Genomic DNA, 288,358 nt, shown 5'->3' with positions numbered 1-288,358 from the left:
CGAGGCTAACGTCAATTTCCGGAGCGTTGCACTATGGGTAGCTATTCCATAGCTATCCCATAGTTCCCGCAGTCTCCCCCGTCCCTTAGAATTCTGGGTTGAGAGCCCATTGGCTGATGGGGCAAAAATCATTGTCACGGGTGGTTCTGGGTAAATGTCATCAGTCATTCCTTCCTCCGGGAAAGCAACAGCAGACAATCATTTCATGCCCTTTTTCCCTGGATTGCCCTGGCAGACGCCATAGCACGGCAGCCATGGAGCCCGTTCAGCTTTTTTTTTTTACAGTCACCTTATGTGTACTGGATGCCACGGACAGAGGCGATACTCCAGCGCTACACAGCAGCATTCATTTGCTTTTGCATGATAGCAGAGATGGTTACCATTCATTCTGTACCGTCTGCTGCCAGTGTAAATTGGCAATGAGATGATGGTTATCTGTCTTTCTGTACTGTCCGCTGCTATCATGGGTGCCCCTGACTGAGATCGGCCGGGGGCGCAAAAGCAAAACTGGGAATGACTCCCCGAGTCAATCCCTCCTTATGTTTTCTAAAAATAGAGTCAGTCCTGCCTAGAATATGGGGCAAGTGTACTAGAGAACCAGTGTATCAGAGAGCACAGCTGCTCCGTGTCAGATCCCGCAGAAATGATGAGCTACTTGCCATTCATGGGGGGGTGCTCCTGCAACAACCCCACCCGTTGCTTCTCTTCTCCTCCAACCTTCCTGGGCTACCATGGCAGTGTCCCCCCCATTTGTGTCAAGAAGTTATAAAGAATGCAGGAATAAGAAACAGTGACTTGTTAGTGAGATAAAATGGGGAGGAGGCAGCCTCCAGGTGCTATGACAGTCCAGGCAGGACATTAAGCGGTGCGGGGGAGAGGAGCCCAGCATGCCGCTGCTGTGATAGTCCAGGCAGTACAGAATCTTTTCTTTACACAGGAAAGGGAGGGGGCTGATGGAGCTCAGCCCCCAGTTGCTATGATGAGGACGGTTACCAGCCGTTCTGTCCCATGTACTGAGAATGACCAGGAATCATTCCTATTTTTACCCAGGCGCCCCCAGCCAACCTCACCTGAGGCCAGCCAGGAGCACTCACAGGCTGATGGTGATAATGGATATCATTCATATTGTACCATCTGCCACCAGGGAGGGGAGAGGAGCAGATAATGCTCTTCACTGCTGCAGCATCGCGTCTACCAGCAGCATTCGGTAGACATAGGGTGACATTGAAAGAAGTCAAGAAACGCTTTCTTTCCCTTTTCTTTCATGTGTGGGGGGGAGTAAATTGACGATCTATTCCCTGAACCACGCCAGACAATGTGTTTGAACCTACAGGCATTGGGAGCTCAGCCAAGAATGCAAATATTTTTCGGAAACTGCTGGGGACTGTGGGATAGCTGGAGTCCTCAGTACCCTCTCCCTCCCTCCATGAGCATCCATTTGAGTCTCTGGCTTCCTGTTACGCTTGTCACGCAGCACTGTGTAGCCTGTAGATTTTTTTTTCGAACGCTTTGGCATTTCGTCTTCTGTAACGGAGCTCTTGTAGAACAGATTTGTTTCCCCATACAGCGATCAGATCCAGTATCTCCCGTACGGTCCATGCTGGAGCTCTTTTTGGATTTGGGACTGCATCGCCACCCGTGCTGATCAGAGCTCCATGCTGGGCAAACAGGAAATGAAAATCAAAATTTCGTAGGGCTTTTCCTGTTTACCTGGCCACTGCATCCGAGTTCAGATTGCTGTCCAGAGCAGTCACAGTGGTGCACTGTGGGATACCGTCCGGAGGCCAATACCGTCGATTTGCGGCCACACTAACCCTAATCCGATATGGTAATACCGATTTTAGCGCTACTCCTCTCGTTGGGGAGGAGTACAGAAACCGATTTAAAGAGCCCTTTATATCGATATAAAGGGCCTCGTAGTGTGGACGGGTACAGCGTTAAATCAGTTTAATGCTGCTAAAATCGGTTTAAACGTGTAGTATAGACCAGGCCATAGTGCCACACCTCCAGTCTCGTGAGCTAAGAATCCACTCCCAAGTATGATTACAACTGTGACAGGTTGCCCCCCTTAGGATGCCACCTGATGTGCTGAGATACCACTGACCCTGCCTGTTATGCCAACCTGGGCACCCTTTTTACCTGTCTTGCAGAGCCAAGCTATTAAGCTTCCTCCAGCACACACATAGGCAGTGCCACACCAAACTGCAGAACGAAACAGACAGTGAGATCAGTTCTGGGAAGGCCCAGCCTGAGGACTTGCCCCAGCACTCAGGTGTCCACCTCCCTTGGAGTGCAGACCCAAAGATATATTATGAAATCCACCTCCTCTCTCAGTGTGGAGGAGGGTATGCACAGCCTCCCCCCACCTTTTAAATTATGAATTGTACACACAGGATTATGTTATACATAAGAAATAAGTTTATTAACTACAAAAGGTGAGTTTTAAGTGAATATAAGAAATAACAGACAGAACAAAGTAGATTACTGAGCAAATAAATCAAAGTACACAAACTAAATTCAATATACTTAAGAAGCAGGTTACAAAATGTAATTTCTTACCCTAAAGAAATTTTAGGGAGGTTGCAAAGTTTTTGTGGTTCAGAGTTCCAGTTATATTTCTTTTCAGACTGGCCTCCTGTCTCAGTCTGGCCCCCGCCCCCTGCCTTCCCTTCAGGTCGCCTCAGCAGTCTTTCTTCTTGGGCTGCAGGTCATGGAGAGGAAGAATCCTGTTTGCCTACCTCCCTGCCCTGAAATAGGATTTACATAAGGAAGGAATCCTTTCTTTCCCAAACTTGACCCCCCTTCCCTTCCAGTGGAAAGTTACAAGAAGTCCCAGGTAATGTTTAGTATCAGGAGACAAGACCACCTGTCTGTAGTATCACAGCATCCATGAGTCAGTGGCAGTATGTAGCATTGGCAGGAAGGCCAAGCCTTTTCACAGTCCATTGTCCTCTCTGATGGGCCATCAACCCTGTCTGGCTTTTCCATTGTTGTACCTGAAGTGTTAGCAGTGACTGTCACCCAAAGTTGCATAGTTGAAATTCAGATACATAATTAATATTCCTAACTTCAGATACAGAAATGATACAGGCTTACAAACCGGATAATCACATTCAGTAAATTATAACCTTTCCAATGATATCTTACAAGACCCATCTTGCATAAAGTACACCTTGGTTATGTCATATTCATATCATAAGCATGCAGTAACTCCTCACTTAATGTTGTAGTTATGTTCCTGAAAAATGCAACTTTAAGTGAAACGATGTTAAGCGAATCCAATTTCCCCAAAAGAATTAATGTAAATAGGGGGGATTAGGTTCCAGGGAAATTTTTTTTTTTTTGCTAGACAAAAGACATTATATACATTTTAAACAAGCAATTTAATACAGGTACTGTACTATAGTTGGGAGGTGCCCCTGCCTTACCCTGCACAGGCACAGCCCACTGGCACTGGAGATGATGCAGGCAAGGAGGCTGAAGGTGCTGTAGGCTAGGAGAAGCATGTTGCGCAGCAGCAGCAGCTTCCCCTACTCTGCAAGCACCAGGGGCAGGGGGTTCAACCTTAGCCCACCCACTCCCCCCCTTCCCCCAAGCCCCCATCCTTGATCTGCCTCCTCCTCCCCCTTTACTTGCCACGCTGTGTCCTTGCTCCTCCCCCCTCCCTCCCCTCCCTTCTAAACGCTGCAAGCCAGCTGATTGCCCTGGGCAGGAGGCAGGGGAGGGAGGGAGAGCCTGCACGCTGAGTCCTCGCTCCTCCCCCCTCTCTCCTACCCGGGGCAATCAGCTGGCTTGCAGTGTTTGGAAGGGAGGAAAGGGAGGGGGAGCCTGTGCACTGAGTCCTCGCTCCTCCCCGCTCCCTCCTGCCCCCCAGACGCCCCAAGCCAGCTGATTGCTGTGGGCAGGAGGCGGGAGAGGAGGGGAAAGGCGCTGATCCGTGGGGTCTGCCAGCAGGCAGGAGGCGTTGTGGGGAGGGTGAGCATAGGGAGGCTGCCAGCTGTGGAAAAAGCAGGCAGCCAAACAACGTAAGAGTGGAGCTTTGCACAACTTTAAATGAGCATGTTCCCTAATTGATCAGCAATGTAACAACAAAACAACGTTAACCAAAATGACTTAAAGTGAGGAGTTACTGTATTTTCATAAATAATATGGAGTGAAACATCACAACAACCCCTCAGTACAGAAAGTGTAGTAGTGGGCAATGTGCCCATACAAACATGAAAGCAGCTAAGCCCGGAAGCTCTTAATAAAGCAATGATTCATGGTTTGATATCCTTGCTGTTGTCTTTTCTCAGTTACAGCAATGATGGTGGCATGTCCCAAAGGCCAGGCCTGTATGCTGTCCTAGCTGGGAGTAATGCATGCGGTCAGATAGCAGGCCCAATGGATTGAAATATGGTGACCAAAATGAGAGAAGAAGAAAGCAGTGAAATTCTTTCATGTCTTTATGTAATATTCTGAAGGGACAGTTCTGTGGACTGTACCATATATGTCACTGGAGCAGGGAAGCTGGAGAAAAACATTTCAGAAGTCTGGTGGGCAGTGCTTAATTTGTAATGAAAGAAGTATTGGGGCTCAAGCTATTTTTTGCCTTTACTTTCAAAACTGAGGCAGCAAGTCCAGAGGTGCCAGGGCTGTGAACTGCCAAGCCAAGAAGTGCTGTGGCTCAGCCTTGGCACTCCCTGGCACAAATTAAGCACTGCTGGTGGAGGACAGGAAAGAAGCAGAATCAGACGAGATCTTTGTAACAGAAGAGAAATTCTGGCTATCCTCATTGCACAAGCATTGATATCTTTCATTCATTCACAGAAAGGATGTCAAGGAAACCTTTTGAGACTCTTTTCAAAACACTGCCAGGACCTTGAGTAAATCAGATTTTATTGTTCATTCACAGGGTAAAATTTACTGCCACTGACATTACAGTGAAAATTGCAGTAACTTCCATGAGTGGTTGTGCCTTACCCAAATAATGGGGTCCACTGTGCTTGGCATAATTTAACCTACACAGTAATGTCAATCTAATGAGTTACTTGTTTGCTTTTATAAAGCAAGAGCTTCACATAGATGGTTCAATAATCGATTTGGCCTTTTGCTAAAATGAAGCAAATAAAACCCACTTTAAAAGCAAAATCTTTGTTAGCAGCAGGAAGCCCGAGAGTCTTTTAACTTTAATATGTTTGCTAGCCAACTTTTGGAGTTAAAAATAAAGTTAAGAAATTGGAGGACTGGATTGTCTAAAGCTAACAGCTGTTGTTCTCCCAACAAAATCCATTCTCTTTCCCCCGTGCATGTCTCTCAAATTCCTCAGAGAGCCCTAAGGGTTCATCCACTACCAGCAGTTTTTCACACTTTAACTTAAGGTGATTAGAGGTACTATTTTGGTCAAGAAGGACTGGATGGGATTCCCTTGGGACCTGGGTAATAGCTGCCTTTAGTCATCAGCTATGGTGGCTGTGGGCCCTGCCTCCATCTATGGGCATGGATTGGATGAAACAGTGAATCTAGGAGAGCAGGAGGAAGAAGCACAGCTCACAGCTGAGGGCAGCCAACTCGCTTCCCTTATGGAGAAGGAAGCACAGCCCTCAGGAGTGATGGGAGGCAGACAAAAGACCAGCTGGAGGCTGGGAGGAAGAATCTATCTGAAGTTGTTCTACAAGCATATGCCATTCTGGTAGATCCAGTCCATAGCCTTATATACCCTCAATTCACTCTTGTCCATTCAAGGTCTGCTGTGGTGCTACCTTAGCTCAGAGCATGCCAGTTCTGTCCACTCAACAAGGGAAGCTCACCACTTGGAGGGGAATCCTTGCTGAGTCCCACACAGCCAACCCAGAAGGTTGACTTTCATCTATTGTGGGACAGTGCGCATGCTTACGGAGGCTCAGTGATACAGTGGCCTCACTTGCTAGCTTTCCATTTATGGAGACAGAGACTCAAATCCTGTTTAGGTTGCATCTAGATATTGCCAGCCATTTATCCAGATGCACCCCTACTGTCTACTCAAGAGAAGCCCAGAAATAAAGCAGCTGACGTTTCTGCACATTATGATTGAGGAGTTATGGCAGAGCAGCATTAGGAGAAGCCCTTCTCTTCTCATTCTCCAGCTTGTGTGATCAATCTCTCTTTTATTAGCCTTAAATCCACTTTGAACATTTTAAAGAAAAAAAGACACTTTTTGCTAGTTATGACTTGAGCAAATTAATTTCTTTGGGGCTGTGGGGGGGAAGGTTCATTGCCGGTAAATGTAAGCTTTTAGCTCATGCTAGTAATAGTGTCTGGTTAAGCAGCAACTTCACTATATGGGCTGGTTTGCTGTGTTCTCTTCCCTCGAGAAGAACTCCATAATATCTAGAGCTGTAGGAGGGGTTGGAAAGACCACCTCCTGGTGAACAAGTGCTCTTTTTGAAAAAAAATAATAATAATAAATAGCTCTCCAAGCTCATAAACCCAAGCAACAGCCTAATTACAGTTACATGTGTTTGCTGCAAGGCACGCCTGTGCCCGTTTGGATGCTGCAGTCTGTGATGACTTAAGAGATGGGGAGGGGTGTTAAAGGACAGCAAAGGGCTGTCTATCAGAGCATCTATTTAATTTCAAATGACCTTTTCAACACCTCAAAGATTTACCAAAGAGGCTTTTGAGTAGCATCAGGATAAGCCAGCCTAAGCTTCACCAACTTCTTTATCCACTGGGGACTGAAAACATCCCATCCTAATACCCAGTTAAGAAATCAGTTCATTTAAGATAAAGGTAACAATCCTTTCTTCTTTAAGATAAAGATAAACAATCCTTCCGCCCCCTTCCTCTAATGCCCATGACTGCAGATTCCTCTTCCCGTCTCTCTTTCTACATCTATCATAGGAACATCTCCAACCCCTTCCAGGGTTTCACATCACACTTCATGATGATTTCAAAGTCACCCTCTTCCATACTGAAGGGAAGGATGGTCTAGTGCCGTGGTTCTCAGGATATGCAGAGGTCTTCCAGAGGGTACATCAACTCATTTAGATATTTGCCTAGTTTTACAACAGCCTACATAAAAAGCACTAGCGAAGTCAGTGAAAACTAAAATTTCATGCAGACCATGACTTGTTTTTATTGCTCTATATACTATACACTGAAATGTAAGTACAATATTTATATTCAATTTGATATTTTGTTATAATTATATGGTAAAAATAAGAAAGTGAGCAATTTTTCAGTAATAGTGTGCTGTGGGACTTGTATTTTTATGACTGATTTTGTAAGCAAGTAGTTTTTAAGTGAAGTGTAACTTGAGGGTATGCAAGACAAATTGGACTCCTGAAACGAGCACAGTAGTTTGGAAGGGTTGAGAACCATTGGTCTAGTGTTTGAAGTGCAGGACTGGAAGTCTGGAGGTCTGGATTCTTTTCTTGGCTCATTGTGGGCAAGTCACTTGTCTCTGTGTCTCAGCTTTCTTATCTATAATAATATTTCATGAGGAGGATAGTGGGGCTGTGGGGAGGCTGAATACGTTAATGCTCAAAGCTGGTGATAAGCATCATAGAAAACACAGTAGGTATATCAGATAAATAGCAGTGCTAGAGGCCTGAAATGAAGATAGTGTTGTCACTAGGACTAATTAAAGCATATGCCCATGGCAGAGCTGTTGCTTTGATATCTGAGGGACCCTGATTCAAGGCCCTGAGGGTCTGAAGAGTGGAAGATTGACACCCAGCAGGGCTGGCAGCAGTGATGTCTTCTGATAAACTAAGTCAGGACTTGAACTTTTCCCTTATTCAGAGCTATTCGTTCTATTGTTTATGCCAACACATTCCGGCCTCGGGGTTGCTCTCAAACTGTTGAACACAGCTACTGCTTTGGATATTTGCTGTTCATCATCCATTATTCATGGATTTATTCCACTACTTGGAGTGTATATTCTTTGGGGTAGGAATCATCGTTTGGTAACATATTTGTACAGTTCCTGGTACAACAGGGCTGGGGCCTCCAGGAGCTCCAAGGGATTTCATGATGGCCATGAATACTCATGCAAATACATTTGTATGTATGCACACATGCAAATCCATATTGGCACAACTACATGTGATACTGTCCCATTCTGTGAACATTCTTGGGAACATAATTTCACTTCCATGAATGTTTGTGCAAGCTAATAGAAGTGGGGTGAATTTGCAGTTTCTGTTTGAACAAATGTTTTTGCAAATACTTTTTGGCAGGATTCACTTAAGTACCAATTTCAGTGATACTACCTTTTTCCTCAGAATAATATTATTATTGATTATTTTTACGACAGTACTAGCTGGAGGCCAACTGGACACTGTACAAATGTAGAATTAGAAACAGTCCTTGTCCTGTAGAGTTTACAATCTAAGTAGACAAGACGGACAAAGGACAGGAGAAAGGGATATAATGTATGAGCATAGTGATGGTTTGCAAACATGCTCTGCATCTCCCCCTGGTTTGTATTGAAGAAGTTTCTTGATGCTTATGCTTCTAAAATTGAAACAGTGACTAACAACACCAGAGAGATTTGAGGTGCGTAAGTAAATCAAATCTAACAATGCCCAGCAATTGACTGTGCTCTTTGCACACATCATTCCAGCAGGGCTGTGATGTATGGTGCAATCTGATACTAGGGACAGATGGCACATAAGTCTAACCCTGAAGCATAAATCTATTGTCCGTCATACTCATTACCGACTTGCAAAAGTGACCCTTCTTCTTTTCCCCATGTTAATTAGTTCATCCTAATTAATGCCAATTTCTTGCTAACCTTCCCCTAGGGGGTTCAGAAATAGCAAAGCCACAGACTCTGTATGGCATACAAAAATAGGACACCGAACCATACAACAATATCACTAAAGCATTATTCTGTAGTGCAATTAATGTCAACTCAGGGCCTTCATTTATTTTGAGGAAATCTCTAAAGCTATAACAGTTATTGTCGAGGCTAAATCCCCACTCTGGCACTTCAAGTGCAGAAGGTGGGGGCCCACAAGGATTCTAAAAATTAATACTGGCCACTCCAGGCTTGTATTAAACTCCCAAGGTTACAGCTTTCCTCTGACCTTGGCTGGATAGATGCTGCCACCACCCAAGTGCAAAACCCCTTTGAGAACCCAGGAAGGTGCACTAGGGAATTCCTTCCTGTGGGGTATCTCAGGCCCTTTCCCCATCACCCTCCAGGGAAGAGCTGCAAAAGAAAAAACAAAGAAAAACAGCTGCTGCCACCAGCTAATTAAAAAAAAATCCATATGCACATGCCTCTTAAGACAACAGAACTCCAATCCTGTTCTTAAAAAAGGTAAATTTTTTTAAGAAAGAAAGAAAGAGAAAATACATCTGAAAACTCAGGCTATTGCTAGATTTAAAAAGAGCAAATACAAGAATTAAGCATCAAGAATAGCTTTCTTGAGGTCCAGCTTAAAGGTTTCAAGCAAAACAAAAGCACCTGGGGTTAGCACAGAGAAATCCACAAGCCGTAAAAAAATATAAGAGCTAAACCTAATCACATCTTCCTAGACAATTCCTGATCTACTTACATATCGGGGGTTTCAAAAGAGCAATTTCTAGGTATGATACAGATGATTTTTCATACCTGGCCCAAAGCTTCTTACAGCATAACTGCTCTGCCCCCCTCTTCCCAGAGAACAACCACAGACAAAGGGGAAGTTTTTTCTCAATTTTAAAAAGTTCTAGCCTTCCCATTGGCTCTTTTGGTCAGGTGCCCACTCACTTCCTTTTACCTATCCATAGCAGTGAGACTTCTTTACCTGTAAAGGGTTAAACAAGTAGAGAACAGCTACTAAGAGGGATTTTATAGCTAACTATCTGGCTAGGTGTCCATAACAGGGAGCTACCCCTCCCCGCCTTCATTTATCACAGTTGTACTTTACTCCAGCAGAAGAAGTAAAGTTTTCTGGAACATGCCAATATGAGATTACCTGTAGGTTTGAGATGGGTTTTTTTAAATAAAAGTTGAAGCTGGGCAGCTACCACAGCATCACTTGGAGATTTAAAAACAAAAAACTCAGAAAAGAGAGAACCCAACAATAAACCAGTCCGAGAATCACCTGGAATCTGCCACAGTCTCTCTCACAAGCAACGTAATTTCAGCCCCCTTCAGATTTCCAACCATCTCTTAACCTGTTTCCACTACAGCAGTGGAGTGATGTTTAAAGAAGACACACATGAGATTAATGGAGGTACTACAGATTTTGTACTAAATCCATTCCTGTGGTAACTCCATGGGCTTCAGCAGTCTTACACCAGGAATGCTCACTCTAGACAATGGGACTCTGTGCAAGAGGAAGGGTCCACAAAGGTGGATCCCATTGAGGAATTGGAGCCTAATTCTAACAAGGAGGTCTTTGTCAGGAAGGATACCAAAGATTGCCTCCCTCTCTATTGCACCTGCAACCTGGTACATCATTCCTTGGTATGCAAGGCTTATCACCAACTAATGGAGGTAAAAGATTTGTGGAAGCCCTTTCATACAGGTTGGGTAGCCCAGGATATCTGTCTCAACATGAATATTACAAAGACTGAATGAATATTACTAATAGTCTGAAGTAGTTTTGAACTGTTTCTCTGTCAGTCATGATCTTATTTTTTACCCATGCTGATCCCACAGGGTCTCCGTTTAAAGATATGCTTGGAGGAATTTGATTTTTTGGGGCAAAAGTTGGTAAATGCCGATTTCACCATACACACACAAACTGATGAAAAATATTTCTATTGATAATTAAAATGTATAGATTGGAAAAGAAGAAAAATACTGCTTGATAATTTATTAGCATTTGATTTAAGGCAGTGGTGGGCAACCGGCTCATCAGGATAATCTGATTGCGAGATGCAAGACATTTTGCTGACATTGACCATCCGCAGGCATGGCCCTCCACAGCTCCCAGTGGCCACGGTTCGCCATTCCCAGCCACTGGGAGCTGCAGCAAGCAGCGGCCAGCACAACCCTGCAGCCTGCCACTTCCCGCAGTTCTCATTGGCCGGGAACAGCCAACCGCAGCCACTCGGAGCTGTGGACTGTCAACATCAGTAACATGTCTCACAGCCCACAATCTGATTACCTTAATGGGCCGCATGCAGCTCTTAAGCCGCAGGTTGCCCACCACTGATTTAAGGATATTTACTTTGTATATTTTGATGTGATGTTGCCAGTTTGTGTTTTAATAGTTATAAAGCTTTAACTTTTTGAATCTCAGTGTCTACGGTTATTAAATAATTACTGTCTCACCCCCAGTAGTTCTTGCAATTGTGAAAATTTAAATAAATCAAAATTAAAAAATGTTCAAACCCATAATTTTGAGCAACTATGAAAATTCATAGATAAAAATTTAAAAATGCTTTAAAATGAACTATATTATATCTGTCAATTATAAAAGAATAAAAATAGAATTCTGACAATAAGTAATAGAAACAAAATCCTCCCTCTTAATTTGTGTTTGAATTTCCACATCTCAATCAGCTGATTACACCGGGCAGTCATACAGCACAAGATTTTCCTCTAGGTCCATATCTGAATTTTGTTACTGAGTCTTCTGTACAGAATCAGTTTGACACCCCTACTGTGGTGGGACCAGTTCAGCAAAGGCTGTGGATGCTGCAGCACTTAGAGGGTCAGAAAGAGTCGGCATCAGGGCTAAGAGCAGGGAAAGACTGAACTCAACATGCCATAAACCTGTTTTTTCCCCACTCTTAGCTCCTGGAAGCTACTAGTTTGCTGCTAGATCATTTGGAAAATGACCTTTCTGCACTGAAACTTAAAACAGTCTAAAGGTGGGGGATGCAGCTGGAGTGGGTTATTTGAGAGAGGGTTCATTATAATTAGCACTTAAGGAGGAGATTGACTGGAGCCCACCTGGTTGCCAAGTGTCTTGTGGGTCTTCGTTGATGAGGAAGTAGTATTCCGCTTGTTCCCCATAGGCAGGTATATGTGCACGTGAAATATTTATGATTCCTCCTGTCCTTCCTCTTAGTTAGGAGCAAAACATTCCCATGGCAACAGGCCATGTTTATTGCACTGAGAAGGCTGTGCCCCAGCTTGATGCAAGTTTCCATCCAATTTCCTTTATTTCACCTGGATCTTCACCTAATGGGTCATTAAGCTCATTTGTAAGAGGTTCCTTGGAGGGAGCAGTAAGTAGCAGCACAATATCCATAGAGGGATTTGATTATAGGTATAGCATCTAGTTAGAAACACCTAGCTCCCTGCAAGCCTGCAGATTTTAATACTGGCTAGGTTGACTTGGCTCTGTACCCTGCGTGTACAATCTGTGGTGTTTTTCATCTATATACCAGTTAAGTATTATTATTTATTACATCCTGCCAAGATTAACCATTTCACTGCTAGACTAACAGGTGTATTGGAGCATAAGCTTTCATGGGTGAATACCCCTTCGTCAGACGCATGAGTCTGACGAAGTGGGTATTCACCCACGAAAGCTTATGCTCCAATACGTCTGTTAGTCTATAAGGTGCCACAGGACTCTTTATTGCTTTTTACAGATCCAGACTAACATGGCTAACCCTCTGATACATTTCACTGCTGAATTTCTTATTTGAGTTTTCAAGTAAGGATTTGCAAGGGGCAGAAATTAGTGGCAGTTTGGATGATTCAGAGAAGCACTTAAGCATGTGTATATGTCCTTCTGTATTTAGAGCAGCACTTATACACATGGTTAACTTTAAGCATGTGCTTAAATCCCATTGATTTAAAGATAATCACATGCTTATGTGCCTTCCTGAATAAGATTGCTTTTCTTAACTGAGATCTGAGTGGGTCAAGTGAGTAATGAAATGGGAGGGGAGGCACTGGAGCAGTGGGCAAAGAAAACCTGAGCAATCGGTGGCAGAGGTAGCAGCTATGCCAGGTGGCAGAGGAAGGGAGCCGCAGCTACTTTCTAGCTGCCCGACACAGGCAAAGAGCTGCCTGTTGGCTGTGGTAGCAGGGCTGTGGCGTGTGCTGGTGAGAGCTAGCTTTGTGTTAAGAAAGAATTGTGCATATGGGAGTTGCTAAATTCTAATTATTTTCTCAGGTGGGTTCGGGGTAATTTTGAGTGACACCTCAGAAGCCCTATCTGCTCTGGGACAACACCTAGCATATATAAAATGCCTTTCAAGCTGAATAATTCCAAATGGAATTATAAACTGGAGGTACAGGGATCAGTTGCTTTAAAATGCAGCCATCTCTTGGGGGCAAAAAATGCTGTAATAATTCTGTGTTGGCTACACCCCTTCCTCTAGGAGGAGAAGTAAAGAACTTCTCCACTGGACCCACAGCTAGTCATTTGGGATGTAATGAACCTAACTGGAATTGCCCCAGGATACCCTTGTTCTTGCAAAAATAAATAAATAAATCAGGTTTACATTTCATCCAAAAGAAGACCCAAGTATCGGCCCCTGACATCATGCTGGGGCGCCTTTTTTGTTTGTTTGTTTGTTTGTTTGTTTTTGTAGTGACAAGTAGGGGAGGGATCCCCCATGTAGTGAATCACCCGTATCACTTCTTACAATAGTAGGTTTTCCTGATAAATCTCCCCTTCAGGTACTGATCAGGGCTGCTACTACTTAGCTCATGAGATTTGACAAGCTCCCTGCCTAAAGTGCAGTAGAATGGAAAAGTAAACAAAGACAGACAAAAGTATTGATCTAGAGACATACCAGCATTTCCTCTTTGTTTTTCGTTCATAGTGATCAGTTTTCATTCACCCCACAAAAGTAATGTATTGGGAACCCCAAAGAGAGAAAAATATGCAGCTGTGTTCAAGCCTCTTTGCTTTGCAGAGATGTTTCCCTCATGCTGTCTGAGATATCTAGCCCCAGCCTTTGATGTTCTGTGGTGTACTTAGAATGACATTGTCTAAAACCGGCAAGCGATGTATTTTCCTTTCAACTCTTTTCTATGAAACTATTCATTCTGAAGTTGTCCCCGAAGCACCCTCTTTTTCATCAGACCCCGGTGACCAAGTTGTCATATATGCATCTTGATTATGCAGCACACCAAAGAAGCATGGCAAGGTGTTGAATCATCTAAATACAGGAGAACTAAAGGACAGAAAACTTACTTACAGAGTTCATTTTCTCCAGTCAGTCAGGCTTTCAGTTAATGCCTGAAATCATACCATAGGAACTGGTTCAGATGAAGATGTGCATTCATGACTGGAAAGGCAGTGTGTGCATGTGGCACGGAAAGGGAGAAGAGAGGAAAAGAGCAATCATTGAAGCTTCTCTCTGGAAACTTAAGCCAGCCCTGGAAAGGCATAGCCTGATGTTACCTGAGAGTGTGGCGTCAGCTCACTAACATAGAACTCTACACATTGCAAGTTCAAAGCACTATGGACATTAGATAACTAAGTCAAACAACAGCCCTGTGATACTGTCCCCACTTTAAAGATAATTCTATGATTCTGATTTAGCTCCAGTCTAATTCATTTGGGTGCCTTTATATTTTATTTTTATTTTATTATTTGTTTTGCATCTAAGTAGCATCTCAATCAAGTTTCTTAACTCCTATCCATGTGGACTGGTGTTCGGTTGCATCACAGCAGATCCACAGTATTTCAAGTCCCAAAACACTTTTTATTCCCATTTAGGCCAATTTAAATAAAACAGTAATGACATTTATTCTAAAAAAAGAAGAGGTATTTGTCAGTAAATCAGGTTCTCTGTTTCTTGCTGAACTCTAATGTTTTGCCTGTATGTGCTTACCACACCCCTTCTGGACTTTGAAACATGCATTTTAGCTGTAAAATTTATGACTATGTAATGTGCCTATGTCACAACTGCCCTCTGCTGGACAGAATGATAGATCTGCTCAAGTGCGTGTTGTGTCCATAAGCTGTAATGTTGCTGAAGTTGAAGAGGGCTGTGCTTCTGAAGTAGGAAAATGTGAACTCTGTTCCTCCCTATCAGTGAGAAGTTCTTGATGGTGTGCTCCCTTGCTTACCTACTGCCCAAAAAATACACCTACATTCTGCCTCCAAATTTCAGGTAATGCCTCTATCTTTAAACTAGCTCCATACTCAGTTTGACCGAGCAGCGGCACATCCACAGTGGACAATACAGTTTGGCTGGTGGGTGGAGCCCAGTTCTCAAAATAACAGCCAAGGACTTATTAGCCCAGTAAGAAGACCTTGGTTGATATTGTAACCTTTGCAACATGGCATGATGGAACTACTGTGTGCAGAGCATCCCGTTGAAGCTGAAGTCCCCTTATTCTGTCATTGATCATCTGAGAATAATGCCAAAGCATATCAGCCCACTGAAGCTAAAAAGTAGTTCTTACTAGGTTGTGGGTCCGGGAAACATCTGTGAGCAGTCATGGTGGAGGAATATTTCTAAATCCGAGTGCAATGTCATGGGAAATCCTCTCCAGCTATGTGATCGAGGATTCAAACAATCAAAGAAGAGATTGGACTTGAAGAATCCAAACAAGATTTACCCCAGATTCATCCCAACAGGAATTTGAGAGCTTAGTGCTGGGTAGATGACTGCATGGTTATGGACTCATTCAATAGACGGGATAGTCATTTTCATACCAAGTCTGGGAGATGCTTGCTTGTTGAGGATTACTGTGAAAATCGGGTGGGGGTGAGAGTGTCTTCCTATGTGTTTATATTTAATTTCAGAATCCAGTTCAGAAAGCAAAACAAAGCTCTCTTCTGTATGTGAATTGCATATATTTTTGGGTAGATCAGACCTTCCTTCTTCACACCCTAAGACTTCTGGCTCCCTCTTACTAGAATTTCTGACATTTTCCCACTGCTGTAAATTAATCCATTAACAGCACAAACTACCCCAAATCCTGGTTTGTTTTTATAAAAGCCCTGCACTTCTGTTTCTGACATAAATGACAGATATATTTCCTATCATTTCCAATTTTAAGTTGTAGTTTTAGAAGCTGAAATAATCAGGCACAAGAAACCATTTCACTGTGTATCTCAAAATATCTCAGGAGAATTCTCCTTTGGCAGTGAGCAGTAACACTTTACCCATTAACAAGATTTTACTAGATCTTCAGGAGAACCACAGAACTGCTTCGTGAGAAAACGGAGCATCTAGAGATCAGTGACATTTTCAACCAAGCTGAGAATTGATGTCTAGTTCTGAAGAGCCAAGCTTTTTGTTTACCTGGTGCAGAAGTAGAGATAAAAAGATGAAGCTTGGGGAAACTTTATAGCCTCCATTTACAATCGTCACTTTCAGGCAACAAACTGATCCTAAGACAAACTCCTCGTGTCGCAATCTTGTGATGCTGCATCATCAAGTCAACTCACCTTCTCATCACAGCACAATGTGATGGTTTTGTGCTACAGCATAACATCATTATGGAATAAGATTTTGCCAGTCTAAAAATACTTTGCAAGGCATTTAAGTAATTGTACAAGGCTAGAGGATCTAAAACTGCCCTTGGAGAGCCTAACCAACAGAAGAATTTTGAGTGGACTCCAAGGGGAGAAATTAAAATCACCTGTGTGTCACCTGTGATTGCACATGAAGAGACTGAAAAAGACCCAAACAAGGGAGATTTTGTTTTAAAAAATCATTGAAAGCTATATTTGCATCAGACCTGGGCTTTCAGGCCACTGACCAGATGAACCATTGAACGGTGAACCACACTGAAGTCAGCCAATAGGTAAATTGTGTGTGCATTTTCTCCTTTGTGCCCATGCATTGAGGCACTTCAAACCCTAATTGCATAATTGCAGGGGTCTGTTTTGTTTTTTAATGAGAAAATGTAGACAAACCTCGTTTCCCTGTAAAACACATATTCCAGTATGTGTATGATTGATCAGAGCAGAGACATTATAGTGTCTGGGGTAAACATGCTCTTTGATGGGCAGGCAGGATCAGTCTGCAAAATCATGTGAATGGCATGCTACAGTCTCTTGTGTAAATCTGTCTTAGTTGTTTATAGGTTATTAATCCCAATACACCATAACAGCAGCAATATACCAGCAGAGCTTTTCCAGTCTCCCTTGTCAATCTACCTGCCAAGTATATGGTTGGAGGGATACCCTCGTTTTTTACTAGTGGGATTTTTTAACCTTTTAGCTGCTGCCTTCCCTGTGTTCCACTGGAATGCTGGCAGTAGCATCTCAAAGGGATGCCCAATATCTTGGATCGTTGATAAGCAGTAAGTGACAGGCTCTGCATTCAGCTTCTGGAAACTCTGGCTGGTAAGCATTCTTTGTTAATTAAGCATCACAGGGTACCTCTACCAAGGGTCTTTACAGTGCTATTGTTTGTGCTCCAGGTACATCACAGCATAGCAGCAGTTATGTGGAGCTCCGTTCCTGCTCTCTGGCTCAGCCTTTTAAAATGCTTGCTTTCTTCTCAGAGCTATCCCTCTGGTGAGCTGATTACCTCATTAGCTCATGGGTGCAAGTGATCCCTCCTTCCCTTCCAAACCCAAACTACCTAAGTCCCTCCTACTTTAAATACACCCAGTGCCCTGGGTATTCTAAGGGTACACAGCAACTAAACACACATGGCTGGCCTGGGCTCTTGGGCTCCTGAGGCTCGGGCTGCGGGGCTAAAAACTGCTAGGTAGATATTCAGGCTCAGGTTGGAGCCCGAGCTCTGGGACCCTGCGAGGGGGCAGGGGCCCAGTGACCAGGCTCCAGCATGAACCTGAACATCTACATAGCAATTTTTAGACCCACAGCCCAAGCCCCAGTTAACAAACCCAGGTGAGCTGTTCCTGTGCCTGTGCTGCAAATCTTGTATTGCAGTGTAGACATACCCTCTGTGATCAGGATGCTGGCGTCCAAAGCTCTCAATTTATAGCTGCTAACAGCACCCTGTCACAGTCCTCTGGTACACCAGAAATGTTATGCAGAAGTCTAGCAAATTGAGTTCTGGACTGACAGCTCTAGCAACTGAAGACCTCCACAAAACAGGGATACTGCTACATGTGGCAATGCATCCAGCACAGCTCAGATTCAAAGTCAGTACAAGTCTTGTATTATTGCAGTTCACCAAGTTAAGGCCTGAACTCAGCATTATGTGAAAACTCTTCCACTCAGTTTCTGATGTTGTCATATTAACCACATATGACAATCCTTGTCCATGTTATCAGTATGTCATCATTAATCTATCTTATTATGAGCTGTGTTTATATCAGCCTCTCATAAACTGCTACGTGGGGAAGTAAAGTGATCTCTTTTTGTGGATGATCAAATGTTTTTTATGAACACATTAAAATTACAGATTGTTACAAAGACTGATAGGAGGGGCCAGTGTTGACAATGTCAGTTAGACTACCATCTCAATAGACAATTTAAAAAAAAAGGACTTCCCTGTGTTGTTGCTTGGTTGGTTAGTTAGTTTTTGTTATTTGTGTGCTGATTATGTACTTGGCATTGTACAGAAATATTTGGAGAAGAAAAATAATACTGTGCTTCCATACTAGGGGGAAGAAAAAATCTGTGTTTTTAAAATTAGTCTAATTTAATCTGATACTACGAACACTAAAATGCCTTAATCATATGGTTATTGTATGGTGTCACTACAGGGCAGAGATAAAAGTTTTTTGGGTGCCCAAATTGTGCATTTCCTTACTTTAATTTGTGTGTTTGTTTTCAATGTGTAACCTGAACTCTTATTTTCCTGGTTTTGTAATGCTTGGTTTTGGGATTACATTTCGGGGAAGCTGTAGTTTATTACCCTAAATTACTGATATACACTCTCAACCTTAATTCCGTTTTACTGTAGTTTTTGCCTGGGATTTATATAGTACCTATCACTATGGTATGTAAGTGCCTGCATTACTGCAGTGTTACATGGTAAAAATGGATTGCTCTGGAAAAGGCTCACTCGAGTTTATTATGAAGAACTCTCATGACAGCTTCAGCAATAATGCTAGCAAATATAATACAGAAGTATTATTACATATGAACCTTTCATGTCAGTTCCTTTAGTTGACGAGAACTCCAACAGAGAGCAAAGACAAGATAACTTTAGTACTTAGCAACCCTGAGTCTCCCCTATTCTGAACAACTGTAAAATCAAATGCAAACAATGAGAGCATTGGACTGAGACTAGGTGATGATGGCCTTTCCTTCCATTACCTCTCCTACAGCAATCATCTATTTGATAGTCACTTGTTTATAGTCATGCACCTCGCCCTCCAATTCCTAAAGGTGATGCATAGCATGGCCTAGCATCAGGAGATAGAAGGCTTGAAAAAACTATATAGATCTGCCTGCTGCAAGAGACAGAATCAAATGCTTTCTTTTTTTAATCTGATATCTTTTGGTGTGTGGGTGTGTGTGGAATCTTATGTCACTATATCTTTCTCACTCTTAGCTCCATCTGTATCTGGAATAAAGTGCCATAACTGTCCAAAACACCAACAAAGCATTACAAATAGATTTTTAGTCCACTGTGTTCTCTGGGAAAAAATGATTTCTCTAGCTTGTCTTCACCACTCACTGCTGTTCTGTCTGCTGAATGGTGGCCAGACTCAGGGACAGACTTGTGTGATTAGCGGAGGATGTCCCATCTGGCAGCCAGACTCCTTATACGTGTGTCTCCTGCATATTAATGTAGTTCCACATTCAAATCAAGGACCTTCTTGATCTATGGGCTGCAGCTGTGCTGGGTGAGTCCAAAAGCCAAAATGGGCTCAGCTGGGAGTTGTTCTTGCATATCTGACAGCTTTCTGCACTGTGGCTTTAAGGCCAGTCTACCAAGGCAATTCTGTTATAAAATGGTTTGGTACTGCCTATATCAGAGGTAGGCAACGTATGGCACGTGTGCAGAAAGTGGCATGTGAGCTGATTTTCAGTGGCACTCACACTGCCCGGGTCCTGGCCACCAGTCCGGTGGGCTCTGAATTTTAATTTATTTTTAAATGAAGCTTCTTAAACATTTTAAAAACCTTATTTACTTTACATACAACAATAGTTTAGTTATATATTATAGACTTATAGAAAGAGACCTTCTAAAAATGTTAAAATGTGTTACTGGCACGTGAAACCTTAGATTAGAGTGAATAAATGAAGACTCGGTACACCACTTCTGAAAGGTTGCCAACCCCTGGCCTATATAGATAGAATCTGACTGTCCCCATAACTGAACTAAGTGTTGGACTGCCCAGGGTTTAACTTCATTACAGGGACACAGGTCCCATCTGTAATAAAAATTTTACCAGTAGAATCAGGTTAGGGGACAACTATAAGCCTGAAAGGGGGTCAGTTTTATGAATTAACCAAGGTGCCAGTTAGATTTTAAAGCTGAGATCTGACAAACTAGATTTGCCAATTGTATATGTGTTATAGCAAATATTAGAATGGATTATAATAGGATAACCCCTTTATACTGAGACATGGATGTGTTGGCCTACTAATTTAACTCCAGGTTCTTTTCAGGTCATCTTTTGCCTTGAACGGTATCTCTCAAATCGGTTACTTGGGTGCTTTCAACCAATGAACACTTTGTTAATTCACTCAGTCAGAACAACATAAGCATACAAGCAATAGTGCACCAATCAAGTGGAGACACAACCAGTATTCTACTGAATACCGATACAGTCTCGCAAACATTTGTCAAACACTAGAGTTGAGGCTCAACAGTTACATCAAGGAACAATGTACATAACCACAATTTCTTATAATGTTTATGATTATCAATTCTTTATTACTTAACACATTTGTCACACTGCCAGTGTTTCTCCAAGGAGTAAGGATGCACTTGTCTCTAAGGCATTTTTAAGAATGTGGTCCCTGCTATTGGAATAGGTTGGCCTGAAAGCGACAAGTTCAGAATATCAAAAACAGTTGCTTAAAGTTATGGTTCAGTACTCTTTTTGACCAATTTACTTGGACTTGCAAATCTAAAATATCATTACATTAGATCTTACTAAAGAGTGTAAACTCAGCAAGATGACCTACAGTTATTGATGTTAAAGATAAATATGTCAAAGAATGGAATGGATAGTACAATCTTTGATATGAAATCTCACCACACCATCTTATCCTGTTAACCTGAGATGAGGGGAAGAGTCCTTTTCACATCATTGTATGTGAAACCATCAGCAGAGAACCCCTGAAAAATGTGGATCATTTTCCATACCTTGGCAGCCACCTCTCCCAAACAATCAGCATTGACACAGAAATTGAATACAAGATCCGCTGTGCCAGCCCATCCTTTAGAAGACTATTCAAATGAGTCTTCAATGATAGGGATCTGCAAACAGGCACCAAGATCTTGGTTTATAAGGCAGTTCTCATCCCCACCCTTCTCTATGTGTGAGAGATCCAAGTAACCTACAAACATCTCAAGCGGCTGGAGTGGTTCCAACAGCACTGCCTCGGGAGGATTCTCAGGATCAGCTGGGAAGACCAATGCACTAAAATCAGCGCTCTTTCTGCAGCCAACATCAGTAATATAGAAGCGCAGGTCATGAAACAACAACTCTGCTGAGCTGGCCCATGTATACAGATGCCTGACACTCACCTCCCGAAGCAAATACTCTTCTCTCAGTTAAGTTAAGTTAAGTTAAGTTAAGGGGAGAAGGACTCGCAGACGGCAGCAGAAACACTTCAAAGACATACTGAAAGTACATCTTAAAAAGGGAAGCATCAACTCAACAAACTAGGAAGACTCAGCACTGAACAGACCACAGTGACACCACACCATACACTAAGCCACTGCTCACTGTGAGGAGAACAGACATGCTCATGAGACAGAGAAGCAACAAAGGAGGAAAGAAAGGGCACAACAGTCCAGCCAACAACTATGTCTCCTCCAAGACTACACCTGTCACTTCTGTGGTAAAATCTGCAGGGCATGAATTGGGCTCCTCAGCCACCTAAAAATTCACCACCCTTACATAGAGGGATAGCCGAAGAAGAGGAAGGCCCCACCCAGATCAACCATGGGATAGGCAGGAGCGCAGTAACTCTCAACAGGGCTCCAAGTATGTAACACTCTGTCATATGGAGCTGAGCTTAGTGGCAAGCTGGCTCTACACTACGAAATTAGGTCCATTTTATAGAAGTCTATCTTTAGAAAGTGATTTTATACAGTCGATTGTGTATGTCCCCGCTCAGCGCAGTAGCTCAGCAGAGTGCGTCCTCAATACCATGGTTAACTTTGACTCACAGAGTGGTGCACTGTGGGAAGCTATCCCACAGTCCCTGCTTCCCATTGGAATTCTGGGTTAAGCTCCCAATGCCTGATGAGGCAAAAACATTGTCATGGGTGGTTTTGGGTACATGTCATCAGTCTCCCCTCCCTCTCTCACTCCCTCCTTGAAAGCAACAGCAAACAATCCTTTTGCGCCTTTTTTCCTGGGTTACCCATGCAGTGTTATTTTCTGCATGGGTAATCAGTGTGGGTGGACTGCATGAGCTTGGAAAACATGTCATCACGAGTGCATTTTTTTCGCCTTCTAATCTGCAATAACCTCAGGGACGGAGATGATGCGGGGAGCATAGAAACATTCGCACCTGCAGCGGGAGGATAAAAAGGGAGAGTAAAATTTAAGAAGATACATTTCTGAGAACAAAAAGGAGACTCTTTCACAGTGAATCACGCCATTCACAGCAGACAGCACATGTGCTTTAGGTACAAGGTTGCATTTTTCCTTTTATATTGAGCCCCTGCCAGTATGGTGACACATCACACACGGCTGGGCAACAGAATTCGGTTTCCAGGCAGCCATAGTAAGCCAAAGGGTACACAGGGTTGGCTTCTTCCACCTTCATAACATGTGGGAATGGTTTCAAACTGCAGCACCCTCCTTTCCCATAGCAAAGAATGACGGTTGGGTTTGCTGTTTAAAAGTCGGGGGCTGGGGTTTTGGGTTGGATGTGCAGCACACCTCTCCCCCCATTGCATGGCTATTCTCCAGGGCGATCCCTTTTAGCCAAGCGCAAACAGCCCAGCACGAACGGGGTCCTTTTACTGTTCCCTTACAAAAATTCCCCTATTTCAACCAAGGGACCATGAATGATATCACTCTCCTGAGGCTGACACAGAAAGATGAAGACTAAATGTTGCATGAATATGACCAAAACCTAGGACTATTTGCTGCCATGCTTTGTGCTGCAATAATTCCAGACTACTTGCTACTGGCTTGGCGTAGTAAAGTGTCCTACTGTGGAAGACGAAATAAGGCAGCCCTCCCCAGAAACCTTCTGGAAAGGCTTTCAGAGTACCTCCAGAAGAGCTTCATGAAGATTTCCCTGGAGGATTCCCGCTCCATCCCCAAAAATGTTAACAGACTTATCCAGTAGCTGTACTGGCCACAAATGCATCCCAATTCTTCAGGGCAAATCAAACATTAAACACAATTGATTTTAACCCATATAGTGTAGTTACAAATGTGCACTCACCAGAGGTGCCTTCTCCACCTTCAGGGTCCGGGAACCCGCCTTGGGAGGGTATTGGCTCCAGGGTGGTGAAAAGGTTGTAGCTGCCAGGGAGAACGGATTCTCCGCTTGCCTGCTGCACTTTCTCCTCCTCCTCTTCCTCATCCACAAAATCCTCCTCCATGTTGTGTGAGACTCCCCCCTTGCAGGTGTCCACAGACAGTGGTGGGGTACTAGTAGGGTCCCCCCCTAGAATGGCATGCAGCTGATCATAGAAGCGGCATGTATGGGGCTCTGACCCGGAGCGACTGTTTTCTCCTTTGTCTTTTGGTAGGCTTGCCTGAGCTCCTTAAGTTTCACGCGGGACTGCTGTGTGTCCCTAGTGTAGCCTCTCTGCACCATGCCTTGTGTTATTTTGGCATATATATTAGCATTTCTTCTTTTTGATCAGAGTTCCACCTGCACAGATTCTTCTCCCCATACAGCAATCAGATCCAGTGTCTCCCGTTCACTCCAAGCTAGAGCTCATTTGTGATTCTGGGGGGACTGCATGGTCACCTGTGCTGCTGAGCTCGCCACGCTGACCAAACAGGAAATGAAATTCAAAGTTCCCAGGGCTTTTCCTGTGTACAGGGCCGGCGCTTCCATTTAGGCGGCCTAGGCAATAGCCTAGGGCACCAGGATTATTGGTGGGTGACATTTTGCCGGAGGGGGCGGCAGGCGGCTCTGGTGGAGCTGCCGCAGTTGTGCCTGCGGAGGGTCCACAGCTCCAGTGGAGCTGCCGCAGACATGCCTGCGGATGGTCGGCTGCTCCCATGGCTCCGGTGGACCTCTGGCAGGCACCACTGCGGCAGGTCCACCGGAGCCACGGACCAGCGGACCCTCCGCAGGCACGACTGTGGCAGCTCCACCGGAGCCGCGGTACCAGGGCACGGGGTGGTGAAATTGCCATTCGCCTAGGGTGCTAAAATCCCTAGCGCCGGTCCTGCCTGTGTACCTGGCTAGTTCATCAGAGTTGAAAGCGCTGTCCAGAGCGGTCACATTGGAGCACTCTGGGATAGCTCCTGGAGGCCAGTACTGTCAAATTGCACTACGTTGCATCTGCACTACCCCAGATTCGACCCAAGAAGGGTGATTTTAGTCCTACTCTCTTCATCGGGGAGGAATACAGCAGTTGATTTGAAGAGACCTTTAGGTCGACGGAATGGGGTTAGTTGTGTAGCTGCATTGCTTATAAAATTGACCAAACGCAGCTAAATTAATAGATTCATAGACTCTAGGACTGGAAGGGACCTCGAAAGGTCATCGAGTCCAGTCCCCTGCCCTCATGGCAGGACCAAATACTGTCTAGACCATCCCTGATAGACATTTATCTAACCTACTCTTAAATATCTCCAGAGATGGAGATTCCACAACCTCCCTAGGCAATTTATTCCAGTGTTTAACTACCCTGACAGTTAGGAACTTTTTCCTAATGTCCAACCTAAATCTCTCTTGCTGCAGTTTAAGCCCATTGCTTCTTGTTCTATCATTAGAGGCTAAGGTGAAAAAGTTTTCCCCCTCCTCCTGATGACACCCTTTTAGATACCTGTAAACTGTTATCATGTCCCCTCTTAGTCTTCTCTTTTCCAAACTCAGTAAACCCAATTCTTTCAGCCTTCCTTTATAGGTCATGTTCTCAAGACCTTTAATCATTCTTGTTGCTCTTCTCTGGACCCTCTCCAATTTCTCCACATCTTTCTTGAAATGCAGTGCCCAGAACTGGACACAATACTCCAGTTGAGGCCTAACTAGTGCAGAGTACAGCAGAAGAATGACTTCTCGTGTCTTATTTACAACACACCTGTTAATGCATCCCAGAATCGCGTTTGCTTTTTTTGCAACAGTATCACACTGTTGACTCATATTTAGCTTGTGGTCCACTATGACCCTTAGATCTCTTTCTGCCATACTCCTTCCTAGACAGTCTCTTCCTATTCTGTATGTGTGAAACTGATTGTTCCTTCCTACGTGGAGCACTTTGCAATTGTCTTTATTGAACTTCGTCTGGTTTATCTCAGACCATTTCTCCAATTTGTCCAGATCATTTTGAATTTTGACCCTGTCCTCCAAAGCAGTTGCAATCCCTCCCAGTTTGGTATCATCTGCAAACTTAATAAGCGTACTTTCTATGCCAACATCTAAGTCGTTGATGAAGATATTGAACAGAGCTGGTCCCAAAACAGACCCCTGTGGAACCCCACTTGTTATATCTTTCCAGCAGGATTGGGAGCCATTAATAACTACTCTCTGAGTACGGTTATCCAGCTAGTTATGCACCCACCTTATAGTAGTCCCATCTAAATTGTATTTGCCTAGTTTATCGATAAGGATATCATGCGAGACCGTATCAAATGCCTTACTAAAGTCTAGGTATACCACATCCACCGCTTCTCCCTTATCCACAAGACTCATTATCCTATCAAAGAAAGCTATCAGATTGGTTTGACACGATTTGTTCTTTACAAATCCATGTTGGCTATTCCCTATCACCTTACCACCTTCCAAGTGTTTGCAGATGATTTCTTTAATTACTTGCTCCATTATCTTCCTTGGCACATTATCTTACTTGCCCTTTTCCAGTCTTCTGGAATCTCTCCCGTCTCCCATGACTTTCTAAAGATAATAGCTAGAGGCTCAGATACCTCCTCTATTAACTCCTTGAGTATTCTAGGATGCATTTCATCAGGCCCTGGTGACTTGCAGGCATCTAACTTTTCTAAGTGATTTTTAACTTGCTTTTTTTTATTTTATCTTCTAAACCTACCCCCTTCCCATAAGCATTCACTATGTTAGACATTCCTTCACACTTCTCAGTGAAGACCGAAACAAAGAAGTCATTAAGCGTCTCTGCCATTTCCAAGTTTCCTGTTACTGTTTCTCCCTCCTCACTGAGCAGTGGGCCTACCCTGTCCTTGGTCTTCCTCTTGCTTCTAATGTATTGATAAAAAGTCATCTTGTTTCCCTTTATTCCCATAGCTAGTTTGAGCTCATTTTGTGCCTTTGCCTTTCTAATCTTGCCCCTGCATTCCTGTGTTGTTTGCCTATATTCATCCTTTGTAATCTGTCCTAGTTTCCATTTTTTATATGACTCCTTTTTATTTTGTAGGTCATGCAAGATCTCATGGTTAAGCCAAGGTGGTCTTTTGCCACACTTTCTATCTTTCCTACCCATTGGAATAGCTTGTTTTTGGGCCCTTAATAGTGTTCCTTTGAAAAACTGCCAACTCCCCTCAGTTGTTTTTCCCCTCAGTCTTGATTCCCATGGGACTTTACCTATCATCTTTCTGAGCTTACCAAAATCCACCTTCCTGAAATCCATTGTCTCTATTTTGCTGTACTCCCTTCTACCCTTCCTTAGAATTGCAAACTCTATGATTTCATGATCACTTTCACCCAAGCTTCCTTCTACTTTCAAATTCTCAACGAGTTCCTCCCTATATGTTAAAATCAAGTCTAGAACAGCTTCCCCCCAGTAGCTTTCTCAACCTTCTGAAATAAAAAGTTGTCTGCAATGCAGTCCAGGAACTTGTTGGATAGTCTGTGCCCCGCGATGTTATTTTCCCAACATATATCTGGATAGTTGAAGTCCCCCATCACCACCAAATCTTGGGCTTTGGATGATTTTGTTAGTTGTTTAAAAAAAGCCTCATCTGCCTCTTCCACTTGGTTAGGTGGCCTGTAATAGACTCCTAGCACGACATCACCCTTGTTTTTTACCCCTTTTATCATAACCCAGAGACTCTCAACACTTCCGTCTCCTATGTCCATCTCCACCTCAGTCCAAGTGTGTACATTTTTAATATATAAGGCAACACCTCCTCCCTTTTTCCCCTGTCTATCCTTCCTGAGCAAACTATACCCATCCACACCAACATTCCAATCATGTGTATTATCCCACCAAGTTTCAGTTATGCCAAGAATGTCATAGTTGTATTTATTTATCAGCACTTCCAGTTCTTCCTGCTTATTACCCATACTTCTCACATTTGTATATAGGCATCTAAGATACTGGTTTGATCTTGCCTCCCAGTTTTGCCCTGATCCTCCTTTCTCTCTGCCATTATAGCCCACGCTCCCTCTTGTTTCCGACCCATCTCCCAGGTCTTCATGTTCCCCACTTACCTGTGGGCTTTTCTCACCTGTCCCCGTTGAACCTAGTTTAAAGCTCTAACCTCGTAGTGTAGACCAGGGCTGACTGATGGTCAGAAAGTGGATACAGGCTCTGCCAGACCAAGGAGGGGAGTGAGTGCATCTCAAGGACCACTCAGTCAGAATGTTCCACTGCCTTTTAAATTAGAACTAGAGGACTTGTAGCATGAGTGCCCCTGGTGGTGGCAGCTACACTACATCACACGGTGAGAGAGACAGTTTACTAATTGAAGGTCTGACTCTCATCTCCCCATTGAGTAAATGGGAATCTACCCATTTACATCAGTGGACATTGACTCAGGCCCTAAACATGCAAGGGCCAAGCAAGGGATAGTAAATAAGTCATGGAGAGCCTCCCATTTACAAAGCAGAGTTATTTAGTGCCAAGCTTGCAGGGGAATGAGGATCATTACAAATGAGTGCAAATCTGACTCTGTAGATTTTCCTTATTTATTGGCTATAATGTGCCTGAATCACAGCACATAGCTAAACTGCATGCTATAATTCCTGTCACTAGTAACACATACAGGCCATCCATCTCCAACATGAAAAATACATGAGGTTGGGGACCTGTTTGGGTAAGCAGGGGTTTTGTGTGGTTTGTTTTTCTCCTCCTGAATTTATGCTGTTAGAAATTTCCTTCACTGATTTATTGCATCTGCTTTTGTTCTAGCACAACCCTGATTGTAGAATGACAAGCTTCACATGTAGCAGATTCTAAAGCCTTTTTATTTCACATGGCTTTTAGTTTTATTTTTCAGAGAGAATAACATGGCCTAGTGTTCAGATCAAAGAACAGGGAGCCTGGAACTTCTTAGCTTTGATGCTTTTGACACTGTTTGTTTGCCATTGGGCAACTCAACATCTCTTTTTCAGTTTCCCCCACTGTAGCATGGTTACCTATTCACCTGTTTACTTAACTGAACCACCAAACTCTACCACAAACTGGGTAACTACTTGATCTGATTGTCTTCACTCTTCTTACATCCCTCCTCACTATTATTACTCTCATTCTTCCTGTCATGTCAATATAAAAGCATTTTGAGACAGAGACCATATCTTTCTATTTGTCTTGTAAAGCACTGAGCATACCCCTGGGCACTGTAAAAATAATAACAATGGGAAGATGTGAAACTTAATATTTGCAGTGTTTTGATGCTAAAAATTGCTTATAATATTTTATGACTTTATCCACTTTTCAACTGTTGTGACAACTTCGAATGTTTTAGCTTTTAGGGCCTAATCTTATTGAAGTCAACAGCAAAACTCATAATAATGTCAGTGAGAACAAGATCAGGCACTTAGTGCCTTATCCTGTAATCCTTACATGTTCAGGAAGGACTGTGTGTGCAGGAGGACTACCCCAAAATCTGCTTTGTTTGATTGTAAAGCATCAAGGCTATTTTAGGATAAATTCCATATAAAGAATCATTTTATTATAAATGATTTAGCACCTAGATTTTAGTCCTTGCTTTGTGTTCTCGATTTAGTCAATAAAAAGTTGCTAGATTGTATGTGAACAAAAAAGACTGAAGCTGTTATCCACTGGGGAGAGTTTGTTTAGGAGAGAGGATGCCGCACAATATCATACGCAAGTAACTTACCGATGTGGCAGATGCAAAATTATCTGCCAGATTTGTGCATTATTTTTCATTAGCAAATTTCAGTGCAGGGCAGGTAGTTGCTTTACTCCACAGAGAAAAAGGTTCAGGATTCACTGTGAAGAATTATCACAAGTGAACTGAAATTGGAGCAAGACAAAGAATTTAAAGCAGAGTGTTTGCTTGAAGAAAGCCACTGCTGTTGTAGGAATATTTCTTCAAACTAACGTTTGATCACCACCTTGTGCTTAAGAGAGTGAATTACAGCTCACTGCATTTCATTATTGTTTGTACACTACTGAAAGTTGCCAAATATGTTACCTTTCTTTTTGGTCTGAAATTTTTCATATGTTCTCATATTTTCCCTGCAAAAGTAATACTATTCGTTCAAGCAAATACTGTAGTCTAGTGGAGTCAAAAGACCTGGGCATCAATACCGATTCTGACGCTGCCTCACTGTGTGATCTTGTGAAAATCACTACTCAGAGAGTCTCAGTTTTCACATCGGTAAACTGAGGGCAATGTTACTTCTTAGAGGCAATCAGCACACCTGCCTCTCCACTTGAAATCCCTATTGTCTTCAGAGCTTCAGGCCCCACTTTCTTTGGTAACAGTGTTACGTTTTGACACTTGTTGAACTTCTCTGCACACGTTGCCATAATAAACACTTCCCCAGCATCTGCTGCATCCCTGCAACTCTGACGCTGGCCTTGCCTTCATCCTTATCACCAATACTCCCTTCCCTGTCACCGTTTCTATCCTCATGGACTCTCCCTCTGAACCTCACAATATTCCCCACTCTTCTCTCGTCACATTTCCCCTTTTCCTGATCTTTTTCCTGCTCTAGTGATTAAATCAAGAGCCTGAGAATCAAGACTTCTGCCCATTGGTCTCAAACATATTATATAGAACAAAGTGTGGAGTGGCAAGCACTTCTTGCAGTAAGTTATGTAGATTTCAAGAAGGCTTTTGACAGCCTACATGGAGACAGTCTTTGGAAAATTATGGCATGCTACAGAATACCAGCAAAAATAATTAGAATCATCAAGGATCTGTATGATAATGCTGACTATGTAGTTAGAGATGGTGACACCATGAGGCAATGATTTGCAGTGACAACTAGAGTAAGGCAAGAGTGTTTTATTTCCCCACTATTGTTCTCATTGATCATTGACTATAAGAAAAGTGACCGGGGCAACCAAGGAATTTTATGGACAAATGAGAAAGTGCAATTTGATTACCTCATTTTTGCTGATGACATTGTCCTGCTTAGTTCAACACATCCCTTAATGAAAGAAAAGACCCAGCTTTTGACAAATACATGCTGGTTTATTCATAAACAAGGGAGAGACAAAATATCGGTGGAGCTTCACCTCTGTAAACTCTCTGGTGTAGCTATGCTCTTAGTTTCAGACAGGTGAAATCTTTGGCACATTGTGAAAATGCTTATTTATGTTTTTATGTGAATGGCTGATGCAGGAGCTTTTTCTGATACAGTTTTGACAAACATGGTGTATCAGAAGTTCTTTCTGGAAGTGATGTGACTGAGATCAACCGATTCTGAACTCCAGATCTAATTAATGAATGGTCATTTACCTCATACTAGCTGCATTGTATTATGAGCAAAACGTTTTGCCTCCTTATTTCCAAAGACAGCCCTTTGTCTGGTTTGATTCTATGTATTATTATATGTGCCTCTGGCACATGTTACCATATGCCATTAGGGATTCCTTCAAATTACCAGTTCAAAGAGCTGTATGTGTTGTTAGGATGTTTTTGCATAATCAGAAATTGGAACACCTCACATAAACCCAAAAGAACAAACAATGCCTACCAGCTTTAAATTTGCCCTCTAAAATTTGCACTAACATTTGTTTACATCAAAATAAGAAAATATTATTAATTTGTAAAATTAGCATTTGAAATTAGGGCAGATTTTCACTTCTCAGTGTCCCTTTTAAAATTATATATGCAGCTCCCAGCCAGCCGAAATGAACTCTCCTCTAAGCCTGCGATTCCTCAGGTGAATGTAGATGGGCAGAAGTACCATCAATCAGTTAAAAATAACATTAAAATTACAGGAAAAAAAAGCACAAAGAAGTAGAAGCTGTTCAGATGTTTTATCTTCAAATGTAAAGTTCAGAGTGGATAAAATTGAGCAATGGTACAATTCAAACAGCTCATTTGCTGCAGTAAAACTTCTAATCTGATCTCCCACTAGCCAGGATCTTTAATTGAAAGGAATGTATGCAGCACTTTAAAAGGAATCAGTCCCTCCTCTTTATGTTCCCTTTAGGTGTTCCTGGCCAGTGATAGCTCTAACTCTTTCTTTATTCTCATCCTCAGTTTCCCACTTGGTGCCATTTTGTCAGAATTAGGTACCATAAGAGAACAAAGGTAAAGAGAGACACAATCCAATGACTGAAGTATATTGTATAATGTGTTTTAATTCAAATACTTCCTTTGATCAGCTTCATAGCTCACTTCCCAACCCAAAATCTCCCCTCAGTTGCTAAACCTAACTGCTCACTTTTTCTTGCAGGAATCCTCTGGAGATGTTGGGGAAAGGAGATTGAACTGGGAAAAGGAGGGGTGGGGAGAAATAAAAAGTCTGTTAAAGGTGTGGAATGTGGTTTAGTCAACGTGTGGTGGGCAGGTAGAAGCCAGAATAGGGTTTTCAGCAGGGGCGGCACGTTATACGGGCTCAAGGTGCTCAAGCACCAGGAATATTCAAGGCTGAGGGCTGTGCTCCACCAATATTTGGAGCTGTGTTTCTCCCTTGGCCCTGCCTGGAGCTGGCCCTGCCCCCGCCTCGAAGCTTCCCTGCCTGAAAGAGAACAGCCAGTGCCTCCCTCCCTTGTTTATGCTGCTTTTGCCTAAGGCTATAGAGATCAGCGGCAGGCAGCCTCTTGGAGCACTGGGGGAGGGGAGGAGGGGGAAGGAGGCACACACGTGCTTGGGAGCTCTCTCCCCTGCCCCCTCCCCCCCGCACCCACGGGCAGCAGCAGGGGAGGCCACACGTGATGGCAACCCCCCACCATGGTATCCAACGTAGGGGAGGCGAGTGGGCTTTCTGGACCTGAGAGAGTCTCTAGGAGCATGTGCAGTGACTGTGGTGCAGAGTGAGTGTGCTGCTGGGAGAGGGGGGAGAGGAGGGATCCCTCCCCCGGAGTTTGCTGCTGCCAGTAAGGGGAGGGAGTCCTCTCTGACCCTAGCCCTGAGGCAGTCTGTCTGCATCCCAAGTTCCTTATTCACAGCCCTGCCCCACCCCAGAGCCTGCACCCCCAGCACCCCAACCCTGAGCACTCTTCTGTGCACTGTGAACCCCTCATCCTCAGCCCCACCCCAGAGCCCTCACTTGAGGGGAAAAATGTGCAACTTAAATTTGGTGGTCAGTCTGGAGTATCATTGTGTTTAGCACAATACTTGATTATTTTACACCCTTTAAAGTATACAGGTGTTACAAAGTGAGAATGTTCTTAATGTTTTCTCTGAATACTTTGTGAGTGCCTCAGTTTCCCCTATGCATTTCTCAAGGATCTAGATGGTGGAATAAGGGTGTGTGATTGTTGTAGAGCCCTAGAGTGCCAGTGTGATGCCGTCTGCCCAGAGAATGGGCGAAACCCTGTGTCCGGGCAACTGATGGCCTGGACCGCTCTCCTGCAAGTTGCCAACTGAAGGCGTTGGAGAACAAAGAGATCAAGTGGCCTCCTAATTCCTGGAAGAGAGACAAAGGCCAGAGGAGAGAGTGTCAGTGCCTGTGCAGACTTCCGGGAAGCGCATGGTGTGGTAGGGGATGCTGGGATGTTTTGGAACTACTCCATACAAAGCCAGTCAGAACTCTGGGGGAGCCTCCTCTCTCTGAGCATATTGTCTGCAGGGCAAGAAGCTTACACCTTCCTGGGTCTGACCTCGGAGCATTCAGTATGCCCTTCCACACTGTGTGCTTTCCTCAGCGAGTGTGCCCAGGCAGGTCCTGGGGCAACCAGAGGTCCCTGCACCCCAACTCTGCAGTCAGACATGACTCTCAGCCAGCCAGCAAAACAGAAGGTTTATTAGACGACAGGATCACAGTCTAAAATAGAGCTTGTAGGTACAGAAAACAGGACCCCCTCAGTCAGTTCCATCTTGGAGAGTGGAAGTTCTGGGCCTCTCCCCATTTCCCCAGCCAGCTCCAAACTGACACTCCCTCCTCTAGCCTTTGTGTCTCTTCTGGACAATAGGGCCACTTGATCTTTTGGCCCCAACACCTTAAGTTGGCACCTTGCAGGGAAAACTGAGGCACCCACACAGTATTCAAAGAAAACATTAAGAACATTCCCACTTTGTCACAACAGGTGCAACAAAATATAATACCATATATTGAAGCAGGCAAGTGCTGCTTCTGACTTTCCACTTTTAATTGACCCTTGTAATCTTGTGGTGCCGACGCGTTGTAGCTTCATTTTATATCGGTTTACAGGGCGGGAACCACCATTTTGGGCACCACCAAAAATTATACAAACCTTCCGCCTATGGTTGTGAGTTAGGGGTGTGGACGCCAGCATGGCAGGAAAAAGGTGGAAGGTGTGTTGGACTTGGAGCCAACTTTATGTGTGCAGGAGTAGGGTTTTCTTGGGCAGAGGGATGCTGGCTTGGCAGAGTTGTATGGGAAAGAGGAAGGCTGAAGTAGGGCTTTTGTGATGGATAAGGGCTTTTGTTTTGGGGGAAGTGTTGTGGTGAATTGTGGTCTGGAATGGAGTTGTGGGGCGGGGAGGGATGCTGGAGTGGGATCGTGTGTGGGAGATGGAAGGCTGGAGGGGGATTTGTGTTGGGGGAAGCATGGTGGGGGATGTTGGAGGCTGTCGTGGGGTTATGCAGGAGGTGGCTGTGTGCTGCAGAAATATGTTTATGTGGGAGCAGATGAGTAGGCATATGTAGGCAGACGAGGTGGAGAGAAAAGGTTGTGTGCTCTGTACACAAAGTTAGGCTTGTGTGGTCATGTGGGTGCGGGAGGCTGGAGTGGTGGGGGGAGAGGCTGGTGTTTGCTGTATGTCTGAAGAGGGGAGGCAAGTGCGGCACAGTGACATGGGGAACACCAGGGCTGGCTCCAGGCACCAGCGTAGCAAACAGGTGCTTGGGGTGGCCAAGGGAAAGGGGCAGCATGTCCAGCTCTTTCGTGGCAGGTCCCTCTCGGAGGGAAGGACCTGCTGCCGAAGTGCTGCTGAAGAAGCAGGCAGCGTGTTGGAGCTGCCACCATAGTGCTGCTGATCGCGGCCCCCACCGCTTGGGGCAGCAAAAGCCCTGGAGAGCACAGGCCAGGAAAGGAATTGGGGCACAATGAAAGATACAGCAAGATCTGTCTGGCATAGCTCTTGGAGTGCCTGGGGATGGGGGGACACTCTGCTACACGTGTCCCTCTGTATATTCCCTTTGACCTGCATTAACAATGTCCGCTTTAGAAGCCTCTCTTATCCTCTCATTGACGGAGAGGGTTGTCACTCTGCCCTTATGCCCACCTTTCGTGCATTCTGCGCTGGGCCAGAGGAGAGCCTGGGACCAGTGAGTGGGTGTGTCCCCGTATGGACTGTGTGAGATTGGCCAGCAGTGGTTCTCACTCAGCCACAGTTGTGGATTGTTACAGTGCCCTGCCCCAGCTGTTCCTCTCTCCCCTGCACAGTGAGTTCAGTTCTCAGGTGGCAAAGATGATGGCCTTGGTTGTGTAGGGTCCATCGGTCTGGTGGGGACAATGGGCCACAGGGCTCCTGGTCTGGATCTAGAATGGTGACCATACCCTGAAAGCTGGGGGCCCTAGTTGTCGAACCTTCCCCCAGTGGGTGAAGGTGGTGCTAACTAGGTATTCGCCCCCTCGCTTTTCAGGCTGCTGTGAGTGGTAGCAGGGCTGTCCGTGTTGGTTCGCTTCCTGCTCAGTGATGCCCCCATCTATAGGCAACACAGCTCCTCCTGTTTGCCATGGCAGGTGCAGGCCCCTCATGGATTGCCCAGTATGGCCCCCCAGCCTCCTGAGATCCCTGCTGCTCTGGACCACCCCTGAGGGGATACAGTGGTCAGTTGGCAGCTCCTGTAATGGGGCACTCACAGACCCCAGCCTGCTTTACAGGAATAACTGGTGGAGAGGTCATTTGGCTCCTATGTGGAACAAGTCATCCCCCTGCCCACAAGATTGCATGTCTGTCCTTCCCTAGCTGAGGAGCTGAATCTGTAAGACTGTCAAGTGGGCCCCTTTCTTATTTGGAGAGTTGGGGTAGGAAGATGGAGTGGCTTCAGACTACTTACACAGGGCAAGAAGCTACTGTGTAAATACAGCTGCTATTTTTCAAATTCTGTATAAATATGATTTAAATAAAAGCTCCGATTTGTCACAGGATCATGTACTGGGAATTAATCATTGTATGTATTCTGTTCAAAGCTAAGAGTACTAGCAAACCCCATGGAAATCTTATTTGTAATGGCTCCCTCAAAGATCTCCAAAGAAAGATAGGCATAGCCCACTCTGTGAGAAATATGTAAAAGGTAAGGAGTTGAAGGCCCAATCCTGGAAATACAGCTGGTCTCTGCTTTGAAATCAATGAGACTACACATGGTAGTAATGGAAATACATTCATGTACTTTGGGGTGTGTGTGTGTGTGTCTGTATCTGCACGCGCATGCGCATCTGAATGTATTCAAAGTCAGAACAATACTGTAGCTCCTGGCCTCCTGTGAACAAAAGCCCGACATTGAGTACCAAAGAGGTTAACTTGTGAGTCTTCAACGTTTATAGAAGTTTTACTAATATACATAGTGTGCGTATAAGTGACCAATAATTAAGACTCCATGTTTTGTGCAGCAAATATCTGTAAATACCGCAGCACTATCCTCCTCCATTTTAGTACCGTGCAATCAAAACAGTAGCTGTTACTATTAATTTTGCTATTAAATTCAGCTTATTCTGAGTAGTGTTCAGTATTCTGCAGATCTTTGTAATGGAAAAACATAGAAGCATATAGGAATCTAGTTATTAAGCTAATTGATTGTTAAATAGTTGACAGTGTTGACTCTTAACTCTACAACCTAATGAGGACATTAACACTCTATTGCCCTGAATGGGTCAATTAACACCTTTCATTGTGTTAGGTTTTCTATAGACTGGTGATATAAAGGAGTCCCCAACTTAAAAAAAAAATTCTTCACAAGCATAAGAGCTAGAGCTTTTCAAATGGAAAGATTGGATTAGGAAGTGCAATTATATAGAAATGGGGGAGAGGAAGGGAAGAAGGGAGTAGCTATGTAAGTGACTGTATACCCAGACACTACATAGAGCCCTGCTGATAACAAACCTCAGTAGAAAATGTGCTGACATATGTGAAGAGAGAACCCTTACTGGAATCTGGAAAGTTGATTGATTGATTTCTTTGATGAATTTATCAGTACTGGAATCACATATCCTTTGCTTTTGTTGCAATTATGGCTGCAATTTCAACTGCTAGTAGAGTGAAAAATTCTTAGACCTATAAAGGCTGGACAAAGTGGTTATGAATGATATGGGGCTAAATCTTCATGATGTGCCTTCTTGAGGGCAGTCCTTAGTCCTCAGTCCTCAAGCCAAGCTATCATTGCACATTGGGGCCGTTTGCAAGTGGTGAAGAGAGAATTGAACACAAGAGCTAAACGGGAAACTCCAAATAGGAAGAGTTGGATCTGAATCAAAAAGGCAGAAAGAGGGCTGAGGATGAGCTGTACACGAAGACTGGTTGGATAGGAGGGAGGGAACTAAGCTACACATTAGAATAGCTTCACTTGATTATGGAGGCACTAAAGATTACATATGAAATTTTGCTGGTTTAAAATTCTTTTGCTCTCACTATACAATAACTGGCTATAATACTGCAATTGGTACAGGCTTGGCTAAATTCTGTATTTATATGGAACTAGGGCTCATTCCCTCTGAAGCATCTGGCACCAGCCACTGTTGGAAGACACAATACTCAGCTAGATGGACCATAGGTCTGGTCCAGTATGGCCATTCTTATGTTCTTATAAAGAGACTAATAGTGTGAGTAAAGTTAATCATATGGTTAAGTGTTCAAGGTTCCATCCCTTAGCTTGTACCATTGTGACCTTTTAATCTAATCTTCAATGACAGAGTACAATTTTTAGCTTTATAATCCACTAGGTTAATTGGTTTCTATTTGTTTTATAGCTTTGTTGACTTGATTATTTTAAGCTTGTTATCTGCTCATAAAACTACATGCTAAAATAGTGAAATTGTGCTGTTCAGGTGAAAAAAATTACATGGCTTGGTTTGCTTCGTGTAGATGCACTTATGGTATGAAGTGCTTGCCAGGTGAACAAAAAAAATGTCAGTTTGTAATTTGTGGAAATATTTTTTAAAAGCTTGGGATGCCAAAGGAGGAGTCTTTATTTTTGGATAAATTTGTCTGCTTGTGGATGCTAACCTCTGAAGTTTGTGCTCATAAAATATGTATTTAAGTAAACGGCTTCTAGATTATCAGTTCCTCAGGACAGAGACTGAGGTGTTTTTTATGCCAAAGCATCTCATTGGTGTTTTATGCCAGAGCATCTCATTAGTACTTTTATTAAAATTTGTGATGATCAGAAATAGATCAGCTATATTTATGAAAATGCCTCCTTGTGGTAAATAATGAATACTGCATCACACTGTTGTACCACAGTCTCTTGTCATTACCAATGATAATATATGCAATACATAGATATAATGTGTCTATTTCAGTACAGTGAGAGTGATTTTAAAACTGTTTGAAAATATTGTTTCAAAACAACATTTGTTTTCCATCATTTGTATAAAGCAAAACCTTATTGAAGGATGCGCGTTTTCATTAATGTCCTTCTAGTTGTATTAATATACCAACACAGAAGGAATTACAGCCATAAGTCTTGTCTGTTCATGGAGTTATTATTAACTCTTCCTGATTAACTCTCTATATAGAGACAGTTAGATATAAGAGTGAGTAGCTTAACCCTCATGGTTTAAGGTAATTAGGGATAGTTCATCAGGAATTACTCCATGTGTATACAAATCCATAATTGGTAAACTTCAGGTTTCTAATTTCTGTTCAGATGTCTGTAGCTTGCAGACAGAAGTGATGATCTTTGAAACTAATGGGTAAAAGGTTTTCAAAATTTTGTCTTCTTGCAGAGGTCCGATTGTGTTGACAAGATGACTTGCTGATTTTATTTTTTTTTAAGCAAAACTCTATTTTCTGGGGCAAAAAAAAAAGTTTGACGATGTTATTTGCACAGGTTTAGTCACAGTCAGTGATATTACTAGCTATCTAGATGCTAATTCTAGATGCTACATTGGATTATCTGACAGACATAACAGAAAACACTTATTAAAGCTAAACTTTATAACTTAATTTCCTTATTGTTCTTTCCTTTTTTTAGAAGCTGTGACAACTACTAATGATGGTGGCACTATTTTAAAGCTGCTGGAAGTGGAACATTCAGCGCCCACATGGTTGTGTGAATTGGCAGAACTACAAGATAAGGAGTCTGAATATGGAACAATGTAATTGGTACATATAGCATGAATGAGTTTGATAATAGGGGAATAATTTATGCTGTCTTCGCCTAGCCAAAATAAAAATAGAAGCCATAGAAGTTACCATACAGGATTGGATCCAGTGCTCACCCAGTCCAGTATCTTGTCTCTAACAATGGTCAGCACCAGCCTTTATAAAAGTTCTCACAGCTATCCCATTTGGGAAAGATGGTTACACACCTGCTGCTAGATAGCTGTAAATCTGATTTTTATGCATGGAACTAACTACAGACAGTAGTTGCTCACAGTGGTAGAGACTTTACTCAAATGAGTTTTTGTCACATTCAAGACTGACAAAGTCTAACCTGTTCCTAATTCTCCCTTTCAAAAAGCTGAAATAATCCAGCACTAGGCTGTACCTAGTCACAGAACTCTGATAGCTAGCTAGCTCTTCTTTTACTAGAAAAAACAGGGAGATCATTTTTAAAATAAAATGATTTTCTGACTAATCTGGAAGGTGAATGATATCACTTGTGTATGCATTGAGAATGTTAGTGGTAGCCACAGCACTTTGTACCTGTGTTTGTAAATAGAGAGGAGAGCACTAACCTAAACCAAACCATACGTTCACTGTTTTGAACAGGGCATCTCTCTCTCATCGTATTTCCCTTTATTCTCAGTTAAGCACATTTCCTTCTGTACTCTTCTCAAGCTCCCACCTATCTTTGTTTTTCACCTTCCTCTGCATAGGAGAAGTCTAATTGTGTTTAAGGTGCAGAATGAGGAGTTCAGAAGATCTGGAATCTGTTCCCAGCTTTGCTGCAGACTGACTGACTAGCCCTAAGCAAGTCCTTTAGCCTCTGTGCACAAGAGTAAAACAAGAATAGTCTCAAGATACCTTTGAGAGATGGAAAAAAAATATTGGAGTTGCTCTGATATTAGGGGGATGAGCGTCAAATGCGTATAAGGAGAAATTTAACTAAGGGTCACATTCTTTGGTGTTTTGAAAGTGCCAGTGACCTTGATATCTAAGCACTGATTTCTCTCCATGACTAGTTCTTATCTGAACAATCTTAGCTAGAGCCGTTCATCTCTACCTTCTTCTAAAAGAGTGCTCTCTCTGCCCAAAACATCCATGCTTACATGCGTGCATGCAGGCCATATGTACTTTTCTAGATATGTTTGCTTCAGTTCTAAGAGTTCTTCAGAATGTAATAAAAAACCGGAGTTACACTAACAGCAACCACTGCTGACACTTCGATAGATTCCATGTGTAGTACAATACATACATCCCTACTTTTCTCACAATCACTACATACTAGTTCACTGATTTGAATAAGAAAGTAAGATACTCATCTCTTCAAACTAATTTGTTTGGGTAAGTCTGATGTCCACAATTTGATCTCCAGTAAAGTATGGCAGACCTCCTTCTTTAGAACATTCCAGGTAAAGATATTAACCTGCCAATTTATATCTTCAAAATGTTGTACAAATATTACTGAATGTACTGTACTCCATTAGAATTCAATTTCTTAGCTTTACTGTGCCAAGGTCTGCCAAATGTAGTTGTCGGTTCCTGGTGTGGATGCTGAGTCAGCTACAGTCTGAGTCTTAAAAACATGACTATTTGGAATGTGTTTTCTAACTTGTCCAGTGAACCATAGCATTCAGCTTTTCATGTGTTTTCCCCATAGGTAACCCATTTTACCCAATCCAGGAGCCCTCTTATCTTGTGATTCTGATAACACCTAACACTCTGTGCATGTGAATGAAGGTGTCAATCCTCTTTTTTCCCTTATCTGTATTGCACCACCCAAGAATATTGGAGTACCCCATTTTTCATAGGTTGTTTGTAGTTCCTTTTATTATCCAGATTCTTACAAACTGGTTGTTTAATAGTTAGTTCCAGTATCTTTCCAGGTTATCAAAATTAGGCTGACTGGCCTATGATTGCCCAGGTCCTCTTTGTTCCCCCTTTTAAATATAAGTAATATATTTGTTCTTCTCCAGTCTTCTGTCCTCCAGAAGTTTTCAAAGATAATTGCCAATGGTTCTGAGATTGCTTCAGCTAATTCCTTAAGTATCCTAGAATGAAGTTATTTCCCTATTTTGGCTTGCATTAATTCCTCCTTGTTGTTAACATTACTTGTGTTGAGTATCTGATCACCATTAACCTCTTCAGTGAAGGGTGAAGCGAAATAGGTATTAAACACCTCATTTTTCTTGATGTCATCCATTATTAGCTCTCCTCCCCCTCTAAGTAGAGGACCTATACTTTCCTTCATCTTAGTCTTGCTCCTAATTGCCTTTTATGTCCCTTGCTAGGTGTAAATCATTTTGTGCCTTAGCCTTTCTGATTTTGTCCCTACATGCTCAAGCTAGTTTTTTGTACTCCTCTTTAGCCATTTGTCCATGTTTCCTTTTTGATTTTCAGGTAGTTAATGAGCTCCTGATGGAACCATATTGGCTTCTTACTGTTCTTCCTATCTTTCCTTTGCATCAGGATAATTTGCAGTTAGTTGTGCTTTTAATATTGTCTCCTGGAGAAATTGCCAGCTCTCCTCAACTCCTTTTTCGCCTCAAGTTTTCTTTGACAAGAACTGCAAGCTCTTGCTTGGTAAGAATGCATTGGTATTATCTTTATCACCACTAGCCTGTATTTATGTATAAAATTCTACATGGTGAGTGGCACATGGAATGGATAAAATTGATTATTTCCCATTTGCTCTTTGCTGGTGGGAAAAAACTTTCTCCCTTTTGCTACTTGTAATAATTTTCTTGTATCTAGACAGCATAATTTCTTTCTTTTCCATTTCCCTTGCAGCAATGTGGGACTCACCCCTGAAGCACCTCCTTCTGGTTGTCTCTGGAAATTAGCTCATCCAGCCCTTGGAGCGCCCTCTGTAGACTGGTGTCCCACTGCCACTTGGCCCCCCATGTCCCTCCCAGACCCAGTGCCCTGCTATCTGGGATGTTGCCCCCTGGCTGTATACCCCTCAGTCTCAGGGTCTTCCTTCTCCAGGGAACCCCACCCACTATCCTCCCCTCACCTCAATATAAGGCTACTGCCAGTCATCATCTAGCCCCAGCACCCTGGGATAGACTGCAGTTCAGCCTACTCATCACTGGCAAGGTGGGGTTTGGACCTGCTGCCTTTGCCTACCCCTGGGCTGCCCTCTGCAATGCCCAGTACCTATTTGCCTTATGCTAGGCTACAGTCTGGAGTTTTCCAGGCTGGAGCTCTCCAGCTCCTCTGCCTTTCCCCAGCCCTGCTCCACTCAGGTACTCTGTCTCTAGCTCCCTGCAGCCAGCCTATCTCCCTCTACAGCTGGAGAGAGACTATCTGTGCTCCTAGCTCAAAGCCTTTTTATAGATGCTAGCTGTGGTCTGTTTGGGGCATGGCTCCCAGCTGTGCCTACTTTCTCAATCAGCCTGGGAGCTGCTTGCCCCAGCCGCAGCTCTCTGCTGGGCTGTTCTAAGCCTGTCAGGGCAGAAGCGGGCGACTACCCCGCTACATCCCCTACTCAGGGGGACGGGTGGCAGGCAGGCTCCCTCCCACCCGCGCTTCAGGCCATCCGGTGGAGCGCGGGTCCGCTGCTCTATCTCGGCGTTTACCTTTCCGCCACGCATCCGTCTCCGCCGGAGAACTGGCACAGTTTGCAGGTCAGGGTGACGGAGCGGCTCCGGAAATGGACAGGACTCCTCCGGTGCCTTTCCCTTCGAGGGAGGGCACTGGTGCTCAACCAACTGGTCCTGTCCATGCTCTGGTACCGGCTCAACACCCTGGTCCCGGCCCCGGGTCTCCTGGCCGACCTCCGGAGGGTGGTTCTGGAGTTCTTTTGGCCAGGACTGCACTGGGTCCCTGCAGGGGTACTCCACCTGCCCCTGGAGGAGGGAGGGCAGGGCCTGAAGTGCCTGCGCACTCAGGTCCACGTCTTCCGCCTCCAGGCACTGCAGAGGCTCCTTGATGGTGCGGGTAGTCCAGCGTGGAGAGCCCTGGCACACGCCTTCCTGCGCCGCTTCCGAGGGCTCCGATACGACCGGCAGCTCCTTTATCTCGAACCAAGGGGTCTTCCGCGAGACCTCTCCGGGCTGCCGGTCTTCTACCAGGACCTCCTCCGGACCTGGAAGCTGTTCTCTGCGACCAGGTCCGTGGCGGCCACCGAGGGGGCCGACCTCCTCGCGGAGCCCCTGCTACACAATCCCCAGCTTCGTGTGCAGGTGGCGGAGTCCCCCGCGGTGCGCCAGAGGCTGGTCCTGGCGGGAGCCACCAGGGTCGGAGACCTCCTGGACTACGACCGGGGAGGCTGGCTGGATCCCCTGACGCTCACTCACCACATGGGGCTCTCCAGACCTTGCACTCCCCGGCGCGTACTCCAGGAGGTGGAGGCCACTTTGCCGCCCGCTGCTCGGGCCTATCTCGACCGGGTCCTGCAGGAGGGCACGCCCCGCCCACCTCCCACCCCAAGCCCTCCGGACCTTTTCATCGGGCCCCTGCCCCATAGGCCCGACCGGCCCCCCCGCCCTTTCTCCGCAAGCCGGCTGCACGACCTGCAGCCGGTCCGTTTCCAAACCGCGCCGAGGAAACAGCTCTACACGCTCGTGCTCCACACCCTTCACTTCCTCACCCTCGTGTCCCGCCCTGATACGAAGTGGCGGGACCTCCTGCCACCTCTGGAGGGTGAGGAGCCCCGGTGGGCCAGCCTCTACTCCACCCTGGTCCCAAGGCCCACTGGGGATATCAGTTGGCGGCTCCTCCATGGGGCCGTGAGCACGGGCGTGTACTTGGCGCGGTTTACCTCTGTCCCGGATACCTGCCCCTTCTGCGGCGTGAGGGAGACCCTGGCGCACGTGTACTTAGAGTGCGCCAGGTTGCAGCCCCTACACCGGCTCCTCACAGCCATCCTCTTACGTTTTTGGTTACACTTTTCCCCTCACCTCCTTTTGTATGCACTCCCTATCCGTGGCCCCACGAAGTCCCGGGACCTCCTGGTCAACCTCCTCCTCGCCCTGGCGAAAAAGGCCACCCACGCGACCAGGGAGGGGAGGTTGGCCGATGGAGACTCCAGTGACTGTGGGGCTTGCTTCCGCTCCATGGTCCGATCACGCATCCGGGCGGAGTTCCTCTGGGCGGCGTCCACTGGCTCCCTTGACGCCTTTGAGGAGCAGTGGGCGCTGTCCGGGGTTCTCTGCTCGGTGTCCCCGTTAGGTTCCCTCCTTCTGACCCTTTGACCTCACTCCTGTCCCTGTTCTTTTATTAGTTGTCCCCCGAACTCAGTGGGTTCTGTGGCCCTGTGGTTCCTCCCCTTAGGCTGGGGGAGGATCCTTTAGCAGTGGGCGGGCTTTGCCCGCCCACTTCCCAGACACCTAATAGGTACATCCCTTACTCAGGACACGTGGAACTTTAAAGTTGATTAACCTAAACACATTTTGAGTGCTAGCTAGTTTACTTTATAACAAATCATTTACCACTGCTAGATAATCTAAGAAACTTTTTTCCGTTCCCATTTCTTACCTGGATGTTTTCCTACACCATTAGCACTTGTCTACACTTTTGATCACCCCTCCTTTCTCATAAACTTGTGCTGGCCTCTTCGCCTGTTTTGTCACTGGTCCCTGCACAGACTGAGCTTCCCTGCAATAAAACGGAATAGATATAGATATAAATATTGGTAACTATCTTTTTTTCAAAATGTTTTGTATGCAAAGGATTCAAATAAATATTTAGGCTTTCTTAAACTAGCCTTGGCCTGGATCTCTTCAGTGGCAAAGCCAGAGACGACAAACAAGCTCTGTCGTAGACAAAGAGCATAAATTTTTCTACAGAGGCAGCTATTGCCATTTTGTGCATTGGTAATCTATCTCATCCAAATTGATACCAGATGAGGCGAAGGTGGGAAGTTTCTCTGCAAAGGAGCAGAAGCAGCAAGCTAGAGAATACCCCCTGCAAAGTCAACTGAAGATCACATGCTACTAGCATTTCAGGAAAGCACTTTGTTCTGAAAAATTAATGATTCAAAAATACGTGTCTGGCCAATGCAAGGGAAACCCACACGTAATATCCCATTGCCCCCATTGCACAAAATTAGGAGTTAGGAGGAACTGTTGGCATTTTGATACTGAGATCAAGAACTCCTCCAGTGTGTGACTAACATAAATCCTCCACATTCTTTCCTTAATGTGAATTCTCAGCATGCTTTTATGCTTCCTGAATGTTGCAGTTCTTAAACTTGCAGTGATCAACTCATGAAAGGGCTGATTTAAAACTGCTGCTTTCATTTAGTATAAAAATTTAAAATTGCTTCATGTCTTTGGAACTGTTTGTTCAGGGACAGTGCTATGGGGTAGTCTATGCTACTGCTATTTTTGGTGCATAATATTTCTGCCTTTGCAGCACTGGATCAGCGGATTGTGGTGTTCTGGCAATAAGATAGTTAGTGTGCTGCGGGGAGAAATTGACAATGAAACAGTAATTAATGCAGTCTTCCTGTGTAAACTTGACTAAGACAGAACATCAATAGAAATTAATATAATTGTAGTTGACTGAATTAAATGTGGCTTATGTTGGTGATGAGACTTTCTGTTTGATAATGCTTATGTTAAGTGGAATAAAGTTGAGGCTGAATTAATCCATTGGAAGTGTGACTTCAAACTCTTTGTATTTGACTCAGAACAGTAAGTCTAAATCTGGTTTCTAAGAGAGTAAGCAGATGGTCTGGCACTCTTTGTCTGTCAAATTTCTTATTTCTGTGCCAGTAACGATTATGAACCAGGAGGTCTATCCTCTTCCCACTATGTATATGTAATCTCTTGACACTAACGGGAGGTGTATGGAAAAGGGAGGGGACTCCTGTTAGGACCCTATTTACATTCAGAAAATGACCTTGTGGAAATGGTTGTAAGTTATTTCCCTTCTCACAATAACTGAGGCTCCTGTGCTAGAGTCGACAGGATAAAACAGTTTCCCCACCATCAGATGTACGGTCAGCCACTCAATCTCAGTCACGGTAAAAACGGTGATCATTCTTGTCTTATCTTTGCTAGCAACTAACCTTATATACCCCAACTGAGGAAGGGCAAAGGGGATAGGTTGCTGACAATCACTGTTGGCAGTGGGTTACTTTCTCAACACTGCCTGTCTGTGAAGAATATTTTTAAAACCAGCCCAGCAAAGCACGCGTTTACACATGGAGGTTAAACTTGCACTGTAACTTGCCTATTGAATCCCCTCTCTTGGTTTCTTGTAGCTCTGACAGTACTGGCATGTGAAAGATGCAGGTGCCAGGCAATAAGGAGCACGAAAGGGGCAGCATTCCAAACAACACAGAAGTAACTTGCCCAGAAAGCTACTTCTGGCTATGGCTGGCTCTGACTCGGGGAACATGTCCTTGCAGTGCCTGTGCCTTCCTTCCTCTACTTGCCACCACCCTCCACAGAAACCCACTTTATAAACCAACCTGAACATATTTTTAATAAAAATCCTCTTCACAGAAGCATCTGAACTCACAGCAAGCATTCAGACAAATGTCTTATGAAGTTAGGACCAAAACAGTTTGTTTGAGGTAGCTGAAATATTTCTTTAGCAGTTGAATGTGCAGAGGCTGGAGCTTAGCTCTAGATGGTGTTTAATACCTCACAGACTTCGGGCTCTGTGATCTCATTATGTGCCCAGTGAAGGTTTATGGGAGTTTTGCTGCTGATTCGTATGGAAGCAGAATCTGGAACGGAGGAGGAGAATCAAAATGAAGCTGAACCAAATGGTAATTAACAAAGTGAATATCCCAGGGGGATTTTTGGTGTTGCTTAGATAAGTGGCTCTCAACCTTTCCAGACTACTGTACCCGATTTGTCTTGTGTACCCCCAAAGTTTCACCTCACTTAAAAACTATTTGCTTAGAAAATCACACATAAAAATACAAAAGTGTCACAACTCACTATTACTGAAAAATTGCTTAGTTTCTTATTTTTGCTATATAATTATAAAACAAATCAATTGGAATATAAATATTATCCTTAGATTTCAATGTATAGTATATAGAGCAGGATAAACAAGTCATTGTCTGTATGAAATTTTAATTTGTACTGACTTTGCTAGTGCTTTTTATATAGCCTGTTGTTAAACTAGGCAAATATCTAGATGAGTTGATGTATCCCCTGAAAGACCTCTGCGTACCCCCAGCAGTATGCATACCCCTACTTGAGAACCACTGACTCAGATAATGGGAAGAGAGTTCATAGACTCAACCAAGGAGGACAGCAGAATAGCGGAGGAAGGAAAATTCCAAAATGGTCTAGAACTATTTCCAGATTGAGTCCAATCCTATTTCATCTTTCTAAATGGGCGACGCTTTCCAAAAGTTCCATTTTGGGTATCAGTTTAATAGCTTAAACATTATTTGATCATTTAAGGAAAAACCTCCCACTACTGTTCACAGTGAAAACCCTCTCTTCAGGGTATATAAAGATCTAACTTGGGAAAGAAAGAGCTCTATCCAAACCCCATTTTTAAAGACGCTTTTGCCATGTCTTTATCTTAAATGGTTGGCAGATTCTTCAAGGATCCCCGTGTCCCACATCTCATCAGCTTCTCCGTGGCTCACTGAACCAGTGGTTCCTGTTGACATATTTTTAAGGGCTAAAATCTGAGTCCCTAAAATTAGACTCCTGAATCCATGTATAGCTGCTTACGTACAAGTGGTCTAACATCCCCCATCCCACCCGGTATTGAGCACCCACAAATTCCACTCAAGTGATTTAACAGACTAGTTAACTAGTGCAAGAGGTTGTGGACATTTATGTCAGTTCAAGAGTGGCTTGTTTTCTATTAGCTGAAGTCAAGAACCAGTTCAAGCTAAACTGTACTAAAGCCATTAGTAAGCTGAAAAGGGAAGTCTGCTCAGCAGTTTCCTCTGGGTTAACTAAACTGCTGCAAACTTGTGTGTAGATAGTTTTTTAAACTGGATCACAGTAAAAAGGGGTTTCTTTGTCCTCTTGAGGGTCTGATGTTCACAACTGAACTCGTCCAAGTGTACGGTAATTGCACAGGCAAAATAGGCATTCAGGTGCATCTAAACAGGATCTTTGTGTAAATCATCAGCTGGAGCTGTGAATACTTCCATGTGAAAATACCTGCCTGTGAAAGTCAAGACTCTGTTTCTTGGCATCATTCTATCTGGATTCAGAAATCTTTTGAATGCAAGCAGAATAGATAGTGTTCCAGGAATGTGACTGGGAAGCTTGGATAGTGCCAAGCACTGTTCAGGCCTGACCTTGTCTTATCTTCCTTTCCACTCCTCACTCCTTCCAAACAAAAGCTCATTGCACATGGACCTTTATTTCCTTCAATCTGTAGCACCTTCAACTCCATCAGCTTGCTCTAAGAGGGGTATTTCTAACTGTATTCTAAACTAAGAAACTGAGCTTTTAGCTTGCAAAACATTGGCTAATCATGACTAATGCAATCAAATATATATGAAAATACTTCACAAAAGGAAATGTGGCATGAAACAATGTTTATTAAAAAGGACTGTATAGACACGCTGAACATTTAGCACATTACTCCAACTGGGCACAGGAGTATAATATTTAAAACACAGAACCCATTGAAACTCAAGGCTATCACTAATGAGTATAACTAATGAGGGAAAGGCAGAAGGCTCTCAAATAAGGATGAACAGTGTCTTTTGTATTTTACTTACTAAGGATGTTAGTTAGCTCCTACCTGAATCCTGCTGGAGCAGTCTGATCTTAGAAGCAAAACAGCTGGGGCTATACTTGCAGAAATGACCTCTAATTTTGTAACTTGCAGTTGAGGGCAGGTTCACTTAATTGCAAGCATGCCTGATGGTAGGGTTGCCAACTTTCTAATTGCAGAAAACTGAACATCACTGCCCGTTCCCTGAGGCCCCGCCCCCGCTCACTCCATCCATCACTTGCTCTCCACCACCTTCCTTCACTGTCACCAGGCTGGGGCAGGGGGTTGGGGTGTGGGAGGAGGTCAGGGCTCTGGCTGGGGGTATGGTCTCTGGGGTGGGGCTGCAGCTGAGGGGTTTGGAGTGTGGGAGGAGGCTCTGGATTGAGGCAGGGGGTTGGGGTGTGGGATGGGGTACAGGCTCTGGACTGGGGGCAAAAATGAGGGGTTCAGGATGTGGGAGGGGGCTCCGGGCTGAGGCAGGGGTACAGGAGGGGGTGAGGGCTCTGGCTGGGGTTATGGGCTCTGGGGTGGGGCCAGGGATGAAGGGTTCAGGGTGTGGGAGGGGGCTTAGGGCTGGGGTATGGGGTTGGGGAACAGGAAAGGGTTCGGGGTGCGGACTCTGGGTGGCACTTATCTCAGGCAGCTCCAGCAGCCAGGGGGTTCTGCGTGCCTGCAGGGGCTGCCTCCACAGCTCCCATTGGCTGTGGTTCCCAGCCAATGGGACCCATGGAGCTGACACTCGGGGTGGGGGCAGAGTGCAGAGCCTCCTGGGCAGAGGGACATGCCAGCCACTTCGTGGGAGCTGGGCATGGAACCTGCCTACACCGCCAACTGGACTTTTAACGGCCCGGTCAGCAGTGCTGACCAGAACCGCCAGGGTCCCTTTTCGACTGGGTGTTCCGGTCAAAAACTCAACACCTGGCAACCATCAGTTAACTCCTGAGTGCACATATTAAAATATGGATTGTCAAAGTTATTCATAGGTGCAAAATTAGAGGCCATTGTTGATCTGTAGAGGCTTTTACTTTACTAGAAAATACAGAGATTATATAATAAGAACTATGGTGCAGATAGTTTGCTCATATGCCTAAAAAAAGCAAGAAATCAATAAGTGGTGTCATTTCTGAAAAATTCTGGATGGGGGAGGCGGTGGCAAAATTGTGTCATCATATAGAAAATTATATGTGATTATATTATAATCCTGCAAAGTGTGTGGGGGGGAGGGGAATTGCAAAAAATGGAAGACATAATAGAGCATACAGACTTATGAGAAGTCTTGGGGGACCACTGCTCCCCTTTCCCCATAGCAAATGAGGCCCCTAAAATCAATATTTCATAATATAGGTTTGTATAGTCTCTTAACAAGAAAAAAGAGGAGTGGAAAAGACAGGGCCCAGTGCTGTCATGTCAGAAGCCATCCAGTAATCTTCCTGCAATCTGCAATGGGAGTAACAGGGGAATACTGTTTTCCCTATGAAAGAACCCCTCTCCCTTAAATAAACATACAACTTTTGACTCCTTGGTGTCATAATTTGACTTACTACTAGAAATGCACATTATTCATATGGCACAATTTTGTAAAAAAGAAAAAAAATACAAAACCAACAAAGCACGCTATTGATATGGCACAGCTTTGTAAAGAATATGAAAACAGCCATGTAAATACTAATACATGATTGGTATAAACTAGATATGCTACATGCACATATTATAAAAATGTGTTTTTCCTTATTTAAAAAAAAAAAGTTAGTTTGTTGAACACAAAAAGTGCCAGAGACTAGATTAAAAAAAAAAAAAAAAAGTGCAGCGCAGACAGTGCATCTCCAAGCCCTCTTCAGTTCAGTCAGAGCTCTGCTCTAGAAATCCCCAAAGAGGAAGTAACTCTGGAATGTAACAGTGAGGTTAGAGTAGTCAGGACAGAGTCTATCCCTTCAGCTATCCACAGGACAGGATGTCACAAGGACTTTACAAATCTACTTTTCTGAGCAAACTACTTCATTGCAGAACCATTTGCCCAATGTCCATTGTCACTACTTTTTGAAGTTATGTATATATGCTATTAACAGGATGATGCTCCCTCTCATGAATTCAGATTAAGGGCCCTTATGCTGCCTTCTAACTATACACATTTTCCATTAACCCCAGCAGGAGTCGCACTATTGAGGGAAGGTAGCATATGGCCTTTGAACATTTAAAAGTAGAAAACAGCGTTTATTTTTAACGAACAGGAATCAGGACATAAGACTGTCAGTCAATGTCACCACTGCCCTCTACTGAATGGAATGTCAGATCTGATCAAGAATGTGTCTGATCAGATTACCTTCTAGTGGCTATATCCCACAGAGGCTCTTAGTCCTAATACTAAATCTAACAGAAAAATGCCCATTTATACTGAGTGGCAGAGGCCTGTATTTTCAGAAGCAGAAGGGTCCGAGTGCTCTCGCTGCTGATAGATGTTTATATGGTTATGAAACTATTACAACACTACAAGATTAACTAAGCTTGCAGTAAGTGGCTCACTTCAATAAAATCCCGTTGGGACAATTGGGCCTATAACATTTTGCCTTGGGAATTAATCATGAAAAGTAGGTCAAGTTATTTTTTATTCACAATGGTATAAACAGGAGCAAGAAAACCAGACAGAAAAACTGAATTCGTCCAAACGCAAAGGTGTACTGGTAAAACTCTAGGATGGTGTTGAGAAGTGAACAAGAAGGAAAATGTGAGTGTGGAAATTAAATTAACTAAAATTGGTATGTTAGAAACCTGGCCTACCTGGTGGACAAATTAGAGAAGGGAAGAGCTATTTCACCCACCGTTCCCGTTGTGGGTCCTTAAAGAGAGAGACTTTGTGAGGAAAATACAGTATAACAGACAGACAACTGAAGCAAGCTTCACCATCCTGACTGCCACTCCCACCATTTCCTGGGACCCCAAGCCTTTGCCTTCCTCATCCTGAGAGATGTCCTGACCAGACCGGGCCAGAGAGAGGGACCTAGGTGACATCACCACCCCTACTGGCTCCAGCTGACTCCCAGCCACCACCTGGGAGGAAATGGTATCAGACTTTAACAAGAACAACAACAGCTCCAGCCCAGCTCAACTAACTTCTTCACTTTTCCCCAGTAGGAGCGTTATTACCATCTTTGATACTACCTAAGAGACTGTCCAGCAAGGGATTTTTCCTTCTAAGACTCTTTCCAGCTAAAGGGAAAAAGGGATGTTGTTAAAATTAAAGCCATATTTAATACTGCCCATTTCAAATGCTTTAACTGTTTTTCCCTTCTTTTCTGTATCTTTAATAAAAGGTTAATAAGTTTTTGAATGGTGTGTTTGCCATGGTACTAAGCAGGCTGATGTCTCTGTACAGCAAACTCTGGACAGAGACTGGGTTATGTTAAGATCTTTGGCACATTTATTCCATCTGAGGGCTTGGCTACACTGGAGAGTTGCAGCACTGGTGAGGGGGTTACAGCGCTGCAACTCAGGATGTGGCCACACTTGCAAAGCACAGCCAGCGCTGCAACTCCCTGGTTGCAGCGCTGGCTGTACACCCGGTAGTGCCTCGGGTGTAGCGATTCCAGCGCTGGTGATGCAGCTCTGGTCAGCAAGTGTGGACCCCACCAGAGCTTTTATTGACCTCCGGGGTATAAGGAGGTATCCCAGAATTCCTGTCCACAACAAACCGGAAGAAAGGGGGAGCTCGGAGTTCAGCCAAACTGCTTATTTAAAAAACAAACACAGCTCCTGTTTGCTGAGCGAGCGGAGGCAAGCAGGGGAATTACTTTGGAATGTTCACAGCTGTTTGCTTGAAGAGAGAAACAGCATGCTCACACGGCAGAGGGGGAGGGGGAAGTCCGTGTTGAGCAGATGCTTATCTGGTCTGACAGCTATTTAGGAGTACATAATTTGCATTTAGTGAATAAGAGGGGGGGGAGGGGTCAGAACTTTTAAAATGATTGAAGGTAGGCACTGTGTATCTTCCAGTCCTTAGAACTTGCAAGGCAGGGAGCTGAGAACAGTGTCAGCTCCAAAAATCCACTGTCTCTGTCTCCCCCACGCTCCTTGTCACATTCCACCCCACCCCCCTCTTTTGAAAAGCACGTTGCAGCCACTTGACTGCTGGGATAGCTGCCCACAATGCACCACTCCCAACAGCGCTGCAAATGCTGCAAATGTGGCCACACCGCAGCACTGGTAGCTGTCAGTGTGGCCACACTGCAGCGCTGGCCCTACACAGCTGTACGAACACAGCTGTAATTACCAGCGCTGCAGAACTGTAAGTGTAGCCATGGCCTAAATAATATAACCCCACAGTCACCCTGTGGCAAGCAGCGGTGGACTTAGGGCAATTCATGTGCTTTGGCCAGCAAAAGGTTTTTATGTGGGCTTGTAAAGTCCCCAGTAGTCGGTAAAGTCTCATCACCAGAGGCCAGGGTGTGGCTTATTCTGTGTTTAAATAACAAACAAAAATCCTTAATACAGTGGTCCCCCAACTTTTTCTGTCACACCTCTCCTTACCAGTAATGGAACCTATTCTTCTCCCACCCCCGAGGAGCTGTGGTCAGGAGACGGGTCAGGCCCGGGGCTGGGAGTGGAGCTGTGTTCAGGATCAGGAGCCCAGACTGGGGCTGGAGCAGAACTGGAGGCAGAGTCGGGCTGGGTGTCCCTCCCTCTCCAAGGGGGCTGGCCTGCCCCCCCCAAACCTGAACATTCCTCCATGCCCTCCTGGGATTGGGAGGGAATGTCCCACAGTTTGGGGACCTCTGCCTTAATACAACCACTCCAGCACAACTATGGATGAAGGATTGGGGCAATGGAGAGGGGAGGATAAAAACCTAGGGAAGTGGCTCGCTCTTTCTGTAATCCCAAGTGTTATTGAAAAGAATATTTAGTACTTTAGAAATATTCTTAATATTCAAGGCTCTTTAATTTGCATAATCCCCCTGTGAGACAGGTCAGTATTATCAGCCCTACTGAAGAGTGTCAATCGCAAAGCAGTCAGTTATGTTCTCAAGGCACCAGGAGTAAGTGGTATAGTTGGGATTAGAAACCAGGAAGTTCTAGGTCCCTGTTCTTGTCCTTCCTCAGAGAAGCTACTCTTACTTTGGCTAAAATAAGGAAAGGCGCTCACCCTATATCGGGGATTCTGATAGATACTTCAGCCGGAGCTCTGTTGGCACATGTGTAGAGTAAGAAGTCAAAGTCAGCTCTGGAGTAGAGCTGGTTGGAAAATGGCTTTTTTCTGTGGAAAATTTAGATGGTTTTTGTTGAAAAACAAGAATTTTGTATAGGAAAGTGCACTCATCTGGTGAAAACTTCCTTTTGTCAAAAACTCAGTTTTCACCATAAAATTTTCAACAAGTGCTACTGAGAAGTACACAAGTGAAATTCTTTGTGACTTCAATGGGCATTGTACCTGCTTGTGCTAAAGCTGTTTTTGACCCATAGTTGTAAGGGGGAGAAGAGGTTTAGAATGGCTAATATTGCAGTCAATGATCACTAACATCCAGGGTATTTTATGATTTCCCCTGAAGAACTAAAATTAGCTCTTTGGCTCAGAGCCCAGGAAGTCTACAAATGCTCTTGAGGCCTTAGTTAGTTCTTAATTGAATTGAAGTCTGTTTTACGATTGCTGAAAATGGCCTAATTAAGATGCTAAACATAATTTTATATTAATATGGATGCAATGGCTTGATCCCCTTCCCAAATTTTAATCCAGTTCTGTAGGAACCATATAATCAAACCCCATAAAACTGAACTATATGTTGATCTCCCGTGTGCCCATATCCCTATTTTTTCTGGTCATGTCAGATACACCCCCAAATCCTTGGATATGCTGAGTTTTACTCTCTATCTAGCCCATGTAATCTTGCTGGTTAGGTCAAGGCATGGGTCTCTAGCATAGCAAATGGATATTCAGCAACTTCTGTGCCTCAAGTGGGTTTCTGTTAGGAGAAAATTAGAGTAATCTTTTAGCAACAACTCTCTCTCAAAAAAAACCCAAACCATGAACTTGCTATAGTAACACTTGATCATTAAGAATATTATAGTTGTATAGACAGTGCCTGCTTTTTAGCAAAAGATACTGTGTGGCAAACAGTGTAGGGCTGGAAAAACTGGGTCATTTTGGCAAGTACAGTAGAGGTACCTTAGGTCTAATGTATTTAACTATGAAACATGTATCCTCAAATATATCTTCACAGGAGGGATCATCTGCAAAATGCTCATCAGCACTGAGACTACTTACATTAGAGGTTCCACTTGGCTTAGGAGTCAGAAAGATGGAATGACTAAAATGTAAAAGTGTAACACCATCAGCACTTCTCCTAAAACCAGAATGTGAGGACTGGATGGAAATTAAGACGGAACAGAAACATTGTGCTTACGTCACATTAACTAGAAAACAATGGGTAAGTCATACTTAAGTCTGCACTTCAATAAACTGGCCACGTTTACAGTTCTACTGGAAAGGGATTAGGATGGGTCACATGTTTTTTTCCATGGATTTTCTGTGTTTCACTCATCCTGTTTCCTCTTGGGTTTTTTGGGATTCCGAGACCGGCTCTTTGCTTTGCAGAGTGGACATATTGGTGCGTTCCGATGAATTTGCTGGTGACATGATAAACAGGCCTGCAATGCAATGTTACCATTTTATTAATTTATTTGTACTGAAATCGTGCCTAGGAGTTCCAGTCATGGACCAGGACCCTGTTAGCAACCTATTTCTCTGTGAAGTAATAAACCCATGAAGTTCTGTTGAGACACACTGCTTATTGAGCATGTTACCTGCTCTAATAAGTTAACTTACTATACAGGAAAAATAAGTAAGGCCTTGCATACTTAGTGGCGAACTGGATCTAAATCCTGCGGCAAGGTTCCTAGATCCTACAACAACTTCAGGTCAGTTGAAAACTAAAGGATTTATTGAATTAAATTTTCAAATGAATAAAACTGCCAGTGCAGCCCCACTTTATCATTTATTTTGATATTAAATTCAAATTTATTTTGGGCTTTCCCCTCACATTTTCAAGATTTTTGTACTGACAATGTCTGACTATATCAGAAAAATTGTTTAGGAGGCCAGCTGTGATTTCATAGATTTTAAGTCAGAAGGCACCTCTATTTAGCTTATCTAGTTTGACCCCCTGTATACAACAGGTCATAGAATTCTACTCACTTATCCCTGTATTGAGCCCAATAACTTGTGCTTGACTAAACTGTATCTTTCACGATATGTCTGCAGTGGAGCTGGAGATGTAAACTTCCAGCTCCGGTAGACATGCCCGTGCTAGCTCTGACTGAACTAGTGCCCTAACAAGAAGCAATGTAGCCATGGCTACATGGGTGGTGGGACAGGCTGGCCACCCAAAATACATACGTAGGATACTTGGAGTGGCTAGTCCATCCCAGGCACCCATGTAGCTGCAGATTCAAGTCTAGTTTTAAGCATGCTAGTTCAGTCAAAGCTAGCACAGGTACGCCTCTCCAACCTGGAAGTGACACCTCCACATCCAGTAGGCATACCCTCAGAAAGGCATCTAGTTTTAATCTGAAGACATCAAGAGATGGAGACTCAACTACTTTCCTTAGCCATGTCTATACGTACAGCGCTCACAGCGGCATAGTTGTACCAATCTAGCTGCGCCGCTGCAGCACATCTGGTGAAGACATTATGCTGACAGGAGAGAGCTCTGCCGTCGGCATAATAAAACCACCTCCGCAAACGGCAGACACTACGCTGGCGGGAGACACTCTCCTGCTGATATAGCGCTGTGCACATAATGCTGGTGTAACTTATGTTGTTCAGGAGAGTGGTTTATTCACACCCCTGAGTGATATAAGTTATGCTGACATAAGCTGTAGTGTAGACATAGACTTAGGCCTTGGCTACACTGGCACTTGACTGCGCTGCAACTTTCTCGCTCAGAGGTTTGAAAAAACACCCCCGAGTGCAGTAAGTTACAGCGCTGTAAAGCGCCAGTATAAACACTGCCCCAGCGCTGTAAAGCGCCAGTATAAACACTGCCCCAGCGCTGTAAGCTAATCCCCACGGGGAGGTGGAGTACGTGCAGTGCTGGGAGAGCTCTCTCCCAGCGCTGGCGCCATGACCACACTCGCACTTCAAAGCGCTGCCGCGGGAGCGCTCCCGCAGCAACGCTTTGGAGTTTCGAGTGTAGCCATACCCTTAGTAGTTTCTTCCAATGGTTAATCATCTTCTCTGTTAAAAATGTGCAACATAAGTCTAATTTGAAACTGGCTTCAACTTCCAGCCACTAGTTCTTGTCATGCCTTTCTCTGTTGGGCTGAAGAACCCATTAGTACCTGATATTTTCTCCCTGTGACAATGTTTCTCAAGCTCAGGAAGCACAGAGAGTAGAAACTGGCAGTACCTGTCCTATGACTGAAGAGTCACTACAGGGGGAATCATACAAGATACAGAGCCTGATTCTGAACTCTCACTGACTGGTGCAGCTCTATTAACTTCAGTGGAGTTGCCCTTTGTTTACCCTAAAGCAGGCAAAATAAGAATTGGGCACATCATTATTTTCAGTGCTAATTCCTTTATGAACATGATATGTTCCAATCACCCAAGAGAAAAGCCTGTATATTTGACCCCCAAGAGACAACGCCTCACCTTCATTGGAGGTGGCTGTTGTCTGAAAGTTGCTGTCTGTCTGGTGTCCTGTTTCCTAGCCACTTGTAGCTGCTGGGCAGCAGCTGCAGCTGCAGCCAGAGATTCTGGAATGGGAGGTTCCTGTGGTTCTGTCTGCCATTCAGCTTTCTGCTTTTCAAAGTAACTATACAAAAACAAACAAATTATAATCAACTGCTGGCCTGTCATTTATTTATTTAACAAGCATTGATTTGTAATGACTCTTCTGTGCTAAAACATCATGGGCCAAACTCAACTCTGGTTTTCTTCTTCTAGAATCAAATGACTTGCACCAAGGACTCATTTGGACCAAAATTTTTAAAATGAGGTAATGACAATAGTTAAAATACTACATGCGGCCAAAACCACAAGCCCACTGACAATCATTAATTAAGGATCATCCTAATATAGATGGAGACTTGTCAAATAATGAATTCCATCCACTCTCAATATCTAGGTTTTTACAAATTTTTTAAAGTTAATGAGCCAGATTTGATCATGTAACTAGTTAGTGGAATAATTATAGCAAAGTTGATATATTATGTTTCAGGTTCTTGTTTTCAAAGTTTTATCTGCAACAACAAGCCCTAAGAAATGTTTTTTATTCTTCATTTTTAATATCAACTGAGATTTTGGAGCACAATTCTGCAGCAAGGGATGAACTGCATAGTTATTAATTTAATATGTTCCAGGGGTAAGAGTTGATTTTATATATTTAAGACCACAGGAGGATCAGGTTATTCATAGTGAATCATGAAGAAATCTCCATGTCCCCACCCAACAAGATCACATGAACCAAAGCAGAGAATTTGTTCCCTTCCCTTCAAGCACGAGGGGTTGGTCTCTGCTAGATACAAGGCTAGATGTGTCATTCTCGAAAGAAACATTAACGTCCTCCCTGGTTTTCAAAAAGAAGAGCATATCCTTTATATTTTTTCCATAGATCCAAACATTTGGATTCAGCCACAGCTTACCAGATTAGATTCTGTGATTTTTTTTTTTTTAAACAGCTGCAGCACAAATTTGAACTCTGACCAAGACTCACTAAAGCCACCCTTAGTAGAAGACATACTGTGGGTGATAGTTTTGAGTTCCTCTCCTCTCTTGCATCATATCCATACCTGCTACTCAAATGGAAGGAATGGATCCTTTGGAAAAAGTATCATGTAATGTAAAAAAAAAAAAAAGAACCAAAACCTTAGATTCAAACACCGTTTAACTTGCAGGTCAGAGCTGAGGTTTGCAGCTTTGGCTGATCTAAATGTAACTTCGATCTTTGCCCCATATTCAGACAGAACCCTGGAGGCTTGTAAAAGGCTGGCTAATTTCTGTGGCACACACATGCTTCCTCCGCTTTCAATCAATTTTGTTTTTCATGATTGCCTCTGAGTTCCTACCTTCCAGCTGGGCCCAGAAACAAAAATGACAAAATGCCAACAGAATCATAACTGGTTACAAGACAAAGTAATATTTGATCTGGAGACTTACTCAAGAGAGAGTTTCTCTTCCTCCTCACACAGATCTGGCAGCCTCTGCAAGCCCAGAGTCATCCGTAGGGCATCTACGTGCTCCTTAAGGGGCTTGTACTCTTCATGCAGGCGCCGAGTGGACTCCAAGAGCTTGTTGAGGTCATTCTCAGACTGCTTGATGGTGTTCTCCATCTGAAACAGGAGACGACATTTGCTTAACAGATTGCTCCATTCACAGCTCTCTGATTCACCAGCCAGAGGTGGCAGAATGCAAAGATGATGGTGCCCTTTAGAAAGTGGAGCTTTTCACATTCAGATGGGTGCAGAATAGTCAGACAATGAAATGGCCAAATAAGGAGTTAACATTCTGTGGGGTGGAATATGGGCAGGGAAAAAGCAGCTGGAAGCAATTAGGCCAGGCAATGTTTTTGTGTTAAACATGTGAGAGGTAGTGTCAAGAAGGATTCAGCTTGCACCTCCTTCCTCTGCACAGCAGCCCAGGAAGGCAAATGTGGTAACCGCTTAGCTGGATCACCAAATGCAGGCACTTTGGAAAGATTCTCAAGGAAGGTTATAAAAATAACCCTTAAAAAAAATCTCCACTGGGGCAGGCCCAACTTATTTGCATTATTTCAAGCCTTTCCAAATACACCATGGTTTCAGAAGTTTAACTCTGATGATGTTGAGTACATGTTCCACTTGGGAAAGAGAGTGAGAGAAGCAGCAGAGCGAAAGATAATCTGATGAAATCATCGAGTGCAAGTAGGACAGCGTGAAAGAGAAGCAGGGAGTAGAGGGGGTGAGAACATTCTAATGACAAATGAAGGTGGTGTATGTGCCATATATTCAAGGCACCCACTTGTGCCTTCCCACAGTTTGGGAGCTTTTCCATCCCTAATACAGAGCCCAGGCTTCCCTTTAGCTCAACATTTTAAAAATATTTACTCACCCTTAAGAAAAGGGAAAAGTGTGGGTCTAAAACTGCAGGTGAATGGAGTTGCTAATTCAGAATGGTTTTGCAAACCTAGCAGTTCCCAAATCCTCAGCACTCTCTAGTGTACCCCTCTAATAATTAGTCTCCCTATTTTGTATTACTATCCTTCACTCTCCTGCTTGTTTTACTATTTGTATTGCAGCAGTGTTTAGTTGTCTCAGGGAGAAATCGAGGCTCCCTGATTCTAGGCACTATGCAAACATAACAAACCATCCCTGCTTCCCAAAAAGAAAACAATCCAAACCCCTGACAGCTGCCAAAGCCTTCCAGGTTCTAGGTGTTAAATTAGGCAGCACTAAGAGGGTTATATGCTAGGAAGAGTCAGAATAATGTTACTATGGCTGCTGGTACCATTGCAGCAGCAATGGGTTTGGTTGTTCATTCACTTTGACCTAAATCCCTCCCATGTCTATTATTGAAAATCATCTCGCCTGATACAGACAAGCACTAACAGTGACTAACTTTAACTCGTTTGATACCATCCATATAATCCTTTCATGCTGTCAGGAAAGCTCAGGTTGCATATCTCTAATCTGTCAACTGAATATCCTTAGGACAATGCATATGGAACTATATATAAAGTATATCCTGCCCACAATCCCCCTGCTACATACCACATTTATGTCAGCATGGATCAGCCGCAGCTCCTCCACATGGGCCATCTTTTCCTGCAGCAGAAGGTCCATCTCCTGCTTGTATTCCTTCAAGTGCCTCTCCTCCGATTCCAGGGCTTCGAACTCTGCCTTCAGGCGTGCCTTGATCTTTTCCATCTGCAAAGTCTTATTCCTACAACCCGCCAGAAATTACAAATATAAAAGGACAACTGCCGTAATGTCAATGTAAATTCTGTTTGCTCAGAGACATCACTGTACATCACTGTGTTCACATCGATAGCAAGAGGTTGGCAAAAGTTGACAAGGTCAGAACTAAAGTATATCTGTGATCTGCATTGTGCAGGAGGTCAGACTAGATGATCATAATGGTCCCTTCTGACCTTAAAGTCTATGAAAGACTGGGGTGGTCTGTGCAGAATCCTGGAATCAGGGAACTCCTGGGTTCTAATTCCAACTCTGTCACTGGTCTTGTCTCCACTACAACTTTTTTATTGTATTGGACAATAGAGTTAGATTACATGAAATTTACCGCGATTTAGCAGTTACTGTAGACCAGGACAATTGTGTTCAGCATTGTATCAGTCATAATTAAACCTTAATCACGAGAGAGGAAATTCTAGAGAAATGTTCATTCCTGCTGGGCTTTAAAGGAGCTTCTGAGAAATGGGAGTATAGGATGCAGATGCCAACTATCTTCAACAGTAGACTGAGACACTAAAATACAGACTTATGCTTTATACAAAGGATGCTCCAAGATATCAAAAGTTCTGATGGCATTACGAAGCATCTAAAAATTCCACCTGCAGTCCACAGGGTAGTCTCAGTTTTCTGCTGACCTCCATCCCGTTTAATGCTATTTGTAACTGCAGCTCCCTTTGTTCTACATTCCAGTTTTTGTTTCTTCTTTTTAAAATGGTGCAAGCTCATATTTCTACACATAAAAGCTATGGAGTCTGGAGCAATGTCTTTCCCTCCAAAGCTAGGAGAGAGGAACTGGCTGTTTAAGCAACATAGCAGAGCTATGCTTACTATTAGCTGAATCGACACAGCTTCATGACCATCTCCATTTTAAAACAGTTGCCCAGTCAAGAACCTGTTCTAGTTCCCAATCCAGTTTAGCCAGGCCATGATTCAATTGTATTCCAACCTTCACTTTTCAAAGACATGATCTTGGAGATGCAGCCCCTGCTTTCACCAGAACTGTGCCCACCAGCTCTGCTATTGTGAAGGCTTTGGAGTTGCTTCTGTTACCGCTCCTCTTACATCCCTTGTGTCCAATTCCAAGAACAAATACAATACCTGTCTAAGCCTCCAGTACTTCTGATCCCTCCCCTGTGCATTTTTAAAGTAGTCTATAGCTTCAAAAGATCAAAAATGAAAACCAGAGGAACTGTGATCATTCTGTTGAGAAATCAAAATCTGACCAAAGAACTTCAAAGGGACCAGGATCAAGTCTTTGGGTAACAAATTCTGGCTCCGATCATGAGTTTTATGGGTGGGACTGAGATAACTGCAGGAGATCCAAAATATAGCATCATGGGTTATTTTTCTAGGGTGTAACATATCCATAGCAGAAATGTCCAACACTGATATCAATAAAAGAATTTAAAAAAAATCCTGAGTGAAATTTTACATGCTTCGTTGGAACAAAATACAACAAAGTCCTTCATCACATGAGACATTTTAAAAACAGCCTTAAAAATAAAAAAACCTCCCTCTAGACATTGGATTAATGTTGCTTCTGATCAGCACCATTACACTGGGGAGTAGAAAAGCTGGAAGCAGAGGTGTGCACAGTAAAAAGCCAGACATGGAATTGGATTGACTCAGAGGTCACCCAGAGACATTTACAAAGATATTCACCTAGATGAATATTTTACAGTTACAGTAGGGTTGCCACCTTTCTAAATGCTGGTAACCAGACCCCTAAGGACCTGCGCCATATCCTGCCTATTCCACCAAGACCCTGCTCTGCCCCCACCCCCATCACTAGCTCCTCTCTCCCCCCACCCGCACCGCTTGCAGAATTGTTTCCACATACCCCACCCCCGCACACACCCCTGCCACCGAGCTGGGCTCCCTCTGCTCCACAGCTGGAATGGGAGCTGCTGCAGCATGACTAGGGGTATGGCTACACTTGCACTTCAAAGCGCTGCCGTGGCAGCACTGCCATGGCAGCGCTTTGAAGTTTCGAGTGTGGTCGCAGCGCCAGCGCTGGGAGAGAGCTCTCCCAGCGCTGCATGTACTCCACATCCTCTGCGGGTGTAGCTTGCAGCACTGGGAGCCGCGCTCCTAGCGCTGCGGCACTGTTTACACTGAGGCTTTACAGCGCTGTATCTTGCAGCGCTCAGGGGGGTGTTTTTTTCACACCCGAGCGCGAAAGTTGCAGCGCTGTAAAGCACCAGTGCAGCCATGGCCTAGGAGCCTGCATGCAGGCAGGAGGTAGCTCTAGCTGAACAGGGGCTGGTGTGGGTTAATGACTTAGCGCCTCCCCCTACCCCACACAGACCAGACTTTTGATGTCCATCAGTACATCTGACCAGACACTGCCAGGTCCCCTTTTTGACCAGACCAGCTGGTCAAAAACCAGGCTCTTGGCAACCCTAAATGGCACCCAGACACAGAAGCCAAAAACCGGACTGTGTGGGTAAAACCTGGATGAGTGGCAACCCTAAGCTATAGGCATGTATATTTCATATGGTATATGCCATGTATTATTAAAGAGAATATTATATATTTTATATAGATACAAACATTTTCTTAAAAGGAAGCCAACAGACTCAGTTTTAAAGAATCAGAATCAGCCCATGAAAGTAAAAATGGCTGGAAAAAAAACAAACAGTCAGCTATAAAAGCATTATATCGATAAAAGTCATCCCTAATCAAGCCAGAGATCATTTTGTCAAAACAAATGGCTACCTGAATGCATTGATTTCTGCAGCCAGAGTTTCAACAAGAAAGTAGTTGCTGACTAGACTTCAGTTCCAGTGGCCCAAATCAAAGTATATTAGTCTCTGTGAAGAATTAGTGGTCACTTAAGAGTTTTTAAAATGACCGCAGTAAACTCTGGGGAGTTATTTAGTAACAATAAAAAAAGTTGTCATACTTTTTACTTTCAGGATTAATAGTGCCATTTTCTCTATATGAAGCAAACATTCATAACGGATAATCTGATGAAAATTAAGAAGAAAAACGTATTATACAACTCTCTATAACTTGCAAATTTACTAGACTTTGGAAAGAAGTCTTTCATCCACTGAGGAGACAGGATGTGCATGATGTCTTAACAGTTTTAGAAAATGAATGCATATTTATTTTATATTAAGATTTATTACTTTTGAGTGGGAGGATGAAGAGAATTAGAGCAACTGGTATTAAAACTGGTTATTCTTACAGTGTTAGGGCCCAATCTTACAGAGATTTACACAAGTGCTTAACTTTACGTACTGTGAATAATGTGAATTTTTCAGTGCACTGTTATTAATTATGTGCTTTCCAGGAGCATCCATAATATGCTAGACATTCTCACTAAGACAGAAGACAGTCAATGCCCAGAAGAGTTTACAGTCTAAGGCCCCAGTCCTGCATCCAGATCTGTTAGCACTGAACTCTGACGCCATGTGCCGTGCCATTGACCTCAATAGGACTTTGCAAAGGAAGAGGGGGTTGCACCAATACATTTGGAAGCAAGAGTAGGGTGGGACAGAGGGATTCAATCAAAATATATGCACTTTTAAATACACATTATGTAATTTTCAAAAGTAAATATATTAACTATACTGTCCCTTATACTTGGTCAATTTCTTGTAGCCATCACAAAAGAAGTAGAGCCGTCAATTAATCACAGTTAACTCACGTGATTAACTCAAAAAAATTAATTGTGATTAAAAAAATTAATCGTAATTAAACAATACCAATTGAAATTAAATATTTTTGGAAGTTTTTCTACATTTTCAAATATATTGATTTCTATTACAACACAATACAAAGTGCACAGTGCTCACTTTATATTATTTTGATTACAAATATTTGCACTGTAAAAATGATAAACAAAAGAAATAGTATTTTCCAATTCACCTAATACAAGTATTGTAGTGCAATCCCATGCATCCGACGAAGTGGGTATTCACCCACGAAAGCTCATGCTCCAAAACATCTGTTAGTCTATAAGGTGCCACAGGACTCTTTGCTCTCTTTATTGTGAAAGTGTAACTTACAAATGTAGATTTTTTTTTTGTCACATAACTGCACTCAAAAACTAAACAATGTAAACATTAGAGCCTACAACTCCACTCAGTCCTACTTCTTGTTCAGCCAATCACTAAAACAAACACGTTTGTTTATATTTGCGGGAGATACTGCAGCCTGCTTCTTACTTACAGTGTCACCTGAAAGTGAGAACAGGTGTTCGCATGGCACTTTTGTTGCTGGTGTTGCAAGGTATTTCTTTGCTGTTACTAGTCAGTTTCATTTTCTAGTTCCAGCGTGCTGCCAGAATGCAACAACACTAGAGTTTCAGGGGACTGTTCCAACTCAGACAATTAACTTTTAATATTAAAAAACAAAGTACACCTGAATTATGAAGACATTTCCATTAATATTAGGGCATTTAAAATATTTATTTTTGAAAACAAAAACCTAAATTTAGGACCTATCCTAAATAGTTGATTTTGCTCTCATTTCTATTCTTTTCCATTCTAAGTTCCTATACTGCCCTCCTCAGCATACTGTCTGAGGGCTTGTCTACACTACAGAAATCAAGTTGACCTCGAGCCCCTGAATTAAGGTGATAGTACATGGCCACACCATGCTCATTGTCTCGATGGAGTGCGTCCTCGCTAGCAGTGCCTGCATCGATGCACAAAGCAGTGCATTGTGAGTAGCTATCCCCAAGTGCAACTTGCTGCAGTGTGTGTTGGGAAGTTTGTGCAATGCCTCATGGGACCAAAACATTGTCACATGGGAGAATGGGAACATTGCATCGGCATCCCATGATGCACTGTGCTCAATGGCAAACAACCCAGTGGTTTTGACACCTTAAAACCACTGCGCATGCGCCATAACCCCAGCCTGCTCAGTTGTGCACTCTTGCTGTGAGCGTCTCAAATACCTCGCACCTTCTCCTGGGGTATTTCCAGAGCCAAAGTAGGGTCTTCTGCTCGGAACATAGCGATGTCCTGCAAGCAGCCCTGCTGCAAGCCATTGAAGAAAACAATTCACAATTGCTGCTGGCAGTCACAGAGCAGCTGAACTCTGTTAAGCACTGTTTCTGGTCCTGTGGAACAAGCACTGATTGGTGGGACTGCATCATTTTGCAGATATGGGATGATGAGCAGTGGCTGCAGAACTTTCAAATGCAGAAGGTCACCTTCCAGGAACTTTGTGCAGCCCTTTCCCCTGCCCTGCAGTTCAACAATGCAAAAATGAGAGCTGCTCTGACAGTGAAGAAGCGCCTGGTGATCACTATTTGGAGGCTTACAACACTAGACAGTTACTGGTCAGAGTAGGTAAATCAACCGTGGGAGCTGCTGTGCTCCAATTATGCGGGGCCATTAACCAGCTTCTGCTACGAAGGGTAGTGAGTCTGAGAAATGTGCAGGAAATAGTGGATAGTTTTTCTGTGATGGGGTTTCCTAATTGTGGTGGGGCAAAAGATGGCACACATATCCCCATTTTGGCACCAGACCACGTTGCCAAAGAGTACATAAACCGAAAGGGATACTTTTCAATGGTGTTGCAAGGGCTGGTGGATCACAGGCAGTGTTTCACCAACATCAACGTAGAACGGTCAGGAAAGGTTCATGACGTGAGCATTTTTAGGAACTCGGGTCTGTTCAAAAAGCTGCAATCCGGGACTTTCTTTCCATATCACAAAATGAACACTGATGACGTTGAGATGCTTATAGTTATCCTGGGGGACCCAGCCTATCCCTTGCTCCCATAGCTCATGAAGCCATACACTGGCCATCTGGACAGCAGTAAGAAACGGTTCAACTATAGCTTCAGCAAGTGCAGAATGGTGGTTGAATGTGCCTTTGGTTGTTTGAAAGGGCGCTAGAGAAGTTTCTTAACAAGGTTGGACCTTGGCCCTCGGGCCCGTGCCGCTTCCAGCAGCTCCCATTGGCCTATAGCAGCGAACCACAGCCAGTGGGAGCCGCGATCAGCCAAACCTGCGGACATGGCAGGTAAACAAACCGGCCCAGCCCGCCAGGGGATTTCTCTGCACAAGCGGCGAAACAAGTTTGGGAACCACTGAATTAGAGTATGGTGGAGCCTTTTAAGCACATCAAATTTGTCTATGTACTTTAAAATAAATCAGGCATAAAAGTACAAATATCCAGAGCTTGTGATTTCTTATCTGGCCTATTTTGGGCCAAAACCAACATGCCTTATTCACCTGATCTGTCCCAGTTAAATGCGGCTGTCTATTTAGGTCAATATGGTAATCAGGATTTAGTTCTTTGATGCAGAACGATTCTTAGATTTCACAGATCTTCATTTCACTTTCATAATTTACAAGGCCAATAACTACAACAGCAAAGTGTGTCAAATTAAATAATTAGAGCTAAATTCACCTTTGAATCAAAAAACTTAATGTGCTTGATGTTCCCAAATACAAAGTATTGTAAGAACCAAGCAGAAAATAAATCATATATTTAAATCCAATTTTACAACAATCAAGTCTCAACAGAACTTCTAACTGGCTGATGATCTGTTTTAAAAGACGACAATTATGGCAGTTGAACACAGAAGTTTCAAAGCCTCAGTATTAATCCGGAACATGTTCACTGTCCTGTCTCTCATTGTATATATTTTGGTACGCTATATACAAAAATAATTTGGGGCCTGGTCTTGCCACCATTATTGATGTGAGCAGTCTTTGCGTGAGGAAGGTCTTGGCCCTTGCATGGTAGAATAATTTGCTTCTACATACTCAGACAGTATTCCAACTAAGAGATTTTGTTAAAGGTGTAATGACTATAAAAACTATAGTAATTGAATTGTTGCTTATTCTGTGGTTTGATTTCAGTTTCTTTTCTCAATCGATTAATACAGGTTTAAAACTGACCATGCTACAGTGACTTTTTTATTCTTTGTTTTATTGATTTCCCCTTCCCCACCCGCACTCCACAGATAACTTGTCTCTTACATTTTCCTGATACAAAAATATAAAAACACAACTCACCATGCTGATAAGCATGGTATAAATACTACATATATATCCCAGTCCCACTATTTGTTCTTCCTCCCAGCTACTTTCAAAATTATTGCACTTTCTTTATTACATGCTTTTGCTATTAAATGCACAAATTAATGTTAAATGCACGCAACTTGGGCAGTAACCGGAACATCATGTTCATAAACTAATAGACGCAAACTGAGCATTTAAAGCCAGATAAAACAATCCACCCTGGTGCCATACATTGTTGCTTATGATTGACTCTTCCTGCAACATGTCCTGTGATTCACTCTATGAAGGCCACTATATAAAAATTAGTGGTATATTGGATTGCACTGAAGAGTGGAGAGACTCAGCTTCCTGCCTTGCTGGTAAACCTCTTTAAGGGAAAGCAATAGTAGCCTGAGTGCCATTGTGTCCCTGCTTCATCATCATCATTCCACCCTATGCCCCCAATAACTCCTTCAGAGGAGAGGACCACAATAAACAAAAGGGAGGGAACAGGGAAAAGAACATTCACCAGTCTGACTTCACACAACATCCTTAACCCTAACTCCTTCCTCCAAATGGGGGTGAGAGAGAGAAAGAGAGAGGTGTCAGCTGGCTAAACAGATCTCCCAAGATTCAGTTTTCTTTCCTTTCAATCCTTCCCTACAAGAACTCCCCAAATTCCTCTGCAAGCCACAACACTGTTGCAATGCATAGTACCCAAAGCATTAGCTATACAGACACTTTTGCAGGGCATTATAAGTGATTCCAGCCAAATCAATAAATTTTATTTAAAAAAACAAACAAACAAAAAACACTTCCCAACCCCACCTCCCTAATTTCAAAGCAGCTTCTGTGCTCTGGATGCATATTTGGCTCATGTACATACATTATATTCTGTAATTTTCTCCCCCACCTCCCTTCAAATTTCTTAGATGCAGCCACCCAGAAGAATGCAGGGAATGAATGAGTAAAAAAAAAAAATCCTAACAGTTTACTGGAATAAATAATAATTAAAAAACCACAACCGCTTTAAAACAGATCTCCAGTTGTCCATTCATAGCTGCCACCTTTCTCCCCCACCCCTCCCCTTTTTATTACTTAAGGCTAATTCTCTGGAAATACATGACAATCACCACCCCGTAATGCATGTTTCACGGCACCCACTCTCAGCAGATGCTTCTTTTCCTACTTTCAAAAATTATCTCCAGCTTTCATCCCAGGGTTTTTCGTTGTGGTGTTTTATTTTATTTTATTTTGTAACATAACAGTAGATTCTTCAAATCGGTGTAACTCATTCACTCCTTCAAGGAGAGGGAAAATAGCTTAGTGTTACTGATGCTGCACAAAAGAAAACATACCTGATCTCTTTGATGCTTTCCAGTTTGCACATGATTTCTTGCTCATCAGCCATGCTTTTCACTCCAATTTAAGCCTCCCGTGATGTACAAAATGCCAGCCCCCCCCAAAACAAAACAAAACAAAACAAAACAAAAATCAACCCATACAATAGACACAATGTAGCCACCCACTCCGGGCATATGGACTCCGAGCCTGTGCGGTATAAGCTAATGGGAACTATGGGAGTTGGAGTCCAGTTCCTTATTGCGGCCCAGGCATGTGCAAGAGGAAAGACTACAACGCCCACAAGGCAGAGCAGAGTTTTCGTACTCCTCTTCCTGCAGCCACACTTTAAATCAATTTGTCACAGCTAATTATGTCAAAGGTTGCTAGTAGTGTAAGGGAGCCGAGTTCCTCCCCCTGAGGGTTGTGGGTTATTGCTCTTTTAACTGAAACGATACATTGACATATAAATGACTACTGAGAATCGCTTGGAAACATTCATGATTTTGAGGAAAAGGTAAATTAAATCACACAGAAAAAAGGCTCCAACAGTTTTGAGAGACATGCAGTTTCATGTTTGACATTTTAATTGATGCTTAGTTGTCCAAAGATATGCAGAGACACAGGGGTTGCTTTGGGATTTTGTTTTTGCTCTCAGTCAATACAACGGACAATATAAGTGATACAAAAGAAGAAATAAAGCACAAATGTAACCTTTGTTATTAAAAATTACTATTTAGAGTGATCCTCAAGACACCTTTCATCTGAGGATCTCAAAGAGATATACGTAGATTGATGAATTAGTCTCACGGTCCCCTATGAGACTGTTAATTATTTTTGTCTGGCTTCCACAATGTGTTATCTGCAATGTAGACAGTTACAAAGACAAGGGGTGAGATTTTCCAAACATAAATTACTTAGGTTCTCTCCCTTTGTCCTGAAGAATTCAAGAGCAATAAACTCTGCACTAGTGGACCAATATGTGAGCATGGAATCCTACTGGCTCCAATGGGGCTCTCCATTGATGTGGGGGGGGTCACTCCAAGCAGAGCTCATTACAGGTTCAGAGCCTAAATAGGCAACAGAGGGCCTGATCCTGCAAACACCTACTAATGAATGTAAATGAATGAAACACCTACTAATGAATGGGTACTATCAGTGAGACTACTCACAGGAGTAGTATTTGCAGGATAAACCCAAAGAATGAGGAGGAAAATTCCAAAGGCCTTGATTTAAACATAGGGAAACTGAGTCACAGAGAGGTGAAGGGATTTGCCCAACATCCCGTAGCAATCCAGAGGCAGAGGTTAGAACAGAATCAAGATCTTGCTGCCAGGCCATTCCCTGAATGACAAGCCCAGTCTTCCTCTCCTTTTTTGCTGCACAAAGCCTCAGCATTAAAACTGCTTTTCATCACTGACCCCCCATCCAAACATAATTGAGTAAAAGCAGGTTGTCCACAATGCATCCTGCATAGAATACTGGTTTCCATCTATGGTGCATGACTGAGCATCTTGAAAATCTGTCCTGGAAGATTTTGTTTGCATGCTTTTGCTTGTTTTTATGAGGTATGTGAGTGGTTAGGTTTGCTTCTAGAAAGAGGGGGAAAGAGTTATAATGATTACCCTTGGTTTCTATTGTATTAATAATAATTAGTAATTAAAATAATTTTCTTGGCATCTTCACAAATATTAATTAATTGAGTCTCACAGCATTCCATTAGGCAGTAGCGGTGTAAGTATTTTCCTCATTTTTGGTAATGAAAATTAACTTCACACCCAAATCCCCTTGAATGCTGTAGATATTCAGACCTGTACCCAAACTTTGCCTGAGTTGCTATCACTCACTTTACAGATGAGGAGATGGAGGCACAGTGAAGTTAAGGGACTTACCCAAGTCCATGCTGTGAGTCAGTAGCAGGGCTGGGAGTAGAGCCTTAAACTTCTGATGTCTGGTCCCCTAATCCAATCACTAATCAAACTACCTTTTGATGAATAATGTATCTAAACATGATTATACACACACACATATATACACACTGTAAATCATTTAACTGTGATACTAAATTGCTTTTAGAAATGGAGTCCTATTACTGAATAATTCTACTTTGCACTTTTCTTCTGAAGTTCTTGCAGTGCTTTGCAAAGATGGGTAAGAAAGAGAGCCACAGAGGGTATGTCTACATTGCAAAGACCCATAGCAACAAGTCTCTGAGCCCGGGTCAACTGACTGGTGCTTATGCTACTGGGCTAAAAATAGCAGCATAGACATTTGGACTCAGGCTGGAGCTTGGGCTCAGAAACCTTGGGCAGGGAGGGGAGCATCTTGGAGTCAGGGCTCCAGCCACTAATTTTGATACTTGACTATGGATTTAAGTGTCTAACTTTTAGGCAACCAGATGTCCATCAAATCTGGAAACTGTTGTCTATCTGTAGTATCATAATGGGTAGCTGTGGGCATTTGTGCTGCTGCTGGTCTCCTCTGAAGAGACTGATTTGTGTTCTCATGGAGTCCCTGATGTACTTGTGTCAAACAGTGCTAGTTGTGAGGAATATTGCCATTTATAAACTGGCATGATAAGGAAGGCCACAAATCTCCTGGGTACTCAGCTAAGCTGGAATTAAACCACAAAAGAAATTTCACCTGATGTCTCTGTGCAAACAACACACATGGTCTGAAATAAATGGGCAACAGCCAACAGCAAATAAATATATTGGAAAATTGGGCACAGGAAGGTGTAAATTATACTTCCTTTCACTAGCAAAGCAACCTGAATGGTGAGGCAGATTCACCCTTATTGAAGAGATGGTAGCATCTATCTCAGCCCTCTTATGGGTCCCTCACCAGGAAGCAGGTGGTACGTTTAACTTCCACTGGGGCTTTCTATGAGCTCTGCCAATAGGTGAGTCTCCAAAGAGCCTATGAATACATGCTGACTGCCCTGGATACACACCTTTTCTGCCCAGCACCGTCTTATTTTGATGCTGAACCCCTTGGTAACTGGAGTTGAAAGTATTTGGACCACTATCCGCTGGATTTTTTGTACCTTCTACCCAAATTAAATATGGAATGTCAACGTGTGTGATGCAGGACCAATCTATCAATACCTGTACCCCAAGAGAGGTGTGAATTTTGAATGGTGAGAATAATTAACCTTTGAAACAATTTACCAAGAGTTGCAGTGGATTCTCCATTGCTGACCATTTTAAAATCAAGATTGGATGTTTTTTCTAAAAGCTCTGCTCCAGGAATTATTTTGGGGTGCTTCTATGGCCTGTGTCATATAGGAGGTCAGACTAGATGATTACAATGATCCCTTCAGGCTTTGGAATCTATGAATTCCATGAAAAATTTGACAAATGGCAACTCTAGTCCCCAGAACTCCAGCTTGTCACCTCCTAAGTTCAGCCTGAGTTCCACTGATCCAGGAAGCATAAGAAATTAGTTCAGTTGTGAAATTTCTCGAGCACACAAGGCTGATATCAAATCCTGCCCCCCACCACATTGTAGCTTTTTATTAACCTCTTTCTTAAAAGAAGTAACTTGGAGCTTAATCCTGAATTCTTTGTATACTCTCAAATCCCTATGAAGTCAGTGGGAGTTTGGGATGAGCAAGGAATGCAAGAACAGACCCCTGGATAGTTTTAGAAGTGGATTTTTTTAATGGCAAAAACTATTAATCTTCATCATGCACAAATGGGCTGAATGATTTCCCCTCTATTTTGTTTGCTGTCTTCTTCAATCAGCTGTTACCTCTCAATTGTTCTCTGCAGAAAATTGCTCTTTTCCAAGCATGGTTCACCCACTTCTATTTGCCACTGTTTTTCCCACATGGGGGCCTGCCTTGGCTCTTTGGAGCAGGGATCCTATTTTTATCTTTGCCGTTGAAATGTCATGCACTCCTATAGTGCCATAAAGCAAACACAAATCTTAGAATGTAACCAGTTAGTGATATTTTAATTGTCTAAATAACGGTTGTCAGGGTAAAGAACTTGGGACTGATTTTGAAAACTCTCCATGCATTGAAGTCAGTCGGAGTTGCCATGTGAGATTTGTGTAGTGAACAGAAGGCTTGAAAATCAGACCCCTTTCATGCCAGTTTTCTACTCAGAGTCCAGTTTGTAGGAAAGTTATAAACTGAAGCTATGAATGGGAGGAGGATGGGGCTCTCCAGCAGGAGGTAATAAAAAGCCAGGCTTCAAAGGTGAGGTGCCCTGACACAGATCCTGGGTCTGAGGAAGAATGGTCCTGGGGAATAGACTGAACAGCCCTGAGCTAGGAATTCTAAGAGCAGCCAGCCTAGGGAAAAGATTTGGATTGAACTTCATGGTCTTATTTTTCATTTGTTTGTTAATAAAGTCAAGCACCAGCAAGGAGGTGAGTTTTGAGTCTATATGGAGCAGGCAGACTGGCTTAGAACAGCTAGGAAAACCACCTGCTCCCGGGGTATAGTGGTGGAAACATTGATGCACTCGCTGCATTGAATCTTGGAAGGCTTTGATTTTATTATAATAATAATTAATTAATTAATAATAATTAATAATGTGTTGCTCTTATATAGTAATTTTCATCTTTAGATCTCAAAATACTTTACAATGGAAATCAGTATCAGTACCCTCCTTTTATAGATAGGGAAACTGAGGCACAGAGCAGTGACATGCCCAAAATCAACTAGCAGGAGGAGCGGCAGAGCTGGGAATTGAATTTTTATCAGCAAGGGCCTGTTTTTTTTAGAAATGCTGAGCACTTACAACTGCCACAAAATAAATAGAAGTGGCAGTACCTCTGAAAATTCAGGCCTAAGTTATTATTATTTGTATTGCATTAGCATCTAAGAGCCGCCTTTGGACCAGCACCCCATTGTGCTAAGCACTGTACAAACACAGAACAAAGAGATGGCCCTTGCCCCTAAGAGTTCTAAGTTCGAGTATAAGACAGGTGAATACAGGAGACACGAAAGCACAAGGGAACTAGGATACAATACTGGTCAGCATGATAGGTGGTGGTTTCAGCGTACCCAGCAGATAACTAACTAAAAGGCAGTAACTGTCCATTTTTCCCTTCTCACAAAGACAAAATATGATTATTATTATTATTATTAATAATCTTATTGTTATTCATTATTGTTAATACTCTACATTTACAGGAAAGGAAAGATAAAAACCCATGTTGCACTTGTAGATAATGACTGCCCTCTCTTTCTATCAGTTCGGACTGGCAGTCAATTAAGATATTAATATGGGAAGTTACAATTATTATTAAATATGATTTTATTTCCAAGTCTGCTATGAATCTTCAAGGTAATAATGTTGAGGATTTATCGTAATATGCAAATATAATTTATGTAAATTCACTCCTTGTGGGCATTGCAGAAAAAGAAGAATTTCTCAAATAGAAAAATGAATATATAGCATTTGTGAATGGTGGCGATGCTTTGGTGATTTTCATCAATATTTCAGGACTTTCCCCTGTGAAGCTGCCATGCCATTTTCTTACACACACACACACAAAAAGGGCGGGGGTCCACAACCATCTTCTTTATCATTATACATCTTTTATACTAAGCTGGGATATTCAAGGCCTGATCCTCCTTCTACTGAAGTCAATTGGCTTAAATTGAAGTCAATTGTCCATGGGCTTAAATAGTGTAGGATTGGGCCCTTTGTGAGCTGTGTGTTCAAAAGAGGCAGGCTTCTTTGATGCATGATTTAAATGGATGAACTATTTGATTTGAGGAGGTAGAAAGAAAGTTAGCTGCAGTGGGCCAGCCAGTCTCTTGTTGCTAAGACACTGAGGGAGCGAGAGCAGTTGGGGTGATGAAATGACAGCATGAGAAGGGATGATGCCATATAAAATATGAGACATGAGTGATGAGAACCCCATTCTCTCAGCATGAAGGATAATTATTCAGATTTTTATTTATTTTCAGTTATGAGCTAAAATTTTCAGGTTGAAAAATTAAAACACTGACCTTGTAGCTTCATAGTTCACCAGTGATTTCAAAGAGATTTTAAAAGACATTCACAAATTGTGACAAAATATTCAGATTCTCGGAAGAGCAAGGCGTCTTCTCATTAGCTACAGCAACAGTCTACCTATTTCAAGTGATGTTCAGGTGCTAATGGACTCTGAATTGACTGTAATGTTTCCTTCATTTATTCTTGCAGACTTGCACCTATTGACTCTTGTGCCGACGCTTGGCTGGACAACATCAGATGTACTTCTTGTGCTCTATAAATAATAACAAAGGGATAAGTCCTGTAGCTATATTCAGGCAAATGAACTTATGTCTTTTAAAACCAACTGATGTTAATTTTAATGCACTCCTTTTGTTGTTTGTTGTTTTATTCAGATTCATATACTGCACTCAACCCTGTGGTATTGCAGCTTTTTCCAAAAATGTAGTAAGGATCATGACTAGCATCTGTTGTGTAGTGATTCTTTTTCTCTCTCTTCCTCTCCCCAGAGGGGGAAAGCCATGTGAGAATTTAACATTTTTATTTTATTTTATTTTATTAATACTTCCTTATATATGTGCTGTGCTCTGTGTTTATATTGGCAAAAGCAAAGTCTAAGACATGTGGCTTTTGCTGGGAATGGAAAATGGTAAGGTTTCAGGGTTTTTAGATTCTGCAGGAGTTCATTATCCTGTCAGAGTCCATTCTGCCATCTTGGACAACCCCCTGAGAAAGCTCTGTCTTCTGCACAGACAAGCTTTATCTTCAGCTCTGTTAGAGGCTGAAAGTCTTGTCCTTATTAGGGAGGAATTTAAAGAGAACACTGCTGCTTCTCTGAAGGAGCAATTATTAGAATTGTCAGACATGACAGGGTCAATATAAAGTTTGTCAACACATCATCTGAAATCACCAAAATTCTCAGCTAAAGAAACAGCTGAATTGATTTCACCCACAAAATTAGTAAAGTTAGAAATAAAAACACCAAAGTGGGCTATCACTTTGCAAATGCAGGATTGTTCCCTAATATATATTATCTATTTCTGTATCCAGTCCAATTGTTGCCAAGTGATGAGTTTCCATCATTCCGCATGGAAAATTCCTCCCCACTCGAGTTGATTTCACTGTTAGGCTGCAAATCTGCACAGGGTTTCTTAAAAAGGTGGTGTATTTTAAATATTTTAAAGTGTGTCCCTAGCCTCTATTTGCAAGAAGCTGGGAATGGGTGACGGGGGATGGATCACTTGAGGATTACCTGTTCTATTCATTCCCTCTGAAGCACCTGGCATTGGCCACTATCGGAAGACAGGATACTGGGCTAGATGGACCTTTGGTCTGACCCAGTATGACCATTCTTATGTTCTTAAATATTTAATATATGAAAAGTACAAAATGTAAAAAGTGCTGTATAGTGTGGATGTGGAATGTAAGGTTTTTGTTTTTGTTACTGTTGATAAATTGTATAGTCAATTGCTTGACCACACTTTGGCTCATTATGAATAAGGCTACGATTTAGTCATGGAGGTTACGGCAGTCACGGATTCCATGACTTTACCGGATCTCCGTGACTTCTTCGGCTTCAGCTGTCCAAAGCTGAAGCCAGGGCTGGAGCGGTGGCTGCGGCAGGGCCATGCACCTCTGCCCCACGATGGGGGCTGCAACCGCAGCTGTGCCTCCTGCCCTGCGGCTTCTGCCAGGGGCTGCAGCCAGGGCCATGCACCCCTACCCCACAGCTTTCGGCAGGGTCTGCAACCAAGGCCATGTGCCCCTGCCCCACAGCTTGTCTGGTTATTTTTAGTAATAAGTCACGGATAGGTCAGGAGCTCCGTGAATTTTCGTTTATTGCCTGTGACCTGTCCCTGACTTTTACTAAAAATAACTGACAAAATCTTAGACTTAGTCATTAAATATATTCAAGAGACCAAATAACTAATGTCTGTTGGGTTTATTAATATGGTACAGGAAAAAGGTTGCATATGATACCAGTCTCTGAAGAGCAGTCCCATGCAACGATGTTACATTCACCTGATGAAGAATGTGTGCTTCCCAAGTTACACATTTCAGCTGGTATTATTGTGTGATTTTACAAGAAACACATTTCTTTACATGTCACTAAAGTGCAACCCATCAGTTTGTTCCAGTTCTCTAACTTGTTTTTCTGTTCCTTCCTTATCTTTGTTTTGGTTATAAGCATCCCAGGTACTGATCCATGAAGATACTTCCCTAATTTGTATTAAGACACAGAATGAATGTATCTTGATTTTGACAAAAGTTTCCTATCTGCTTATGTCAATGCTTACTTCAGCGAATTCAAGGAGATATGGGATGCTTAACATAAATTAACAGGATAATGGTATAGGCCATACACACACACACACATATATAGTAATAAATATTATTACCACTATATATTTATATGCTAGCCAGTAAATATTAGTCAACATTAATTTAATCATTATTTGTACAAGAATTTTCATAATTAATTACATAGCATAGGTAAGGGAGAAACAGGGTATGCAAAAGTATTAATATTAGGGCTTGATCCAAACCACATTGAAGTCAGTGGGTAGACACCCACTGGCTTCAGTGGGTTTTGGAGCAGGCTCTAAATCAGTGGTTCTCAACCTATCTACCATTGTGGGCCACATATACAGCTCTCTATGTGTTGTGTGCTGCATCCACACAATATATAACCTGTATGGCCCTGAGGAAGTCACATGGGCCACAGCTGTGTGGTGATTGGGCCTCAAGCAGCTCGCAGGTTGAGAACCACTGCTCTAAATGAATACTAATCCTCTGAAATGTGTACCTACCTCAGGCCCAACTTGAGTTCACCAGCCACCATAGGCAATATCTGTTGTTTTAACCAATTTCCTGCTCACTAGCGTGTAGAGATCTGTTATCAAATTATGGATAAGAGTGCCATCTCCTTATGTCCTTTACCTTTACTGCCTCAGGGGTACTGTAATCTTCATTGCTGTAATCCTTTGAACTTTCTCCATGTTTGATAGCCCAGAGGCTTTTTTCCCCAACCATAAAAGAGTCCATTTATTTTTGTACAGCTCTTGCTACTAAACTTCTAAATTAATATTTTTTCCAGCAAACACAGAAGCACAAAAACAGGTGGGGAGTAACTAGGTTCTCCAGTGCAATCATATGCAGCTAATTGTGTGGGGAAGGCACAGCTGATCCTGGAGGCTGACATCTCTCAGTATTCCAGTGAAGATGAAATGTCTCAAGATTCATGCCAATTTGCACAGAGAAAAACCTCTTTCCAAATCTAAATCTAATGATCAGTATAATCATGAGGGAGCGGTGTCTAAAGCAGAGGTGGGCAAATTACGGCCCGGTGGCTGCAACTGGCCCTCCAGACGTTTTAATCTGGCCCTCAAACTCCTGCTGGGGAGCGGGGTCTGGGGCTTGCCTCGCTCTGGTGCTCCAGATGGGGAACGGGGTAGGGGGGAACCAAAGCCAATGGGAGCTGGAGGGGTACTGCCTGCAGACAGGGCAGCACACAGATCCACCTGGCCATGCCTCCACATAGGATCTGGAGAGGGGACATGCCACTGCTTCTGGGAGCTGCTTGAAGTAAGCGTCGCCCAGAGCCTGCACCCCTGACCTCCTCCTGCACCCCAACCCCTGCCCCAGCATTGATTCACCTCCTGCCTTCCAAACCCCTTGGTCCCAGCCCAGAGCACCCTCCTGCACCCCACACCTCTCATCCCAGCCCCATCCCAGAGCCTGCACCCCCAGCCAGTGCCCTCCCCCTCTGCATCCCAGCCCCCTTCCCCAGACTGGAAACCCCTCCCGCACTCTGAACTCCTAATTTCTAATTTCTTGTCCCACACCAGAGCCCGCACCCCCAGCCTAAGCCCTCACCCCCTCCCGTACCCCAACCCCCAATTTCATGAGCATTCATGGCCTGCCATACAATTTCCATACCCAGATGTGAAGCCTCAGGCCAAAAAATGTGCCCACCCGTAGTCTAATGGGTAGAACATGAGTTTAGTAACTCAGGCATCTGGGTTTATTCACATACTGATGCTTATTTCCAAACCTATTCACACTGAACGTGAACGATAGCTTTCCACCCTGGCTTAGTGATCTTGGGCAAGTCACTTAACCTCTCTGTGCCTTAGTTTCCTTGCACATAAAATAGGAATGATACTTACCTACTTCACAGGGGTGATATGAGAGGTGTTTGTAAAGCACTTTGGAATTGTTGGTTAAAAGGCAGTCTTCAATGGAATGTCTACACTGCAATGTAAGCCTGGGGTCAGGCTCAAGACCAAACACCACTTCTGTTTACACACAATTTTGTCTTACTTGAGCCAGTAAGCCCTCTGGGCCCAGGCCCTAGGTCCCAACGTCCCGACAAGGGGCACTCAAGTCCAAACTCCATGGTTTTGCCATGTGGACACAGCTCGGGCCCAGGTCCCCCAGACTTGTCCTGAGAGTACCCCAATGCTATCTACAATCCCATCAACCATTGTTTCCTGTCCCTTCTATCCCAAGACTAACCAATCAGCTCCTAGAAAATGGAAGCAACCCCCTTGGTTCAAGTACAGCAGCTCAGGCACTAACTCTGCCATTTTATTCTGACTGCTAAGTAGGAAACAGAGTGACCAGTCTCATGTTTGCAATGGCTACCAACAAGAAGTCTTTTGCCATGGGATCACAGCTAGATTGTAGTAAAATCTCTAATGCAAGGCAAACAAAACATCCAACTTCATGAATGACCATGTGTACCAGGAAATAGCAAAGAAGCCTGGCAGCATTGTGGATTCATTGCATGGGTGACCAGTGCATGGAACAATTAAGCCACTAAAGATTGATTATCATAAAGTCAGGAATGAGAACCACACCTCTGGCAACTCCCTGTCATCCTGCCTCTTTTACAAGGAGTTTGACCAGGTGCTGGGTACTGCGTGAAGCATGAGCCCACAGCAATTCAAAGTAGCCTGATCAGCTGAGCTGGTGATCTTCTGACCCCAGAAACTAATATAGAACCAGAGGGGGCCTGGTAGGTGCTAAATCAGGCTAATGAAGTCACTCTGGTGCTCACATCAATCCCCAAGGAGGCTTTGCCACTGGAACAGCTGCAGCGTGTCCTGGGTCCATACTCAGAGAAGCTGTTTGATAACCTCCAGGAGGAACAGCCTGCCATGGAGTCAGTAGCAGAAGCAGAAGAGGCAGAAATAGCCTTGGAGCTTGTTGAGTTTCTGGCCCTGTATTTATTGTTATTAGCATAAGAATGGGAAGGATTTACGGTTTATGACCCAGTGCAAAATTTAGTACAAGACACAGGTCACAATGTGTTTCCGTTAATGGCGAAATGCATGCCAGCACCTTGGTGTCATCTTACCACCACCATGTAGAATTCAGAATGGATCCCAGGATGTGCAAACAACAGTTAAATAAGCATTTACATTTTATTTTGTACTGGATACTCATGTGTGCTAGGGTGTTAAAAGTAAGACCCTTATATTGCCTCATTTTTAGTATGCTGCTCCATAGGAATCTGCCATACCAGAGTAACAAGCCACCTGTAAACAGTAAACTGTTCTGGGGGGAGGAGAGGAAAATGTAGGCCATGGGTGACAAAATCAATATGTGAAATACGGCTGTGGGTTTGCATGCAGTCCAGAAACATGTGGCGGGGGGAGAGGAGGGGAAGAGCGGAAGGGGAGGAGTAGGGAGGATGGCTGTGTAGTTCTCTGAGAATCTGTATTATTGTATGTGTCTGCATGTAGTCTATAGGTAGATAAAGTCAAAGCAGTCTGTATTGGAAGTCATTGCTAGGATCACCACATTTATGTACAGTATCTAGTCTAGTCCTGTTTACGGTGTCAGATACTTCTTGGATCCAACTAATTGCCCATTTTCTTCCCCGAATCTTACCATAGGACACAGGTTGAGCTTTTCGAAGCTGATTAGGGGACTTTGCCACACAATTCTCAGTGGAATTAATGGAAGTTGTGTGGCTAAATCCTTTAGTTGACTCTGAAAAACTCAACTCTAACGATTATCATATTTAATCCAGTTTAAAACCAAGATTGACAGACAAATTTTTTAAAAAGTTTCAGCATTAAGCAGATTGAAGTCAATGACAAATCCCCCACTTACTTCAATGAGTGCAGAATCAGTTCCATTACAGTTGACCTAAGAAATGTGTTATTTACATTTTATTTTATATGATCCAACAAATTCTATAGCGAAAATTTCCCAATGTAGTAATATTTTAAATACTTGTCGTCTGGTATATTTTGCTGCTCCCTTTGTCAGAGCATCTCAAAGAGCTTTACAAACAAATAATGAATTAAGTCTCATAACCTCCACTGATATGGGCAGAGGCAATACTAGCCCGTTGGAGCCCTAAGCAAGAATATTTTGGGGTCCCCCATATCCCTTACCTACCCCCTAAAAATCTAATTGCATTATTTCCACAAACCAAAAAACATACCATCACAACACATGCTAATACATTTGTTAAGAAGTCCAAGTTAAATAAGATGAATAGTATTTTGGGAGAAATACTAAATCGGGGCTCCTTGGAGCTGTTAGGGGCCCTAACAGTTGCTTAGTCTGCTTATGCCTAGATCCAGCACTGGAGGCAGGCATTATCTCCACTTTACAAATGTGGAAGATGAGGTGAGTTGTTCAGAGATTTTCCTAACTGACATGGCAAGTTTGTGACATAGCCAGGAATAGACCCAGGATCTCCTGACTCACAGTCATAAGCTATACTCACAGAACTTATTGAACCGAGTTAATTCATGGGGTGTAAATCTAATTGGAGAATGAATCAGGTTCATAAGGCTTTGGTCCCTACTTTGACACTGAAAATGTGTGTGTGTAGCGAAGTCAAGACTCACTGGTGTGGCACCTCCTGTTGGTTGTCTTGGGAATTAGCTCTTCACCAGTTTAAGGAGCTGCTGTCTGGTGTCTCACCTGCTGCTGGTCCCATGTCCCTCCCAGATCCCAGTGCCCTTTACCTCGGGGTTCTGCCCCAGCAGTACCTCCATTCTCTGGGTCTCCCCTCCCAGGGGAACCCCCAACTCTCTAAACCCACCTTGCCTCAGTGGCTACTGCCAGTCATCATCTAGCCCCCACTCATTGGGGCAGACTGCAGTCTGTTGTGGCCACTCATCATTGGCAAGGGGTTAGGACCAGCTGCCTCTGCCTATTTCCATGTACCTCTGTAGCCCCAGTACCTCTGTAGGCCTTCACCAAGGCCTGCAGCCTGGGGGTTAACCAGGCTGGAGCTCCCCAGCTCCCTTGCCCTATTCTCCAGCGTTGCTCCAGTTCAGGTACCTTTCTCTTAGGCAGCCAGCCCTTCTCCCTCCAGGGCTGGAGAGAGGCTCTTCACAGCTCCTGGCTCACAGTCCTCTTATCAGCCTAGCTTGGCTGCTTTTAACTCCTGCCTATTGGAGTGGGGCAGCTGCCCCACTACAGTGTGCAACATATTTTATTAATATATTAAGAAAATTTAGACATTTTAGTTACATTTTTCACATTGGCCTGGGGACCACAACGTAGCTACTTTGCTTTTCTCCTTCAGTGAACCAAGTTGTAAAATTGCCTTAGCAAGGGCAGATCAATACAGGATAGGAGAAATACAATATGACTCACCATAGAATTTCTCTAATAAATTATTGAAGTGTGCTCTATAGCCATGTCAATGAACTCATCTCACTTCACACACTGTTGTAAATAAACTTCAATTTGTGATGCTGTTTTGTACATCACAATACAGGGGAAAAAAATGTTAGAAAAGCCACATCATCCTACGGATGGAAAAGGGATGCCTGATGCTTAAAATGGGTGATAGCATTATTCAGTAGATAGGGCACTGGACTGGGAGTCAGACCTGGATTGTGTTCCCAGCTGTGTAGGTGACCTGCCTTTTGAGACTTTGGGTAAGTGACTTTACCTCTCTGTGGTGCCATTTCCCCATCTGTAAAACTGGGATAATGATCACCTTCCTTTGTAAACCACACTGAGATCTGAGATGACTGAGATGAAATAAATAATCAGAGTTGGATTAACCCTTTTGTGGGCCTGGCGCCAAACATTTTTGTGCGCCCCCACTGAGGCAATGGAGCATGGTGTGGGGAGGTCAGTCCTCAGACCAAAGGGCTAGCTAGGGGCACGGCATGGCAGGGGCAGCCCTGCTCCACCTAGCTCAGTGCGAGGGCACTATTTACAAACTAGCAGTTGTCGGACACACAGTGACCCTGTGATACCAGCATGCCCCTTCCCCTTGGGGGGGTGGGCCCATGCCACAGAGCCCCCCACCCAACACCTCCCTGACTCCCTATAATCAGAGCCCCCCTGGACCCACTATGCCCAGCGCCCCCCCCCCGATCTCCTCCAGAAATGCACAGCACCCTGCACAACACCACCCATGTCCAGCACTCCCCTGCCCACAGCCCCACCACAACCACCCAGCACCCCCTACAGAACTCCCACTCCCTAGTGCCACAATACACAGATCTTCCCTGCCACCTCACAGTCCAGCACCTCTCCCCTCTGACTCCCCAGAGACCCACTCCCCCACGCCCTGCCTTCTGGCTGCACTCACCGACCCTGCTGGGAGGTGACTGTGTCTGTTGGGCTGAACCGGCAGTGCAACCAGGGCTGGTCCTGGAGCCAGGATTTGCTCTGTCCCTTCAGGAGTGGTGCTATCAGCCAGGTCAAGGCCTGCCCTGGCCAGGCTCCCTCAAAATGCACTTGCCTGGAGGGGCCCAACCAAGCCCCCCACACTGTCCGTCCCCCCAGGCTGAGACTGGACAAGTTTCTGCACCCAGGTGACTCAGCTCTGGGGAGACAGGCGGAGCACCATAGGCCTGGAGCCAGGGGTGCACTGGGGTCCTGCCAGAGGGCAGAAAAGAGCAGGGGGGTGGGGCCAGGGAGCATAGAGGAGCCATCGGCCAGCCGTCAGGCAGGCCGAGAGGAGCAAGTGGTGGGTGGGGGGAGGAGCGGGGTCTTTAGGCACAGTGCGAGTAGGCCAGGGCCCCTTCTGAGCATGGGCCCAGCTCCATGAAGCCACTGGCGCCATTGTAACCCTAGCACTGTAATAATATCAATATTATTTAATTGGCATGGAGATTACAATAAGTGATGAAATCAAGAGGAAATGTACCCCAGTATTTGGAGCTCTGGAGACCTCTGTCCCATATGAACCCTCCAAAGGAATAGAAATTAAAACAAATAAACATAGCCTTTTGTTTGGATTTCAACCTTCCGCTGCAGTACTGGAAAGTTTGGAGACTCAGAAACAAAAGCCTCATGCTGGTGCAGGAGAGCCTGAAAGTGAAACTGACCAGTCTGATGTCCCTGTCCAAGCAGAATGAAATGAAAAAAAAAAAAACATTTTTTTATTTTTTTAAATAATTGTGTTGAAATGTCTCCAAACCTCTCTCTGGCCTTGGTACGTGAATACTCTTCATGCTTATGTCCTAAGCATTTCTGGGACCCCTCATCTTGCCTCTCCCAGTGTGATGAATCTGCTGGAAGTCATGAGTCAGTAGAGGACAGCATGAGTTTACTAAGGAGTGAATCTACTGTTCTTTCTCTCTGCATTGGTCAGCAGGAGGAGGAGCATTCTGGGGAGTTGCAAGGCGTTTGGCAGAGTGCCAGGAGTTTTAGGGCATCTGCCATATCTGGGTGGAAGAACAATGAAGAAGGGTTCCCAATGAGACATACAGCAAGACTGAACCCTGGCCAGGGGACTGCAGCAAATGTAAATACTTCAAGCAGAGGACTGCAGTATTGCCAACTCTAACATTCAAGAATCATGTCAGGCCCCCCACAGAAATAATGAGATTACAAAAATAAAATATGGTTATTTTTATGTCGTGATTTTTGAACCTTTAGAATACACTTGGATCAAATTTTCAAACTTTTCTTCACAGTAAGTCTGAAGACTTACTTTTTTTAAGGAAAGCTGAGACTCTCATGAAATAACATAACCCTTGGAGCTGGGGCATTAAGAAAGACACTCAATTGCATGAGACTCGTGATAAAACCACAGGAGTTGGCAACATTGGTGCATCCAGGTACTGGGCCTGCAGAGCCCTATCTTTTGGATATTTAATCGTAACTTATTAATCTTGTAAACCTGGGGTATTTGCAACATTTTCTGCCAGCCCTAGTAAATCATCCCTTTGAGTAATCTGTGTGTAGGAGTGATTATTACCCACCAGATACCTGACTACAGGGTCTAGCAGCTGACATGCCTTGAATGCTTGTACATGTGCATTGGACTCTTAGCACACTATGATGTACTGTATCAGAAAAAAGCTGATGCACAATAGTGACCCCAAGGGTGACCTCCAGTGTTCCTGACTTGAACATTTCAGATGCCCTTCACAGTGAATCAAGAGTTGCCTTGCTTGCAGTGTCCTGTATAGGTTGTTGACAGTTCCATGGAAACCTGTATAGATAATGCAGGTGAGAGAGATGTGTGTCTGATTTGATAGATCCCATACTGATGGCCTAAGGCAGGTTAATAGAGCTATGAAAGTGCAGCAGAAAAAACAATGACAGCATCAATTTCCCATGTGTGCTCCACAGTGTATGTATACTTCATGATTCATGCCTACTTCGTACTGTTTAGCACAACCTGATGCATTTATGCTGAAGACAGACTATAGGGGGCACATAGCATAATGTATCTTTCGCAGTATAAGCTCTGCTATCTACAAGAGATAAATTACGTACACCTAATTTTGTTAAAACAGCAAAGACTCCTGTGGCACCTTGTAGACTAACAGACGTTTTGGAGCATGAGCTTTCATGGGTATTTTTGCTGCTTTTACAGATCCAGACTAACACGGCTACCCCCTGACACTAATTTTGTTAGGTGCTCATCTACCAAGGTGAAGAGGAGAGGGCTCACTGTAGCATGCTGCACAAATGTGTGCGCTGCATACCTATGGCGCACATTTTGCACACTAATGATAAATGGATGGAGACGGCAGTGAACATATTGCTGTCACAGAGCGGGCACATGCGTTCCATGCAGCCTTCAGGCATGCTGCGTGCTCCCTGGATACAAGCTGCACTGCCGCTGCACGCATGCAGCCCTCCAATGCCCGAAGCACTATGAAGTGGATCGCGCGCAGGCTTCGGTGAGTGGCGGGAGCGCGCGGGCCTCGCTCGGAGACTCGGGCCGGCAGCAGTGGGCAGAGTGGGCGCGAGCTCAGCGGGGCCGGGCGCCGTTGCTAGGAGACGGCGCTCGGGCAGGCCGGTTGAGGCAAAAGCAGGATGAGGCGAAAGCAGCGGTCCCCGGGTCCCCCTTGGCGCTGAGTCCGCGGGAGGAGCCCATCTCCCGCCACTCCCAGAGCCCCCGGGTTCCCCAGCCCCCGATGCGGCGGGAGCTGGGGAAACGGCCGCAGCGGGGCCCCTGAAGCGGCGGCGCCAGCCCCCGCCAGCATCCGTCGCCAGTTCGGGGCGCGGCTGTGCCACCAGCCCCCGAAGGGAGCCGCCAGCAGCGTCTCGGAGAGCGGGTGAGGCAGCGGCCGGGACCGGGCCGGGGAGGGCAGGGGGTCTCCGTGCCTGCACGGAACGGGGAAGGCCCCGTCCAAGCAGCCTCTCTGCCTCCGCCCTCCTCCGTCGGCTTCGGGAGCCGGTGCTGGTCCTCCCCGCGCAGGAGAGCGGCCTCCAGCAGGCCTAGCGGGTGATGGCGCCTGCCCTGGGGCGGTCCTCCCTTCAGCACAGCTGGCCTCGTCCTCCTGGGCCGATCCCAGGCCACCCCCGCCGGGCACGGGTTGGGCACCCGGGGTAGCCCTGCAGGGCACGGTGTGGGCGTTGTCATCCCCCTGGGCAGGATGGGCCATAACCCCTGGTGATGCTGTTCTGGGCCCCCGGCTCTCAGTGCGAAGTGTACTTTGCAAAACGCTTGTTGGGTGAAAGAGGCTGTTGTGTCAGGGTCATTGCAGTGGCCAAGTCAATTGGGTACAGGGCTGGAAGTCAGGTATTCTCTCCCACTTTCCTTGTATGACTGGTGGAAAGGGGGTTGCATTTGAATCCTGCCTAAGAGCTGTCCTCAGTTTAGAGAAGGGACTCCAGGGAAATAAAAACTGTCACAGTGACAAAAGAAGGTGATTTTATTGTGACATTGAAGGGGTACCTGCTGACCACCATTTACGTTTCCATTAGTTTCTCATATAAAGTAACTGTGGTTAATAAAGAAGTCACTTATTACAATTAAAACTAGAGAAAGGTTTCAGGAGCTAATTGTTTATTTTAATCTTATGGTTTAAAATTAAATTCTCATTTAAAAAAGTTAATGTTGCACATTTGTCCATTTTGCTAATTGTCAACTAGTTCTGTTGCATATTGTATTTAACTGCTGTGAGTTTCCTTCACAAGTTAGTCAGTATACAATAAAAGTTGGTTGCCTGCCAACCTGAAACATATTCTCACAGGTAACTGCACACCGCACCATAGTAACTCTAGCTCAGGAACCAATCCATGCAACAAACCTCGATGCCAACTCTGCCCACATATCTACACCAGCGACACCATCACAGGACCTAACCAGATCAGCCACACCATCACCGGTTCATTCACCTGCACGTCCACCAACGTAATATACGCCATCATATGCCAGCAATGCCCCTCTGCTGTGTACATCGGCCAAACTGGACAGTCACTACGGAAAAGGATAAACGGACACAAATCAGATATTAGGAATGGCAATATGCAAAAACCTGTAGGAGAACACTTCAACCTCCCTGGCCACACTGTTGCAGACATTAAGGTGGCCATGCTGCAGCAAAAAAACTTTAGGACCAGACTTCAAAGAGAAACTGCTGAGCTTCAGTTCATCTGCAAATTTGACACCATCAGCTCAGGATTAAACAAAGACTGTGAATGGCTTGCCAATTACAAAACCAGTTTCTCCTCCCTTGGTTTTCACACCTCAACTGCTAGAACAGGGCCTCATCCTCCCTGATTGAATTACCTCATTATCTCTAGGTTGCTTGCATATATATACCTGCCCCTGGAAATTTCCACTACATGCATCTGACGAAGTGGGTATTCACCCACGAAAGCTCATGCTCCAAAACGTCTGTTAGTCTATAAGATGCCACAGGATTCTTTGCTGAGTGTACAATAAAGTGTAATGGAAAGGTCATACTGTGTCTTGATTTGGTAAATTGTGCAATAATTCTAGAGCCAAGTGAATATTTGTTTGTATCTACTGATGTATTAGTTTGGTCTTAGTATCTTGGAATTGTCTTCAGTGACATGTATGTCCGGTTGTTAGGGTGAGCAGACAGCAAATGTGAAAAATCAGGATGGGGGTTGGGGGTAATAGGAGCCTATATAAGAAAAAGACCCAAAAATCGGGACTGTCCCTATAAAATCGGGACATCTGGCAACCCTACCTGTTGTAAACAAGAAGTTCTGAGTAGAGGAAAAATATGAAATATAACAGTCTTAAAAATTGGTGCTGCTTATGTCACTGATGCTTTATATCAGGGACCATGCAGTATTTCAGATCCATGTTCTTACAATCAACACTTTTAGTCTTTTAAATTGATGTGGCTATAAAATTGTTTTTTATGCAGAAAATATCTTGTATTAAGATGGTACATTTTTTAATTATGGACAGAGTATAGGACATGGTACTGGAAAGATCAGTGTGTAATTTGTAATGAAAGAGGTGCCAGGGCTCAAGCAATTTTTTTACATTCATAACTGATGCAGCAAGCCCAGAGGTGCTGGGGCTATGAACTGCAAAGCCAAGAGGTGCTGGGGCTCAACACTTGCAAGCCCTAGCACAAATTAAGCACTGTGAAAGGTATATTTTGAAGGTGTGATCAGTGCACCCAACTTTAAAATGAGCTTTGTTTCTGGCTGGAAAATGGGATAGTGGAGAGGCTGGAGTCAGTCCCAAATATAGGAAAGGTGATCTTTGTGCAGAATACTCTTCTCATAACAGCAAGTGTAGAATGACTCTGAATGACTCCTGTTTTGCTCTTCTGGATCTCTCTTTGCTTTGTCTTTTAAAGCGAGTCAACATTGAGCTACTTTTGGAAAAATCTGTTGGGAAGCTTTCTATATAAATTAAATTGATTTTTTCCATGTCCGTCTTGAAGGATTCACTTGCTAATAAAAAAAGATATCATACATTCCTACAAAATCTTTTATGTTAGCGCCAGTGAGATCCAGGTCCAAATGACTAGTAAGAAACTCAGCTCTTACTCCCAACTACTAGGAATGAGAAGAGAGCTTGAGTTACATTAGGGAGCTATGGTTAGTTGCTTCTCAGGGTGAGTCTACACTTTGAGCTGGGGGTATGATTTCCAGCTCAAGGAGATGTACTTGTGGTAGCTCTGATTAAGCTAGAATGCTAGAAATAGTGTAGCTTCAATAGTTTGAGTGGTGGGAGGGGCTAGCTGTCCAAAGTCTGTGCCTATCAAAGGCTCTAGGTACAGACTTGAAGTGATAGCCTTACACACTGCTCACACTGTTGCAGCTGTGTTCTATTTTTAGTGCACTAGCTGGTTCAGAGCTAGCCTGAGTATGTTTCCTTGAACTGTGAGTCAGACCCTCAGCTCAAATTGAAGACATACCCTCAGAGGCTCAGTATTTTGTACCAGTGAGTCTCTGAATAGTATGTGACTCATATTTGAAGCTCCCCTTCCACTTCGCTCTGGTTGCTGGAAAGGAGAAAAATTTCTGTGCTTCAAGGGTGTATCTGCTATTTTGCCCTTCTCAGCATCCTTTTTCTTTTTATTTCTTTGAGGGATGTCTTTCCTGGATCTGTAAAAGCAGCAAAGAATCTTGTGGCACCTTATAGACTAACAGAGGTGCCACAGGATTCTTTGCTGCTTTTACAGATCCAGACTAACACGGCTACCCCTCTGATACTTTCCTCATCTGTGGATTTCTCCATTTTCTGCTTCTGTTGATGTTCAGCTTTCCCAACCATCAGCAGAATGAAATTAACATAATATCTGTGAGTTTTTCTTCTACTCAAGAGTAAGTAGCAATACAATTAATTAGTGTCGTGGCTTTTACTCTGCTTCTGCTGCTGCTGCTGCTGCTTAGAAAAGCCCTGAACAACAGTAGAGGCACTGGTGTTGTCTGGACTCAGAAAGACAGCGCTGCAGAAGTTCATATTTGAAAGCAGGACTAGAAAAATGTACTCACTTGTAGCAAACAGTAATCTTTCCTGAGCAAGTGCTGCCAAAGTCTACAGAATTTAAAAAATAAACTCCAACCTTTGTGGTTGTCAAGAAGACCTTCAGAATGTGAACAGAATGTAAACTGTTGTAGTATCTTTCTGACCCTGTAGATGGATAGTGCCATCACTGTTAATCAGAGCTTGACCATGAAAGCTGCAGAGGGTTCAGCACTTTTGAAAATGCATTTATGGAGGTGCCTAAGTGTATATTTATTTTTAGAAACTTGTTTGTTTTTGTTTTAGAAACTAGCCCTAAATCTAGTAGAGGTAGCATATATTTTTCAAATCCCATTTGGAAGATTTTCTTCTTTAGGACATTGACTCCACTGAGCTTGCCTGACTAATAAATGCAACTGTGAAGTGGCATTTTGTATTTGTTTCTCTTTTTCCCCACTAGACCATCCAGACTGCTGTTGTAAACTATGATATATGCTGGCTATACCTTAGACCAGGGATCGACAACCTTTCAGAAGTGATGTGCTGAGTCTTCATTTATTCACTCTAATTTAAGGTTTCATGTGCCTGTAATACATTTTAACATTTTTAGAAGGTCTCTTTCTAGAAGTCTATAATATATAACGAAACTATTGTTGTATGTAAAGTAAATTAGGTTTTTAAAATGTTTAAGAAGCTTCATTTAAAATTAAATTAAAATGCAGAGCCCCCTGGACGGATGGCCAGGACCCAGGCAGCGTGAGTGCCACTGGAAATCAGCTCTCATGCCACCTTTGGCACGCGTGCCATAGGTTACCTACCTCTGCCTTAGACAATACAGCTGGAAGGTTAGTTGCTCTTCAAGCAGCTGCAAAAACTGAACCATTCCAGTAACAGATCTTGTAGTTAACAAAGCAAACACAATGCTATGTGGCAAATATATAAATCTTTTTTATGTAAAAATATATAAATATGCAAGGCCAGGTAGTACACAGTCTTCTAAAGGTATAACTATTTTGTTCTGAAGACAAATGGCATGCTCAACCAGCTATAGTAATACAGACAGGCAACTTCATTAGCTGCCAATCTTAGTTGAAATGGAGATTACAAATAGCAAATATAAATACTTTAGCCAATATATTAATTCACTGTCTTTCAGTCTTAAAGATAACAAAATGCAATAAAGCCTTTCTTACATATGCTGCTTTTCACTTGGTTTATGTGGCAGCAAGTCATATTGAGCTATCTTGTGACAATGGATTTTAAGGCTTGCACGGCTTGTGGGTCTGTCTGGACCCACACTGAGCTCTATGATGAGGTACAAAACTGAACTATAGTGTGTATACTGGCTCCCTTTACCAAGTGTTTTGGATATAAAGGTATTAACTTTAATAGGGGTAAACCCCACATCAGCAAGAAAATAAATCCCTTTTATGCAGTTGTTTTCCTAATTCTGTTCACAATTTGTGTTAGAAATCTCAGATCTCATTTTGATGTGTGTCACTAAAAAAACAGGCCCCAAACGTGGAATATTAATTTTGAAGTGTTTTTAGCAGTTTCATGTCACTGTGTATAAATTCAGAGTATAGTTCCTGTGTAACTGGATCTCAGTGGATCTTGCTGTCCCCCCCTCCCTTTTTTTTCGGCTGATGCTTTTAAAATAGGCTAAATCAGTGTTTCTCAAACTTGGGACGCCGCTTGTGTAGGGAAAGCCCTGGCGGGCTGGGCCAGTTTGTTTACCTGCCGCGTCTGCAGGTCCAGCCAGTCGCGGCTCCCACTGGCCGCGTCTTGCTGCTCCAGGCCAATGGGAGCTGCTGGAAGGGGCGTGGGCTGAGGGTCGTAGTGGCTGCCGCTTCCAGCAGCTCCCATTGGCCTGGAGCAGCGAACCGAGGCCAGTGGGAGCCGCGATCGGCCAAACTTGTGGATGTGGCTGGTAAACTAACTGGCCTGGCCCGCCAGAGGCTTTCCCTACACAAGCGGTGTCCCAAGTTTGGGAAACACTGGGCTAAATGATTGAGTTGATCAAAAAGCAAATCAAAAGAACATATGAGTATGACTAGTTTTATTAGTGGCTGCTTTGGTTCTTTGGTCATGTCTATACTATCTGAACTATAGCGGCAACTGTGGCACTGTAGCTATGCTGACATAAACTTATAGTGGAAGCACATCTTAAGGTGGAGGAAGAGGTTTTTCTATCACTGTAGGAACACTACCTCCCTATGCAAAGGTAGTGAGGTTGGCGAAAGCATTCTTCAGTGGATCTAGTTGCATCTATGCTGGGTGTTAGGTTGGCATAGGTATGGCATTCGGGGTGTTGATTTTTCACAACCCTGAGTGCTGTAGCTATATTGACCTAATTTTTAAGTGTGGACCAGGCCTTTAAAAATAAAGAAATCATAATATCTGACAGAAAAGAAGAGAGGAGCGGGCAAAGGATGGATTAATGAAAAGCAAAGGAAAAAAAAATGAAAGAAGGATTAATTGTAGGCAGTCTGCTGGAAGAAGCGCAAATAGAAAATCTGCATTTTTTTTTCAGTTTGATAGATTAAAGAAAACAAAAAGAAAACCTATTTTGATTTGTCTCCTCAGCCTTCCCCCTCCAACAAAATAACAAATAAGAAAATATTACTTTTCCTAATATGCAGAAATGATTTTTCTCTCTTTCCAATATAACTAAATAGTTGAAGAAAAAAATCTCAGTCTGTGGCTTGTTTGAGCAACAATAAATACTGTATCTCATGATAATGCTTAAAGTACTGATTTTCCATGATAACCAGTTGCTGATCAAAGAGATGTTGTCAAGGCTGAAAGGCCAAAATATGACTGTTTTCAAGTTCAGTGCTCTATAAAAGCTAGGAAGACATAGCTCTAAGGAACTCAATTTCTCACTCTTTCAAGAACTTGGTATCATTACATTACATTTGTAAATGCATTCCTAATGCAGGAAGAATTCCAGCCTCCAAATTGAGAGATGTAATATTCTTAGTAATAGAATTTTCTAGGAAAAATTACTTTCTAGAAAAATGCAATCTTACATGAACAAGGCAGAGAGAGAATCTAAATTTTGAATACACGTGACAGTCCCACTTAGTATTTCTCCAAAGAGAATAAAAATGAGTTATTAAGCCCAATGGAAAATTAAATCTGTCAAAATAGTTATTTTTTTCACATATGGTAAAATAAATCAGTTTATTTATAAACAATTTGACATTATATCAGAACTTGCAACTGAAAGATTATGTGTTACACACAATTTTCACAACATGCTGAGGTAGGAAAGTATTATATTCATTTAACAAATGGATAAACTGAGGCACAGACCAGGGAAATGTGTGACTGGACAAATCATTTAGTAAATGGCACAGATGTGAATAGAGTTCATGTACCCCTTTCGCATTTTTTTCCATAGGTGGTTTATTTTTTTTATTATTATGTTTGTTGGCATTTGGCTAATTACCCAAACTGCATGAGTAAAGAGGAACATCCACCACTTTTCTCTTCCTAGTTTTGTGCAATGAAGTCACAATGCTGAATTTATGACCTTGCAATTACTTCCAAAGCATCAGCAGACTTCTGGGAACATGAAATGTAGTCATTTCAGTGTGCAGGGCTATATCTATATGGAACCTGTGAAGGACCATGTTCCTCTGCTGTTATATCCAAACTCCCACAGCACTTATTTGTAGGAGACCAGACCCAGAAGCCCCTCCCCACACTTCGGTGCAGTCTTGTCTGAGTCTGGACTTTAAATGTTTTTTTTTAAAGGACAGAGAATATTAGGAAAAAGCTGTTTGGAAAATGATATCCCATTGTTTATTCCTGCATTTGAAATCATAAGATTTTTTTTACAGTTATTAAATATTTGATTGGTGCTTGATACTTTAACTCTCTGGATGCTGCAGGTATATAGTTTTCTTAAGTGAAAAGGTATTGGACTCACAGCCCTTTGGCCTGAAGTTTCCTATCCACTGAACGGGAATACTACAGGGATTAACCGTGAAAACTCCTCACATCTCAATCCATCAGTGTGTGATTATGACCTAGAAGTGAGCTGAGGGATGTCTCGCTTTCCAGAATGATGTAATTCTCTGCTTCTCTTCTGAGATTGCCAGCAAGAGTAGACAGATGCTTACCCTGGAAACATGTATAACTCTTGTTAAAGCCAATGGGACAATTAATGCCAATTGCAATAGTGGTTTTTGTGGTGTAAACATCTGGTTCTTAGAAATTGGAATAAGACCAATTCAGCCCAACTGCTAAAGCAATAAACATTCCATAAGTCAATCAAGTCATTTTGTGTAGGTCTCCAAACAGCATTAGAAGGTGATGACTTTCAGAAACTATTCATTGTACATCCTGGAGAGTCTTATTGGGGGAAATAATGAGGCTCTTGAGCAGAGCTATTCAGACACCCCCAATGCAGGCATAGTGTACTAAATTAATTCCTAAGTGTAGCATAATTGAAGAGAATGGAAGTTATACTAGGGGTGTATTTGGCCTACTATGAATTTTTATTTTCATAGTATATCATATTTTAAAGCCAGGGCTTTACAGATTTTGGGAAGCTTAGTCTCCTCTCAGGAAAATGAAATTACTATTACTTACAGTTTGTGTTTTATTGTAGCACCTAGGAGCTGTGGTCATGGACCAGTACTCCATTGCGCTAGGCACTGTACAAACACAGAATAAAAAGATAGTGCCTGCCTCAAAGAGCTTGCAATTGCAGTATAAGTCAAGAGACAACAGATGGAATACAGATAAACTGACTGGAAGTGCTAGGCAACAATGAGACAATATGGTCCTATGAGGAAAGATTGGAAAAAAGTGGATTTGTTAAGTGTTGAGAAGAGAAGACCAAGGGATATAAGACTTCAAGTACACCTCTAACTCGATATAACACTGTCCTTGGGAGCCTAAAAATCTTACCGTATTATAGGTGAAACTGTGTTATATTGAACTTGCTTTGATCCGCTGGAATGCGCAGCCCCGCCCCCTTGGAGCACTGCTTTACGCGTTATATCCAAATTCGTATTATATTGGGTGGCATTATATCGAGGTAGTGGTGTTTGTAAAAGGTTGTTATAAAGAGAAAGGTGAAAAATTGTCCTGAGGATAGGACAAGAAGCAATGGGCTTAAATTTCAGCAAGGGAAATTTAGGTTAGACATTAGAAAAACTTCCTAACTGTAAGGGTGGTTAAGCACTGGAACAAATTACCTTGGGAGGTTGTGGAATTACAGGTTTTAAGAATAGGTTAGATGAACACCTGTCAGGGATGGGTCTAGATAATACTTAGTCTTACCTCAGTATAGGAAACTGGACTAGATGACCTATCAAGACATTTCTATGATTCCTGCAGCCCCACCATATGGTGGTAAAGGTCTTCTGAGACCTTAAAAACATAAAAATGGCCATACTGGGTCAGACCAATAGTCTGTCTAGCCCAGTATCCTGGTTTCTGACAGTGGTCAATGCCAGGTGCTTCAGAGAGAATGAATAGAACAGGCAATCATCAAGTGATTCATCCCTTGTTATCCACTCCCAGCTTCTGGCAAACAGATGCTAGGGCCCTTAGAGCATGGTGTCGTATCCCTGACTATCATGGCTAATAACCATTGATGGACCTGTCCTTCATGAAATTATCTAGTTTTTTTGGTATTTTTTTTTTTGAACCCTGTTATGATTTTGACTTTCACAATGTCCCCTGGCAATGAGTTTCACAAGTTGACTGTGCATTATGTGAAGAAGTACTTCCTTTTGTTTGTTTTAAACCCTGCTACCTGTTAATTTGATTGGGTGAATAAATACATTTCCTTATTCACTTTCTCTACACCGGTGAAGATTTTATAGACCTCTGTCAGATCCCCTCTTAGTCATCTCTTTTCCAAGCTGAAAAGTCCCAATCTTTTAAATCTCTTCTCACATGGAAGCTGTTCCATACCCCTAATAATTTTTGTTGCCCTTCTCTGTACCTTTTTGAATTCTAACATATTTTTTGACATGGGGTGACCAGAACTGCACCCAGTATTCAAGATGCGGGTGTACCTTGAATTTATATAGAGGTATTATGATATTTTATTATTATTATTAAATATTATTATTTACCCCTGTCCTAATGGTTCCTAACATTCTATTAACTTTTTTACTACCCCTGCATATTGAGTGGATGGTTACAGAGAAGTATCCACAATCACTCCAAGATCTCTTTCTTGAGTGGGGGGAGGGACAGCTCTGCAGTTTGAGCATTGGCCTGCTAAACCCAGGGCTGGGAGTTTAATCCTTGAGGGGGCCATTTAGGATCTAGGGCAGAAACCTGTCTGGGGATTGGTCCTGCTTTGAGCAGGGGGTTGGACTAGATGACCTCCTCAGGTCCCTTCCAACTCTGATAGTCTATGATTCTAATTTAGACCACATCATTTTGTATGTATAGTTGGGAATATGTTTTCCAATGTGCATTGAATTTCATCTGCCATTTGGTTGCCCAGTCACCCAGTTTAGTGAATGCTTCTTTGCAGACTGCTTTGGCCTTTGCAAAATTATTCAAAATAGTTTTATCTACAGTTTTTGCTGCCACACTGTTTACCCCTTTTTCCAGATCATTTATGAATGTGTTGAACAGCACTGGTCCCAGTACAGAGCCCTGCAGAACACCACCATTTACCTCTCTCCCTTTTGAAAACTGACACTATATCATCCAACCCTTTGTTTCCTATCTTTTAACCAGTGACTGATTCATGAGAGGACCTTTCCTCCTATCACATGACACCATACTTTGCTTTAGAGTCTTTGGTGAGGGACCTTGTCAAAGGCTTTCTGAAGGTCTAAGTACACTATATTCACTGGATCACCCTTGTCCATATGTTTGTTGACCCTAATTTATATATCTTCCATTTCCCTTTGGCTGCCCCTCTGCCCCCTGCTTTCCCTTGGGGGTGGGGAGAGTGAGTGTGGGAGAAGTCATCTCATACTTTGGGAAACACTGTCTTAAGTATTCATCTGGCTGTCAATTTGGAAATGCCAGGGGAAGAGTTATTGGTTTAGAACAAAATTCACTTTTAATTTTTGTGGGGCAAAGAAGTAATCAAAGGGACATGAAGATATATACATTTAGATCAGAAGGCCTTTAATACCACATAATGGGGCTGCAGGGTTGCCATGATCGATATAGAGCAGCTAGGCTGCTTGTGTGCGAAGACCACAACCCACCATGCTGACTCTAGAATTATAGAAATGTAGGATTGCAAGGGACCTCAGTAGGTCATCTACAAAAGACTGACAATTTCTAAATCTGGCTTTTAGGAATTGGAATACTTTTTTGAATTACTTTTTGTCCCCAGTGTTTAAGGTGACTCTAACTGAAGTTGAAAAAATTATTTTGTATTCACATGGAATAATCAGGCAGTTTCCCAGTTGCATTCTATTAATAAATGTAAAATTTTCCCTATTAAAGGTTAGGTGTAATTGAACTATTTTGACTTCTAAAATTGTAAAAATGAGCTTTAGATAAAAGCTACTTCAGCTCTAAACCAAAGTGTTTTTCAAATGTATTAATCACTCAGAAACTTATCTCTCTCTGTAAAAATTACAGTCTGTGCCAGTGGTCCCCAAAGTGTGGAGCATGACCACCTAAGGGAGAACGGAGAAACGTTCGTGGGGGGCACATGGCAGGGCCTGGGACAGCCCCCACGGAGGGTGTGGAGAGAGCGCCACCCAGCCCCACTACGTCCCTGCTGCAGATTTGCTCCGCCTCGCCCACCCAGGCCAGCTCCGGCCCCAGCTGTAGCTCTGTCCTCATTTCCTCTCCACCCCCAGGCCTGCTCTGCCTCTAGCCCCAGCTCCTCCCCCGTCTCAAGTTCTGCCCACAGCTCCGCCTTCAGCCCAAGCTCCTGTGTTGAGGAAGCCTTGGCTGTGCAGACAGATTCCATTACTGGTAAGGGAGGGCATGACAGGAAGAGGTTGGGCACCAATCCCCTATATGCTTGTGATTGTACCAGTTATTTGTACACACTATTTTAATTATCATACTAGTGCATAGAATGCATCAATATGTAATAAGGCTGCTCCATATGCAGTACAAGCCTTACTCCTATTGCCTGATGAAGCTACACAAATCTTGAACCATCCATTTTTATAGCTATCCACATATAATAATTCCACACCTATATCCACATATATAGTGCCAGCATATAAAATTGCTGTACATAATATATAACTACCTACTATTTGTGTACAGATGGATATTTTGGATCTTTGCCTCTAGACTCTGTTAACTATTTGCATTTAACATCTAGGTACACCTCTACCCCCATATAACACTGTCCCTCAGGAGCCAAAAAATCTTACCACGTTGTAGGTGAAACCACATTATATTGAACTTGCTCTGTTCCGCCAGAGTGCGCAGTCCCGCCCCCCTGGAGCACTGCTTTTCTGTATTATATCCGAATTCGTGTTATATCGGGTCATGTTATATCGGGATAGAGGTGTAGTTAAGTTTGACCGTCTACTCAGTGGTCCTCCAAGGCTTATGTGAGGATCTCATTAAACCATCCAGTCAGTAATAGTGAAGGGTGATGTGTACAAAGGGCAGGGACTTAATCAGCGCAAGCTTATGACCTGCCCTTACTGGGAATTCTTCGTTCATGGGGAATAATGGGTAGGCATAAGGTAGGCATATGCTGAGCCAGTCAATGTAGCACACTTGCAGCTCCAGACATCTAAGGGTGTCACAGAACTGCTATTGCTCAGTCTTGGGTAGCTGAATGCCACTTTTAAAAATGGCTGAGATATTCAGGAACAATTGTGGATCCCATTCATTGTGCAGTTTAAAGTCTTAATGTTAGTTATTTTTCATTTTCTTAGTGATATATAAAGGTCTTTTGAGTCTAGGTGTGCTGCAAGAATTGAAATAATTTTAATTAGTGCTTGTCTTTATGCTGGGAAAAAATATTCTATAGAATTATTATGGAATTGAAATCCTCTTTGAAATTGATGGTAGATATGCTTGCCAGATTCACTGTGGAAATTGTCCTAATGCAAATTTGGCTTATTTCTTTGTAAGAGTGAAGAAAAAAGTTAAGCATTAATTTTTACAAAACTTACTTAGAAAATGATACAGTCCTGATTAATTTTATGAACAAGGTTAAGAGAAATGTTGTGATAGGACGTATCAGAAATTGTGAATTTCAAGGGCAAAGTAGTCTCAATATACTAAATTTTCCACAAGCAAGGGGTTATGGCTTAAGGGTGACCTGTTAATGGAAAAAATTGGTCTTGTGCCTTTTTTGCTTCTTCATTATATATTAGGATGGCCTGAAATTGTGGTGATTTTTGTTTATTAGTTTGTTTTAAACAACTTCTTAGGACTTGCTTTTGATGTTAGCAAATTGGGTCCTGTGTATCCTGGAAGACTGTATGGCTGCATCTATACTAGACTTTGTTGCTAAAAGTTTCCCACTCTTGCTACCAGTGGTTCAGCCCTGCCATGGTAGACTACTGTTGTATATTAGGTGCTGGTGGCGCTGATGTTTTTACCACTATGCTGTCTTACTCTGCTCATAGCAGATATAGATGACAGAGTAGTAAAATGCAGGAGGCCTTAGGCACCTTGTCAACACTAGTACCTCTTTTGTTGCCATATGTAACAGGGTGATATGTCCCTTCATGGACCAGAGGCCTGGGGCCCACCAACCCTAGTTACTAAGGAGGCACATCTGAGCATGAATCAATGTGGGAGTGGGACGGACAGAGCCAGGCCACGCCAAGCTATTACACTTTCAGGGTCTTGGGCCAGGACCCAATGGAGCAGGAGGACTCAGGTCCCCTTACCTCACCCCTGACGCCTGGCCCCAAGAAGGGAAGGCCAAGGGGTTATCTTCAAAGAAGCCAGTCCAACAGGGACCACATCTAGAGGGCTTGGGACATACTGAGCTGAAAGGTTTCAGAGTAGCAGCCGTGTTAGTCTGTATCCGCAAAAAGAACAGTAGTACTTGTGACTAACAAATTTATTTGAGCTTAAACTTTCATGGGTTACAGCCTACTTCATCGGATGCAAGAGAGACTGGGGTCAGAGGCCCAGACTGACCAAACCATTCTGCTACACTGCCATGCAGTTAAGCGGGAGACAACAGCTTCTTGGAGAGAGAGGTTGAACCTGTCACATGAGGAAATTTATAAAGCAACTATTTGGCCTACATTCTGTGTTTTGAAAACACTATAAAAGTGAACTTAAAGCAGGTGAAGATTTCACTGGAGAATTCCTCTTGGGAAGAGGGTATTTCTGCTGGTCCAAAGCTGGCAAAGCTGACTTCTTTGCCTCATGCATCAGCTCCACCACCTCCTTCAATAGAACTCTACTGCCTGGTATAAAGAAAGCAGAAGAGGGGAAAGAAGGAGAATGGGTGGTCATGGCAGAGCTCTAATATACCCAGTCCTCAACTGATGGAATGTCCTTGATAAACCTCAACTGAGTGGTGCCAATTAACTCTGTCCTTGTATGGCTCCCTGATTTTCAGAAACTCATCCCCAGTATAAACTAAGGCTATAGTCATCTCCCTGTCAATCCCCTACCCCCACTGTACCTGAGATTGAGCCCTAAGTCTTCAACAGATGTAGCCTTTGATAGGAGAGTTCTACTGCAAATAGTGTTTCTCAGTAACTTTCCGGGCCTGCGCCGCTTCCCGCAGCTCCCATTGGCCAGGAACGGTGAACCGCAGCCTCTGGGAGCGCGGGTGGCCGTGCAAATGTTGACAAACGGTCTGGTGACCTGCCAGCGTATTACCCTGATGGGCTGCATGTGGCCTGTGGGCTGCAGGTTGCCCACCACTGCTTTGGAAGCTTTTGATTTTGGTTCCATCTTGCAAACCCTACCAAAATTCCAGTGCAGATCGAGAAGTCTGATCTGCTTTCAAGTTCCCTGGAGTAAAGAGGTATAGATTGCTGGACATGAAGTATCTAAACAAAATGTTGGAATTCCCATTCTGCAGAAAATGTCAAAATTTAATTTTCTGTTCTATTTCATTTTTTTTTTTTTAATTTTGAAATTTCCCATGGAGTATGAATTCCAGTTTCCAGGCACTTCTAGTAGTCTTTGTGAGTCTTCAGAATGAAATGTTAACGGCCTGAGAGCCAAATCCTTGCCCTGGCACATTGCCTGAACATCTGGGTTCTGCACTGGAGAGTTATTATTAAATTATCATAATGCCCAAATATGCAGTCGGGATTGGAGTTCCTTTGCATTGGGCACCATACAAACAGAAAAAGACAGTTCTTGTCCTGAAGGGCTTACAGTCAAAAGACTGAGGGCTTGTCTACATCACAAAGTTGCAGCGCTGGTGAGGGGGTTACAGCGCTGCAACTTAGGAGGTGTACATATCTGCAGGGCATCACCAGCGCTGCAACTCCCTGTTTGCAGCGCTGGCCGTACTCCCGTTTTGTCTCGGGTGTAGAGGATCCAGCGCTGGTGATCCAGCGCTGGTAATCCAATGTAGACACTTACCAGCGCTTTTCTTGACCTCCGTGGAATAAGCAGGTATCCCAGCATACCTGAGGAAGCCTCTGGTAATCAAGCAGGTCTCCTTCCCCGGTTTGCTCTCGCGTTCCTCGAACCCCCAAGCAAGCAAGTCTCCTTCCCTGCGGTTTGCTCTCGCGTTCCCCGAACCCCCGTGCAAGCAGGTCTCCTTCCCTGCGGTTTGCAGGGGGGTTCGGGGAACGCGAGAGCAAACCGCGGCGAAGCTGGTCTCCTTCCCCGGTTTGCTCTCGCGTTCCCCGAACCCCCGTGCAAGCAGGTCTCCTTCCCTGCGGTTTGCAGGGGGGTTCGGGGAACACGAGAGCAAACCACGGCAAAGCTGGTCTCCTTCCTCGGTTTGCTCTCGCGTTCCCCGAATCCCCGTGCAAGCAGGTCTCCTTCCCTGCGGTTTGCAGGGGGTTCGGGGAACGCGAGAGCAAACCGCGGCGAAGCTGGTCTCCTTCCCCGGTTTGCTCTCGCGTTCCCCGAACCCCCCTTGAAGCTGCCCAACAGCGCTGCAGTGTGGCCACATCTAACACCACTTGCAGCGCTGGTTGCTGTAAGTGTGGCCACTCTGCAGCGCTGGCCCTATACAGCTGTACTAATACAGCTGTAACAACCAGCGCTGCAAAATTGTAGATGTAGACATACCCTGATAGATGAAAGTAGGGAATGGGGATACAAAATAGAGGTAAATGATATGATAAAGAATTGGCTCAGCTTTGCTGGTTATATAAATTGTAGGATTTTTCTTTTTAATAATGGTGGGCTGTAGGAAAAAGAGGAATAGTCACGGTTTCTTGCTTGTCTAGCCATGATCAGCACTGTTGGTTTTGTAGGCATCATAGAAGAGGTCAGAGGTAAGAACATTGATGGAATGAAACTAGGGGTCAAGGTCTTAAGAGGTTACTAGATTAGTTTGTTAGAGGCTAAATTGTGAAGGACTTTTACATGTAAAAACAATTTTGTGTATGATGTGAAGGTGAAAAGGGGAGCCAGTGAAGAGACTTAAGGACTGGGTGGCTGTGGTCAGAGTGATGAGCAAGAATTATTTAGCAACAGCATTGTGAATAAACATAAGGAGAGCAAGGTTGCTGCAATCAAAGCTAGATAAGAGATGATTGCAACAAGACGTGAAATGCTGAGGGCTTAGATGATAGTTTTGGCTGTGCTAGAAAGCTGGATTTTAGAGATACTGTGTAAGAAAAAGTGGTAGAATTTAGAAATAGCTTGAATGCGTGGGTCCAGTGATGACTCCCAGGTTATGGGCCTGACTGGGAGGATGGTGGTGATAGAGTTAAGAGTTCAGGAGGAAAGATCAAGAGCACAGTGTTTAGCCAAATTGTGTTTAAGATGACAACTGGAATTCCATAAAGAGATGTCAGAAATATAGGCTGACATTAAACTGGATAGGTGTGAGTCAAAGGTGGAAAAGAGACTGCTGGGGTTTTGCGTGTAAGATTTGATAAGGAAATAGAGCTGTTTGATTAAGAGTTCCTGCAGAGTTTGGAGAAAAGAAGGAATCCAGTTCACCTATCTATAGGTTGCCCTGTGGGGAGGGGGGGGGGAAAGAGCCTCTCTTGAGGTGATCGTTTGGGAATCTCCATGCTGTTGCATGCATATTTGTCTCCATCCTCCCTCTCCCCACCCTCATGATGGGAGGAAGTGGAGAATTTATAGTGGATCTGCATTGTGACTGATAACTGGCCACCAGGCTCCATAATCACAGAATCTTCAGTGTTCCAGAAAGCTGGAGTGTGCTACAGAAGGGGGATTGTGCGGATTCCCCATTCCTGCCCTCAGTGCACAGTTAACTGCTTAATGTCTTTTGACTGCAAGAGTGCTCTCTGCAGGATTTGCCTCTAAAAGATGCACAGTGTTTCATTCCATGTCCCTGGTCTATTAACACTGAAACGCTTCTCTCTCTCTTTCTCTATTTTAATTTTACCCTCAATAATAATAATAATAATAATAATAATAATAATAATAATATGTCAGCCTCTGTCAAATTTCATGTAAACTTACAGAGCTGGTAGTGAGTAGGATAAACCTTTTGACTGGAGACAAACTGGTTGATTTTTCAGGGACTGAAAATTCATTTTTAGCGTATAATTCTGGCTAGATATTTTTCCTGGTAGTATGTCTCAAGCATTCCTTCAAGACTGGATTTCTAAAGAAAGTATTTTTTAGCTTGCAGCTCATAAATACCTAACATTTGAACAGTATTTTTAAGTGTGTATGGTTTGTGTTTAATTGGTATGCTTCTGTTTCTGATATAACCACTTTAAGGATGCATAAAAATAATCCATTTGAGGAGCACTGTTCTCTTAAATGTTGATATAGTACATTTTCAATAATTCCTTTAAGAGCAAGTGACTCACTGTCATGCTCATTGCCTCTATAAAACAATTGTGCCAAGTCACATTCTAATTGTTCTGCTGTGGAGGTGGTTGAGAGAAAAGATGAGGCAGAAACAGAAAAATGGCAAATTCTGCTTTTTTTCTTCTTTTTTTTTTAAATACTACATCAAGTTGATTCCCAAAGGAGAAAGTCTCTTAACTTCTTTAAATAAAAAAATTATTACAAACCGCAGGCAGTTGTTTAATATGAAACAGCAATTGACAAGTATTATGAAGACCAGTGTGGTTAATAAACATTTTGCCAGTGGAGAGAGAATTCCAAGTTCCTCCTTCCTGTTATTGTTCCATAGTTTACTTGTATATTAAATGTAAACGTTTTATAATAGGATTCAGACTTACTCCTTTTATTTAAAATAAATGGGTGGAGGTAGAAGCACAGCACATTAGTAGTACCTTTGCAAGTTGAACTGAGTGCACGCTTCAGGAATACACTTTAGAAAAAGGAGAAAGTGCAGTTTCTTTAAAGACTGCTATAATCTGCCCCATTTTAGGACTTTTGTGTCCTGGGAAATTGCCAACATGTTCGTCATTCGGACAAAGGTTGGATTTTGACAGCTTTCTATAGGATACATCTGTGATTGACTCTCACCAGAGCTGTAGTGTTCTGCAAAAGGGTTAATCAGTATCCAAATTACTTGTGCTGTGGTGGTTTTTCTTTAAACACACACTTTCTGCTAGTATGTTTGTTTTCATCACTTTTTTTGTTTTCTTTAAAAGAAAACCTGTACAGTCTTTGGTACTATCTATGGGACAGAGGATGAGCTGGTGAAAAGTTACAGGAAAAAGATTATTTTTGTATCTGCCAGAACTTTATTTTACAGTGAGCTAGTGTAATGTTTTTTTTGTTGTTCTCTTTTTTTATTTCAGCAAAGTGATTCAGTATAAAAAATGTAGGGCACATTTCTTTACATTGTGGTAGTTTTGCTTCATTAAGGACTGAAAGAGGAGGCCTCTGCTCTGATTTGTATAAAGATAAAGTTTCTGAATTCATCAAACTGACAGTGTTGAAACTTCAGGTTAATGTGTTGAGACTGACATCACATTACTGTTTAAAAAAAATCCATTAAACTGAATGAAAATGCTGTCATTATAAGGCTCTAATTTTCAAGGGACTAGATTTTTTGATCAGCCTTTTTAACACTTCTGTTACAAATACCGTTTTACTTAGTGCATTTCTAGGGAATGCTGGTGGTATGTGCATGTGTAGAGGTGATTGAAGTAGAGATGCACATTTCTGGACTCCTGTTTAGAACATCTAGTACAGGAGTGGCCAACCTGAACCTGAGAAGGAGCCAGAATTTACCAATGTACATTGCCAAAGAGCCACAGTTTAGTTTATTTTTATATACTCACACACACATAATCATTATAAATGTGTAATAAATATACATTGTCAACTTAGATAATGTATAATTAATGATAATAACAACTTAATCTTTTACTTAGTGCAGAGTTTCTCAGACGGGTCGCTGCTTGTGTAGAGAAAGTCCCTGGCAGGCCGGGCCGGTGTGTTTACCTGCCCGTCTGCAGGTCCGGCCGATCGTGGCTCCCACTGGCCGTGGATTGCTGCTCCGGGCCAATGGGAGCTGCTGGAAGCAGTGGTCAATAAGTCCCTCTGCCCATGCCACTTCCAGCAGCTCCCATTGGCCTGGAGCAGTGATCTGCGGCCAGCGGGAACTGCGATGAGCCAGACCTGCAGGCAGGGCAGGTAAACACACTGGCCCGGCCCGCCAGGGGCTTTCCCTACACAAGCGGTGACCCCTGTTTGAGAAACCCTGACTTAGTGGCACTTCTGGCAATCTTTGCTTTCAACAGTTCCCTTGATAGAACATAAGAATGGCCGTACCAGGTCAGACCAAAGGTCATCTAGCCCAGTACCTGTCTACCGACAGTGGCCAATGCCAGGTGCCCCAGAGGGAGTGAAGCTAACAGACAATGATCAAGTGATCTCTCTCCTGCCATCCATCTCCATCCTCTGATGAACAGAGGCTAGGGACACCACTCTTTACTCTTCCTGGCTAATAGCCATTTATGGACTTATCCACCATGAATTTATCCAGTTCCCTTTTAAACATTGTTATAGTCCCAGCCTTCACAACCTCCTCAGGTAAGGAGTTCCACAGGTTGACTGTGCGCGGTCTGAAGAAGAACTTCCTTTTATTTGTTTTAAACCTGCTACCTATTAATTTCATTGGTGACCCCTAGTTCTTGTATTATGGGAATAAGTAAATAACTTTTCCTTATCCACTTTCTCCACATCACTCCTGATTTTATATACCTCTAATATATCCCCCCTTAGTCTCCTCTTTTCCAAGCTGAAGAGGCCTAGCCTCTTTAATCTTTCCTCATATGGGACCCTCTCCAAACTCCTAATCATTTTAGTTGCCCTTTACTGAACCTTTTCTAGTGCTAGAATATCTTTTTTGAAGTAAGGAGACCACATCTGTACACAGTATTCGAGATGTGGGCATACCATGGATTTATGTAAGGGCAATAATATATTCTTCTTCAAGTGCTTGCTCATACCCATTCCAATTAGGTGTGCACGCGCTGCGTGCACGTTCGTCGGAAGATTTTCTACCCTAGCAACACCCGGCGGGTCGGCTGGGCGCCCCTTGGCGTGGCGCCGCTATAGCACCGAATATATACCCCTCCTGACCCGTCTGCTCCTCAGTTCCTTCTTATCGCCCGTGTCGGTCATTGGAACAGTAGAGCGCGTCTTAGCTGATCTCCACTTCCCTAGCTATTCACTCGTTCTAGTACTATTCTGTATATAGTTTTATAGTTGTAGTTAACATTTTTAATAACCTTTTGTAAACCTAGTTAGTGTATATAGTTCAGAGGGTTGGGGATTAGCCCCTTCCCCTCTCCCGGTGCCCAAGCCCATGCCTGGTTCACCGGGCTTCAAACCGTGCTCGGCCTGCCAGCTGCTGATGCCAACAGGAGACCCCCACGACTCCTGCCTAAAGGGCCTGGGGGAATCCCATCCTACAGATAAGTGCCGGATTTGCAAGTCCTTTAAGCCGCGGACAAAAAAGGAGTGGGACTTTTGTCTTAAGCAGCTCCTAAGGGAGGCGGCCCTGACTCCTCCATCTTCGGCACCGAGTGCCGCACGGTCCGCGCTGGGGAGAAGTGCCTCGTCGGCACCGGAGAGCGCCGACACCGCCAAGATGCCCCGGCACTAGCTGTCACCGGCCCAGAAATCAGCCCAGCACTGCTCCCTCTCCCCGCGTGCCAAAAAGGTCAAAGCTCTTGCAGTTCCAATATCTACACCGCAGTCTGAGCAGCAGCCGAAACCAAGTCGCCTGGCACCAACAACTGCCGCGGCACCAGCAGTCTCGGCACTGTTGATTCCGGCCATGCAAGAGCTGTCGAGTCCAGTGCATGACGGCTCCCCGGCGCACGCTGCGATCGAGCTTATTGTTCCCACCACGCCAGAGACCTTTTTGACGACGAGGGAACTCATTGCCCTAACGGAGCCCACCCTGCCCCAACCCCCGGCACCGCCGGTGCCAGTTATTGCGTCAACAGGGAAGCCTAACCTAGTCAGGCCACCTTCCATCGACGCCGCAGGCAGGCACCACTTGAGATCGAGGTCTCGCCAGCACTCCTGATCCCGCCACCGGTCCCGATCGTGATGCTGCTCGCAGTCCTGGTACTGATCTCCTTCTCGGTACTGGTTGTACTCGCGGCACCACTCAAGATCCCGCTCTCCGGGCCGATACTCCAGATGGTGGTCCAGCTCTCTGCACCGTTCACGCGCAGCCACTCCCACCGTAGAGCTTCACGATCCCGGTCGACCTCCTGGCACCGCGCCGGTCGCAGGTCCCGGTCAACCTCTCGGCACCGGTACGACTCCCGGTACCGCTCTCCGGTGAGGCATGACGTACAGTACACTGCGCACAGGGCTCCTCACGTGCACTCTGCTCTGCCATGGCCATCACGGCACCCATCTGAGTCTTCGCATGCTGATAGCGCCACATATGGAGATTCAGAAATGCAGAGCCGTGTCCTTCAGGAGGCTCAGGACTCAGAACAAGCGCCTCAGTGGTCCTTCTGGACAGCTTGGGCATATCACCAAGCCCAAAGCGAACCCACGGTTCCATCTCGTTCCGCCCCGTCGGAACATCGGGCACCAAAGGCCTCTGTTAGCCACCCTCCTCCAGCGGGTACGGACGTCTCGGCTCTGGCGCTGGATCCTCGGGTGTTCCTGGACCCTGATGCTCCTCCGGAACAGGAGTCACTAAATGAGCCAACCGTACCGCGTCTGTCATCCTCCTCTTCGCCAGATGAGGCAGTAGCCGGTACTTCTACATCGGGCCCTCCCCCGATCGACCTCCGAGCCCACCAGGACCTTCTCCAGCGAGTCGCCTTAAATATCAACCTCCAGGTGGAGGAGGTCCCGGAGGTGGAAGACCCAGTCATAGACATACTGTCGGCGGATGCCCCAACTCACGTGGCTCTGCCATTCATCAGTTCCATCCAGGCCAAAGCGGACACCATTTGGCAGTCCCCGGTGTCTATTCCTCCCACGGCCAGAGGCGTGGAAAGGAAATACATAGTACCCTCTAAAGGGTATGAATATATATATATCCAACCTCCTCCATGCTCTCTGGTCGTTCAATCTGTGAATGAGAGGGAGCGCCATGGCCAGCAAGCCCCTGCCCCAAAATCACGGGAGGCTAGACGGATGGATCTATTGGGGCGTAAAGTTTACTCCGCCGGAGGCCTCCAACTGCAGGTGGCTAACCAACAAGCCCTGCTCAGCAGGTATAATTATAATACCTGGCAATCAGTGGGTAAGTTCGCTGAACTGGTCCCACAGGACTCCCGCCCGGAATTCCAGGCCCTTCTGGAGGAAGGAAAGAAAGTGGCACGGATTTCTCTTCAGGCCTCACTCGACGCTGCTGATTCAGCGGCCAGAACCGTGGCCTCAGGGATTACAATGTGGAGAATATCGTGGTTGCAGGTATCAAGCCTTCCTCCTGAACTGCAACACACTGTTCAGGACCTTCTGTTTGATGGACAGGGCCTTTTCTCTCAGAAAACGGACCCTAGACTCCAGAGTCTCAAAGACAATCGCGTCATCATGCGTTCCCTCGGGATGCATACTCCACAAACCCAACGGAGGTCCTTCCATACCCAGCCTCAATGCCCTTACCCCCCGCCCAGGCCACGACAAGACTTTAGCAGGAGGCGTGGTCGCGGGAACCGCAGATGGCAGTCAGGTTCCCAAGGGGGCCAGAATAACAGTCCCACCAAACCGTCAGCGGGACCAAAACCAAACTTTTGAAGGTGCGCCCGAGAGCAGAGCACCAGTCCTTCCCCAGGATCCTCTTCAGTTTTCCAACTGCCTTTCCTCCTTCCGCCCTGCGTGGGCCCAATTAACCTCAGATCGTTGGGTCCTACGCACGGTGGAATTTGGATACCACCTCCTATTTATTTCGCCCCCTCCCTCCCAGCCTCCCTCCCCATCCCTCTTCAGGGACCCCTCTCACGAGCAATTCCTCTGGCAAGAGGTTCGTATGCTCCTCTCCATCGGAGCTATAGAGGAGGTGCCGGAGGGGTTCAGAGGCAAGGGATTTTACTCCCGATATTTCCTAATCCCCAAGGTGAAAGGGGGTCTCCGACCCATCCTGGACCTCCGCAGTCTCAACATCTTTCTGAAGAAGATGAAGTTCCGCATGGTGTCCCTGGGGACCATTATCCCATCCTTGGATCTCAGAGACTGGTACGCTGCTCTCGACATGAAGGATGCATACTTTCACATCGCCATTTACCCTCCGCACAGATGGTACCTACGGTTTATGGTGCGCAATCAACATTTTCAATTTGCGGTCCTTCCGTTTGGCCTCTCTACCGCCCTGCGCGTGTTTACAAAGTGCATGGCTGTAGTGGCCGCCTTCCTCCGTCGTCGGCGAATACACGTCTTTCCTTACCTAGATGACTGGCTTATTCGCGGGACCTCCAAGGCTCAAGTCACCAGGCATGTTGCTATCATCACGGACCTATTCGAGCGGTTGGGCCTCATGATCAATCTAGAGAAGTCTACTCTAGTGCCCACTCGAAGAATAGAATTCATCGGGGCCATTCTAGACTCCACACTCACAACAGCCTGCCTTCCACTACCCCGGTTTCGGGCACTAGTTTCGGTCATAGAAAGCCTCCAAACTTTTCCGACGACCTCGGCCCGCACCTCCCTCAGCCTTCTCAGTCGCATGGCCACATGCACTTTTGTAACCAAGCATGCCAAACTACGCCTGCGTCCCCTTCAAACCTGGCTCGCCGCAGTTTACCGCCCGGGCAGGGACGCCATAGACATGGTCGTCAGCGTTCCTCAGAGCGTCTTAGGCTCCCTCAACTAGTGGCTAACACCTTCCTTGGAGTGTGCAGGGAGTGTGCCGTTCCAACCAAGACAGCCCTCAGTATCCCTAACGACGGACGTGTCGTCTCTCTTCTGAGGGGCACACCTAGGCCATCATCGCACGCAAGGCCTCTGCCCATCTCAAGAGCTAGCATTTTATATAAACGTCCGGGAGCTGAGAGCAGTTCACCTCGCATGCCAGATGTTCCAACGTCATCTGCAAGGCCGTTGTGTTCTAGTAATCACGGACAACACAACAGCAATGCACTACATAAACAAACAGGGAGGGACTCGATCCTCCCCCCTTTGTCAGGAGGCGATCCAACTGTGGGGAATTTTGTATAGCCCACTGTATAGACTTTGTAGCGTCCTTCCTCCCAGGGGTCCAGAACACTCTGGCAGACCATCTCAGCAGATCCTTTCTCTCCCACGAGTGGTCACTTCGCCCGGACTTTGTACATTCCATCTTCCAGAAGTGGGGCTTTCCCCACACAGACCTCTTCGCTTCCTGCAACAACAGGAAGTGTCAGAGGTTTTGCTCCTTCCAGGGTCTTGCCCTGGGCTCAATATCGGATGCTTTCCTAATCTCTTGGGTGAACCACCTGCTTTACGCCTTTCCACCTTTCCCGATCGTGCACAGGGTTCTCGTAAAGCTTTGCAGGGACAGAGCTCGACTGATCCTGATTGCCCCTGCGTGGCCCCGACAACGCTGGTACACCACGTTGCTGGACCACTCGATAGCCTACCCAATCCCCCTACCCCTTCATCAGGATCTGATAACACAGGACCATGGCAGGCTTCTCCACCCAGACCTGCAATCCCTCCATCTAACAGTGTGGCTCCTGCATGGTTAACCCAATCGGAATTATGCTGCTCTGCCCCGGTGCAAGAGATACTCCTGGGTAGCAGGAAACCTGCTATGCGGTCTACTTACTTAGCCAATTGGAAATGGTTTTCTTGCTGGTGTCACACGCAGAATGTTGCACCTACGGAGGTTCCTATCCCTACTATTTTGGACTACCTCTGGTATCTAAAACAACAAGGCCTCGCTATCTCATCTCTGCGAGTGCACTTGGCGGCTATTTCTACTTTCTACCCCGGAGAAGATACTTACTCTGTCTTCTCCCACCCTGTGGTCTCGAGGTTCTTCAAAGGCCTGGAGCGTCTATACCCCCTAGTACGATGCCCTGCCCCTTCCTGGGACCTCAATTTAGTTCTGATGAGACTTACGTTTCCCCCGTTCGAGCCACCTGCTCACTCCTATATTTATCATGGAAAACAGCCTTCCTTGTAGCCATTACATCGGCTAGGAGAGTCTCTGAGCTTCGGGCTCTGATGGTGGACCCACCATACACGGTGTTCCACAAGGACAAGGTGCAGCTACGCCCACATCCTGCGTTCCTCCCTAAAGTAGTCTCGGCCTTTCATCTCAACCAGGACATATTCCTACCGGTCTTCTTTCCCAAACTGCATACATCTCGTAGGGAGCAGCAGTTACGTTTGCTCGACATCCGTAGGGCGCTCGCCTTCTATATTGACTGTACGAGGCCCTTACGCAAAACGCCACAACTCTTTGTTGCAGTGGCGGACCAGATGAAAGGTCAGCCCATCTCTTCTCAGAGGATTTCATTCTGGGTGACTGCGTGCATCCACACTTGCTACGAGCTAGCTCATACCTCTCCGGGTCATATTACCGCACATTCTACCAGGGCCCAGGCCTCGTCGGCTGCCTCCTTAGCTTGAGTGCCTATTCAGGAGATATGTCGAGCAGCTACGTGGTCTTCACTACACACCTTTACTTCCCATTATGCCCTGGTGCAACAATCCAGAGACGATGCAGCCTTCGGCTTAGCAGTTTTGCATTCTGCAGTTTCTCACTCTGACCCCACCGCCTAGGTAAGGCTTGGGATTCACCTAATTGAAATGGATATGAGCAAGCACTCGAAGAAGAAAAGACGGTTACTCACCTTTGTAACTGTTGTTCTTCGAGATGTGTTGCTCATATCCATTCCAAAACTCACCCTCCTTCCCCACTGTCAGAGTAGCTGGCAAGAAGGAACTGAGGAGCGGACGGGTTGGCAGGGGTATATATTCGGTGCCATAGCGGCGCCACGCCAGGGGGCGCCCAGCCGACCCACCGGGTGTTGCTAGGGTAGCAAATCTTCCGACAAACGTGCACATGGCGCGCGCACACCTAATTCGAATGGATATGAACAACACATCTTGAAGAACAACAGTTACAAAGGTGAGTAACCGTCTTTTCTCAGTCTTATTCTCTATCCTCTTTTTAATGATTCCTAACATCCTGTTTGCTTTTTTGACTGCCTCTGCGCACTGCTTGGACATCTTCAGAGAACTATCCACAATGACGCCAAGATCTTTTTCTTGACTCGTTGTAGCTAAATTAGCCCCCATCATATTGTATGTATAGTTGGGGTTATTTTTTCCAATGTGCATTACTTTAGATTTATCCACGTTAAATTTCATTTGCCATTTTGTTGCCCAATCACTTAGTTTTGTGAGATCTTTTTGAAGTTCTTCACAATCTGCTTTGGTCTTAACTATCTTGAGTTGTTCAGTATCATCTGCAAACTTTGCCACCTCACTGTTTACCCCTTTCTTCAGATCATTTATGAATAAATTGAATAGAATTGGTCCTAGGACTGACCCTTGGGGAACACCACTAGTTACCCCTCTCCATTCTGAGAATTTATCATTAATTCCTACCCTTTGTTCTTCTGAACAGATTTCAATCTGCCATATTCCAAAAGTTCTATTATTTCCACCTGGGATGTTGCTTCATCAGTGACTAAAGGGGGCTTCAGACAATCGGCTTCAGCACTGAAAGGGTCAGTCAGAAATCTGATTTGAGGTCTTTTCTGCTGCTAATCTTGGAATTGTTGTGGAAAATCAACCACACGATTGATTTTAGGTCAGACAGCCTGAGGCTCCTTTATTTTATACAAGCATATATGCAGGGAGAGACAGCACGAGCTCACGCAGGAGGTAAGCTGCTCTGCCCTTTACAAATTTTATCAAGCTTATAAAGGTTAAAACCGCAAACTATGATCTGATACATTGCCTTATTTGGAATTAATATTTGCAAACAAGCAAGCTACTTCATTATTCCCATATTAGGTTTTTCCTGTTATTGTTCTTTGGCAGTCAAGTTGGTGGTTTGACTGTTCTAACAACCCCTACTTTGTGGTTACATTGTGCAAAGGCTCTTGCCACATTCCAGTTGTCACAAGCTGAGCTGGCACATATGGGGCCCTCCTTTGTCCCTCTCCTTAGTTCCCCTTCCCCTGGTTTCTTGCTTCCTCGGTGTCCTTTGTGCAGATAAACAAGTTCAGGAGAAGCCAAAACTTTTGCTCTAGCTAGCATCGTTCTTAGCTAAAGGCCTTGGGCCTACAAGGAAGTGGGGTTTAGGTTAGCACAAAACTCTGGGCCTATAAGTGGCGGGGGCTAATTTTCCCTATCAGAATCTTTCCTCAAAACTGTCTTTTAAGATCTTTAATCACGCTCGCATACCTAGTTGTGCTCCATTTTAGGAGTTCTGCTGCATCTTCTTTTGATTTGGCTTGAAGTGATATTGAGGGAAAGTGCATCAGCTCTCCCTCAAGCATTTGTCTATGGAAACAACTGCAGTTTGTTTCTGAACGCAAATACGCCTTGCACTAGATCAGACAACAACCGGAATTTTCTTTGTAAGTCCACGTTTAGTTTATCCAAATGCCGCAGCATGTCTGCAAGAAATGTCAAGTCTAGAACCCATCCAGGATCTGTAAGGTTGCGATATATTCTGTGCTTCTCCATAAACTATTTTACCGGTTCCAGGAGCTCGAAAAAACAGGAAATAACTTTACCTCTCAAGGGCCATTGAACTGTACAGTGAAATGGGAAATCGTCAGGGGAGTCGTGTTCATCCAGTTCTTCAAATTTTGAAATTGTCTGTGATTGAGTGCATTTGAGAGAATGAATTTCACAGTGTGCAATACAGGTTTCATGACATGATCAAATTTGAAATTTTTAGATACCAGTTGCTCCCGATGAATAATACAGTGAAATGTCCAAAATTCGGGAAAGCTCTCATCACACTTACAAAACCCTACTAATCCATTCGCAGATCCCCATATGGACGAAGCCTATCCATTGCAATGGCAGTGAACTTCTGTAAAGGCAAATGGCTTTTCGCAACTTCCAACATCAACGCCTCCTTTTTCTCTCGTCCACGAGTTCTGTCCTTTAGTGACATGATATCGAGGAGTTCTTGCCTTACAACACAGTTGTCAGATACAGCAGGGCCGTCCTTAAGATTTATGGTGCCCTAGGCGGGATTATTAAACTGATGCCCCTGTGCCTGTCTTGCTCTTAGCAACACAAACATAAGCTTACACTATTGGAAAACTTACCACATGCATGTTATTAAAACCAGTTTAACTTAATTAAGCACACTGTAATGCTGATGGACTAGCACTAAAGAAGTAACACTATAGAAAAAATTCTGATTTGACAGAATGATGCAAATAATATAATTTTTTTAATTTGTCAACATTTTATTGGAAATTTTTATGAAGAGGTATTGAAACAAGGATTTGTTTTTAATTAAAAGCAATCTTTCTGGCTTTTTTTGGCTGCAAAATCAGTAATAATGTCATTGTATGACAAAGACAAAGTGATGCCTTCTTTGATTGCAAGAAAAGCAAGACCAAGCAAGTGTTCCTGACTCCTTGTAGAGCGGAGATAATTTTTAATGAGCTTTAGTTTTGAGAAACTCCGTTCTCCTGATGCTACTGTTACAGCAATTGTCAGTAGAATACGAGTGGCAACGTACACATTAGGATATATGTCAACAAGTTTGCTGGTATGAGTAAACTGTACAATGTCCATCATCGATTTTGCATGTGGCAACATTTGATGACAGTGTACTCAATTCTTCATGCAGTTCAAGTCCATTTAAATCAAAACGATCGCCATGCTTCAGGAGGCTCTCTAGGTCAGGAGTCCCCAACGCGGTGCCCGAGGGTGCCATGGCGCCCACAGGGGCCTCTCAATGCACCTGCGTGCTGGCTGGCGGACGAGCATCTGCCGAAATGCCACCGAAATTCGGCAGCATTTCTGCGGCAATGCCTCTGGATGATGCTGCTTGCCGCCGAATTTCGCGGTATTTTGGTGGATGATCGTCCACTGCCATGGTCCTTCATCTGGTGACTGCCAGACAAAAAAGGTTGAGGACCACTGCTTTAGGTTCTTGCACATTGTCATTAGTTGCTCTTGTTTTCCTATTTCATTGAATTTAGTCCTGCTCAGCCTGCTACCAGCTGAGTGAATGATACCCCAGGCTGACAGTGGGTTCAGTGGCTCAGCCAGGGTATCAGCCACCAGTCTGCTCAGCTGGCTGCCAGCCTGGGATTCCTTGGGGGTCCCCAGACCAGCAGCGGGTGCTGAGTGGGGCCGGCGGCTGGGACCCTGGATGGCAATGGGGCAGCAGCCGGAACCCCAGAGCAGTGCGGGCTGAGCCGCACAGCCCACCGCTGCATGCCATCAAAAATCAGCTCGCGTGCCACCTTTGGCACATGTTCCGTAAGTTGCCAACCGCTGCTCTATACATTAGTAAGGAGATGAGCATATTACAGTTGTTGGAGGGCTCTATTTAGCACTAGCAGGGCTATAGGAAAGTCAGTCAACATTTTTTGTTTCTCTGATGAAAACTGGCCCACTCCCTTCCCCATACCAAACTTGTCACAAATAATTGTCAACAACTTAATTTTCTGTTTTTGGCTAAGATATTGATTTTTAAAAAAAAATATTGAAATTGAATTCAGGATTGTTAGCAAGCATTTTTGGTGAACATATTTGTTAAATGACAATCTAAATGGCAACACAGTACTGCTTTCGTGCCTGGCTCACCCCCTAGCCTGCTGGTCCAACAGCTGCAGTAGAGGAGGAGATAGGTAAAAAACTGCAGGACCCCAAAATCCACCTCTTGAGGTGCAGAGTGGCAACAGCAGCAGCAAACCCTCAGGTCCGATCACACGCCAATGAGCACCACCGCCAGCCCAACAGACCGTGGTGAAGTTAGCACAGCATCTGATCTCAGGGACAGGGCACCCATGGAGCCACAGCAGCTCATCCTGCCTTGTGCAGCTCCCCCGGGATGAGATGGATCGCTGCCAGCCCCGGGGGAGAGACGTGCTCCCCAGCTAGGGTGACCAGATCTAGATGTCCTGATTTTATAGGGCCAGTCCCGATATTTGGGGCTTTGCCTTATATGGGTACCAATTACCCCCACCTAGGGTGACCAGACAGCAAATGTAAAAAATCAGGACGGGGGTGGGGGACTGGGGGGGAATAGGAGCCGATATAAGAAAAAGACCCAAAAATCGGGACTGACCCTATAAAATCGGGACATCTGGTCACCCTGCAAGTGAGTTCCTTCCCCCACCCCTTCCAGAGACCCCAGCAGCCAATCCCCTCTCTCAGACTGTGCTGCAATCAGCTCTCTCTAGGACCCAGCAGCCTGCTCTTACATGCTCCACTGCTTCCCATCTCTGGGCTCACAGCAGAGCAGTGCCCCCAGACCTAGTGGTGCCCTAGGCGGCTGCCTGTTCTGCCTATGGCTAAGGACGGCCCTGAGATACAGTGTGGAGAAATACCGATAATAAGGTTTATCCTGTGTATGGCATGACTCACCCAAAGTGATGCTCGAATACTCACTCTGTGAAGTTGCGATTCAGATCGGAGATTCTGCGTTCTATTGTGTGGCGTGAAAGCTGCAGGCTAGAAATTTTCTTCTGTGGATTCTTGTTCTCTGGTGACAGGATTGAAATCACATCAGTGAGGCATATTTTTATAGGCTCTCCTTCAGAGTAGGGCTTTTCACATGGACTATGTGCCAGGCCACATAACAGCAGGCTAACGTTACAGTGTGCAATTGGTTGGCAAATCTGGTGAAGAACTGGGCTTCTACATCTGTTTGTTTTTTCAGAGTTTTCAGTTTTAAAGTGTGGAGTTCAGAACCTTGTGGAAATTCCTGATCAATATGAGCATGTCTAGAAGTGAAATGACGCTTCAAGTTTAAAGATTTGAACTGAGATACACACGTCTGGCAAAGAAGACACATGGCCTTACCATTTACGTTCAGCGAAAAAGTACTTATTCTCCCACTCCTGTTGGAAGCCTTGATTTTCATCTGTGTGTTTTCTTTTCTGTTTGCACTTGCCTTCCATTGTTAGATGGTGTAAGAAAAATTGTGATTAAAAATTTACACACCATCTAGTCACCATGTGTTTTATTCAAGGAAGCAGCCATGTTAGTCTGTGTCCGCAAAAAGAACAGGAGTACTTGTGGCACCTTAAGAGACTAACAAATTTATTTGAGCATAAATTGTCGTGGGCTACAGCCATGAAAGCTTATGCTCAAATAAATTTGTTAGTCTCTAAGGAGTCACAGGTACTCCTGTTCTTTATTCAAAAAGACACCGGTGCTGGCCAGGGGGTGCTAGACAACTAGCTCTGTCCCAGGCCCTGACCACCACTTAATCCCTTCCCCCAAGTCCCCACCCGCACCTCTGTCCCGCCTCTCCCCCCAAGTGAGCCGTGCCTTGCTCCCCCCCACCCCTAAGCCTCCTGCATGTCTCAAAACAGCTGATTGTGGCAGGCGGGAGGCACAGGGAGGGAGGAGGAGGTGCTGGAGGGGAGGGAGTGAGGCTGTGCACCGCGTCCTCTTCCCCACCCCCCAACCAGAGCCTCCTCAACACTGTGAAATAGCTGATCATGATGGGCGGGAGGTGCTAGGGGAGGGAGGAGGGCTGAATACAAAGTCCTCACTCCTCTGCCCTTTCCCCCCAGCAGCTTCCTGAATGCTGTGAAACAGCTGATCGCAGCTGACAGGAGGCACGGGGGAGGGAGGAGGCTGATAGAGCTTGCACTCACCATTTTCCCCCCAGGGTTGGCTCCTAGCAGGAGCCGCGTATTGTCTTCTGAAGAGCCACATGTGGCTCCAGAGCCACAGCTTGGCCACCCCTGGTCTACTCTGTTTGTTGTGGACTTCAAAGTGGAGTCAGATTATTCAGTTACCCTGCTGTCTCGAAATTCACAAAGAGTATCCTTAATACCCATTCACCAGTTAGACAGCTTACTCCAGCATGGATCTGAATGTAGTCCTAGCTAGAATTATGTAACCTTCTCCCTTTAGTCCTTAGAGAAGTGGTCATTTGAACACTAGCCTTCTGTGCAGTAAGTGTCTTACTGTTACATACTAAAAGTTCCCTAGTGGGTTTTGATATACCCTGCTTGAAAATGGGCAGCAGGATCACTTAGTGTGGGACATTTAGTGTGTGGCAGGCTAGCACAAGGTATATTTATCCTAGTTTGATGCAAACCAAGGGCTTGTCTACACGATAATTTAATTCATGGCAAGTTGGGATGTTAGTCTGACCCACAGTAGCCTACCATGGACTAATTGTGTGGACCCCACTGTCATGCATTAGCAGTTCATTAGTTTGCTTTGATATAGTCCCATTTCAATGAGGGCGATAGCTCACAACCCAGCTTGCTGTGAACTAAATGTTCATATAGACAAACCATCAGTTTTCATTTAGACGAGCCTTTAGATAGCTGGGGAGCCACACTCCCTTTTATAACTTTCAGCTTTGAAAGTTTGCCACCAAAAGGGGGCATTTGTGCACTCCCAAGTGTCAGTTTGCTATGATGATACAGGCTCAAGGCTCTGGGAAATGCTTTCTCCACATTTATGCCTATACAGAAACACCCCTTAGAGAACTACAAGCACTTATATTTTCCAAAGGTGGTTTTGTACTATATCTGTTGGCCCCTTGCTACTAGCATATGCCACTTATTTTGATTTGATTTATTGTTGGTTGTATAGGGTTTTCTAAAAACTATATTGGTGTTTCTGTTGTACTCTGCTTTTACTTAATTGTTGTATAATACCTGTTGTACTGGAGTGGTAGGGGAGCTATAAAAATATATATTTTGTTCTTGTTTGTTCTCCTCTTTGTAATCATCTATTTAATAGATAAATAGAATATTTCCATTTCCAGGGATATTGGTCTAGCACCATTCACATATACTAAATTGGCACACATTTTAAAAGGCAGAAAAGTATAGCACTTTTTAAAGTCATTTAGGGGTGGTTAGGGAGGTTACTAATTAGACAAAATTAAACTTTTTGCTAAATTAAACATGAAAACATCTTCTATACACAGTACTTGATGTTAGTTGTGAATGTATTTAAAAAGGTTATTCCAGTTTAGTTGGGATGCCACCAGAGTTTAACACTTTTTGACACATTCGTGATATACCCCATAACAGAATGTTTTCAGTGCTTCTGGAGCGCAAAAGCCAAGTGTCAAAATCAAGCACTCAGCTTTGTTATGGCCTGAAGGCAAGACCAGATCCTAACCAAAACTAGTGAAAAGCTCTGACCACTGTAGATGAACATAGCTAATCCTCAGATTAGTGGCTTATATCATCATTTTGTCTTTTTTGTCCTCTAGAATTCTGTGCCCAATGTGAGGGAGTGAGGACGTAGCAGTGAGAATGTTACTATGGAATGTTTGGCAACAATTAATGCATAATATGGAAATTCTGCCTCAGAAAATATAACACACATATTTATCTTTTATTAAGTAGTGAGTAATGACTCATGGTGAGTGAAACTTAATAAAAAATTGTTTCATATTCTTGGTAAATTCTGGGTTTCTTCTAATTATTTTGATGGCATCAGTTTTAAAAAAGCAAAACTTGTGATACGACTTTTACCTGGTATTTGATAATCTATGCTGTACTTAGAACATAAAGACTCCATTCACACAAGCAGGAGTTATACTATTTGATAATTTCCTACCTAGTGAGCTTTAGTGCATAATGAAAATCTGCCACTGAGAGTATTTTATATGAAGGCTTGCACAGAATGCTGAATTGTCTTTCTAAAATATATGTGCTTGGTGTCTGAAATATAAAAGACTTGTGTGTCTCAAGTTGTAAGCAAGATTTTTGAAGAAGTGACTTCATTCTAGTCAATGCAGGTTAGACAAAGATGATTCAAGTGATCAAGAATTTTGAATATGTACATCAGTTATATTTATATTTATATTTCAGACTACCATATGTGCTGTGGCATGCAAACTCATTTAACCCAATATTCCTAAAAATATGATAGGGTGTCTTTTATTTGGTGATGAACAATCCTTGCCATACCCTCTTATGTTTCATTTTCCATCCAATCTAAAGAAAAGAAAAGAAAAAAGAAAGTTTTCTATCGAACAAGGGAAAAACATCCATCCATCACACAGCTTGTTAGTTTGTATCATCTTGTATTGATACAAATCGGGCTTGATCCAAAGAACCCACTAAAGTCAGTGAAAAGACTCTGATTAACTTAATGGACTTTGTGTCTGATCATTTTCAAGGTACTTACGAACAGAAGAATTCAGATCAGTACTTCTCATATGTTTTTATACTGCACGTTAGGTTGTTGAGTTTGGTGTGCAGGTGGCTGGGTGCTGTTGGTGGCCTGTCATATACAGGAAATAAGACTGCCCTTACATTCTATGATTCTGTTGTTATCCTTGGAGCTGCCTCTAACTTTTCAGCATTTTTTCTCTCCTCCTTCAATTCTCTCTTTAAAACCCACTTCTGTCACAAAGATTTCTAACATTGATCAAGCTGTGTTTTGCATCTTCTCAAACCTGGACTGCTGTCCCGTGTATTAATTTGTCTAAATTGAATTTTAAGCTATTTGTCTTTTCAAGCATTCTGTAAAGTTTTATGAATGGTGCGTTACACTGTTACAGGCAAGGCTGATATTATTACCTAAAATTGCCGGACACACCACATTATAAGAGCTATGCCAAACTACAACATTTGGGCTGAAATTTTCCATGGCAACTAGCAAAGAATCCTGTGGTGCCTTATAGACTAACAGACGTTTTGGAGCATGAGTGAATATTCACCCACGAAAGCTCATGCTCCAAAACGTCTGTTAGTCTATAAGGTGCCACAGGATTCTTTGCTGCTTTTACAGATCCAGACTAACACAGCTACCCCTCTGATACTTGACTCCATGGCAAGTATCTCAGTGCTTCCCTCCTTCCTGTTTTGCCTCACAGACACAGGCAGTATGGAGGATGAAGCTGCTCAATTTGGATGTGAAAGGAGCAAGAAATGGATCTGTTTGGGCGCAGGAAGTAGAAAACTGGTACAAAGTGCTGGGAGGGCAACTGGAATTGGGAGTGTAAGCTGATGGGGTTTGGTAGGGAAACTGGGACTAATAGTTGAGATGGGAAGAATAGTCTGGGATTGAGAACCAGAATTCTGGGGGGTGGGGGGGAGACAAGGGACTGTGTGAGAACTGGGACTGGCTGGACAAGGAAATAGGACAAGGAGCTGGGGGGAAGAGGGCAGAGCATTAAAATTGGATGGGGAGCCTGGGTAGGGGGTTGGAACTGGAGCCAGTGGGTGTGCGGAACATGGGTGGGGTAGAGTTGGAGTGACTGGAGACCAAGATGGGGTAAGGAGACATATTGGATGGAGGGGGACTGGGAATAACCAGGTGAGGAAAGGAGACTGGGCGTACATCTACAGTACAAAATTAATTCAGACTCGTTCTATTCAAATTTTCGGAAGCAATTTTATACATTCAGTGTTGTGTGTCCCCACTAAAGCTCATTAATTCAGTGGAGTTCATCCACAGTACCAAGGCTAGCATCGAATGTCGGAGTGGTGCACGGTGGAAAGCTATTCCACAGTTACCACCGCCCATTGGAATTCTGGGTTAAGCTCCCAGTGCTTGATAGGGCAAAAACATTCTTGTGGGTGTTTCTGGGTGTGTTTCGTCACTCGCTCCTCCCTCCGTGAAAGCTACGGCAGATGCCATACTGCTAGCAGACGGTGCAGTACGGTTCACTGCCTGTCTCCTGGTACTATGAATGCACCTCGCATGTCCTCTCGTCTTTCTATCTACTCTTTTATCTAACCATTTCCCACCTTTTTTTGGCCACCGTGAACTGAGCAGCACAGCTTCTGCCGCAAACTTTACTCTCCCGCTCTTGCAGCTCTAGCAAGCTTCCCACCTCCGTGAAAGCTACAGAAGGCAACCATTTACCACCTTTTTTCAGCCATCTTGAACTGAACAGCTCTCCTATGTTTCGCGCCCTTTTTCCAGGATTACCCGTGCAGGTGCCAAAATGCAGCAAGCATGGAGCCTGCTCAGATCTCAGCTGCAGTTTTGACCATTGTAGATACCTCCTGCATTATCCAGCAGTATGTGTAGTACCTGCAAAACCAGGTGAGGAAGCGACAACAGCACGATTACCATATTGATGAGGACATGGACACAGACGTTCCTAGACGCACGGCATGTGGCGGTTGGGAGATCATGGTGGTGTTGGGCCAGGTTCATGCTGTGGAACACCAATTCTGGGCCCAGGAAACAAGCACAAACTGGTGGGACTGCATACTGTTGCAGGTCTGGGATGATTTAAGTGGCTGCGAAACTTTTGTATGAGTAAGGCCACTTTCATGGAACTTTGTGACTTGCTGTCCCCTGCCCTGAAGCGCAAAAACATCATAATGAGAGCAGCCCTCACAGCTGAGAAGCAAGTGGCCATAGCACTGTGGAAGCTTGCAGCACCTGACAGCTACTGGTCAGTCGGGAATCAGTTTGGAGTGGGCAAATCTGTGGGGGCTGCTGTGCTGCAAGTAGCCAGTGCAACCATTGACCAGCTGCTATCAAGGGTAGTGACTCTGGGAAATGTGCAGACCATTGTGGATGGCTTTAATGCGCTGGGGTTCCCTAACTGCAGTGGGGCGATAGACGGAACACATATTCCTATCTGGGCCTGGCTCACCGGGGCGGCCAGTATGTAAACTGCAAGGAGTACTTTTCCATGGTGCTGGAAGCACTGGTGGATGACAAGGGATGTTTCACTGACGTCAACATGGGATGGCCAGGAAAGGTGCATGACACTCGCATCTTCAGGAACTTTGGTCTGTTTGAACAGCTGCAGGAAGGGACTTACTTCCCAGACCAGAAATTTACCATTGGGATGTTGAAATGCCTATAGTTATCCTCGTGGACCCAGCCTACCGCTTAACGCCATTGTTCATGAAGCTGTACACAGGCACCCTGTACAGTAGTAAGGAGCAGTTCAACTATAGGCTGAGCAAGTGCAGAATGGTGGTAGAATGTGCTTTTGGATGTTTGAAAGCGTGCTGGCGCAATTTACTGACTCGATTAGATCTCAGCACAACCAATATTCCAACTGTAATTGCTGCTTGTTGTGTGCACCACAATATCTGTGAGAGAAAGGGGTAGATGTTTATGGTGGGGTGGGAGGCAACTCGCCAGGTGGCCAGTTTCGTACAGCCAGACAACAGGGCGATTAGAAGAGCACAGCAGGGCACGCTGCGCATCAGAGAAGCTTTGAAAGCCAGTTTCATGACTGACCAGGGTAAGCTGTGACAGTTGTTTGTTTCTCTTGAAGTTACCCGCCCCCTCTGTATATGAAAGGAAGTAAAGTCACAATTGTTTAAAAAACCCTTCTTTATTATTTGTTGCACAACACATTGAGAGAAATCAGAAGGTAGACTGGGGGAGTGCAGGGGCAGGAGTTGGGTTGGTAGGTGGAGGAGGAGGGAAGGACAAGTCCAGAAACCAAATTAAAAGTTTGCATATGCCAACTTTCTGCTGCTTGGGCGATCCTCTGGGGTTGGGTGTGTGGGTCACTGTAGCTTCCCCCCTTGTGTTTTTGGGCATCTAGGTGAGGAGGCTGTGGAACTTGGGGAGGAGGGATTCGGGAGGGTGGTTATACAGGGGCTGCAGTGGCAGTCTGTGGTCTTGCTGCCTTTTCCGCATTGGATGCACCATACAGCAGAGCATGTCAGTTTGCTCCCCCATGAGCTTGACCATAGCGTCCTGCCTGCTCTCACTGCACACATCCCTCCTCTCTTCGTGTTTCTGTAATTCTTTGCGGGACTCTGCAGTTGTTTGCCTCCACACATTCAGCTGGGCCCTATCAGTGCGGGAGAACTGCCTGAGCTCGGCGGCCATGTCGTCCTGAGTTAGTTTTTTCCGCCTTCTAATCTGGACCAGCCTCTGGGAGGGATTAGATAGTCATTTAAAAAAGCAGTCCAGCAAATTTATATGTAATTATCATCAGGAGCCATTAGTCTGTGCTTATAGTACATGGTAATTTTGAAGTGAGGATTATATGTTTTTGTGCCTTATAACATTGAAAAATTATAACAACACTAATAACAAAATGCTGTTTCATCTTTCTCTCCTGCTATTGTTTTCATGTTTTTTAAATCTTATTTTACCAATACTCCCTGAGCGTGCTAGCATATGCTACTGGCAGGAACTCAGTAGTTCCATTAATCCATGGTTATCCTTTTTTATTCTAGTTATTGTATATTGGTTAGCATACTGGGCAGAGACTGCTGTTGCTTCAGATAGCCTTATTCCCCAGAAAGATTTTTAGAGACCTATGTTCAGGAAAGAATGTACAGAGGATGGCCTATGTTAATAGGAAATCAGTGAGATAAAGAATGAAAAGGGAAAGTAAAGGTAAACTGTGAAATTCACATTGAAGCCTGAAAACATGTAATAATTTTTTGTTAATGACACACAAACGCCAACTCATTTAATCGAGTGAAGGAACTCATTTCACATAGTTTAAGAAATATATAAAAATAAAAAGTATACAGGATTTATTGTCTTCTTGACACACACAGTAACTTGCAATGTTATTACTGTTTTATGTTGTCAACATTAAGTTAGATTTTTCTTCAGCTAAGTAGTTTTCCTTACATCTCAGATAAGGCCAAATGACCATTGCAGTTATTTTTACCAAATATTGCTCAAAAATATATTGGTAAAATCTAAAGAACCTAAAATGTAGTACTAGTCAATGAACTGTCTCTTGTCTCATAATCCAGAGGGGGCAAAGTCCTGAGAAAATTCTTGTGGTAATTTTCAGTCCTGTGTTTCAAAATCTGCAATGATGGAAAAGTAGGAAGAGTTAATTAATTAGGCGAACTCCCAGCACTCATAAAGATGACAAAACAGGAACTTTTTTCAGTTAAACTACTGCCATTCATGGTATGTTTCTGTTCCTTGTAATCTCCTCTTTGCTTGCATTTTAGGGGCCTGATCCAAAGCCCATTAAAGTCAGTGAAAAGACTCCTGTTGACTTCAGTGGGCTTTGAATAGGCCTTAAATCAAGAATCATTTTTAAAACTTAAAAAAAAATTAATTGCCATAATAAATTCTGTGTCTTGATTATACTGATTTATTTTTTCCTTTCTGAATATATTGTCTGGCAGCACTCAGGACTAATGATTTTATGTATACAGAATATTTGCCATTCTGCTGTGTTACTTTTCAAAACTAACTGGCAACATCCTATTCAAACTACATTGTTTTTATTAAATGTTAACCTAATTACAGTATTTTATTACTGGACTGATATTTTCTATTTTATAACTAGGTAAATTATATTGTCGCAGGTCAGTACTGTATGAACAAAATACAGATACTTTTGAAACACTTGTTCTCTGAATCATGTTATCAGCTCTACCAGTTAGTCGTGACTCTAGTGAAAAGAAGTGTTTAGGTAAAGAGGCCTGGTTGCTAAGCAATAGGCATCAGAGGCTGAGACTCTTAAAGCTACACTATATAGTTTTCTTTCCATGAGTAATAATTGTGCTTTCATATTAAAAATTCACAAAGGTCAGGTAGCTCTGCTTTTTTTCTTAAATTGGTACTCGTATCTGGATATTGCAGGGGAAAAAAATTGTCCTTGTTTAGGCTCCACAATATGATCTCTCGTTTTTTATCATTTTGCAGTGTACATCAGTTCCTCCACCTCCCCAACTTTTTATTTATACCAGCAAATATTGAACTTTTTCAGATATTTAATGATTTTTTTCATGAAATCTCTCCTCCTTTGCATAAGTGGAATCAAAATTTTAAATGTATAGTTTGTGTGCCTATCAATAATCCTGTGATGCAGTTGCACTGACTTGAAATATACAGTAGAAGCAGCAACAACGAATTGAAGTGGAAAAGTAATCTGAAAGTAGCACTCCATAATCTACAAAAGAGGATTCTCCATTAAAACTGCTTGTGCAGAAAAAAAGTGAAGTGAATATAAGGTCAATAAGGTTGGGGTTGGTTGGAGCCAATGGGGAATGAATGCGAATTCCCAAGTTGAGGGCTCTCCATTGAATGCCATACCTCCATGTCTCATCTACCTCCCTAAATTCAAATCTTAAGATCTGTAAACATAATTCTGGATGAAATAAGTTATAGAATATAATTTTCTGTGCTCTCTCTCATTGCCAAGCTCACAAGGAAGAATCCATGGTTGTGAGGGGAGCTGGTCCTATAATGAGGAGCACATGCTCCACCTTTTCACCCTTTGCTTCCAGACGCAATTAGAATCTCTCTTCACTGCCTCCTGCCAAGGACTATGGCTTAAAGCTATAATTTATCTATAAAGAAAAATCAGAATGGTTTGTAGTAGAACATGTGCCATTAGTCTGCAGTTTTCTCATTATCCTACACACAGGATAATGTTCCTGTACCAGGAAAGGTAGCTCTTACTGCTGTGGATTAAATTTGTACAAGATTTATTCTATGTCTTCAATTATTCCCATCGTTGATGAAGGATCTCACAAAGTTTCACCCTTGGCCCTGTCCTTCTGCACCCAGTTCCTGGGTAGTGTTATCCATTTACAGGGCTTCAACTTTCATGTCTCTGATGATTCACAAATCTACCCTTTCATTCTGGACCTATCTCATTCTGTTCAAACCTGCATCTCAGTCTATCTTTCTGACATCATCTCCTAAAGTTCAGCCATGAATTTAAATTCAATTGTACTTGTATGTTCCCTCTCCTGGATACATGGGCTTGTAATCTGAGAGTTCTCTTTGACTTGACTGTCTCCCTAGACCCATATATTCAGGCTATGTCTAGATCTTGCCACTTCTTCTTGCATAGTATTTTTAAGATCCAGCCTCCTGTGGAAGTTCATGTCACTGAAATTCTCATCTGGGCCTTTATCTTGTGTTGATTAGTACAGCCTCCTTTTTTCTTACCTTCATTATTGAAACCTTGCTGAGTCTGTTCAAAACACTTGTCACTAGCATCCTTTTCCAGGCTCATCATTCTGACCACTCTTCCCTCCCTTCCTCCCTTATATCCTTCCATTAACTCTGCCTTCTCCAATGTATCAATCAACCAAACATAAGCTTTTTGACTTTATTTCTCTGTCAATGATGCTAGCCTTGACTGCCTCTTTGTCCAATTCTCCTATAAGCACTTCTGTGATTTCTCCTTTGCAGTTCATTACTTGTGGGAAGCAAAACTTCAAAATCCATCCTTAAGACTTACCTCGGGGATACCTACTGTGACAGACCCACGCCAGTGTGGTACAGGAGTCTGGTAGAGGGCAAATATACTAGTCACTGGCTAAGTAGTTTTCTGTTCCCTGAGTGACTAGAGCGGGGGCTACACTGGAGTAATCAGGAACCTGCTAGAACCAATTAAGGCAGACAGGCTGATTAGAACACTTGTAGCCAATTGAGGCAGGCTAATCAGGGCACCTGGGTTTAAAAAGGAGCTCACTCCAGTCAGGGAGGGAGGAGCTAGAGGAGAGGAAGTGCATGTGAGGAGCTGGGAGCAAGAGGCACAAGGAGCTGAGAGTGAGAGGTTGTGCTCCTGGAGGACTACGGAGTACAAGTGTTATCAGACACCAGGAGGAAGGTCCTGTGGTGAGGATAAAGAAGGTGTTTGGAGGAGGCCATGGGGAAGTAGCCCAGGGAGTTGTAACTGTCATGCAGCTGTTACAGGAGGCACTATAGACAGCTGCAATCCACAGGGCCCTGGACTGGAACCCGGAGTAGAGAGCAGGCCCGAGTTCCCTGCTAACCTCCCAACTCCTGATCAGACACAGGAGGAGTTGATCCAGACTGTGGGGAAGATCACTGAGGTGAGCAAATCTGCCAATAAGCACAGGACCCACCAAGGTAAAGAGGAACTTTGTCACACTACATAACATAAAAATGGCTATACTGAGTCATTCCCATGATCTGTCTAGCCCAGCATCCTGTCTTTTTACAATGGCCATTACCAGACGCTTGAAAGGCAATACACAGAACATGGCAATTATTGAGTGATCCATCCTCCGTTGTCCAGACCCCGCTTCTGACAGTCAAAGGTTTAGAGACACACAGAACACGTGGTTTCATCCGTGACGACCTTGACTAACTAATAGCCACTGATGGACCTGTCCTCCATGAACTTACCTAATTCCTTTTTGGCTTTCACAACATCCCCTGGCAATGAGTTCCACAGGTTGACAGTGCATTGTGTGAAGTACTTCCTTAAACTTGTTTTAAACCTGCTGCCTGTTAAACACTCCCATCCAACGTTGCCTCTGCAGATGGTAAACTGAGACTACTGCTTATAATGCAAAAATGTAGTTGTTTTACTGTAAGTATGTCCTCCCTCTACTACTGTCCTGATTTCTGTTTCATCCACTCCTGGCCTCATGTCATAAACCTAGACTGCATGCTCTTTTGGGCATGGGCTGACTATTTTAACTACATATCTGTACAGCACATAGCAGATTGTGACATTGATTGAGGTCCATAGGTCAGTGGTTCTCAAACAAATTTTTGCTGTGGTCACACATGCAGGCATAGCAAATTCGTGGTGGCTGTCGTTTTCACAGTTAAAATATTATTACTAGTGATAGTCAAGTCATGGTTATTTGGAAGTATCTGTAAATAAAATAATAAATATTTTCAATGTAAAGAATGAAATGTACTATAAATAATACCACACAAAAGTTGCACCGTCCTGCACCTGCGCTCTCTGGTCAACACTGTCAGCCCCGGAGCTGCTTTTGAGACTATGCTCTCCAGCAGCAACAGTTACATCATACAGCCTGTCCCAATCAGTGTCTTCCTGCTTCTGCCTGGCTCCTCTCACTGCAAGCTGATTAGCCCAGAACTGCCTGGATGTTCCTGTGGTGAGGTACACTTCCCTCCTCCAATAGGAGGTGAGCAGGGAGACGGGGATGTCTGGCCTGTAAGCACCCTGTCAGGTCCCCTTGTTGGTCAAGACAAAGCAGGTGGGGTGAGGGGTCTGGTTCTCTTCCACAGCCAGAGGGGGCAGCCCTTCTACAGTACATTCTAATGAAACACCTCTGGTGCCCACCTTGGACTTGGGCTGCTGCTGCAGGGAGTAGAGCCAGTGGTGACAGCAGGGAGCTTGGGGAAAGGGCTCCAGGACCCCAATAGTTACAGTGGCCTCACAGGAAACTTCTAGTGGCCTCATGCAAGCCTGTGTGCTACTGTACTTCAAATAGTAGATAATAAATAATTTATTTTCAGTATGCCTTAAATTATCAGTGCCATATGTGATGTTGCACTCTATATGATTTTATGAAAGTATGCTGAGTGTGAATACAATATAACTAAAATATGCTTCATGCAAAAGGTCTCTTGTAAGATATCATTACAAAGCTTATAATCTACTGAGCGTGGTCATCTTATTTGTATAAATGTTATCACTCTTGTATCTGAAACTAGAAATATGAAATATAACTCTGAGGGCCTATTGTAGTTATGCAAAGTGTGGGCCATTAATGGTGGTTTGGAATCTTGATGACTCCCATTAACCAGGACAATTATCGGTAGATTGCTCTGTTTTACTTGTGAGTCTTCCTGTATATCTGTGTGCTGGCAAGTGGGTAATGAAGTCTTACAGTGACATGTGATCATGTCATATGAACTGGAATCCATCTTTAACCTGGTGCTTTTCCATTGAGAATGGGGAGGTGGGAACCCAGAGAGACAAAGGATTCCCACCTTATGCAAAAGATATATAAGTGGGCAGAACAGAGAAAAGGGGGAAGCCATCATGAGAAATCCCCTAGCTACCACCTGAGCTGGAACAAGGGCTGTACCAGGGGAAAGGATTATGCCCAGATTAGGAAGGCGTCCAGTCTGTGAAAAAAAACTTATTGAAACCTCTCTGAAGGTGAGATCTTATCTCTTTTCAGTTTTATTACTGTATTAGACTTAGATTTGCGTGTTTTATTTTATTTTACTTGGTAATTCACTTTGTTCTGTCTGTTACTACTTGAAACCACTTAAATCCTACTTTCTGTATTTAATAAAATCACTTTTTACTTATTAATGAACTCAGAGTATGTATTAATACCTGGGTGTGGGAGGGGCAAACAGCTATGCATCTCTCTCTATCAGTGTTCTAGAGGACGAACGGTTTATGAATTTACCCTGTATAAGCTTTATACAGGGTAAAATGGATTTATTTGGAGGTAGACCCCATTGGGAGTTGAGCATCTGAGTGTTAAAGGCAGGAACACTTCTGTAAGCTGTTTTCAGTTAAGTCTGCAGCTTTGGGACCCATGGTTCAGACCCTGGATCTGGGTTGGAGCAGACTGGCATGTCTGGCTCAACAAGATAGAGTGCTGGAGTCCCAAGCTGGCAGGGAAAGCAGGGGCAGAAGTAGTCTTGGCACATCAGGTGGCAGTTCCCAAGGGGGTTTCTGTGATCCAACCTGTCACGCATACTACAAACACACATTTTTTTTCTGAGTTTATTAGAAGTGCAGTATAGAAAAACTCAGTGCACTTTTTGTTACTATAAATGCAGATAAGTTAATTGCATGTATATGCTGCTACTAAGTGGAAGTTGCTATTAAAGTATTACATTGTAGTATCAATGAGTTTTGTCATTTGAAGTGGAAAGGACTTTTATAGGAAATTGACTGCATTTCTGGGGGGAATTTTAAATATTAAACTGTCCTATATTTCAAAATTTATTTTACGTTTTAATATTATTTGTATAATAAGCTTTTAAATTACATATAGAACAGTACTGTTGTCATTTGTAATGTGTACCTGTAGTGTGTACATGTAATCTAAATTTCAGATACTGTTGCTCCTAAATGGATTTTTATGTCTGGAATAACTTGCTGGGGATTTGCAGAAATGAAGCACTACATCTTTCAAACCAAAAGTTGTTACTAGAAATCAGCATTTAATACAGGGGTCGGCAACCTTTTGGAAGCGATGTGCCGAGTCTTCATTTATTCACTCTAATTTAAGGTTTCGCGAGCCAGTCATACATTTTAACGTTTTTGGAAGGTCTCTTTCCATAAGTCTATAATATAGAACTAAACTGTTGTTGTATGTAAAGTAAATAAGGTTTTAAAAATGTTTAAGAAGCTTCATTTAAAATTAAATTAAAATACAGAGCCCCCTGGACAGTGGCCAGGACCCGGGCAGTGTGAGTGCCACTGAAAATCAGCTCACATGCCGCCTTCGGCACGTGTGCCATAGATTGCCTACCCTTGTTTTAATAGATTGCATTTATATCTAATACACAGTCAATTCAGGAGTTGGCCCTTTCCTTTGTTTAAAAAAAACAACAACAAACCCTGAAAGAGAAAACAGAAAAGAGTAACACAATAGATGTGTGTTTGCATTCCTTTGTCCAATTATTGGAAACAATGTTCTATTAATTTAAATACCTTGATCGTTACATTTGATTTTTGATTTTTGTACTTTTCTTGAAAAAACACTTCTAATGGAAGACTTCTCAAATGGCAAGATTGAAAATGTTTGCAAGCATAGCTTGGTTTTCAGTCACTGCCAAGCTTGAAAGCTGTGTTGCACATACAGATGAGTGATTTAAAAAACAAACAATATAATACTTAGTAATTTTCCTTAAAATTATATTGTGTAAAAACTTTGCTTTTAGTACTAGAAATGGTTTAAGTGAAAAAACAGACTAAATTAAAAGTAGGCTGGTGACCTTTCTATAAGCTGGAACAGTGTCTTGTCTTCATAATCACATTTAATTAATTTATATTACAAATAATCCGCCATAAATCGTGCATGTAAGTAAATTATTTCCAAATCTTAGGTAGCAAATACCAGTATTTCTATCCTGCTTCATTTTTTCTGTTCACCTGAGAAACCACAATTGTTATTTTAAAGTTGGTCTGAAGACATACAGCAGGCCTTGCTTCAGTATGTGGCATCTATTTTCAAGTATTCTTCATTTAAAGTGATAAATAGCATGGGAAACAGAAAACAATATTTACAGAGCTATAAATAATAAGAAAAAGGTTTATTAGACTAGACTTTTAACGAGAACCAATACCAACATAATGTGACAAGGGCCTTGCCTTGGTTGAGGTTGTGGTGGGAAGAAAGCAAGATAAGCTATTTAAGCAGAACTAAAAGAAAATCTGTAGCAGAGCAGCATTGATCATTGGAAGGCTAAGAGTGCTGGGGGAAAAATAGTACTAGAGAACTTAGACTTGACCCAAAACAGGAGGCTGAACTCTGTTACCCACATCTTCGTTTCATGAGCTGAAATTCACCAGTTAGTATTATTCAGTCCAACCCACATATACACAGAGGAAGACAGATTGTAATATTAGATTGAAAATATAAAAGTGGAATGGCATGATTTTCCTAGTACAACTTCTACAGCTGAAAATTATTATAAGTAGAAAAATGTGCTGAAGGTTATGCATTTCAGAAGTACCATGAGTCAGCAGTTATGGTAGTTGGACATTTTTTATTTTATTTTTATTTATAGTAAGTAGAAGGGAAGAAATATTAAAACAAGATTCACACTGAACTTTGTTCTTGCTCTGATTTATATAAACTATTGATGTCCTATTTAACAAGCAGGATTGGATTGGTGATAATACTACAACACACACATGTTCCAATCTGTCAAGCTACTCTCCAAATAAATCCCAAACAAAAAAACCCAAGCCAAACCACCCGATATATGTTATAATCTAGTATGGTAAAAGATACATGTTAATAATTGTGTGCTATCTAAACCATACAAAAATACATTATCATATATGATACACAAAATATAAAGTGATGGTGTTAGCCATGAGATACAATACATAATATACTCCTTTCTCTATGATTTCCAGCACATACTGATTCAAGGTGTTGACTCCTTGGCAGGATTTGCCATCATAGCTATCTCTAAAAGATGCATTTTTCTCAGGTTCGTACATGTGATTGGCTCCAGGCCAGGGGCTCAGGGTTTCTGATCCGCAGGAGCACCAGGGCTCAGAGCTTTAGACCTCGGGGGTGGGGGTGGGGGGAGTGCTGGGGCTTGGGGCTTCAGCCTTGCAGCTCTGTTCCTGGCTTCAGCCCCATGGGGGGAGATGGGGCTCAGGGCTCCCCACGGCTCCACTCCTGATTTCAGCAGGATGGGGGCTCAGGGCTTTAGTTACGGGGTGATGGGAGCACTAGGGCTGAAACTGGCATTGCCCCCTTCTCCTGTAGCTAATCCCCTGAGCCCCAGTGCCCCCAATGGGGCTGAAAACCCAGCAACCTCTGAGGGGCTGAAACCAGGAATGTAGCTGCAGGCCTGAAGCCCTGAGCCCTGGCACCTCCCCCCCCCCCATGAATCTGAATCTGAGAACGGAGCCATGGAGCTGAAGCACTGAGCTCCAGCACACCCCCTGGGTCAGAAGCCCTGAGCCCCCTGCCCACACCAGAGCCCTGCCACCCGCCCCCACAGCTGCAGCCCCCAAAACCCCCATGGCTGAAATCTGGAGCCCCACCCCATCCCCGACATGGCTGAAGCCCCAAGTCCAGCAGGGCTAACGGTCTGAGGCCCCCTTGCTGGGACCTGGAGTTTTTATAGTATGTTGGAGGGGGGGGGGCCTCATAAAGAAAAAGGTTGAGAACCTCTCTGTACAGTATTTGCTGGGTTTTTTTTGTCTCCGCTGCAGTCTGATTGATTATTTCCAGTTCCACATGGTGTCCGGTTGACTGGTCAGTCCATAACTCTGGTGTTCGTATCTTTGAGATTCGACTGTAATGGATGTTTTTAGAAAATGCAATGTGACATGGGTAGGTGTGATAATTTTTACATGAGTAAACATTACATCTTCTACTCTTTTATGTTTGTTGTATCCATGTTTTTAATATTTATCTTTGCAATGGTCTTAAACTTTGAATGGTCTCAGATGGGGCAGACTCTTCATTTGATAAATATGAGTTGGTGTCTCAAGTCACTGTCACTTAGCAATATCATTGAGGGAAAAAAAGAATCCTTTATTCAATACTAGGTGAGATATATTACACAAATATAGGAATTAGAAATGTCCTCAGATGTGGAATGTTGAGCCATGATGGAATTATATGTACTGGAATCAAACCATTTTACAGCTAAGTACATAAGAGAGGCTAAATTGTACAAGTTAAAATACTGCCGCTCTCATTCCTCCTTTTCCCCTCTGATCTTATTAGTATTTTGTGTATGCCTTTTTACCTCACAAATGAAATGTATAGATTATATCAGTGAGTTACCACAGAGGTTAATTAAGCCCTGTAATTTTTGGACGATCAAGAATTCAGCCATTGTTTCAGCCACACATTGTATGTGTGTTTTATGTCTATTCAGATCTGTAAACTTTGTAATGATGATTTTGGTGAAAATCACATGCAGCTAGTTTTACCAAAAGGAAAGCGCAAAAACAGATCAATATTATTATACAGCCTTGCTTGCTATGTGATTGCTAACAAAGATGATAATTCTTTGATATTGATCTGTTTGTTTTGTTGTCCTAAATAACATTACTTGGCATGTTTAGGGGCTGATGGAAAAGGGGACATAGGGTTGTATTTCCTTCACTAAAATTACTTTTTCACAAAAAGCTAGAGAGATTTACACTGAGCTCAAATTCTGGAGGTATTTAAAGTAGGAAGATTTTGTTGAACATTTTTACTTCTCCATGCTTTTGTTTACTTACAGATGATATTTCTTTTGATCAAAGTTATTGATTTTAAAACAGCTATGCAAAACTATACATAATGTGAAATATTGAAAAACTAAGTGGAGGACTACTAGCCTACCTCCCTCCCCAATATCAATTCCTTAGTAATTCCGTGTAGTTCTCACTTGTGTATGTGTGCTGCACACACATTTGTCCAGTGAGTCACATTTGAACGATGTGCTGGAGTCCAATAAATTCTTTATAAGAGTTTCAAAATTAAATTACAATAACTTAGACTTATGATGAAATCTGAATGTCTAGTATAATATATTTCACCATTGTCTCACATGGAAGCATGTATTTAACTTGCTTTTGAATAGTAGAAATATACAAGAGGTAATCTAAGCAGAATTGTGTACAATTTTGATATTAGTTAAGTAGAGGATGAAAGTTTTAATACTGAAAGAGCACAGGGAGATGTCTCAGGTGCTTTAGTGAAGCAAGAACGTAAATAACTTGAATTTGTATGAAATCTTGTTGATTGCTTCTGAAGTTAAAATAATTTTGCAAGAGTCTAAAGCTATATAGCAAACCCTTCAGCTATAAATCACAAAAAGAATCCCTGTAAATTCTCATACATCCCAATTTTATTATTTCAGTAATAAAATCAAAACACAATTGCAGTAAATAGTTTCCTGTCTGGCGATGGTTAAATTTTCTAAATTTATTTTTTGAAAAGTAAATGTTCTTTGCAAGTGCTATCAGATTGTGCATTTGGCCTTTAACACCGTAATTCCGGAGACTGATATTTAGTTTTATAGGTGGATCTGATAGCATTGCCTAGAGCAGGGGTGGCCAACCTGTGGTTCTGGAGCCACATGCGGCTTGTCAGAAGTTAATATGCGGCTCCTTGTATAGGCACTGACTCCACGGCTGGAGCTACAGGTGCCAACTTTCCAATATTCCAGCGGGTGCTCACTGCTCAGCCTGGCTCTGCCACAGGCCTGGCCTCTACTCCACCCCTTCCAGCACCCTCCCCCTCACACTCCCTCCCCCGCCCCACCTCCTGCACACCACAAAACAGCTGATCGGGAAGTGCGAGGAGGGAGGGGGAAGTGCTGATTGGCAGGCTGGCGGTGGGTGGGAGGTGCTGTGGGGTGGGGGAGCTGATGGGGGGCTACTGACGTATTACTGTGGCTCTTTGGCAATGTACATTCGTAAATTCTGGCTCCTTCTTAGGCTCAGGTTGGCCACCCCGGCCTAGAATTAAGATTTCCTAACATTGTCCATTTTATTTTCTTGTTTTCAGTGGCTTATAACTTCTTCCCTAATAGCCCAAATGGTAAAAACATTGTTTTGCCAATTTAAAAAAAAAAAAGCACAACCATTTAATTGAGAAGCTGTGATGTTTCCATTCTTTGGAGAAGGGACTTGAAATTTGGCAGGACGCGACTGGAGTGAGGAATGTGCCTTTGGTTGTTCCTGTGAAAATCAACCAAGATTTTTCCCAGTTATGAGCTTCTTTTTCCCATGTGCTCAACAGAAATTTTTTAGAGTTTGGCAGCTAAATTCTCTGAAGATTTTGTCTGTACCTAGCATGTTCCAGTGCACGGCTGCAGGACTTCACCTGCAGGACTTCACCTGCAATTGCTTGTCCCAGCTGCTGGGGATTGCTGTAGCACCAGGCACAGGAATGAATGCAGGGAAACGTTCTTTCTTGTGCTCTCAGCTCTCTTAGAAGCACCAGGGTGCATTGTATAATAAATACCACACAAGGCCAAGTTAAGAGTGAATGGGCAATCTTAATTCTGGCACTTCCTAACCGTTGAGTGCTTGACTTTGTCACGTTAGCATACTTTTACTGTAATGAGTTTTTTAAAATTAAACTGTATATCTATATTAAAGAACTATGTAGAAGCTTTGATAGGGAGCTGGGCCTTCTTGGACTGTTCAGCATGGAGATAGTCATGGTTAGGACCCGTGTCTGTCACAGATGTCACAGATTCTTGATTTTCCGCAACCTCCGTGACTTCTGCAGCAGCCAGTGTGGCTGATTCCAGGGCCACCCAAGCAGCTGGCCTCGGGGACAGCCACACCAGCCACTAGTGGAGCCACTCTGTAGCCAGCTGCTCAGGTAGCTCCGCAACCAGCCACACTGGCCACTGCTAGAGCTGCCCCTGTGCCAGCCGCACTGGCTGCTGTTCAGGCAGCCCCAGGCAGCTGGTCTCGGGAACTACCTGAGCAGCGGCCTGGGACGGCAGGAGCAGACGCAGCTTGATGGTCCCCAGCAGCAGCCCTGGGGGTGGTCGGAGCAGCAGTGGGGGATTGGCCCCAGTGGCCACCAGAGCAGCGGCCCTCGGGGTGTCCAGAACAGCCACTGTGCAGCAGACCCCAGCAGCTAGTGCCACTGGCCCCGCCCCTCCACCCCCAGAACAGCAGCCTGCCAGTTCCCCCCCATCCAGAGCAGCAGCTTGGCCCCTGTAGGCAACCCCAAGCACCTGGGGTCCCCCAAAGCAATGGCTCCTCCTGGAGGCACCCAGAGCAGCAAACCACCAGCTAAGATTTAATCAGGAGTATTTTTAGTACAAGTCGTGGACATGTCACGGGAGAGGGAGCTGATAAAAGATAAACATATATACACTTACATTTTTGTTTTGATTTGTAATTACAAAAATCTCAACTTTCCTAACTTCCCTTTAGTCCAGCCTTAATACATTGGTTGACTTCTTGTAGGTATTGTGGCACAAGAGGGCCTTGAATATCATTAGAATTACTGTTACAGTTATTTGAAATATAATAGCACCTAGCTTTCGCAATCAAAGACCAGGGCTCCATTGTGCTATGTACATTACAACAAATACATAAAAAAAATCCCTACTCCAGAGAGTTCACGGACTGGGCTAATGATGAGATGCAACAGGTGGAAGAAACAGAAAAGGGGTGGGTAAAAGGTAAGAGGACATGATAAAAAGTAAAATGAATACACTGTTCTTAATAAATAGTATGCAGCTCACTGCTTGCCTAGTAATTTCCAGATGGCAGTAGTCTGTAGTTCTCACAGCAGAGCTAAGTTTAAGCAGAGGTTTGAAGGAAGACAAGATGGTGGCTTTTTGGATTTGATGGGGAATTCTCAAGCATAAAGGTGCTTGAGGGGAGAAGCAAAAATAGAAGTGATCAACAACTGGCATCATTGATTGGGGCATAAATGATGGTGGTTGCTATGATAAAATACTGATAGCTTGGAATGAAATAGTGAAGGGATTTAAAGGTGAAGACAAAAGGGTTGTATATGACGCAATGGGAAAGAGGAAGCCAGTGGAGGGATGCAGAGGGCGGGGGAGGTGATCCCAGCATCAGCATTTTGAGTGGAGTTGGATGGGGTGGGGTTTACATTACACATAGAGAAACTTAGATGTGGGGAGAGCAAATGATTTTCTCAAGGTAGTACACTGAACAGGTTGATGACAGAGCAGCAAGTAGAACTCAGATTTCCTGATTCTTCTTCTAGTAGATGCAGCCATGTGTTCCAGTTAGGCGTGTGCACTTTCAGTGTACTGGAGCTGTAGAAGTTTGCCTAGTAGTACTGTAGAGGGTTGGTGCTCGTGCCTCGTGGCTGTAGCTCCTCTCCCAGATACATGAAGCAGCACTGTCCCGACCCTTTCTCAGGCTCGAGTCAGAGCACAATGAGATCTTAATCTCACAATTTCTCAACTAGTTTAGTATTTTCTTGTTGTATATAGGTAGTAGTATCCTTAGTGTTAATTAGCTTGTTATATAAGTTCAGGTTTCCTCAGTGATGCCCTCACCAGGTTTTAAACATTGTCCTTCTTGTGGGGGAGCGATCCCGAATAGCAATTCCCCACATGCAATGCTTCCTCCATCTTGGCAAGGTCCATGTTAAAGAGCATGGTATGATCTGCAGATTGTTCAAGAAACTGACTCAAGTGGCTCATGATTTTCACCAGAGGCAGCACCTACTTGAATAGGCCCTGAGGCCTGTTTCTACACCAAGGTGCTTATCGAGTTGGAAGTCACCCTTGGGTTCCGAGAGTGCTGCCGCTTTGTGTTGCAGAGCAGGTGCCTCTCCAGAGAAACAGAGGAGTTGTTCCCTGTAGACTGTGCCAAGGAAAAGGTTGCATAAGACCAGTTGAGACTGCTTGAGGTCCTTGGCGGAAGCTTCCGCCTCCTCCAGGAAATGCATGGACCGGCATGGAGTTGGGGCCAGTGTACAGGTTGAAGTGAGTACCTTTACCCCTTCCCTAGTACTTAGTAGGAAGGTTAGAAACCCTATACCATTGACTCTGATTCCAGCTCCCAAGCACCTGTTGTGGTACTTGTACTGATGAGGGAGATACCGGCATGGACTGTTTCCACGTTGGTGGTGTACTAAGCACTATAGACCTCTTCTGCCTTTCGGTCCTGACTTCTCCTTTGGTCCAGAACTTTGTCAGGGCTGCATCACCCACGTTAACTAAACAAGCTGCTGAACCCTCAGGTCTGTCAGCACCACACCCCAAGGTTCCTCTTCCATAGCTTGTGGATACGGGGCCAGTACAAGGATCAGTATGGGGGACCTCGGTACTGGGAATCTCCTTAACGCTGCTGTACTCAGCACTGCAATTGATACCATCGTGCCTTTCACTGTCCTGGACGTCGGTACCAACAGACACTGGCACCGCTGCTGACTTCTGGATTGACACTGCATCTGGCACTGACATGCTCAGTACTGATGGTATCGCTTCCATCAGCAGCACTGCTTCCTGCCTCATTCTGGGTGACAGATTAATCAAGCTGGTTACTCGCTCCCTCTGTTATCACTCTGCCCTCATCGCCGGGATCCCAAAACGTCTCGGCGTCTGAGTCAGGGTTGTCATTCGCCTGCTCTCAGTCACCTGACCAGCATTGGGGGCTTTTGATGGACCATTATGGGTAACAGGATTGGCACTTGTTTTGTCGTCTGGATGGAGGTCCCTGTCCAGGCATCTACTTACCACCATTGCCTTATCCATGCCAGTGGCCTCCATAGAATCCATGGGGTACACCTTGGTCACAAGAGTCCTGCTCTTCATCTTGCTAGAAGGCAAGGTCTGTGGTGGTGACTGTTTATATCCTGCAGGCCCAGGCACTGATGGTCCTTCTTCTTGTGGAGTTTCTAAAGTCGCCCTTTCTCAGTCCGTCAGCCCTGGAACAGGATCCATCTTTGGCCCACTTAAGGACCTCGTATTTGCAAGTAGAGTTTTTGCAACAGAACACCCACAAATTACTGACTGTCCTTCAGCCATCTGCCCCTGGAAGATGCACCCTCCCTGTCAATGATGCTCTTCTTGAACTGGCTAATGCCCTCTGTAGCATGCCAGCTTCAGTACTATCAGCAGCTAAGCAGGTGGTTTGAGGGGTTTTACTCCCATCAGGCCCCAGATTCTCTAGTTGTAACTGCAGTGAACAACAGAGCTCAGCTGGACAGGTTTAAGACAACCCCCAAGGATAGGGACTCTAAACAAATGGACTTCATGGTCAGGAAGATTTACATCTCCTCTTCTTTACAGATGCTAACTACTAACCGGCAAGCCTTGCTGTTCAAGTACAATTTTGTTAACTGGACAGCAATGTCAAAGTTTGCAGACCAGCTGCCCGAGGCCTTGGGAGAGGAATTTCATGCATTTGTCATTGAAGAATGCTTGGTGGCTAAGAGGTCCTTGCACTCCACACTAGACATTGCGGATACCCTGGCCAGGGAAAGGACCTCCATAGTCACCATGAGAAGGGTTTCACGGATGCAGAATTCAGGCATTGCCTTCAATATCCAGCAAGCCATTGAAGACTTATCCTTTGGCCAGCTACTGTTCTTGGACAAAATTAATGAGATGCTGCACTCCTTCGTACTCCAAGGCTACCCTGCAGTCCTTGGGCTGTGCATAGGTGCCACAACGGGGTGCAGCAGCAACAGTATTATCCACAGGGCATATTTGATCAGCCATTTCCCTCTCTGAGGCAGCAGGACTACCACATAGAAGGGCATAGATCCCAGAGGAGGAAGCAGTCGGGATTGGGATTCAGTCACTCCACACTCCCTCCCCTAGCATCCCCCAAGTGCCCTTTTTGACTCCTTGGTCCAGAGCACTGTTCTAGTCATTGCTCCAAGGGTGACAGATGTCCTCCTTTTGCAGTGCTTGGGGCTTGATCACCGACAGCTGGGTCCTAAGCACCGGGAGATCGGGTTGTGTCATCCAATTCTTTTCCACACCTCCCCCTCACTCTTCAGTGACCCCTCTGCCAGGATACTGCTCCTCGAGCAAGTCCACTCTTTACTGGCTTTGGGAGCAGTGAAGGAGGTTACTCCAGAACACAAGGATCATGGCTTCTATTCCCAGTACTTTCTGGTACCCAAATCCAGGGGAGGGGTAGAACTCAGTCTCAATCTTCATGACCTCAACAAATGAATCAAGTACATTAAGTTCCAAATGGTCACTCAGTTGACCATTCTCCCTGTGTTTCTCAGAATGATTGGTTTTCTGCTCCGGACCTTCAGGATGCGTATTTTCATGTGGCGATTTTGCTGAGCCACAGAAAATTCCTTTGATTTGTTGTGGCAGAGTGCTCCTTTCAGTACACAGTGCTTCCATTTGGCCTCTCTCCTGCCTCCCAGGTTTTTACCAAATGCATAGTTATTGTTACTGTGTATCTCCGAAATGAGGGAATTCACATCTTCCTGTATCTGGATGGCTGATGCATCTTGATGCATCTGAGGAAGTGGGTATTCACCCACGAAAGCTCATGCTCCAAAACGTCTGTTAGTCTATAAGGTGCCACAGGATTCTTTGCTGCTTTGACAGATCCAGACTAACACGGCTACCCTCCGATACTGGATGGCTGGTTACTTGAGTCACCTACATGAAATACATGGCTGCATCTACTTGAAGTGGTTACTTATTATAACTGTGGTTCTTAGATATCTGATTCAGATGTGTATTCCATGACCCACCTCCCTCTGCATTTTGTTTCCAGGTATTTGGTGCTAAGGAACTGAGGGAGGGTCAAGGTAATGCCCCCTCATGTAGTCAGGGAAGGGGCTACAGCCATGAGGTGCCTTCTATGGATACTGCTAGTTAAATTTCTCTGGCTCAGGTGCACTGGATATGCATGCAGCTAAGTGGAACACACGTCTTCCTCACATCTCGAAGAACCACAGTTACAGTAAGTATCCATTTCTTCTCAATCCAGTGCCCTCTCCAATGGACCATACTATCTCCCATTTCAGTCCAGTGAGAGTTCCTGAGTGCTCGGTGCTTCTGAAAATACAGGTCACTTACCTAAATATCTATATGTGAATTTAGGTGCTGAATATTGGGTAACCACGTCTGAAAAAAATTAGTTTCTGTGTATACAAAATTGAGCTAGAACAGTGGTTCCCAGACTTGTTCTGCTGCTTGTGTAGGGAAAGCCCCTGGTGGGCTGGGCCGGTTTGTTTACCTGTCATGTCTGCAGGTTCAGCCAATTGCAGCTCCCAGTGGCTGCGGTTCGCTGCTCCAGGCCAATGGGAGCTGTTGGAAGTGGCGTGGGCCGAGGGATGTACTGGCCTCCACTTCCAACTGGCCCGGCCTGCAAGGTGTTTTCCCTGCTCAAGCGGTGGAACAAGTTTGGGAACCACTGAGGTAGAAAACTCACAAGCGCATACTTTTTATTGGTGTTTTTTGAAAGATTTTTTTGGTGCCTACTTCTGTATTAGAAGTACTGCAAAAATAGCACTTCTCAGGTATTCTGGTATTTACACATATAGCCAGAGCCAGTAAATGCAGAGACCTATGACAGATAATGAAGTGTCAGGATGAAAGTTAAACTTTTAAAAATTTCAATAAAAGGTTCAGAGAGCGAGATCTTACATTATCTGAAACATTTTGTTCATTCTTAGTTATCTCTTTTTCAAATTTCATAAGTATCAGAAATCAGTATTAACCCCACAGGCAGGAAACAGTATTCTGAATTAATGAAAATGAGTGGAGCTTTGGGTTCACTTAATCCTTGAGAAAGTTGCTATATTTTGAACTGTTTCAGGAATTGCTGTTGAATCGGAGTTACATTAACTTGTGATTTGTAGCTCTGTTTTGTCTTTAAAGAAGGTCAGTAAGAGGAGGCAGTCATGTATAATTTACAAACAGCACATAAAATAAAAATAGAAATGGGCAATTAGCAAAATACCTGTCTGTTCAAAGAGTGTTAGCAATTTTTAACTCCTCATTTAGGAGATTACTGATTTCTGCTATATGTTTCTGTGTCTATGCTTCACTAGCTGTCTCTGATAATTAGGTCTTGAGTGTAATGAGCAGAGAATTTCTGCAGATTTGTCCTTCCTTCAGGGGTGAAAGTAACTTATAGGACTTACCAGTACTGCCGGAGTCCTGAGGGAGGCGTGGCCTCATCTGGAAGGGGCGTGGCCTCAAGATTTAAAGGCCCTGGGGCACTAGCTGTGGTTGGTAGACCCGGGGCCTTTAAATCAACCAGAGCCTCCCAGCTGCAGAGGTAGCTGGGAGGCCCCTAGAGCTCAGGGGCAAATTAAAGGGCCCGGGGCTCTGGCTGCCACAGGGAACCCTGAGCTTTGCGGGGCTGGGGCAGGTATTTAAAGGGCTAAGAGCTCCTGCCGCTGAGGGGAGCTCCAAGCCCTTTAAATCCTGGCCCCAGCCTGGCCACTGGAGCCGCAGCCAGGATTCAAAGGGCTCTGGGCTGCCCGCAGTGGCAGGGAGCTCTGAGCCCTTTAAATCTCAGCTGCTGTGGAGATTAAAGGGCTCTGGCACCCCAGAGCCCTTTAAATCCAGCCCCAGCCCGGCCACTGGAGCTGGGGGTGGGGGGTTTAAAAGGGCTCTGGGCTGCCAGCTGCGGCAGGGAGTCCAGAGCCCTTTAAATCCTCGCAGCAAAAGCAATGCAGTCCGGCGTGGTGTATTGGTTCTTGCCGGTACGCCGTACCAGCTTGTACCGGCTTACTTTCACCTCTGCCTTCCTTCGAAGCTTCCTTTTAGTCCTCATATGAAGATGAGATTGCCTTCATAAAGTGAGGTGAGCTTTAAACACGCCGCTCTACTCCTTCTGCCTTGTGTATGTGAAGGGTCCACATCTGTGTCCATTTGTGATCGAGCCTCTTGAAGTTAGAATCCATGCTCGTGACTCATACTGAGCAAAGAACCAGTGCCTCCCTCAGGTATGTTCTTAGCTTTCCCAAGAAACAACAGCAGAGTAAAATTAATGTGATGATTTTTTTTTTCATTTTCACTGGTTACCCATAAGATTCTGAATAGCAGCTGTAAACACTGACAAGACAATTGGTTACATATTGGGGAAACTGTGGACAGTAGAGGCTCTCTTTACAGCCTTAGGAAGAAAACATAGGATTGAGTCACATTTGAAAGGTTATCTTCAAAATTATCATGTGATAGGGTGCTGGCTGGCTCAGGAAAACTGAGCCAGACCTCTGTCATGCTAGCTCCAATCAAGAAAGGGGAATTGGAGCTGATTGGCAAACAGGGAACAGCTGCCGGCTGTTAGCCAAGGCTACATAAAGGCTGACAGGAAAGAAGCCAGGGGTAAAAGGAAAGGGAGGATTAGGGTGAGCGGGAGCTCCTTTCTGCTGGCTGCAGGAGCTAGTAGTCCCTGAGGCTGTAATATTGAAGCTGGTTGTAGCTAGAAGTGGGAAAGGATACTGTAAATAAAGAGCCTGGGTTACTGCACCAATACAGAGGTCTCTGGGTGGTTTGTGGGCGCAGCAGCGGTAGAACCGGGGGGGAGGCAGTGATGCCCTGTTACACACAAGATCTAAAAACTTTTAAATAAATAAATAAATAAATAAAGCCTGCATCATACAGAAATTGAAGGTTTAGGGTAATATTTTTGAAAAGTGCCAACAGGACTTAAGAATCTAAGTCCCGTTTTTAAAAGTAATTTAGGCACTTGGGAGTCTAAGGTCTGGTCTGCAGTTAGATTTACTGGTATAACTAGTTTGGTTAGGGGTGTTATTTTAGTAAAAAATGAAACAGTCATACTAGTAAAAGCCATAGTGTGAATGCAGTTACACCATTATATAGGTGACTTACACTGGTGTACTAATTCCCCTTCTTGTTTGGGAATAAGCTATACTGGTATAAGTACTTTTATATGAATATGTAACTATGCCCACAATAGGGGAATTGTATTGCTTTAATTATACTGGTATAGCTAAGTGGTTCCAACTGTATTGTAGACAAGCCTAGGGTCAGTTTGAAAATGGGACTTAGGCTCCTGATCCATTTAGGCACTTCTGAAAATTTTACCATTAGCCTCCCCCCACCTCCGCCAGAGAGAGATTCCTGTTTGCTCCTGACAAGTGGGTGTTTCAAACCTTAAATCTCATGTAGGGAGGAGAACTTGCTTTAATCATGATCACCTGCAGCTTGAAAATCACACTTTTAGCTATTTCTGTTATAAGAAACAACTAAATTGACTATAAATAAAAGATATTACAGGGGAAATATTTTTCCTGTTTTTTTTCCAATTTATTTGTTTAGCTGTGCATTTGACCACACTTAATATACAGCCAGTTTAATGTTTCCCCTGTGTAATTTGCTATACACAGCCACAGTCAGTATCAGTGTCAAAATTAGGCAGATCGTGAATATTTATGCATTTCTCTAAACAAATCTGAAGGAAAAAATGTATTTGTTTTTACTCTCCACATAGTTATTCAGTTTCATATTTTCAAAACACTTGTGCAACATCAATATGTAAAGTGGAAAACAAGCACTTAAGAAAGAGAAATTTCCCAGCACTTAAGCATAATCATATTTCTCTCTCTGCCTTTTTTTCTTTTCGGATTCCCACTTTTCCACAGGTTTAAATAGAAACCTAATTTTACATTCAGCTTATATCACTTCTGGCTGTTTTCTAATTTGAAACTTTGAATTTGTTTAGCTGGACAGCAATAATAAAAAGACCAGTATGGCTGACTAAATCCTTCATTATTTGTTTGTTTAACTTTCTATGAAGAGATACAGGGAATGTTTTGTAACTAGATTCAGACTCTTACTAACACTCCTCAGTTACAACCTCTGTCTACTGCTCTGTGTGCCTTTTACACAAATAATAATAATAATAATAATAAAATCAACCTAAAACCAGTAGCAGCGCAGAACAGATTTCCCTCCTTCACAAACATCAGCCTTTGTCAAGAACCCCTCTCCCAAAGCATGAGTAAATGGATAGGCCTTCCAGAGTGCCCTGAAGGTGCCCATACTATTTCAGATGCAGCAAGGGGTGGGGATATAGATTCTAAAGCTGATAAAATCTCACGGAGAGCAGTCTAGTGCCACTCGCTCCTTTTGGAGTTGGATTAAGGCAATTTGGTCTCTAAGCACACAATGATATTGTGGGTCCCATCCATGATTTGAACAAGGACCTTAATGTAGCCTTGATTTGAGGTGGCTGTAAATTATTACAGCTGTTTCTGTGTAGTACACAGAGAGTATGTCTACACTACTCGCCGGATTGGTGGGTAGTGATCGATCTATCAGGGATCGATGTATCGCGTCTTATCTAGACATGATACATCAATCCCTGAATGCGCTCCCCGTCGACTCTGGAACTCCACTAGGGTGAGAGGTGGAAGTGGAGTCAACGAGGGAGTGGCAGCCGTCGATCCTGCTCCCCGAGGACGCGAAGTAAGTCAATCTAAGTCAATCTAAGATACGTCAAGTTCAGCTACACTATTCTCGTAGCTGAAGTTGCGTATCTTAGATCAATCTCCCCTCAGTGTAGACCAGGCCAGAGAGAAGTGGTATGTCAGTATTTGGTCTCAAACACTGGTCTTGAACCCAGGCCCAGTGGGCTCTTGGGAAGCAGCTTTGGGCATCATGCCATGCTGACTCATCCAATTATCAAGGAATTCACAGATGTGAGTGTGCCAGCTTCTAGGGTTCTGAAAATCTCCTACTTGATTGGCCACACGATATTGACCTTGATTGATTGGTGACCGTATATAAACTTCCTCTCTGGTCTTGTCTGAGCAACAGACCATTGCCCACTACTTTTTACTTGGACCCTGCTTGACTGTACCCCGCCTGACCCTGCCAGCTATCTTACTTGTACATTTCCCTTAGATTAGATCACCTACCTATTGACCACTTGCGTGAACTCTGATCACTAATCTTGAGTGCCCTTTGACCCATCTGACCTTTGGACATTATATGGTGTCTCATGCAGAAGGGCCCAAGCCGTTTAACGCTTTATAGGTCAAAACCAAAAATATTTTTTTTAACTTAAATTTTAATTCCTCCTTGAAACCAATAGGTATCCAGTGTACTGGTGTCATGTGTTTCTGCTAGGATATACCACTTAGGGCAGTGGTCCCCAGATTTTTCAGGGCTGCAGGGATGGAGTGGATGCAGACAGAGGTAATGGGACCGAGGCTGGGGATGCAGCTGGGGGTGGGTCTAAGGCTGGGGTTGGGAATGGAGCCATAGCCAGGGGCCAAAGCTGGGGGCTGGGGCAGGGCCAGGAGTGGAGCTGCAACTGGGGCCAAGAGAACAGGTGCAGGGCTGGGGGCTGTGAATCGGGGCTAAGCCAGAGCAGAGCTTGGGGTGGGATGGGGCTGGGTGGGGCTTCCTCCCCACCCACCCCCATGGAGGTTGGCCCAGGCCCCTCTGTGCCTCCCTAATGGGGCGTGCCCCACAGTTTGGGGACCTCTGACTTAGGGTATGTCTACAGTTGGAGCTGGAGGAGTTAGTCCCAGCTCAAGGAGACATGCTCAAGCTAGCTTGCTAACAATAGAGGGTAGTTGCGGCAGTGCAAGGGCTAGGGTGGGCTAGCTGCACCAAGTCTGTGCCCATGATCTTGGATGGGTATGTATTTGGCATGGCTAGCCCTTCCTTCTACCTATGCTGCCAAGACACTTGTGTTTTTAGTGCACTAGATCGAGCAGAGCTAGCCTGAATACATTTTCTTGAGCTGGGAATTATACCTCCGGCTCCAAGTGTAGGCATACCTTTAAAACACAAGATGCTTCCACCTTCACTATCTTAAGTTTCTAGGCTGATTTAAAACTTATGCTCACATAGGGCTTTGCAGTAGTTTAGTCTTTAGCTGTCAAAGGGATGGATTGTGGTAGCAAGATCAGCAACTGGTTTCTATCTACTAGCCAAACGTGGAAGAAAGCATTCCTTTACATTGCTGCTATATGACCTTTTTAGCAGCTGCTGATTCAGCAATTCCCCTGAGATTATGAACTCTAGTTAAAGGTATGTTGCATTATATGGCATTTGAGAATGCTGAGGAAATGACTCATTTCTGGATTTGAAATTTATAGCTTGAGAAGATATTCAACAAAGTAAATATTGATTCAGGCTTCCTTGGCTTTGCCATAACTTAAATAACCTTCTGTTTCGTACTGGACTGATGATGAACCATGCATCAAGATGTATTGCTTAATTATTTGAAAATCAAGGCAGTTTGGAAGGATTTGATTAAATCTGTACTGTAATTTATTCAAAATACATTAATTCAAATTACATTCCCATTTCTGCTGATGGAAACTAGACCAAGTGCATATTCTCACATCAAAAATCATAAACTCAGAAAATTAGTTTGAATTTCAAATTCTCAACATCATAGTGGGTTACTATTCCCTCATCTCTATTGGAAGCGTTTTGGGCTCCGGTGATCATGCATGCATGTGTGTGGTGTGTGTGAGTGAGAGATAAATATCCCAGATATCAGTCTGGCATATTTTACTACTGGGTGAAATCTCATTAGATCATGTATTTATTTATATTTAGTATCTAACAAATGGAAATAGTTACTAGTTGCTGTTTGATCAAATAGCAAAAAAATAGCTTTGTGACATCCCTGATTTGAAGTGGTTATTTTTCTTGGTATTAAGGCACCACTAGAGCTGGTCAAATAGTTTAATGGATTTTGCTGATGATTCTGAAAAAAAATATTCTAATATTTTTTTTCCATTCTTTGCCCATCTTTATCCACTGCACTAGCCTCTGTATTTCCCCTTTCTCTGTGTCTCTGTCCTTTTATTTATTTATTTCAAATGGCACAAACATTTGAAAAAACAAGGGAGGGACCAAATTCCAGATGAATTTGACTCGACAACATAATTTTTTGATGCTATTATGAGGGACTTCAAAGTTATAAAAATCAGCTTTTACAAATGGTGCTATGCCACATTCTTGGAATAATGTGCTATTGCTGTACAAATGCTAAGTACATTATTTTATTTCTTTTAAGTATCATTTACGACTGTAATTTGTGTGCAGATGTGATACATTTTGTATTTGTGTATAACACTTGCAGGCATTTATTACAAATGCTGTTGTAATTAGTATAGGGACTGTGGTCTTCACCTGAACAAGCAGATTTGTTTGAGTTAAGTGCTTGTTAATTACACAGCTTCTATTTGACTTCTTTTAATTTGGGCCAATATATTGTACTTCAACTGAATTTTGATAATTCTAGCAGAAATAATTTTAAATTCCTTTTAAATAAATTATAATTTATTTTTCAGAACCTTTTTCAGAAGTATGGATACAGGAAATCTCTAAGAAGGGAGAGGAGTGAAAGTTCATGGAAATTCTGGCAGAGATCTCTCTCAAGTGAGTCCTGTAGACTTAACTGGTAAGCAGCCAGTATGAGAAATGCAAGTCAGTTAAGATTTCGGACTTTTGATCATGAGTTGAAGTTCACTATGTATATTGGTTAGCTGTTTAATGTTCTTCTTTGAACACTTATCTGTGTCTCTCTCTATATGTGTGTGTATCTATAAATATAATAATCTAATCCTGGTGTGTATTTGATGACGGTCTTTTGGCCAGGAGGATCTGTTGGGGCCCCATATGCACCTGAAGTGTTCTTATGCTCCGGTATTGAGGGCATAAAGATGGAACTGCCCAACCACTTTTCTTCCTTTCCACCAACCATAGCTAAGAGACTGAGGCCAGGTCTACACTACAGACCTATAGCAGTATAACTGCATTGCTCCAGGAAAAATCCATACCTCTGAGTGACGTAGTTATACTGACCTAACACCCCATGTGGATGGCACTATGTCGACAAGAGGGCTTCTCTTGTTGGCACAGCTACAGCCTCTTGGGAAGGTAGATTAACTATGCCGATGGGAGAAGTGTCATCACCAGAGGTGGCCAACCTGAGGCTCCGGAGCGACATGCGGCTCTTCAGAAGTTAATATGTGGCTCCTTGTATAGGCACCGACTCCGGGGCTGGAGCTACAGGCGCCAGCTTTCCAATGTGCTGAGGGGTGCTCACTGCTCAACCCCTGGCTCTGCCACAGGTCCTGCCCCCACTACATCCCTTCCTTCCCCCTCCCCTGAGCCTGCAGTGCCCTTGCTCCCCCCCTCCACCCGAGCCTCCTGCACACCATGAAACAGCTGATCGGGAGGTGCGGGGAGGGAGGGCGAGGAGCTGATTGGTGCTGCTACTGGTGGGTGGGAGGTGCAGGGATCGGGGGCTGGGGAGCTGATGGGGAGCTGCTGACGTATTACTGTGGCTCTTTGGCAATGTACATTGGTAAATTCTGGCTCCTTCTCAGGTTCAGGTTGGCCACCCCTTGTCTTCACTAAAGGGCTACAGCGGTGTAGCTGCACCACTGTAGCATTGTACATGAAGACAAACCCTAAGCTTTCTAGTGTCTGTATTTCAATGCTGATTATACTAGTTTTTGTACGTTAATGTTAGGGTGAGTTGCCTGTTGGCAGATTTTTGATAAGCTTTAATTGTTTGGGAAGTTTTAATCTTCATTCCCTCGCTGGGATTTTTTCCCAGTACAGGGGCTTACAAACGTCTACCCCAGGTCCAGTGCTGGGTTTACAATGGTGCCAATGGCTTCATGAACCTGGGCCCATGCCCAGCAGGCTCTCCCTGCCCACCACTTGCTCCTCTTGGCCTGCCTGCCCACTGGCCGAAGGCTCCTCTCTGCCCTCTGGCCAGACCCCAGTGCATCTCCGGCTCCAGACAGTCTCTGCTTACCGTCAGCTGTGGGGCTCCACCTGTCTCCCCGGAGCTGAGCCACCTGGGACTGGTGCAGAAGCCTGGCCAGTCTCAGCCAGATGGCTGGGGGGGGGGACCATGGGAGGGGGCTTGGCTGGACCCCTCCTGGCAAGTGGGTCCTGAGGGAGCCCGGCCGGGGCAGGCCCTGGCCTGGCAGATTGTACCACTCCTGAGGGGCCAAAGTGATTTACGGCGCTGGGACCAGCCCTGGGACCAGCCTGGCAAGGACACAGTTGCTTCCCAGAGAGCTGGTGAGTGCAGCTGTGTGGCAGGGCGTGGGGGAGTGGGTCTCTGGAAGGCGTGGGCGGGGGGGGGGGGGTTGCTGGACTGTGAGGCAGTGGGGAAGATGTATGTGTTGGGGCACTAGGGAGTGGGGGTTCTGTGGGAGTAACTGGGCAGTTGTGGTGGGTCTCTGGGCAGGAGAGTGTTGGGCATTTGTGGGGGAGGTCTGGGGGGCGCTGGGCATAATGAGTCCAGGGCGGATCTGGCCATAGCGGGGATGTTGGGTGGGGGGGTCTGTGTGGTGTGGCATGGGCCTGCCCCTCGAGGGGAAGGAGTCTGCTGGCAGCACAGGTCTGGATGGGCCACTGTGCATCTGGCAACTATGATTTGTAAATAGTGCCCTCTCACTGGGTTGGGCAGAGCAGGGCCACCTCTGCCATGCCAGGCCCCATTGCCCTGGCTGGCCACTCGCTCTGGGAACTGACCTCCCCACACCACGCTCCATTGCCTCCATGGGGGCCCACAAATATGTTTGTCGCCACGCCCACAAAAGGTTAATCCGTCCCTGCCCAGGTCACCAGGTTTTAAATATTGTCCCTCTTGGCAGGCAGCAGTACTGGGAAGTCTCATATCCCCACAAATGTTCAATCTATAAATTCTTTTCTAAGGCCTTGGCTACATTTGAGAGTTACAGCACAATAAAGCCGCCCACAGTGCTGTAACTCACTCCCCGTCCACTCTGGCAAGGCACATACAGTGCTGTATCTCTGTGGCTACAGCGCTGCAAGTACTCCACCTCCCCAAGAGGATTAACAGCTTCTGCGGAATGGCTGAGATGCTGATGCTCCAGTGTAAACGGGGAGTAACCTTATTAAGCAGTGATTGACCTCCGGAAACTCCCCATAATCCTTTTAAGTGAAGCTTCCTCTGTTGTTCCCCTCTTTGTTTTGTTGTGAACTCCGGATGCTCCGGAAGCTGCTTATCAAAAAAAACAAACACAGATACTGTTTGCTTTTGAATGAGTAGAGGCAGGCAGGGGGCTCCCTTTGGAACGCCCACAGCTAATGTTTGTTTGAAGAGAGAGGTGTTGTGTGTGGGGCAGCTGCTTCTCTGGTCTGTGAAAAGAAAAGAAACAGCTGCTGTTTGCTTTCAGTGAGTGAGAGAGGGTTGGAGAAGGGAGGGGAGTCGGAACTTGCAAGGCAGAGTGCTGACACAGTGTCGGGACTCCAAGAACCCACTCTCTTTCACCCCACACTCCCTGTCATACTCCAACCTACCCCCCTTTTGAAAAGCACGTTGCAGCCACTTGAACGCTGGGATAGCTGCCCATAATGCACTGCTCCCAGTGCCTCTGCAAATATGGCCACAACAGTGTGGACAGACTGCAGCGCTCTCCTTACTGCGCTCTACAAAGGCTGGCTTAACCCAAAGCGCTCTACATCTGCAAGTGTAGCCATACCCTTAAAGGCTTTGAAAGATGGGAAAGCTCATTTACAGATGATTGTGTTAGACTGCTCTTTCTGACCAGCTTCAAATCCAGGTACAGCTGACTCTCCTGGACAAATTCCACTTCCATCAAGGAACACTCTTGTGAGTTTAGGATTCATTAGCTTTACTATCTACAGAACTTAACCTTCCTTTGATGGTAGTGATACCCACAGTCACATCAGCACTGGGTGACTCCCCAAGACCACCCCTTCCCCTTACAGTTGAACATTCTGGTTTTAGCAGCCCCTCCCTCAGATCTGGAATGCTCATTCTTTTTGTCTCCTCAGTTGCAACATAATGAACAGGGATCCCCTACTTATTTCCTTATGGCCCTTTCCTGGGAATTTTATGGATTGGAAGCGGAATCAAGAACTTGTTTAGGTCCAAATCTTATAGGGAACATGAGAGTAGGCGTATGTCCTGGTATCCTGTCCTGTGGCCCTCAATCCTCTTACCTCTACAACATCCGAAGGTGGCCTAGCTGGAATCTCTCAGTCCTTGTCACCTGAGTCATCACACAGGTACAAAGAATTTGTTGACAAAGAATCTGAGTGGTGGCTGAGCCACTCCACACTTTATGCCCTTGATATAGGACTATGACGAGACTCAGAGCTCACGCATGGCCCCAACAGACATTACTGTCCAAAAGATCTGATCACGAGCACATGGGACACACATGCACCGAAAGGGGAATAAAATACATATGGACAACACCTCTCAAGGAGCTTTTGTTTCTGCTCTTTTATTCTTTGCTCCCAGGTGAGGTTGCAGCAGCTTGGGGGCTGCACTAACTTGTGACAGTTGGGAACAGTCCTGTAAGGATTATGTGCTAGCTGGGGATAGGCAGAAAACAACATTTTCCATTCCTGCCCACAGCATTTCCCTTTCCACCAGAGGCTTCAGGGCGGGAGGCAAAGAATCCAGTTATGTTGGCCCTGCATGATGGGAATCTCAGCAAGGGATTTGCAGATGGCTTTTGCTCCTTGTGCAACACCTGCCTGTCACAATGGAAGCTGAACAGAGCAGAGAATCTGTCCCAAAGCTATATATTGTGATCTCTTGACCTTTCTGAAATATTTGCCCCTCAAGTTGAAAACACTAAAAGTATACTTCTGATGTAAAACAATTAAGATTTTTCAGCAGAAATAAAACAGGATCTTGGTAAAATGTTCAAGACTTGTGGAAGTTTCGTACTGTTAAACTTAAGATTCCATTTTACAGGTCACATGGGGAAGCAGGAAATGCATGATTAAACCAGCAAGGTTTTGTTCTTTCCATTCACGAGTGTTTTCACTCTAGTTAACAGAAGGGGAATTCTGTCATTTAGACTAGACTATTGTAAGAAAAGGACAAGTACTGTGTATGGAAATAGGTTATCCTCAATACTCTATATTTTTAGAAACAGCCTTTCCAAAACAATTTTAAATTGATGAAAGATGGGCACAGAGAAAGATATACACTATATAACACTTGCCTCAAATAAAACATAAAAGATTTCCTCCCTTTCATTTTAATGATTTTATTAGATTTTGTTCTTCATTTACAGTGAATTTAGTGTTTGTAAAAATTACTGGAGAGGTGCAGCATGGGCAGTAGCAGTGCAAGCTTCTCTCTGACCATCCTGTCAATGTATCCGAGCCTTGACTTTCTGTTGAGAAAGGAAATATATTCTTGGGATTAGAGCGTACATCAGTTTCCTTGGCCCTTTCATTCCTTGGGGTGTCTGAACAGATTGCCAACAAGGAAACCAATTGTGATAATATCTTTTGTGAATTGGGCATGTAGTCACTAGGAACTGGAAAAGTACCATAAACTCACCTCTTGCAGACAACTGAACAGGCATGGCAAACTGAGTAATGGTTTGTATTAAAAATTAACTAAAAGTGGAAGGCTCCATGTTGCATTTCAGTCCCCTGAATCCATAAAGTTTTTATTTTATTTTATTTATTGACTACAGCCTATGAGAATTAATAAAGGGTAGGGATTTTAAAAGAACCTGTGTGACTTAAGAGCACAAGTCCCAGTGAAAGTCAATGTGACTTTCTCACCCAAAATAAGTACAGTACTGTAGGAGAAAACAACATTTCATGTCTACATTTCAAGTTACTAAACTGGATTTAGTATGTAGTGAAGTTATTCATATGCTTGAGTGTTTTGAGAATTAAGGCCTTAGATTGTAAGGACTTTGGGACAGGGATTGTATCTTCCTATTTTTTCAGACAGCACTTTGCACATTGTGAAAGGTACCAGAATACATATAAGAGTGCACTCTCCAAGCTTTATAGAGAGGGGAAGAGGGAAAGAGAGGGAGGGAGACTGATTTGTAGAGATTATCTAAAGGAAGGACATGCATTTTTCTACCTGGCTATTCTGTTTAGGTTCTTTTACTGTGCTCATCATCATAGAATCTGTGTAGTGTGACTAGGCATCTGTCATGTGTTCTTTAATTCTCTCCCTAGGGGCGAAGTTTGTGCTGTGCAGTGTCTTGTTTTGTTAGTTTAAAATACATATATACCCATACACCTGTTGCTGTGTGTTAGAAAAGGCAAGGTTAAAGAAATGGATCTTGCACTTGGAGCAGAAAGTAGTGAAGTTTGTGACAACCCTTAGTTCTTGGGGGAGTTCATTCAACAGTCTCAGACTGTCCCCAGAAAGTTCTATCTCCCACACAGACAAGCTTTATTCTTCATATTGAGAGTTCCATTTTGCCAGAGGAATGTAGTTGTTGACTATAGTCTTTGTCCCGGATCTTTTAGATATTCTGGGCCCAGCCCATGCAGCACTTTGAAGATAAGGACCAAGACCTTGAACTTGATTCTAAATTCTATGGGAAACCAGAGCAGAGGACAGGTGTGACATACTCAGAGTAGCCTGTGTTGCTGAGGAGATGTGCTGTAGTGTTCTGGCTCAGTACTTTGTAGGAATGATTAAAAAAGACTTGGCAGAAAGTATTTAGAACTGTTCTTGAAGTAAAAAAGATTCAAACAGAGCTCATAAATACTAAGTATTCTTTTAGATAAGGTCTCACTTAAACTATTAAACATGATTTTGGCAATAATTTAACAGCTTAATGTTAACAGTAAAGACTAGTGAACCACATAAGGAAATAAAAACCTTTTGTATAGCAGCACATCTTGGGTCACCAAGCATTCCATCTATTTATTATAGAGTTCCAGTCTCTTCTAGTGAGAAGATGCTGTTTCCATATGATGGGTAATAGTAGTGTTGCTTTGCCTTTCTGAGATGTTCTTGCTCCATTTTTGCTGAAACAGGGTGCTGGATAAGATTTCTGGAAGCATTTTTTTTCCAGTTTAGCATCTCTGAACCAGGCATGTTAAACTTCCAAGATTTGTAATAATGCTAGATGAAAAAATAAGTTTTGGAATATACTAGTTTTTCCTCGCAGAAATCAGTGTGTTTGGACTGCTAATATTTTTAATGGGATGTCACCATTTTTGCTGATGGGACTCTTCCTTAGTATTGCTTTGGCTGTTCTGTAGTCTATTCTCTCAAATCTTCAAATTATGAATTAATACTGAGCAACGAAGTGAAAGAGTGTCAAACAAAGCTTATAAAATGCTGAAAATCAGTCATAAATGTTAGGAAAACAAAGTATTTACACAATCACTTTCCTCTCCTGACTGTTAGGACAGAAAATATGCTCAACCAAATGTGGGTGACTAGCTGGCTACTGCAGAGACATGTTATGTTTCCCCCAAATTTGCAAGCTCTGTGCATGTAGATGTGGGGCTGTATTTGTGTCTAGGCCTGTGGAGTAGGTGCAGTTCTGCTGTACAAATGGGTAGGTCGGATGGGATGTGAAGGCCACTGCAGCGAGAGATCTCTCTGTGCACAGGCTGAGGCTAGCTCCATAGGGGGAATCCCTGTGTTCAGCTACAGCACAGGAAAAACTAGGGGATCTGCTGCCACAAAAATCTTTTGATTTTCTCCTGGCAGTAGTGGGAATTTGTGGTATAGAGAGTTGTCTAGAGCCATTAGGCTGAAGTAGTCACTGTGAAAAGGTTCTGCAACTGATTTGTGGGCTACAGAAGTGGAAGAATTCCTTTGTACACACCCTTCTGGAGAAGCCCAGTGTTTGGCACACTACTTGGTAATAAGTCTTCTTGTCAGGATTAATTGTGTCTTTATCCCGAGAGAGATGGAAGATACGTGATGGGTTCTACTGCTGCTGGTTATGGCTTGGTAGAAACTGAGGAAGAGGGCTAAGGCAGGACAGACAGAACCTCTTCCACTGTAAGTGTTTTCTCTGTCACTGAATTCATCACTTATCAAGGAGAGAGAATTCTGTAACATGATTTAGTTTTAAATGAGTTGGAAGTTAACTGGAGCTATTTTAAAACAAATTTATAATTACTACTTCATAATTATTCATTCAAAGATAATAGTGGTCATTAGGTCACAGACAGTACATTTTCTGCTGCCATGTAAGAGGAATGACACAGCTGAATTCCCCTAGTTAACAATTTTCCACCAAGAGTTGACCAAAAAAAAAAATGAAGACAAGAAACTCCTGGGTGAGTCACGGAAGTGGGCGTGTTTTAGTAGAAGGAGCTTTCATAACACATCCACCAGTGGCCAAAGACTAGGAAACCTTGACACACTTAGTCTGGCAGAAAGCAATCCTTGTGAATATACAATACAGCTTGCCAACATGGATTAGAACTGAGCTGCTTTCTTTAGAGGCACAACAGAAGTGAGTATGCTAGCAGCAGTGACAATGTTTGTTTTTAAAGTGGACTGTCTAGTTGACATGTTTTTAAATCAGTTTTGAATTCAGGCCAACCTGGCTTTCTGTTTTGAATATATTGTTTTAGTTAACTAAAACAATATCTTGTCTCTAGAGAAATGTGTGCGATCTATTTGTGGTGTTAAAAAGCATAAAGTTAAGGATATTGTGGAATCAGGAAAATATGAATGAATTAAAAATATGAAAGCATGTTTTGTGTGTGTGAAAGAGAGAGCGCAATGATATTTACATATGGGTAGTACTTTATTTTTAGTAAAAAAAAATCCTTTGAGAGCAAACTTGGGCATTTTTTTTTAAGTCTAAATGTGGAAGTGAGGAGTAGTAGCATAACAGTTCTCATAGATATTTCATTACTATTTTAAACCTGGTTCTAAAATTTGAGTAAATCCAGTTGCTTCCAGTTCTAGGTATGCTGTGTAAAACGTAATCCTTACAATGACTGCTATGTTTTGGTAAGCCTAAAATTTGTGAATAGAAACAGAAACTCTCTTGTCATTGGGCTGCTCACTTTACAAGATAGTAATAGCAGAGAGAAAAATAATAAGAAAGGAAGGTGCTCCTTTTTTATTCAGGGATCATATTTTTACAGAATATAGCTATATTACTGGGTTTTTGTTATAGTGTTTTTAAGTAGAAGCCATTGAAGCTGGGAAGGTTCTTCACAGCACAGGTAGACATCTGCACACTAGCACAGCTATTTTTAGCGTGTGGCCACAGTGGCACAGGTAACAGTTAAAGCTAGCTGACAGAGTACAATCCTTACCACCCCCCTGGGTATATACTCAGGTGGGTCTCCTAAGCTGCCACTGTGGCCAACTTACTATTTTCAGTGGTCTTGCTTGAGCAGAGCTAGTGCATATCTTTGTGCCCACGCTGGGAAGCACACTCCCAGCTATAGTATAGACATACCCTGTATGGGGGTGTCATAAACAGATAAGTAAGAGTTAATAGAACAGAAGTACTTCATATCTCTTTTGCCTGTAAAGGGTTAACAAGATCAGTGAGCCTGGCTGTCACCTGACCAGAGGACCAATCAGGGGACAGGATACTTTCAAATCTTGAGGGAGGGAAGTTTGTGTGTGTGCTGTTAGAATTTGGTTGTTGTTCTCTCTGGATTCTGAGAGTGACCAGACGTGCAACCAGGTTTCTCTCCAATCTCCCTGATACAGGTTATTATAGATTCAAAATAGTAAGTACTAGGTGATAAGGTGAGTTAGGCTTATATTTGTTTTCTTTATTTGCAAATATGTATTTGGCTGGGAGGAGTTCAAATGTGTATCTGGCTGGAAGGAGTTCAGATCTGTATTTTGCTGAAAGGATTTTAATTTGTGCTTGTATACTTAGGCTGGGAGGGTATTCCCAGTGTCTAGAGCTAAAAGACCCTGTACCTATTCCATTTTAAATTTACAAAGATAATTTACTGTTTTTGCTTTCTTTAATTAAAAGCTTTTCTTGTTTAAGAACCTGATTGTTTTTTTATTCTGGTGAGACCCAGGGGACTGGGTCTGGATCCACTAAGGAATTGGTGGGAAGAAAGGAGGGAAGGGGGAGAGAGAGGTTAATTTTATCTCTGTGTTAGGATTACTTTCTCTCTCATGGAGAGTCTGGGAGGGGGAGAGATAAGGAAGGGGGGAGGTGAATTTTCCTCTCTGTTTTGAGATTCAAGGAGTTTGAATCACAGTGATCTCCCAGGGTAACCCAGGGAGGCGAAGCCTGGGAAAGGCAACAGTGAGGGAAATGGTTTACTTTCCTTGTGTTAAGATCCAGAGGGTCTGGGTCTTGGGGGTCCCCGGGCAAGGTTTTGGGGGGACTAGAGTGTACCAGGCACTGGAATTCCTGGTTGGTGGCAGTGCTACAAGTACTAAGCTGGTAATTGACATTAGAGGAATTCATGCTGGTACCCCATCTTTTGGATGCTAAGGTTCAGAGTGGGGAATTATATCATGACGGGGTTAAGGAAAAGGATGTCCTTTCTAGTGGTTTAAAATATTGCATAAATGTTTCTTATAGAATTTAATTAGGTTAAGCCTCTAATACTTGGTTTAACAAATTACTTAAAATACTTGTTTAAATGAATTTTCTTTATTTGGTGGTTAATGATTTTTAACTTGTATGCTCCCCTTCCACTTCAAAACCTTAAACTTTAAAGACTGCTTCCAAGCTCATGAATTTCTGTCTACTTACTTATGACCAGTTTCACACCGGTGAAAGGATTAGGGTTATTTTCCAGGGATCCAGAAATTAGGCATGATACCATTAAATAGCAAAAAAAAAAAAAAAAAAAAAACCCCAAAAATGATATTTCAATTTATGTAATCAAGTCAAGATGCAGAAAAATACTTATTTTAAAAAATTCTTGGGAAGGGGATGAGTTGGAAAGATTTTAAAACTTGGATCTGTACTATTCTACTGCGTCTCATTTTGGGCCACATAATTTACATCAGAAATACAAAGCTTAAACTTGAGAAATGTTGTTGTTTGCTGAAGACATTGGGCCATATTATTATCTGGTGTAAATAGGTATAGCTCCATTGGCATTAGTGGAGTTACACTGATTTACATTAGCTGATGATATGGCCCATTGATAACATATCTCTTTAATCTTTCTACACTGTTATTTTTTGGTATGTCCTTTACTTCAGGTCTGGGTAGACTGAGATGGCAAATTTGAGTCCCAGTTAAACTCCTGTCCCAGGTAGAAAGGTGGATGATATATGACACAGTAGTTTACTGCAAGTATACCAGAGGAAACAATGTTTGCTGAACCTAAGGAGTTTCCATAATGAAGTAACTGTGTATACACAAGATTGGGGATATGCCCTGGGTGTATGATATTAATAAACAACAAGCGTATGTTTCTAAAAACCTAACTAACAAAACATTGAAATACTCCTTTGTTTGGAATGGAAATCTATCTATCTAAAAATAAATGAATTAGGGTAAGTTTCTTCAGTAACTTATAGTACTTAGGATGTGATTCTTATTTATCATTTAACAATTCAAACCAAACCTCATTTCTAGATTGATTGGCTCAAAATTTAGCCTCCTTTTATTTTTTCTTCTCTAAGTTTGCAAAGTTCAAGTAATTCTTTAAATGTGTAACTATTCTGTCAAGACATGCTTTAAAGCTCTTTTAAAATGCCAGATTCCTGTTCTTCATGTGGAACCCTACAAGAGCACATCACTATGTGCGCATGGTGGAGGGAAGAAATTATTTTATAAGGAAAGCTTGTAATTTAAATTTTCCAAGGAATGAGGAAACTAAAGGTCATGAAAATATTTTGATATGTCGTGTGACTGATTTGGAGTTGCTTTGTAATAATTTTTGAGTACAATATGTTTGTCTTTTCTAAGGGGTTTACCGTGAATATATTGGTTTAGTTTAATAGCAAGCTGTTGCAAGATATGACCTCCCTCAACAAACACTTGGGGGTTATTACCAGACAATGGGGGAGGGCATTTGCCTGGAGGAGATTGACTTGGCCTCCTGCAGAACCCACCAAACTGGTTTTGGAGTAACTGGGCTAAAAATAGCATAGGAAGAGAGAACAAAGAACTGGAGCCATAAAACAAGAACTAACTCTCTCTCTCTCTCTCTCTCTCTCTCTCTCTCTCTGGGGTAGTTACTTTTGGGGAACAGGCTGAGACCCAGGCCTCCAGAGGTTTGGGATGTGAGGGAAGATAGGCCTGCCTAGGAAGTAAGGTAGATGTGGGCAGACCTTTTTGTTCTTTTACAAATTCTTTTCTCTTATTGTCATGGTTACAGGGCACACCATACCTTAGGTCCCTTTTTCTATTGGGTGCACCCCTCATATTACAGACCTGGGTTCCTGCACCTTACTTTGGGTGGAACCATGTACTCCAGTCACTTTAGACTGGATCTATCGGCTGCGGCCCCCGTTTCCCAACCATGTTAACACAACAGGCGCAACTAGGTTTAGCACCTGTAAGAATTTCCCTTCAGGAGCCTGTGACAGTCTGTTCGCAGAAACACAGAAACAGCACTACTCAACAGGGCCGCCCAGAGGATTCAGGGGGCCTGGGGCAAAGCAATTTGGGGGGGCCCTTTCATAAAAAAAAGTTGCAATACTATAGAAAACTGAATTCTCATGGGGGCCTCTGCAGGGCCCGGGTCCTGGGGCAGATTGCCCCACTTGCCCCCCCTCTGGGCACCCCTGCCACTCAAAGAGCCCTACATGCTGATTTTCCCTTATCTATACCTTAATCTTTCCTTGCAGGTATTTGTAAGTTCTCCTTAGACAAGGTAACCCCTCGTCTCCCTTTGGGAGAAGCAGACTGTCCTGCTTATAGGACATATGTTGTCTCTGTGTTCCTTGGCATCAGTGGGCAGCCAACCTACTTCCTAAGCCCAGCATATTAAGATTTAGGGTTCCCTTTGAACATAGGTTTAGGGCTAATCTACACTTGAAATGATATAGTGGCACAGCTGCAGTATAGCACTTCAGTGTAGAGATCACTACAGGAACAGGAGGGGCTCTCCTGTCACTGTAGTTATCCACCTCCTCGACAGGAAGTAGCTAGATCAAAGGAAGACTCCATCTATCAGCCTAGCACTGGCTACAGTGGAGGGCTAGGTTGGCTTAATTACATCACTCAAGGATGTGGATTTTTCACAACCCTGAGCAGTGTAGCTGAGTTGACTTTTCAGTGTAGACCTGGTCTCAGACTTGGAAAGAGTAACACTATTCTTAACATGGATGGAGCCAGATAGGCATTATTCCCCAGTAAACAGCTTCCCTGTTGTTTCTTCAGGACTCTTCTCTGTGTCATTGTTTTGCCTTCCCTGCTTGGTTCCTTTAACCCCTTTGATTATTCAGACAGGAGAATATTTTACAGGTAGCCCAAAAGAGATTATATTTATAAATACTACTACACATAACTGCCTCATTCTCTGCACCTATGTAATTTGTTCTTTTGTTCCTACTGTTAAAATTGAACAATAGACCATTTGAAGAAGGCTGTTTTGAGTCACTGTAATTCATTGGTCCTAAGCTCCCAAATGGAAAAACTGGTTGGGCCTGCTGGGGAAGCATGGTGCAGTAGACCAGGACCCTGTCTAAGACCAAGAGAATTGTGTGATAGCTCCTTTGGGAGGTAAAGGCATGAGGCCTAAGACCTAAGTGGTTGTTCTCAGAGATACCGAGAAGGGGTCAGAGGTGGAACTTGCCTTGTAACCCTAACAATTCTTAATGTTTTCCCTCTCAGTGTTTCTAGGACACTTATTGGTGTTGGTGCATAGCCATGCAGTTCAGAATTATGGAATTAATTTTGCCTTGAGAATTCCTTAAAAACCTAAGAACATTAAAATTTACTCCTGGGGGAATTCTGCATCAGTGACTTCTGATGGGGAAGCAAAGGGAAGCCACAAGAACAATCATGTGCCCACTCCTTGGCAGTTCAGACAGTTCGGTTTGGGCACCCAAAGTAGCTGGTAGAGACATAAATCATCGCCTGAGTGGGAGGGCCCTGGGTAATCTTGTGTATGTGAGAGAGAGAGAGAGACACTCTGTCCCACTTGCTATTGCAGCGCGCTCTGTTCCCTCAGGCAGAGGAGAATGTAGCAGCCTGCCTGCTTTGTGAATTGATCCCATTATTCTTAGTGAATTCCCCCAGGAGTATAAAACAGGTGTAAACATTTTAAGACTCCTTTTACTTTGTCAAAATGGTATAAAGAAGCCTTATTGTAAAGGACAGTATGGCCTTATCAATGCTTACGGTGCTTTAGTGATTAGAACTGAATTTTTGGACTGAAAAAGCTCCTTATCAAAATGTGCTCCATGAACTGTTTTCTACTGACCTTTTTGGAGATGGTCAGTAGCCAGTATAAATTGTGAGTTTGAGACCCCAGCCCTCACTTGTTCTTCAGTTGCCTATGATGCATCACTGAGCATACGGCTGCATATATTTGTTGACTAATAATTAGAAGTAAATACTAGCTACGTTATTATTAGACAGAGGGGGTTTGGTGATTTCCTCCAGTGCTCCCCACTCCCATTCTCCATCCATTGTATTGGAGTTTAAATAAATTGCCAACATAATTGAAACTAGCTGGATTATAGTGCATTATTTTGACAAAAAATGCAGAATTTTAAAATATTGTGTGCACATTTTTATTTACTTATTTATTTTTGGTGCAGAATTCCCCCAGGAGTAAAAGTTGCACTAATCTTTTTTGCATATGCCCATTCTATGGTGTGCATGCACCTGTATGGTAAAGATGGAAGTCTCTTCAGCCATCAATACCCATCGGGCACACATGTCTTCATGCTTCTCTGTGAGGGCATGTAAGGGTGAGGTGCACCTGCCACTATTCAGTTCCTCTCACTGACTCACGGCTTAGAGAGACAGCCCAACAGTTGAAGACTGCCAGCCTTCTTGATAGCCTTACTAACTAGTTCTATAGTTAAGAGTATAGTGATAGTTTTTAGTAGCTTTAGTAGTTCAGTTGCCTGTTGCAGCCTGTAGATCTTACTTGCTGTAACATTATTTGATTCACCTAGGTTTAAACACTGCCCTTCATGCTAGGGAGCTCTCGCAGCTTCGGATGGATACTCAAAATGCCTCTACTGTCTGGGATAATTGCATATTCCCAGTAAATGTATGATTTGCAAGTCATTCAGTTCCTGAGCTAGGAAGGATAGGGAAGCTCACCTTCAGGTCCTCCTAATGATCAAGTCAGTGAGACCTGCTTCTGAACCAGGCTCTCTAGACCACCTGTAGAGGGACCTTCTGAGCCAGAGTGGACATGGACTCTTTACCTTCAAGAGCTCCAACTCAAATTACAACCATGATAGTCATAAAGTCTTTGATGACCGCTTCCTTCTCAGTCAGACTGCAGGGAGCTAGAAGCCTCAGGGACAGGTTGCCCACGAGGGGTTTCTCTAAGAGGAAAACTTCCCCGCAGTGCTGAACATTGTCTGACACTTTGTGGCCCAGAATGGTTCTCGTAAATTATTGTGCACTTCTTTTCCTAAAGTTATTTTGCATTTCCGCTGCTGGAAAGCTTGTCCTGGATTCTCCCACAAAGCTAGTTGCAGTTCTGTGGGTAGTGATTGATGTAAATGAAGTGACATGTGGTCTGATATCTCTGAGTGAAAGGCCTTACGTAAATGTACAGTTTAATAGTATCAAGTATCAGAGGGGTAGCCGTGTTAGTCTGGATCTGTAAAAGCAGCAGAGAGTCCTGTGGCACCTTATAGACTAACAGACATATTGGAGCATGAGCTTTCGTGGGTGAATACCCACTTTGTCACATGCATCCGACGAAGTGGGTATTCACCCACAAAAGCTCATGCTCCAATACGTCTGTTAGTCTATAAGGTGCCACAGGTCTCTTTCCAATTTAATAGTAGTAGCAGTGTTCAGATACTATGGTGACGGGCATTCTCCAACTGCTCCGTACTAAAAAATAAAAAGAATTCCTTGTTCAGATAAATCTGTCAGCTTCATTTGTGAAGTGGTTTCTTGCTTTGATTATTAAGTTTATTACTCTTAAAATTATTAATAAAATTAGAATAAATTGATAATCTGTACTTTGCCAAATATGGTGGATGCCATTTCAATTCCGTTAAATACAACTTTTTATTATTAGCATCATTTTCCAGAGAACTGATCCTGTCCCATTGACTTTAATGTTAATGGGATTTGGATATTAGCAACTGTCATGCAGTTGTTGACAACTTTTTGACAACCTGGGACTGCCACTCTCTGTGGAAAGCTCTGGCTACAGGCAGGCTTGTGGGACTGCAACCAGGGAAGAAAGCACTGGGATGTGCCAAGCCTGGGTCCCCAGTGCCAGAGCAGGGTTTCACTGAACAAGAGGAAGACCAATTTTAAAAATAAAATGTTTTTATTATATTAAATAATACTATACGTTTATTTTACATCATTATAATTAATACTTGTCAGCATTTCCATTATTGGCCTTCTAATCTTAGTGGCTGTTACATTTCTTTCTGTGGAACAATTCTTTTATCATATTTTTACGATGGAAAAGCTAGTTTGGGTACTTTTTAGCTTCAAAATAAAAAGGAAGTTAACAGTTTCAGACACTATATTGATTCTAATTATGTTGTCTGTGCAATAATGTTTTTTTTCAAGAAAGATTCTGATACTTATTTTTAGCCAACAGACTTAGTCAATCACTGTACATCAGGGGAGTAATTCTCATATTGCTCTCTGATGTGTTAGACCACAGAAGCTACATAAGAACCACTTTGATCTCTTGGGGAGCAGGAATCTCTTTTAAAAAAAAGTTTCTGAATGCAAATATATGATAGATGCTCTTCTGGATAAATAATTCGCTTACTTGGTTGAGTTCTTATGTGTTCCCTTGATAATTTTTTCTTTCTTTTAATCCCTGCTCTCATTCTAAAGGGATGGAAGATGAATGAAAGGGAGTGAAGAAAGGAACATGAAAGAGATGTAAATTTCCTCTAAGTGGTGTTAATGTTCCTGACATAAAACGCAGCCAACTCTAGTCTCTTTTTTGGTCTTTCAGTGTCTTGTCTAGACTTATATTGATATAACTACATTGCTCGGGGTGTGAAAAATCCACACCCCTGAGCGACATAATACATCAACCTGACGCCCAGTCTAGATAGCACTATGTCGAAGGGAGAGCTTGAGCTTCTCTTGTTGACATAGCCACTGCTTCTCCGGAAGTGGATTAACTACACCAGTAGGAGAAGCTCTCCCATTGGCATAGTAGCATCTTCACTAAATCACTAGCGCTGTACATGACAACAAGCCTTTATATACACCACCACCCCAGTCTAATGGCAGTGTAGCTCACTGGGAGAGGACACCTTTGTCTATGAGTCTCAATTAAGGCTGTGAGGAGAGAATAGGTTCCAAAAACTCTTTGCCTTTCAGCACCTCTCCTTAGTGGTTTCCAGATTCTCTGTCCTTTGGGGCCATTGCCATAAAATTATCTGTGCAACAATAATCTTAACAAAAACAAGATTTATTAAAAACAGAAAATGAAATTAAAAGAAAAGAAATGGTTTGTGTAACATCTAGATAAATACTTCTCATAAACTAAATATAGAAAACATTTTCATTTTAGTTGCAGAGGAAAAAGAGAAAAATAAATAGCTCAGATTTCTTGAAAGCAATCCTCTCTGAACAATCTGTTCAGCCTGTCAGTTTCTCTCTTAGATCAGATAGCAGCATCCTCTTATTAAGCCCCCTGATCCAGGGCTAGCTACTTCCACCATTTTCAAATCCGTTTTGTCCAGTTAGCTAGACATACATTCGGATTTGGACTCATCATTTTTTCTAGGCATGGATTGTTCAGGATACAAAGTTCCTTTTATAATTATTAATAACCATCTTTCAAATGCTTAGCCTACTTCAGATATCACTTTTCACAGACCACCTTGTCTAGTTGTTTCTGGTTAATCAAGTTTCTTGTTAAAACACCCTAAGCAATTTTTTTGACCAAGAAACACTAACTATGGGTAAGGTCCCCAGGTCCTCTGTCAAAATATTGCAGTGTACTTCCTTGTTTCAGGAATTTTTAATGAGTTATGAGCACAAAACAACAAGCCCAAGACAGTTCTCTCACAGGGCCCTTGTGCATCTCTGTAGTGACTCCTGCCTATCTGCTAGCCTACCATATAGTGATTTTTAACAGGTTGTGGCTTGTCAACTTGATTGGTTACAGTGGTATATTGAAGCATGTAGGGAAGCATGTGATCTGGGTTTTCAGTACTCCGTCTACAAAAGAACCAGTCTGGAGCAAGGTGGGTTGAGTTGTCTCTCTGCCTTAGGTTGCAGTCTGCTGTGCTTCTCTCTGTGTTTGGTTGTTGTGTGTTAGATTTCTGTATTCTGAGAAATAAAGTGGTGTTATGTTGCAGCCTTTTAGGAAAAATGTTTGTTTCTAGATTTGGATCACTTGATGATTATCTTGTTCTGTTCATTCCCTCTCGGGCACTTAGCATTGGCCACTGTCGGAAGACAGGATACTGGGCTTGATGGACCTTTGGTCTGACTCAGTATGACCATTCTTATGTTTTAATTCTTTGTGTATGCCATAAATATAACAGTTTTATGTGATGGCAAAGCCTTGCAGAAAGGGACTGAAGGGAACTAAGGAAATGTCTATGTGGTAGGGTAATACGCACTATGTGGGGTGTGATTTCTGAAGTGCACTAACATATTGTGCATATGCCATTCCATTGATGGTGTTCATGTGCCTCATATAGTAAAGAGAGGTGTCTTTTCAGCCATCAGTACCCAATCCCTATAGCTTCAACATGGCCCAGCCAATTCTGATTCACAAATCTATTGAGTCTCTCAGTATCTTAGCCCAGGACCTTACCTCTGCTTCCAGACCTGTGTAAGAACCAGGGACAGATTCCACACCTGAACCTAGCATCCCCTGCACCTCACTGCATGCAGGCTGGATGGATGTCATCAGTAGAGCAGCCTGCACTTCCTCAGTTATGGAAGTTATGATTAGCAGTAGAAAGGACAAGACAAACTTACCTGTCAAAATGGATAAGGTGCTCTCACTGGTGCCAGTGGAAATAATTGATTCCACATTACTCTTCAATCCTGCAGACTCTCGATTTACTCAAACTAAAGATCTTAGCTTGATCATGGCGCACCTAGTGGTGATCTCATCTTGCCACCTACTGATTGAGGATCACACGACCGTGGTAAGGTTCATGAGAGTCCTAAGTAAAGTATTCCCACCTATCAAAGACCCACCTTGGGACTTGAAATCTAGAGCTCACAGCATTCGTTGGACTCAACTGTAAGCCCCTGCTTGCCTCGTCTCTATTACACCTGTCAGTGAAAATGGAATTTTTGATAGTGATAACTTTGGCCAGAAGAGTAGGAAAGATTCAGGTGTTCATGACTGACCCTCCATATACAGTATTCTACCCAGATAAGGGTAGATAATGAAGACATATCCTAAATTTCTTCCTAAAGTAGTCACAGGCTTCCATCTCAACCAACTAGTATACCTACCAGGATTCTTTCAAAAATCTCATGCATCCAAATCTGAGGCAATCTTGCATACATTAGATGTGAGGAGAGCCTACTACCTGAATAGAATGAAACTGTATTGAACATTGCCAAACTTGTTTGTCTTCGCTGAGGAAAAGATGAAGGGCTCTGTGGTTTCAGTCCAGAGACAGTGTAATGGATTTCTGATTGTATTAAAATGTGATGAGGTGACCAAGGTAGAGACACCAGCTACGATCAGGGCCCCTCCACTAACGGTGCAAATTGTATCAGCAGCATCACTGAGAAACTTAATATCTGACATTTGTAAAGCTGCTGCTTGTGTGTGAATCCGCATGTTCACTTGATACTATACCTGAGGAGAAGTCTCTAAATCCAACACAACATTTTAATCATTATTTTGTTAACTGCTTAAACTTATACCTCCTAAATATGATAACTGCTGGAGTCACCATCAGTGGAATGGGCATATAGACAATCACTCAAAGGAGAAAGGAAAGTTACCCATGTAAAATAACTGGAGTTTGAGATCTATTGTCCATATGTACATTCCACAACCTGCCCTTTCATCCCTTATAGCTCAGAGACCTCTTGTAAGGGATTCTGCATTGAGAAGGAACCAAATGTTGGTGCAGAAGCACGAGCACTGAAGAGCACATCTATGCCCTACAAGTACTGCTGGCCAAAAAGAGTTCCCTCTCTACTACGAAGCGCATGCACATCGTCAGTGGAATGCACACATGCACAACACAGCTCGAAGAACTCCAGTTACTGTACATGGTAAGTAGTTTCACTTCCCTAATGTGCTTTAATGGAGTGCTGTTTGTAAAACAGTACTATGTTAAAGTGCACCAGGGAACTTCTAGTGTGCAGTACATTAGTGCACTTTGGAAATTACACCCCCGTGGTTGCACATTACCCCATTGTGTAGACAAGCCCTAAGTTACAATTTATGTTCTCCAGAACCTGCTAGCCATGGTGCAGGCATGTAAAGACCTTATTAGTAAAAATAATGGATAGTCAATTTCTGTGCTTCTGTATGCTCATACCATATTACTCATTCCCAAAAGCTCCTATGACAGGCAATAAACTGACAGTGTTTTTACTTCAACTGTGAATTTATTGTGTTGGAAGTGTAGTAGTATTGCCATTAAGTTATATATATAATTACACACAATTAAATTGAAATCTGAATAGTTGGGGATCTCTCATGCTTTCTAAATAAAAGTATGGTAGTCAAACCTTTTTGAAGAATTTGACAAAAGCTAATTGTGTGTGTTTGTGTGTTTTGTTTATTTAGGATTATATATTGGCTTTGTATACACTAGCACATATCAAGCAAGACAGATGAACTCCAGCCTTGTGTGCACTTTCAATTAGCCCACAAGATGCAATTTAGTATGAATCGCAGGCACCTTTGGAAGTGAAAGAGAAGTCTGAGATCTCTGGCTGGAAGCTGAACGTGATGACGGCCTGGTCTATGGTGGAGAAGTTGAAAATGGAGAAGAGGCATTCCAAAGAAGAGAGGAATGTGGAGCAGGATGCTGGGGACTGCAGTGCTGAATCTGAGGAATGGACAAGCTCAGAAAGTGAGCCTGAACAACCATGCTTCAAGAACAGCTGTAGCAATACTCAGTGGAGGGAAAAGGAAATTTCTACTAAACCACATAGGCAACTCTGTCGCTCTCCTTGCCTGGATCGTCCAAGTTTCTCACAGAGCAGTATCCTTCAGGACTTGAAACTGGAAGAGTGTAAAATAAACTTGGACAAGGAATACCAGGCTAAAATGGATTTTGCTTTAAAGCTTGGGTATGCTGGAGATCAGATCCAGGCAGTGCTGAACAAGTTGGGAGCAGATGCTCTAATCAATGATATTTTGGCAGAACTCGTGAGACTTGGCAGCAAAGGTGAATCAGAGGGACAAGGCAGTGTCGGCAGTAGTAGTGGTACTCTGGTGTCCAGGGGTCCTTGCCCAAAGGAAATAGCCAGCCCTGAACTATCACTTGAAGATGAAGTAGTGGATAACACTGACAACTTAAGACCAATTGTCATAGATGGAAGTAACGTGGCTATGAGGTAGGCCTCAGTGTAACCTTTTTTCAAATAACCCACACCAGTATGTTTATATATAAATATTCAATTTGAATGACAAAATCATGTTTTGTTGACTATATGCTCCTGTTTAACTTCATTTCTTTCACCCACTGTTCAAAATATGTTGATACTCCTCTTTTTGCTATCCCTACCCCAAAAATGAGCTCCCTCCATATCATTCTTTTTTGCAGTCCTCTGCTCCCATAAATCTATTAATTAACCAATAAATAAGAGTTTAGTTATACTGCAGCAAAGGTTTTAAGTTTTTGAAACACTTTATCAGTCTTGTTCTAAAATATCTAATGGCAGCTTGGACATCAGAGTGGATGGAAGAGTTTTAAAAGAAGCTTGATAGCCAAGACTGGTAGTCTCAGCTAAGTGTGCTTTTTCAATATACAGTGCTTAACATGGGGAAAGGGTCTATCTTTGGTCTTGTTCAGCTTGAAACAGGAGGAAATTCCCTAGCCAAACTGTGTGGTGTGGTTCACTGATGTCAAGATAAGCAGTGCTTATCCAACAGGCATTCTTTATTATTGCTGTCTCAATTTTCTTTTAAAGAACTCTCAACCTGAATTTTTTTGAACTAAATTCAGAAAATTCAATTTTTTTGATAAAATACATTTAAAATTTTATGCTTTGAAATAAATTTAAAAATTCATTTGGAAGTTCTTTATAAAGGCTTTTCTGCTTCTGTGTTGCTGGTTGAATGGGTATTTTGGATGGGCTTAATAACAACAAGACAAACATTTCTCTGCTCAATTGTTCTCCCACCCCTTTTTCCCCCTGTACTGATATCTCCCTGCTACATCTTCAGTTTCAGCTTTTCTGCTGAGCACTATGTTACAGGGCCTGGGGAAGAGCATGCATGTGAACTGTCTGCTGCATAGTTCATAACTTATATCATCCTGACCATCAACAAAACAATGGAATTGACTGTACACAAAGTAATCTTTAAAAAATATATATTTTCTTTAATCACGTTCATTTAAAGTAATCTTGGGTGTTACTTGTGACAATAGTGGGTATAAGGCCTCATCTACATGATGCATGTGGATGTGGCTATGGGCTTGTCTACATCAGAAAGTTGCAGCGCTGGTGAGGGAGTTACAGCGCTGCAACTTAGGAGGTGTACACATCTGCAGGGCACCACCAGCGCTGCAACTCCCTGTTTGCAGCGCTGGCCGTACTCCCGTTTTGTCTCGGGTGTAGAGGATCCAGCGCTGGTGATCAAGTATAGACACTTACCAGCGCTTTTCTTGACCTCCGTGGAATAAGCAGGTATCCCAGCATCACCGAGGAAGCCTCTGGTAATCAAACTGGTCTCCTTCCCCAGCTTGCTCTCGTGTTCCCCGAACCCCGAGCAAGCAGGTCTCCTTCCCTGAGGTTTGCTGGGTGGTTCCGGGAACGCGAGAGCAAACCGCGGCGAAGCTGGTCTCCTTTCCCGGTTTGCTCTCTCGTTCCCGAACCCCCGAGCAAGCAGGTCTTCTTCCCTGCGGTTTGCAGGGTAGTTCGGGGAACGCGAGAGCAAACCGCGGCGAAGCTGTTCTCCTTTCCCAGTTTGCTCTCTCGTTCCCCGAACCCCGAGCAAGCAGGTCTCCTTCCCTGCGGTTTGCAAGGTGGTTCGGGGAACGCGAGAGCAAACCGCGGCGAAGCTGGTCTCCTTTCCCGGTTTGCTCTCTCGTTCCCGAACCCCCGAGCAAGCAGGTCTCCTTCCCTGCGGTTTGCTGGGTGGTTCCGGGAACGCGAGAGCAAACCGCGGCGAAGCTGGTCTCCTTTCCCGGTTTGCTCTCTCGTTCCCCGAACCCCGAGCAAGCAGGTCTCCTTCCCTGCGGTTTGCTGGGTGGTTCCGGGAACGCGAGAGCAAACCGCGGCAAAGCTGGTCTCCTTTCCCGGTTTGCTCTCGCGTTCCCGGAACCCCCGAGCAAGCAGGTCTCCTTCCCTGCGGTTTGCAGGGTGGTTCGGGGAACGCGAGAGCAAACCGCGGCGAAGCTGGTCTCCTTTCCCGGTTTGCTCTCTCGTTCCCGAACCCCCGAGCAAGCAGGTCTCCTTCCCTGCGGTTTGCAGGGTGGTTCGGGGAACGCGAGAGCAAACCGCGGCGAAGCTGGTCTCCTTTCCCGGTTTGCTCTCGCGTTCCCCGAACCCCCCTTGAAGCCGCCCAACAGCGCTGCAGTGTGGCCACATCTAACACCACTTGCAGCGCTGGTTGCTGTAAGTGTGGCCACTCTGCAGCGCTGGCCCTATACAGCTGTACTAATACAGCTGTAACAACCAGCGCTGCAAAATTTTAGATGTAGACATGGCCTATATTGGTATAGTTGCTTTATACTGGTATTTCTGTACGAGATGTGGAATACACTGTGCTGTTAAAAGGCATGTTTTATACCAGTGTAACTGTGTCCACATTAGAGATTGAGCCAGTGTTTAAAAAAAACAACAACTCCTGAAGTAATTATAATAGTACAAAATGTGTATTGACCAGCAGTTCTCAAATAATGGGGCCTGCCTTCCTTGGAAGGCACAGGAATGTGTTAAGGGAGGTACATGCTGTGAGCTTTAGCATCTGCTGTCAGCCCAAGGCACCTGGGGATTGTGCAGAAAGGCTGTACCCACTCGGGGGGGCGAGGGGAGATAAAAGGAATAGCTGGAGCGCCATCACCAGGGAGGGTCACATGCCCCTCAGCAGACACCTGGGGGGGCTCTCGCACAGTCAGAAGGGAACCGCAGCGGCGAAGGAGCAGAATGCCAGTAGCTCCTCTGGTGCAGCTGTACTGTCCCCATCCCTTCCGTGCAGCTGCCTCACCTGGGTCTATACAGCTCCGCCAGAGGACAGGGGTGGGGGCGGTACCAGTACAGCTGCACTGGAGGAGCTGCCTGTGTGGGGCCACCCAATGGTCCCATGTTCTGCTCCTTTCACCGCTGTGGTTCCTGGGAAAGCCCTGTGGTTCAGTTCAGTGCTGACTGAACCGCAGGGCTCTCCCAGGAACCACAGCTGGGATTCAGCACCCCATGCTGGCAGCTTCAATGGTGCAGCTGTACCAGTACTGCCCTCATCCCAGTGCTCTGGCGAGAGCTGTACAGACCCCGGGAGACACAGCTGGGTAGAATGGCTGGGGGAAGTACAGCCTCCTTTTGCCTGAAATCAATATCCAGTGCAGTGGGAGGACAGAGCGTCCCGTCCCCCCCCAAGTAATGTGGTATGGGGATTGGATGGGAAGAGCATGGGGGCCCAGGCTGGGGGCGGGGAGGAGTGATGTGGGGAGTCATGTGGAGAGCTCACATGCCCGACCTTTAGCTGGTGCCTCCCTTTATGTCCCTCTCCTGAGTCTCCCACCTTCCCCTCCCACCCCTTCAATCCCTCACAGGGAGGTGGAGCGGGGGGCGGGTGGTCTCCAGTTGTCAGCCCCCAGTGGCAGCAGTAGCACAAAAGGAAGGGTAGCAATGGGACGTTAAGTCTGCTGTGAAAATTGATATTTGTTAATGTCACTTTTCACATTGACATCCTTACTTCTATGCTGCTGCTGGTGCAGTGTTGCCTTCAGAGCTGTATGCCCATCCAACAGCCCTGCTCTCTGTTCTGCCTTCCGAGCTAGGCAGTTGTACATTTTGGAGGAGAGGGAGTGTAAATGACTACAGACATAAAGAAGGGGGGGGGGGGCTGATCAAATAAGTTTGAGCACCACTGGTATAGACCAGTTCAGATAGATATATTATTTTCAAATTGATGGTATCCCTTTAATCAACATATGGTAAGAATAAAATAGTAAATACTTTTCATGTTTGTTTCTTGGACAATGTAGCTAAATTGCCAAATAAGTTACATATTTAGAACCATATTCTGTCTGGTAAAAATAGCAGCATCTCCCCAGTTTAAATACTTTGATAAACAGAGCTGAACTTGGTGCTTAGACTCTCTTTGCTGGTCCCTATGCAGCAAGCTCTTTAAGAGTAGATTTTCATTTTGAAGTGAACACATGGGATTAATGTTCAAATGTTTAGCTTTGGTCTGGTACTTTCTCCAAATTTTGGAACTATCAAAGATATCCAGTCAAATATAGAGAACTTGCCCAGACATAGGACCACGTGATTTTCAGTCACTGACTTTGCTTTTGACACTCTCCTCCAATGGCTTTTTATCAAAGAGACGTATATGCATTTGTTCTAGTATTTCACTTGATATTTTTTCATAGGCCTTCATATTGTATAAGTATGGATTATTAAAGTTGGGTGGTTTTGGACTATGTTGATCAGCTATCATTTTAATTATGATATTGATATTAGTAAAACAGAGCACATGCAAACATTCATTTCTCTATACAGTAGACTGCAGTTCTCAAACTTTTGTACTGGTGACCCCTTTCACATAGCAAACCTCTGAGTGTGATCCTCCCTTATAAATAAAGAACACTTTTAAATATATTTAACACCATTATAAATGCTGCAGGCAAAGCAGGGTTTGGGGTGGAGGCTGACAGCTCGCAACTCTCCCATGTAATAACCTCATGACCCTCTGAAGGGTCCTGACTCCCAGTTTGAGAATCCCTGCAGTAGAACCTCAAAGTTACAAATACCAGAGTTACGAACTGACAGGTCAACCACACACCTCATTTGGAACCAGAAGTACACAATCAGGCAGCAGCAGAGACAAAAAAAAAGAAAAAAAAGCTAATACAGTACAGTACTGTGTTAAACATAAAAGTGGGGGGCAGTTTTTTAAAAAAATATTTGACAAGGTCAGGAAACTTTTTCTGTGCTTATTTCATTTAAATTAAGATGGTAAAAGGCAGCATTTTTCTTCTGCATAGTAAAGTTTCAAAGCTGTATTAAGTCAGTGTTCAGCTGTAAGCTTTTGAAAAAACAATCATATCATTTTGTTCAGAGTTATGAACAACCTCCATTCCCAAAGTCCTCATAATTGAGATTCTACTGTGTTACTTTTGAGCATGAAAGAGGATGTCTTGATGAGCTTTTTAGAATTCATGGCATTGTCTTTGTCTTTCCCTAAAACTATAGTTTTAACAAAGGTTAAGATTCAAAAAGATCGCTCATAAACAGTTTCCTTTATTCCTTCCCCAAAAAACAGTTTCATAAAACTTTTTAATACTAATTCTACAGTATATTGTATAAAGCCTGTGAGATACTTGACAACACATCTATGCATAAGGGGGAAAAATACACACAATGACAAATCTGCTGGGAACACAAGACTTTGATTGAAATATGTTTTCAGGTGTGATGCACACCTGCTCTAAGGAAGTGGCAAAGTGTATATTTCAGTGCATGGGGTCTTCTTTGTTTGCAGAAGACAGAACGTGATTAACAGATTTCTTTAGTTAGTACCAATTTGTCCTGGCTTTAACTCAGTGTTTCCAGAACTTCTGAAAGCTGAGTGGCTACTGCTGTCCTCCTCCTTCAGGAAAATGAAATAAATTGCAGCCCCTGTGATTCCTTCCCCGCAACTCCAGATTGCAATGTTAAAAGTGTACACATCTTAATTATTCTGTCTTTCATTCTCTCCCTCCCACTAGTCTTAAATGCCCCCTTGCTCCCTCCTCCACACTTCGGGAAATGGACATTTCATAATGTGATACCTCTCATCATCTGTGCTTTGATGAGCAGTAAAATAGTTAATGATGTTGATGTTTAGGGTGATATTCTGTGCTATACCTCTGAGGCCTTTTCTACCCAGTAGAGTTTCTTTGATATAATCTATGGTGTGAATTTAGAAGGTTAAAAGTATAACAATACATGTTTAACTATATCAGGAGAACTGGTAAAAGTTTCCCATGTATACAGTCCCTAGGAGGTGACCACAGAACTCAGAGCCGAGGGAGAGGCAAAGTAGCTTGAACCCTCCTCTGCACACTCCCAATCCTGGGGTGCTCCAGAGTTTAAGAAGTTCCCAGTCTCTGCAGCCTCACAGTTGTGTCTGAAATCTTCATAGGGCTGTGTACTATGACCCTGGCCCTGATAAGCAAAAAAGGTAGTTCCATGTTTGTGTATACAGAGACTAGGCAAAGGCCCAAATGTAAATTTTGACCCACCAAGTAATATTTTTGTTGAACAATACATCACAACTGTTTTGTAAATCAGTACACCATGAAGTAGTAATTGGAATGTGAAAATAAAAGCTGTGCCATTAATAGCAAGTTTTATCTTTGCAACGGTGCAGCTCTATAAGAAAATACTAACTTTCTAGTGTAAAAGTGCACTGCCCAGCTATGTAATGTTAATTGTCAGTATTGGCTAGCGAGAATCAAAGCAATATTCCTAAAATTTAGTTGCCAGAATATCAGGAACTGGCAAAATTAGTTGCAGTTCACCGTTGCTTGATTGCTGCTTAATAACCCAACTACATTTCTAAAAACAGCCTTAATTTCAATGGTCTGTTTATCTTTTGGAGTTTGTGGCTACCTGTATGTGCCCTAAACAATCACTGGGCTGTCAGTTTGGAAGGTGCAGGCTTAATGGGGAATGTTTTGGCTTACAGCTCTGATTTGTAAAAAGCATGCTGTTGTTTGTAAGTACAGGAACTCCTCGCTTAACATTATAGTTATGTTCCTGAAAAATGCAACTTTAAGCAAAACAGTGTTAAGCAAATCCAGTTTCCCCATAAGAATTAATGTAAATGGGGGGGTTTAGGTTCCAGGGAATTTTTTTTCACCAGACAAATATATTATATGTATATACACACAGTATAAGTTTTAAACAAACAATTTAATACTGCACACAGCAATGATGATTGTGAAGCTTGGTTGAGTTGGTGAAGTCAGAGGGTGGGATACTTCCCAGGGAATGCCTTACTGCTAAATGATGAACTAGAACAGCTGACCCCTAAAGAGTTAACACGTTGTTGTTAATGTAGCCTCAGGCTCTACAAGGCAGCACAAATGGAGGGAGGGGAAATACATCCTCTGTGTGTGTGTGAGATGTGCATTGCCCCTATAAGTACGCTGACCCCACTCTAAGTACATTGCCTTTTTAAGCAGATCAGCAAGTTGAGACAGCAGCTGCTACCAGCAAGCTCCCTCTGTCCTGAGCCCTGTTACGTCCCCTGCCCTGCTCTATTGAGATGGGGCAGGAGCGGGGGTGAGGGAGACACCCTGACATTAGCCACCCCCTGCCCCGCACAGCAAGCAGGAGGCTCCCAGGAGCAGCTCCAAGGCAGAGGGCAGGAGTAGCACATGGCAGTGGGGGGAGGGACAGCTGAACTGCCGGCAATTGATAGCCTGCTGGGTGGCTGCCGCACAGAGAACTTAGGGGAGCAGGGAACTGATGGGGGGGCTGCCAGTCCACCCTGGTTCAAAGTCCCCACCAGCTAGCTCCAATGGGCTGCTCTTTCTGCAAGCAGTGGACAAAGCTGGCGGCTGCCAAACCACGTTATAAGGGAGCATCGCGCAACTTTAAACGAGAATGTTCTCTAATCAATCAGCAACGTAACAATGAAACAATGTTAATCAGGACGACTTTAAGTGAGGAGTTTCTGTATATGGCAATTGGTGAATCATCATCCAAGTTATTTTATGAAATATATTCAAGTGCTATTTTTAATTTTGCTCTGAATTTTGTAGTACCCTTGTACACTAGTTTAACACTAAAGACTGATACTTGCAGACTTTTAAAGTTTATGCTCATCTACTGAATGGGTGTAGTAGTTGTGTAGGTGTCCAGGCACTATTATTTATAATCTTTTTTACAAGATATATCACTTTTTCACTCCAACCAAGTAGCTTATAAGAAATCTGCAGTTGTACATCTGTGAAATGCACATCCACAATGGGTAAAAAAAAGTTAATCCTCATACCCCTAACTGAAATATCTCAAAATACTGTTTTTTAAATACAAATATAAAACAGACAATACACTGAAATAAATTACTTTTCCAAAATGCGGGATCTGGTCTGGGTTCTCACATACAACCAAAATACCAGTGAGTGAGTTGTAATAGATTTGTACAGTTCTCAGTTATTTTTCTACCCCATCTGGCCTCTCTCCTCCATAAAACACATTTAAAAAGTGTGCAGTTAAGATGTTTTCTACAATAAAATAATCAGTATTACATATATTAAAAAAAAATCCAATATCCCTATATGCGCGCGCACACGCACACGCACACACACACACACACACACACACACACACACACACACACACACACACACACACACAGTGTAAAATTAAGTCACTGGTGAGAAATTAATCTACTGATCAAATAAAATACTAAGGCCCTGATTCAGGATAGCACTAAGCATAATTTAATGTTAATTCTCATTGACTTCCATATGATTTCATTTGCAGTGCTGACTAGTGCTTTCCTGAATTGGGCATGAAAGGCCTATAACATCACTTAAAGATGTAGGACCTGTTCCTGCAATTCACTGCCTACCACTGCAATGTAGCAGTACATCCACAGACACAGTGAGTTGCACAATCAGGACCTTAAATGATTTTCAGCAAACTCTTCAGAAATCCATATTTCCCTAAAACTAACTTATGTTGCCATTTTCGAAAGTGAATCAAGTTTGTAGAGTGATTTAAAGACGCTTCATCTGAATTGTATGCTATTGAAATACGACTTGATTCACTAACAGAGTAAATTATAATCTTTGAGAAATCCTTGATGTTTCATTCTTTTTTTTAAAAAAAATTCATTTAGAAAAGGAGTAATTTTTGTCAAATTCTTTTGCTGTTGGTGACATCTCCTATTTGTGCTTTTTGTGTATAGGTACTATAAAATGCCTATACCATGGCAGTAAGCATCATTAGCTAGTTCTTTGTTGTCATTTGCTAACTCTTTCTGAGCCTAGTTTAAATGAATGCTTTGCCATATTTTTAAGCCATGGGAATAAAGAAGAATTTTCCTGTCGGGGAATTCAGCTAGCTGTTGAGTGGTTTCTGGAGAAAGGACACAAAGATATCACTGTATTTGTACCTGCGTGGAGAAAAGAGCAGTCTCGACCCGATGCACCAATTACAGGTAGCATTTCAAAAAGATTTACTTTCATCCTGTGGTAAAATAATTGTATTATTAAAAGATTGTAGCAAAAAATTGTTTCTTGGTTTAAAAGGATTATCTTAAGCATGAACAAATAATCTGAGGCAATGTTAATTCAGTAAAATGGTATTTTGCCTTTCATCCCAAAAGATACTCCCAACAGCTTCACAAACTTACACATATGTCACTACTGAAATAGTCAGCTTTTGGGTGGAGGATGGCGACCAGAAGGTTCAGCACTCAAATTGAAACTGAGGGAGATTTTTGCTAGTTAAAATCCATTATAAGTACCTGCAAGTAGGAATAATATAGGTTTTTCTAATACTGATAAAATACATTTCTGTACTGTGGAGAGAAATATTAATATTTCCTCCCAATGACAAGGATTTTAGGAATATAAGGATAGCTTTTTGGCCTGACTCCACCGGCTTTATAGTTGCCAAGCAGCCCAGGATTCCTCTGACAGAGGTGGAATCCTTGGATGGTGATGTAGAGCAAGCTTAGACTTTAGACCACAGTATTCGCACGTTTATTGAGCCAGGAGTAGCAGGTTGATTGTACAGTGCTGGTGGAATGGGAGTGGGTGATAAGCCCAAATATTTGTAAAGTGCTTTGAAATCCTTAGAAGAAAAGTGCCATATAAGTCTAGATGCTTACATTTCCCCCCATGATCATAGCATCTGAGCATATTGAATGCAAAGTATTATTGTTAGTCAGGAACTACAGAACTCCCTTTCCAATAGAAAGTTAAAAAACAACAACCAAAAAACAGTTTTTAGTGAGAACCTGGAGTGGCTTGTTTCTTAATGCAGTTATTTAAACCATCTAAATTTATCTTGCAGATCAAGAAATTTTACGTAAATTGGAGAAAGAAAAAATTCTTGTCTTCACCCCATCTCGGCGAGTTCAGGGAAGAAGAGTGGTCTGCTATGATGACCGGTTCATAGTAAAACTGGCTTTTGACTCAGATGGCATCATTGTGTCAAATGACAATTATCGGGATCTTCAGAATGAAAAGCCAGAGTGGAAGAAATTCATAGAGGAACGCCTGCTAATGTATTCTTTTGTGAATGACAAGTAAGTTGTTTCTTGATATTGTGGAATTTACAGTTAAAGTTCACAGTGGAAAGTGAAATTGATATTTCATCGTTTTTCTTCCAGATTTATGCCTCCTGATGATCCTTTAGGACGCCATGGTCCAAGCCTTGAAAATTTCCTAAGAAAAAGGCCTGTTATTCCTGAACATAAAAAACAACCATGCCCTTATGGTAGGTACACAACTGTCAGATTGAGTTCTGTGTACAAAGGGAGACTTAGTAAAAATTAATATCATGTAATTAGATTTCCCTTAAGTTTTTAAAACCAAAACCTGGCTTGTTTTACACCTCTACCTCAATATAACGCGACCCGATATAACACTAAATCAGATATAATGCGGTAAAGCAGTGCTCCCGGGAGGCGGGGCAGGGCTGCGCACTCCGCTGGATCAAAGCAAGTTCAATATAAGGTAGTTTCACCTATAACGCGGTAAGATTTTTTGGCTCCCGAGGACAGCATCATATCGAGGTAGAGGTGTACTTGCTAGCATCCAGATTGGACGCTAGCTTCTATCTCCACTTTTTTTTTTTTTTTTAAATAAAGAAACATATAGCAGAGCATTTGGGATAGGGAAATAGTTCAAAAGGTGAGAAAACACATAGGTTTTCAACTGTGAAGCCCTGGGTCCAAATTCATAGTGGAAATTTATCCACATTAAAAAGCCATCATATAGTTTTACTCAAAGGAGAAGTCTTGTACTGTGTAAGTTCTGTGATAGTAGTATTCCTTTGTCTTGTAAAGCAATGAGCAGATTATTAGTGCTCAACAGTTATAATACGAGGGACAGCACTGCAGTTCACAGCTGAGCTGTGAGCTGGAGATATGCTCAGTAGCTGCCCTTATATATATATATACACACACAAAACTCCAGATTACTCTATCGTAGCTGCCAACTCCCTGGGTGCTCCAGTGCTGGAGCACTTATGGGGGAAAAAAATAGTGAATGCTCAGCACGCACCAACCATACCCTGATCAGCTGTTCAGCGGCCCCCGTTCCCTAATGCCTCCCACCCACCGCCCATCAGGTGTAAAGTGGCGGGCAGTGCTGGAGAGAGGAAGCAGAGTGGGGGTAGGAAGAGGCGGAGCGAGGGTGGGGTACACTTGGGGCAGGGGCAGAGCGGGGGTGGGAAGAGGTGGAACAAGGGTGGGGTATTGGGGGAAGAGGCCTCAGCAGAGCAGGGATGGAGTACCTGCCCAGAAAAATGGAAGTCTGTGCCTGTGCTCATCTCAGTTCTTTATTTTCATAAGCATCTACTTTCACTCTACAACCTAAAAAGTATTACAAATAATACGGTATTGAACACTGAATGTTTTTGTTTAACTCATTAGAGAGAGAAGGTGGGTGACGCACTGTCCTTTATTGGACTAACTTCTGTTGATGAAAGAAAAAAGCTTTTGAGATGCATGGAGCTCTTCTTCAGGTCAGGGAAGGTACTCCCAACCTCACAACAAAATGCAAATGGAACAGATTGTTTAGCATAAATAGTTAGCGCATATTGTAAGGGACCATTCCAGGTACAGTGGCCCATTAACACCTCTACAGGCATTGGACAAACAGAGAGGGTTAGTGGGTTATAGATTGTTTAGCTTACTGTACTATAGCTTTCTGTGGGATTGATTGTTTTTGACATGTTAATTTGGAGACTTCTTTTGCAGGCAAAAAATGCACCTATGGACACAAATGTAAATATTACCACCCAGAACGTGCAAATCAGCCTCAGAGGTCAGTAGCAGATGAGCTTCGAATAAGTGCCAAATTGTCTGCTGTGAAAACTATGAGTGAGGGAGCTTTGGCCAAATGTGGCACAGGATCATCCATTTCCAAAGGAGAAATCAATTCCGAAGTGAAACGTATTGCCCCAAAACGCCAGTCAGACCCAAGCATTAGATCAGTTGCTGTGGAACCTGAGGAAAGACTGTCAGTAGCGCGGAAGTCAGAAGCCAACTCTGTCCCGTCTCTTGTTTCTGCATTAAGTGTACCAATAATCCCTCCTTCAAAAAGCCATGCTGTTGGTGCATTAAATACTCGTTCTGCAAGCAGCCCTGTACCAGGTTCATCGCAATTTACTCATCAAAAATCCTCACTAGAACACATGGCCAGTGTGCAGTATCCTCCCATACTGGTCACCAATAGCCATGGCACTTCTGTTAGCTATACAGACCAGTATCCCAAATACGAATCTTTAGGGGACCATGGCTACTATTCCATGCTCAGTGATTTCTCCAATTTGAGTATAAGCAGTATGCGTAACACAGATTATTATGGGGCTGATGCAGACCAAGGGATGTACTCTAGAAATTCAAGCCCCTGTCCTGACACTCGCTTAAGCCATACAAGTAATGATTCTTATTCCTCTTATAATGATTTGTATCTGGGTGTAGCAGATGCCAGAGCAGAAGACAATGTGAAGGTCCACAGACTTTCATCTCAAAATCGTCTTCAGCCTTTTTCCCATGGTTACCATGAAGCCTTAACTAGAGTTCAGAGTTATGGAACTGAAGAGCCTAAACAACTCCCTCGCAAACAGTCTGTTTCCCATTTAGCACTGCATGTCCAGCATCCAGTTGTTGGAGCACGATCCAGTTGCCCAGGAGACTACCCAGTGCCTCAGAATGTTCATCCATCAGCCACTGCACAGCCAAGCCGTGCCTTGGTCATGACAAGAATGGACAGTATTTCTGACTCACGGCTTTATGAAAGTAACCCTATGCGGCAGAGAAGGCCACCCCTCTGTCGAGAGCAGCATGCTAGTTGGGATCCATTACCATGTGCTGCTGATACTTACGCTTACCACTCCTATCCACTGAGCAACAGTCTCATGCAACCATGTTATGAACCTGTAATGGTAAGAAGCATGCCTGAAAAGATGGAGCAACTGTGGAGGAATCCATGGATTGGGGTATGTGGAGAGCCACAGGAACAACATATTATTCCAGAACATCAGTATCAGACATACAAGAATCTCTGCAATATTTTCCCTGCTGGTATTGTCCTCTCAGTAATGGAGAAAAATCCCCATATGACAGACGCACAACAGCTGGCAGCTATAATTGTTGCCAAATTGAGAACAGGGCGTTAAAAAGTTAGAACTTCTTTTTGAACTCTTAAAGACAAATAGTATTGAGAGTATAGTGGGCAGGGTCTGGAGGAAAAGTTACAAATAAGGGAAGTGGGCAAATCTATTGTAAATATTTTCTAATTCTGTGGTATAAAATTCTGTACCCTATAGCAATCATTAAATATATGTGTGAGGCACTATATAAAAGAAGATTGTATTGTAAATATAATGAATATTTTAGGATTTCAAAAATAGGGCATTTTAAAGGTATTTTACAGGAAGTGCATACATTTTTGCATGAATATATTATTTAACTAAGAACTACAAGGTTACACTTTTAGAGTCTAAAGCTGTTCAGTCAAAACTATTGTTAGCAATTATATTGCATGTATCAATGTATATTTCAATTTGATTATAAATATATAATTGGCTTTTCAAAATATGCTCTACACATTCCAGGATCATAAGACTTTGGCTTTGACACTGCATTCCTCTGGGTCAAATATTTTTTTTAATGGGATAACTTGCCAACAATTAAAATAATCCTCCGTTTGTAAAACAAACCTGATCTATTCCCTTTTTCACTTTTAAATGTCAACATAATTGGTATCGCTTAGCTTTTAAATCTGTCCACCCAGGGCTTGATCCTGTAAGGTTTGCTGAGCACTTTGGCCCCAATTCACCACAGGCTCCAATCCAGAAAAGCATTTAGGCAAAGGTGCTCAGCATCTTGCAGGATTGAGTCCCAATTCAATGTTAAAAGTAGGATAAACTGTAGCCTTCCTCTTCAGAAGTACCGATGAGTACAAAATGTACAATAGTACATTTTAAAGGTCAATTGTAGACTGTCACTTTACTCATGCACTGTTCATTACTCACCCTCAAGTGGAGGGGAAGGTAGTGGATGTTAATGTGTGAATGTCCAGTTTAGTAGAAACTGCAACCCTTCTTTTGTGGCTAGGGATAGTATTTGAAGGATTAGACTTACACTCCAACAAATGTTTAAAAGGGGAGAGGGGCTGGTTCTGAAAAGGGATGCTACATCTTTGGCTTGCTGCAACCTGGCCTACTTTGCACTTCAGGTTGACCCAAAGGTGTGTATTTTCCTCCTGAAGGATTTTAAAGTTTTTATTTTGACAGGCAAGAAAAAAAATTGTGTGTGGCATTGTTTGCGCAATTAGTATTTTGCTCAGGGGTGGGAACCTTTGTAGCTAAATGCCTCCATAAGAGGCGTTTATTGGTTTTTTTAAGCTGCACTGAATGGACGCCCTTTTTGAATCTATGTATATTTCAACATTTTGAACCATTACTAACTCGATATGTCTCGAGCTAGGACTTGTTGACTTCTACTGTAGTTTTTTTCATGAAAGTTGAGAAGGCCTGGTTTATGGCCTTTTGTTTCTTCATGAGAAGGTGTGACACTGCCTAAATGTTTCTTACTGTGAAACACACAGAACGTGAGGCTGCAGTCAGGGTTGTTTCTGGTGTTTTGATAATGGCTTGCATGCTGCTTTCTGGTTCTGTTTGTCTGAGGACCAAAGACTACTACATCACTACTTCCACTTGCTACTGTAAAACCTGCATTGATTCTAAGTGTATCTTGTGGGCTATTTATCATGTGCAAAATGTGAAAGAGTTATAGATGCAATTAAAGTAAATGTATTAGTATGCTGGCTGTTCACATCATTTCACACATGATAAATATTCTAGTGTCCACACAGCTACCGCTCAGACTACTTACATATTTCGTCATGGCCATATCATGTGTTCAAATTGCATTAAACTTGAAGATTTTTTTCTTCATGCCTGGAGTATTAAAAATAATTGTTTTAATTAATTGCAGATCATTGCTGTTAATAAAAATGAACTAATCTTCAAAAAGTTAGAAAAATATTTACACTCTTGACCAACTTTCAAAGCATATCTTAACTAGCATTTTATATTTTTTAATTTCCAATTACTTTATATTCTCTTCTCTTTTATGGTAAAAGCAGCTGAGAGTAATGCCTCAAATAACCAGAAATGACCTTTTGTTTGTTGATACAAATTGTATCTCTCTTTTTCTTGATTGTATAAAAAAAACTGTACAAAAACCATCTCTAGATTAACTTCAGTATTGCATTTTCACCATGTTTGTGACACTGTGTGTCACAGGGAAGTAGCCCATGGGTAATTATGAATCTTTTTATTTAAAATGGGCACTTGTAGTTTATAGACAAACAAGGACAACTTTTCAAATCCACTTTATTACCGTGTGCACAGATATTGTGTGTACATTTAAAAGCATTATATTACATAAGTTATCTTTAGTCTATTTATTAAACAAATACATTCTTGCAATGGAATTTTATGTAAAAAATGTCAGTGTTAATTAATCATCTGCATGTGTTTATAAATAGAACTGTAACAATATAACTGCTGCAGACCCTGCTTAATAGGTTAATTATACCTGTATGATTTAGTTTTTAAATGAGGTTTTGTGTACTCACACTTTCCATCTTGCATGGAATTAAATGTGTATGTAGAAGAATGTTGTCCTTCTCCCCACCTATACAGAGTCTTGCAAGACTGTTTGATAGAGATGTCTCTCAGCATACTTTATGTGTAATACTGAGCACAGGTTACTGCATAAAGTTTTGGATGGTTTATGGAGATAACGTATCTTGTAGGAATTGTCTAGTCATTTTAACTCTTTCACTGACTTAAACCTGATAGTAAATTCAGTCTTCTTCAGGGCCTTGTATTTATTAGGAAGGAGTGAGAGTAGAATCCTAGTATAAATCCAGCAAACCCTTTCTCTAAGGCACTTCTTTGAAGGCATTTTTTCTAAGAGTTTACACTGTGTAGAAATATGAAAAAAACCATGATGAAGTCTTGTAGAAATGGTCTGCAGAATTTTTGCTTGTAAGTTATTCCTCTTAAAAGTAATTTATAAACATGGTTTAGTCTCTTGATCAGCTAATTTAACTTAGACCACGTCCAGACTACCCGCCGTATCAGCGGGTTAAAATCGATTGCTCGGCGATCGATATCGCGTCTAATCTAATCTAATCCCCGAGTGCGCTTATATCGATTCCGGAACTCCATCAACCCGGAGTTCCGGAATCGACACGGAGAGCCGCGAACATCGATCCCGTGCGGTGTGGAGGGGTGAGTAATCCAATCTTAGATATTCGACTTCAGCTACGTTATTCACGTAGCTGAAGTTGCGTATCTAAGATCGATTCCCCCCCCCCCAGTGTGGACCAGCCCTTAGAGCATTCAGCGATCCACATAGGTTTTAAGATATCTTCAAATGCCAATTCAAAACACTGACGTTCGTTAACCTTCAGCACTTAAGCTTAGCGTTCCTCAAACAAAGAAGAGCTGATCTCAAGAAACACACGATCATTAGTGTCTTATTGTAAATATGAGTTTGTATAAATGCTCTTTTTGAGAGCACAATATTTAAATACACTTTTAAATTTGTGTAATAGAACAATTCTAGAGTATATATTTAAAGAAAAAAAAAACCACCTCCAAAGATTAACGTAGTCCTAGATAAAGAACAGCAAAAAATAAAATTGGGTGACATCCTGACCTATTCAAGTCAGTAGGGCCAGGTTTTCATCCCAGAGCTCCCTAGCTTGCTGGTCTTCGTGTTCCTCAGCTATCTTACTTTTATGTAGTTTGTCACTGAAGATTACATTACCTTCAGTTTATTAGGCAACTGAGTAATGATTTGGAATAAACTAAATGTATTTCTGGAATGTTACCTGAAGCTACTTAATGTTTTTGTAAATATCACATGGTATTTAGTATTGTATTAGCTTGTGTATATAGATTATTTGACTACTATTAGTCCTGTTAGCGTACTATTGAGCTACAGTAGTTTGCTTTATCCATTTGTAGAATTAAACGTTACTGTTTAATTGTTGTAAAATTTTATAAAATCTCTTTGGGTTTTTTGGTTGACCCAAATATAATGTAAGTCTCAATGACAAAAAGAGTGAAAATGGACGTTAAACCAGTACATGGTCTTCGTAAATCACTGTACTAAGTGTGCAATGCTCTACCTGATGCTGCATGTAATACATTCACTAGCATGGTCATATTTTTAGCTTTTTGTAAAGTTTTGATTAATTTAACTGTTTTTAAAATGCAAAGAATGTGTATGGTTGATAAGAACAAACTGTAAAGCAGACTGACTAAAGAACTTATCACCAAAGTACTTTATTTATTTATTTTTTTTAAAGCCAGTTTACCTCTGAAAATGTGAATTTTTGCCGTTTGGAGTGATTTTTAATGACTAAAAAAATCAGAGTGATCAAGGTGTGAATGAAGAAACTTTCCCATATTATCGACTTTTAAGAATTTTACCATAACAAAACATTTGGAAGATGGCATGTATATGGGTCAGTTTCCTTGCCACCATCTAAGAAAACTCCATCAGGGCCATACTGTGAGCCGAGTCTTATTCCACAGCAGCATGTGAGAACAGCATTGTTCAAAAGCAGCACGGTAATTTCAGAGACATGCTGTTCTGAGGAATTCTTAAGTATTAACCTGTTTTGAACTATCAATTGATTACTTGAATAGGGAGTGGTGCAGTAAGTTCATAGTGTTGTTCGGACCATTAGATGTTTCACCATTATATACTTCAACAGTAAATGCTGAGTTGACAGCTTTTTTTTTTTTTTAAATGACAGAGCATTTCTCTTGCATAAGGCTTCTTGTTGCTGAAAGAATGCTGTGTGTATGTGTATTGTATGTAAAAATCCCACCACAATATTTCAAGCTAAAGAATGTAAGTTCACTATCACGTAGAAATCACAGTCTGCTTTCCCTGTTACACTATTCACTTAGCCTCTGAGGAAGAAGCGTAATCTGTCACTTTGGCCTGTTTTATTTAGAACATGCATGTAGTGGTGGTTAGTGATGTAGTGTGCAAAGTCCCCATAAGACTTGTCTGAATGTATTTAAAGGTTTGTCAGTGGTATTATGAGGCAAACATAGAAACTTTTTAGGTTGATTGTAAAATATTACTTGTTCTCTCCCCCCAGTAATGTGTAATGGGTTTGCACAACTATTAAATATGATCAGAACACTTAATGTTATGAATTATATATGGATTTACTTATTCAATAAACTTACGAAAGTCCCTGCACTACCTGTTTCTAGTTCATTACTTTAGGTAACTTGGAGTATGAAAAGCATTCTGATGTGTCCAATTTCATTCTAAATTTGTTTAGGATTACGAGATTAACCTGAGCCTTTTTACATACTGACATTTGCCAAGATCATCCTGCAAGCACAGAAGTACATGAGTGACAAGTCCTCCCATTTAGCTAAAAGGACTTTCATGTGTGTAAAAGTTACTCAAATGCTTAAATGCACCACAGATCAGGGCCAAAGTGAGCAGTTTTGCATTTCAAGGTAAAACACATTATCTAGGAAGCTGAAAAGTGTTGATTGTTAAAGAGAAACTGAACTCAGAGCATGATGGATGGTAAATAAAGGAGGGAACTTTTTAAAAAAACAAATGCTTTCTATGCATGATTTGGGTTCTTACAGTGTAATTACCTTTTAAAAGAAATTTCAGTTTATCTTTAAGAGAAATCAGCTCTCTCTATCCAAATCTACAAGTGACCCAAATAGTTTTATCTAGCTTTTTAAATAATTTTGTCCCTTCAGATGAAATGTAAGCTATAGAAACACATCTTTCTAAGGGTTTTTTAAGATTCCTATTCTTTTTAATTAAAAAAATAAACCGTACTTACTGATAACATGAACCAGAGTTCTTGTGGGTAGAGGCTTACCTGAGGCGAAAATATTTAAAAAAAAAAACAGTCAAGAAATGGAAATGCACACATTACGTAAGAAGCCTTTAAAACTAGAAGAACAAGAGTGAGGAGTTAGGAAAGAAACTTATGCTAAATTTGGGAAAAAATGTTTTATACAATGCTATTCTGCACCGAAACGGATTTGTAGACTTACTTATTTTCTATGGACATTTCACTAGTACATCATCAGTACCTTACACCTACCGTTTTAAAAATTCTTAGGGATTTCTTTAATTGCTTTTCCAGGTCAATCTGCAAATGGAAACCTAAATTAACATGCCCCAATAATATAGGTCATTTGAAATCAGTTTTAATGCCTCCCTAAGATGTGCTTCCATAAAATGGTCTCATGCCATATTAATCTGTTCAGAATGGTATAATACACCTCAGGGCATGTTAATAAATGTCGGTACCACAATAACCAAGTCAGTACACAAAATATTCTTCCCAGTACAGTATGTCACGCTGATCTGTATTCAAAGCCAAAAAGTTATCTTACCAGCTTTACTAATTAGGTCCATTAATTAATATGCTAATATTAGTTGCTGGATTTAAATTCTGACATTGGGAGCCAGGGACAATTCATTCAGATGTACTGTCCCTGGCTCCCCAACCTCTGTTTGAAGGGGAGCCTCAGGCCTTTAATCCCTCTTACGCAGATGGAGGAATGCAGAAGCTATCAGAAAGTGGGTTGGTCAAAGACAAAGGGAGTAACAGTTCAGTGGCTTGCTTCCTCCCCCAAGAATCCAGAATTCACACTGCATGTCTGGACCCAATAGTTATCCCTGTGACAATTTATCAGGTACCTCCCCTCACTTACTCATGGCTGTCTAACTTCCCTTTGGTCATGGTCTTTCAGATAGCTTTCAATGCAGAGGAATGATCCCGTCTCAGGAAATCTTATGTGGGATAGGACAATATATCTACCATGTTCCCTTCACCCAGTCCAGTTTTACTTCTAATAAAGAAAGCAACCAGGTTTGCTTGCAAGATTTAAATTCACAATACTTGATGCACGTTTCTAATAAAATAACAGAACATCTACAAGATAAAGGAATCAGAAGATAGATGTATTTGCCAAGATCACATTTCCTGCCTTTCTAAACTGCTACATTTACTTTGATAAACTCTGCCCCCTTCCCCCCAAACTATCAGGCCTCGTCCAGACTAGGGGAGGAAAATCGATCTTAGATACGCAACTTCAGCTACGTGAATAACATAGCTGAAGTCGAATATCTAAGATCGAATTACTCACCCGTCCAGATGGCGCAGGATCGATGTCCGCGGCTCTCCGTGTCGATTCCGGAACTCCGTTCGGGTTGATGGAGTTCCGGAATCGATGTAAGCGCGCTCGGGGATCGATATATCGCGTCTAGACTAGACGCGATATATCGATCCCCGAGCAATCGATTTTAACCCGCCGATACGGCGGGGTAGTCTGGATGTGGGCTCAGATACAACAATTGGTGGCTTACTCCCTTGTTATCTGTCTTCCGAGCTGGCTGGTTTGTATACGTTCAAAAATTTTCAGTACTCTCTTAATTGCTTTCTATATTACTGGATTTAGACACATAATTTTAATGGTATTTAGGTTTTAGGCCTTGCACAATGCTGAATGGATCAATGCCTAAATACCTTTAAAAATACGGCCCTTCTCATTTGTAAGAGCCTTTGTTACCTTTAATCCCAGGCTGGCCAGAAATTTCAGAAGCAATTATTTTGAGTGCTCAACTGAAGATGCCATAATGGGACCTGCTTTCCAGAAGGTCTGAGCACTTACCCTTTGAAAGGCAGGTCTGTCCCGCTGGATAATCAGAGTCAATCACTTTTTAAAAATTAGTATCTCTGTCCCTTACTTTTTCCCTACAACCCACTCCTGACTCTGCTTTTGCATGTGGCTTCATTCCCAGTCTTTTCATTTGCAGGAGTTTGTTTAAAACAATCCCTCCAAAAAGCCTGTCAGCTGCTGCCTTGTATTCTTTTCCAGAAAAATTTCTAGTCTGTTGCACCTTGACTACGGTGTGCTCTAAAATTTCCCACCATTCTACCACACTGATGGATTTTAATATTTCCCTTTACATACTAGGACCTCAATCCTGGAATTGGATCTGTGAATCCTTGCAGCATCAGGGCCTTTATTACTTAATTTGCTAAATGTTCCGATGTGTAAGGAGCAGAAACCTTAATTAAAGTCAGGTCATTGATCAAAGACCTCAACCTAGCCTGGAGAGAGCTGGTCCTCTTGGAACTCTTCCCGAATCTTGTTCCAAGACATTTAACGGTGAAGCCAAAGGACAGTTCTGGGATTTTTATGCAAACTGACTTTCCTTTTAAACACGGTAGTGTGTAAGTCTACCATATAGGCAACATCTGATCGAACAGGGACAACTGGGTTCTCCTTTTACATCTAACCACTTTTAAAAATTAAGACGCTATCTTTCCTAACAAGAGAAATTCACCTATGTACATGATGAAATCATGAGAGGAACCAGACCATGCGCTTCACTGAAAAAGAAAGAACTCAGTAGTGATCTATTGGAAATCAAGTATCTTTTTCAAGAACAACTGAACACCAAACGGAAGCCAAGATCCAGAAAGAAGGTTCACTTTTAACTGGGGAATATTTTATTAAATACAAAAAGTTTAAGAAACAGTGAAGGATTCCAATGTATGTTAACCCTAAAACTATATTTCATACAGCTCAGTTAAAAAGAGGTAAAAATTAATTTTTGTTGTTAAATAGACAAATGACCTCAAGCACAAATCAAGTTACAAAATAGTCATATACACTTATATTTCCCCCAGGAATTTTTTGCATGATGGACTATTTTAATATCACCATGATCTCTCTTTGTGCCACTTATCTTGTCTAAAGCTGGCTGCTTAGAAGAGCTGAAGGCCACTTTTTATTCTATGGAGGTCATTCTGGGTCCACAGTAATCCTTCCATCACAGCTCCATTAAATTCAGGATTGCTGCAGAAAGAAAAAGAGCAATTTAAAAGCCCCAGTGATTTGTGTAAGAGCTAAAGTGAAGAAAAATCATTTTAAAAAGCATTTTTAACGTTGCCAATGAGAGCAGGCAAAAAAGGGGGTTGTGATGTATGCCCTTTGGCACCACACTCTTGGCTCATTTTCAACTCGAGCTGCAGTGGCTGGAATGTCCCCGGTCAATATTCAGGATCAACTACGAAGCTGCCTTTCCCCTCTACAGGTTAATATAACAGCTGCTAATGTGAAAGATGCAAATAGGTGCAGAATTACTGGTGTAATAATATTTCAGCTGAACTGCTCTTTGGAATCAGGAACACTGATATATCAAGCAACATGCTAATTCAGCAAGCAGTCAACCTGAGACCTGCCTATGCCAGGCGATAGCTGGTATGCACAATACAAGTAGGCACAAGTCTCACAGCCTTGCTGTATCAGCCATTTTCTATTTCTGAGGTACTTGTTGAGGTTGTGACCTCCCTGCTCTCGGCAAGAAGGGCCACAGAGCATGAATAACATCAGGAACTCCCTCCTGTTAGCAGGGTGCTAAACCAGTATAATGGGAAGCAGCAAAGAATCCTGTGGCACCTTATAGACTAACAGACGTTTTGGAGTGAATACCCACTTCGTCAGATGCATGTAGTGGAAATTTCCAGGGGCAGGTATATATATGCAGGCAACGTAGAGAAGGGTGGTTTTGAAATAAAGGTGCAGTCCTGGGAGTCGGGAGATATAGATGCCACTCCTGGCTTAGCCAATGACTCCTATTGCTTAGATCAGCGGTAGGCAACCTATACACGTGTGCCACAGCTGATTTTCAGTAGCACTTACACTGCCCAGGTCCTGGCCACCAGTCCGGGGGGCTCTGCATTTTAATTTAATTTTAAATGAAGCTTCTTAAACATTTTAAAAACCTTATTTACTTTACATACAACAATAGTTCAGTTATATATTATAGACTTCTAGAAAGAGACCTTCTAAAAATGTTTAAATGTATTACTGGCACACGAAACCTTAAATTAGAGTGAATAAATGAAGACTCGGCACATCACTTCTGAAAGGTTGCCGACCCCTGGCTTAGATCACAGGAGAGTCTCTTGTGCCTAGCCCAGTGCAGTCTTTATCCATAAGTGGGGCTCCTATCACCATACAAATCACTTCTAGAAACCAGAGTATACTTAGCGTTTTGTTTAAGGAATGTATTGTTTGGGCCACAGTGTTCTAGGCCATTTCCAAACATAGAAGGTGGCTCGCTCCCTCACAGTCGGTAAAAATCACCCTTTCCACTGCACAAATTACCCTCCACGGGGACGTTTTAACTGTTTCCGAATCCCAGGGAGAACGATTGGGGAACACAGGTAAACCATGCTATTCCCATCAACACTGCAATGCACATGTGTGGCTGAAACTAGTCAAGACACTACCAGGTTGTTAGAAGACCTTCAAACAGTACATTTTACAGCTCTTATTCATTTTCCTGGAGTTGAGAAGATGTGAACCATGGTTACATTGAACAGTTAAGTGTCTAAGAGATGCACCTGAAAACTGCACTCTGGAGCTGTGAGAGCAGAGGGAAATCCGTGCTGTCAATGTCAAGTTTTTCTGTTTTTCTTCTCTTCATGCTCAAGGACAGATCAAATTTCACCTACAACCCAGCATCCTCCACAGTAAGTTATGTTCTCTATTGACACTATTTGATGTAACCCCTGGGTTTAGATACAGACTGTAGTGTCTCTTACCTGCTGACTCATCATTCAAGGGCACTGAATCCAGTGATTAATCAAGACTATTAAAAATGAATCCTATTTCTGAAATGTCAAAACTATCTTTTGACATGATCTCCAAGGCTGTGCCCTGCTAGCAGCTATGCCCAGCCACCCACAGACAGATCCCTTCTGGCTATCTTATTGCCAGCACAGCTATTTCTCCCTGCTCTCAGGCAAGTGTGGAGAAAGCAGAGATAAGAGTAACAGAGAGGTGGGAGAACCAAAGGCTCTGCCTGCCTATGTGCAAAGAGCAGGAAATGGGAAGGGATTCAAAACTCAGCAGCACCATTCCTAAAATACCAATAGCCAGAGGCATCCATGGAGTTGTTTTTTTTTTATGGACTAGAAAAGAAAGGGGCAGACAACCCCACATTCTTTCACCTAAGAAAACAAAAACAGCACATTTGGGCCCCTGGAAGAGAGCCAGTTATCATTTTGCTAGGAGACTGGATGAGAGAAACCATCTTGAACAGAGCCTGTCTCTTGCTAGATTATGTTTTAAAACCTTTAAAAGTGAATTTTGTTTTTTTTACTTGTAGCTCTTTCTAGCTGCATTCCTTCTACTTGAATTCAATGAATCCTATGTATGTTTTGTTAATAGACTCATTTCAGTTCGACCATAAACTCAGTGCTGTGTTTCAAGGGAAGGATTTAGTTACCCCCAGTGAAGTTAATAAGCTGTAAAGGGCTTTGGTGTCTTTAAAGGAACAAACAAACAAATCATATGATTTCTCTGGACAATCCACGGGTTGAGGAAAATCCAGGACTGGGCATGTGTTGGGGTCGCCCTGCATGTAGTAACCCAGGCTGGTGGACGCCAAAGTGGGACTGTAGGCAGGTACTGGGGTCAGAGCTGCAGAACCAGGCCACCTGGCACACACAAACTCAGGGGGTGACCCGCATGCTGGTAGGCTGGTTGTGAGTGGCCCAGGTTGGGAGCTACAACAGCAAAGCATTGTGAGGCACCCGCGGTTACAGGGAAGATGGTGTGACAGACCCAAACCAGTGGGGTACAGGAGTCTGGTCCTACTGGTATCCAGGAGGTGTGCGGGCAAAGCCCACCCACTTCTAAAGGACCTCCCCCCAGCCTAAGGGGAGGATCCACAGGTCTGTGACACCAACTAATTCCTGGGGCAACTAATGAAAAAACAGGATCAGGAGTGAAGTCACAGGGCTAAACGAAGGGAACCTGATGGGGACACCGAGCAGAGAACCCCGGACAACGCCCACTGCTTCTCGAAGGCATCAAGGGAGCCAGTGGACGCCACCCAGAGGAACTCCGCCCGGATGCGTGAACGTATGGAGGAGCAGAAATAGGCCCCACAGTCGCAGGAAATCCCATCGGCCAATCTCCTCTCCCTGGTTTTGTAGATGGCTAGTTTGGCCAGGACCAAGAGGAGGTTGACAAGAAGATCCTGCGACGTGGTGGGAAGGCAGGTAAAACTCTTCCTTTAGGGCCTACAGTAATTCTTAATTTATCCCCTTCCCCCTTGCAGCTTTGATCTGGGATATACCATCTGGTAATCTGCCCTCTGCTGCCTGAGATTGTGAGTTAGTGGCCAGTAGCAAATCTATATTTGTAAGTAAAAAAAATAAAGTGGCTACAAATCAGAATATAGAGCAATGATTCATCATACACTTTTTACAAAGACAGGGGTGGGTGCACAAGGAGGACTCCCACAAAAGACTTCAGACTCAGGGTTAATTTCAACAGAAAACAATTCCCAGCACACCCATCTGCATGGCTACTTGTGCACTGGTTAGTCTATCTTAAGAGAGGAGAGGCTTGAACAGGACATTCAGTTTCCTAAGAGCACAGAGAGTTTAGCTTTACAGCTACTTGCAGAGGGAGATTTTCCTATTAAAATCCCCGTTACAGAAAATGAAGTTAAAAAATAAAATACCTGTGGGTAGGGAGGGCAAAGATATGCTTCCCATATTAGGCTTACATCCTGAACATGGCACTGCAGCCTCTAAGTCACAATAACAGGCAAAAGTATTTTAGGGTGCCAGTCATGCTAGTCTAGAATGGTTTAATGAAGGCATTTCAAGCTATGCTAATATGTACGGGTGAAAACAAACAGTACAGTGTTGTAACTGCTTTCAGTTCAAACTGATCTGGGATTGCAACCATCCAAGTGAAAGATTTTCACTGTAATAACCTAGGCAATGAGTACTACAACGGCCTTGTATAACTGATTTCAGGTTCCCCTCAGCCGAATATCTGAGTATGTTTTACATGACTTAGGCTAATATGAAATTAGTTCATATTCCAAGACCATCAGCACCATAACTAAACTACCTTTCATTAAAGGGAAAAAAAAGAGGAAAAAAAAAAAAGAAACTAGGACTCCAGAGAGCAAGCATTTGAACACAAACTTTGAAAACCAGGCTGGTTATAAACTAGAAGACCCCCTAAAGAGCACAATCCTGCATTGGAAACGAGAGGAACTCATGGTAAGATTTTCAGAAGTGGCTAAGTGTCTTAGGATCCTAAGTCAGTTTTGGACATAGGATTTCAGGGTAAAACTTTAAGTCCATGCCAAAGTCATAAGTGACTTTTGAAAATGGGACATAGGTGCTTTTAAAAAGTTTTACTTTTAATGACTCAATACCAAGAGCTCTTTCCACCTGGTCATCAGCAAGCAGGTGTTTGGCTAGAATAGGAATATTTTGGTTTATTTTGGGAAGTTCTGAGCAGCAACACTACCTGTACAAACATCCTCATACAGCCTTTAAGTGCCTGTCCGACCACAATGCAAAATGTCTTAGCAAACAAAAGCCAAACAGATGGATCACAGCTATATTACACAAAAGGAGAATTCAGTGACCAAGGCAGGATAATAGATTTGCTTTCCTAGTAATAGAAAACTACCATTATGCAGCATGGTGACAGACCTGGCTCACCTCTCCTCCCCAGTGACTAACCTCCTGACTAAGAACGCAATTGACATGATTTCATCCCCAGTACAATGAAAATTTCTGTGGCCAGACACTGATACTCGACTCAAAAAATATACGTCAGGATGTTTGCCCAGAGCAATTTTGTTAACACCAGATTAGCTACCATTCATAAAGTATGAAACTGGGCCAACTCTTGAGCAGAGCATTATGACTTGGGAATCAAGGAGAAAACACTATCTACCTGATAAAGACTGCCCTGCGGCTAGTTCATTTTCACAGACCTTTTCCTGATACTATGTTTCCACAGACAACCACCTTTGTGCTATTGTGGTAAAACCTCAAGATTTATTTAACTGTTCATCAGGACTTGACTCTTTTGGAACAATCTTGCTGCTCTAAGATGCAGGTGTTTTGTTTCTGAAACAACAGGCCTGCTACTATATCTGACGGAGAACTCTGGATCCCTGGAGAACTAGTTCAAATGGCTCCACAAGAGACTAATCTGAGCGACTAAGAGGGCAAGTGTGTTTGTTACTCACACTGAGTAAAATAGGGGATGATTTAAAAAGAGCCAAGAGTTTTTACCAGACACCAGAAACCTCGGAGGAAAAAACTCTGTGGAACAGTCAACACTTCCACTCCTTGAACTGAAGGCAAAATCAGTGAAGACAAGACTTTATATTCTTATTTCTAAGGTTTTTTGTTTCTTCTAAAACTGCCCACTGCCCTCAAGTGCCACAGATCCAATGTTGCCTATTTGCAGCTTTAGGAAGTCAGCAGAACTTCTGGGGGCTTGGGAGGGAGGGCAAGGTGCAGCTCTGAGCTCCCAAGTTTTATCAGAGACTGAGTGAGAGCTATTTACTAAAAAGCATAGAGCTCAACCAAGCCAGCCAGAACTCAGGTATGTGTGGAATTACTGACAGAGAGGCATAACTAGGCACTCTTCAATAGCTGAAATATAAATGCAAGGTGATTCAAAAGCCTTCAAACAACCCAGTGTTAATACGGCTCTTCCTACTGCAGGAGCTACCCCTCCCAAGAGCAATAGGCAATGTATTAGACACTTGTGCCCACTGACAGCACACCTGACCATTCCGGCTGCAGTACGGGGTGCGTTTCTGTTACATGATTTCCCCTCTTTACCTTTCCCCAAATTAAACTTTTAAACCCCAGCTTCACAGCTCCACTGCATTTTGAGATGATGAATAGTAAACACAGGCCAAAGAGGATTTCCTGAAATGCAAAAGGAAAGGTACCACTGGCCTTAGTTCTCAGGAAAGAATGCAGCATAGTAGTAGCTTAAAAACTCAAGAAGGCAAAGCTAAAAGCACTGGTTCCAGTACCTACTCCAATGTCTCTGTCCGTGTATTTATGGCACTCACCTGAGCTGTAAGCCACTGCCCACGTTCTTGTCATGAGAAGGTAAAGTCCTCCAACAGGAGAGCCACACTTGGCACTCACTGACATAGCTGAAGGATCAGGCTTAACAACACAATTCCCAGAAGTGTCCTGTTTTAGCTTTTCCCGCTTTGCAAAGCTGCTTGGTGCATGCAAAAGTCCCCTATTCAGTCTGTAATAATAGTACATAAAGTGTATGCCACGTGTTACTTTGGGCTGAATGGAGTGGGTATAAGGACCACATTCTGGGCCTAACTAAACCTTTCCAGGGCTGGGCACTGATGAGGTGAAGCCAACCTCTGTCAGTGCTGTGGTGCTGTTCCTAATCTGACCTCACCCAAGTGACCATCTCTGGAAGCCAGATACAAGCAGCAATGCAGTTCATTCTACAATGTGACATTTCTGGCAGCCACAATCACCTGTACTCTGTGCTAATTCAGAAGGAGAAGGAGTGGATGTCAAAAACTCACTTTCCCTCTTTTTACATCACAACTGTGCTGGAACTCAGGATAGAAAAGTGCTGAACAAGGATGCAAATTGTGGAAATGATGTGGGGGAACTGGTGTAATTTCATCAGGTTGCTTAAACATTATAGTACATTTTGGGTCCAAAGATGGCACAAAGTCTGCCACGCTGACTGCACAGTGCCTATGGAATTTACTATCCAGATGGCAACAGACTGCCTAATTTTATCCCTAATATACGAAAACAAGCTAAACCATCCTGTCCTGTTGATCTGACCACATCACCCTCCTCTTAGAATCTACTGCCTCCTTGCATAGCATGTCAAGTTTAAAGTTCTTATCTTTGCTCTTCCAAGCCCTACCACAACTTTGCCCTGACTTTCATCTCAGTGCTCACCTCATCTTCCCCATCCCTCACCTTCATCAACAATGTCAGTTCTGACACAGTTTGTCATATTTTCCCACTCCTGTTTCTGCCAAACATACAATACCTTCCACCATACCCATTCACATAGTCACCAGCTTCTCATGTAAATCCTTCATAAAGGCTGACTCGCTTCTTTTGCAATGCCTACCAGGAGTTCATATAAAAATTCCAACTTCATCCATCCGATGGGATTCCCAGAGGTCCAGACTTCTGTGTCTATCTTTTAAACTGTAAACTGTTTCAGGCTGGGACTGTCTCGTGTATCTTGTGCAATGCATAGCACATAAATAGCATTTAAAGAAGACCCTATCAACTCACAAACTATTTAACTCTTTGGCTCTTCTATACTGCCCTAAAATTGCCTACAAATATACAGAATACAAAACTAAGAATGTATAATTGTGACACTAAGAAAAAATGAAGGCTTTCTGGAAGCATCTCCCGATAGCAACATCTATTACATTACGGCTGAGTCTCACAAAGTCAATCAGAATGACACTAAAGAATTCTCATTCAAGAATAACTCCCAGCAACTCACAAATTCTACAGCTACTTGTGGCAATTTCAACATCAGAGATTGTTCCACTACTAACTGTAATTATATTTTTAATAAAACATCAAATAAACTAAATTGCAAAAGACTCTGGAGACAAATACTGCAGAGAACAAGCTGCACTGAGTGGAAGGTGGACTTCCTGTGGTCTAGTAGGCCTTTTCAATCTTTGATTTTTAGCATACAGATATGTGTTGCTGTTCATTGTTAAGAAGCTGCCAAGTTCCACCCCAGAGGTGGCTACACTTCAGCAGTGGGCAAGATCATTTCTGTAGATACACCGTTTACAAATTGCTTTGGGTACCACATTGATAATAGGGACTCAAGAAGCATAAGGAACAGATTCATAGATTATAAAGCTGGAAAGAACCATTGTGATCATCTAGTCTGACTTCAGGTTACATAAGGCAGCACAAGCTGCATGTCTTTTGCAGTGCAGTGCTATGTGTGGGCTAGTTTCTGCTGTGTTGTAATTGCAAAAGGCTGCAGCTGAAGTCAGCTGTTAGGTGATTTCTTCAGGAAGGCAGATGCCTCCTACACGTCACTTGCCCTCTTCCTCTTTCACTTCCAAGAGATGCTGGGGAGAGCAGAGAGCTGAAGATAAAAGTGATAAATAACCCTCACTCCCAATAACAAGACATTTAAAAAAAAAAAAAAAAGCCTGAGTCACAGAGAAACAACATTTCCAAAGGTATCATTAGTTGTGTGTAGTTGATTTTCCCTATCACTGCTTCTATAAATCCTACCAGTCAAGTCCTCTCCCCCCAGCAATACCACAAAAAGTTTCCCACAGTCTGTGGGGAACTTATCTCAAGAAGCAGTTACTGCTCTCTTCAGGGTTGGCTGTAGTCTTCCATTCCATAAGAATGACTGACCGGCAACCTTCCTCTCCACTCCACTTAGAACAAAATACCCACCCACACCAACAACTCTATCACAAATTCACACTTACTATCGAACTGAGGCCTGTATTCTGCTATCACCTATGGCATTCACTTCAGCAACACCACGTTACTGAACACTGACATAAATTATACATCAAGAGACCAAAAAAAACCCCCAACATCTCTCCTCCAGAGTCTTACAAAACGAGAAAGAGAGAGAGAGAGAGACACACACATGCACACACACACAAAAGCTCTCTGGATAGATGCAGATATGCAGATAAACTAGATGCCATTTGTCATTAGTTATTCTAATGCTGGGAGGAGAATCATTATGGGGATTTCAAGGGGAATGATGCATGCACCCAAGGAACATTTTGCTGCAGGCAGGAAGTTAGTTTGAAAGTACAGTGAAAAAAAGCTAAAATGGGTCAGATCCCTGCGTTGTCGTCTGTGGGACACTGGAGGATTCTGTGGGCTTTCACCCAAGCATTATTAAAATGCACGACTCTGTGGTGGAAGTAACGACACCACATGCATATATATCTGCCAGCACAGTATGCGTCCCTGTAAGGACAGTTTAGATTTCATCCTCCTGGATCAAGCAAATGTGCAAATCCACTTTTCTGTAAATTTTCCCACCAAAAATACATCATGGTAGTTATCAGTCATTTATTCTCCAGTCAAGGTAAGAGCTGTGGATGAGAGTGCAATTGAGGTGGAAAAAATTACAATACTAGCTTAGGAACTAAGGAGAAATTTTAAGGCTCCCGCCAGTTAAGCAGCTTTACCAATGTTTCCTGTCTGTTGTTCCATAGCTATGTTATACAGTAAACATTCCAGTTATCCACTTGAAGGAAAAAGTTAATCTGGGTTCTTAGTTTTACCAAAAACCTCTCACAGTGAAGTCTCCAACAAACTAATTTCTATTCTGTTTTTCTGTTCTATAGCAACATCATTGGCTCACTGTTCAGCATGCTGATGAATCAATCTATCATTTTACCCATGGACATTCCTACCCTACAGGAATCACTTTTTTAAACCTCTGCCCTGTTTTATGTGTCATGCAAAGTTTACCCTCATTTCAGCCTGTGGAAACCACAGCAGATTGTCAGAGGTCATCTGTGGAGAGAAAAAAAAAGTATTTCTTTTAATTTGTTGTTTGGGGTGAAGTCCTAAGTAGGGAAGCACCGCGAATGACTTCTGAAGGCCTTTATGTTCAGAACTAAAGACAAATATGTTCTGGTATGATTCACTGCTGTGATGGACAATTGAACGCCACATTGCAAAGGATACTTTATAAAGAAAGGAATTTTGCCTATGAGGTTGGAAATCCATTTCTGTACCAAATTACCTCATAAAACCTTTTTCTTTACTGTTTTAAAAGTACAATGGCTCTAGAGCCGCAGGTGCCTTTTTACCCTTCTACAGGCTGGAAGGGTCATTTGAGACCAAATACAAGCCTGATTTTTTAAATATTCTCTTAACAGCCCCTGGCACAACTGCAAAGTCAGTTATAAGCTTGACATATAACATCCTATACAAATTATGCAGTCTAGGGGAAAGTCTCCCAAAGGGTTTGCCAGGGATTTCTTCATGTTGCGACTACTTTTAGAGTCACAGCTTTTACTTGCTCATCATTTTCATTTAAAAAACACTTTTTAAGGTCCTTAATTTTGGCTTAAAAATAAATAATAAAATTCCTTGCAATTATTTGGTGTCTTTCAATCAAGACTTTCGAAATACTTTACACAGAGTAAGCCTTGCTGCACGACTGCACTTTCCATTTAAGGATACAATGGTGTGTTGCATTTAAAAGCTGTATCAACAAATAGAAGAGGGGAGAAAAAGTCACTCTAGAAGTTCTCCAGTTTTTACAGGTTTTACTCTGAAAATGGCTACAGCCCCTGCTGATTGGATTTTGGGGCATAAAATAACCTTTTAATCAACATGGCCCAGTCCAACTCTGATGTACCAAAGGTTATGTTCCATCAACTTCCATGGGAGACAACAGTTGCCAGCAGTAGTATCATAGTAGTCACCTGCTTCCTTCTGTTGTGCAATTACAATAGCTTGAACTACCTCACAGTATTTAATACAGCAAATGAATTTCACATAAGCAGCTAAAGAAATGAGGACGAGTGATCAGGTGCAGTAATGCTAAGAGAATACAATACTCAAAACAGCAGGTGAGCAAGAAAAGACGGTTACTCACCTTTGTAACTGTTGTTCTTCGAGATGTGTTGCTCACATCCATTCCAGTTAGGTGTGCGCGCCGCGCGTGCACGTTCGTCGGAAACTTTTTTACCCTAGCAACTCCAGTGGGCCGGCAGGTCGCCCCCTAGAGTGGCGCCGCCATGGCGCTCTATATATACCCCTGCCGGCCCGCCCGCTCCTCAGTTCCTTCTTGCCGGCTACTCCGACAGTGGGGAAGGAGGGCGGGTGTGGAATGGATGTGAGCAACACATCTCGAAGAACAACAGTTACAAAGGTGAGTAACCGTCTTTTCTTCTTCGAGTGATTGCTCACATCCATTCCAGTTAGGTGACTCCCAAGCCATACCTAGGCGGTGGGGTCGGAGTGAGAAGTCGCGGCCCGGAGCACCGCAGTTCCGAAGGCCGCATCCTCCCTCGACTGCTGGACCAGGGCGTAGTGGGAAGCAAAAGTGTGGACCGATGACCAGGTCGCTGCCCGACAGATTTCCTGGATGGGCACACGGGCTAGGAAAGCCAGCGATGACGCCTGCGCCCTGGTAGAATGCGCAGTCACACGGCCCGCAGGGACATGGGCCAAGTCATAACAAGTCCTGATACAGGACGTAACCCAAGAGGATATCCTCTGGGAGGAGATAGGAAGACCTTTCATACGATCTGCTACCGCCACGAAAAGCTGGGGGGATTTTCGGAAGGGCTTAGTCCTGTCTATGTAGAACGCGAGAGCCCTACGGACATCCAGCGAGTGGAGCTGCTGCTCCCTGCCTGAGGAGTGAGGTTTTGGGAAAAAAACCGGAAGGAAAATCTCTTGGTTGACATGGAAGGCTGAGACCACCTTGGGCAGAAAAGCAGGGTGTGGTCTCAGCTGCACCTTGTCCTTGTGGAAGACCGTATATGGGGGGTCTACCACAAGAGCTCGGAGCTCCGACACCCGTCTAGCTGAGGTGACAGCCACTAGAAAGGCAGTTTTCCAAGAGAGGTAGAGCAGGGGGCAAGTAGCTAACGGCTCAAAGGGGGGCCCCATGAGTCGGGACAACACCAGGTTAAGATCCCAGGTGGGAGCAGGGGGACGGACGTTAGGGAATAAACGTTCCAGCCCTTTAAGGAATCTCGACACCGTCGGGTGGGAAAAAACGGAGCGACCGTCCGCACCCGGGTGAAAGGTGGAGATAGCAGCTAGGTGGACTCGCAACGACGATAAGGCCAGACCTTGCCCCTTGAGGGACAAAACGTAGTCTAATATTTCGGAAACCGAAACTTCCATAGGGCGGAGATTTCTCTCTACGCACCAACAGGAGAAGCGCTTCCATTTCGCTGAATACGTGGCTCTTGTGGACGGTTTCCTGCTGCTCAAGAGCACCTCTCTCACAGGCGTGGAGCATCGCAGCTCTGGGCCAGTCAGCCACGCAGGAGCCACGCCGCTAGGTGCAGCGACTGCAGGTCTGGGTGACAAAGGGTCCCGTGGTCCTGGGTAATCAGGTCCGGATGAAGGGGCAGGGGAACTGGGTCGGCTATGGCCAAGTCCAGCAGCATGGTGTACCAGTGCTGCCTGGGCCACGCCGGGGCTACCATGATCACGAGCGCCTTGTCCCTGCGCACCTTCAGGAGGACCTTGTGGACTAGAGGGAACGGGGGAAATGCATAGTACAGGTGGGTCGACCACCGGATGAGGAAGGCGTCCCCTATCGACCCCGGTTCCCTGCCCTGAAAGGAGCAGAATGCTGGGCACTTCCTGTTCCCCCTGGACGCAAAGAGGTCCACCCGGGGATAACCCCACCTCCGGAAAATGGAGAGAGCGACATCCGGGCGAAGGGACCACTCGTGCGACAGGAAGGATCTGCTCAGTCGATCTGCCAGAGTGTTCCGTACTCCAGGGAGGAAGGAAGCCCTGAGGTGAACGGAGCGGGCTACGCAAAAGTCCCAGAGACGTATCGCCTCGTGGCACAGGGAGGAGGACCTGGTGCCGCCCTGCTTGTTGATATAGTACATCGTCGTCGTGTTGTCCGTAAACACGGCGACACAACGACCCTGAAGCTGATGACAAAACGCTTGACAAGCAAGGCGGACCGCTCTCAACTCCCGTATGTTGATGTGGAGCCCCACCTCCTCCTGGGACCACAGGCCCTGTGTCCGCAGGGTCCCCAGGTGGGCCCCCCAGCCCAGATCTGAGGCATCCGTTGTCAGGGATACCGATGGCTGAGAGGGGTGAAAGGGAAGACCCGCACATAACACGGACTGGTCCAACCACCAGCCGAGAGAGTCCAAGACCTTCTGGGGGATTGTGACTAACATGTCTAAAGGTTGCCTTTGCGGCCTGTAACGGCTGATAAGCCACAGCTGGAGAGGCCTCATGTGGAGCCGAGCGTAGCCGGTCACAAAAGTGCACGCTGCCATGTGGCCTAACAGGGTTAGACATGTCCTTACTGACGTCAACGGGGCTGACCGCAAACGCTGAACGATCGCCGCCATGGTCTGGAACCGTTGCAGAGGCAGCGAGGCCCTGCCCATCATGGCGTCCAAGACCGCCCCGATAAATTCCACCTTTTGCGTGGGCCTCAGAGTGGATTTGTCTGTGTTTATCAAGAGGCCCAGACTTGCAAATACGGCGGTGATCAGGCGGACATGGCTGCTGACCTGCTGCTCCGACGTGCCCCGAATCAACCAGTCGTCCAGATAAGGGAACACGTGGACACGGTTGCGTCGAAGATGCGCCACGACAACTGCCATGCATTTTGTAAACACCCTTGGGGCCGTGGACAGGCCGAAAGGGAGGACTGCAAACTGATAATGAAGAGCCCCCACAACGAAGCGGAGAAAGCGTCTGTGGCGCGGCCAAATGGCAATATGAAAATACGCGTCCTGCATGTCGAGGGCGGCGTACCAGTCTCCCGGATCCAGGGATGGAATAATGGTCCCCAGGGATACCATGCGGAACTTCAACTTCACGAGGTATTTGTTGAGTTCTCGCAGGTCGAGGATAGGCCTGAGGCCCCCCTTGGCCTTGGGGATCAGAAAGTAGCGGGAATAAAACCCCTTGCCTTTCTCGTTTTCCGGAACCGCCTCTATGGCTCCTTTGCTGAGGAGCGTCTGCACCTCCTGTCGAAGGAATTGCTCGTGAGAGGGGTCCCTGAAGAGGGACGAGGAAGGAGGGCGGGAAGGAGGAAACGAAACAAACTGCAGGCGGTATCCCGTCTGCACCAGGTTTAAGACCCAGCGGTCCGATGTTATTTGGGACCACGCCGGGAGGAAAAACGAAAGGCGGTTTGAAAACGGGGGGAAAGGATCCATAGGGGAAACTGCTATAGCGCCCTCGGGCGCACCTTCAAAATGAAGGCTTAGGACCAGGCGGGGGTTTCGAGGAGCCTTGGTTCTGCCCCCCTTGGTTCCCAGACTGCCTGCGCCTGCCGTTCCTGCCGCGGCGCCTGTAAGGGTCCTGCCGCTGGCGGAACTGGGAAAACGGCCTACGGTACGGCTGCTGCTGTGGCCTAAAGGGTCTACGCTGCGTCACGGGGGTGTGCATCCCGAGGGACCGCGCAATGACCCGGTTGTCCTTCAGACTCTTGAGTCTGGGGTCTGTCTTTTCCGAAAACAGGCCCTGGCCTTCGAAAGGAAGGTCCTGTATCGTGTGCTGGAGCTCTGGCGGAAGGCCGGAAACCTGCAGCCAGGAGATGCGACGCATCGTAACTCCCGACGCGAGGGTACGGGCAGCCGAGTCCGCAGCGTCCAAGGATGCTTGTAAGGCCGTGCGCGCGACCTTTTTGCCCTCGTCCAGGATGGCCGTAAACTCCTGGCGAGCATCCTGTGGCAGCAGCTCTTTAAATTTGTCCACTGCCACCCAGGAGTTAAAAGCGTACCTGCTCAGCAGGGCCTGCTGATTAGAGACCCTGAGCTGCAGGGCCCCAGCCGAATATACCTTACGGCCAAGGAGGTCCATCCGCCTGGCCTCTCTGGATTTGGGGGCCGGAGCCTCCTGGCCGTGACGCTCCCTATCGTTCACCGACTGCACCACCAGTGAACCGGGAGTCGGGTGAACGTGCAAGTATTCATACCCCTTGGAAGGGGCCATGTACTTTCTCTCGACTCCTTTCGCTGTCGGAGGGATGGAGGCCGGGGACTGCCAGATAGTATTGGCATTGGCCTGAATGGTCCGTACAAAGGGCAGGGCGACCCTGGTGGGAGCATCCGAAGAGAGGATGGTAACAATCGGGTCCTCTATCTCCGAGACCTCCTCTGCCTGCAGACTCAGGTTTTGGGCCAACCGCCTGAGGAGGTCCTGGTGCGCCCTGAGATCCAGCGGGGGGGGACTGTTGGAGGAGGTACCCGCCACCGCCTCATCCAGGGAGGAGGATGATGAGACCCCAGGCACGATAGTGTCCAACTGAGGGTCTTCCTCAGCCCTCGCCTCTACCTCCGGAGCCACAGCGGAGTCCTGCTGTTTGGACCCTTCCTCCGCCTCCGGGGAGGGAGGGGGGCGAGACAAGGAGGCTTCAGGGGCCCTACGCTCCGCATTCGCCGGTGTGGGAGGGAGCTGCTGGGGGCCCTGGGCCTGATGGTATGCCCAGGGTGTCCAGAATCCCCACTGTGGTGGGCCTTGGTCTTCCAGCGGCGGATCCCCGAAGAGCGCCGCCTGCCGGTCGGTGCCGAGCGCATACGCACTGTCCGCTTGCGAAGATACGGACGGCTGTCTCGAGGGCCACGGCGGGGCCGACCCCGGATGGTACGGGCCGGCGCGGGTCGGCACGGAGGATCGTCTCGGTGCCGGGGACCGGTGCCGGGAGTCGTATCGGTGCCGGGATCGGGACCGGGACCTGGATCTGTCACGGTGCCGGGATCCTGATCGGTACCGGGTGTCGCTTCGGTAGCGGGACCTGCCACCGGCTCGGTGCCGGGAGGTCGACCGGGACCTACCACCGGCTCGGCGCCGGGAGGTCGACCGAGACCGGGACCTGCCACCATCTCGGTGCCGGGAGGTCGACCGGGACCTACCACCGGCTCGGCGCCGGGAGGTCGACCGAGACCGGGACCTGCCACCAGCTCGGTGCCGGGAGGTCGACCGGTGCGGCGAGTAGCGATGGGACCTGCTCCTGGAGTCGCGGTGCCGGTGACGCCGACTGGAGCTTGACCGCGACCGTCTGGAGGTCGACCGTTGCCGCGAGTGCGACCGGTGCCGCTGAGGGGAGCGGTGCCGGGACTGCGAGCGGCGTCGGGATCTGGAGCGCCCAAGACGTCGGGACCTAGATGGCGAAGGACTGTCTCTGGGCGGCGCCGACATCATGGGCTTGCCCCTGGACACGACCCGCACCGGAGGTACCGGGGGTGGCAGCCGAGTGGGCTCCGTCAGGGCAATAAGGTCCCGAGCCGAGGCGAAGGTCTCCGGTGTTGATGGGACCACTATCTCAACCCCAGATCTCATGGGGGAGCTCGGCGGCACCGGACTCAACGGACCCGCCGGGCCCGGAGTCAACGGTGCTGACGGTGCCGGCGGTGCCGCGGCCGATGTCGAGGCCGGGCGCTCAAGCCGGGTCTGCCTGGCCGGAGTAGCAGACTTCGACGGCCTAGGCTGTGATTCCGGTGCCGGAGAAGGTCGGTGCCGAGGAGTCTTCTCGGTGCCGGAGCGATCCGGTGCCGGTGCCGAGACCACGGTCCGCGAAGTCGACGGGTCAAGTGCCGCCTCCATTAGGAGAGTTCGGAGCCTCTGATCTCTCTCCTTTTTTGTCCTCGGCTTGAAAGCCTTACAGATGCGGCACTTGTCAGACCTGTGCGATTCCCCGAGGCACTTCAGGCACGCTTCGTGGGGATCGCTGGTGGGCATGGGCTTCTTGCAGGCCGCACACTGCTTGAAGCCCGGCGAGACAGGCATGAGCCTGGCGCCGGGTGCCGGGAAGGGCTAAGCCCCCGGCCAAGAACTATTTAACAACTATTGACTAAACTACTTACTTAACAACACTAATTAACAACTATATAGAACTAGAGATAAGCGATTGAAAACTAGGAGAGCTAGGGACGTGGAGGACAGCTATGCCGCGCTCCACAGTTCCAACGACCGACACGGCGGTAAGAAGGAACTGAGGAGCGGGCGGGCCGGCAGGGGTATATATAGAGCGCCATGGCGGCGCCACTCTAGGGGGCGACCTGCCGGCCCACTGGAGTTGCTAGGGTAAAAAAGTTTCCGACGAACGTGCACGCGCGGCGCGCACACCTAACTGGAATGGATGTGAGCAATCACTCGAAGAAGAACCAGGTGTTCCCTAGTGTCATATACAGTGTCTAAGGCCATTTCTGCTTTCTACTTGTAAGGAACTGTTCACAGACTCTAAATGCAAAGAGTTTTTTCCTTCTTGTCAATCTATGTGATGATGTATGTACCCCACACAGGTGGTGAAAGGGTTAATGTGGGCTTGAAAGACCAATTAATCCAGCTGGCTACACCTGGAAGGTGGGCATGCCCTAATTAAAGATGATTCCTAGCTGGGTAATGGCTATAAAGAGAGGAAGTCTACCATAGCAAGGTGCTGCAGGGAGAGAGGCAGAAATCTGTAATCACTATTTTGTTATTAGAGAGACCTGTGGTGAACAGGAAGGCTCCTGCAGGACAATGAGGAAGGTTGGGGAGGGAAGACAACTGAAGACACATGACCGAAGCAAGCTCTTGTGATTGACCATGACACCAGGATGAGAAACTGGACCTATAGGGAGAAGCCCTGGATGGTGTTTCTTATTACAAAGAGCCCAGAGGGAGCTGGAAGAAAAGCTATGGTAGGAAGGAATCCAGGGAGGCAGGACTGTGTTTGGCAGAGCCTGGCTGCTCATCCAGGGATTCCTGTGTAGAGGATGGGTCTGCGTTCCCCTACCAGCCACTAAAAAAGTGGTGTCAAGCCCCTGAGATGCACATAATGAAAATTCAGAGCCTTGAGATGTGGTGTGATGACCACTGGGTCCAGAGTCAAAGACCAGAGACCTGATGCAAGTGTTTGGAATTTCTTCTTGTACTTTGCTACACTGGAAGAGATGGGACTAAATGTGATCTGGCTGCAAGACTGAGTCTTGAGAGGGATGGACCACTGCAGGGGTGGACTATCAGCAGGACCACTAGAGCTGAGAGCTGCAGCCACGAGAGGGCACATCAATGGCGAGTCTACAAGGAGCGACAGAAGCTCCCTCAAAGTGGGGGGCCCTGCCCCTGCACTACCCCACACTCACTCCTCTCCACATCCCCTCAACACACCATTGCTTACCCTTACGGCCTGTAAAAGCATTTAAAAGTGATGGGGCCCTGGTCTCCCCTGTTCTGGTGCCCCTGGAGTCTACCCTTCCACAATCACACACATTGGAACCACTGCCTGTAGGATTCCTACAGCTCAGACATTACAGCCAATGTTAGATAACTCTGTAAAATTCTAGTACAGTGATTTATAAGCAATGCTTGAAAACTGCAGCTGATGTTGGCAAGTAGGAAACATTCTGTGGGGAGTGGGTGTAAGCTGGCAGGAGTGGAGTGAAAGTGACTAGAATGTGATCAGTGCCATTGCTGCTCAGAAAGCAGCTGTGACGATAACCAGAGTGGCTCCCACAGCAGTACTACAAGCATGGACTTGATGTCTGAGGGAGGTACTTTGTGGTGATGAGTATTTGTTCTTCCCCTCCTCCCCTCTTTCCAAACAATGGAGGAGAGAATTGCTACCTCTTGTGTTTCCTTCCAGCAACTCAGCAAAAAGCAAATCTCTGTTTGCTTTCACTGTCCCTTAATGTTATGAGTTGTAGAGGTGTAGGAGTGACTGGGGAATGGGGGAGGGTGAAGAAGAGAGCATGTAGGGTGGGGAGAGATCCCCTCTCATTTCTAGCAACTCTGAACGGAAGGGTGGAAAGCTGTAGAGACCTTCTATGCCCACTCCTCCCTGCACAAGGAGGGGAGCAGACACTTCCCCCCCCACCCCAACCCTTTGCAGTAGCTGGGTATGGTCAGGAATGGAGAAAACAAGACACACTCCCGGTTCATCTAGCACAGCAGTTCTCATTATGCCTACCCGGGTTAATCAAAGGGCATATTCTGCAGCTGGCATCTAGAGTAACAAGTTGAAATCAAACCTAAGGAATGAATCACACCATTCTTTCATGCGGTTTATTGCAGCCTCCATAAGCAAGAGTCTCTACTGCAGAGCAAAACCAAGTTTGTCTACATGGCCCTGTAGTTTTGACTGGAGTGGGAGGAGGATGAACCTCAGTGTGCCCCACAGTGCTGTGCTCTAACTCCCCCCTGTGGATGCCACAGGCATGAACTGTGTAGTTCATGTTAATATAATCATCTTCATCTTCAAACAGAACTATGTTAATGTGAAACAGGTACCTTTTAGTTCATGCCTGCAACAACTACACAGGGGAGTTAAAGTGCAGTGCTTTGGCACACACTGCAATTCATGCCCCTGTAGTCCGAAATGTGGGACCGTGTAGACAAGTCTTAAATCTACTGATGGGAAATGAGTGACCATTAAAGAACAAGCAACCAGTCTCCTATCAGACCATTTGTTGTCAATGTGACAAAACTAAAGTTCTACCACAGCTCCCCATTCTGATGTCTTCTCTCATCGATCTAAATATATAGCTGGATATTGTATTCTTCAAGGAAAAGGCTCCATACCCAGCAGTATCAATTTTGGGATACAGAGATTTTATTAAAAATAGATCTCTAAATTCCAAGATTTGTCCTACATGAAATATGTTGTGATGGTCAGAGTTCATGGCTTTGGTGACTTGGAAAACAAGCAATATGCTACAAGTCTGAGGGGTTGGAGATCTCACTTTAATTACCAAACACACCAATGTCTAATTTTACCCTGACCAATCAAGCAGCAACACAGTCCTTGGGGTGGACTAAGAGAAAAGTGTACTATTGTTGCTCCATTCAGTTGACCATCTGTGCTTACTGTGATGGAGACAAGATGGGAGAAGTAATATCTTTTATTGGACCAACTTCTGTTGGTGAGAGAGAAAAGCTTTCAAGCTTACACAGAGTTTCTATGACTGAGGCAGACTGATCTGATGATGGGATAAATTGAGGAGTTCCAACTGGAAAATGAGGCTATCGCTCTCCAAGGGTTAACCTGATGCACACAGCAACATCCAAGGCCAGCTCAGAAAGGTCACCTTGCACTACAGGAATATCTAATGAGCATGAATTATTCCATAGCAACTGTAATTGCCGTAACTGCTTCAGTTACAGTAACCAAGTGGACAAAATTCCTTGAATTGCATGCAGAAAAACCACAGTCCACACAATCCACTTGGTCTCTTTACTGAAGGCTTCTTTTTGCCTGAGGTAAGAACAACTTGTCTGGATATTCCGTAGCCTGAAAGATCTTGTTCATTCTGTGGGCCAGTGATGTGCAAGAGACTTCACAGACCCACTCACTCTCCCAACACCCCAATCCTGAAATATATGGATCTCATGTTTCCTTCTTCAGAACACTAGGACAGGCTTTACAGACCAGTTTGAGAACCCATGGGTCTAAAGGTTTTCAGTGTGTGGTAGCTATCACAAATGCAATGGGTAGGAATGCAGGAACTACCATTTACTTATACCGTACATACTCATTCATAAGCCAAATATTTTTGGTAAAAAAATGACACATCAAAGAGTGGGGGTTGGCTTATAAATGGGTCTACACCAAAATTTGATGATTTTAAACTCTATGGAATCATTGATTATCTAATACAAGGATTGGCAACCTTTGGCACGTGGCCCGCCAGGTCGGTTTGTTTACCTGCCGCGTCCGCAGGTTCAGCCAATCATGGCTCCCACTGGCTCACAGTTCGCCGCTCCAGGCTAATATGGGTGGCAGGAAGCAGCGGCCAGCACATCCCTTGGCCCGCGCCGCTTCCCGTCGCCCCCATTGGCCTGGAACGGCGAACCGCAGCCACAGGGAGCTGAGGGGCTCCATGCCTGCAGACACTCCAACTAAACAAAATGTCCCAACCCGTCAGCGGCTTACCCTGACAGGCCAGGAGACAAAGTGTTCCAACCCCTGAAATATAGGGTCAGCTTATGAAAGGGTCATATAGTTTTTGCTATTTTTACCTATCTGTTTTGGGGGGTCAGCTTATAAATGAACGGGCTAATGAACAAGCATATACGGTATTTTGTTTTCTAAGTAGTAACAGTTTCTGTGCCCCTATATTGCAATGTAAGAGACAAAATTGATTTGACAGTGAAACAGCCTTGCCATGACAGAGCTATTAGATTAAAAGGGCAAATACCACAGACAAGTTAGAAAGTCTTAAAATGGAATTGCTAACTCCACATTAACCAGAGCAGTCCCATGCCCTACAAGAAAATACTCAGCTAAAGCTTCCTCCAATACTACCACCATCTCCAGCACATCCTGTAATTCTTCATTGAGGCTGGACACAACCGGGGGGAGGCAGATCTTTGGCTAGTATAAATTGTATAGCTTCTTTGAAGTCAGTGGTGCTGTTTCAATTTATATCAGCCGAGAATCTAATCCTTGATCTCTAATACGGCCACAACAGGTTTGAAAATTCCACTCCTAACATTCATCTCAGTCTGTGAAAAACCAATAGCTTCCCTGATGGGACACGGTGAAAACCCACCACTGATTTTATTTATTTATTTATTTTTAAAGAAGGACAGATGAGGGGGTGGGACATATTGGGGGGTGAAGATGGAACTGCCAGGAGCTGGTTGCCTCAGCAGAATAGTACTGAAACTATAAATCTAATTGTCACATGCATCTTTCCATAGACATCAACTGTATTTAACTGTCCAACAGGTTAAACAACAACGCTGAGCTGCAAAGAGGGATGACAACACAGATTCTCAGATAGGAAAAAAAAAGCTGCTTTTATAATGGTGGCAATTACAAAAAAAACCTCTCTCAATTATTCTTGGTGGGAGAAGACATAGGGAACAAAGATTAGTGGGGTACAATTCCTTCATTCAGAAAATGACTGCCACTGCTTTCTAAAAATGCATAGTGAGATGCTGGATGAGATTTAGAGGTGTATATGTCACTGCCAGGCAAAGATAATTTTAGTCCCTGATTTTCTGAAGGTTTACAGAAGCACGCGCACACACACACGCACACACACACGGTCTCATAGGGAAACAAAGCATGATGAGAATAGCCATCAGGGATGCCTGACTCAAATGTGGTTAACCAGAGACTGGATAGCTGAGACTGTACTGCATTGATAATGAACTCATTCAGTAAACATTTTGTAATAGTCACATTGAGCACATGAAGTAAGCCAAGTTTCTGTTTGCTCACACCAATTTCCAGGCATATTCATCTCCATGGTCATGCAAAAGAAGAACCATTCTATATTACGACATATATTTTGCAGTTACCCATTTCCTGTAGCCCTCTGTGATAAGACTGATTTCTCTTTTAGTCCCTTCCACCTGAGTACCTCAAAGTGCTTTTACAAACACTTGTTCATTAAGTCTCGAAACCTATCCCATGCAAGGTAGGCTAATATGGGAAAACTGATGCACAAAGAGGTTAAATGACCTGCCTACGGTGATGCTGTATGTGCAAGAGCCAGGAACACAACCCAGGTCTCCTGGCTTCCACGCAGGGCTTAAACCACAAGACCATGCTGCTTTCCATTAAAGGCATCCTGACCACATCACATCATAGAGCTGCTTTTCTGGTTACTTGGATTTTTAACTTAACTTGAGGGATCTGGGTAGGAGGTAGTGATAGTAGTTGCTGGAAGAGCGTATTTTACCCAGTGACATCATTGAATGAATTTGCCAGTGGTTAAAATAGTACAGTTTGGACTACCACATTACCGTGTTAATTTATCTTGTCACAGTAAAGGCCTCTATGCCCTCTGCCTTTTTCCTGTGAGATTCAGTCAAGCACTTTGCTCAAAACAGACTTTTTTATTTTTAATTTAAAGTAACCCTCTCCAGCCTCTTCCTGTATCCTCAGACTAGAAGTCAATGAAATGCTAGCACAGAGAGAGAGAGAACAATTAAACATTTCTCAAACTGCTACAGCTATTAACAGGAACAGCTGTCTCAGACTCTTCTTGTGGGTGCAGGGCTGAGCATAAACAACATATACTTGATGGCATAATGGCAGAAACCCCTACTCACACCACTACTTACTTTGTACTGGGGGAGTTCCTTCCATCACCTCTTGTTACTGGCTGATCGAGCATGGACATCATAGAATAACTATCCACCAAGAGGCTATCAGGGTCATCTGTCTGACCTGGAAGTTTCCCAAGAGGAAAGTCTTTCCACTGCACTCCATCTGGGTAGGAAAACAACATTCATGGTACAAAACAAGAAGCATGCGCTTTCTAAATAAACTTAAGAAAACAGTATATGGGCTGTTTGTGCATTTCATATATCATGCAAGAATTGTGTAGCATACATTTGGGAATAACATCTCCAAATTTTGATTCTGACTTCTGCTGCTTCTCCAAAGTGCAGCTTGTCCAAACATTTTGGGATACTCTGAGTTATTAAACCCCATAGATTACAAGGCCAGAAAGGACCATTCTTGTCATCCAGTCTGATCTCCTGTATAACACAGACAACAGAACTTCCCCAAAATAATTCCTAGAGCAGATCTTGTAGAAAAATATCCAATCTTGATTTAAAAGTTGCCAGTGATGGAGAATCCACCACAACCCTTGGAAAACTGTTCCAATGGTTAATTACTCCACTGTTAAAAATTTACACCTTATTTCCAGTCAGTTTGTCGTGCTTCATCTTCCAACCACTGGATCATGCTATACCTTTCTCTGCTAGATTGAAGATCTCATTATCAAATGTTTGTTCCCATGTAGCAGATACTTATAGACTCTGATCAAGTCATCCTTTAGCGTTGTTCATTAAAAGTTTGAGCTCCTTGAGTCGATTTACAATAAAAGATTAGAAACTGTAACTTAATCGTTCTTCTCTGAACTCTCCTGAATTTATCAACACCTTTCTTGAACTGTGGACACCACCAGAACTGAACACAGCATTCCAGAAGTGATTGCACCAGTGCCAAATACACAAGTAAAATAACCTCTCTGCTCCTGTTTGAGATTCCCATTTATGCACCTAAGGAACACATTAGCCCCTCTAGCCTCAGCATCGCACTGGGAGCTCACATTCAGCTGATTATCCACCATGACCGCCAAGTCTTCTTCAGAGTCACGTTCTAGAGCTATTTCATTTATTTAATTTATTTATTTATTTTGAAATTTACTTGTGGCATTTGAAAACTAGCAAAGCTGTTTTTGTGCATTAATTCAACTTTACACATTGGAAAAGCACCTGATTTGGTTCCTAAAAAAATGCAAGACCTAGTACACGGAAGGAGCCACTTGCACACATGTAAGACACTCCCCTATTTTAAGGAGCAGAAAGCTGCATGTTTGCACCAGCAGTTTGCTCCTTTGGTTTCCATGCACAGTAACCTCTCTGCTGGTATCCCCATCACCAAAGACAGAAGCAGAAGAGAGGAAATACATTTTAACCAAATGGGAGTTGGATAATTGCAACAAGATCACTTAACATAAGGGGGATTCAAACTGGGATTTTTCAAAAAAGGATAAGGGAGTTTGACACCAACCTCCTGTTGAACTTAGGCCTCTTTAGAAGTCCTAGCCTAGAAATGTTAGGAAAATACAGTAGTAACTGAAAACAGGAACTTGCCCTACAGAATAGAAGGGAAGCAAGATAAAAGCTGGGGGAACCCTGAATAACCTGTAAAGAATCTTCTGCACATGACTGGGGGGGAATGTGAAAAAGAGGGAACATAGCAATCCCTGGAAAGTACACATCCTCTTATCAGCTGGTAGGTTCTTACAACAATGATGGGCACAGTTACATCTTCCCCAGCACTTCCTACTCCGTTATTCAGTTTCTGATAGTCCCCATGACAGTGTGCCAACTTGGACAGCAGTAATGAGGCTGTTTGTACCTCATACTCAAAGTTCAGCAGATAATGCCAAATCCAAGTCACCTCCCAAATTCATAAGCCAAGTCATAGACTCATAGACTCATAGGTCAGAAGGGACCAATATGATCATCTAGTCTGACCTCCTGCACAAGGCAGGCCACAGAACCCTACCCATCCACTTTTACAACAACCCCTAACCCAGGACTGAGTTATTGAAATCCTCAAAACTGATTTGAAGACCTCAAACTGCAGAGAATCCACCAGCAAGTGACCCATGCCCCACGCTGCAGAGGAAGGCAAAAAACCTCCAGGGCCCCTGCCAATCCGCCCTGGAGGAAAATTCCTTCCCGACCCCAAATATGGCGATCAGCTAAACCCTGAGCATGTGGGCAAGACTCACCCGCCAGCACCCAAGAAGGAATTCTCTGCAGTAACTCAGTTCCCATCCCATCCCATCCAACATCTCCCCGTAAACCACTGAGCAGACTTATCTGGTGATAATCCAAGATCAATTGCCCAAATTAAACTATCCCATCATAACATCCCCTCCATATACTTATCAAGTTTAGTCTTGAAGCCAGATAAGTCTTTCGCCCCCACTACTAGGTGTGTCGCATATCATTGTTTGGAAAGCAAGGCTTCTGCTTTCCTGATAAAGGGATGGCTGCTACTTTGATCAGGTTCCTGTTCTCCCCTCTCCAATCTAAAAAAATAAGTGGTATTTCATGTTCCAAGTGAGAATGTCAGCTCAAAGGGAAATGGGGGTGGAGGGTGCAGGAAGAAGGAGAAAACAGAGCAACCTCACTTGTCAAGCTACTGAAAGTGGAACCAATATAACAGAACCACATTGGCAGAGCCATGCACACAAAGCAAACACAGCACTGAAAAGGTTCTCTATTCTAGCCAGCCACAGAATGTGAACTGAATGTTTCCAACTCCTGCTTACCATGGAAAAGTTGCTCATTTCACTATTACTTCATTCTCCCACTCACCTGAACATTCAACTCTAGTGACCCAACATCAATTTGATTAAAGGTAATTGCTTAGACAAACAAAAAAAAATAATGTACTTAGGAAAAGTATCTGAGTGAATTGCCTTTCGCATTGTTGCAAATGTATCTGGAATGCCTTCCCTGATCTGACTCACCAGTTCTTTCCTCCCCATCCCCTCCCCTCACAAAAATCTTCAACAAATCGTGCTTCTTCAAGGAAATCTGTAAATCTTAAAATCCTCCTAGCCCCTCAGAAATAAGTATTCAGTAGTAGTGGGATGTAGTCTTAGAACTAACAATGTGCTTGCTAAACTGCCCTAAACACAATAGTTTAATCTCCTAAGGGTTGTAAAACTTTAGTCTAATTCCAGTTGTTGGGTTTAGTGTACGGTTGCTGGGTGGTGTTGGTGGCCTGTGATATACAGGAGGTCAAACTAGATGAACTTGTGTGGTCCCTCTTCTGGTCTCTAAGACCCCATTTGCTCCCTGAACTCCTTGTCTCGTTTCTTCCATTTGCATGTTGGCTGTGTATACTACAAGCTTCCTAGAGCCTGGTACTGGTCTGAAAAGCACTTTGCACACCACTGGAAATACATAAATAACATTTTTAATGAACTCTTGGTCTGATAAGGGAAGGCTTTCAGCATGTATTGCCAAAGTCCATGAAATGTTCATATTTTCTTTGCTGCTCACCGCTAGCTCCACACCCTTCTCTGTCAATGAGGTAAACTGGAATTTTAACCACAGAGATATGGAAGTTAATGAAGCACTAGCTATGTGTACATGTAAAAAGTAACCACAGTGTCATGGGAGCCATGAGAAGGGAGCCGCCTATAAGTGGCAGGCTGTGAAAAAACAGTTTACAGGGATTTAGCTTTAACATGGATTTGAAGTAAGCTTCAGTCTTAACCAGGCTGAGAGGACTGAGGGGCCAGTGTGCATTTCAATTTATATTTAGTGGTGACAAAGAGAGACCCAGGACATCAGAATAAGTCTTCAGGTCACTTTTACCTGCACTGATCTGCCAGATGGACCCATGCAGTGCTGCCCTTTTCTCAGCAATAACCATCATGTTATCAACATGAAGAAGTTCCTCAAAAGGCGTTGGCTCAGCTTCCATCTCTTCCTCCTCAGCTTCCTCCTCCCCATTGTCTTCTTCCTCACCAACACCACCCAGTACAGTTTCTCGCCTTTCCACCCTATGGCCTTTGGTCTGACTCTCCTGTCTGGCCTTCCACTGTAAGCTCTCAGTGGTGTAAATTGGCTGCCAGCTGCTGTCTGATGAAGAGCCTGGACTGGAGAGAGAGCCTCCTTCTTGGGTGTAGATGGAGGAGAGATAGAGAAGGTTCTCCTGAGCAACTGAAGGCAAAGGAGGCTCCATGTCTGACAGGATCCTAGAAAGAGAAGGAGGGAACCAAAGCATTACAAGCAAGAAGAGACTCCAGGACAGAGGCTTATGAAATCCAGCAGCTCCTAAATAGGGGCTCTTCTAAACCCGCTCTCTCATGCCATCGAGATGGTGCACATGACAGAGGTGGTAATCCTCCCAAGCCGAGTGGGGTCCTGGGCTACTCACTCTCCCTCTTTGTTTTCTTAAATATTCTGATTTTTTTCTTCATTTCCCCCCTAATGATTTTCATGAAAAAGCACAGATTACAACCCTTATAAGCTCTCACTACACTGTTAATGTCTACCAGCTTCATCATGATTCTTAGCCCATATTGCTTTTCGGATACCTCAAATGTGGATTTTTTTGGTCACCAATTTCTAGTTTCTCTACTCTATTCCACTCTACTTACTTTGTTTTTTGAAAGAGAGACCTGAAAAATTCTGCTGCTTTCTCTCTTGTAGCACCAGTGGACAGCAGAGCAGAAATGATGTAGGTTTAGAATACATCAAAGGGTTTCCACAAAGGTGACAGCAGGTCAGTGAAGGAGTCCCAGCCACAACTGAACATACTTCTTTTCAGTGTCTCTGACCAGGTTGCATATGATCTGCTTTCTGCCCCCTTTTCTTTTTCAAAGAGATAGGGGTCACACCTACCGCTGCAGGAGGTGTGGGGTCGCCCAGCAAGGAGCTTCCAAACATTCATCAATAAGCTTTATCCACTGCAAGGAAACTCTATGGTGAAACAGCTTCCCTTCGCTTATCTGACTCTGTGAAGGGCATCTCATTTTCCTCCCTAAGAAAAAGATGGAGAAGGGACTCTCAACGTAAGAAAAACATGTTTATAACCAACCTTTTACATTTCTATAGCACCTTTCACCCTTAAGAGGCAGAGTTAACGTGCTTTACAGGCCATCATTCCAACCAGCTGTGGAATGCAGCTGCCTCTGGAGTGAAACACAACATACGAAGATTTGGCAGTTTCTGCAACTGTAAAAAGTTCAGGACAGGAAGTGAAAGACAGCTCACCCAAAGGCAACATATGCATAAGTAGAAAGAACAAAATGAGAACAGCCATAGTGGGGTCTGGTCAGGACACTAACAGTAACCCCGGGGTGTTGCAAAAGCAGCACTGTATGACCTAGTGGTCTGAGCGCAGCACTGGAAGCCAGGGATTCCTAAGAACTGCTTATTATGAGAAGTCCAACTGGCATCTGTAATAACACAAACTACTGGTTCAGGTTTTATGTATAAAACAGAACTTTAGCAGTGCATTGCTCTCAACACCATGCTGGGGCATTGGTCCCTTACAGGAAAAAGTTTTATCAAGACTTTCAAGTCTTGATAAAACCCATAATGAAGTTTTAGAAATCATTTTTCCATATATTACAATGAACTAAAGGGTACCCAGAAAGTGCAAGTTAAAAAGCATGAAAACCAAGATCTTGAAAGCCACAGCAAATTAACGTGACCAGTACAATTAGGATCCTGAATTTCTGACTTGAAAGAAGTATCATCTTCCCCATTCCTTGCACTGAAACAAGAGAGGATTTTAAAGCCATCTTCATATAGAATCTAAAGAATTTCAGACTCACTTACTGGCTTTAGCTTTGGTGTTGGTAGTCAAAATCTCAGCAACCCAGTTGATCAGGTACTGAGGCCTGAGTTCTGAAGATTCAGAACACTGCTTCAGGTCAGCAAACATTTTCTCTAGCAGGGTCTGTGTAAAGTTTCGGGACTGGAGGCCCTTTAGCAGAGGCTGCCAGAAGTAGTAAAATGTCTGAGGGATTTTGAAATCCAATAACTGATTATTTTCTATGGGAAAAAACCAAAAACACTATACTTAAATGGTAAAGTATTTTAAACATAACATCTGGTTCAGTGATAGCTCAAAAGTGAGTAGCATATACTGTATTCAGTGGCCCTATATTACTCCTGGCATCCCACTCTGAATCAGTTATAATCAGCAAAGGCAGGAAAAACAATGAATGGATAATTAGGTAAGTAATACAGTTTTTCAAGGAAAGCAGAAAATATGAAGTTTGATCTAATCATGTTGTAAGCCACAGGAAAACCTCTCTCTGTTTTGCTAATGCTTTGCCATCATAAGCTCAACTCACATAATTAAGAGCTAAACTAGCTAAAAAGGTACTATAAAAAGGATTAGTATAGGGTAAAGCAACATAGTATTGAGCAGCTCCGAAGAGCTCTACTATTGTTAATATAATTACAGAAACGTGAAGATAACCCCCTGGGAATCTCTTAGCTGGGGATTCTCAATTGGTCCCAATGTAGTCACCCGATTTCCAACAAAAATTGGGCTTGGGTGCCCAACACTCTTTAATCTGGCATTTTAAAGGGGCCAATGTTCATGTCTATCAGTGCAGTCTCACCCAGCCTGTGAGCAGCAACACAGAAGTGAGTCACAGCTAGAGGCAGTCATACAAGGGTAAGAAAATTATTTTTGACCAGTTCCAAATGGAAATTCCTGTGGGCTCCATGAAACCCATAGCTATTGTAGATACAGCAAGAGAGGCATACAGTCACAATCAGACTTAGAAGGAAGCGTCCGCTTGCAACCACTTAACTGCAACATTGACATGGGAGGTCTGCCTTCATGCATGTAGGAGTGGGTACAGAAGCAGAAGGCAGACATGAAAATAAAAGGGCCTCCAAAAAGATGGGGTAGGATTTACAAAAATGTGTATTGGGCAGAAGGGGCAGGAGAGGAGGCCTGGTGCAAGTACATAGCATGTTTCAAGACAAATTAAACTAATGCAAACTTAGTTTTTCATCATAATGAGAAAACATATTAAGCCTAACTCACTGCCTTACCCTGGTGTGTTCATTTAAGGGATTTCACAAAGTCTGAGACACTAACCTTCACACTTGATATTTAAAATCTCCAGTTGTTCCACAGTTGGAATGAGAGAGCCATCATCTAGCAAAGCTTCAGCCACCACCTCCCTAGAACAAATAGAAATCCCCATTAGTCCCACCCGTAGCTTGCATTGCCAAAGCACCTCTTGTCCTGACCCCCAAAACACTTCACATGCTATACACATGGGCTTCATGTCACCTGCTGCTGAAATGTGGTGGGATGTGGCAGCTCCTTAATAGGCAGGCTTGGCAGGATTTGACTTTAATCAACTAAGGTCATTAAATGTCAACTTCAGCTGACACCCTCAAATCAACACCAAAATAAAACAAAAAAAACCCAATCAATAAACAAGCAGCACAAATGCAGCCTCCATCCCTCTTGCACCTGCAGGGATTGGGTGTCACCAGCCCTGTGGCAGCACAGGCAGCCCTGCCATCACAGATCTACTTTCTCACACACCAGTTGGGAGTGCAGGGGTCTCTGCTCTGCTCTACCAGGACCAACTCACTCAATTCCCATGACAGTGGAACTGCAGAGGGCTCCCTGTGACACATAATCCCTGGAGGCACAAGGTGCGAGAAGGTGGCAGCAGTCCTGGAGGGACAGAGCAGAGATCCCCAGCCCCGCCTGTGAGGAGTACTCCAGCAGGAGATATTCAGTAGTGGCAAGGCCTCTCCCATGGCTGGAGGGTTAGCCAGGCCGCTGACACCCAGCAGAAACTTCAATTAAAAATTGGTAAAAATAAAAATTGAGTTCTGCCAAGCCTATCAATAGGGCCCCAAAACACTATACGAACTGTAGTCTAGGAGTTAAGAGACCCACTGCAACTGGAAGGGAAACGCAATCCTCCAAAGCAGAATGTGACTAGGACACTACAGTTAATAATTGTACTCTGGTAAGGGAGGAAAATCCCAAGGCACTGAGATTTCAAAAGCAGTGCAGGGGATTCAGCACCATGCTTTTCATTAAAATGATTCTTTTCGATATGCATGGTAGAGGTCTAACCACGAGGATAATGACCACAAGCGGTCAGGACTGTTAAGTCCCATCTGAAAGATGACATCTCTGAACCTCTGGCAGAAAAGCATCCCTCATCACTATGTTAAAGATACCAGTTCAAATGTCAGAAGAAGGGCACCCCCTACTGAATTGCCAATGCCATTTTCTGCAGTACCTGCGATGTACTTTGAGGTCTCCCATCCTAACAGCAGCCATGGTTAGCATGGGAGAGCTGAAGCTTACAGCCCAAGATGGCGTGCAATTGCTAGTACAAGGGCTTGGTGCAATGGAAGTGGGAGACAGAGGAAACTCATCTAAACTCTCTGGTTCAGCTAGGTTGAGCTGGAGGTAGGTAGTGAGAAGCAGCAGTAGGTCCAGGTTTAAATTCCTACAGCCACTCATTATTTGAATAAGGGCTTCTACATAGTCCAGTGTTTGGTAATACACAAAGGACAGCATTAAAAATAACAGCGCAAATATCAAACCAGCCATTTTCAAATGCAGAATGCTCAAGTGAGAGGAAATGGCATCTCTGCTTCTATTTTCTTTGGGTTTACAGAGGTAGAACCAGAGTTAAACAAGACATGCTTTGTTACAGGATGTCTGAGGCTTTTATTGTCCGGGGGAGCGGGGGGGGGGGGGGGGGGGGGAAAGAGGTGTCCCCAAAACCAAATCTTAATATCAAGGCAAGTTAAATAGACCTGATCTAAGATTCTATAGACATGAGCTGAATTCATAGGCCTCTGGGTGCAGGTAAAACATACACAAACACTACACCAAATTGCAGCAACTAAGTGATTCAGCGAGACCCCAGCTGCTAGAAAGGCCAGCAGTAGACTGTGACTTGCCTTATAGAATAGGTTCAGATTTAGATCCCTCTCTTTTCTGGAATCTGTTCTAGGATAATTACTATATTGCTAGGTATAATGACTGTTCCTCACTGACTATTTAAGGTCACATCCATGGAGATGCAGCCTCAAACTTGTGATTATGCAAACAGGGATGACAAGCACAGCTGACTCAGGGAGGCAACTGGATCAATCCCCTGGGGCAGAGGTGGGCAACCTGTGGCTCCGGAGCCACACTTTTTGTATAGGCACCAACTTTGGGGCTGGAGCTACAGGTGCCAACTTTCCAATGTGCCGGGGGATGCTCACTGCTCAACCTCTAGCTCTGCCACAGGCCCTGCCCCCACTCCACTCCTTCCCACCCTCTCCCCTGAGCCTGCGGTGCCCTTGCTCCTCCGCCTCCCACCCTCCCCACAGCCTCCTGCACACCATGAAACAGCTGAAGGAGGAAGGGGGAGGTGCTGATCAGCAGGGCTGCTGGTGGGCGGGAGGCGCTGGGGGAAGCTGATGTGGGGCTGCTGATGTATAACTGTGGCTCTCTGGCAATATACATTGGTAAATTCTGGCTTCTTCTCAGGCTCAGGTTGGCCACCCCTGCCCTGAGGCCTCAGGAGATTCTTTAGCACTGGAAAGTGATTCTGCTTTTAATCTCTAGCGGCATCTTCCTGCCTTTCCACCACTGCATACATGTGGTCTATATGGACAGAACCATAGCAATGAATTGGACCCAGAGTCATGTAGGAATGCTAAATGACATGTTTTCTCAGGTTGTATGGAGTACTAGAAGAGGTTAGTGGACCCCATTAGCCCTGGACTCTGCCACCTAGATTGCCAAAACCAGTGACCTAATAAACTTGTCATTTTTAGTCTTCTTCCTTTCCTGCCTTCCCAGCAACTTCTCTGTTTTCCTACAAACAGGAGACCACTTCCCACCGCTGCATACAGATATCTTATTGCTCGTTGCCCACCTTATCACTTCTGCCAATATCATCTTTCAGCTGATCAGTGCCCTCACCTCCGTGCCAGGTCTTCCCTACATTCCAATGTGACCCTTTTCCCCTCCCTGATGGTTCTCAGTCTGAGGGAATGGCAAGGAACAAACATCAGGTAGGAAGAGGGTCATACCTCAATTCCCTGTCAACGCCCAGACTGGCACTGCTGTATGGCCAGGCCAGGCCAGCCACTGCAGATAGTGTGGGAGAACAGGCCAAGAAAGGGACCCTCGCAGAGCACTCACTACCAGTAGCTCTCTCATACAGATGCAAAACAAGCTCAAGCACCTCTGTTCATCCTAACTTTGGCAGCACATCATAGGGAGAAGGCAGCCTCTCAGGTAGGAAGATCTGAGACCACTTAGGGCTTCATGTATTAAACACACCATTTTATATTCCACCCATTTGTCAATACCCAGCCTCAGCAGATACTGGAGCACAAGCCTAGTGTGCTGAGGGCAAGAAACTGTACTTATCAAGCAGCCTACCAACATTCTGCACTAGCTGCAGCTTTCCATTACATTTAAGATCAAGTCCCAAATACGGTGCATTGCAATATTCAGTCTAGAGATGAGAAGACACGGATCATAGTTAAGGCTACATTTATGTCACGGAGGTCATGGAATCCGGGACTTCCAGAGACCTCCTTGACATTCTCTGCTTCAGCCCCAGGGGTTGTAGTACTCTGGAGCTGACAGCCAGTGGGGCCCTGGCAGGGTTCCAGCAACAGGCAACAGCAATGACAAGTGACAGGAAGCCCCCTGCAAAGTTCCAGCAACAGGTGACAGACTCCTGAGGGGCCAGAAGGTGACAATCTCACGCCAGGGTTAGGGGAACGCCTCAGGCAAGCGGCTGGTGTGTCCTGTTTTCTCTGTGGGAAATATGGTTACCCTGCAGCTCCCAGCTGCCCTGGGTAAAGGGGAAACCCCACAGCACCCAGACACCACAGTGGTGAGGGAAACTGCAGCAGCAAAAGTCACAGACAGGCCCTGGCTTCTGTGAATTTTTGTTTATTGCTTGTGACCGGTCCATGACTTTTACTAAAAATAATGGTAACAAAATCTTAGCGTTAATCATAGTGCAAGATCCATAACTAGGAGAAAACAAAGCAACCTCACCCAATGCGACTATTTGATCATCTGGAAACAGCTGGGAGTCAAACCAGACTCCAAGTCATGGACTTTGGTCACAAACGTTGATTGTACACCCTCAGAAGGGCTGAGAGAACCTCACCCAACTACTCTGCTTCTTTCTCCCAGTGACTGAGCTACAGCCAGCTTGCTCTCATCCATGGTCCAATAGTACCCAGACGCCAGGAAATGCATTTGGCTGCCCTCTTCAGATCAGATGAGACAGCAATTTAAACCTGGGCATTGTCAACATACTGAAAATGCTTCAGACTATGCCTCCTCACTAATTCTCCTCATATATGCATTTAATAAGAGGGGTGACACAGTAGATTCTTCCAATACTCAACACAAGAGTGTCCTTGGAGCAGAATACACCAATTGCCAGTTAACTAGGAAAATGAAAGCAAAAATTATTTCCCATCTTTTAAAAATAAATACACCTCTACCCCGATATAATGCGACCTGACATAAACACAAGTTAGGATATAATGCAGCAAAGCAGTGCTCGGGGCAGGCGGGGCTGCGCACTCTGGTGGATCAAAGCAAATTTGATATAACGCAGTTCCACCTATAATATGGTAAGATATTTTGGCTCCCGAGGACAGTGTTATATCAGGATAGAGGTGTATCTGCAAAAATTCACAGGAAACTGTTGATATGCCCCATCTTCCCAAGAAAGAGGGCTATGGTAGTTCTTTAAGAACTAGTCTCTCTTTGCAGGCTTCCTAGAGGTGATATCTCTGTAGTAACAGTGGCACTAGTTAGAATTCCCTGGACTGACAGAGTATTTCTAGCACTGCCAGAAACATTCACAACACAGAGCAGTTCCAGTTGGCTCCTTGGGGTATCTGTACAGTTAAGCAGGAGGGTACTTATCAGGCCAACGGTATGCATCATAAAGCATGCCTCCTGTTCTCTCTGCTGCCTTTGCATCCAAATACCATTCTCTGTTCTCTCTTTGGTGTCAAAAGGCAATTGGCAGATTCATGGCAGAACTTTAAACTGGGAGCCAGAAGTTGCAGTGGCGCAGGGATTTTATTTGTAATGCTTCAGTGGCTTATTGGCCAGTCACTTGCAGACTACTCCAATGAAGGAAGGTAGATTTGCTCTTAGAAGAGGCAAGACCCAATGGCATTACCTAGTAGGAATCTATGCTATGCTACAGCATTGGTGTTGCTATATAAAGATCAATGGAAATAAGAGTGTGACAGGGTCTTATTTTCATTTTTAATATAGTAACGTACTACTGCTAATAAAAAAAGGCAAAAGACACAGGTAGGATTCTTTTATGGGAGATGCTTTTAATCACTCTTGACTCTCAAAGAACGCCTGTGGGAGGAAGAGAAATGTCACTCCAGTCAGAGCATCATTTCCAGCTGCTGGAAATAGGTACAGCATCCTGAATCCAAATCCTGGCTTTGCCCGTCTGGCTTATTACATGGCCTCCAAGCAATTTCACTTTTCTCTACCTCAGTTTCCCCATCCAAAAGAGGGGTAGTTCTTGAACATGTCTGCTATAAGTCACAGCAAAGAGATTCCAGCAGAGTTTGTTCCTCCAGCGGTTCACCATTCCCCAGCTATCTCACCTGCTCAGTCCACGCAAGTGCAGTACATTTGCACAGCATTTCTGAGAATGTAGCTGTATCTGTGTGTACTGGCACCTGTCCCATTTCATCAATCAGTTCCACAGGGCCAATGGATGAAAAGAAATAAGCTTCTAATTTTTACAGGCCGACATGCATACATGCACCACAATTTTTAATTGTAACTAATGACTTTTTGATGCCTCAGTTTGTAGATGCTCAGCCCGACACACACTGAAGGGGTATGATTTTTCAGGTAAGGGCTCAGCACCTCTCTTTTACAGCACCTCTCTAGTTGTGCTTCATAGCTGTGCATACATAAATTAACACAATATCCACCTTTATACCCAATTTGCATTATGCTCACTTCAGTTTGTTCAATGGTTTAGTCGAGCGATTGTTTTCAACCATTCTATTTTGCACACATAGTGTAAGGGACAAAGGCCTAAATTCTCTCACAACCATCTGCAGATACCAGGGGAGGTCCCAGCATCCACTGCTTAGAGGCCCGGGGTCCATCATGATGGGCATCGAGCACTTTTGGCGGGCACTTGCTGACAGAAGTAAGAAGCCCATTTCAGGTTTTTGTAGGATTGTGTTGTTGCTTCCTTTTCTTGAGTCTCTCCCTGTAGATTCCAGGCATGGGAGTGGACCCAAACAGGGTCTCAGAGGACATGACTGCATGAAATAGCCCAGATCTCAGTCAACTGCTCATCCTCTTTCCTACAGTGGACTCCGAGATGGGAAGCAGGAGTTTGTTTATGGAATCTCGGGGGGCGGGCGGGGGGGGAGCATGTGGGCACGGGGAGAAGAGAGAGACACCAGTGGCTTTTGGTGCAAGCTTGAGACTTGCCAACTATACATGCTTTCTTGTCACTTTTGCAGGAGTTTAGAAGAGGCAGCTGCCTCCTTGCAGTTGCAGCCCTAGCCCTCACTAAATAAGTCCAGTCCTCTACCCCTGGGAATTTAGCATGTACACACACTTGCTTACTGACCACCCTCCACTGAGTGAAGTGTTTTTCAGAAGAAGATAAAGATCCACTGCCCCCCCCCCAAATTTTTATTGTAAAATAAAAAAAATCCACATCCTAAATTGTTTTATTTTCAATTAGCTGTTTTGTGCCCTGCATGTATCCTCTGTGGGAGCGGAGTAGCAGGAACAGACAAGATCAGTTGAGCACCACTGCAGCTGCTCCGGGGCCTGCACAGAATTGAGCACTGGAAGACTGACAAGGGGTAGGGCTGGTGTGCTAAAGCTGTCAGAGCTGACGCTGAAGGATAGCTACAAGCACCGTGCTGGGAAGACTAACCGAGCCCAGTACAGCTGCCGGGACTGTAATTCCCATCGACCCTGGCACTAAATAGTAAGTGGGCAGCAGAATTATGGAGAAATGTTACCAGCACATCCCTGTTATTTCAGGTAGCTTAAATTACAAAAACCATTGCAAAAAGGTAACAAAACCGCCAAAACCTGCCACATGGTGCAAGAGTAGCAGGGTCCTGTGTAAATCACAATTTTACAGAGGGCTTGGGATGCATGAAAGTGCCACCAAACCCTGATTAAAAAAATCCTTGACGTTGACCAAATTTACTTGTAAAATTCATTCTGTGCAAACTCTGTGGGATTCAATACTTTGCCACTGTGGTGATTTTTAAAAACAAAATGAAATTACAGTGATGATTTACACAGAGCTCTATGCATGACAAGATCAGGTCTCAGGGCCCAGGATGCTACAGAACCTGCCATTCTCCAGCTGATAGTCTGTCTTCTCTGTTTCCAGTCTGCTGTGACCAAAGCAAATGTGCAGCAACATGCACACCAAGACTTTCTCTCTCTGTCAACTCAACTCCTCCTTCCCCTGGAGGGAAGAAGAAAGTCAATTCATCTGACTCATTTCTTCCTTATTCAGGCCTTCAGTGTGGAGCAAGGAGGGTTAAGGACTAGCCCCGCTCATCTTGCACACCATGGGAAGAGGTTCCAGTGCCAGACACACCCACATTCTCCCCTGCCTGGGCTGTGCTCCCTTCTTCTATGGGGAAAGGGGAACCCACCACCCCTCCCCCAGACTGAGAACAAAGATAAAATGCCTGGAGTCCTCCCAGCCCCCTAGGCAAAAGGCTCCTCTCCAGCAACTGACCTGCTGCATGTCAATGCTGATCCTAGAGTGTGTAGGTGCATAGGTGCCAATGTAGGAACGTGGCAAGTGGATGCTGGGTCACCCATTGGTGCTTCTCTCTATCTATCCAGGGCAGGTATGGGGAACAAAATTAATACTGTGTCAGCTGAAAGGCAACATGACTATGGGGAACTGGGGGAAAAGTTGTATATGATGGCAGGGGCAAAGGATGCCCCTTCCTTCCTTCTCTCCTCCCCCGCACACAAAAAGTTGCTAAAAAGTCCATCCAGAGGTTTTCTTGTCCTTGGGCCAGAGAAGTTACCTGTGCCCAAGCACGAACAAAAGGGAGGTTGGACTGAAGTTCAAAATTGCGAAACCAGCATTTACAGGAAATAAATTTTCTTGGATGTTTGGAGGAAAATATCAGAAAATGAAAACAAGTCTAAGGCAGTTTACTGTGATTGCAAAACCTCTCTCTAGCACCATTACCACTGCAGGCTCCAGCTCTGTTGGTTCTACAAGTAGGGAATTGGTATTTTGCAATCCCATCCTCCAGAGGTGGCTGCCATTAGCAAGAATTTCCTTGTATAAGGTAACAGCCCAGTGCAGTGCAGCCAGTTCCATGGTATCCCATGTGACCTCAGCAATCAGAATACCCCATAAAAGTACCTAGTAAAGAACTGGAACACAAGCCACAAGCTATAAACCTTGTTATATTAACAGAGACTCACTTCCTCTTTCTTTCTTCCTGCTTTCACTGTTGGGAGTCTGTTTTTCCAGAGAAAAAGCCCTAGACGTCATTACATAACGCAACAACAAAAACAGCTAGGTAATGGCATCTGATTACATTTTATTAATAAAGCTACGAGGGACACATTATGCAAGTACCTATTTTTAAGGGAGTGGAATGTGGAGGCACGGCAGATTCTTCCCCCACCTTATAAAAACTCTTATGTCACAGGCTATGCTCAAGCCCCATTCTGTTATCTAGTCACTGCGCCACGTCACTGCTCTGAAACTCCAAGGGAGGCTCCCAGAGGTGAAATTTGAACAGTGAAAGGTGGAAGTGAAACTTAGGCTAGACGGCTTTTATAGCTAACCATCTGGCCACAAGGTTTCCTCTCACCATAATCTTATCCTGCACAAGGTCTCATGATTCAGGCTCTCTTCCTACTACAACTGGTACCAATGACTTGGAGCAGAAAGGCTTTATATCCCTTTCCTGGTCTTTTGAGCCATCCAGTTCTCCAGAAACCAAGGATATTGGCTATCAAAAGTTAAAACAATTAAATAAATTAACATCAAGAGCTGAAAAAAAAAATCTACTTTTCAGTTTTGTGGTAGTTTCTACAGATGTATCTTGTGAAGTAGCAGAGATATCATTCCAACTTCTAGCCTCATTCACACTCTGCCTGTTCTTTAAAGCAGTGGCTCTCAACCCTTCCAGACTATTGTACCCTTTTCAATAGTCTGATTTGTCTTGCATCCCCCTCAGCCCCCCCCATTTCACCTCACTAACAAAATCAGACATAAAAATACAAAAATGTCACTGCACACCATTACTGAAGAATTGCTTGCTTTCCTATTTTTACCAGATAATTATAAAATAAATCAATTGGAATATAAAAATTGTACTTTATAAATATAAAGCAGTATAAACAAGCCATTGTCTGCATGAAATTTTAGTTTGCACTCACTTTGCTAATGCTTTTCTCATAGCCTGTTGTAAATCTAGGCAAATATCTAGATCAGTTGATGTACACCCTGAAAGACCTCTGAATACCCCCAGGGTACATGTACCCATGGCTGAGAACCACTGCTAGAGGCTTACTGTATACCAAGGATCGGCAACCTACAGCATGTGTGCCAAAGGTGGCACGTGAGCCGATTTTTGATGGCATGCGGCAGCTGGCTGAGCGGCTCAGCCCACCGCCATTTTGGGGTTCCGGCTGCTGTCCTGATGCCAGCAGGGGTCCTGGCCGCCGGCCCCACTCAGTGCCTGCTGCAGCCCTGGGAACCCCCATGGAATCCCAGGCTGAGCAGGGCGGCGGCTGAGACTCCAGCTGACAGAAGCCGCCGGCTTGAGTCGCTCAGCCCGCTGCCGGCCTGGGGTTCCATTCGCTCAGCCCGCCGCCGGCCTGAGCCGCTCAGCCTGCCGCTGGCTGAGTGAATGGAACCCCAGACCAGCAGCAGGCTGAGCAGGGCCAGCGGCTGGACCCCAGACCGGCAGTGGGCTGAGTGGGGCTGGTGGCTGGAACCCCAGACAAGGATCCCAGGCAATTGATAAGATCTGCATTTTAATTTTATTTTAAATGAAGCTTCTTAAATATTTTAAAAACCTTATTTACCTTAAATACAATAGTTTATTTATATAATATAGACATAGGGAGAGACCGTCTACAAACGTTAAAATGTATTACTGGCACGCGAAACCTTAAATTACAGTGAACTTGGCACACCACTGCTGAAAGGTTGCTAACCCCTGCTGTATACCCTCAGCTACAGTATGAGGATTGGCTGTAGTGACACCCATCAGTCACAGTAACCAAGAGCGACACAAAAACTTTCACTTGAATGCAAGTTAACCCCAAGAGGATTCTCTCTCATGCTTTCTTGCTTTACAGAACTCCAGCCTGGTAGCCAGACCTGTATACAGCAGATAATTTAATCAAAAGGGTTACCTCATAAAATCCCATCTGACTCATTCCGTTTATTTTGCCCTGGTGCTAGCAAAGAGAAAGCACTGCTCAGATTCTGAATTCAGCCAGAAACCCGAAGAGAATTCTTCCAAGCACCTACGTTAAATATTCACAGCAAGATACGCATGATATGCTTACAAAAAGAGTTTGCAACATAAATAATGTAGGGAAAACATTATTACAGCTCTGCTATGCCAGTGGTGGAGAGCCAGAGCTGCAGAGCCCTGAGAGCGCTCAAGTCTGCAACCCTAAGGCCACCGATTCCCTAGCATTTCATCACCTCCAAACATTTTTAATTGGGCTCACAGAAATCCACCTCTCCTATAGCATATAATGATATTTGGTGGTGTAAGTAGGCAGCAGCCTCTAAAAGGCCATTCAGAGGCACACAAAGCTCCAAGTTGTCAAGTGAAATATTTTTGAAGAAGCCTAACTAATTATGGCCCAGACAACATTCTGGGTGCATTTGGAAATGCACTTCAAGTGCTGAATGTACCTAGTACACTCATACAGCATAGAGAGAACAGTGGAGAACAGAGCAAAAGCTGAGAGAGGACAAACCAAACCCAGAGCAACGCTTTAGACAAGCTGCTAATTTATGATTTCAGGGTTTGTGGGGGTAAGGTTTTCACAGAAACAGTCATTAAGGAATATTGCAAGATAGTTTACTGTATCATCTTGCTCTTAATGGAACAAACATACCAGGATATATAACAGTCCTAACGTGAAAAAAAGCTAAACAACGTAGGATTCTCCAGACAAATGACACTTCCTTCAATCGGAGCAATGATAATTCTGTCCTACCATCCAATGATCTTTCAATTCCCTCTTTAAAATCCCCCTGCAACTGATACCTAAAAGAAAATCAACCAATGTATGATGTCCAGGTTAAAGGACAAGTTGGGGCAGCTGACATTCTTTATATTTCTAATTATCAAAAACTTTGCAGCTGCATTTCTAACGTATATTATATATTTGATATCTCTCCCCCAGCCCCGCATGTGTCACTTGTCTCAGACTGCAAGATTCTTGGGGCAGGGACTGGGGCTTCATACGACTTTGTACAATGCCTAATGGCTCCACCCCAATCGAGTCATCCAGGATCTACGGTTATACAAATATTTAATGATGTGAACAAAGCTAATACTGCCCCACAGGGGTCTTGCGAAAGTTAGACCATGTCCACCTCATAAGGCTGTTGTGAAACTGAATTAATAGGTGCTTTGTGATCCTCAGATGGAAGTATAATATACACAAGGAACCACTGCTCTATTTTCTTTCAATTTCTTCATCTCTGCTGCCATTTTGCCTGCTGCCTGTATGAAGCACTACACATCAGTGCTTTACAGAACTGGGTATATTCTACTTCTCGAGTCAAGCATATTGCCAAAGGGTTAAATACACAAAACCACCCCATAGGTCAAAGTGACCTTGAATGAGTTGTCAATTATCCCCACCCACAAGAAAATGACTACTGCCGTTAGAGCAACAAAGAAAACGGAAGTAGAAAGAGTGGTCACATATCCAAGGGCCAGCTGCACACACAGGCCCCTGGCAGGGGAAACATTCTTTAGCAGAAATCAAGAACTAAGACCACAAGTGAGTTATCATCAGCAACTTATGACTTTGTCTGTGACTAACAAAGTACATAGTAAAATGGTGCAAGGTGACAGTCCTACAGCTGTACAGCATTATGGTTCCTGATGGAGTATGCAGCTTCTCTCCAGATAAACTGTACCTGCTCTCTTGCAACAAGTCTTTAATCTGAGCCAAAATCCACTCCACCTCTGAGGAAGAATTACACCATGCTTTGCGGGCCTTTCGTAAGGACTGAAGCTCCTGAAGAACCTGCATAAGAGAAAAAATAATATCAGTAAACAAATATATTTTGTTGCATGGAATTCACTGTGGGAGGCACTACTATAAAGAGCAGATGCATAATCTAGACATTTCATTCATAATCCTGATAGTGGCTCTCTGAGCTTCCCTCTCAACAGCATTATAAAACACTAATACAGAAGTGTTCTAAGGACAGGCCTAAACTGAAAGGGGAGCATGATCAACAATTCAGAGTCAGGAAATTAGGTACTAGGACTCCCTGGTTCTATCCTCTGCTCTCCAGCAAGCCCATCTCTGTTCCCAAGTGCTCACCTGTAAAATACATAATGCCTACTTGAGTCAGGATTTTGCCATTAATGTTAAGCACATGGCAGAGACCCAAGTGTCAAATCAGCTTAGTGACCTATGCAGCATTCAGGATGCAGTAGCAATTGGAAAACAGCAAGCAAGGTGTCAGGCTACAACTAGAATAGGAAAGTCTAATGCTAGAGACATAAGCTGCCACCCTAGAAATCCGACTTGCCTTCAGCTTCACATACACATGTTAGCACAAAGAGGTGCAAGTTACACACACTGCTAATAGGGACATTTGCACCCATGGCAAGTGGCATTTCCATCACTACCTTGAAGGGTTCCAGTAGATGGTACCTTCTGTTTCAGCTGGAAAACCACAGGCATAATGCCAGTGGAGGCTGCAGGGGATGTGACATCACTGAGAATGTAAGTTTCCCAATGTCTTGGTGACATGCTCTCGCAGTTTTTGTGCATGGGAGAAGGTGCAGTGACTTTTCAGCAGAGGGCCCTCTGCACTGTATTTCACTCCCTTCTGTGGTATACCAGAGTCTTGTGGGGACGGATGGCTTAATATGCTTTCTGGTTTTAAGTATCTGTGTCAGTGGGTAGATGGCATTAATTTACTGAGCACTGACATGATGGGGTTCATCCTGTATGGAAAAGGGACATGGCCATGCACCGCCAAGCTGTCAATGTAAATCAGACTCAAACAATACATACATGATACAGGTAGGTCAACCCTTCATGTGCTCAGTGATTTTTTTAAAAAAGACATTTCAACACTTGGTGTGCACCACCAGCAGGACTTCTTGCAGAATTCTGTTCTGAGGAGGCTGATAAATATGGAGAGTTACAGAGTCCCAAACACAGGGGTTGGAAAAGACGTTGTTGTGCATATGATGAGACTGAAGGACACCAGTTAGGCCCTGGAAGAACTTAGAGAACTGTGATTTCTTGTGCCTGTCTGAAGTTGTGAGTTTAATTTGCTTAGCACAGTCACAATGATGAGGTTCAAAAGATGTTTTAGGTAACAAAAATCAAGTCTGAGATGTGTCCTTAATATCATGAATCATTAAAATATCTTCAAGCTGGTTACATGAACATGTTCAGGAATATGCATCCTTATGTTAGAGTATTTACTAAAGAAACTCACCTAAGACTGATCTACACTTTAATGTTTTACTGTTATAATCAATTCAGTGATTTTAGCTTTACCAGCATAGTTAAAGCAGTACAACCTCCCTAGTATGGATAAAATTATACTGATATAAAGAGGTCTTATACCAGTATAGCTTGCTGAATAGTAATAGCTATACTAGTATAAAGGCAGCTGTACACCAGTATAATTGTACTATAGTTGAACTGCAGTTCAGACAAGCCATTTATAAAACTAGTTAATTTCCAAAATTTAACATTTCAAATAAAACTGGTCTTGATTCTAGAGATCCAGACCTGTTTTTATGTCTACAGACATCCACTATTCCCATGTAAGGACCTTAAAGAGCAAGCCATTGGCATTTTACAGTCTCTAAAATGCAAAATCAGACTGTACATTTTATCAACAGCAGCTAATTCAAGAATATCACCAGTTCAGTGATGCAAGAACCATTTGTATCTCATGCAATATTAAAAACCAATCTCAGATACAATTAGGATTACTTCATAAAATTAATCAAGTTAGTTCACATCACCTCTGAGCTGTTGGATGGAAATCTTGTAGAGATAATAATAATAATCTCACTCTTTTGTTACCTGTGTATTGCTTCCACAGAGTTTAAAAGTGTGAAAAGTTATTTCCTGCCATTAATCACTTCTATTGTTCATTATATGTATTCCCTCCACCATGAAAACACTTACCAAACATATCACATGAGGGTAAGAAAAGTTTAGCTTACAAAAGTTGTACAACAGCATATTTCACAGTCACTCATATCATACCAATGTTAAAGGTGTCAAATATGTTAATCAGAAACCTTTAGGCTTGTACTAAACTTAGTTTTGATTAGTGTTATTAAACGTGATTTTTTTTTTAAATTAGCAACATATCAAATCTCTAAGTATAAGGTAGAAAAGATTTGAAGTAAACTTATCTGGCTTCAGGATCAATAAAACTCCAGGTAAAATGAAGTTTGTGAGCTAATCAGGTGTTGGGATGGGATGGGGATTAAAGCCAGAGATTGGGATTCAGGACTCCTGGGTTTTAATCACAACTTTGCCTCCAGTTCTCTGTGAGGTTCCAAAGAAATCATTTAGCCTCTCTGGAGCAGTTTCCCCCACACTTTTAAAATGAGGATAATTTGCTTATTGTTATGTAAAGTCTCAATGTTTGTAAAGTTCTTCAACACTCCTTAATTCAATGTGTCATTATATACATGCAAATTACTACTATCCTCTATATACCAAGTCTGTGAAACATTCTAAAACTATAAGCCACATGTAATTGCTTCTATGAAAGTCTGCTCACTCCATCCGGAACATGCTTAGTCAAGTTCCAGTAATTGCTTCTTGGATTTGCAGTGATGAAGCCATGCCTCACTCAATGTGATTTTGATTGCAAAGGATTTTCTCCTTGAATATTCTAAGATATCTGGGCACCAGGGTAAGAGCAGAGGAAGGAAAGACAGTAAAAGAGCGGCTGGGGAATTTTATCCATGATGAATCAATTGTTCTAAAAACAAAATTTAAAAAAAAGTAGTATTTGGAAGTTTTCCCCTCCTACACAAAGCAACTATGTCACCTTCTCTCCATCTTTCCCAGTCTCTCCCCCTACATTGCCAGGTGCTGTCAGGACACAATAAATAACTTTGGGCAGACTATTTAAAAAAAAAACAACAACCCACAAAAGAGCCGTGAGTTATTGGAACAGTCACTTCCAGCTGTGCTCCAGAAAAGGGTGGGAGTGCCTGAACTTTCCAAAAAATGACGTGTAAGGCCCATTTATTACCTGTCCCATCATTGCAATGTATCGTATTTAATGGCTGGCTAAATTAGGTCATGTTTTTATTAACTGTTTATTTGTAATGAGAAGGAATAGGAGGTAAGAGGGTTTTGAGGATCCCAGTACTGAAGAACTGCATTGCTAGATGTGATTTACCATATTTGTTCCAGAATAGAGCCAATACAGGAAACTATTCTCCGCACCTGCCCCTCCTCCCCAAACCTTTTTTGTAAGAAATATATAAATATTCCCCAGCAGATATTTAGCAATGATTTTGCAATAAACCAACCTATGTGCTGAGACCTGCACAGTTACATCTATGACTTTATAATTCAGATCATATATTTAACATAACAATCCAATAGATAAAAAATGAAAAGGGCAAAAAAAAGAAGCATTCAAATAGGAGTTTTACAGAGATCCTGTCCATGGACTTCTAACACTGTTTGGTGGGCATAATTCTCAAAATGCTATAGTCAATATATTAAAAATGAGAGGAAATGTTCACACCATTTACGCCACTGAAGATTTATTTTCCAGCACTTAGCTACATTCCCAGACCTTTTCCACAGTTAACAAGCACAAATTGGAAAGAACACAAAAGAAAGAGATGTTCGACAAAAAGGCCGGTACACAGGACAGCATCAGTGGAGGGTATGGTTTCAGAAGCAGAGCATGCTAAAGGATTTATTTGGTTAGTTGATATCAAAAGCAGGGCATTTACACATGGTCAACCATGCACGTCATTTTGATTAAATAAAAGTTGCTTTTCTTTTGCAGTTGGCACAGAACTAAGGGGGGGGGGATTTTTAAATGCACAAATAGGAATTAAGTGCCCAATATCTATTATCTTTCAATGAGATCTGGGTGCCTTTATTGCCCTTTGTGCCTCTGAAAATCTCACACCAGATTTAGGGAACTGCCAGGAGACAACTGTCCAGTCAATAAAACATTATATATACACACCTGTCAACCTGAAATCTAGCCAATGAGTTAAAAAGTAATTCCAGATCATACACCAGCTCCTTCCCTTCCACTGCCAGTTTATGTACTTTTATAATCACAATTTCTCATTCATTTTGTAACTTTTTCCTCTTCCCCATCACTGTTTTAATGACCCAGGAGAAAGACACTGACTGTGTTTCACAGTTTCCCTCTATAAAGTACTGTGAAACAAACAAAATAAACTAGAAAGATAATTTCCTATCTAATCTTTCAGTGAATGATCATAAGTATTACTTGTAACAGCAGTAACATTTTTCAGACAGAAATGTTATTTACATACACAATTACCAAATACACTGTTTCCCAAGGATTTTAGGAACTGGGATGGGGATGTGTCATGTTATCTCTACATATGCCTCACAAAGAAATCTGGATGTTTATTCCAAATACATTGTAAAGTTGCCAATTGTGGTTCTCACTTATGGTTTAGTCAATGGTCTGTGGGGTGGAGAAGAAGGAGCTACTGAAAAATATTACTTTACGGAAATGGAGATGAAGAGTTCTCAACAGACTTGATATATGTCCAATGTAAAGACTCCCACTGGCTTCAATCCCTATCTGAAGGTCTTCTAAGGTGCCTGTCACCAGGGTATCTCAACTTGCTTCACTAAGGCCACGTCCAGACTAGGGTATTAAAATCGATTTTAGATACGCAACTTCAGCTATGTGAATAACGTAGCTGAAGTCGAATTTCTAAAATCGAGGTACTCACCAGTCTAGACGGCGCGGCATCGATGTCCGCGGCTCTCCGTGTCGATTCCGGAACTCCGTTCGGGTTGATGGAGTTCCGGAATCGATGTAAGCGCGCTCGGGGATCGATACATCGCGTCCAGACTAGATGCGATATATCGATCCCCGAGCAATCGATTTTAACCCGCCGATGCCGCGGGTTAGTCTGGACGTGGGCTAAGGACATAAATATCATTATTGTTGTTTTAAAGAGGAGGAAGTTAAGAAACTGAATTATTTGCCGCAAATCACAAAGCAAATTAGTGGTAGAATTTCGGTAGAAGTAGAATCCAGGTCTCCTGACTCCCAGCACTATCCCTATCAACTGAACTCCGACACAAATACAGCAGGCTAGCTGATGGAAAAGCTGGACTGAAGATCTTAGACAGTTTTAAAATGACTGATATCAACGAGCTTCTAAAGGATTTAAGTTCAATAATTAAAAATACATTGTTAAGCACCCTTCAGGAATAGAAAGGCACGAGATTTGCAGAGACAGGTTTGGGGCTATTACATATGAACACAAATAACCATGCTGCAATGTGTAATCATGTCAGAAGCCACAAGAAGCCCACATTTCTTGCTCTCTGCAGTGAATCCATGACTGATTTGCTTTGATGAATCACACAAGACAGTACCAGGAGAGAAAAGAGCACAGCCAGGCTCCATAACAGAGCTCTCTCTTCATCAGCAATGCTCACAGCCCCATCTACAGGCCATTGGATGAACTGCTACGCCACTGACAATACAGTGCCTTCACACTTTAGATAAGAAATGGAACTTCTGAAACTGACAAAAATCACCTAAGTTTCACTCTACTACTACTACTAGCAGGACTGCAAAGCAGCATGGGCAGAAGCATCAGAAGTACTGGTGTGACATTCCTATGCAGGTTTTTCGCCTAGGATGATTTTAAAATTGCTGGGGAGAAAAAAAGAGATTCCTATAATTACACATAAGGCTAAGATTTTGTCATGGTTATTTTTAGTAAAAGTCACAGGCAATAAACCATAATTCACGGAAGCCGTGACCTGTCTGTGATTTTTGCTGCTGTGGCTCTATGGTTCCCCTCACCACTGTGGTGGCTGGGAGCTGTGAGGTTCCTCCTCTCCCTGTGGCAGCCGGAAGCTGCAGGGCGACCATATTTCCCAAAGAGAAAATGGGACACCCCCCGGCCACTTGTCTGAGGTGTCCCCCTTTCCTTCCCCCTGTGCGAGGCTGTCACCCATCACTGGAACCCCAAGGAGGTCCCCCTCAGTAGTCTGTCACCTGTCGCTGGAACCCTGCCAGGGCCCACTGGCTTCCAGCTCCAGAGTGCCTCAGCCCCTGGGGCTGAAGCAGAGAATGTCATGGAAGTCACGGATTCTGGGCTTGTCTACATCACAAAGTTGCAGCGCTGGTGAGGGGGTTACAGCGCTGCAACTTAGGAGGTGTACACATCTGCAGGGCATCACCAGCGCTGCAACTCCCTGTTTGCAGCGCTGGCCGTACTCCCGTTTTGTCTCGGGTGTAGAGGATCCAGCACTGGTGATCCAGCGCTGGTAATCAAGTGTAGACACTTACCAGCGTTTTTCTTGACCTCCATGGAACAAGCAGGTATCCCAGCATACCTGAGGAAGCCTCTCTGGTAATCAAGCAGGTCTCCTTCCCCGCGGTTTGCTCCGGTGTTCTCCGAATCCCCCCCCAAGCAGGTCTCCTTCCCCGCGGTTTGCAGGGGGGTTCGGGGAACACGAGAGCAAACCGCGGGGAAGCAGGTCTCCTTCCCCGCGGTTTGCTCTCGCGTTCCCCGAACCCCCGTGCAAGCAGGTCTCCTTCCCCGCGGTTTGCTCTCGCATTCCCCGAACCCCCATGCAAGCAGGTCTCCTTCCCCGCGGTGTGCTCTCGCATTCCCCGAACCCCCGAGCAAGCAGGTCTCCTTCCCCGCGGTTTGCAGGGGGGTTCGGGGAACGCGAGAGCAAACCGCGGGGAAGGAGACCTGCTTGCTCGGGGGTTCGGGGAACGCGAGAGCACACCGCGGAGAAGGAGACCTGCTTGCAGGGGGGTTCAGGGAACACGAGAGCAAACCGGGGAAGGAGACCTGCTTCCCTGCGGTTTGCTCTCGCATTCCCCGAACCCCTCTTTAAGCCGCCCAACAGCGCTGCAGTGTGGCCACATCTAACACCACTTGCAGCGCTGGTTGCTGTAAGTGTGGCCACTCTGCAGCGCTGCAAAATTGTAGATGTAGACATACCCTCTGTGACATAAACCAAACCATAATTATATGTGAACTGAAACTTCTGATATAAACTAGCCAATCTTTCACACAGATATTCCAAGTCAGGCCTTGCAAGGCATGTCAGTCTCTCAGTCTTTCCATGAGATTTGTTAATAAAGCACAGAAGCAGTTACATAGCAAGGAAAGAGGCAGCACTTGAAGAGTTAATCAAATTGCACTTACCCCAAACTGCTGATTTTTGTAGGACACCAGCAGCTCTCTGACTTTCTCTAGAAATAAATACAATTACATGGTTTAAACAACAGGTAATGAGGAGCTAATATAATTCCCATTTCACACAGAGAAATGGAACCTTCCTATCTTTAAGGAACTAGTGAGCTATCCTCTCCAAAATGACCCCCTTGGGCAAGCAATTTACATACTGTTCAATGCTTTCTCAAGGCCTAAACAGTGAAATGCAGAGATTATATAAATCCATACCTGGCAATTCTTTGATTATACTAGATTAGCAGTTCTCAGTCTCTTCAGTTCAATACAGGAATTGCCATACTGGATCAGACCAGTGGTCCACCTAGTCCACTATTTTGTTTCCAACAGTGACCACTTCTGGATGCTACAGAGGAAGGTGCAAGAAACCCTGTCATAAACAACTATGAAATAACCTGCCCATAGGAAGAGACGTCTTCTATACCTGACAATTAGTAGTTATCTTGTGCCTTGAAGCATGAGGGTTTCTAGCCCTTATAATTCTGTTTTAAGTCCTATGTAATGCAACAGTGGATCTTATAAACATACAATCTTTTTGTATTCCTACTAAACTCCTGACATCGAGGCAATATTGTGGCAACAAATTCCACAGGCCAATTACGTAAGCCAAAAAGTATTTCTTTTCATCAGTTTTAAATGTTTGTCTACCTCTGGACCTTGTCTGTTTCTATTGCATCTCTGAGAGAAGATGACCAGAAATGAAGATAGTGTTCTGGCTGAAGATGTAACATTTCTTCCTGCATTTGTTATCACTGAGTTTTATCTGCCATTGGGCTGCCTAATCACCTAGCTTTGATTAGGTCTTCTTGGAATTCTAGTTTCAACTATCTTAAACAATTTAATCATATTAGGACATGTCTACACTAGAAACGTGAGTCAACCTGCTAGGTCAACTTTCAACCATCACAGTAATTGCTACTATGTCCAGACTACCCTTCTCCTGTTGGTGGTGTGTGTCCTCTTCAGGTGTGCTTCCACCGACATAAGAGGAACAGTGTGCTCTCAGCTCCACATGTAGCTTCCTGCTGGGAACCCAGCAGCTGCCCTGAGCCTGTGGGGATGGGAGATGGATGAGAAAGGCAGCCAGGCTCCAAGCAGCAGGGAGCTTCCTTGCAGCACCAGGGCTCCCCACAGGGAGTGGGAAGCCTCCAGTAGAAGCCTGGCTGGCAGTAGGGAGCCAGGTGGGCACAGCCCAGCTTAGAGCAGGGAGCCCAGGCAGCAGCTGGGCTAGGAGCAGGGAGGAGCCAGGTTCCAAGTGGGGAGCAGGTGGGCACATGAAGCTATGAAATTGACAGCAATGACAGTCAATAGCCCATGTAAGTTATGCAGTATCTACATGGACACTGCATCACCCTAACTACACAGACATAAGCCCCAGGCCTCTTGTGGAGGTGAAGTTATGATGTTGGTATAGTGGAGCACTTACATCAGCAGAAGCAAGGCTGTAGTGTGTACACTGACATAATTAGGTCGACATAAGCTGCCTTACGTCGACCAAACCCTGTAGTGTAGACAAAACCTGAGTCTCAAAGCATAAGATGTTGGCTCCTTCAGCCAATACCTTCTGTCTCCTGGTCACTTTACACACACAAAACCACCAAGTAATGTAGACTAGGTTCACAACTGAGAGGCAGGGTCTGAAAGCAGACCAACTGATTAAAAAAAAAAAATTTAAGGTGAGAAGGGACCATTATGTTCATTTAGTCTGACCTCCCGTATTAACACGTCATAGAATTTCACCCAGTAATTCCTGAATCAAGTCCCTAACTTCTGGTTGAGAGAGCATCTGTCTGAAGCTCTATTAGATTGTGACCTCTAGATTCAATTTCATGCAGAGACTGATATACTGATAAACCATGCACCCAACATTCTTCCTCTTAACCTAGTTTTTTCAGGAGGCATCAGAATGATTCTGCTGTGAGAACTGCTTCTACTTTTTCAGCTACTATTCACTACTCAACACGTCCCATAACTATAATACTGTTCAATTACACAAAACTGCTACTGATCCAGATCTCTTTTCAGAAGGCAGAAGAGCTGATTCAATAGAACATAACATAAGAACAGCCATACTGGGTCAGACCAAAGGTCCATCTAGCCTAGTAGCCTGTCTACCGACAGTGGCCAATACCAGGTGCCCCAGAGGGAGTGAACCTAACAGGCAATGATCAAGTGATCTCTCTCCTGCCATCCATCTCCATCCTCTGACAAACAGAGGCTAGGGACACCATTCCTTACCCATCCTGGCTAATAGCCATTAATTGACTTAACCACCATGAATGTATCCAGTTCTCTTTTAAACGCTGTTATAGTCCTAGCCTTCACAACCTCCTCAGGTAAGGAGTTCCACAAGTTCACTGTGTGCTACGTGAAGAACTTCCCTGTATTTGTTTTAAACCTGCTGCCTATTTCATTTGGTGACCCCTAGTTCCTGTATTATGAGAATAAGTAAATGACTTTTCCTTAGAAGAAGAAGGTAGACCAGGCTTAACAGCATGTGTCTGCAGATAAACACGAAAATGCAGAAGAGAGATAGGACTATAACTGAAATTGACTAAAAATTCCGTCTTTAGAGAGGTGACTTGGTGACTTAAGCCAACAGTTAGACAGACACAGGACTAGAAAAAAAGAATTAGAGTGACAGACAACTGAGGTGCATCTGATCTGCTGGTGTCCTCTCTCTCTGAAGGTGTATCCTGCTACTAAGAGGATTGATGACATATACCTAGGGCCTGATTTTTTTTATTTTATTTTTTTTTAAATAGAATGGACTCCTATTTTGCACTCAGTTTTATGGGGGGCCAACTGACATCACTTAGAAGATTATCTGATCATGCCCATTCAATAGAAAGACACTACAGAGACCCCTGGACTAAATAGGTGATCTAGGCTTTTCACAAGTGTAGTGTGGAGAATGGCAGAGTGGAATTTGGAATTAACTCTTAGATTTACAGTCAGGGGCTTAAACCTGATTTGATTCCAAACGAATACATATTACCCTTATGGTACTGGGGTTTCCACTGCTAAGAACAGTGATTGTGCTGAAATCCAGACAGCTGGTATGAAAAGAGTCAGACCCACCAAGAACCATCAAAGCCCCAAACAGCAATTGTACCACCTGTGCTAAGGGAGTGTAACAGGATGGCCCACCCCTTTAAGGTCCAGGAGGCCCAGAGCTGCCAGCCCTGTTTAATTAGCCCCGCCCTCCCACACCTGAACTGGGTGTAGGACTTAAAAGGAAGAAGCCCAGCAGTTATGGGCTGATTGTAGAGAATAGCAGAGTCACAGAAGTGGAGCTAATGCCTGTGATGAGTCCCTAGAACAGGGGGCCAGGCTTCAGGGAGGCAGAGAAATGGGAAGCTGAAAAGAAACCTAAGAGGGACAAGAGGTTCAAGATTTTCGGGAGGAGAGTGCAAGGTTCTTTGCAGCATTTAATTCAGTGTGTGATTTTGGATTTCTACTGAAGAACCCAAAGAGAAGCTCTGAAACTTGCTATTTTGTGAAAGAAGAATATGACTATTAAATTGTTTGATTTGGAGGGACTTTGTGCTGACCCAGGGCTAAGCTGAGCAAAAGGACTTTGAAGAAGCCATGTGGGAGAAGCCAGCTTGGGGCCCGACCACTTACAGCTGGACTTCAATACCCCAGAAGGGCATTAAACTTTAAGTGACCTGGCTAGAGGATTAGGACATGGAGGACTCAGACAGAGGCAGGCCATCACAGGACCAATTAAGTGACTAAGGGGAAAGCACAGCAACCCCACACCTCATCACAAGGAGATGCCAGCTGGTGAGTAACTTCTGTGCAAGGGATGCTTGCTCTGGGGGCGGAGCCTATAACAGGGAGTATATCCATCAAGTGTCAGCAGCAGCGCTTGTATGTTCTCTAGGCTTTCAGCTACTAGAAGAAGACAGTGATCCAACTCGGATACTCTGTCACTGTTTCCCAGACACCCACCATGAAGCTCCTTGTGTTTCTGATAGCCCGGTGGTTGTGGGTTCTGAGCCTCCTCTGAGTCACTGTCCACCTCTGTCTCAGTTGCTGCTGTCTCCATTTCTTCATTCTGCTCTTCTTCACATTCTCTAGCCAGACTATTACCCAGTTGACGGCTCCAGTATGTCCGCCGTAGCCACTCCAGCACCACATCACAACCTGAAGGCAAACACAGCAACACACACTTTTGTTCCCTCTTTATCCCCGAGAAATTCACTATTTATTAGAATAGAGCAGGCACTTGCTTAATCTGCATTAGTGACTAAGATCTTTTGAGAGCTACTGAATTCAGAGATGAAATAATACAAACGCTATGGATAATGTGACCTGCTGCTAAGAAAGGAAGTATCTTCTGACTGGACAGCCAAGACACAAAGACAGTCCCGGGGTTTGTCAGCTGTCACCTTGTTAGATTCTAAATCCAGATGACTTCAGTCCAAGCATTGGAAGTCTTGAAAACTGATCAGATTCTTGTACTGTGTCCATTACTGTAGTATTCAAGCACCTAATTATAGTGTTTGTTACCTGTGCGAAGACTAAACATATAATTTGCCTGAATCTTTTTTCTAGTCACTATCTCACTGCTATAACCACTTGGAAGAATTCAGCATCTACTCCAGCTTAGACCTGTGGTTCTCAACCTTTTTGGGCTCAAGATCCATTCGTAAGTGTTTTATCACCTGTTGAGACCCAGTAAATAGTCTGGGGGTAGAGGCCCTGGGGTGGCTTTAGTCAGGCCCTGCCCTCCTGGAGGGGTGTGTCCTGTCCAGCACCCACTCCAGTGTCAGCTCCTGTGCTGTGGGGCTGGCTGGGCTTTGCAACCTCAAGGGTTGCAGCACTGCTCAGGTTTGGCCCCATCCCTGACTGGTCCAAATTTGTGAGGGTGGAGTTGTGACCTGTCTCATGGGGTTACAGTGCCACTCACTCAAATTTGGTCTACCTGGACTGCTGTCGTCATGATGGCTGGGCCAGACCCGAGTGGTGCTAGGACCCCCAGAGGTTACAGTACCTGGAGTAGGGAGGTGAGCCCAGCCAGCCTGTGGGACAGGAGCTGCTACCTGACCTTTAGAAATATTCTGGTGACCCAATTTAGGGTCCTGACCCAAAGGTTAAGAAACCCTGGATTTGATAAATTGTCTTCTAGCAAAAATCCCTTTCTATCTAGCACTTCAATAATTAAATCAAAGTTTGCAGACTTGGATACATACACTTAGACACTTGGGCTGCTTACGCAGAGGTGCTGAAACTCCAACTTCAGTGAGACTGATAGTGGGTGCTACCAATTCTGAGCACTTCTGAAATCAGAGCTCTTAATCTAAGTCCCTCTATGTAGATTTAAGTGCTAGAATTTGAACACAAGTCCAACAATCTTGTTTTTAAATCTATTAATTTCTGCTTTACAGGAGTAATCCCAGCACCCTTGCCCCACTCCATCAGTAAGGAATGGCTGACAGAAGTGGTTCTGGGGCACTTACAACATGATGCCCAGTTTTCAGTTACCATAAAATGCTGCCAGCTACATTTGTCATTCCTTCCCTTAAAAGCAATGGATCCATAGTCCTTTCCCTCCCTTCCTCCACATCCCTTTCAGTTGGCTTGTGAGGCTTTTCAGTTTGATTCTTATCTTAAGTTTTAGATTCTCCCTTTCTCTTCTCCCAAAACAGGAAGCTTTGGAGGGGAAGGGCCTGCCTCCTTCATTCCCTCAGTCTCTTGACCTCTTTCTCCTTCTGTGATCCTTTCACCCACACCACTCTGCTGTCCCCAGCCTAAGGCCTCATTTCCCCTTTAGCCGGGTAACTGTCTGTAGCATCCCACTTCCCAGATTCCCCTTCTCTCCCACCACTCCCCCAACCCCAGTGACTGTCCCCCTCCAGTCACAGGCATGCCTGTCACATTCATCTGGCAAGGTCCTTCTTGCCAAGCCCTCTGGGGCTGCTGCCACATCTGTCTCTACATTGACCTCTCCTGGGAGTTTATGGATCTGCTCTCTGCTACCATGGTAGGGTGACCAGATGAGAGGGAGAAAATATTGGGACACATGGGGGAGCGGGGTGTCCACCAGTGGAGAGCAAGAAAAAAAAAAAAGGCAAGTGTTGCCGGCAGAGTGAAATATTGAGATGTCTGGTCACCCTACGCCATGGAGACAGCAAACCCATGTCTAACAGCACCACTTAGTGGAATACTGAGCACAGCACCTGGCAACAGCAGCAGAAATACAACAACCAGCAGCTCCCAGAAACATAAAGGCTCCTTAGGTACAGACTGCGCCTGTGTGTACCTGCCTCTCACCTTTTCGGCAGGCAACTAGCTGAGGCAGTTTCCCATGGGTCAGATCGTGGCGAAGGTCCACAATCCAAATTGGGATGTTCATCTTGGAAAGAACCACAAAATTACTACACAAGGCATTGCATTTAATTACAGCCAGACATGCAGGCAAACAACCACCCAGACAAGACAGAACTCAGAGGAGAGTAAAAAAACTCCTCCCAGCTGGTGACATTCTCCTATGCAATCCTGGCTGCCTAGAACAGCCTTCCTGCATCTGTGCCTCATGCACTCTTCAGTTCATTACAAGCCTCAGCTGAAGGTACTGTCTCCTGTACCTTCACCTCACCATTTCTCTCCTTCTGCTACTTGTGACTTTAAAGTGACACAACCATTTCTAAATCTAGTCAGAGTTAGATGTAACTTCAGATCATACACCAGCCCCCAGTACCAGTTTGTTTTTTATACTCAATTACAAAATAAATGTAAGTATATTTCCTCTCCCAACACTTTGTTAGAGACCAAGCCCAGCAACAGGGGACGGTCACTGACCGAGAGAAAAACAGTAAAAACTGACTGCACAAAATACACTGCAAGGAATTCTCCCCTTCCTCATCTTTCCATTCTCAGGATTGAATGTTACATGCAACAAGGTAGATAACACTTTCCAGACAGAGGTGTGATTTACACCAGGGTCCCTTTAATTACACAAGTTAATCCTGTGAAATCTTTTGAGTCAATTTGTTTTAAAGACATTACAACATTATATTCAATTCTGACTTCCCTTAAGAATAAGATCTGACGGGGCAGAGAGTTGAGTATTTTGATGATTGTTTGTTTGGGTAACGGAGACATTTTATTCTGTCCCTGAAAATTAAAGTGGTACAGACGCATGAAAGTTAAATATCAAAACGGACATGGGCCCTGTGCGCAAGGCCGGGTGGTGCCTACAGTGTAGTCTCAGAACTGACAAGATGAGCATTTAACTAACACTTTCATCCCTTCCCCTGGAAACTGTTCAATAATAGGAAGGACATCACTACTACAGGAGTTCTCTTGCCATTCAGCTCAAGTTTCTTTTGCTTAATTTGATCCCATTACTACAGCTGGATCCTGAGCTTTTGTATTCATGGTGAGGGGGAAGAAGATCCACTTCTCTCCTCTGAAGCTATCCAGCTCAAAAGGAGACAGAACCCAGTCACACCAGTGTTGCACAGGGATTATGGCTGTATTAGCCATTGCTCTCCAGTGAGACTTCAACACTGGGCTTAAATTCAAAAAGATTTTATACTAGCTCACATCTAGCCACAGCTCAATATCCAAGAGATGCACGTACATATATATTTTTTTTTTGGATGGGGGGGGGAGGAGAAGAGGTGCTATGTGTGTGTCAGGGAAATCCTTATATTCAGATCTGTGTGTCATCTTAGAAATAGGTTCTCCTTGCTCCCCAAACAATATTCATGAAAATAATTCCATTTAGTAATCCTAATCAATATTTTTTAGATGTAAACTACTTTGAGTTATAACATTTCTTAATTGCTCAGATTAGGGTGGATTCTGATTTAAATTAAAGCATTTTAAATCACCACACACAACCTTGCTTTAAATCATGTTTTAGTTTATTTTCCTAAAAAAAGACTGACTTTCAGTTGCTGGTAACCATGAAAATGTTGATTTACAACTAAATATAATCTTTATACTACATTTGGTACTCTTTCACCCCGACACCACCCTCCCGAGGAGGCTGTGTACTTCCTCAAACACTAAATCATTTTAATTGGCAACAGCTAGGCAACAAGTAGCCAAACATTTTAACATACAACAGATAAACATCACTGACAATTAGACATCATGTATGTTGTCTACATGCACATGTAAAGCAGCAAAGAACTCTTATCAAAAGTACCTCTTTAGCTAGTCGTCTCAGGGGAATGTTGACAATTTTCTGCTTCCGCTCTGTGATAAGATTCACAAACCTGTGCAGAGGTTACAAGCAAGAGAATAGTATTTCAAAGATTAAAAACAGCTATCAAAAAACCTGACGCTTATGGGGAGACTTAACCCCCACATTCAACTGGGCTATTGCTCAAGGGAGCTACACAATGGAATTGCTCAAGAGTATACTGCACTCCCCCAGAGTCTATCCTTTTCCAACCGTGCAAAGACTTTTTAGTCTTACCTTACAAGAGCCAGACCATATGAAAGGACCAGTTCATGAGATCTCATATTGCCAGAGGTATCCAGGATTTTACAGCGAATCAGATCTGCAGTGCAATCCACAGCTAAAGGCATTCTGTGCCCATACCTAGAGATAGGGAAAGCATGATAAACATTCTTATACCATTCCCATTAAAAAGGGGGAAACTGCAAGAAGTTAGTTGCCTTAAGGTCTTTCTGCTGGATTCATATCATAGTCCATGTAAAATATCAGTTCACAGCACAAAATCACTGAACATTCTCCTTATGAGCAGAATAAAAGTAACTTGCAAGCATTGGATGGTGATGCAGTTACACTGAGGGGTTGGAAAAACAGGGGTGCTGTGAGCCAAGACCGAGGTTGGCAGTTCTCTATAACTTGGACAGTAGGATTAGTGTGGGTTAGAATTGAGGTGTACTTCCAGAGTTTCAAGGGAGGTGGTTCCCCCAAGAGAGCCAGCAGGGAGTGCTGCAAGTAAAGGCTAAGGTGCATCAGCAGAACTTGCACATGTGGGAACTGCATTTAGGATCACAAAGGGATTCTATGGGTCAGGATTAACATTGCAGGGACACCACCATAAAGGTCACAGAACTGGAAAAATGGGGGCATTGCAGGTCAGAACCAAAATGTACTATTGGAGCTGTGTACAGTGATCAGATGTGCCAATTTTATAGGGACAGTCCCAATTTCTCTGTCTCTCTCTTATATAGGCTCCTATTACCCCTTCCACCTCCTCTCTTGATTTTTCATATTTGCTGTCTGGTCACCCTAGAGCCATGGGGTGAAGAGCAGGGGCCATGTGCCAGTCAGAGCTGATGTGGATTGGCAGAGCTGCAGAGGACGCAATGGGGCTGGGCCAGGGCTGATGAGCAGGGACACCTGGGAGTCAGGACTGAGGTGTGAGGTTGGAGCAGGAACTCAGGGGCACAGGTGTTGGAACTAGGGGTACTACTGCACCCCCTGGCTTGAAATGGTTTCACGAAAGGACCAGTTCATGAGATCTCATATTGCCAGAGGTATCCAGGATTTTACAGCGAATCAGATCTGCAGTGCAATCCACAGCTAAAGGCATTCTGTGCCCATACCTAGAGATAGGGAAAGCATGATAAACATTCTTATACCAGTCCCATTAAAAAGGGGGAAGCTGCAAGAAGTTAGTTGCCTTGAGGTTCTCCTGCTGGATTCATATCCTAGTCCATGTAAAATATCAGTTCACAGCACAAAGTCACTGGCCACCCCCCTGGGCAGAATAAAGGATACAAGTGCTGGATGGAGATGCATTGACACTGGGGGGGTCGGGCGAGTCATGGCTCTCAGCACCCCCGGACAGGGCCGCAAGTGGCAGGCGCACTCAGCCAGACGCTGACAGCCGGGGCTACCGCCCGGCCCCGCCCGACAGGCTCCCTGGGGCTCTCTGGAGCCAGCCCCTCCCCCGGCGCCCCCTCACCTGCTCCGCCAGCCCGACACCCGGTCCAGCGCGTCCCGCTGCAGCCGGCAGTCCCCGCAGTAGAGCCCCACCATCACCTGGTCCCACTCGGCCTTGCTCCGCCAGGCCACCACGCTCCGTCGCGGTGGGCGCTTCCCGCGGGCCCCGCTCCCCGCCATGTGGCGCGCCCGGGACGCACCGCAGCCAGCCAGCCACCTTTTCCGCGGGGCCGAGCCCGGGCTAATCAAAGCGGAGATGGCCGCGAGCTTCCGCCCTCTTCCATTGGCTCCTCCACCGAGCACGTGGCTGAGGGCGGGGCCTAGCTCTGGGGTGAGGGGGCGGGCGCGTGCGCACTCGGCTGGAGCGGGCCGTGCAGCGTCCCCTAGCAACCTAGTAGGTAAGCGCCCGACTGGTCCCGCCCCCAGCATCCGCTTGTGCTGGGGCGCCGAGCGCGGCCCGGCCTTCCCCCGCGAGCCGCCTCCCAGCCTCGTGTCCTTCTCAACCCGGCCCTCTAGGGCCGGTTCAACCCCCCCCCGCTACCGCCCCAACCCGCCTTCCCCCCCCCCGCGAGTTTTGAACCAGCCGCTGGGAGCTCCTTTCCCCACCCCCCGCTCATGGGCCAGAAGCTCCTTTTCCCCCTCCGCTCCCTGACTGGGGAGCGATTCCCCCCCCCTTCTCTTCGTAGTGGGGAGCATCCTGGTCTTGCACCCGCCCGCTTCCCCAGCGCTGCTGTCCGGTGTTTCCTTGGTCCCTCCAGCTACCCAGCCTCCTTCCTGCCCCAAAGGAGTATCCCACTGCTACCTGGATCATAAGTAAAATAGCTTCATTTCCTGGCTCCAAGCCCAAAAGTACTCACACACTTAGGGCTTGTCTACATCACAAAGTTGCAGCGCTGGTGAGGGAGTTACAGCGCTGCAACTTTGAAGGTGTACACATCTGCAGGGCACCACCAGCGCTGCAACTCCCTGTTTGCAGCGCTGGCCGTACTCCCGTTTTGTCTCGGGTGTAGAGGATCCAGCGCTGGTGATCCAGCGCTGGTAATCAAGTGTAGACACTTACCAGCGCTTTTCTTGACCTCCGTGGAATAAGCAGGTATCCCAGCATACCTTAGGAAGCCTCTGGTAATCAAGCTGGTCTCCTTCCCCAGCTTGCTCTCGCGTTCCCGAACCCCGAACAAGCAGGTCTCCTTCCCTGAGGTTTGCTGGGTGGTTCCGGGAACGCGAGAGCAAACCGCGGCGAAGCTGGTCTCCTTCCCCGGTTTGCTATCGCGTTCCCCGAACAAGCAGGTCTCCTTCCCTACGGTTTGCAGGGTGGTTCGGGGAACGTGAGAGCAAACCGCGGCGAAGCTGGTCTCCTTCCCCGGTTTGCTATCGTGTTCCCCGAACAAGCAGGTCTCCTTCCCTACGGTTTGCAGGGTGGTTCGGGGAACGCGAGAGCAAACCGCGGCGAAGCTGGTCTCCTTTCCCGGTTTGCTCTCGCGTTCCCCGAACCTCCCTTGAAGCCGCCCAACAGCGCTGCAGTGTGGCCACATCTAACACCACTTGCAGCGCTGGTTGCTGTAAGTGTGGCCACTCTGCAGCGCTGGCCCTGTACAGCTGTACTAATACAGTTGTAACAACCAGCGCTGCAAAATTTTAGATGTAGACATGGCCTTACCCTGTTTTGCTGGCCAGATCCCAGCCCATACCCTTTCCTCTGCCCCATCTCCGCTGTTTGGCTCAGTTGGGGGTGTGACACATTGGCAGGGGGAATGTTGATGCTAGGTGGTTTGGGCCAGCACAGCTCGGGCAAGTGGCAAAACCAGGCAGCGTGAGCCTGCTTCATGCATCCCGTTTTCAGTTTAGAGAAATATGGTCACCCCAACTCTTTGGGTTTCACAGTATATCAAGTTTCTTGAAATAAATTTTAAACTGGGTTTACACAGAGCCTCAGGGGCTTGTGTTGACTCCAAGGACTCCCTTTATTCCACGTCTAGCAAAGTGGTAGGTCAGCATGGCTTGTTGAAAATAAAATACTTTACAACAGAATGAAAATCACATTTCTCTTTTCTTGTTCTGTTTCTTTTGCAGGGTAGTTGCACCCTCAACTAAATAAAATAAGCTCATGTGAAAGTGAAAATATTTTGCCTTGACAGAGGTTTAGATGTACTTAATATCAGATTAGATAATTCATCACATCTTTTAAATCCTAGTCTAGACAAAACCTAAAAATCAGACGTGACTCAAGGTGGGTGAGGTAATATGTTTTATTGAACCAACTTCTGTTGGTGAGAGACAAGCTTTTGAGTGACACCAAGTTTGAAAGCTTGGTCTCTCTCACCAACAGAAGTTGGTCCAATAAAACATATTACTTCACCCACCTTCTCTTTCTAATATCCTGGAACCGACACATCTACAGTTACGCTGCATACAAGTGAAGGTGACATACACAGAAGGAACCAGGGCTACCGAGAGAAAATCAGGCAGTTACTCAATACAAACTGAGAAAACTATACAAGCTAGAACAATACAAACATTTAATACACAACTTTATTCACACACAAAATATGAAAGGCCAGGATTCCTGGGTTCGGTTGCCAACTTTGCCATCACACTGCATAAGTTTAAGCAAGTCATTTAGGGGTTGCCTACACATGGAGCTATTCTAGAATAGCTATTCTGAATAACTCCATATGTGGACGCTCTTATCTTATTCCAGACAGAGTATCTGCCCATAGAGTTATTCAAGAACAGCTATTGCACTTTAAATTCACACCCTACCTTATTTAAATTAGCTTTCAAGTGTAGACCAGTCCTTAATTTTAGTGCTTCACTTTGCCTGTCTATAAAAAGGGGATAATAGTTACTTGTCCAAAAGTGGTGCTGTCAGGATTCATGAATTCAAGTTTGTAAAGTACTTTGTGACTCCCCAGATAAAAAATTGTATATTCTGTAAATTTCAAGTATTGGTCTTTTGTTCACAGCCTCCCACAAAAAAAGATCCTAAATATTTTGGACAAATCTCTTAATGTTGTTAATTTTACTAGCCTGTGTGTCCTGTAATGACATGTATTTCTTGTAATGTCATATGTAACACAAAACACTGTGTTCCTGCAGCATTCTGGCCCTGCCTTGTAGTCTGCCAACTTGGTTGGTGGTAGCAGCTGGTGAAACAAGGAGTTACTGATGAACATATAGTAACAATCTGTCAAAAACTTCTTGCATCAGCTATTTCCACAAATTTTAAGAAAAGAATGTTGGGGAAGAGTGAGGACTGGAGGGGTGTTACAGACGGGCTGTACTGGAAGGGGCATTTGGGAGCAACCTGGGAGGGTGCTAGAGGGATCTGAGTGTACTAGGAAAGAGGGTACAGTTGGGGGGATGCTGGAGGGATGTGTGTATTGGGAGTGGGTATTTAGGAGGTACTGGAGGGGGTACCTGCGGCCTTACTCTCGAGGTGGGGGGGAGGCAGTGTCATGCTTCCTGTCATGGTGGCAAGGCGGCTAGCTCAGGCCTGAGATGCAGCACCAGCCTCCCAGCTGGCCTCTCTTCCCCAGGGCAGGGAGCTGGGGCAGGACCGTCCTTAGGCATATGCAGCCGCGTAGGGCACCCAAAAATTTGGGGCACCCCTGGATCTTGGTGTCCACCCTTCCTCTTCTTCCTATCCCTGTTCTGACCCTGCAGGCTTCCACAGCTAGCTGCTGCAGGCTGGCTACTCTTACTCCGGAGGAGATCTACTACAGGTCTGTCTCATCTTACACTAGGGTCACGTTCTGCAGTCAGCGGGTAAAGTGAAAACTGCGTATAGTCAAAATTACATTGAGTGTAATGGTGGGCAGAATCGCCCGCACTACAGAAACAGTATTTAAATTGTTATTTTTCTCTTTTTTGTTGTTTTGTTTTTGCCCACCGTGTAAAGCTGAAATCGCGCATCTTAAATGCGCCTAAGATGTGACAGACCTGTAACTTAAAAGTGAAAAAGCCTGCCAGACCTGTTAGCACAACTGAAACCTTTAAAGAGCCATTCAAGTGGTAATGAAGCCATTTAACCGGCATTTGCCACCTCCCAGATATATACTGTCAGTTTCTGAATTTACTGACAAAAACCGTTGTGCATTGCTGTAGTATTTACTCAGAACATGTTAGCCTATGGGACCTTAGTTTAAAATTTGCTTTAAAAATATTTCATTAGTGTGTTGCTGAAGATGATAAAATCACATCTCTAAAAAATCCTTGAAGAGAGCCCTTAAAGGGACAACACCCCTTTAGTGCCAGATTGCTAGACAAATGAGTTTCCGTTTCTTTACTTCTGACTATTTGATGAACTAGTTTTAAGAGAACTCTCCAGCAAAATCAGTACCTTAGTAAGATATAAAACCCTTTGTTATGCCTAAAATCTTTGGAAACATATTTTTTAAAGTTGGTGGAATTTCATAAACATGTCTTGTTATGGAGATCACACAATGTAAATTAATGTTCCCTTTTTCTAAAAGCAATGAACATTGTTATGAATACACTAAACTTCTGTGACTGAGTAATTTTAAATTATGTCTTTGTTTCAGTGAGTTAAATATGTAGTAATCTGGAATGATTACTTTATGAAAGTTTAAGAGTGCATTTAAAATATAAAATCAGCTTAGAAATACTGATTAAGAAAATGTAAAACAGAAGAGCTGCGTCATATATTCCATAATATTTAATGTTGTATCCAGCAGGACAGCTGTCTTGCCCTTACTACAAAGTTTTTCAAATAAATCTCTGACAAACTTCAAGATATATAAAAAAAAAAGTGACTGACATTTTTTATTCTCAAGTTTAGTGCTTTTAATTAAGTACCTTCTGCATGTCCAATCTTCACCCTGTGGCATGCAGTGGAAAACCTGCTCCATTTTCTTTAGAAAGAAATTGCAGAAGAGTGTTTTTTGTTTTTTTTTCCCAAATGTAATTTGCTTCATTTGGGTTCAGGGATTTGGCTGGAAGGGGATGATCGAGGAGGGAGACAGTGGGGAGTGGACGGGGCCTGGACAGAGTGGAGGCAGGGCCTGAGACAAAGCAAAGGTGGAGTATGGGCAGGGCCACAGGTGGGGTGGGGAGCTAGCCTCCGCAAGCTGCAGCTTCACCCACCGCCCATGACAGCAGGTAAGAGCGGGTCAGCTCCCACACACCCAGTGCTCGCTGCAGTCTCCTTAGGCAGGGGCCATATTCACAGAGCCAGTTGCGTCGGCGCCATGTATTCTGCGTGAGGGAGAGGATATGGGGCTTTCTGCGGGGAACTGTGACTCTCTGGCGCCGTGAGGCAGGCCAGGCAGCTCGGTATCCTTTGCTGCCTCATCCCTTCCTCCCCGCGCTGCCGTCGGGCATAGGGGCACCAGTTTAATAATACTGCGTAGAGCTCGATAAATCCTAAGGACAGCCCTGAGCTGGGGCCCCTCTTGGCCGAGTCCTGAGTCCCCGTGGTGGGTCAGGTGGTCTGCCTGAGAGGCGCTTGGGTCCGGCAGCTGTGGATGCAGGGGAGGGACCAGTCAAGACTCAGAGATGGCTCTTTCTGAGCTGCAATGTCTGATCTGCTTGAAAAATCCTGGACGTTTCCTCTTATCTGTCTCTGAGTGAGAACCCTCCTTATCTCACCTTATTTTGCAGAGATGTAATTTGACTCTCTTCTGCTGTGCAGTGTTTCTCGGGTGCCCTCATTTGAAGACTCTGTTCTGCCATGTGGCCTGGGATGGCACCCTGCGGTTCTTGCAGTGTGCCTCAAAGTGTTCGGTGAGTGAATTCTTTGTTCCTTGAGAGTAGTGAATGGTGATTTGAGGGACACCTTTCTAATCCCATACACTGAGTACCAAAGGGATTTTCTCCCCTGTTTGGTCATTGAAGTCAGTCAGTCCATTTAAGAGGTTCTCAGGTTTCAGATGTTGAAGATTTTCCTTCATCACTTGACTTAACACAACTTGATTATAGAATTTCTTGGAGACAGTTCATTGCTGGAATAATTGCAATGAAGCCACCCCAAGAATGAATATGACTTGTTGTCTCTTCCTGTTTATTCTAACATTTTGCCTGTTAAAAACAGAAAAGCTTCACTGCACTATATTGTCTCTGACTCCCCAACCCCTAATGTGTCTATAGAGATTTGGGATGTAAGAACCATGTTAGCCTTTCAAGGGCTATTAAGTTTTCCCTTCTACATAGCAGATCATGTTTACCATGGCCTGCCTGCTGTGATAGGCTTTAAGTCTTTTCACATGGACTAGCTGTGGGATAGCATTACCATGCGTCTTTTAATATCATATGTATCTTCATTTACCACTGCAATGAAAAGCGCTGTGACTCCTGAGCATACTCTGCAGCACATTCAGAGCAGTGAGATGGTGGTGGCTGGCAAGAGGAGAGTGCAGATGCTGTGGTGTTGACCACATGGGCAGCAGGAGAGCCAGCCCAACCAAAGCCTGGAAAAGTCTGAATGTTTTCCCACATGGACTTGACCTCTGGTCTCACCCTGTTCAGGTGGGGTTACAGAGCTCTGTTCCAGGCTTTCTGAAGAATCATCTCTGTATGAGTTACGTTCAGTTCACATTTTTTAAATTTTTCCTCCACAGCCATAAGACCTTTGTCTTTCAAAACGAAAGCTGAGATTCTGAAGAACAAGATAGTAACTTCAGAGAAGTGCTGGTATGGCATATGGGTTCATATTGGCTGTTACCATGCCCTGGCTATATGCTTTGGGTTTCCTGGATGCTTAGCTGTAGGAAGAACATAGCATTTGTATTATGCATTGCTTCCTTCTGTTTTCCTAGATGCCGAATAACCATCAGAATATTCCTACATTCCTGTCCTAGGGTACCTGCAGAGCTCACAGAAAACAATAAGAAATGCTGCAGCAATGATCATTGGTAAGCATAGCAAATTCACTTGATATTTATTTAGATGCTTCCCTCAAAGCCCTTTTCTGTTCTATCTGACAGCACCGTTTAACTCCTCACTTCCAGAATTCTAAGATGAAGGGGGTAGCGGGGAGAGTCAGAACTGTGAGTATTCCAAGAGGAAGGGAGCAGCTTAGGTGTCTTAACCCCACTTACTACCCATACCCATAACTCTTTGGCTGCACCTATGGAAAACCCTAGAGTATCATGTGAATTCAGTCTCTTTTGGAAATCAGCCCCTCAGTAACTTCTGGGTATTTGATGCTTTGTGTATATATTTAATGAATGTATTTAATTTCCCAAGGGTTGCCTTGGGAGAATAGCTGAATCTTTAGCAGTTTTTCTCAAAGAATTTGAAAACAATCCCTACTTTCCCTATCTGTAAAATGCGGATAAGAACACAGACGTTAGGTCGACACTACAAGCTAGGGCATAATTCCTTTACTTGTGTACACGTACTTGTGGTAGCTCAATGAGCACTAGTGCAAGAATAAATAGTATTGTAACCCTAGTACCACAGGCGGCAGCAGCAGTGAAGGTATGTCTGAGCCATGCCAAGAACACACAACCACCCACAAGTTTCACGTGGATTTGTACTCAGTGCTACTCAGGCTACTGCAGCTGCTCCTGTGCCAGAGGCTGACTGCTGCCACTCCAGCCTAGCGGTGAGGCTGGGTACCAATCAGCTGTTTGGCAGTCCCCAGAGCACCAGCCAGCTGTTCCCATGGCCAGTCCTGGGACTGCCAAACCGCTGATCACCGCCAGCTCCAGGGCTGCAGATCAGCTGATGCCAGGGCCACCAAACAGCTGATCAACAACCAGCCCTGTGGCCGCAGTTCAGCTGACCCGCGGCCATTGCTCCAACTGCCCTGGGGTTGGCCTCTGCCCCAGAAGTAGTCCCGGAAACCGTGACCTCTCTGATTTCCATGACAGAATAGTAGCCTTAGTCATAATCAATTTTCCTGTTTTCTGACTTTCCAAGATCCCCGTGTTCACATTGTACACAATTCTTCTGAATCCAAACAGACTTTTAAAAAATTCGTTTTTAAAAAAACACCGACTTTGGCAGAAGTGGCATTTAAAAATGCTCCCTTTTTAACATTTGAGTGGGGAGCATCTCATCTTTTCTCAAAGGACTCTATCTACACAAGCACAGCCTTTACAAACCCCAAACACAGACATGACCATCTCACATGCACCCATAATGCAGTATGCATATTTCTACATACCACAGGCCAGATTCTTAACAGGATACATAAGAATCAAGAATGAGAGGTAAGGGTAATAAGTGGAGATGTGAGGGGGCCAGGCATATCCCCCATTTCTGTTCTCTTCAATGCCCTAATGAATGCCCCCATGCTCTGGGGGCTCGCTACTTGGCAGGAGTCCATCATATCTCAGAAAACAGCATAATATATGCCAGGTATTATTACTTTCAAAGGAGTGTATAAACATTAACATATTCAGCCTTACAACCTGCCTTCCCAGAGGTAGGTAATATTATCCCCATGCTATTACCCCCAAAATAGATTTTTGGAACGCCCTAGAATAACCTGCCTATTGCCACCTTAAGCTATCCCTCCCAAGGTATAGGTTTTCAGGGCAGTTAAGGAAACACTGAAGGACATGGATATAACCTTCCGATAAATGATTGACCCAGGCAGTATTCTTTCCAGAACAAAGTATCTTTTATTGATGTAACTAATAATCCCTTCTGCAATGTGATCTAAAATAACTACTAATTCTCTGAAACATAAATTAGACACAAATCCCTTAATGCAAGTTAAAAAAGCATCTAAACTACAATAGCATGCAGTTCAAATGATTCTAAGCAATGTGTTCTGCCACAGATGGCAGGCAGCAAGTTCTTAATCTTGTACTTTGTAATTTTCTTGTGTACAATTTAATTAAAACACACACACACTTCAAACAAACACATACTAATACTACACTAAAATATTATACTTAACATAAGCCTGCTAGTTTTTAGTTTTATCTCCTAGTTATTAATGGTTGATGCTGACGCTGTGGTGGCTGATGCTGTTTCTGGTGTTGTCAGCGTCAGTCAACTGCCAATTTAGAAAGCTTCTTTGGAATTTTCTCTCTCTCTCTGTCTCTCACCGGCAGCTCTTCTCACTCCTTTCCAGTAGTTCTTCTTGCTGTTTCCTGACTGACTTCTGCCTGTGATCATCTGTCTGCCTTTTATGCTGTCCTGTCAGAACTGTTTTTTATAGTCTATTTTAATCTCTACTGACTATGCTCACTACTAGATATTACCTCATCCTTAGCTACCAGAGGAAGCAGCCCCAAACCAGCCCAAACTGGAGCTGTTTGACCTCTTCTCAACCTTATGATTCACAAGTTCATTGTCCAGCATTATCTCATTCATCACATGCCTACTTGTGTTGTTTTACCTCAGAGCCATGATTGCCTCATCTGATGTACTGCCCATGCTCCAGATCTAGGCCTGCTTCGTGGCCATACCTCATTTTATGCTGAGTTCTGGTCATTTGACTTACGATATCCAATGGTAAGTAACCTGCAACTTTCTGTGGTGAAATGACTTCTGCTTACTCAAGCTGGGGTACCGTAACTTAGGCTGACTTATCCCGGTAGTGAAGACAAATCCTTGGATAATAGAGGACAGTGTCTCGCCCCAGTCCAAGGTTTGGTCTGAATAGTGTCTTATTCTTTTGAACAAGACTGAACGCTCTCTCTCCTGCATTTGAATGGGGTAAAACTAAGAGAAGCCTGGCAATCCTGGACAGTAATAGGAACTTTGAGAAAGAGCTTTTGACATTGCTAAGATATGCCCACAGTGTCCATCCTGTATGGCACAGCAGTGTTCTCTGTCAGTTTGTAGTGCCGCCTCAACTGTACACACTGAGTGATATCTGATTTCTGCATCAACTGGTAATCAACAAACTCCTCTTGAACCTCCCTATCTCAGCTGGAGAGAGATTGAACATGTACAGGTATCTACCAACAAAGTGCGCAGTGTGTTCAAAAGTGCAGTTTTCCCTGCTATCAAAGTTCACAAACGCTGCCATCTTTAACATTTCATCATTCAGAGTAGTTTCTTACATGTATACTTGGCTACACTCGACTGCTGTGGCTGCACAAAAGAACTTCTATTTTCTGCTCTTCCAGCTTCCAACCTGTTTTGTGACCAACCCTACAAACTGGAAGCTGATTGTCCGAATTAACGAAGTCTATATCTGTAAGGGAGACGGCATATTTTTGATCACTTGCACCTGAGTAAACTTTCCTAGCAGTTTCCTCACAAAAGTAGAAAAAACACCATCTATCATGTAAACACAAGGATCTTCCCTCTGCAGAAACTTGTTAGTGGTGCTAAACACTGGGAGGACAGCCTGATAGAACAACAGATAAACTTCTGTCATGGGATCCCTGAAAGCAGCACTTATTCTCTTGAATCTTGCACAGCTATCAATAGACAAAAAACAGCTTTTTGAGAGCTGCACATTGCTGTAACAATCTTTTAATAGCTATTTCCAGGCTAAGACATCTAGTATCAGAGTAGCAGCCGTGTTAGTCTGTATCCGCAAAAAGAACAGGAGTACCTGTGGCACCTTAGAGACTAATCAATTTATTTGAGCATAAGCTTTCGTGGGCTACAGCCCACTTAATCGGATGCATCTAGTGGAAAATACAGTAGGAAGATATACACACATGGAGAACGTGAAACAATGGGTGTTACCATACACACTATAAGGAGAGTGATTATCAGCAGGAGAGAAAACATCTAGTATGAACATGCATCAGAATCTCTGTGTTCAACATCACAGGAACTACAGAACTCCTCCATGAATGACTTTCATTTTGTGCTTTTGTGAAAGTAATAGTAGCAATCAATACATAAATCTTCAACGTAAAATCCTGACACTCTAGAAAACTGTGAAGCACCGCAGTATTGTGGATGATGTGACATGGACATCCCATGAAATATACCCATGCATTCTTACTTTGAACCAGTGTCTTCAATGAATTATTCTTACCCATGTTTACACTGGCATTGTCTACAGAAAACCCAACACAGTTATCCCATAGTATCTCATAAACATCATTCTCTCATCATGTTTTGGAACAAATTTATTTTGCAGTGGCTTCATAAAGGCCAATAGTGAGGCATAAGTCAAGTAACTGGTTGTCACTAGATGTTTCTAAGCTTCTGTTGTTAGAGCCATCAACAGAGAGAGAAAAGGCTTTCAGTCTTCATTTGTCTCACAAGATGCTTTTGGAAATAGGGAGCAATGGCACCGTTCAGCATACATGTTGATTTGATTGTTGCAGAATGTTGGGCAATCTGGCTGTCAGGGAAGGTATCTTTAAACAGGGGCCACAGGTGCTGCTGTGCAAGCACAGTTGTAACTTTCACTTCTGCGCATGTCAATGGAGAGGGGTAAAAACAACATTTATATTTCGTACACAAACAAATTGTAATATGCAAAAAAAATGAATATTTTTTCAAAGCTAAATATAAAAATGGGGAATTAATAGACAATTAAGGAACATTCAAACAGTATAACCAAATTTTTACAAACATGTATGTTAATAATATACAAATAAAGCGGATTTTTTTAATGTGATATAAGGATTGCAAGTTTTTATCTGTGTAACTCTATTTGTAACATCCTGTATTTTAATAATCCTGTTGTGGATAAGGGTATCAGCTTAGTTAATTAATATTTAACCATCATCAGGACACATTGAAAACTGTACAGAAACAGAAAAATCTTGTTCCCAATAAAAGTTAATTCAGAAAAACAAAATTTTCTGAAAGAACATTGCAGAGTTTCTGACAAAGTACTAAGATTACAGTTTTACCAAAACAAACAAACAAAAAAAGAAAAGTCTAATTACTGCTGGGACAAAAGGTATTAAATGAATTTACATCTGTGAAGACACTGCTCTGCTATTTGTGTGATGTATTTTACTTTCCAGTTTATGAGTTACATCTCTTTCTCTTTGATGGCCAGAGGGCTGCTACTAGTGACACCAGAAGCAGAGCTAAGGGAGGTTTGCGGGAGCTGTAGTCACCCTAAAATTTGCCTTAGGTCCACCTCCTCACTTCCATAACCACGCTTCCCAGTGCAAAGATAAAATTTTATGCAGAAGTATGGGTGATATGGTATGGCATTTATACCCTTACTTCTCTGCTGCTAGTGGTGGTGGCGCTGCCTTCGGAGCTGGGATCCCGGCCAGCAGCCGCTGCTCTCCGGCTGTCCAGCTCTGAAGGCAGAGGGGAGAGAATGGTGGCTGCTGGCCGGGCACCCAGCTCTGAAGGCAGTGCTGCCACCATAGTGCAGAAGTAAGGGTGGCATGGTATGCCACACACATGTAGTTCCCATGGTTAAATTCTGGTAAATTAATGGTAAATTCTCAGAATGGAGAGGGGTAACTAGTGGTGTTCCCCAAGGGTCAGTCCTAGGACCAATTCTATTCAATTTATTCATAAATGATCTGAAGAAAGGGATAAACAGTGAGGTGGCAAAGTTTGCAGATGATACTAAACTGCTCAAGATAGTTAACCAAAGCAGACTTTGAAGAACTTCAAAAAGATCTCACAAAACTAAGTGAGTGGGCAACAAAATGGCAAATGAAATTTAATGTAGATAAATGTAAAGTAATGCACATTGGAAAAAATAACCCCAATTATACATACAATATGATAGGGGCTAATTTAGCTACAACGAGTCAGGAAAAAGATCTTGGCGTCATTGTGGATAGTTCTCTGAAGGTGTCCACGCAGTGCGCAGAGGCGGTCAAAAAAACAAACAGGATGTTAGGAATCATTAAAAATGGGATAGAGAGTAAGACTGAGAATATATTATTGCCCTTATATAAATCCATATACGCCCACATCTCGAATACTGTGTACAGATGTGGTCTCCTCACCTCAAAAAAGAAATACTGGCACTAGAAAAGGTTCAGAAAAGGGCAACTAAAATGATTAAGAGTTTGGAGAGGGTCCCATATGAGGAAAGATTAAAGAGGCTAGGACTCTTCAGCTTGGAAAAGAGGAGACTAAGGGGAGAATATGACAGAGGTATATAAAATCAGGAGTGATGTGGAGAAAGTGGATAAGGAAAATTATTTACTTATTCCCATAATACAAAAACTAGGGGTCACCAAATTAAATTAATAGGCAGCAGGTTTAAAACAAATACAAGAAAGTTCTTCTTTACGCAGCACACAGTCAATTTGTGGAACTCCTTACCTGAGGAGGTTGTGAAGGCTAGGACTATAACAGTGTTTAAAAGAGAACTGGATAAATTCATGGTGGTTAAATCCATAAATGGCTATTAGCCAGGATGGGTAAGGAATGGTGTTCCTAGCCTCTGTTTGTCAGAGGATGAAGATGGATGGCAGGAGAGAGATCACTTGATCATTGCCTGTTAGGTTCACTCCCTCTGGGGCACTTGGCATTGGCCACTGTCGGTAGACAGATACTGGGCTAGATGGACCTTTGGTCTGACCCAGTACAGCCGTTCTTATGTTCTTGTGTTATGTTATGTTCTTCTAGTTTCCACAGTACACAAACTTGGAAAGCAGCTTTCCAAGTTTGGGGGGGAGGGATAGCTCAGTTGTTTGAGCATTGGCCTGCTAAACCCAGGGTTGTTAGTTCAATCATTGAGGGGTCCACTTAGGGATCTGGGGTAAAAATCAGTACTTGGTCCTGCTAGTGAAGGCAGGGGGCTGCACTCAATGACCTTTCAAGGTCCCTTCCAGTTCTAGGAGATAGGTATATCTCCAATTATTAAAAAAAAATATTTATTCAGACCAAGTGAGATAAGCTTAGGAACATGTATGAGAGTGAGATAACATGCTGATGAGTATCACACCCAATGGATGAGACTTGACATGTCTGGAAGGGCCTCTTGGTCAGTCCATCTGCCCCACTGTTGGGCCTCAGAGTGCAGCCAGTAGGGGTGACAGGGCCAGGCCCTGACTCCCTACCCTGGGAAGAGGGAGAGGTCACAGGGAGGCACTGACTGACTGCATCCTGGACCTGTGCCAGCCAACCTACCACCATGACAGGGAATGCAACGCTTCCCCCCACTACAGGTACACCCTTCTACTTCCTCCCCCCTCAGGTTGTGGGCTACTGCATATTAGCCACCATGTGGCCCTGGTTAAATCCCCCCAGGTACCTGTGCAAGAACTGAACTAACACCCCCACTCTCCTCTCAGGGCCAGGATAAAAACTAGGGGCACAGGTTCCCAACTGCTTTATTCAATGGAGCCCACTCCTCACTGAAAGCTAATAACAACCTCCTTTCTCAAATATTTTTACATACCGGTTGTTTTCCATTATATCCTCCCTCAATTTGCTGTTGTTGCCTGTACTTTAAGAAAATTTAAGAGAGTTAATTAATTTTTCTTGACTCAGGTTTCCCTCCCTTCCAAGGCTGCTTGCACCTCTCCTCCTCCCGCCTCTCCTCACTTCTGCTTTGTTTTTGTTTTAAAAGTTAAAAGTTATACTTATTACAGAAATCTCTTTTGCTAAAAAGATGAAGCAACTGAAAATAAAACAAATCAAAAAACAAGCTGAGAGAAAATAAGGTAAATGCTTTAATTAAGCCCAATGAATTAATTAGTTTAACCCTTCAGGAATGTAACAGCTGGAAATACTCCTAACTTTCTTGAAGATATAGTTGCCAAGCAATAGAAATATTAACTTTACTTCTAATACTAAGCACTAATTAATAAGAAACATGGGCTTTTCTTATTTCCATTTAATAGCATTTTTTTTACAATAAAAGTAATAGAAAGTAATAGAAGATGCCTTAAGTTACTAAATTAATACACAAAGGGAGGAAATAATTTAATATGGATTTTTATCAGTCCTTATTAAAAGTTTTAAATAAAAATGTAAATTGCTTATTTAAATGTTTAATTATTTTGTTTGCCTGCCTTTTAAAAATGCATTTTTTAATAATTTTGTGCTCTTAATGCCTTATTTTGTTGATCTGATTGTAATTCTGGTGCCATTTGTTTTTAGTTGTAAGTTTGTCATATATGTTGTCCTGTGTTTGTATGTTGTGTGTGTCACGTGACTATTTTTTGTTTTTATTTTGTTGCAACAAAAGTCGATTTTATACTTTTTTTAATATGTGTTACCACACTATTTTAATATTATGATGAAGTATAACCATCATAATGCCAATTAATTTTTTTTTGGCGAAGCTCATAAAGGCCTCCATTATAAATATATGTACATGTATTTTTGCTTTAATAAATAATACAATTGTAAACAAAAATAATTCTCTTTTATTAATCACAGGTTTTTGATTTAAAGGGAAAATATAAGGGGAAACAGCAATATTAATGTAAAGGTAATAGTAGCAAAATGTTAGTTTCTTGTTTGTTTTTTCATAAACTTGATTGTGCCTTTATTAAATATTAAAATATAGTTAAAAGAATGTTATAGCAAAAATGGTAAAAAAATATAACAATACATGCTATGTCTGGTTATGTTGCAAAATGTTAACACTAACCAAACAATTTCAATAGGTTTCCCCCTTTGTGGGTCAAATACAACCGAGTGTCATAAAAGTTTAGTACCCTCGAAGTGTTGGAATAGAACTGCATTTAAAATTCAGTTTGGTTTTATTTTTATACTCTTTTCTTCTATGTTATGTTAAAGGGAAGTAGTTGTTAAAGTTTGTGTTTCTAAACAGTTAACAAAAGTGGAATTGGTGTGACAAGCAAATTAACTCTAGAAAGGTTGGGTAAAAATTCTGTTACCAACTCTTGCTAAAATGGAGTGCTCAGCAGGGGAGAGCAATACACTGCACAGAAGACTGTGGGCATCTATTTTAGCAGTTATGCACACAGTATAACAAAATTAATAATGTACATTTTAAGGAAGTAAAAATGAATGTCTGCAAAAACTGCAAAAGCATTTGAAACAGTTATACTGTATTTGTGCTAAAAAAAAAAAAAAGGAAAGTCTGCACAAAAGCATACCTTGTTTTATAGAGTACTTGGTCTCTACTACAATGTAAACAAACTAAGTTAATCTGTGTATCAAATTCGGGCTATTGAAAACAAGAGAAATGTAAAACAAACAAGCAAAAACTTCATCATGTTAACCAACTCAAGCTGTTAAGGGTGGATCCCACAGACCAAAGACATGGGAAGATATCAGTGCACAGTGAAGAAGCCCCTGGGTATCAGGAAAAGAAAAACAAAGTCCTTTGTATATAACAGACTAGTCAACTAATTTCAGTCAATTCAGACAATTAAGTATGCAATTGTCCACAGCGCCATTATAGAAACCACAAGCTGGGCCAGGTCTAATTGTTGTTTTAAAATGGATATTATTATGCAAAGTAAGTTCATTTCATCTGCCTGTGGTTTTAAATCTTTATCACTAAAATATGGATGAATTTGGCTATTGTGTAAAAGCAACTGTATCTACAGTATTGCTACATGCTACTTTTTTAATTGATATACTAGCATCTTATCAGGAATGTGCACAAGATTCAGGGGCTGGTCAAAAGACTAATCAACAGCCTGGTATCTTTTCAAAATAGCAGACTCCAAAATCTAGCTACAATGACTGAGTATATTTCAAGATTATTTGAATGTGGAGACATATTTAAAATAAGGGTAATATGAAAAATATATATACACCAACATACAAACATATATATAAAACAAAACATTAATTATTTTGACCACCTGGCAGTGGAAACTGTGTTTGAACCTGTAATTCATGGATAAGGGCCTGGCTACTAACAAAACAGTACATTATTTATAATGTGAATAATATTGTTAACCTGTTTAACAAACTAATTGCAGCAAACAATATAAAGGCAAGGAAAAAACAAATTGGTAAAGAAATTATTTGTATTGCTTATGAAGGTTACGTAGTAACTACCCTAACCAACTCATTAGGGAACATTTAAAAAGGAAAATAGAGCAACAGGTGCCCATTGCCCAATTTAATAGCTGAACAACAAGTAATTGGGGATGATATTGCTTGCACCCCCTGGTTTGTACTTTAAGCCTAATTTTAATGGTGGTTCAAATGATTACCACCACTATCAACTCGGAAATGTGCAGGTGGGTAATAAATTTGAAAAAGAAAGCACAGAAAGACAGGAATATAATGCAAATGAAACAAATGCTCATATAAAAAGAACAACAGAAGCAGGGGAATGTAGCTAAGGCTTGGCCCAAAATGAGTAATTAGCACCTGGAGGGAAGTCTCATTTTTTGGAAGATAGGGTTAAGGAAGAAAATAAATTATTAGGTTGAAAACAGAATGTGCTAAATTAAGATAAGTAAATAGGTCAGTAGGCCAAGAAGACAGAATGTCTGCGCCAACTAAAATAAGAGGGAAAACAGAGAACTATTTACTATGAAATAGATAATAAAAGACAAAGAATGTAGAGATGAGGTAAAGAACAAGTTGAATCAGAGTCAGTGCGTGGATGTATAGTAAAGGCAATGAGATGTGCAATGTATATAAAGGGAGAAGGTTTCTGTGTAATTTTGGAGCTGTAATCTACCCTGCATCCACCCCCCATGCGTTTGACTCTGACCAACTCAGCGTAGCATTGCTGTATGTAACTTGCTATTTACATAAACAATTTTTCTGTAAATACAAGTCATGGGGTCAGTGATACAGCATTCTAATTAAGGCACATGATATTCAGAACAATTTTGTTCAGTTGTCAGGATTCCATATTTGTAATTTGACACAATATTTGATAAACTGGTTACTGTCCATTCAGTAGGTTATCTGGAAAATAGCATCTACCTGAAACAACCAAATCTACCTCAACTACAGGTGTGTTACAAACCTAAAGAGCACCACACCCAGCTTGTTATGTCAGGAATGTTGCAACTGCAGTGTGTGGCCACAATAATTCAGGCGAATCTAATGGACTGAGAAACTAGTTGGTCTTGTCTCCTGCCCAGCAAAGCTTACCAGATGGTGACAACCAACAGTAAAGGCAACCCATAACATGGATGGACAGTACTGTGTAGTATCTAATTACAAGAAATTTATATATGAGGGGCTTACTTGTAATGTCACTATTTCAATGTCTGTTAGGTAGTAAAGGTAACATACCAATCTCCTAGAACTGGAAGGGACCTTGAAAGGTCATTGAGTGCAGCCCCCTGCCTTCACTAGCAGGACCAATGTTTGCCCCAGATCCCTAAGTGGACCCTTGAAGGATTGAACTCATGACCTGGGGTTTAGCAGCCTAGTGCTCAAGACACTGAGCTATCCCTCCCCTTATGTACTTTGAACTGTGAAATATATTGTAATAGTGCCTATTGCAGTTTTTTTAAAATGGGACTAAGAACAATTGGAAAAAGGAAATTGTCCACAGGTCGTAAGAGGGAATGTGCAGATCATAGGACATGTGGGGCATGAATGTATGGATGGGTAAAGCAAAATGACCAAGAAATCATGTTTAGCCCACTGGGTCATTTTCAGTCCATACATTTTGCTTTTCCAGGATAATGGGTCAACATCCTTCCCATAAAAGACAAAAAGCAGGGGAATGTAGTAGATACTGGAGCACTATGCCTGGTGCAAGATTTGAGGCCTGAACCGGAGGCTGTGAACCAAAGTCAGGCCATGTAGCAAAGTAGATGCTTACAAGTTTATTATCCAGTACATGAACTTGGCAAAGTTATTGCTAGTTTATTAGCTATTTACATAAATATATTTTAGCTAGTACAGATGCATTCCAATCTAATACAAGATAAGATGGTTTGACAAAATAATGGGGTGTAATAAGGATGTTTTGTCCAAGATATCAGGAACAAAGGGAGGTAACAAACAGATGTCATGAAATACATAAGGAGGTGTTTAAGTTGTGTTTTCTTGTTGTTTGCTTTGGCCTGTAAGTGTCATGGTACTTCGCCTTAACCCTTTGTCCAGTTGAGGAGAGCTGTGGAAAGTCCTGCCGCTAACTGAGCTGAGTCCATTGCAATGAGCATACATATGTTGGTGCAACTGTAGACATTGATCCAGGGAGCTAGTACTGTGCATCATTGACAATAAACCTGGCTGAGTGCCTTCACCACTGAACCGTGTATATGGTCTTCCTTTATTAATAAACTCAAGGTCTGCTGGACAAACCTGCTGCACTGTCTACTAATAATAATGAAGCTTCAAGGACAGAAGCAATGAGCAGCCACCTTAACTGTGTGTTATTGCAGTTTGGGTGCTCTTTAGCTTGTTATTAAGGATTTGTGTTTTATAACATCAATAAGAGTTGTTAACTTGTTATTGTATTAGGAATTTTGTTTGCATCAATAAAGGGTGCTTTGTTTTGGAAAAGATACTTGTCAATCATTCATCAGAGGGCTGTATCCTTATCCTCTAGTATTTTTTTGGGCACATGGAGACCCATACCTGATGAGAAAAGATTGGGCTTGAGGGAGCCTTTGGTAAGCTTGGCAGAGGACACTGGGTGAGCTACTCGGAGGAGGGCGGTATCTAAATTTTTTCTGGGGTAACTGTGGAGGGGCAGTTGATCTCACTTAGATGCTTGGCTGATCATGCCCACTTGGAGTGGAAAGATGCTGCAAAGCTCCCTGGACTGAATAGGGAATATTGGATTTTTTTTTCAGGAGCACAGAGTGGAGTGTGTCATTAATTAATTAATTCTCAATTTGATTTCAGGGCTGAAACCTGGTGTTAAAAGGCTCAACCCTGAATCAACCAATGTAAGGGATATTACTTGTTTTCATAGATTCTAAGGCCAGAAGAGAGGATTGTGATCCTCTGGACTAAATTCCTATATAACACAGGCCATAGAAATCCCCAAAATAATTCCTCTTTGAACTAGTGTAATTTTTTTTTTTTTTTTGGTAATTTAAACATCCAATATTTATTTATAAATTGCCAGTGATGGAGAATTTACCACAAAAAAAAATTACCTGGGTAAATGTTCCCAATGGTTAATTACCCTCACTGTTAAAAATGTACACCATCTTTCCAGTATGAACCTGTCTAGCTTCAGCTTCCATCCATGGGATCTTGTTATACCTTTAGCTGCTACATTGGAGAGCTCATTATCAAATATTTGTTCCCATGTAGTAAGTGCTTAATACATCTGCATTTTCTGCATTATTATTGACATTGTTTGAACATGATGATAATGTGGCAGACTGATCCTATGGTGGCTCAAGAGAGAGGCCAAGAGGGGGTTGTGCATAGACTGGGATAAAGAGACTGACCTCTTAGCAGAGCAGAGTGAGTGGGGTGGATCAGGTAGGGGGCTGGAGGGGCCAGCAAGACACTAATGTGGGTTGCTGAGGAGTTTAGTAATAAAGGATTTTCTGGAAGAAGACCAGGGAGCAGAACAAAGGGGTTCTGTGCGCATTAGACAGTAGGGGAGAGATTGGCCATCAGGGCCCATCTCTCACATACATACGTACATGTCAGGCATAGTCTTTTTTTATAGTATTGCTTCTGGAATGGGCCTCACAGCCTCTCTTCATGTATCTGATGGTCCTCATGGAGCTGAAAGAAATTAGCAGAAACACAACCCTACTAGGGAAATAATTTATAGAAATCAGTCAGGTAAAATGGTATGAATTGAAATAGGCTATATGCAGTGAAAATCCTGGCCAGATACAGCAAAGGGAGTTACTCCCATCAGTAAGGCCACCTTTTCCCATTTGGATTATTAGAAAAACAACATCCTCGTTCGTAGAGAGACTGAATGAATTAGGCTTAATCTAAATAAATGGTCCCTGAAAGCTGGAGGAGACAGCTAGCTCTAGTGCTGTCTGCTGCTACAGAAACTCTATCCCACAAAGCTCTCCAGCATTGTATTGCACAATAAACATTATAATATTGAAATAAACTTTGCTGGTGAAACATGCCCTGAGAGAGGGGCGCTGTGCCTTGCAATTACTGGTTTTATAAAAATCTTTTCACTGGTATTTCATACGCTGCGGACATTTTATCTAGTGAGGTCCCTAGCAGACTTAATTTATACACCATCTTATGAGGATCTCAACGTGATTTATCCCCCTCACTAGATGGTTCATGGCTGCTGCTTACAGAATCAGAGCAGTTAAGTCATATAAGAGTTCATCTACACCATCCCTAGAGTGTTCCACTTATTCCGTGGCTGAGAAGTTGGCTGCAAAATGCACCTATCATTATGGAATTGTGCAGAAGAATATTAGTTTTAAAAGGTAAATCCCTAGCCACTATAAGTGTGAAAAAATCACCCCCATGTGACCCAAGTGTAAATGCAGTACAGTCTGCCTGAGTCTGCAGTCAGCCTGAAAGAATAGCTCTGAAAAGTGTAAGTGCCTTTTTTCATCTCAATAAATTGTTAACTCTGGATCCTGCTGGTTCCTGCTGATCACTTTAGCAGAGACATCCAGCTGATGATGTGTTTATTATACACTGCCATACAACTGGATGCTGTGAAGCACAACAATACCCTGCCAGACTTCAAACCTCTGGCTCTGTAGAAGGAATTTAGAGAATGGAGACAAATGATTGAAGGCCTATAGAGACTTCTATATGAAGAAAGACTGAAGAGACTGGGATTATTTAATTTGGAGAGGAGTGTGATATTAAAAAACACCTAAATGGATTATGTACCCCCATTGACTTCTGTTGAGTTTCAATGGGAATTAGGTGCCTAATTCACTTATGCACTGCTGGAAGTGCCACCTGAGATGACATGACAGAGGTATGCAAAATATGAACAGTGTGGGGAATTTAAACTCGGCACTATTTATTCTAATGGGATATTCAGTGACACTTAAAGGAATACATTTAAAACTGTTAAAATGAAAGTACTTTTGCAAAGCACAGAGCCCTGGGTACAGTGACAGATTTGGACTTTACAGTGAACTTTGTGTCTTGTTATTTATCTCCTTCAGATGCTGAATATAATTTATGGGAGCTCTTTTATACCGAGATGTAGAGTGGCCATCCTGGAAATGTTTATCTCCCTGCTGAGGAAGGTCCATTATGTGATGGAATTGAGCTTGTCAGAGATTCACATGGCCAGAAAGGAATCCAGCAACATGAAGGGATCCATTTCTGTGAGCCTCTTGAGGTAATTACTAATGACACAGCTCCTTTGACGTCACTTAGCATTGTTCCTTGCCCCTATTGTAGCCCAGCTCCTGCATCACTTCTGCAATGTCCACATAGATATCTTCATTCCTGTGGTTACTCTACATCTGTCATTGCACTGCCCCTTCTCTCCAGAGGCAGTTGAGATCCAGAATTTCCTTCATGGTCCATGCAGCAATACGTGATTTAGCTGGGGATCTATCTTTGTGCAGATCCATACCAATCTGCTCACAGAGGTGGTCTAGGAGGTATGCTTGCACAGGAGGGCTATCAGGAAAAGAAGCATTTCCAAAATATGCTGGGGATTTTAAAAAGAGTGTGAGGTGAGTTTCTGGTCACAGTGCCCCTGGGCAGTGAAGTTCAAAACAGTGACTAGAGCGGTCACTGCTGAGGGAAGTGGGGCATAGAGAGACTATTGCTGATGGACTGTTTTTTACCAAAATAGGTAACAGTGTCCATGCTGGTATTTTGCCAGCAGAAGTATGTTGGCTGTGGACTTGTGTAATTTGGGGTTTCACCAACAGACTCAATTTTGAGTGAGGATGTATGCAAACCTGTAGTGACAAAAGGAGACTTCAGCTAACACCACTTTGTCGTGCAGACCAGGCATAAGAGATCAAGTGGATGGAGAATATATTTCTGTTTTGCTGAACACATAGAGGTGTCCTTATCCCTGTATTTCATCCATGTGCTTTAGTTCAACAAGGCTCATTTATGTGTAATTTTTATCTTGAGCACAATTTTGTACATGGTAATAGAATAGTTCCAAGTGTTTGTGGTCTAGTGAGTCATGCCTGGAGTTAGAGACCAGGAAGTCCTGAATTCTAATCACAGCTCTGATGCTGGCTTATCAGTTCACCTCTATCTGTTTTGGTTTCTTTTCCCATTTTAAAAATTGGTGAAGTTTAAATATATTGTAGAATAAGAGGAACCCATACAGCCTCCAAAACCTACGTCCTCAAGTTTGATAGGGAGAAAATGATGGAGACTGAATGATTCTTGACACCTGGCAGTTATTCATATTAATTGGATCTTGATCACCGGTTAACAGTTTGATGTCCTCAGATACCATTTCTCTCTCATTGTTGAAACCATGCCTGTTTCATCTTGTCTTGCAGACAGCAGTGGAAATTCACCCTCTTCCAGAGCATCAACTGTCTGCAGTGAATTCAGCTGAGGTAATGCTCCACAGCATCACCTGGGATTATGATTTGCAGTGTATCTGGAAGTGCCTTGTAAGTGATTCTTGTCATCTTAGTATTGAACAGTGATTTGAGGGTTGGTAGCATGAAGTGTACTATAGTTTCAACGCACTTTCAGGCTTTAGGGTGAAGGTAATAGATGTAATCCTCTTTCTCCTTCATAGGACCTTTCTAATTCCATAATACCAAGAGCCATAGGGATTATTCCATATGGCCTTATCAAGAACACACGCAATCTAAGATTTGAGCTGGCTAAGCTTCTAGATAGACTATTATGAGGCAATATGGAGTGCACAATGTATTCAAACAAGGAAACAGCTTTACTGTTGCCATCTTTCAGTTACTTTTCAAGTCATCTTAATACCCACTGTGACAAAGTTCCTCCTCTACCTTGTTGGGTCCTGCACTTATTGGCAGATTTGCTCACCTCAGTGATCTTCCCCACAGTCTGGATCAACTCCTCCTGTGTCTGATCAGGAGTTGGGAGGTTTGGGGGGAGCCTGGGCCCACCCTTTACTCCAGGTTCCAGCCCAGGGCCCTGTGGATTGCAGCTGTCTATAGTGCCTCTTGTAACAGCTGCATGACAGCTACAACTCCCTGGGCTACTTCCCCATGACCTTCTCCAAACACCTTCTTTATCCTCACCACAGGACCTTCCTCCTGCTGTCTGATAACACTTGTACTCCATAGTCCTCCAGCAGCACAACCTCTCACTCTCAGCTTCTTGTGCCTCATGCTCCCAGCTCCTCACACACACTTCCTCTCCTCTGGCTCCTCCCCACCTGATTGGAGTGAGCTCTTTTTTAAAACCAGGTGCCCTGATTAGCCTGCTTTGATTGGCTGCAGGTGATCTAATCAGCCTGTCTGCCTTAATTGGTTCTAGCAGGTTCCTGATTACTCTAGTGCAGCCCCTGCTCTGGTCACTCAGGGAACAGAAAACTACTCATCCAGTGACCAGTATATTTGCCCTCTACCGGACTTCTATACCACACTGGTTTGGGTCTGTCACACCACCTTTGAAGAATGATTCGTTTGCTGGTGCCTGGCAGATGATTTATGCACCATGCATGTGTAACAGGATGGTCTGTCCCTTTAAGGGCCTGGGGCCTCCAGCCAGCTCTGTTTGAGTATCAGACCCAGCTAGTAAGGGGTCTGGTGAGCCCTATAAAGGGCTGAGAGAGTTCACCTGGAGGGAGATGGGTTTCTGCAGTAGGTCCTGAAGCAGGAACTGGATGGGAAGGGTATGTTCTCCTTTCAGCCCTGAAAGTGGCAAGGGGAAACAAATGATGTTTTGCCTATGTTTTATGTTTCAAGACTAAAACTGCCCTGAGGGAAGATCCTGAAAGAGATCTGGGCATAGAGCTGAGCTTTTCCTGTGCCTCCAGTGTCCCTATGACCTATATTCAGAAGGGATGAATCCCCACATTCAGGAGAGGGGATGTGGATTGAGCTCTAACTCTGGAATGTGTGCTGCATAAAGGGTTTCACTTTTGGAAATGAAGACTTCGGTTGTTGTGCATTCTGTAAATGGTTCATATACTAACACATAAACCTAGTCCTGCCTGTTGTCCTAACTACTACATCACTCTCTGGCAGCAATGACTGAGACAGTCTCCCTCTTTTTTCTTCTCACTACAAAGCAGTTAGGTCACTGTGTTCTAAAGCACTTAGGATTTCTCATCTGTTCCTCTTTTATTCTTTTAAGTGAATTAAGCACTGGTGAAAAGTACCAGTGAGAAAGCCCCGGAGACTCCAGTCTCTCTCTTTATCTTCAGAAGAGGAACAATATAAGCATCAGTTGTGCAAGCTCCCTCTAGCAATGTGCCTCTTCCTTGGTGTGGAGGGACTGCTTCTAGGGGTGAGTACGGAGTTCAGTCTCTGGCTGTTTTGCTCCTTAGCTTCTCTACTAAGAACAAGGAAATCTGTTGTTGCCAGTTGTGATTGATTGTTGTTTCTATGATGCGGACACTTGTTGCTTAGGAACTGGATGGATACCCCTAACTCATTTCAAACAGACAAATGACTTTCAGGGTCACATTCTTTCGTGTGCTGAAGGCTGGAGGAAGTGTCAGGGGCCAGTGATGGCTCCCTCATCGCAGGTAGTCCTGGTGTGCATTAGAGCAGCCTAAGTGGGATGTTCTAACTTAGGCCAGCAGGTTATCATCAACAGTGGCCAGACTGGGAGGAGAGAATATGTCCCTCAGTTGCTACTGACTTGAGATGGAGGTGAACTGCTTTGTATCTTCAGTGGCTGTTTCCTGCCAGCCTTTCAGAACCCCGGCATATTTTATACTTGTTTAGTATTCTTAGGCACCATTCGTATTTAATAAACTGCTAATCATCTCCACCTGCAACTCATAAAATCTTCTTTCTTTCTTTCAAGAATCTTTTGGGGAGTTTATTCTACCTTTTTCAGATTATAAATTCTTTGGTCAAGATACTTTTCCCCGTTTATACTCGTGTAAATAAAAAGTAACTCCAGTAAGTAAATTAAGCCACACCAGATTTAGGTTGGTGTGACTGAGAGCATAGTTTGGCCTTTCCTATATATCTGAGTATGAACAGATGGGAAAAACATCCTAAAACATTTGTTATACATAAAAGCTGTTTTTATTAAATCGGAGAGAAAATACAGAGAAATGCTATAAAGAATCTGGTATTGGAAAACAGGAAACAATAGCTCAGATGTTGTTAGCACCTCGATCTAGTCACGACCACTATCTTCATTTCAACTTCTAGTGGATCTGAATCTGTTTTGTTATAATACTATCTTTGAAAACACAGCAAAGTTTATTACAGTAATAACGTTCCCAAAAGCTGCCAGGCCCTGGGTCTGAATAAATCTAGGTCAAAATGAAACAAGAGATTCATTACCCAAAGAAAAGTGAAATGGGGGAAGAGATTTGAAGGTCACTGCCAAGCTCCTGCAGTGCTTCATGCCGGGAAAGTAAATTCTCAGAAAATACCAGACAGAAAGAAAACTTGGAAAAGGGCCCTGTTCTCTGGAACTGGATTTGCACTTTCCATCTGTGTTTAACAATGATCAGAAAACACAGGCTCTTGTTGTATTGCTATCAAAGGGCCTTATTCAGAGCCCAGTAACAGCCTGTATCATTTTGTTTCCTATTATTTCAATGGCTTTTCGCATCTGGAACATACCTCTGGGCTTCAGTAACTAAAATGAGTGCAAAAATTTTAATGTGCTCATATGAAAATGTACTGTAGGAGGTGCTGTAATGCCTGTGAATTTAAATTTTTCCATCAAATATGAAACTAAGTAGGATCTTAGTATAAACGGGGAAAATTGAGCAGCTAACACCAGACCATAACACCTTGCAGGAACTGGAAAAAGACCTGAGGGCTGTAGACCAGCTAACACTGTTCTGCCCTGTGGCCCGGAATTGCTATCGGTGGGCCTGCCCAGAGCTTTAAGTTAAAACAACCGCTAGCTGCCCCAAAGGGACCATTCTGGCATCCAGGGACCAGCAATGCTTTGCTATACCCCCTTCCACCAGCTATGTCCCTGTGCTGGATGCTTAGAAGCACGTGGCACAGGGCTATCTGTAATGGCTGTGCGCTACCCTGGGAATCCTCAGCTGCCTGGCTAGTGCAGCTGTACAGCCCCTTTAGCTGCAGGACTGGTGCATATCAGGGGACCAAAAGTAGCCCAATTAATCAGCCTGGAAAGTCCAAATATAAATACCTCTTTTCAGAAAGAGGAAAAAGGGATTGCAGAGCCCTAGGGAGCATAACTAGGTGTAGTGGGTTAAAATGAAGTAAACCAATCTTAGGTGGAATATCTGGTAGATCTTTCTCTGATGAGGTCTGAATCTGCCTCTTTGCTTGTGTAATTTAAAACTAGACCAGAGCCTTAGGATACGTCTACACTGTAATAAAACACCTGCAACTGGCCTGCGTCAGCTGACTCGGGCTTGCAGGGCTCAGGCTGCAGGGCTATAAAATTGCAGTCTTGACATTCGGGCTCCGCTGGAGCTCATGTTCTGGGACCCCATGAGGAATCTACACTGCAATTTTATAGCCTGCTCCCCCCCGCCACCAACCTGAGATCCATGAGCCCAAGTCAGCTATCACAGGCCATCTGTGGGTGTTTTATTGCAGTGTAGACATACCATTGTAGGAAATAGCCTAAGGCTGGGATGACAAAGGTGACATGAAAAGTCCTTTTTGTCTCTAATTCCTTTGAATAATATTACAAGTAGTCTGAGAGAGAAAATCTGGAAACTGACTTTGAGGAGTAATTAAAAGACTATCTGTCAGGGTTCCCTCCTCTCTCTGAACTCTGGGGTACAGATGTGGGGACCTGCATGAAAGACCCCCTAAATTTATTTCTACCAGCTTAGGTTAAAACTTCCACAAGGCACAAATCTTTTCCTTGACCTTGGAAGGTATTGCTGCCACCACCAAGTGATTTAGACAAAGATTCAGGAAAAGGAGCACTTGGAGTTCCTATTTCCCCAGAATATCCCCCCAAACTCCTTCACTCCCTTTCCTCGGGAGGCTTGAGAATAATATACCAACCAATTGCCTTTAATAAAAATACAAACCAGACCCTTTATTTTTAGGATACTAAAATCAATCAAGTTCTTAAAAGAATAACTTTATTATAAAGAAAAAGGTAAAAGAAGCAGCTCTGTAAAATCAGGATGGAAGGTAATTTTATAGGGTGATAAAAAGATTTAAAACACAGAGGATTCCCCTCTAGGCTCAACTTAAAAGTTACAAAAATAGGAATAAACCTCCCTTTTAGCATAGGGAAAATTCACAAGCTAAAACAAAAGATAATCTAATGCATTTACTTACAATTTCTGTAATTTTAGAGGTATAATTTCAAGGTATCTTTTCAAGAGATGGGTTACCTGCTTGGTCTCTCTCTATCTAGAGAGAACAAACAAAGAGAGCACAAATAAAACCTCCCCCCCACCAAAGATTTGAAAGTATCTTCTTTTCCCATTGGTCCTTCTGGTCTGGTGCCAACTAGGTTAATTGAACTGATTAACTCCTTACACATAAAATGATTCTGGAGCTCTGTCTGTACCTCTTGCCAGGAGAGATTTTATGTTACTGCATACATAAAGGTTGTTACCCTTCCATTTATATTTATGACACCACCTCAAACACTCTGTCTTAAATAGTGGATTTTCTTTTAACAGTCTCAGCAGTTACATACCTAAAATCTTCCTAATATGATCAGGGATCATAACAAGTTAAAAATTTGCAGGTGCAAAAGTTTATTTCCTCTGCAGCTAGAAATGAATGGAAAGCCCTTTAATTGAAAGGAGGGTGACAGCTCTTTTTTTAATTTAATTTGAGTAATGAACAGTGAGGAAAGGAACAAATTTTCCCTGCGTTTCTGTTGCTCAACATTCTAATTTTATATTGGGCCCAGGAAGTTTGAGCATTACATATTTTCAAAATACCACTGTTCTTTGAGGCTGTAAGAAGCATAGCGGGTGGCAGAGGGAAGAATAATCTGGCCAGGAGAACATCTGGCTTGGCAGTTGTTGACATGTTTGAGTATTATTCCTTAGAGGATGAAAAGCGATTGCTGATAGGACAGATTTGGAGGGGATTGGGGGGGTTCAACATATTTTCTGTTCGATTGGTTGGTGTTGTTTTCTAGCATCCATGAGCCTAAGCTTGGAGCCCAGCCACCGAACATCCTGTTTTCACTGAACTTGTCTCTTCCTCTAGGCTTCTTCTCTCCTCTGGTCACAAAGCTACTGCAATAACTCCAAGGTAAGGATTTGAAACGTAGCTTTTTAGCTGATTTTTCACTTGGGATTTGTACTGTTGAGCAAGAGGCATCGAGCATCCTAAGTAGATGAATAAGAATTTAGCAAAGGCATTTAAAAATCAGCTTTTTACACAACTACTTGCTTGTAAAAGGAAGGAGAATGCTCTCACAAAGTTCCAGTAACAGGTTTTCTGAACTCTGAGAAGGTTACTCTAACTTGCTGTGTCACTCATATTCTTGCTTCAATATTTGAGTTTATGTGCTGCAAGCACAAAGCAGAGTGTGTATCTATGTACTATGTGGGCCCAATCCTGCTCTCACTGAACTCAATGGGAGTTTTGCCATTGACTTCACTGGAAGCTGGATCAGGCCCTCGGTGTGTGCACATGTATGTTGAGGGCAGTCACTGTGGTAGACAAACAGCAATTAATTTATGTTTCTAGTGAACTTGTGAGCCAGCCCCAGCCTTCTCTTACCAAGCCTTCTGGTGAAAGGGAACTATATAGGGAACCTAGTAACAAACTGTGATAGTGTCCAAGCCCTTCACTTCTGGACTGTAGGTGTAAATCTTGATTACCAGCAGGTAAGAAGTGGAAAGGCGCTCCCATTCCTTGGTACCACACAAGGGAGTTGGTGCTTCTTTGCCCAAGTGCTTTCCACAAAGACAGAAGAAGGTAACAACTGGACCACACCATGGTATAAAGTACAGCCAGGAATGAATGGGTGGGGTGCACGAATGTGAGTGGGAAGGAAAGACAGGTCTGGTCTAGAGCAGCTCGCAGTGATACAGGTCAGAACCGAGAGGTCTATCCCAGGACCGCAATAGAAGGGGGTGCAGTATGTCAGAAATGACAGAGGTGTCTGTGTGTGTGATATCCATGGGTCCTTTCCGAAATGCCCAGTTCTCTGTCATTGCCACGTGTTGTATAGTGCAGAAGACTGAGGTTGACTCATGAAATGTCTCTTGTAATGACATTAATACAGAACTGAGAAACAGCTTCCACACATTTGGGGTCAACATACTTTAAGCTTTGGAGAATGGAGCTGATATTGGGTTATCAGTAACTGTACATGAATTATGCTGCTCAGTGACAGAGTCCTGGGCAGCAGAGTCTGGGATTGCTATGAAGGCATCACATTCAGCCCCTGGAGAAGGGAGTGCCTCATGTTGCTCATGAACCTCTCCCAGCTGACCCAGGGGTCGTGCTGATAGACTCCAGGAGGAAGCAGCATCCTACAGTTGGGCAGATAGTTACACCCAACATGAGTCCAGAGGGGAAAAAAAAAGAGGCAAAGTGGAACCTCAGAGAACATTTACCTTCTCCCTCCCAGAAAACATGATCCAGTTGACGGTCATGCAGTCATATCATCTCATTTGTGACTCTCCAAATCATCAAGGTAATGTGGAGAGAGGAGAAAATCTCCCACACCCAGAAAGATAGGTGAAGTCTAAAAGACGCCCTAAAGCTCTGGGATGAAAACTCTGGTCGAAAGCTCTGCTCCTCTGGGTATTTCTCGTCCTTATGTGAGGCAGAGTTTCTGAATTCCCTCAGGAACTAAGGACCATCACAAACTTCACCACCTTGTGCTCCATATGCAAGGTACTTTTCTTTGACCTTGCCTTCTCTAACATAAATACATGGCAACATGTATATTAAAATATTATATTATATTACATTAAAAAACCTCTACCAAAAGACACTCCACTGTATACGCTTCTCCCCTAGCGTGAAGATGAGAGAACAAACAACATGTGACAGACAGTCATGTTTCTTAATGCACTATTGGAAGGTGTCCAGACGAGTGATGCGCGCAGTTGAAGAGCCTATATTGAATAGAATAGGTCAGTGGTGAGAGGAGTCATGCACTTTCTCTAGGAAATTCCAGTGCTCAGGGAAGTTACAAAATAAGCTTTATGGAGTGGTGTGACATTCCATGGAAAACTGCCCTGCTTCAGATTTGCAGCCTTGAGGGTTTTAATTTGCATTCTTACCCTTTCTCCCTCCTGTAGGCTTGCTAGAGATTAACAGAAGCCAATCAGAACTGAATCCACCACTTGAAACCTGAAGGATGGATGGCTCAAAAGAGAAGATCATCCTGAATATTGGAGGAATCAGACATGAGACATACTGCAGCACCCTCCGGACCTTCCCAGGAACCAAGCTCTGCAGCCTCACAGAGCCCAATGCCAGCACACTATATGATTATAACCCTACAACCAAAGAATTCTTCTTTGACAGGAGTGCTCAGCTCTTTGGCTATGTGTTGAGCTATTACAGGACCAAACACCTCCATTGTCCTGTAGACACCTGCAGATCAGTCTTAGAGGAAGAGCTGGCTTTCTGGGAGATAAGTGATGCACAGCTGGCACCCTGCTGTTGGCTGAAGCTGACCAAAGACAGCCAGCCAGAGGAATTTAATGTTTGGGATGAGAACGAACATGCTGATGACCAGTGCCTTATAGTCCAGGTGGAAAGAAGGGATTTCAGCTGGAGGGCCAGGTGGCAGCCAAAGATCTGGTCTATCTTTGAAAAGCCCTTTTCCTCTTTAAGTGCCAAGGTAATGCTCCCAGTGGAGAACCAGATAGATTCATCAAAGTGATCCTGAATCTGTTGGGGTGGAAAAAGCTTAGGAACTTGCAGCTCTAGTGCACGGGTTCAGAGTCCTGCTTACAGCTACCGTACTTGAATAATTAAATAAAACATCCCAGAATAACAACTTGACTCACCAATATTTTTAGTGTGCAGTTCAGCTTGCTCTGATTCGGGTAGGTGATGCTGCTATTAGTTACACAGAAGTATTTGCCTTGGTATTCCAGGGCAATTTGTGAATCCTAGAGGTTTCATGAGTTTTAGCACTCATGATTATTAATTTGAAAATTCATAGTAGAAATGAGCTATTTACTATGAGTTTTATTTTTATATTATAAAATTTTACTAATCCCACTTGGGAGCTGACACCAGACCATATGACTTAGGTGACCCCCTTCCTCATTCAACATGACTAATAAACAATTGAAATGATAATTTCATAAACAAGCTACAGCAGTGGTGGGCAACCTGCATCCCATCAGGGTATGCTGATTGTGGGCAGTGAGACATGTTGCTGACATTGACTGTCTGCAGGCATGGCCCCCGCAGCTCCCAGTAACCACAGTTCACCGTTCCTGGCCAATCGGAGCTGCGGGAAGCGGCAGACCATGCTGGCTGCCGCTTTCTGCAGCTCCCATTGGCCAGGAACGGCAAACCATGGCTACTGGGAGCTACCGGTGGCTGTGCCTGCAGACAGTCAACATCAGCAATATGTCTCGCAGCCCACAATCAGCTTAGCCTGTTGGGCCGCATACAGCCTGCGGGCCACAGGTTACCCACCACTGACCCATAGGCTCTAAATCAGGGTTTCTCAAACAGGGCCCGGGCTGCTTCCAGCAGCCCCCATTGGCCCGGAGCAGCGATCTGTGGCCAGTGGGAGCCAAGATCGACTGGACCTGTGGATGGGGCAGGTAAACACACCGGCTCGGCCCGCCGGGGTTTTCCCTACACAAGCGGCGACCCCTGTTTGAGAAACCCTGCTCTACATTATTCCTCCAAAGCATTTGGCAAATATTTTTGAAAATAAGGATCAGTTCATGAAAGGTTCTCTAACCAGAAACAGGATAAATGTGCAATTAATATAGGGTCTGATTCTGACCTCACTCCAGTTTTACAGCTGACTCCACTGACTTCATTAAAATTACTCCTGATTTACACCATTGTAAATCTGTTATTTGTAAAGGAGAGTTTGACCAGCTTTAGACTTACTATCTACCTCTTATTAAACAATACAAAGCATATAATTTGGAAGCCTGCAAAGTCAGTTAAGAGTCTGTGGCTCAAAATCAAACATTCTTCTTTACCTGTGCTCTCTACCAGGTCACCTGCTTTTCTAAACCTCAGCATGGAATTTAAACCAGTTAATGGCTGAGCTAATGCTAAACACTTATGCCAGGGCCTTAATAACACCCAGGTGATTTCTGCTTGTGCTATCAGGGAAAAAAAGTGTCAACTCTCAGTTCATTTTATTTTCTGTAACTAAAATGCTGTTGTGTCTCCCTGCTAGGGCTGGGCCCTGGCTATGGCCTTTTGCTGTGCCCCACTGCTCTGCATGCTAGGGCTGCGCATTTGCTACTGTGCTGTGTACAGTTAAATAGTTATTTAGTGCATTTCATTAATTCCTCTCCTCTCAGAACAGGAGCAAGTTTGGAGAAGGCAGAGGACATTTTCCAGTCTATCTAGAACAGCTGAGTCACTTGAGCCAACACTTCGTGCTAGGGCAATCTCATTGAATCTGTCCATGTTGCTCTAGCTGTCAGATGTCTCCCCTTCCCTACAAGTCCAGATGCTAATAGTTCACATTATTTTCCTTGACCCAAATCCCTCTCTTGGCCTTGGACAGGTAAGGATGGAAAAGAAAAAGAAACCTTCAATGTGTGAATCCATTCCTAGATGGAAATTGGGTAAAAGTTAAGTCTAGGAGAAGGTAATGTTTGATGCTGAGAATCCTGGATGTGAAGTGCGGCTTTGAAGTTTTGTGATACCCTCACACTGACCTGATCCTACGTTTGACCTTTCTGTCCCTCTGCAGTGCCTGGCAATTATTTCTCTGCTGTTCATCATTGGAATTGTCATCATATTCTGTGAGGAGACGAAGGCACAGTACGAGTACTCTGCCGCTAACTTGACCATTTTCGGCCATTCCGATGTGATCCACAGCATCCATGAGCCTTATTATCACCAGGATCCTTACCTGCTCCATCTGGAGCTGTTCTGTGTCCTCTGGTTCACTTTTGAGTTTTCCATGCGATTTTTCTTCTGTCCAGACAAAAAGAAATTCCTCAGGAATCCTCTGAATGTGGCTGATTTCCTCTCCCTCTTCCCAGTTTACATTGAACTCTTCACCGCCAAGCAGATTCAGAAAATGCCGAACCTAGCGCTTTGGCTGGGTTTTGTCCGTGTAGTCTACCTCTTCAAACTCCTGAAGATATTCAAGCTAATAGAGACCCCTCTGATCCTGAGAGTCCTGTCCTACACGCTCAAGTCCATCATCCGAGAGATCTGCTTCCTGCTGATGATCCTGGCCTTTGAAACCCTCTTCTTTGGTTCTCTCTTTTTCTATGGCGAGTTGCTGGGTATTCATTCTTCTTACCGGGCAGATTTGCACTTCACAGACATTAACATTTGCTTCTGGTGGGCTCTGATCACGCTAACCACTGTGGGCTATGGTGACATCATCCCTCTCACCATCTTTGGCCAGGTGATGGCAGCCTTTGCTGCAATATTTGGCATGTTAACTATTATCATTCCAATCCCCATTTTCCTGGTCAAGTTTAAAGGCTATTATGCCACTGCCATAACCAAACAAAAGCTGAAAATGAGCAAAAAGCAATAATGCAATTGACTTCAGACCATTGCTGCCTTGGGGCACGTCAGAATTAATTCCAGTGTAGTTTGTTTCCACCACTTGTGGGAAGAGCACATGCTCCTATGAAAAGTCCATGCCACGTTCATTAAGACTGCCTCCTTGCTCCTTTGGTGTATTTCAAATCAATGTCAGGTACCCAGACCTAAGTTATAGCTTTCTATTTTAGTAGCTAATGCTCTTTGTGGCCTATCCCTATATCACACAGCACTACACTGACAGTCAGCATGACCCAACTAGCACTGAAATCTCACCTATCCCTTGTCAGAACAAGATGAGAAAATTCACTGTGGACAGTTTCATCAACACACAAGATGTTGTTGTTTTTTTCCACCAGCAGGAAAAAGCAATGCTGTTCACTGTGCAAAGCTATGAGAAGTGATTCCCAGAGACGGCAGGGAGGAAGGGCTGCACTGAAGTATAGACCAAGAATCTGCAACGTGTTAAATGCTCTCAACCCCAGTGATGCCAGTTCAAAGTGGGGCCTAACTAGGGTGACCAGACAGCAAATGCGAAAAATCGGGACAGAGGGTGGGGGGTAATAGGAGCCTATATAAGAAAAAGACCCAAAAATCAGGACATCTAGTCATCCTAGGCCTAACAGAAAAATGTATAAGGTGCACACCCTGGCAACAGCCTTCTGCACGCTCTCTAGGCCGGATAATCAGCTGGTGTAAATCAGTGCAGCTCCACTGACTTCAAAGAAGCTTTGCTGATTTACCCCGTCTGAGGATATGGGTCTGTGTGCCTCACAGGGACAATCACACCTTCATTTTCATAGATACCTTTTTATGGAGAGAAATGTGTAGCTAAAATCTAAGGGTCAGATCTTGTCCCTAGCATCTGCTCCCAGAGGAGGATCTTCCACATGTCAGATCTCACCGTGCATGGAATGGGTAGAGTCAGCTATCTCAATGGCACTGGGCCCCACCAAGAGGCTTTTACTGAATCCTGCTGTTGGGAAGGGGGTGAAGATTGCGTAGAACGTGAGACAGCCTGCATTAGGCTGTGGCAGGCTGGGAGGAGAAGAGACATGTAGGGATGCACATTATCTTCCCATCAGCCCTGTTACCCATGGTGGGGAACCTTCCACCTTTAAGAAGGGACCTGGTACAGCTGCAACTAGAGGAAGTCCTTATAGTACTTTTTCACAGGAGTCCATTGGCACAGGATGTGTGTTTGGAAACGCAGATGGCAGGGAATCCATAAAACTGGATGCTGACACACAGCTCCTTCTAGGCAGGGTCATACTCCCCCATGGAACAGTACCTTCCCCCCATGAGTTTGACTGGGTGGGGAGCAATCTGGCCCTAAGAAATTCTGCCCTGTCTTCTCATATTTTATTGAAGAAGCAAAGGATGTGGTATATTTTGTCTGATTTGCCTGCACATAGAGGCCAGTGTGAACTAGTGAACAGACCTAAAATCTGTAGTTCTTATAGTCAATATTTTTAGTGATTTTTTTTTCACTTGGCCTGATTCTGATCCTCACATACCTCACTGCCAATCTGGAGTAAATACTCTGAAGTGAGGGAGTTACATTAGTGGGGTAGGAAAAAAAAGAGTGGGAGATCAGAATCAGGCCCACTAAGTTGGTGATGCATTCAGTGTGCAATAAGGGATCCCTCCAATGGCAATTCCCTTGGACTGCAGCCAGAGGCTTCATATCCTAGTGGAAAGATTTCAGAGTAGCAGCCGTGTTAGTCTGTATCCGCAAAAAGAACAGGAGTACTTGTGGCACCTTAGAGACTAACAGATTTATTTGAGCTTTTATGGGTTACAGCCCACTTCATCAGATGCATCGAATGGAACATATAGTAAGAAGATATATATACATACAGAGAACATGAAAAGGTGGAAGTTGCCATATCAACTCTAAGAGGCTAATTAATTAAGATGAGCTATTATCAGCAGGAGAAAAAAAAACTTTTGTAGTGATAATCAAGATGGCCCATTTCAGACAGTTGACAAGAAGGTGTGAGGATACTTAACGTGGGGAAATAGATTCAGTTTGTGTAATGATCCAGCTGCTCCCAGTCTCTATTCAAGCCCAAATTAACGGTATCTAGTTTGCAAAATAATTCCAGTTCAGCAGTTTTTTGTTGGAGTCTGTTTTTGAAGCTTTTCTGTTGCAAAATTGCCACCTTTAAGTCTGTTACTGTTTTTGAATGTTATGATTCCTGATGTCAGATTTGTGTCAAAGGGGTAGCCGTGTTAGTCTGGATCTGTAAAAGCAGCAAAGGGTCCTGTGGCACTTATAGACTAACAGCCGTATGGGAGCATGAGCT

General features: G+C 43.8%; 4 protein-coding genes and 1 long non-coding RNA gene across 13 annotated transcripts; 2 read left to right on the top strand and 3 right to left on the bottom strand.

Annotated features, from left to right (window-relative positions):
• Window positions 1-52,553: 52,553 nt before the first annotated feature.
• Window positions 52,554-185,255, top strand: ZC3H12B (zinc finger CCCH-type containing 12B). Of its 6 annotated transcripts, none has more exons than XM_030575548.1 (8): window positions 52,554-54,725; window positions 149,296-149,383; window positions 168,850-169,050; window positions 169,571-170,346; window positions 179,199-179,338; window positions 180,199-180,433; window positions 180,518-180,624; window positions 182,111-185,255. In XM_030575548.1, the coding sequence occupies exons 4-8, from the start codon at window positions 169,736-169,738 to the stop codon at window positions 183,532-183,534; spliced, it is 2,517 nt and encodes an 838-aa protein (XP_030431408.1). In that variant the 5' UTR covers window positions 52,554-54,725; window positions 149,296-149,383; window positions 168,850-169,050; window positions 169,571-169,735; the 3' UTR covers window positions 183,535-185,255. The 6 variants fall into 6 exon arrangements, with proteins under 6 accessions (XP_030431408.1, XP_030431406.1, XP_030431404.1 ...); XM_030575546.1 differs by lacking the exon at window positions 52,554-54,725 and adding an exon at window positions 85,575-85,646; XM_030575544.1 differs by lacking the exon at window positions 52,554-54,725 and adding an exon at window positions 85,801-86,024.
• Window positions 54,719-68,760, bottom strand: ZC4H2 (zinc finger C4H2-type containing). Of its 2 annotated transcripts, XM_030575551.1 has the most exons (5): window positions 68,575-68,760; window positions 60,046-60,217; window positions 58,457-58,629; window positions 56,951-57,113; window positions 54,719-54,945 (listed from the first exon to the last, which is right to left on the bottom strand). In XM_030575551.1, the coding sequence occupies exons 1-5, from the start codon at window positions 68,625-68,627 to the stop codon at window positions 54,832-54,834; spliced, it is 675 nt and encodes a 224-aa protein (XP_030431411.1). In that variant the 5' UTR covers window positions 68,628-68,760; the 3' UTR covers window positions 54,719-54,831. The 2 variants fall into 2 exon arrangements, with proteins under 2 accessions (XP_030431411.1, XP_030431412.1); XM_030575552.1 differs by lacking the exon at window positions 56,951-57,113.
• LOC115657551 lies at window positions 113,066-130,126 on the bottom strand. Its single transcript, XR_004001999.1, has 4 exons — window positions 130,116-130,126; window positions 128,835-128,839; window positions 117,654-117,661; window positions 113,066-113,133 (listed from the first exon to the last, which is right to left on the bottom strand). It is a non-coding gene; the product is annotated as an uncharacterized LOC115657551 (long non-coding RNA).
• Window positions 185,256-191,937: 6,682 nt separating the features above from the next.
• Window positions 191,938-251,873, bottom strand: LAS1L (LAS1 like, ribosome biogenesis factor). 3 transcript variants are annotated; one of them, XM_030575432.1, is made up of 15 exons: window positions 251,675-251,873; window positions 251,216-251,312; window positions 250,210-250,238; window positions 249,937-250,006; window positions 248,052-248,133; window positions 245,727-245,921; window positions 241,725-241,771; window positions 234,221-234,330; window positions 222,115-222,200; window positions 220,833-221,048; window positions 219,891-220,029; window positions 218,859-219,241; window positions 215,064-215,211; window positions 201,798-201,842; window positions 192,222-192,309 (listed from the first exon to the last, which is right to left on the bottom strand). In XM_030575432.1, the coding sequence occupies exons 1-14, from the start codon at window positions 251,830-251,832 to the stop codon at window positions 201,839-201,841; spliced, it is 1,764 nt and encodes a 587-aa protein (XP_030431292.1). In that variant the 5' UTR covers window positions 251,833-251,873; the 3' UTR covers window positions 192,222-192,309; window positions 201,798-201,838. The 3 variants fall into 3 exon arrangements, with proteins under 3 accessions (XP_030431290.1, XP_030431291.1, XP_030431292.1); XM_030575430.1 differs by lacking the exon at window positions 201,798-201,842 and having other exon boundaries at window positions 191,938-192,309; window positions 251,675-251,872; XM_030575431.1 differs by lacking the exon at window positions 201,798-201,842 and having other exon boundaries at window positions 191,938-192,309; window positions 250,210-250,249; window positions 251,227-251,312; window positions 251,675-251,872.
• A 6,561-nt stretch (window positions 251,874-258,434) lies between these two features.
• On the top strand, window positions 258,435-287,816 carry LOC115658032 (potassium voltage-gated channel subfamily C member 3-like). The gene is made up of 7 exons (XM_030576492.1): window positions 258,435-258,521; window positions 260,971-261,081; window positions 273,459-273,637; window positions 274,776-274,892; window positions 280,572-280,616; window positions 282,626-283,173; window positions 285,238-287,816. The coding sequence occupies exons 6-7, from the start codon at window positions 282,685-282,687 to the stop codon at window positions 286,039-286,041; spliced, it is 1,293 nt and encodes a 430-aa protein (XP_030432352.1). The 5' UTR covers window positions 258,435-258,521; window positions 260,971-261,081; window positions 273,459-273,637; window positions 274,776-274,892; window positions 280,572-280,616; window positions 282,626-282,684; the 3' UTR covers window positions 286,042-287,816.
• The last annotated feature ends 542 nt before the right edge of the window (window positions 287,817-288,358 follow it).

The sequence above is a fragment of the Gopherus evgoodei genome, chromosome 9 (genome assembly GCF_007399415.2).
Source record: "Gopherus evgoodei ecotype Sinaloan lineage chromosome 9, rGopEvg1_v1.p, whole genome shotgun sequence".
In the NCBI taxonomy this organism is placed as follows: Eukaryota; Metazoa; Chordata; order Testudines; family Testudinidae; genus Gopherus; species Gopherus evgoodei.
Note: the sequence above shows the minus strand (reverse complement) of the source record. Positions and strands in the feature narration are given on the sequence as shown.

Excerpts from the sequence above, each read along its gene's own strand:
- ZC3H12B (XM_030575548.1), top strand. The coding sequence starts at position 169,736 with ATGACGGCCTGGTCTATGGTGGAGAAGTTGAAAATGGAGAAGAGGCAT. Across the intron at positions 180,434-180,517 it reads TATTCTTTTGTGAATGACAA|ATTTATGCCTCCTGATGATC; the intron begins GTAAGTTGTTTC and ends TTTTTCTTCCAG. Across the intron at positions 180,625-182,110 it reads AAAACAACCATGCCCTTATG|GCAAAAAATGCACCTATGGA; the intron begins GTAGGTACACAA and ends CTTCTTTTGCAG.
- ZC4H2 (XM_030575551.1), bottom strand. The coding sequence starts at position 68,627 with ATGGCTGATGAGCAAGAAATCATGTGCAAACTGGAAAGCATCAAAGAG. Across the intron at positions 58,630-60,045 it reads TCCATGCTGACATAAATGTG|ATGGAGAACACCATCAAGCA; the intron begins GTATGTAGCAGG and ends CTCCTGTTTCAG. Across the intron at positions 54,946-56,950 it reads AACAGCCACCTCCAATGAAG|GCCTGTTTATCATGTCACCA; the intron begins GTGAGGCGTTGT and ends ATTGCATTGCAG.
- LAS1L (XM_030575430.1), bottom strand. The coding sequence starts at position 251,832 with ATGGCGGGGAGCGGGGCCCGCGGGAAGCGCCCACCGCGACGGAGCGTG. Across the intron at positions 250,239-251,215 it reads ATATGAGATCTCATGAACTG|GTCCTTTCATATGGTCTGGC; the intron begins GTCCTTTCGTGA and ends TCTCATGAACTG. Across the intron at positions 215,212-218,858 it reads CATCTGGCAGATCAGTGCAG|ATGGAGTGCAGTGGAAAGAC; the intron begins GTAAAAGTGACC and ends TTTCCTACCCAG.
- LOC115658032 (XM_030576492.1), top strand. The coding sequence starts at position 282,685 with ATGGATGGCTCAAAAGAGAAGATCATCCTGAATATTGGAGGAATCAGA. Across the intron at positions 283,174-285,237 it reads TTTCCTCTTTAAGTGCCAAG|TGCCTGGCAATTATTTCTCT; the intron begins GTAATGCTCCCA and ends GTCCCTCTGCAG.